The 288,358-nt window shown below is 38.0% G+C and overlaps 1 protein-coding gene across 2 annotated transcripts; it reads right to left on the bottom strand.

Moving 5' to 3' along the window:
• Window positions 1-92,210: 92,210 nt before the first annotated feature.
• On the bottom strand, window positions 92,211-268,464 carry MUSK (muscle associated receptor tyrosine kinase). Of its 2 annotated transcripts, XM_043975878.1 has the most exons (18): window positions 268,275-268,464; window positions 244,047-244,173; window positions 206,932-207,083; window positions 202,198-202,325; window positions 192,672-192,813; window positions 154,039-154,068; window positions 149,578-149,702; window positions 134,482-134,641; window positions 124,733-124,739; window positions 118,674-118,940; window positions 113,403-113,578; window positions 112,340-112,363; window positions 110,009-110,097; window positions 109,390-109,549; window positions 106,849-107,038; window positions 104,791-104,982; window positions 101,871-102,019; window positions 92,211-94,467 (listed from the first exon to the last, which is right to left on the bottom strand). In XM_043975878.1, the coding sequence occupies exons 1-18, from the start codon at window positions 268,351-268,353 to the stop codon at window positions 93,785-93,787; spliced, it is 2,880 nt and encodes a 959-aa protein (XP_043831813.1). In that variant the 5' UTR covers window positions 268,354-268,464; the 3' UTR covers window positions 92,211-93,784. The 2 variants fall into 2 exon arrangements, with proteins under 2 accessions (XP_043831813.1, XP_043831814.1); XM_043975879.1 differs by lacking the exon at window positions 154,039-154,068.
• Between the last annotated feature and the right edge of the window lie 19,894 nt (window positions 268,465-288,358).

The following is a 288,358-nucleotide window of genomic DNA, read 5'->3' as shown; positions in this document are numbered from 1 at the left end:
GAGGTATTGAGACTGGAACTTGAACGTAGGTCTTCGAGTTCTGAGTCCAAAAGTGCTTAAACTGGGTCGTTCCTAGTACTATTTGAAAGACTTTAAGTTCTAGTATGAAATCATTGAGAACTGTTTAAGTGAGTAAGCACTGATCTTTTTGCTCAGATTTAAAGGATATTGGACAGTTAAGGTTTTAATTTAGTATCAGAAGTTTTAGCATCAGAGAAGATTAGTGTAGTAACCTAACTGCTTTCTGTCTGTGAATGTGTTAAATTTATAATTATGCTATACATATTTTTATATGTATTCCCCCCCCCCCATTAAGGTGTAAGTTACTTGTGATTAAGAATTGTTTGATTCTTCGTACTTGCATCCCTAGTATTTAAGAGTGCTTGGAATGTTTATTCAGTCATTTTTCAGTCATGACTGATTCTTTGTGACCCCATTTAGGGTTTTCTTAGCAAAGATACTGGAGTGCTTTGCAATTTCCTTCTCCAGCTCATTTTACATATGAGGAAACTGAGACAAATAGGGTTAAGTGATTTGCCCAGAGTCACACAGATAATGTGTCAAGTGTCTGAGGCTGAATTTGAACTCAGTTCCTCCTGAATCCAGGGCTGGTGCTTTATCCAATGTGCCACCTAGCTGCCCCCAACATCTCTCATTCCTTACCCCCCCAACCCTTCTTTCTTCCGACTCAGTCACTACCCTCATTCATATCCTCATCACCTCATCCCTAGACTAGTTTAAGCAATCAAGAGCTTGCTGATTTGTTTCCCTACCTTGTTTCCTGTCTCTCCCAACTCCAGTTCATCCTCCACTTAGCTTTTAAGAGATCTTCCTAAAATTCAAGTCATGCCTCCCACTCAATGAACTCCAATGTTTCTTGATTATCTCCAGAATCAAATATGTGTATACAGTGCAATACATTATGACTTGACCCTTTTTTTACCTTTCTTCTTCCACCTTACTCTTTTCTCTATATTACATGATCCATTAACACTGACCTTGCTGTTACTTGCATACTCCATCTCCTGACTCCATTTTCATTGGCTGTCTTTTATGCCTTTGAATTCTCTTCCTCCTCATTTCTATCACCCTCGTGATAGCTTCCTCCAACTCTCAACTAAACTCCCATCTTCTGCAAGAAGCCTTTCCTGCTTTCACTTGATGTTAGTGAGTTTCCTCTGATATTATCTGATTTGTCCTGCCTAGATCATATTTATACATAGGTGCTTTCATGTTTTCTTCCACTTTAGACTGTGAGCTTCTTGAAAGTAGAGACTGTTTTTGCCTTTGAATCCCCAGTACCTTAAATAGAATAACAATTTAATAAATGTTGGTTGACTTGATTTCCTGTAGAAATCATGGCAGAATGGTTGCAAAGGGAATAGATTCTTCTAAGAGTCACATGGTTTTTGTTGTTGTTGTTCAGTTATTTTCAGTAAGGTCTGGCTCTTCATGACCCCATTTGGGGTTTTCTTGGCAAAGATATTACAGTGGTTTACTTTATGGATCATTTTACAGATGGGGAAACTGAGACAAAAAAGGTTAAGTGATTTGCCCAGAGTCATACAACTAGTAAGTGTCTGAGGCCAGATTGGAACTCAGGAAGAGGAATCTTCCTGAATGTACCACCTACCTGCCCCAATGCAGTTTTTAGTCTACCAATAAAAATGAGCTTAATTGTCAGTATTCTAAATATGAAGTCCTTGTCCAGTGACCCATAACCAGAAGAACTGAAGCATATTAATATTGATAGCCTCATTGTCAGTGAAACCAGAAGATAGCGGTAGGTCTCCCTTTGAAAAGACAGTTCAGGAGGTTGTTGTAGTTAATTTGATGGTTTCATGAGACATTATCTTGCCTTACTAGGCTCATGATGAACATAAGTATAAACACCACTACAAGGATAATTGTGGATTATGCATCAACATCAGAGATTAAAGAAGTAAAGAATTTATGCAAAGAACTCAATAAGGTCCTGCAAACTAAGGCAGTGTTTGAGATAATGTTAATGTTTGAGAGAAAAGATTGCTTGGATGTTTTAATAGCTACCAACTTATATGTCTACTTTCTCATTTCTATTAAATCTCTTAGAGATTTACCTATTCACATACACATCTAGGTGATACTGGGTGAACATTTGAGCAGGGAATAGGCAGGCTTTTCCAAACAAATTTTTAAGAGCAGATTATATCTTTACAGTTGCACAGTTGATTGAAAGATGCAGAGAAAACAAGATTCTACTGTGGTTATTGTCAGTTGTTATTTTTTTGAAAAGGCATTTGGCTCAGTCCAACAAAAACATTCCTAAAGGCTTTCCTCTAATGACATTTCTCCCATGCACATACTAACACCACATAACAATCCTTGATACTGTAGGGAGATAACAACAGATACCAACAACAGTGATAGCTTTGTTCAATTATCTTACTATTAGCCCCCAATTATCGTTATCGAGCAAGATATAAAACAAGAACTATCTTTGCAAAAAGTATTCAGTGACATCAAGAAGTATGCTTCGGGGTCCAATTGTAATAGGTATTCTCTATAGGTGGTTAATTAAGAGCATCCAGATGCTCTTAATTGAGGATGAAATTGTGCTGATCATATCAAGCCCTGGAACACTGCAGAGCCTTCTGGGTCAATTCAGACAATGTGATTTTCCAGGAAAGCTGAAAATATGTATCTCATTAGAACCACTTTTAAATTGGAAAATTAATTGTTTTGTTGTTGATATATAAATTTAAATATTCAAAGCAAACCAAAATTTACATAAACTCTGAATTCTATGGGAGCTAAGGGGCTGGAGGCATCTACATGGAGGAAAATCTTCTCCAGAATTGAAAAACACAGTTATGAGAAAGTCACACTAGGAAATGAAATTTTTGGGCTTCCTTTTCTCTTAGATAGTGTAGAAGGCAAAGGTAGAGCCAAAAGTTTTAAGTTAATTATTTCAGTAGCTAAATGAAAAACATGCTGGATCACATAATGCTTTTGTGGAAAAGTTTGCATGAGGTAAAGAGAACGAACAATTTGGTCCAAGTATGGATATTTTAAACATTTGTATTGATGCATTTATATGGATAATACTGTGTATATATACATATCTGCGTTATATTCATATATACACAGGGTGTTGTAAAAGTCTTAGTGTAGTTTTAAGTTTTAATAGCTTATAACTGTATTAAAATTTTAGAATACCTTGCATGAAAGAAAAAGGTGATAGAATGCCATGGACTCAGAGTTTTAAAGGCTCTTAGACATTCATTTTATGGAGAAATTGAAGCCAAGAATGGTGACTTGATTTGTCTAAAGTCCACAGCTATTTACTGGCAGATCTAGAACTAGATCCCATGTCTCTGGATCTCTAGTATATTGAAAACTAAAAGAATTATGTGTTTCACAGTTGTAAAAAATTACTGAGAAAAATGCTTAACTGTAGCTAGATGTTTCTGGTTAACTCTTGTACTAATTATGTAATTTTTTTGGGGGGGGTGAGGCAATTGGGGTTAAGTGACTTGCCTAGGGTCACACAGCTAGTAAGTGATAAGTGTCTGAGGCCAGATTTGAACTCAGATCCTCCTGAATCCAGGGCCATTGCTCTATCCACTGTGCCACCTAGCTGCCCCAATTATGTAATTTTTTTTTTACAAATATACTTGAGCCTATTTTTTCTTTTAATTGTTGCATTTTTTTATAGGAATAGCATAATTGAGTAAGAGTATTTGCTATGATTCAATTACTAGTATTTATGGGAAGTTATGTTATTTGGACCATAAAATCAATGAAGTGCTGCTGTCCATCTGATGTCAATATAACAACCTTCCAGGTAGGGCATCTGATATAGTTCGCAGCTTGTTTCCAGGAGGTAATAAACCAACCTATGGAACTCTGAACTTGCAAGCCCTACGTTGACAACTATTGCCCTTCCATAGGATCATAAGACCATAGATATAGAATCGAAAGAAGATTTAGAGGCCATGTCATCTAACCACCTCATTTTATAAATGAGGACAATAATGTTCTTGTTGAGATCATGCTTTAAGGTTTGCAAAATTCTCTACATAGATCATCTATAAGGTGGTCTGTTCGGCCTTGGGAAAGTTACTTGCTCACTTGAGGGCCTCCATTTTCTCACTTGTAAAATGAGAAGATTAGATTAAATGAATTCCTAAAACTCCCTTTCAACTCTAAACCTATGATCCTTTGGATTGAAGCAAACATTTATTAAGTACTTACCAAAATCAAGGCACTGTCCTAAGTGGTGGGAACATAAGAACAAAAATTAAATATTCCCTTCCCTCCAGGAATTCACAATTTTCTGGGAGATAATTATAACATGCATACACATACATCAATGTAAAATATATACAGTGTAATTTTAGGAGGGAGAAAGCACTAAAATTTGTTTGTTTGTTTTTTTGGTGAGGCAATTGGGATTAAGTGACTTGCCCAGGGTCACACAGCTAGTAAGTGTCAAGTGTCTGAGGCTGGATTTGAACTCAGGTCCTCCTGAATCCAGGGCCGGTGCTCTATCCACTGTACCACCTAGCTGCCCCAAGAGCACTAAAATTTGATGGGATCATGAAATGTTTTGAACAGGAACTGAAGCCCAATCTATGTTGTGAAGGAAGCTAGAGATTGTATAAGGTGGAGATGAAGAAGGAGTCCATTTCTAACATGGGGGAATCACTGGTACAAGAGCAAGAAGGAAGTACATGAAATGGAATATGCAGGAAATAGCACAATCAATTTGATTTTCGTGGAGTATGCATGAAAGGAGCCAAGATGAAACAAGACTGGAAAGGTTATGGTGCCATATGATGGAGGGATTTAAATGCAAGGCTGCAGTGTTTATATTTTATCTTAAAGCAAATAGGGAGCCACTGGGGATTTGAGAAGAGGAGCAATATAGCCAGATCTGTGGTTTAGGAATATCACTCTGGCAGTTGTATGGAGGATGGATTGGTGGAATGGGAGACTAAGCAAAGAGGGTGACTTCAAAGCTATTACAATAGTCCAAGGAAGAAGTGATGAGAGCATCAACTAAAGTACAAGATGTGTGAGTAAGGAGAAGGGAGTGAATGTGGGAGATGCTGAGAGTAAAGCAACTCTGAGGATGACTCTGAGGTTGTGGGGTACCTGCAAGGAAGGTGACGACCTTGTTGGAAATAGAGAACCTTAGAAGAATAGGCTTGAGGAACAAAAGAATGAGTTCTCTTTTGGACATGTTGAACTTGATATACCTACAGACATCCAGATGAAGATTTCCAACAGGCATTGTATCATTGTACGTCCTTTTCGTTGTTGTTCACTTGTGTCAGACTCTTCATGACCCCATTTGGGGTTTTCTTTGCAGAGATACTGGAGTAGTTTGCCATTCCCTTTTCCAGTTCATTTTACAGATGAGGAAACTGAGACAAAAGGGTTAAATTACTTGTTTAGGATCAAACAGTAAGTGTCTGAGGCCAAATTTGAAATCAGGAAGATGGGTCTTCCTGACTCCAGGCCTGGCACCCTATCCACTGTGCCATCTACCTGTCCCTTGTAAATCATACGGATTTATTTTTCATTTTAAGAATTGTGGCAAATTATGACATACACTCTGTTTAAAGCTATTTATCCTTTCTCCTGTGCCTTTGATTCCTTTGGAATTGAAAGAACACTCATACGATACCAGCCCTTCCCCAAAGAAAACCTTGTTGGTGCTGGATTTTGCAGCAAAAATCTGACTCTTGACCTGTAAAACCCAGACCTGCAAGAAAGAAAGGGGTAGGCTTAAAACCACATGCAACAGTTCAGGCTTTGGGGTATTGTAGCTGGAAGGTCCTGAACTGGTAACCTCAGGAGAGGGACTCAATTATTTTGTTTGTTTGGATTTAAACTTTTCTGACGTAGGCATCCTGAAATCTTTCTCCATTAAAGATCCCCTGGAGAGAAGCAGGAATCCCTGACATTACTTAAAACCCTGTTTTCAGCAAAGTGCTATGGGAGGAATTTAAAGATGGTCATAGGGTTATATAGTCTTAAGTTGATAAAAGACATTAATTAAAAGACAGTGGGGAAGGAGAAAAAAGGAATGGAATCCAAAGGTCAATAAAAGAAAAGAATTCAGGTGGGAGGGGCATAATTATTGGTCAAACGAAGGAAAGGTCAAAGGTGAAAGCAGCAGTGATGATGGTACACAACTACACGGAGCGTCTTCCACAAAGGATAAAGGGATGTTTTCTGGAATGTTTGTTAGAAGACCCAGGATCAAGCTTATCTTATTCTAATGTGTCTTATAGGGGAAAAAAAATTGTATTTTACTATTTTACAGTTACATGTAAAGATAGTTTTCAACATTTTGTTTTTTATAAGATTTTGAGTTCCAAACTTTTCTCCCTCCCTCCCTTCCCTCTCTTCTCCCCAAGATAGAAAGCAATCTGATATAGGTTATATATGTACAATCATATTAAAGACATTTCTGCTTTAGTCATGTTGTGAAAGAAGAATCAGAACAAAAGGGGAAAACCTTAAAAAAGAAAAAAACAACAACTCAAGTAGAAACAGTATGGTTCAATCTGCATTCAGAATCCACAGTTCTTTTTTCTGGATGTGAAGAGCATTTTCCTTCCTTTGGAATTGTCTTGGATCAATGTATGGTTGAGAAGAGCTAAGTCTATCACAGTTGATCATCACACAATGTTGCTGTTACCTGTGTACAATGTTCTCCTGGTTCTGCTCACTTCACTCAGCATCAGTCCACTTAAATCTTTCCAGGTTTTTCTGAAATCTGCCTGCTTATCATTTCTTATAGCACCGTAGAATTCCATTGCATTCATATACTACAACTTGTTAAGTCATTCCCCAGTTGATGGATATCCCCTCAATTTCTAATTCTTTGCCACCATAAAGAGAGCTACTATAAATATTTTTGTACATGTGGATCCTTTCCCCCTTTCTATGATCTCTTTGGGATATAGACCTAGTAGTGGTATTGCTGCATCAAGGGGTATGTATGCACAGTCCCTTTGGACAAAATTCCAAATTGTTCTCCAGAATGGTCGTATCAGTTTATAACTCCACTAACAATGCATTAGTGTTCCAATTTTCCCACATCTTCTCCAACATTTATTATTTTCCTTTTTAGTCATATTAGCCAATCTGATAGGTGTGAGTTAGTACCTTCAGAGTTGTTTTAATTTGCATTTTTCTAATCAATAGTGATTCAGAGCATTTTTTCATATGGCAATAGTTAGCTTTGATTTATTCATCTGAAAACTCCCTGTTCATATCCTTTGACCATGTCTCAATTAGGGAATGATTTGCATTCTTATAAATTTGATTTAGTTCCCTATATATTTTAGAAATGAGGCCTTTATCAGAAACACTGGCTGTAAAAATTGTTTCCCAGATTTCTGCTTCCTTTCTAATTTTGGCTGCATTCTTTGTACAAAACCTTTTTAATCTAATGTGCTTCTCTTGTTTTTGAATGCTTGACTTTCATTAAATAATATTGGACCTTTATTATTATAGGAATTATGGGGGTCTAGACGTATGATTTTATAGGATACAACCATCAAGGAAAACTCTCTACCAAGGCAAAGAAAAATTGTTCTATAATTTATAATTTTACAGGTATTCCAGTGGCACTAAGGGATCTTCTTATAATCAGAAGACCCATTCCCAAATTCCAGATTTATTAGCAGTGTGTCATTGGGCAAGTCACAACTCCTGTGGGCTCCTCATTTGTAAAAGAGAACCGACCGGACTAAGGCCCATTTTAGCCTCAATTGTATGATCCCATCATTTATTAACAGCGATGATGTTTACTCTACTTGCCTCACAGGGTTGTGTCCTTGGGCTGACAATATTTGTCAGAAGCAGGGCTTGGACCCAAGTCATCCTGATTCTAAAGTTTGCCCTCTCTCCATTCTACTATGCTCTTTCTCCAAAGAATTATAATCTCATAGACTTAGAGCAAAAAGGGGCATCTAGTCCAACCCCCATATTTTCCAGGTAAGGAAATATAGGCCAAGAGAAGTCAGTCACTCAGCAAGCCTTTATTAAACTGTTATGTGTTGGGCTCTGTGCTTTGAAGAAAGGAATTAATGGGCAAAACAATAGAGGATCCAAGAGATAGTGTTTGCTCTGGAGAAAAGATATTCAAAAATCTTCAAGGACTTTGGAATCACCCATTTATAATCAATGAATGAAGTATTGATATAAAATATTTATATTTTTGTAGGGCAGTTAGGTGGCACAGTGGATGGGGTGCCAAGTCAGGAATCAGGAGGACGCATCTTCTTCGGTTCAAATCTGACCTCAGATGCTTACTGGTTGTGTGACCTTGGGCAAGCCACTTAACCCTGTTTGTCTAAGCTGGAGAAGGAAATGGCAAACCATTCCAGCATCTCTGCCAAGAGAATTCCAAATGGGGTCATGAAGAGTCAGACGAGACTAAAAATGACTGAAAAACAACAAAAATATTTAAGCAGCTAAGTGGCATGGTGGATATTGTGCTGAACTTGGAGTCAAGAAGATCTGATTTGAAATCCTGCCTCGGACACGTATGATCCTAGGCAAGTCACTTATCCTCCCTAAGCTCCAGTTTATCCATCCATAAAATGTGGATAATAGAGCCTACCTCACAAGGTAGTTGTGAGAATCAAATGAGATATACAAAGTGCTTTTCAAACTTGAAGGAGCTTTACAAATTTTGGTGATATTCAAATCCTGAAGTGGTCATATTTGTGTGCTGAAATAGATAATCCTTGGTTAGGTTAGCAATTATTGTGCCTCTTGAAGAGGAATAGGATGGATGACATTACTCCGAAAGGATCTTCAATTTAACTTCCCTTATGAATTGAAACAAATTATGATAGCGCACTATTGTATGAGCGCTTAACAGTTTTCAAAGCACTTTTTTGACAACACTTTGGGGCAAATATCTTCACTGCTTTATCAACCATGAGATCATAGATCTCATAGTTTCTTCGTTTTACAAATGAGGAATTTGAGCTTCAGAGAAGTTAAGTAACTTCCCTAATGACATGCTGCTAGAAGATCTGGAACTTGGGCCTGGGTCTTCTGATTGTAGTTCTACTACTCTCTCTTTTATACCACAGTGCATGCATCTTGATGCTAGTGAAAAACTCTTGGAGGGTAGAGCCTGCTTTTCCCTTTCATCTTGCATCTCATGTACATAATGCAGTGCTTTGCATGCAGAAAGCATTTAAGATATACTTGGATTGGATTTAAATGAATTTCCCATATATCATGTTGACCTACTGATTTTCATTGGTCATTCATTAACCTTTATGAAAAGATCTATTATCTCTCTATAATTCTATTTTCCCCCACTACCATAAACATGTACTCTTATACCCCTTTAGAAGGTAAAACATTTTCATTTTAGATTTTAACTCTGAAAGTGTTGGCAGTACTTTCTAGCACTTCTTATCTTCAAAGTCAGAAAAATGAAAATAAATGAAAAACCTTGTTTCTACAGTTTAGAAATGATAATAATGGATCATCAAAGTAAGGCAACATGTCTAAATACTAATCTCCAAACCACATTGGGTTAAAAATCAATACCAAGGTAACTGGAAAATAATAAAATACTTTTATTTTTAAAAAATCAATACTAAGTCTTTCAGGTTATTTATTCCATTTTGAGCATAAGCAATTAAAATAGACTAATACTAGACCTAAGACCTAAAGAGTTCCTTTACTCTACTGATGATGGGAAATGGCTCATACCATAGACTCTGTAAGTTATCTCAGGCCTGCTTGCTCTTTAACCCAGCAACAGAAATCTGGTTCACTGTGGTTGCAAGCTGGGCATGCCTGTGCCCCTCCCCTACCTGGGATGCTGCTCAAGACTGTTTCCTGGTTCTGAGCATGGGCAACCCAACAGAGTTCCACCTCAGCACCAGTAGAGACCCCTGCTATCTTACCCCCAGCCAACCACTGGACCTCCTCACTGGTCTGTGAGCTGAGTTCCAGAGGTAGCCACAGCTGCTGCTAGTGAAGCCTGCCTGGGGCTGGTGCAGCCTAGGGCTGGAACACCATAGACTCTGATTTGCTACCAGAATCCTTCAGAAATCTACCTCATGTCAGCAAATCACTTCATTTTTCAGGAATATGGCCAAGGAAACTACATGTATCTATTTCCCATTGCTATGGGTGTCTCATATGTTTTGCATATGCTTGGTGCCTGATCATTGCCTGGGGGTTGTCCTTCTTTTATTCAGTAAGTATGCAATAACCAGGTAGTCTTTTTTTTTTTTTTACCAGGTAGTCTTGAGCTAGCCTAGGGCTGCATCTAAGATGTAGCAACTCTGGGGGGCTTGGTCTCACCAAACTCCGAAGTGGTTCGAGAGCCCTAGACCTAACAGAATTTCATTTAAGTCTTGGAGAAGTTCATATGCAATAAGGCAGAAACTAGAGGTAACCTCCAGACCACCCACGATTTCTCCATTATATGATACAAGTAAACACTCATGAAGTACAAAAAAAGCAACACACCCAATAATGTTGACCTCAAATTAGAAATCCTTGTTCTGGGATTGATCTTAAAATACAAACAATGATGGGCAATCATCCAAGAATTATGCCATGTATGACATGTAGTTGTTTCAAATCCAAAGTCATATTTCATTTTCTACTTTAGCTCTAAAATTTTCCATTTTTAAACAATTTAATTCTTTGTTCAAGATAATATACATTTTGATCTGTTTTTGGTTCTTGGACCACATGCCATCATCTTAATTTTCAGGATGATTTTTACTCTGGTCTTTCTGGATGAGACAATCTCCTATTATAAATACTTCCTATATTTCTCATTCTACCCAACTTTCTCCATTGTGTTTCACTAGGATTCATGGCCTTTTGCCAACTGGGACAGTAAGTAAAATAGCTAGGGCAAACAGTCTTATTCACAATAGTTGTTATTTCAGCTCCTTAAGTTTTGTCTTTTTTATTTATTCCCTCATTTTTCTTTATTTTTTGAAACAACTTTAATTATTTGTCATTAAAAATATTTTATAAGAATTTATTATTTCTCTCATACCCCATTAAACAATTTAAAATAAAACATTCAGGGTGAATATATATATGACTTTTATAACTCATGTCAGCAGAGTTGTGATTTCTGTGAACAAATGTGGAGTGAAATGAGCATAATTAAGAGTACAATGCAATCCATCCAATGACTTCCAAATAACATTTATCACCTAATAACATTCTTTAAAATGTAAGTTTTTAAAAGCTTTGTTGATTTTTTTTACACCATCACTTACCAAGCCTCCATATTTTTCCCCCATACAGTGATTTTTATTGACAAAGAAGAAACAAACTGACACACTGACCATGTGTGACAATCACAACTCTGCTGACATGAGTCTTGTATGTTTCATCAATAGCTGATCTATGGACTTTGTACTGATCTGTGTTCTTATGTCTTTTAGTATAGTTTTACTTTATTGTGTATATTGTTCTGCTGATTTTGTTTTCATCACTACATCAGTTCACAAAAATCTTCCCAAGTTTGTCTGAAAACATTCATCAGTTCTTTTATATATACATATATATATATGTGTGTGTGTGTATGTGTATGTATGTATGTAAATTGATTCTTAAGGTACAATATTATTCCATTAAACTAAACTTTGTTTAGACATTTTCCAATTTGGGCACCAACTTTATTTTCAGTCTTCTGCTCCTATAAGGAAAATGCTGCTATAAACATTTTGATATATATTTTAAATTAAATTATTTCAATGACAAAAACTCATTTCTCTCTTCCACTGGGGAAAAACCTTTTGCAACACATATGCATCATCAAGCAAAACATATTCACACATTTGCCATATTCAGAAAAATATATCTTATCTGAACCCGGAGTCCTTAATCTTTTTTTTTCAGGAGATAAGTTGCATATTTCATTAATGGTCCTCTGGGGTCATGACTGGTCATTACATTGATCATTGATCAAAATTCTTATGTCTCTCAAAGTTGTTTATTTTTACAATGTTATATTAATTATTCTCCTGATTCTGGTCACTTCATTTTGCATCTTTTCATAGAGATTTTCTGTGGCTTTTCTGAAAAGATTCCCTTTGTCATTTCTCATGGCAGTTGTTCCCTGTGGATGGATATTCCATTAGTTTCTAGTTCTTTACTGCTACAAAAAAGGGTGCTATAAATATTTTTTTACATATGGGTCCTTTTCTTCTTTCTTTGTTTTTTTTTTGGGGGGGTATAGACCTGGTAGTGATATTACTAAGTTAAAGGGTATGCATACTTAAATAACTTCTGGGGTTTAATTCTAAATTACTTTCCAAAATGGTTGAACCAATTCATAGTTCTGTCTACAGTGTATCCATAAACATAATCTACATATGTTCCAGTATTTATAATTTATATCTTTTGTCCTCTTTACCAATCTGAAGGGTGAAGTAAAGTTGTTGTCAGGGTTGTTTTAATTTGTATTTCATTTGTCCCCCCCCCCTCTCTCTATCTACATACATACATACATACATACATACATACATACATACATACATACATATATATATATGTATATATATATATATATATATATATATATATGGGCTTTCTTTAATATGGCTGCTAATAGTTTGCATTACTTTATTTTGAAAACTTCATATCCTTTGACTGCTTACTTTTTGGGAAATGGCTCTTGGTTTTATATGTTTATATAAATTCCTTATATACCTTTGATAGACTTTTGTCAGAGGTATTTAATGTGAAGAATTTCCTTTTTTATTTGACAGTTTTTCCACAAAATCATTGAAACACATTGCATAAAACAATTGAACTTTTCCTCCCCACCCCAATAAAAAAATCATAGGCCCAAATTAAAGCAAATTCTGTGAAATGTTTAAGGAATAATCAACTTCCTTATTACATAAACTGTTTACAAAATATACAAGAACAGCTCCTTGCCAAACTTCTTTATATGATACAACTATGGTACTGATAAATAAATCTAGGAGAGAAAAAGAGAAACAAAAATATCCAATATCTCAAATGAATTTTTATGCAAAAATATTTAGTGAAATATTATCAGAGAAACTACACCAACACATTCCAAAAATAATTCACTATAGTCTGTGAAAAAGCATTAAGTCTTTGGTAGTCTGTCTGAGAAATGGAAGGATCACAGGAAGAAATTTGCCATGAGATCTGGTATGTTCTCACTCCATGAATGGTATGTGGGATGTGCCTAAGGAGCAATCTACCAGAACTCTTCAAATGTTTAGAAAAATCTCAGAAAATTATACTCTTTGAAATCCAAGCTACCAACAATGATGTGAAAAAATGCTTCAGATCTCTGATAATTGGAGAAATGCAAATTAAAGCAACTCTGAGAATCCACCTCACATTCTTCAGATTGGTAAGGATGACAAAAGAGAATATCACAAATGTTGGAGGGAATTTGGGAAAACAGACCCACAAATGGTCTGAATTGGCAGAGCTGTGAATTGGTTCCAGTCCATCTAGAAAGAAATTTATTATGTTATTAAAATTTTAACATAATTATATATTGTTTTACTCTGCAAGCTCTTCATCCTAGAGATACTACTCCCAGCTCTATATCCCAAATAGATTATAGAAAGAGAACAAACACTTATATGTACAAAATTATTTATAGCAGCTCTTTTTGCAGGAGCCCCATACTGGTAAGCATGAGGGAAGACTAAGTAAATTATGGAATATAAATGTAATAGAATATTATTTTGCCATAAAAATGGAGAGTTTCAGAAGAAACTGGGAAGACTTCCATGAAATAATAATATAAAATGTGCATAATCAGGAGAACAATTTACATAATGACATCAACATAATTTAAAAAAACCTAACTTTGTAAGTTGTTGATCAATGCATTGATGACCCACAAGTCCAGAGGACTGAAGATAAAACAACCCATGTCCTACCAGAAGGGTAGTGGATTTAAAATGAAGAATAAGACATTTACTCATCTTAATTGTTGAACTGAGAGCAGGGGGAATGGGAGGGAAAGATAATAAAAATAATCTTTAAAAAAACTTTTAAAAATTGCACTCTCTGAGATGGAGAATCTCAGGAACAACTTGAAGGGGATGTCTAAGTCAATGTATCATCACAGTTTCATAGGCTATATATTTCAATGATAGTTGTGTTAGAAAAGCTAAGGACACGTGAAAGGAGTTCAAGATGCCCTGGATCGTTTTTTGTTTTTGTTTTTTTTGCGGGACATGGAGGGTTAAGTGACTTGCCCAGGGTCACACAGCTAGTAAGTGTCAAATGTCTGAGGTCAAATTTGAACTCAGGTTCTCCTGAATCCAGGGCCTGTGTTTTATCCACTGCGCCACCTGGATGGTTTAATAGTCAGTTTCAATGTTGAATATACCTAGTGGATAATATTAGTTTGCCATTGCAGGGTAAGATAAGAACACATTCTTTTTCTGTCTAGTAAGATTCTTTTATCTTGAATGGTTCTTTCATGGGATAGGTGTGTGTGTGCATGGGGATACTTACTATTTTCCAAAGGGGCTCATAGAACAAGTGGTTGGTGATATGAACTAATTAGAGGTGTTGATTTAGATGGATGGTCTCACTGTTTTCAGAAAGAAGTTGGAAGAATATGAAGAAAGGCTACTGAAAATATTATATAGCCCATGAGTATCTGCTCTAAAGTTACCCTTTACCAGGTTCTATTTCTACAATTCCTCTGTCAAGCACGTGGGCCATGTAACATTTTAATTAGGAATGAATATAGCTTCCAAACAGAGATACTCATGTCCTGGCAACATCCAACAGTGTTCTGTAGTTTTCTAGATTTTATTGGATACTATAAGAAACTATCAGATTGGATATTGTCATAACTAAGCCATCATTTTTACGACTCTCAATGATCTTATTCTAGGATATAAGGTTAAACTGAACTGGAAATTTTTAAAAAATGAGGAACAATCTAGTCTGAATCCTCTGGCATAATTTGGAGATTTGGGAGATAAGAAATGTGGGCAGGGCTTCAAAGACTTGATCATCTGCCTCAAGAATGCATCATTGATTACCCATAAAAGGGGTGAATTTAATCTGGGACATACAAGTGACTAATGAGAATGCGGCCAAAAGCTTGAGACTTCTACCAGTCGGTGTGATATCAGTGCATATATGTTTTATTGTGCTGGACCAATGCTACCCACCTTGGTTGTCCTTGGTTGACAAAAGCAACTAGATGATGAAGATATTTAGGAAATGAAAGGAGCCAAGAAATGGAGGCATGATTCTCAAGGACACAAAGCTTTCAATGAACAAGCATTTATTAAGTGCCAACTATATGCTGAGCACTGTGTCCAGCTTTGTAGGACTTTGGGGAAATGTTATTTTTTAGCTCTCAGTAGAGGCACTTAATCTATGGATGAAAACTCCCCAACCCAACATTTCTGTATTTTTAGGCATAACCCATAAATCTGGATCATGGTTTTAGATACTAATTTTTTTAGTGGGCTCTTCATTTACCAGATCTTCCTTTCTCTTCTGAAGCTCCTACCTTAAATTAGTTGTAGTCATTAAAATGTTACTTGTTTGCATAAGGTCTTCAGTTTCTTGTCTAGGACTTTGTAACTTATTAGTAAACATTTCTAGGTTTCTGATGATATCATTTCTGATGACATAATGAATCATCAGGAAAGGGTAGTAGTAGGCCTGATGATTGCTTCTCAGATCTCTCTGGAAGTCAGAAGGCCAAGCATGAGCAGAATCAGTGGGCAACCCTTCCTCTCCTGTATCCTAGCTCCCATTACCCTTTTTCCATTGGTCATTAGAGGTTCCTGAAAAGTAGGTGCTGTGGGGAGCTCTTCTTCTAACCTTCCTGTCAATGGCCCTTTCTGCTGACACCTTTCATCCTATCCCATATGGGCAGGAATCCTAATTAATAATAATAATAATGATAGGGGGCAGCCAGGTGGCACAGTGGATAGAGCACCAGCCCTGGAGTCAGGAGGACCTGAGTTCAAATCCAGCTTCAGACACTTAACAATTACTAGCTGTGTGACCCTGGGCAAGTCACTTAACCCCAATTGCCTCACCAAAAAAAAGTAATAATAATAATAATAATACTATAAAGAAAAATAACAGCTAACATTTACATAGCACCTACTCTGTGCCAGGCACCATGCTAATTACTTTATAAACATTAATCTCATTTGATCCTGACAAAACCTTTTTCTTTTTTTGTGGGGCTAAGTGACTTTACCAGGGTCACACAACTAGTAAGTGTCAAGTGTCTGAGGCTGGACTTGAACTCAGGTCCTCCTGAATCCAGGGCCAGTGCTTTATGCACTGTGCTACCTAGCTGCCGCCTGACAAAAACCTTTTGAGGCAGCTGCTTTTATTATCTCCATTTTATAGTCAAGGACATTGAGGCAAACAGAGGTTCAGTGACTTGCCCAGGGTTATGTGGTTAGTAAATGTATAAGACTGCATTTGAATTCAGGTCTTTTAAACTCTAGGCCTAACACTCAATACCATGCCACCTAGCTGGTGCAGAGCAGAGTCCCTGCTCACCTCTGATCTTTAGGCCCACTCCCTTCTTCTGAATGATGATGGGCCATGATCCTTCAGGTCTTCACTCAGTCCCCAACCTGCTCTATAATTTAGTCTTTAAAAACTCCCTGGAGGCACCAAGAGTTGTGACTTGTCCATAGATGGTAGAGATGGAACTTGATCCTAGGTTTTCCTTGACTTTGAAGCTGTGATATGCTGCTTCTCTCATGCAAATATTGCAAAGAAAAACAACAACAACCCCCCCACACACACACCCAATAACTTAGAATTTTAGGTCCCATAGAAAACTCAACTTTTAACATGTAAGTCAAAAGAATTATGATACTTAATTCAAATATTCCTTCTATTTTGGAAAATATGCTTTCAAAGTAGGGGTTGCAAGCAATTGGGGAGTGGCTAAGCAAGTTGTGGTATATAGATGTAATGGAATACTGTTGTGTTATAAGAAATGTTGAGCAGGCAGATTTCAGAAAAACCTGGAAAGACTTACATGAACTCATGCTGAGTGAAGTGAACAGAACTAGGAGAACATTGTACACAGTAACAGTGTCATTGTGTGATGATCAACTATGATAGACTTAGCTCTTCTCAGCAATACAATGATCTAAGACAATTCCAAAACACTCATAATGGAAAATGCTCTCCACATTCAGAAAAGGAACTGATAAAGTTTGAATGCAAATTTTCACTTTCTTTTTTTCATTTTTTTCCATTTTGTTCTGTTTCTTCTTTCACACCATCATGAATGTAGAAACATTTTTAACATGACTACACATATATAACTTATACCAGATTGCTTGCCATCCTCAGGAGGGAAGAGGGGAAGGAGAAAAATTTGGAACTCAAAATCTTTTTTTAAAATGAATGTTGAAAACTGTCTTTACATGAAATTGGAAAAAATAAAATACTATATACCAAAAAAATGGGGGCAGTAAGTAAGTAGGTAGGTAAGTAAGTAGGTAGGTAAGTAAGTAGGTAGGTAAGTAAGTAGGTAGGTAAGTAGGTAGGTAGGTAAGTAGGTAAGTAAGTAGGTAAAGTAAGTAAGTAAGTAAAAGTAAGTAAAGTAAGTAAGTAAAAGTAAGTAAGTAAGTAAAAGTAAGTAAGTAAGTAAAAGTAAGTAAGTAAGTAAAAGTAAGTAAGTAAGTAAGTAAAGCAAGGGCTTGTTCTACCACTCAGCCTTATTTCTACAATTAGAAATTTAGACATCAGTAGCACCTGGAACCCTAATATGGAGAGGAGCTGCTTACTGAGGGCCAAACTAGCCCAGGCTGGAAAAATATGAGCAGGCTGAAGTTTCTGAACAGATCAGCAATGGGATCAGACTATGAGTGACTGTTGCACTTCAAACCCTACTAAGATACAGAGACTTCATCTTAAAAGATAAATAGATAAAACATTAAGCATTTATTATGGATTTGATTCTGCTATCCATCAAATTAGCTATCCCAACCTTAAATATGATCTTCTGTGGTTTTATCAAAGTCATTGATAAAACTGTTAAACCTTTAACTAGGAGTAATCCCAGCTCCTTGCAGACCTCCTATGATGATGATAACGACTTTGGGTCCAATCATTCAATGGCTTGCAAATCCATCTCTCTGTTCTGTTGTCTGGCTCTCTGTGCTACATCTTATCCATAAGAATGGTGTAGGGACTTTATTGTGTGCTTAGTTAAAAACTGGGCAAATCATGTGTTTAGCATTCTAATCATCTGCTGGGTTTATTTTAGCAGTTGTGAGTCAATGGGTTAAGTGACATCACTTCACGTCTCTCTCTATTTCCTAATCTGTGTAATGGGAGTAATAACAGTTACCATATGCCTCGCATGATTGTATTAAGGAAAGCACTTTGTGAAAATCTAAGTGCTAGGGAAACGTGACTTATTCTTTGCATAAGAGAAGGTAACTTTCAAGGTCAGTAATTCCCCAGGTGTTCTCAATCATGAAACAAAGAACCCTTGTTCTTATTCCAGGGGTGCTGGGCTCCAGATGGCAGACTTGCTAACCTCTTGCTTATAGGGGTCATTTATTAATCAGGTGTTTGTAAGTTGTAAATCCACCCTTTTCTTTCTCCCTCACCCCATGATTTCATCAAAACAGAACTTTCTGAAGCCGCAGAATAGCAATGACTCTGTCAACTTTGAGTCTTGGATATTTGTGTGGGGGCAGTGAGCAGTTAAATGACTTGTATGGGGTCACAAAGACTACATCAATCAGAGTCAGGACTTGAACCCAGGTCTTCTTGGCTCCAAGGCCTGCCCTTTACCCACCACCGTCGAGCTTTGTCCTTCTTGCTAGTGCTAAGTAAATAAGTGTGTAGTCCTAGGTGAAAAAGAAAGTCTACTTTCCTGTCACAGAATAGTGATCAAATCCCCACCAAAGTTTAATAAAAGCACTTACTGTATATAGAATACTGTGTTGATTTGCTAGACAAGGCTTAGATAGGACACCGTGCCTTTCCTTATGGGATTTACAGGTTAGTGTGGGGAGGGTGATATGGCACACACAAACAATAGCAATGTAAAATAATACTTGACTAGAATGAGTCAAGAATATTAGTTATTACAGAAGGGAAGAATATCATGGGAGGTTTAACAAAGCAAGGCCATTACTAACTTGGAGGATCAGGGAAGGCTTCCCAAGGAGGTGTTATCTTTTGATCTGGTTTTTAAGGGACGGGTAGGCTTCAAACAGAAAATAAAAAACAAAACAAAACAAAAAAACTTCTTTAGCCAAAGGAAATGTGAGCAAGACTACAAAAGTGGGAAAGTGTAGACTGAAGATGAAAAAGAGTCTGATTTCTCCAGAGCACAGAATATAGATTATACAGTTATAAAATGTGAGAGATCTTAGGGGTCATCTAGTCCAACGCCCTAATTTAAAAATGTTATTTTGTTTTCAACAAACAAAAATCAATTTTTCTCTCTTAACTCCCTTCTGCATTGGAAAAAAAAGAGAAAACTCCTTGTAATAAATGTGTGTTCAAACAAAACATATTCCTTTCTTTATCAAATCCAAAAATCAGATGTCTCTGTCTGCACCCTTAGTCCATCATCTCTCTGTCAAGAAGTGAATTACCATATTTTGTCATGGGTCATCTGGAATCATGGTTGTGCATTGGGTTGATCAGAGTCCAAAATTGTTTATAATTACAATGTTGTTACAAAAAAATTGTTCTCCCAGATCTGTTTTATTTAGTCTGTATCAGTTCATACAAGTTTTCCCAGATTTCTCTGAAATAATTCCTTTCATGATTTATTAAAGCACAATAGTACTCTATTACATTTATATACTATAATTTCTTCCAACTATTTCCCAATTGGTAGGAAGTAGGTGGTGCAAAAGATAGAGCACTGGCCCTGGAGTCAGGAGGACCTGATTTCAAGTTTGGCTTCAGACACTCACTCACTGTGTGACCCTGGGCAAACTATTTAACCTTGTTTCCTTCAGTACCTCATATGAACTGGAGAAGGAAATGGCAAATCACTTTAGAATCATTGCCAAGAAAGCCCCAAATGGGGTCACAAAGAGTCAGATGTGGCTGGAATGAATGAACAACAACAAATCCCCCAATTGATGGGTACTTCTTTAGTGTCAGGTTCATTATTACTACAAAAGGAGGTGCTAAATATTTTTTATATATTTAGATCTTTTCCCTTTTGATTTGGTTTCTTTGGGAATAGACCTTGTAGTAGTACTGCTGGGTCAAAGAGTATGAACAATTTAGTCAATTTGGTGGCATAGTTCCAAATTTCTTTCCAGAATGGTTGATCCAATTCACGGCTCTACCATCAGTGAATTAATGTGCCTATCTTCCCACAGCCTCTACAACATTTGTCATTTTTCTTTTTTGTCTATTTTACCAGTCTGAGGTGGATAATTGCTTTAATTGGCATTTCTCTGTTAATGATAAACTGAGTCTTGAGAGAAGGCAAGGAAGCTAAAGGGCAGTTTGAAGAGGGAAGGCATCTCAATTATGGGCGACAGCTACTTTGAAGGCATAGAGTCAGGAGATGGATAGTCATGGAAGAGGACCAATAAGTAGGTCCGTGTAGTTGTATCCTAAAATTAGTGGAGGGGTATAATGAATAATAAGACTGGAAAGGTAAAAAGAAGAAACACCATGAAGGACTTTTATCTGAAAATCGAGGATTTTATACTTGAACCTGTAGGTAATAGGGAGACAGTAGAATTATTCAGTTGGAGGATGACGTGCTCAGACCTATGCATTAGGAAATCTCTTTGAAAGTTTTGTAGAGGATAGATTGGAGTGGGGAGAGATTTGAGACAGGAAGACCAATTAGATTATCATAGAGAATGAATTGACAGGACCTGGTAAGAAATTTATGTGGGAGGCCAGGGAAAGGAAAGCACTAAGGTTTTGAATGCTATTGATAATGAGGACAGATTTTGGAGGAAAGTTTTTTTAAACTCAGTTTTGACTAAAATTAAATAATGAAACAGATCTTTTGAATCCAATAAACCTGCAGATTCTGGAAATTTAATCATGACATTCAGGTAGTCCAATAATTTTCAAATTATCTTGCCTGTATCTATTTTCCAGGTCAGTTGTTTTTCCAAGGAGATATTTTAAATTGCCTTCTACTTTTTCATTCTTTTGTTTTTTCCTTTATTGTGTCTTGATTTCTTATAAAGTCATTAACTTCCATTTGCTCAATCCTAATTTTTAAGCAATTTTTTTCTTCAGAGAGCTTTTGTACTTCCTTTCCCATTTGGCCAATTCAACTTTGCAAGCTGCTGACTTTTTTTCCCCTTGATTTTCTTGCATCACTCTCATTTCTCTTCCCATTTTTTCCTCTACCTCTCTTACTTTATTTTCAAAGTCCTTTTTGAGTACTTCTATGGCCTGAGACCAATTCCTATTTTTCTTGGAAGCTTTTGACATAGGAGTTTTGACTTTATCTTCTTCTGAGGGTATACTTTGATTTTCCTTATCACCATAGAAACTTTCTAGGGTCAGAATTTTTTTCTGTTTGCTCATTTTCCTGGCCTATTTCTTGACTTTTAACACCTTCTTAAAGTTGGGTACTGCTTCTAGTGTGGAGGGTACACTATTCCAAGCTTCAAGGGGGTTTGATCAGCTATTTTCTGAGATAATTGTAGGATTTGTAATTCCCTAGTTCCTCCAAGGTGGTATGATTCAAGGAGAGGCACGTTCACCACTTCCCTGTCCTGTGCTCTGGTCCGTAAACAACCATAGGCCCGCTTCTTTGCCCTCTAACCCAGAACAGAATTCTGCTCCACTGTGGCTGCAAACTCTGGCACACCTGGGCTCCTCCCCCTCCTGGGCCACCACCTGAGACTGTGACCCAGATCCGAGTTTGTACAAAACAACCAAGTCCTGCCTCAGAGCCAGCAAGGAGACCCCTGTAATCTCTCCCTGACCAACCACTCAACTCCCTCACCATCTGTGAGCTGAGTTCCAGAAGCAGTTTCTGTTGTAGCTGATTCAGAGGCATAATGCTGACAGACTATGTCATAGTTACTCTATGTAGGAACTTCATCCAGTTGTAGGATATGAGGTAAATATCATTTGATTGGATAAATATTTTTTCTTTCTTCTCTCCTCCCTTTTTACGCAAACTTTATCTTCAGGCAGCTCAATGATTAATAATGCAAGTAAAAAGAAATGAGGATGATGTTGATGGAGTAAGGGGTGGGGGGTAAAGGAGAGAAGATGAGAGAAGATTTTTTTAAAAAGGAAATGGAAACATTACAAAGAATTGATGAAGTGGGGTGCTCCCAAGGGGGAAGTTTCAAATAGCAGGAATTTTACATTCCTCCAGACTTTGGAATATCACTTCAAGTCTGGCCATTACTCTTGTGGATTTTAATGATTTTACAAGGAAGCAACTCAGAAAGCATCAGGCAGGATAACCATATTATAAAAGTTTCAGTTGGCAGTGGTAATGAATAGAGTGCTGGACTTGGGGTCATGAAAACCTGGGTTCAAGTACTGCAATGCTGGATTAATTACTTAACTTATCCCAACTTCAATTTCCTCGTCTGTATAATGGGGTGATAATAAACATTGTTGGGAGGGTCAGATGAGCTAATATATGCAAAGAACTCTGCAAAGTTTAGATGGCTATGTAATTATCAGTTATTACTCTCTGACACTGCCTCATGTACTGCAATAAAAAGCAACATGTAAAATAATATATCAGAAAGTAAAACTAATTGATTCAATTGAAATTTGAATTGAAACTGAAACTGAAAGCTATAAGTATTTATTAATTGCCTAAGTGATAACTACTATGCTGGGCATTGATGACACAAATATGAAGGAAAAGATACTTTGTCGGAGCTTACATTCTAATGGGGGCAAATACATAATTACATAAGTATAAAAAGAATACATGTAAGATAATGTATATATCAATAAATACAAAACCATTAAGTAAGGAGGACACTAAGAGTTGTGGGGCTCAGAAAAGGCTTTTTTTATGTAGAAGGTTGTTTTTGAGCTGCTTCTTGCAGGAAGAGAGGGACTCTGGGGTGTGATGAGGGAGTAAATGCAGACATAATAGGTTGGCCAATACAAAGGCATAGAGATAGGAGGGAGAATGCTGTGTGTGGAGAACAGAGAAAAGGCCAGTTTGTTGTGTGGGAGGGAAAGAATTGTACATTAAGGTTGGAAAGATAGGTTGGGGTCAGATTGGTAACAGATCTAAAATTCAAACAAGAGTTCCTATTGTATCATAGAGGTTGTGGGAAGCCACTAGTATTTACTGATTAAGGAAGTAATAGGGTAAGTTAGGAGCTTAAGGAAAATCACTTTAGTAGCTTTGTGGAGGAAGGAGCAGAGTGGAGAAAGATGTCAGGCAGGGAGAATGATTAGGAGGCTGTTCTAATAGGCAAGAGGTTATGAATCCCTGAACTAAGGAGGTAGATATATGAGTAGAAAAAAGGTATCAACTGTATGGGTTCTTTTAAGTAGAAATGTCAAGATTTGGTAACTAATTGAATATGTAGGGAGAGGGAAAGTGAGGAATTGAGGATAGCATTGAGAATCGTGAGATTTTCCCCTTCCCTTAGATACAAGTGATTTATCAGTAGTACTAATCAGCTTATAGACTACAAATTGCGATTTAAAACATTTAGATATTCTTTGGTAGCTTAAGCAAATGATAATGAAGTAAGATAGATAGATATTGGTAGGAGAAAATGCAAATGCTATATTGTCAACTTGTCTATAATACCACTTACCTACAATCCATCTATCTGACTGCCAATTGTGGTTAGTCGTAGCTACCAATCAGCTTTAAAAGTCAGTTACCTAAAATAGTAACTTCCGAGCTATAAGGGACCAATCAGAGCTGGCAAGAAGTTGGAAAGCCATGGTTAAAGCAATATGGTGGAAATCCTTGAGAGTAGAAAGCGACTCAGAGGAATAGAAGTAAGAGAGGCATCATCCGAGATGTCAAAGAAACGTTCCAATAGATGGCTTCCTATGTTATGAGCCTGTTACTTAGTAACAGTGCTATTTTAAGTAGGGTATATAGAATGGCAAGTGACTATGCTGATATCTGACTAGTGGTTTCTTTCTTCCTATTCCATTTTATTGTATATGTAGCACTTGGATTGTGTTAAATTGTGGGAGAATTCACCGAGTATAAATATCTATGGATCCTGAGGCACGGGTCTTTAGGTCCTAGACTTGAGACAGGCTTTATTGTGAGACAGGATCCCTCTCTCAATAAACCTGTTTTCTTTTGGCTTGGAGACTTTGTTGGGTTTTGTTTTTGTTTTGCTTTGTTTGTTTTTTTGTCTAATGCTGTGACTTAGAAATTTTCGAAACAGTATGAACCTAAGAGATTAGAAAAATGATGTTGCTTTTGAAAGTGATAGGAAAATCTGGAAGAGGGGTGAGCTGGAGAGGAAGATCATGAATTGTTGTGTACATGTTGAATTTGAAATATTTCTTAGATATGAAGGTCAAAAAGTCCAGAAGGCAGTTTGTGATGTAGGATATGTAGATCTCTCCATCAATTTGAAAAAGATAAGAATCCAATCCATGGTCTTTGATTAATGAGGTCACCAAGAAAATGTGCAAAGAAGAAAAAAAGAGGGCTCAGGGGAGTTTTGGGGGAATATTCATAGTCAAGGACTGTGATAGGTATGATGAACTAGCAATGTCCCAGGAGGCAATGGATGTCCTTGGCATTTTTGATGTCTGACTAAGCTCTAAGAGCCCCAGAGCACCTGCTTCAGCCACCTTCCTGACTGTTAGAATAAATTGTTCTCATCTGCCCATTCTGCTGGGGGTGGGGGGGATGTCTTAGCATGCTAACCTGACTCACCAATGGGTTTGTGGCCTATCAGTTATCCTCAATCTAGTTTAGCCTTTCTTCCAAGATGGATTTTACTGGTGTGTGAATACTGAGGATGCCACAGTTTCTTGGAATCATAGGTAAGAATTGAGTGCCAAGTGTCCAACAAATATGGATGAGCAGCCCTGAAAAGGGCCCAGCAAGTCCTCACACTAGAGGTGCTAGTCCTTGAACACCCCATATACCCCATTCATAGTAGAAGTTTGTATGATCCTGATTGTGGTTCTTTGGCACTTTCCCCTGTATACTGAAAGTACCTTCTATTTCAGGCGGGAGTTCTGGATTTTGGCTATGACATTATTGGGATATTTTCTTTCAAAGTTTCTTTCAGGTGGTAATAAGTTGATTTTTTTTATCTTTGCTTTCTGATTCTAGTAAATCTTGGCATTTTTCAGTTATAATTTATTGAAATACTATATCCATGCTTTTAAAGAAATCATTACTTTAGGAAGTCCAATAATTCTTCAATTATCTCTCCTTGACTTGTTTTCTACATCTGTTGCTCTGTATTTAAGATACTATATTTTTCTATTTTTCAGTATTTTGATTTTGTATTAATATTTATTGCTTTTTGCAGGAAGCTTATTGATTTCTGTTTGGTTTATTCCAGTTTTCAGAAATTCCATTCTTGGGTAAAGTTTACTACTTTCTCTAAGCTATATATTCCCCTGTATCTTTCCTCCAGATTATTTTTTTAAATTTCATTTTATTTCTTCTAGGTATCTTTGTGGAAAATTCATTTTTTAAAATGTTGTTTCTCTACTTGCTGTTGTTAATGCATTATTTGCTCTTTCCTTTCTTACAAAGTTTCCACCCTAAGTCTTGCTTGGAGAAGTCTTCTGATCCTGCTGCTTCCAAACAAAAAGTTTTATAGCCTACAAATGCCCAGTTCATGGGAGGTTATTCTGTGCTGGTACTCTTACCTGATGTTTTTTACTGAATTCAATAAAAGATTTGGTTCTATTGCTTTCTTCTCAGTTTGATAATGCCCAAGACTTAAAAGGTACCTATACTTGACTTTTCTATGAGAAAAAATAAAAGCAGTAAGAATAAGGCCAAATAGAAAAAATCTGTTATTCCATCTTTTTTTAAAAGATTTTTTTTCTGGGGCAATGGGGGTTGTGACTTGCCCAGGGTCACGCAGCTAGTGTCAGGTGTCTGAGGCCAGACTTGAACTCAGGTCCTCCTGGATCCAGGGCCGGTGCTTTATCCACTCCACCACCTAGCTGCCCCTGTTAGTCCATCTTAAAGCAAACAAATGTGTCAAGATCCCCCTCCCCAGCATCAGAAATATAGAAGGGCTCCACTGTATAAATGGTTCAAAGAATGGTTCACTGACTTTTTCCAAAGGATAGTATGAGGTCAGCAGCATCTACTGAACTTGGGACTCTCAATTCTTTGCCAGTTCCCTGTTCTCTGTATGCCAGAAACTCTGGACAGCTCACCACTGCCATCTGCCAGTCATTTCTCCACCTTAATGACATACTGGATTAGGTTCTAATAATGGTTTATAAAAGACACACCCCAAGGAAAAAGTACACATAAGACATCTGCCTGGTTTCCTTCTCCAAGTGGGAGACATCCAGAAAATTGCAGCATGATAGAGGGAAAAGGGCATTTCACTGCTAGAGTTTTATTTCTTGGGCAATTAAGATTTTACCTCCTCTTTTCATGCTTTCCCAGCGGAAAACAACAAAATTTTAGAGCAGATATGATAAACATGGATACAGATGCAGCACCACCACCACCAACAACCCATATATCAGTATAATGCAATGACATAGAGAAAACATCTCATGGTATTTTTAGAGGTTTAAGAATGCTATTTCCAGGAATGCTATGAAAAGAGTTATTCTCTTCCTTTCATTTGGGGATCATTCTAAAGACTACAAGCATACAAAAAGTCAGATGTGGCTCTTTCTCCAAGATGCTAACAAAATTAAATCAATCAGCCCAAGAAAACTTTCCTGGAAGTGGATATTGGAATGGAACATTAGTGGTCCCTAAGTTCAGGATAAAGTTTCTGAGTCTCATCTGTGAAATGGGGATGGTAGTTGCTATATTAATTCATTTGCATAGTCCATGGATTGGTTATACTAGCATACCCTGGGTGGTAGTATTACCTTTGCCCTCAGGAGAAGGGGTAAGGCCAAAGGGAATGGTTTTTCAAGATGTCTGGAATACCCAGCCCATACTAGCCCATCTATGTCTACCGAGTCTGGGACTTAGTAAGCACTTCTTAAATTCTGGTTGACCAACTGAAAAGTGTTTTAGAATTGTTCTGTAGAAAAGCCACAGAAAAATATTTTAATATCTTGTTTTCTACAACTAGTTAGCTCAGTGGGTCTGAGTGTGGGCTTAAAGAAGCTAAGGTTATAAGACTGATTTTAAGAAAAATTCTATATGGGGACTTGGGAAATTATATGGGGTGTGCCAAGAGTTGTGAAAGGGTTTCAATATTTAATAACTCCCTTATTTTTTGTTTTTTAATTTATAATACCATAGAATCATGTACAATATTTATAAGAAATGAATTTACATTATGTGTGAAAAATCAAATCTTGTAAATGGCAAAAAATAAAGAAAAATAATTGTCAAAAAGTTATTAAAACATCATGATTTTTGGCCCACTCTGTATAATAGCTAAGTATCATTTGTAAAATACTGGGGGTTGACTAAATCAAACTTTCTCAAATTGTTTCATGGAACCCTTGTATTTTTTTTTCTTTTTCATTTTTTTTTTGGGCAGGGCAATGAGGGTTGAGTGACTTGCCCAGGATCACACAGCTAGTAAAGTGTCAAGGGTCTGAGGTCAGATTTGAATTCAGCTTCTCTTGAATCCAGGGCTGGTGCTTTATTCATTGCACCACCTAGCTGCCCCAGAACCCTTGCATTGCATACACTGTTGTTTTTTTGTGTTTTTGTTTTTTTGTGGGGTAATGAGGGTTAAGTGACTTGCCCAGGGTCACACAGATAGTAAGTGTCAAGTGTCTGAGGTCGGATTTGAATTCAGGTCCTCCCGAATCCAAGGCCGGTGCTTTATCCACTGTGCCACCTAGCTGCCCTATATTTCATACATTGTTAATTAAAGTTCTTGAAGAAAATATCTGGGTGACATAGTAGGTAGGTCAACTTCAGAGTTATATAAAACTAGGTTCAGAACTATATATTCTACCTAGAATTTATGAACTGTGTAACTTTGAGCATGTTATTTAGTCTCTCAATGTACCAGGCAACTTTCTCAGACTATAAACAATAGGGCATTTGCCCACTTTTGTTGGTAGAAGAAATTTAACTGGAAGAAACCTCATTGATTTAGAACCAGAATAAGTTCCATCAATATATGTATCAAGGCCCAGATTAATTCATGTCCCAGAAATACTGAGTTAGAGAATTCCTTTCATCTCTATGATTCTATCTACTTTAATAAGCAAGAGAGTAGGGAGAGGAGAAGGAGTAATAGAGCAAGAAGGAAGATAAGAAGAAGAAAGTCAAAGGGATAGAGAATGGGAGAAAGGGGATGGAGGTAGATAAAACATTTATCAAATGCTTCCTCTGTGCTAGAAAATCTTTCTAAGTTTATGCATAATCTTGGTTACAGATTTAATGACATTTCCCTCCTTTCTTTGTTTACATGACTATATTCATATGAGTGGGAAGTTTTCTCTCTGACTCTCCAAAAACTTGGTACATCCTTACATAAGTGTTACAAATCTGGAATTGGTACTATTAGAAGAGGATCACAGATAATGGCAAAATTCTCAAGTGTCCTCTAGAAATGATTTGTGTTCTGTTGCTTCACATAACAATGCACTACTGCAGATAAATGACTGTGAAAAGATGGCCTATTTTGGTTCTGGTGCATCATATATCAGCAGCAAGATTGGGCTCAATAACCACCTATTGGTGATTGTAGTGCCTACAACATCTTGCTGCACTATACATTTCAGGATTCCCTTGTTTCATGTATGTGTTTACCCATCTCCACCTAGTGTATATTCTAAATTCAGAGCATTTTCCTGTCTTGGCTTGCATGGAAAAAGCATTCGTAAGTGGAATTTCATGAAACATAGCATAACTTGGTTATAAAATCAGAGTTGAAAGCAAGGATGCTGTGATGGAGAGCAAATGCTCCTTTTGATGAACCTAGGAGTCTTAATGTCATGAAAGTCTCCTGAGTTCTTCATGAGAATTGCTTAGAATCCTTTATCATCAGACAATATTTGAATCCAGTAACATGTGAAACAGAGCTACCTAGGAACAATAAAACTTTCCCATTATTACATATCTCTTTCCTGAAATGTAAACATCCCAAAAAATCCTTTTATTTTCCCCCTTTGTTCTCCTATTCATGTCGGGTCATAGGAAGAATTTGAGGAGATAGCAGGTTAGGGGTTCTTAACCTGGAGTGTACAGTCAAGAGCCCATGTGCAATTTTTATGTTCCCCCAAATGCTACAAGCATGTGATCCACAGTCAGGCACCATCTTAAGCCAGAACATAGAAGAGATCCAAGCAGACATCTGAATGCTGCTAATGTAGATTGCATATTTGTCCTAAAAGTTATATAGTTGATCCTCCATCACTATGCATTTAGGTAGAAATTATTCAACAGTGGGCATTCTTATGACATTCTATGCCTAAACTTCTTTGCCTTAAGATCATATCTGTCGTGTCTCACATCCTAGTATTTCTACTTCAGTCCCATTCTTTTGATCTGCAGTTCTCTCTGATTTAGGTTAGTTCTGTTTAGTTTGGCTTCCATATCAAGAAACCCTTCTACCTAGGACAGCTCCACACAACTCAGCCTTGCCCCAGGCCCAGGGCCCCATGCTCCACACTCCTAGCCTCAGTCACTGGCTCTCCTCTAGCCTTTTCTAACACCTTCTCAGTAGTTCCATCCACATGAATGCCAACACTACATTACTTTTCCCCAGTAACATATTTCTCATATATTACATTGTCCTTATGATGTTGATTACTCCTCATAACCTTGTTTCACCAAACATGAGTTGTTTTTTGTTTAAGGGGAGAGCCAATTAAAGATATTAGATAGAGGCATACCTACTTATATATTTTTAGGGGTCAACACTATATTTGGCTTAAGACTATTAACGTCCATAGCATTCCTCTTTTAACTAAAATAAAATTTTGTTTGTTTTTGATTCTAGCCATGAAAGGAAATTTTTACATTTGCTATAAAAGGTATTCCAGAGTATTAAGAACAGTGTGAAAAGTACTATTGTTGGTAAAAAGCTTGCTTTAAAAAATAAGAGGTGTATGTATGTGTGTGTGTATATATATATATATATATATATACATATGCATATGCATATATGTATATACACATAAATAGTCTTTATCTGTGTGGGTATATGTATATAAGAATATATATACACATATATGTGTGTATTTATACATATGTTTGTGTATGTAATATATACGCATATGTTTATAATATATATGTGTGTTGTGTGTTTATATTTCAGTTGTTTCAGTGGTATCTGATCCCTTGTGACCCCCAATTGAGATTTTCTTGGCAGAGATACTGGAGTCATTTGCCATTTCCTTCTCCAGATCATTTGACAGATGAGGAAACTGAAGCAAACAGGGTTAAGTGACTTGCCAGGGTCACACAGCTAGTAAGTGTCTGAAGCCAGATTTGAACTCAGGAAGCTATGTCTTTCTGACTCCATGTCTGGCACTATATCCACTTTGTGACCTAGCTTAGATAAATAAGTAGATAGCTAGCTAGTTTTCTTAAATGCCCAGTTCTGAAGAGAAACTTTGGGTTACAGTCTACCACTGAATGGTCTCTAGCAATAAAACAAATGTACTTCAGACCTAAGCTTATGTATCCCAGAATGTGATCTGAAAGTGAAACAGGATAGTAAAAGTTACAATGATAAGATGTATTGTCTGATGACTTCATCCTGCTTTATGACTATAGCTTGTGCCTTTCTCCCCAGCCAACAATTATGAAAAAAAGGGCTTTCCAGGTTGTCTGGGAGAGGGAATATGTAAGAGATACACCCATTAATTCACACTATTGGAAAAGCCACTCATCGTATATGCACTGCTTCCAGTGGGTCAGTATTAAAGATAGTACCTAATCAAAAAGGAGAACCCGTAGAGTGAAATTGGATTTTTCCTAATTATCTGTTGAAGCATACACAAAATTGCTCGAATGTATCATTGAGGGATTCATTATTATACCACATCAGAAGGAAATGAATGACTTTCTTTAAATGTTCAATGTGATCTTGAGAAATGACTTCATACTTCACTAGAGACAGAAATGGAACCTAGAGCTCCTAATAGCTCCTAGCCCTTCTTGTGGCAGCATTTGCTGTTGCAATGTCTTTTCAGACCAGGCTCTTACCCAGACAACTTTTCTCCTTTCCTTTCCTTGCCTTTCGCCTCGCCTTGCCTCACTTTCCGCCTTTCCGCCTTCCTGCCTTCTTTCTTTATTAGCAATAAGGATTAAGTGACTTGCCCAGGGTCACACAGCTAGTAAGTGTCAAGTGTCTGAGGTCGGATTTGAACTCAGGTCCTCCTGAATCCAGGGCCAATGCTTTATCTACTGTGCCACCTAGCTGCCCCACCCCAGATGACTTAACAGTTGAAATTGAAAAAACAAATTGGGGGTAGGGTGGTGGTTGTTATCTTCTATATCTATTCAGTATAATTTTAAACTAGTCAACTATGAATTGTATAGGGTACTTAGGTGGCCCACTGCATAGAGTACCCAGTGCTGGGCCTGAGTTCAAACCTGTCCTCAAACACTTACTAGCTGTGTGACTCTGGGCAAGTCACTTAACTCTGTTGGCCTGAGTTTCCTCTTCTGTCAAGTGAACTAGAGAAGGAAATGGCAAACCATATTTTTTGCCAAATCTTTGCAAAGAAAACCCAAATGGGGTCACAAAAAGTTGGACACAATTGAAACAACTCAACAACAAAATCACTTATATACATAAAGTAGTATATGTTGCCACATGAAACCTGGCAGGAGCCTAGGGAGAGTGGGGGAGCATGGGGATATTAGGAGAGCTAGGTTCCATTTCTGACTCTAGTGAAGTATGAAATCATTCCTCAAGATCCCACTGACTGTTCAGGGGCAGGCATTTGATTCCCTTTGTTAAAGATTGAGGGTGCTACAATAATAAGCCTAGTTGTTCCTTGCCAGAGTTTGAAAGCTAACACAAGTCCCCAAATTGCATGTTGGCATATTTCTGCATGTGGCCTATGTTGCTACTTGTGTTTTCCTACTGTAGGGCTAGAAGTTGATATTTAAGCTGCCTTCTTATCATTTGTGAATCCTTTGGCACATGGTTCCTTCCCTTTCCACCTAGATAACAAAGCCCTGCAATTTGTAGATGTTTCCATATTTATAATCTTAAAGACCCATGGTGTTGTAAGGAGTAAATAATTGCAGAATATTATGCAAACTTTTCCTCTTCATGCTTCCATTTTAACCACTGGCTCACAGAAGATTCACACCAGCCAAAGTTGTTTTGAGTGTGTGTTTGTCTTTCAGGAATTATAGGCTGGTGAAAAGAATGCAAAAAAAAAAAATGTAAAAAGGTAATTCCTTGTAGCACCTGCAGCAGGTCTTCTTACACAGAAAATCATATGAGCTGCACAGCAGAACAGGCATATTTTAAACTACATCTCCCATTTTTATCACTGTTCATATACGTTGCATTGCAACACATAAGCCCTGAGATAAATTGTATTATGTTAGTTGGTTATAACTAGGACTCTGAGAGGTCAAATAGTTGAAATAACATACAGCTATATGATTCTAACTTCCTAGCCTGATGAGCTTTTTTTTTTTTTTTTTTGGTGAGGCAATTGGGGTTAAGTGACTTGCCCAGGGTCACACAGCTAGTAAGCGTCAAGTGTCTGAGGTCGGCTTTGAACTTGGGTCTTCCTGAATCCAGGACCGGTGCTCTATCCACTGTGCCACCTAGCTGCCCCTGAGCTTTAATTTATGTAAATAGAATTATAGAATTTCAGAGTGGGAAGGGGCCTCCGTGGCCATTGAGTTCAACTCATACATGAATAAGAATCCCCTATAGCACCTTCCTGACAAGTGGTCATACCATTTTTGCTTGAAGGCTTCAAAAAAAAAAAAAGGGGAAATGCTAACTTCTGAGCTATTCCTTCATGTCTTCTAGCTTCCTCTTAGTGCCTGTTACTTGGGAATCCCCATTATAAGACCATCAGAAATGATTGTCTTTATGAATCACCAACCTCCTGAAAGCTATTGTGTTAGAAAATGACTTTTAATTTAATAGAAATTCTGAGGACCTCAGAACGTTCAGGGCCACAAGAAGGAGATACCATACTTGTTAGATCCAAACATTTCCTTACACTACTGGAAAATTGACCTTTTAAAATAACTTTGTCATTGATCCAAGGTCCAGAGAGCTTAGGTAGACAGTAATATCAGCCATTCTTCTTCTGATCTTCTCTACAGGCCATGGGAATTGGTTGGGAAAAGAGTCTCTTTCATTTTCCTCTTAGGAAAGTTTGATTTCTCTCTGGCTATAATCTGGCTATAAACCAGTAGAAGGTTATATATTAGGGTGACCTTTTGCAGAAAGAGCAGGAGAAATGTGGTAACCATGACTTGGCATCATAGAAACAATTTTTTTTCTCTTTACTACCTATAACCAATAAACTCTAAGTATAACTTCTCTAATTAAGAAAACATCACTAAACTCTTTGTTCTTATTTTTATCATAAGATCATATCATATATCATAAGATAATACTATCATAAGGTTTAGAGCTGGAGAATGGAGAAATAGATAAAAAATTTGTTAAGTTTTAATTTCATGCCAGGCACCGTGCTAGTCATTGTCAATAGAAATAATAGCAAAAATCAAGACCATCTCTGCTCTATAGGAGATGACATTCTAATGCAAGCTAACTCCTAGGGTTGTTGTGAGGATCAAATAAGATAATATCTTTAAAGCACTAGCACAGTGCCTGGTGCAAGGTAAGCTCTGAGTAAATGTTAGCTATTATTATTATTAGCTATTATAGACAACACATACAAGGGAACTGAAAAGCAGAGAGTCCAGGGAATGGGGGAAAGGGTGTCCAAGGCTTTCTACTCAAACTCTTTGTTTTACAGGTGAGAAAATTCCCACCTAAGGAAGTTGAGTGTCTTGCCCAAGGTGACATAGGTGGGATTGGAACTCAAATCCTCAACTCCAGAGGTGATGTTCTTTCCCACATTGTTATGTTGATATTTGTAAAGATTCATGTAAATGTTAAAAACAAAAGCAACTCATTAAAGGAAGGAAATACGCATTTACTAATCGTTTAGGATTGTGGAAATTTATTTTGATTTGGGGACCCTGCCTTTGGGCTGAGATTATAAAAAGACTTAGGCCCTCAGGGTTTTTTCCTGTGTGAGGGGCTGGTGCCCCTCCACCTCCACTTCAGGACACCAGGTCAGACAGCTGGGGGGGGGGGTTGGGAAAGACCCAGCTCCCTACGCCCCGAGGGGAGCTGCCCCAGAGATCCCAGGCTTCTCCTGCCAGGCCCTAGCATAGCCTTTGCAGAGGTCCCAGGAGTGCAGCATGGCATGCCCCTCGAACCCTGCTGAGCACAGCCCTAGTGCGGCTGGTGGATTAGCTTGGTGTGTGTGGGAAGGCAGAGAAGCCAAGGTTTGAGGGCAGAGAAGGAATATATATATATATATATATACACACACACACAGGGGAGAAGACAGTGAAAGGGGGATGCTGGAAGATTAAGAGAACAGGGGGGAGACGGTACAAGGAGGTTGGGGGAGACAGTAAGAGAGCTAGGGAGATAGTGAATGGGGGAACACCGGAGGACTAAGAGGATGCAGGGAGGCTGGAAGATTGAGAGAACAGAAGGACTCCAGAAGATAGAGAAAGTGAGAGGAGACTAGAGACACTGAGAGGTTGGTGAGAAAGGGATGCTAGAGACACTGAGGGGAAGATGGAGAAAAAGCTAAGAGCAAGGAAGGAGAATGAAACACTAAGGAGCTTTTCAGGGGGGTCGACAAAGTGAAAGGGGCTTGGAGTTAGAAGAAAGGAGCGGATTTGAAGTGGATTTGGAGTGGATTTGGAGTGAAGGAGTGAAAGTTGGAGAAAGCTGGAGCATACCCTAAGGCAAGAGGCAGGAAAGGCCCTTATTGTTAAAAGCAGACAGGTAGTATAATGTACATTTCTTTCTTTCTTTTTTTTTTTTTAATTTTTAGTGAGGCAGTTGGCGTTAAGTGACTTGCCCAGGGTCACACAGCTAGTAAGTGTTAAGTGTCTGAGGTCAGATTTGAACTCAGGTTCTCCTGAATCCAGGGCCAGTGCTCTATCCACTGCGCCATCTAGCTGCCCCATAATGTACTATCATTTACATTGATTTTAATAAATAAATAAACTCTGCTTTGGTTATTTAATTAAGAGACTTCTTAATTGTTTGCTTATCATTTTGGGAGCAGTGTGGAGAAATGTTATAAACAGCCCATATTAAATTAATAGCTAGCCAGTCAAACATCCACAGATTAGTCAAAAGTCCCCAGATTAGTCCTCCAGTCAGATTAGTCCCCCCAAATTAAGCCTAGTAAATTAATAAAATATTTCTACATTTGAATGGCGACTGTGGCAGGACTCATGGCCCAATTATAATTTTTCTAAAGTTATAATTTTTCATATAGCCCACAGTTATATAATTTTTCAGATTAAGATAGGATTAGTTATTAATTTTTTTACACGATGTGCCAGGTACTGTACTAAGTACTTTAGAAATGTCTCATTTGATCTTTATAACAACCCTTTGAGGTAGATGGTATTATCAATATCCCCATTTTATAGTTGAGGAAACTGAAACAGAGGTTAAATGACTTTCCCAGAGTCACATAGCTGGCAAATGGTTGAGGCAGGATTTAAACACAGATATTGCTGACTCTAGGCTCAGTTAAAGCTTATGAATATGTTTTAGAAAATATTTTAATAAAAATAAATGCAAAAGACTTTTTAACCTAATCCTCAGTTAACCAGAAAATTAAATTTGCCAGGATGCCTCATTTTTTCCAACCTGCCGCACTCAACGTTTTTAAAGGCTTTATAATATTCAAATCCTTTAATTCCAGTTTAACAAGTATATTAAATATAGACTATGAATGAGGAAGTTACGATAATAAAAATTTTAATTTTTGTCTAGCATTTCAAATTTTGTTTGTGAAAATTACAATACAACTCTTTTTTGCTGATATACGACTGCCTCAGTTTTCTCATCTGCAGTAATTGGCTTAGAGGATCTCCAATTGCCTCTGAACTCTAGCCCAGGATTGTTGATACTACCACCACAGCATCATTCTCACCCACTCCCTTTTCTCAGTCCATACAGTCTCTGGACAAGTTCAGGCCTCTTAGTGGGCATTCCATTTTCTAGTCTTTCCCTTCTCCAATTCATACTCCATGTAGCTGCTATAGTGTCCTACAACACATCTGATCTTCCCTACTCAAAAATCTTCAGTGACTTCTTACTGTCTCTAAGGGAAAATAAAAACTTCTCAGATTGATAGTTAAAAGTCTTCTACAATATTTCTCCCACCTATAATTTCAGTTTTGTTGCACATTGCCTTCCTGAATACAGACTCTCTTCTAACCAAATTGTCTGGTTCCTGCCTTCATGTACAAATAGACTCACATGTTTGAAATGTATCCTTTGTGACTCTTTTCAAAGCTCATCTCAAGGGTCATCTCCTACACAAGACCTTTCCTAATCCTCCCCAGTTGTTAACATTCTCTGCTTCTTGAAATGATTTTGCGTTACATTGTATTACTTACGTTTGTTGTTTTGATGTAAACTCCACGAAGGCAGAGACTGTTTCATTCTGACTGGCTCAGTGCCTTGAACACAGTAGGCAGTTAGCAAATAAATGTTCATTGAATTGAGTCTTTGATCCTATGTAAATATAAGGTTAGTTTGGCTGATAGGTATAGTTTCTCAATCAGTAATCAAAAAGTAATCTACCCAAAATAGAAAGCTTCCAGTTTCTCCAACCAGATGTATTTCTCAGCTCCATTTAAAAATTGGAAGGTAGGACTCCTCTTGGCATTTGGGGAGCCCAATATTAGCTTATATTGTAGGAAGCGGCGTAAGCCAAGCTAATGTTGACTGTCCCTAATAGTCAACATTTTCTTCAGAAACTGTGTGCCCTGGGTTTGTTGACACTAGAGAATGGAAGATAAGATATATAAAATAAATAAATGTTGTATACCAAAAGCTCCTCTATTGTTGGTTTAAATGGATTTCTTTAGGGATCAGCAAGATGATTTGCCACTTTGAATTGAACTTTACACCTTTTCCCAAATAACTCTGCTTTGACTAAACCCCTTATTACTGTTGGGGGTGGAGCGGGGAAGTTTCCCAGACATTTGGGTTCAAATACTCTTCTGGACACTTTCTAGTTGTGACACCATCAGCAGGTCATTTAAAAACTCTTAACCTCAGTTTCCACATCTGTAAAATGGGGAGAAAAATACCTGTTGTACTTACCTTCCTTTATGGTTGTGAAAACCACGTGAGATAACCTACAGAAAATACTCTGGAAAAAAAAAGAGAAAAAGAAAATACTCTGAAAAATGTAAAGCCCTATATAAATGCCAGTGGATGGCCAGGCTTTTTAGCATGAGTAGCCATTTCCCCCTTTTGGGTCATTTTATTAGAACATGAGGTGGAATGGGGGAAAGCAGTCTAGTATAGAGGTTACAGGGAGTCAGGAAGACCTAGTTTCAAATTCTGCCTCTGACACACTAGCTGTGAGACCGAGTGCAAATGACAATCTCTTAGTGCCTTCGGCAAATTCTCTAAGACTTAAATTACAGATAAACCTATCTCATAAATTTATCTTAGCTCATCTGCATTGGTTAAGGGAGTTCTCACAAAGATCTCTTAGATATAGCTACTAGGGAACTCAGGGTCCAATTTAGTCATATTTGAACCTCCTTGGAGGTGATCCAAGTCTTTAATGTTGTTTTAAGGAGTAAATAATTGTGGAATATTGTGAGCAGCATATTGATTTACCCTTGGAGTTCACAACGCTTTTTTATTATTATGGTTCAAAGGAGGGTTCTCACCACCACCCCCTCCCCCGCAAACCAACAAACAGCACTACCACATTGGAATCCACTGATCTAGTCTTAATCTTCCTTTATGTGGGTGAGGACACTAAGACCCAAAGAGGTTAAGTGGTTAGTCCTCATCAAACTTCCTCAGAGGCAGAATTTGAATTCAGGTTTCTGATTCCAAATTCAGTGTTCTTCACTTGACCACATTGCCTTCTATTAGCCATTTGATATCGGGCAAGGCAAAATCTCTTGTCAAATGTAAGACAATTTATTTGAAATGTGTAAGATCCAATCTTCCTCCCAGAGTTATTGCCAAAGTCAAATGAAATAACCTTGAAAACACTTAGAAATTTTATTTCTTCAGTGTGGGGAACCCCTTCCAAAGACCAAAGCAGTTTGTGATTTACTAGATAAATCTTGAACCACTAAAAAATTAAGTGATTTGTCCACTGCAACATAACTAATAACTATCTGAGGCCACATTCAACCCAGGTCTTCCCTGACTCCAAATATCTCTGAAAGCATGCTGCCTATGAAATGCTATACCAATGTGAGGTGCTCTTGTTATCATGAACATCTGCAAGGTTCCTAATTAGCTGAGCTGTGAGGTGAATGAAACTTCAGCTTTCCCAGAAACAAAATGCAGTGTTGAGTCCTTGTGGAACAAGATGAATGTTTCTGGCAATGATTAGGTGTGAATGAAAATAGCAAGGTTTTTTTTTCTTTTTTCTCAAGCTAGGGAAAAGACACAGCACTAATAATTATCAGCGGATGCCTGCATTAACTTCTGGTTATATGGGTATTGTGGATATTGTTGGGATTTTAGCTTGAAGGAAAGAACTTGATGCTTTTGTGGAAAACAGACAATCCATTGGTTTTGAACCAGAAGGAATCTTAGAGGCCTTTTAGTTCCTCACTTAACAGGTAATTCATAGACAATTAGTAGGACATTCGTGATTAAGCCTTGGTTCCAATGTTCTTTTTACTGCACCATCTTAGCTTTAAGAATTTACAAACTAAAATATCACTTAGGTTACTACTTTTTTTTGTGTGGGGCAATGGGGGTTAAGTAACTTGCCCAGGGTCACACAGCTAGAAGTATCAAGTGTCTGAGGCTGGATTTGAACTCAGGTACTCCTGAATCCAGAGAGGATGCTTTATCCACTGTGCCACCTAACTGCCCCTAGGTTACTACTTAGTGATTTCTGTTTAGAATTTAAAATGCTTTAGTTTTCAAGAACAACCAAGGGGAAGCTAAATTGATGTTTCCATAGCCCATTTCATTTTCTTCCTTTGTATGGGGACCAAGGAGGTAATTATTTTTCACTATTACCTGTTATCAGTGATTTTAGGTGGTGGTCTCCATGGCAGAACAGTTTTGTGTTTTGTGATTTCAAAATCTATTTCTTAAATGTTGTTTTAACACAGTAGCTGTGCATAAACATATGTCGATAAAATAATTCTGTTTAAGTCAGAAGATGATGAGTTCACAGCCTGTCCCTTACAAGATGTAGAATTTTGGAAGAGTCACTTAACCTTATGGGCTGAATCAGCAGCAGCACCTGTGTCATCTGGAACTAAGCTCATGGTCTGGGGAGAGGGCTGAGCAGTTGGCCAGGGAGAGAGTACAGGGGTCTCTGCTGACACTGAGGTGGAACTTGGGTGTTTCACCCCTGTTGGGAACCAGGAAGTAGGCTTGAGTTATGGTGGTCCAGGTGGGGGAGGGGTGCAGGCTTGTAGGAGCTAACAACCACAGCATACAAAGTTTTGCTGCCTAGGTAATTAGGAAGTTGGCCTGGCGTTATCTACAGACCAGAGAACAGGTCAGGTGACTGAATAACCTGTCCCTCCTTAAATTGCACCACCTTACACCCCCTGAAGCTTAGGACAGTACATCCTGGAAGCAGTGCCCCACTTTAAGAAGGGGTTAAAAGTCAAGTAAAAGAGGGGTAAGATGAGCAGACAGAGAAAGACATGAACCATAGAAAGTTTCTTTAGTGACAAGGAAGATTGAGGTGCACCCTCAGAAGAGGATAGCAACATAAGGGCTCCTACTTCCAAAGTTTTCAAGAATAATATGAATTGGTCTCAGGCCATAGAAGCACTCAAAAAGGACTTTGAAGATAAAGTACAGGAGGTAGAGGGAAAAGTAAGATAGGTAGAGGAAAAAATGGAAAGAGAAATGAAAGTAATGAAGGAGGGTCATGAAAAAAGTCAACAGCTTGAAAAGCCAAATTGGCCAAATGGAAAAGGAGATACAAAAGCTCTCTGAAGGAAATCATAGCTTAAAAATTAGGATTGACCAGATAGAAGCAAATTTCTTTATGAGAAATCAAGACACAACAAAGCAAATCCAAATGAATAAAAAATAGAGGGCAATGTGAAATATCTCCTTGGAAAAAACAGCTGACCTGGAAAATAGATCCAGGAGAGATAATTTGAAAATTATTGGACTACCTGAAAATCATGATCAAGGAAACAGCTTGGTTATCATCTTCCAGGAAAATTGTCAGGGAAAATTGCCCTGATATACTAGAAGCAGAAGGCAAAATAGAAATTGAAAGAATTCACCACTTACCTCCTGAAAGAGATCCCAAAAAGAAAACTCCCAGGAATATTACAGCCAAATTCCAGAGTTTCCAGGTCAAGAAGAAAATATTGCATGCAGCCAGAAAGAAACAATTCAAGTACTGTGGAGCCACATTCAGGATAGCACAAGATCTAGCAGTTTCTACATTAAAAGACCAGAGGGCATGGAATATGCCATTCAAAGAGGGCAAAGGAATTGGGATTACAACCAAAAATCACCTACCCAGCAAAACTGAGTATAATCATTCAGGGGGAAAAATGGAACTTCCCTAAAAAAGAGGACTTCCCTCCCTCCCTCCCTCCCTCTTTCCTTCCTTCCTTCCTTCCTTCCTTCCTTCCTTCCTTCCTTCCTTCCTTCCTTCCTTCCTTCCTTCCTTCCTTCCTTCCTTCCTTTCTCTCTTTCTCTCTTTCTCTCTGTTTCTTCCTTCCTTTCTCTCTTTCTCTCTGTTTCTTCCTTCCTTTCTCTCTTTCTCTCTGTTTCTTCCTTCCTTTCTCTCTTTCTCTCTGTTTCTTCCTTTCTCTCTTTCTCTCTGTTTCTTTCTTCCTTTCTTTTTTTCTTTCTTTCTTTCTTTCTCTCTTTCTCTCTTTCTTTCTTTCTTTCTTTCTTTCTTTCTTTCTTTCTTTCTTTCTTTCTTTCTTTCTCTCTTTCTCTCTTTCTTTCTTTCTTTCTTTCTTTCTTTCTTTCTTTCTTTCTTTCTCTCTTTCTTTCTCTCTTTCTTTCTTTCTCTCTTTCTTTCTTTCTTTCTCTCTTTCTTTCTGTTTCTTTTTTTCTTTCTTTCTTCCCTTCCTCCCTCCCTCCCTTCTTTCCTCCCTTCCTTCCTTTTCTTTCTCTTTCCTCCTTGACTATTTGCAAATTTAAGGTCAATTGACTCAAGGTTTCCCAGAGGGGTGAATGTGGTATTGAGTCTGATTAATGTGGATATTCCCTATAATGGAGAATTATGACTAAAAATGGAAAAATGCTTTTTAAAAAACAGGAGGGCAATTTATTTCTCAATTTATAACCCCGCCTTTGTTTTTTTCCCCATGGGAATTTAGACTTAATTTTTATAGACAAATTTACTCACTTGATGCCTCCCACCCCATTCTGAATTAAAGGGACATGGAATTATGTGTTACATACTTTGAGATAGTTCCAAAAATAGAAATGCATGTATTCCCACTAACCTAACGTTTTGCCCTGCCATATTCCCCTTTTCTCTCTCATTCATACAGTCAACTCAACCTATTAAATCTAATCTTATTACAAGGCTCAGAAAGTAAGGGAAAAAATGGAAAAGACTAAAAAAGGCTTGAAGAAGGTCATGTGTATATTTCAGATAATACAAGTGTAAATTATATTTATCCAACAAACATTTCTTGTACAATTATTGTACATATCACAGGGGATCCTGGCCTAAGAATATGAAGAATATTAAAAATAATTTGCATTTCTGTAGTGACTTAAGGTTCCCAAAGCATGCTTCTCACTACAATGCAAGGATTATTACCCTATTATAGAGGTGAGGGAACTGAGTATTCTAAAAGAGAGTTGGCTTGCTCATGGCCTCCAATTTAGTGTCAGAGTTTGGATCTAAGCCCAGGTCTCCTGACTTTAAGACTAGGACTCTTTCTACTTTAGCATCTGTCAATGCAATTATCTTTATATCCCCAGCTTGCAATTTGGTTGTGGAGACAAAACACCCATGTGGAAAATTAAGTTTAAAAAAAGACAGTATATGATAAATACAGAACCATTTACTTGATAACCATTTATTAAGCACCTAGTGTATATATGGACAGAAAGATAACTATGAAGTAGACTTTTTTCTCAAGGAACTTTCAAGGTAGGGAAAAGAGATAACTACATAAATAGGAGTACAAGTCACTCACAATGGGCAAAATCCAAAGATCAATTTAAGAAGGAGAAATAACTTTCATCTGTGGAGGATACATGTCAGGAAAGGCTTTAGTGAAGTTGGCATCTGATTTAGGTCTTAAAGGAAGGAGCAGACATTCACAGAAAGAGATAGGGAAAGAGTATTCCAGGAAGGGGCAATAGTTCAAATAAAGGCACAAAGGTGGATACAAATAGGACAAAAGCAGGAAGTGGAGAAATTGGCTGGAATTAGGGGATTACTTTGAGATAATTCTGAAAAAGACCAAAACAGTTGTGGTGGGTGAGGTGGGGCTATAATCCCAGAATCAGGCAATGGCAAGTTACTGAAGGTTTTGGGTGGTAGATGAGTAGTTCATTCAGATTAGTCAAACATCAGTTTAAGATATGGCTTATGGAGAAAATAGATCATTTTTAGGAGTCTAAAGGCAGCTAGGTGGCCCAGTTGATAGAGAGCTAGGCATGGAATCAGGAAGGGTTGAGTTGAAATCTGACCTGGAGAATTCACTTTTTTCTCTGTTTGCCTCAGTTTCCTCCCTTGTAAAATAGAGACAATTATTGCACCTACCCCACAGGGTTGCTGTGAGGATTAAATGAGATAATTTTTGTAAAACAGTACAGTGACTGGCACATAGTAGGTATTTAATAAAGTCCTTCCTTCCTTCCTTTCCCCCTTCTGCCTCTTTTCATCCCTTCTTTCTCTCCCTCTGTCCCTCCCTTTCTTCCTTATCCTAGCCCTCCATTCTTCCTTTTTCCTTCCATCTTAAGTGAAAAGGAATGGGGGCCTGAATGTGAGTGGTTGTAGAAAAAAAGTAAATAGAGGGATTGAAATAGGAGAAATCGTAGAAGATGAGACAGCATCATGCCATGGAAAGTGTGTTGGAGTTGGAGTTTGAGGACTTGGGTTCAAATTCCAGTTCTTCCACTTACCACCTTTGTAAACTTAGGTAAGTTATTTGCCTCTCTGGACTTCAGTTCCTCAACTGTAAAATGAGAGTGTTGGATGAGATGACATCAAAGGTCTCTTCCCGCTCTAAATCTGTGATCTTGGTAATTGATTGAGTCAAAGGAGAGAGAAGAGTCAAAGACTATTTTTGGATTATGAGCTTGGGTGACTGGCTGAATGCAGAAATAGAGATGTTAAAAAGAAAGACGAGCTTTTTGGGGGGGATGGAGAGATGCAGGGAAAGATGACAAGTTTATCTTTGGTTGTGTTGAGTTTGATGTGCTGGGAGGACATCCAGGTCTATTCCTTTGCTCCCTTTCATAGACAAACTCTTAGGAAAAAGCCTACATACTTCTTATTTACATGTGGCATCCCTCCTCACCAATAGAATGTAAGCTTTTTGAGGGCAAGGGTTATTTCATTTATTTTAAATTTCTATCCCTGGCACATAGTAGATACTTAATAAACATTTGTTGAATTAAACTAAATAACACTCTAAGAAGGGGAAGAAGCAGAAGTATAGGCTTGGCGGTTAACTGCATAGACATCATCATTAAAGCCATAATAATGAACTAAGTCATCAAGGATAAGTCTGTAGAGAGAAGAAGAAGAAAGCCAAGGATAGAACTTGGGTGGTGGTGGAATTTATGTATGATGAAAAAAGTGAGAGGAGTATGAGAACCTAACAAAGGAGACCAAAAAAGGGGTGATTAGACACATAGGAGAACTGGGAGAGTAAAGTGTCACAAAATCCAAATGAGTGATAAAGAGAATAAGTAGTATAGGAGTTTACAAGGAGGGAAAGACCATTGTGACCTGGAACTACTGGAGAAGGCTTCTTGGTAAAGGTGAAATTTTAAGTAGGTCTTAAAGACTAGGCTTTATATAAGCAGTGAAGAAAGAGGCCCTTTTAAGTGGGTGGCACAGCATGAGCAAGTTTTTGAGCTAGAAGGAATCTTAAAGTATATGTGGTTAACAATGTTGTTGTTCAGTCGTTTTCAGTTGTATCCAACTCTTTGTGACGCCACTTGGGGTTTTCTTGGCAGATATGGGAATGCTTTGCCATTTCCTTCTCCAGCTCATTTTACAAATGAGGAAACTGAGGCAAACAGAGTTAAGTGACTTGTTCAGAGTCACATAGCTAGTAAGTACCTGAGGCCGGATTTGAACTCAAGAAGATGAGTCTTCCTAATTCTAGGCCCAGCCTTCTACCCACTGTACTACCTAGCTGCCCTTGGATAACAAAAAGTTAGCCAAATTGAGCTTGGACTTACTGAAGATTTATTGAACAATGTCACTTTCCCCTCTCTGGGCCTAGCTTCCTTATCTGTAAAATGAATAAGGTGGATAAGATGGCCTCTAAGGCATCTTCAGATCTAAATCTATGATCTTGTGATATACTTCTGGCCCCACTCCTGGCCAGGGCAGGGTAGAACAATACAGAAAAGAGCATTTCAGGATAACTTTGAGAGCTGACTTTCAGGTAATGAGTGATGAGAGAGGGAGATGATCTGATTCCCTTTTCCCTGAGTGTGAGGAAAGGGATGTGTATTTTGTGAACTCTGTGAATTAATTAGTTGTTGGGCTGAATTATTATTTGTTCTAGATAACTAAATACAACTATAATAGTATTTTAGGAGTTATTTTCACCGTCCCTGATTCGAGTGGAAGGAAGAAAACTACCTAGTTTAGCTAGAGATTAAGTAAAAATGCAAATGGAAAACCAAAACCTTGCCAATGATCAGGGAGACTCCCCATTTGGCTGAGAGTAAAATTTGAAGTGTAAGAAAGATTAATAGTCTCAATTTAGAGAGCTCAAATAGGAGAAATGACAACAAAAAGGGCAAGTAGTTGTAAATATGTCATTCACTGGTAGGTCATAATGGGAGCAACACACTGGGGTGTGGGCTTGAGGCCAAGGTAATCATATGAGCGAACCTAAGCCTAGAGAACTTTCTTGAGGGAGCAGATTACTAAATTTGGACATCATCCAATCTGTATGGAGTAGTTTTATTTGGGATTACTGATATTTCTGAAAATGATCCTTCCCTTATGAACATTTTAGTATTTCAATCAGTTGATGATCTCATCTATGTCAATAACTCCCAGATCTATAGTTACATCCATATAGGGCATCATTTGTCCCATGTGGGTATTCCCATCATCAGGGTAGATCGCATCGTCTCATGTCTTCTTATCCTATATATGAAATATAGTGCATATACCAAATCTATGAACTGGTGCTAATTTAGCATACCAGATCTTTTTTGATTCTATGCCTAGCAATAAAATCAAAGGATATAGTCATTTTGGTTACTTTCTTTATATAATTACAGATAAGGAGATCACATGTTAGCATGTGGTGTTTGGCCTAAGTCTTGTCTACTGACTACTAGATAATAACATAGGTGAAATTTTTATTTCTTATGCTATAGTAATATTATATTATATTCGTGTGCTACAACTTGCTCAGTCCTTCCCTAATTAATGGGAACCTATATAGCTGCCCCCATTTGGATAATATCAAAGAATAGAAGAGATAATAGTTTCAGAGCCTCATTCTTCTGTCAAATAAGGGTGTCCGAAAAGAGCAAAGACCTAAGTTCAAACCACCTCTGACACTTAACAAAAGGAGGATGTTTTGCAAGTCATTTCATCTCCCTTAGTTTCCTCATTTTAAAAATGAGAGGGTTAGGGGCAGCTAGGTGGCGCAGTGGGTAGAGCACCGGCCCTGGAGTCAGGAGGACCTGAGCTCAAATCCAGCCTCAGACACAACACTTACTAGCTGTGTGACCCTGGGCAAGTCACTTAACCCCAATTGCCTCACCAACAAAAAAAAAAAAAGAGAGGGCTAGACTAGATGGTTTTTAAACCTATCATCTATAATCCTATAATGTCTAAGGTCCTTTTCAGTATTAAAATCCTATTCAGTATTAAGATCACTCAAAGAATGAAAGCCAGGTAACCACTCCCTAACAACACTGGTTCCCAGTATTTTTGTCCCTTTTTAAAATAACAAAAATGTCTCAAACATATATACGCTTGTTGTTACAGAGAAAAATATGTGTGCAATATAATCAGGAACTTATTTACTATTTTTTAAAATTTAAGTTTTAGCATGAAGCCCTCAGATCATCCCATCAAATGGGAACAGAAGTCAGTAGAGAAAGATTCATCTAGTGTTCTCATAAATTTAGCCCCTGAGCCGAATATCCTCCATAAAAAAGGTGAATACAGGGCAAGTCACTTAACCCTCATTGCCCAGCAAAAATAAAAAGGTGAATACCTTTGATGAGTATACAGTTTTCTATTCTATGCTTCATAATATCTTAAGATTTACATGAGAAACGTATTATTGGAATTTACATGAGAAACATTATTGGGATTTACATGAGAAATGTATTATTGATCCTCCAGAGTTTACATTTTGTTCTACTGAGTCAAGTATCTTTTATAAACAACAAACAATAAACAGAGAGGGTTCCTGTACATGCTATACATATTTTTGGCTTATGTGAATAGGAACATGATATTCTATAGAAATTCATTTACAGAAATTTGCCGATTCCTTTCTCATATTTCCATGAGTGTGTTGGTCATTTTAACAAATATTTTATAGAAATAAGGAAGTGTGGTGATTGATAGATAATGATATTACTTGGCCTTTGGGGGGTATTGATTTTTCCTCTTCTCATATTACACTTTTTCAAACATTTAAAATTGCTCATAGTATTTTCAAAATTGTGTTGCTTTCAAACTGGATTTCTCTTGTGTATATTTGATCTGCTCCAGTTCTTCTTTCCCAACTTCTTTTTCTTAAGTGCCATTTTTGTTTCCTCCTATAGCACATTGGGAATCAAACCATTGGAGGGCAAGTGTTGTGGATCCACTGTCACCAATGAAGAAAATTGGCTACTATAAAAACTGTTGGATTTGTTCCATTTTTCATCTATTTGTTGTTAACCCATCTTCATCTACAAATATGCTTGGGAAGATTTGACTTAGGTGGGTCTCATTGAAAGATGTATTTTGTTTTACTCAACAAAAGCTTCTAATCCCACCAACTTCTATTACAAATTACATCCTTAAAAGCTTAGGAAATGCTCACAGAAAGGAGGTATATTTCCTTTAATTTTTTTTTTTTTTTTTGCAGGGCAATGGGGGTTAAGTGACTTGCCCAGGATCACATAGCTAGTAAGTGTCAAGTGTCTGTGGCTGGATTTGAACTCAGGCACTCCTGAATCCAGGGCTGGTGCTTTATCCACTGCGCCACCCAGCTGCCCCCCTTTAATTTTGATAATATAATAATTGATCATTGCATTTACTCAGAACAGTTTGGATGATATTGGCTTGGTTCATCTATAAACATTGACTATATTCCCAATTTTATTCTGTAAATATCTGTGAATTTCTGTAAATATAGTTTCTGTTTATGCAATTTCTATGTGACTTCTTGCATGTGAAGTTAATTCCTGGTATATTTAAAACATTTTTCTTGTTATCTTTTTATTATCTATAATGCAATTTCTCTTTTTGAGTCTTTTTCTTGGATTTTCTTGGTAACATACAGAGAAACTGAGGATTTTAAAATTTCTTGTAACTTCCTTGTTTGTTCCTCTTGATAGTATCTGTTACTCTTGCTTTTCTGAAATCATGATTTCCACTGCTGCGTTCATTGGATTTGACCAAAGCTTAATAAGTTCTGTACTAATTTTAAATCCATATGAATCTTTAAGATTTAAATATGTTTTTTGTATGTAGAAAATCCCCCTAATTCCCTTTCTTTTTCATGAGTGAGTTTAGCCCATTAGCATTCACAGATAAAATTGTCAAGTCTTTTTTCTGCTATCAAAACTTGTTACATTTCTTTTTAAGGTAGGAATTAGCATTACATGGCTACAGTTAGTATTGCTTAGAACCATCAAATCTGTCTTATCTCTTCTTTCTTCCCTTCTAAACCAGATCCAAATTGCTGATTCTTTCCTTCCTTAAGTTTTTGTTATTAGTACTGCTTAGCTGTAGGTATTTTTTATCCTTTATGTTAGGAGATAACAAGTAAACAAATATGTACAAACATGCTATGTATAGGATAAATAAGAAATAAACAAGAAAGAGAAGGCACTAGAATTAAGAGGGGGTGGGAAAAGCTTTCAGTAGCAGATGGGATTTTATTTGGGACTTAAAGGAAGCCAGGAAAGCTAGGAGGCAGAGATGAGTAGAGAGAGCATTTCACGCATGGGAAACAGCCAGAGAAAATTCCTGAGGTCAAGAAATGGAGTGTCTTGTTTGCAGAACAGTGAAAAAGCCAATGTTCCTTTATCAAATATTGTGGGTAGGTAAGGTATAAAAAAACAAGAAAGATAGGAGGGGGCTAAGTTATAAAGGGCTTTGAATGCCAAGCCAAAGGTTTTTTTATTTGATCCTAGAAGCAATAGGGCATCAGAATGGCATCAGAAGCTTTAAAAAGGTCTAGGAAAATTAATAAAGAAAAAGGCAACCTTTTAATAGATTATCGGTACCCTTTTTTTTTTTTTTTTGGTGAGACAGTTGGGATTAAGTGACTTGCCCAGGGTCACAGAGCTAGTAAGTGTTAAGTGTCTGAGGCCGGATTTGAACTCAGGTACTCCAGACTCAAGGGCTGGCGCTCTATCCACTGTGCCACCTAGCTGCCCCCTGATTATTGGTACCTTTGAGAGAGCATTTGGTATAAAGCAGTGTGTTCAGAAACCAAATGTAAAGTCATTAAGAAGCAAGTCTTCTTTCTAAGTGTTTGGCAATAAAATGGAGCGATATAGAATAATAGCCTGAGGGTAGATATATCAAAGGTTTTTGTTTTTGTTTTTTAAAGATAAGTAAGTCCTGGGCATATTTGTAGGCTTGGAGGGAAAGAGGAAGTCAACAGGGAGATGCTGTGGATATGAAAGGGGTGAATATTTAATGCAGCACGCTCCCAGAAGAGTCATATGGGGATTGAAAATGATCTTCAGGGGGCAGCTAGGTGGCAGTGGATAGAGCACCGGCCCTGGAGTCAGGAGTACCTGAGTTCAAATCCAGCTTCAGACACTTAACATTTACTAGCTGTGTGACCCTGGGCAAGTCACTTAACCCCAATTGCCTCACTAATAAAAAAAAAAAAGAAAATGATCTTCAGATTATGAGTAAAGGGGTCAGACTTAGCAAGAAGGAACACTTCTTTCTCAGAAACTAGATTGTTTTTCTTACTTTGCTTTAGAGGTCATTGTGGGTTTTTTTTTGGGGGGGGGTTCTTTTTGTTGTTTTTTTTTTAAAGAGATTGAGTTGGTGAATTCACCATGGAGATATTGATAACTTGAGGACTGAGAAGGTTTGGAATCACTGTGTCAGGGATAATAAGAGTGAATTGTTTAGGGAAGAATAGAAATACTATGGCAAGGGAGAACCCTGTTAAGATCAGATATTGTAAAGTTGTAGTGAACCCAGTTAATACAGTTGCATGACTTACTCTAGCACTGACCAGCAGCTTGGGAGGAAGAGACAAAGAGGAGGATGCTAGGGTTGACACCAGAATTGTAGCTTGACTGAATGTAAATTCTATACTAATCCCCGATTTTAACTCTGTATGAATCTTTCAGAATTAAATATGTTTCTCAAATGTAGAAAATTGTTGGTGTGTTTTTTTTTTTACCCATATTCCCTTTCTTTTTCAAGGATGAATTCAGCCCATTATCATTCACAGATAAAATTGTTAAGTCTTTTTTCTGCTATCAAAACTTGTAACAATATTTTTTTCAGGGGATTCAAGAGCCAGAAACTTTTCTAGATTTTTACCCCTTTTCTTCCCTTTTCCCCCCTTTCTTTAATCCCTTCATTTTCTATCATGTAGCATATTTATCTTTAATCATATTACATGTCCTCTTAGATCCTAAGCTTCTTGGAAAGGAGCTATGTTGGAAAATGAATAGAATTCTCGGCCTGCAGTCAGGAAGAGTTGAGTTCAATTCTAGCCTCAGACACATAATAGTTATGTGACCCTGGGTAAATCACTTAATCTCTCTTTGCCTCAGTTTCCTCAACTGTAAAATGGGGATAACTAATAGCACCTATCCCCCTCCCCCCAGGTTTATTGTGATATAGAAATGAAATAACATTTGTGAGGCACTTTGCAAATGTTAAAACCTTATAAAATTCTGGCAATAATAATAAATATTATGAGATTTATATAGTGTTTTTGTTTTGTTTTGTTTTTTCTTTTCACAGGGCAATGAGGGTTAAGTGACTTGCCCAGGGTCACACAGCTAGTAAGTGTTAAGTGTCTGAGGCTGGATTTGAACTCAGGTCCTCCTGATTCCAGGGCCAGCACTTTATCCACTGTGCCACCTAACTGCCCCTATAATGTTTTAAAAAGTGTAAAGTGTCTTACAGATGTTATCCTATGATGTGATGTTGTCATCATCACCACTAAGGCAAATACTGTTTTTTCTTCATATCCTCAGTGTCCTACATAAGACTTTGCATATATAATCAATATTTGTAGACTAGAATGCATTTAATGAAATTGGCAATCTGTCAACATAGGATGGATTAGAAGGAACAGATGTTGGTGAGACAACAGATTCAATGTAGTAAAAACTTCATAGTTATATTTTATTCCTCTCTTCTCCTCACTACCTAAGGCCAATCACTTGCCAAGTTTTGTTATTTCCATCTTGATAATACCTTTTTCGTCATGTCTGCTCCTTGATTTCCAAGCTTCTCTAGAGTCCTGCAGTTTTTCCAATCCTAAATCCCTCCGTTTCTCTCAAGTAAATGAATGGGCAGAGACAAAGTATGGATTTAAGCTAAGCTCAGAGAGCAAGGTTGTCTTTCCTACCTGCTTGGCTGAACTCCCAGCCCCTTCCTATGCAGATGGATGGCAATCAAAGTCTGAAAGTGGCTTTGTCTCACCTCATCACCTCGCAGTTATTGGGTAGACTTGAAAGCAATAATACAGCAGTCCTTTGAAAATTGGCTGTAATTCTGTCTAGCTTTCCACCCAATTAGTCCAAGTTAGTGAGGTTTTATTCTACTAATCATTTTGGTTTCAGTAACGCCTTGCCAGATATGGCCATATGCATACTGTATGGAAAATTCATTATTTTATCCTTTAACCCTTGCTTTCATCTCCACAGAATAAAGAAGAATTTTTTAAAAATTAGACTTGCTTAAAGAAAACCTTCAGCCATTTTATCCTATGTACACATTTTCATAGTCCTTCCATTTAAAAATGTCAGCATCTGGTCACTATCCAAGGGACAAAAACCTTAGGATGAGGCAGTGCCAGGGTCTTTTCTATGTAATTCCCCCCTTTAATTTCTAGAAATCTTTGCCCTTTCCATCTCCCCCTCCTTCCCACAAAGCACCCTTACCATCATAACCCATCTGGGAAATATCATACTGGCGGGAGAAGGGGGAAGTTGGGAAATGGGGGAGTGGAATTTCCTTGCAGCCAAGCTGGGGCACAGCCTAGTTAGTTTTAGAGAAATGTAAAGGGGGAGGAATGGGAAGCTTAGCAGGGTTTGTTTGTTTGTTTGTTTTTCTAAGAAATAATCACTCAATCTGAAAAGAGTCTGGGAGTATAAGTGATCAGATTATTATTTTTTTAAATAGTTATTGCTTCTATTTTATCAGTCACTGAGGAACACCTGAATTTTTGAAATCCCAATCAGCTTTTTTCCCCATAGACTACAACACCAAGAATACAAGTAATTTTGAACCAAAGAAAATCAAGGTTCCCTGGATGGTATTTAAATAGAATCAATTCACATTTTCTTCTTCTTTTTACAGTTGTTAGGAATTTAAATTGTTTTTCTATTTTGCTAGCACTGGGTATGGCCAGCTATAGGAAATGTTTTGAAATTGGCAACATCTATTTTTATCCCTTTCATATCACTCTTGCAGATTCCTTCTTTCCAGTTCTGGTTCCCACAGTGCCCTCATGTTGCTTACAGGCTTCCCAAGCCCATCCCCCCACCTCAACAAACTCTTCTTACTTGAACCATATTCTTCTACTCTAAAGCACTGATTGGATTGGGTTGGATTGGATAACCTCTTCTTATTCACTCCATTAAAATTTTCATTCCCCCAGGCCCTTGATCTCAGCTAACTGACTCAGAGGAAAATGATCTAATTTAAATTAATTACATACATGACTGATACTAGCTGAAAGTGTTGTTCCTTTTAAGGGACAAATATTTGCATCAAAGAAAATATCTAGAGGGAATAGTTCTTTAACTCTCCCAAATGAAGCTTGAATGTTGTTCAAAAGAAATTTATCAAAGAGAAGCAACTCTAGTTCTGTACAGCACAGAGATTTTGTACCTGGGTAGATGGTCATGATGGGGACAGTATAAATTAAAGTATGTGGATGAGTAAAAGGAGAGATAGAAGTGCTATCAGTGTACCCTGTAGATTGTAAAGGCTAAGAGAAAGAAAGGATGGTCTTCTCCTGAAAGAAAGACTATTTAAAGAGGCAAGCTGTATTGACCATGCTAATTAGGTCAACTTCAAATTTAGTTACATAATCTCCATTGAGCTCTCACCACTGCAAGACAATCCTTTTTATAAACCTTCCCCTATTCTTAACTATATTACTGTCAAGAGTACCACTATCTTCTCAGTCACTCAGCCTCACAACCTAGATGCCATTTTCATGTCCTCACACTTTCTTGCTATCCCACCCTCGTATCCAATCTATTGCCCACTCCTGCTAATTCTGCCTCCATAATTTCTTGTATATTCCCCTTTCTCTCATCTCTCAGTGTCATTACTCTGGTGCAGGCTCTCCTAACTTCATTATTGAAGTAGTGGGTGATTTCACTGCCTCAAATCTCTGTCCACTTCAGTACATCCTTCACTCCTCTTTCAAACTGATATTCCTAAAGCATAGGTCTACCCTCACTCATTTTATAAAATCATATGACTCTCTTTTAACATCATGATCAAATTTTTTAAAATCCTGTTTGTTTTCAAAGCCTCTCACAATCTGTTCCCTTCTTATATGTTAAAGCTTCTTACACCTTTTCCCCCTTACAATATGGTCTTGTGAGACTGACCTCCTAGCTCCTTCGTGCTTACTCAACACAATCCATTTCCAGATTCTGTGTATTTTCACTGGCGGTCTTCATGCCTGAAATTTTTTCTCTCCTCATCTCTGTCCTTTGGCTTCCCTGACTCCCTTCACTTCACAGTTAAAAGGCTACCTTCTGCACTGAGTCTTTTAAAATCCCTCTTAATTCTAAGTCCTTTTCCTCTGAGATTATCCCTCATTTATCATGTATATAGCTTATTTGTATATAGTTGTTTGTTTCCATGCTTTCCCCTTCATTAGATTGATTTCCATGAGAGCAGGGTCTGGTATGGATTTTTTATTTGTTGTTGTTTGTTTGTTTTGTATGCTTAGAACTCCATACTGTGCTCAGCACGTAGTATGCTCTTTAATAAATGCTTGTTGACTTGGCTTACATTCCCTCATTGATTCAGTATCCCACTCACCACAGGTATTCCAAGCATTCTTGTCCCTTCTCAAGGCTCCTACTGCATCTTCTTTAGTTTATAAAACACATGAAGACTATTGATTAAGAGCACCTTTTTCCCCCTCTCCTATTCTCCTATCACTTAGACATCTTCACTCACTATCTCCTTATTTCCTCTTGTCTCAAGTGTAAAGGTTATGCTTTTCTTTGCCAAGACAAACCCTTCTCCATACACCATTGACCCCATTCTCTCCCACCTTTGCCAGTAGAGTTTCCTGCATTAACATTTGCACTCTGGGGCTAATCTTCATCCTCTTCTTATCTACTACTTCCTTCCATACTAGCTATAAACACACCCAAGTCTCTATCCCCCATCCATATCCTAACTCTGTGCTGAAGATAAGAAGAAAGGCAAAACCCGAGATCCTACATCTTAAAGAGGGAAACAAAATATAAAATAACTATATATATAGATGACAAATTCAGAGTAAATAGAAGATAATCTCAGAGAAAGGAATTAATAGCTGGGGGTGGGGACTGAAAGGCCTCCGGGAAAGCTAAGAGACAGAAGTGACTTAGACTACCATGAAGTCTGATGTTTCAGGAAGAATATGGCATCTTATAAACTCGTACCTTGATGACAATTTCTTTTTTAAAAATTTTAATTAATAAAGTATTTTATTTTTTTCCCTGTTACATGTAAAGATAGTTCTCAACTTTTGTTTATACAAGCTTTCCAATTTCAGATTTTTCTCCCTCCCTCCCCTCCCTCCCCCCTCCCCTAGACAGCAGGTAAGCATGGAAATCATGGGAACTTTGGTAGAATATTTGCATGTTGTCTTTAGAATTTATGATAGATAAGCAAGGGAACAGGAGTGCATAGTTAGACATACATTGCAGATTCTAAGAAGACTTTAATAACTACACACATATCAAAGACTTATATACATACATATATATATGTCTTATGTATAAAAAGGGATTATATATACAGAGAAGTCTTACATATATAAAATGGATTATATATATATATATCGAAGTCTTACTTATATGTGTGTATGTATGTGTATGTGTCTCTCTCTGTTTGCATATGTAATGCCTAAGCCTAAAAGAAGAAATGACTTAAGAGTGAGATACTCTGAAAAACAAAATTCTGATAATATAATACAAATGATCTAGGTAAGATGGAGTATGGTAGAAGAATGTAAATGGTTTTTTTTTGGATCTGACCTTGGAGGAATTTATCAGATGATTTCAGAACATAAAAAGACAAATGCAAAATAAGGAAGGTGAGGGCACATAGCCAAGAATGAATGTATGATAAAGGTGTAGAGGTGCTAGTGTCAGGAAAGCTTAACTGGGAATGAGCTTTGACTTATCATTAATGCTAAGGGCTAAAGTAATGACTTTTTTTTTTTGTAATGACTTTTAAAGGTAAATTCAGGCCATGGAGAAGAACAAAAAGATTAGATTCACTACTTGGGGCAAATGATATAGTATAATGAAAAGAGGTTATAGAAAGTAGAACTGTTCAAATCTTTTATTATTTCCATATCATGGAAATTATCTTCACAATCAAAAGAGTAGAATATACATAGGTAAGTAACAATGGGACCCAAGATAGGTGGTGGTGGTTGTTGTTTGTCCTTCATTCTTTTTTTTTTTTTTTAGTGAGGCAATGGGGGTTAAGTGACTTGCCCAGGGTCACACAGCTAGTAAGTGTTAAGTGTCTGAGGCCGGATTTGAACTCAGGTCCTCCTGACTCCAGGGCCGGTGCTCTATCCACTGTGCCACCTAGCTGCTCCCTGTCCTTCATTCTTGAAGAAGACCATGACATCTGGGTGATGTCATGACCTGCAGTGAATTAGATTTAAGTGAGGGAGGGTTGTGCAAGCAAGGTCACCAACTTCTCTTTCCTCCAGAGCCATCTGCATCCAGTGGCAAGATTTATAATAGGATGACTGGAGATGTCCCATGATGTTTAAGGCAGTTGGGGTTAAGTGACCAGCCCAGGGTCACACAGCTAGTAAGTGTCTGAGTTGAGAAATGTGTCTCATTTTGCACAGAAAAGCCTGAAACCATTCTTCACGAGCTCCCTCTTCTCCCCTCTTCTTCATCTCCTATCACTCAGGTACACAGACTATTTGTGCTCGACCTGTGGTAGATCCTTCCAAGCTCCTATTAGTCTGATCAGTTACAGTCAGACACATTGTACATTGACCCTGATGTTGTGATGTCATTTTGGTCCTCTTCGAGTATGAAGGACATATTCAATCTGTTGCCGACATCTATTGATTTCACTTTTGCAGCATCTCTCAAATGTCCCCCTTTGATCCTGCCACCACTCTAGTTAGTACAGGCCCTCATCACCTCACACCTAAACTATTACAATCAATATAGCTTCCCTAATGTGTCTGTCTGCCTCAAGTCTCTCCCCACTTCTATCCATCCTCCATTCAGACACTGAAGTGATTTTCCTAAAGCATAGGTCTGCTCATGTCACTCATCTATTCAATAAACTCCAGTGTCTCCTTATCACCTCCAGTATTAAATACAAAATGCTCTGCATGGCATTCAAAGTCCTTCATAACTTAACCCCCTTTTACTTTTCCAGTCTTCTTATATCCTACTCCCTACCACCTTGTACTCTTCTATCCAATTGTTCCATGAAGAAGACCCTGCATTTCTGAACTCTGGCCATAATTCCTGGCTCTCCTCCATGCCTGGAATGCGCTCCTTCATCGCCAATACTTTCTTTGCTGGATTTCTTTTAAGTCTCAAGTAAAATCCTATCTTCTACAGGAAGCCTTTCTCTCTCTCTCTCTCTCTCTCTCTCTCTCTCTTTTGGTGAGGCAATTGAGGTTAAGTGACTTGCCCAGGGTCACACAGCTAGTAAGTGTTAAGTGTCTGAGGCCGGATTTGAACTCAGGTCCTCCTGAATCCAGGGCCAGTGCTCTATCCACTGTGCCACCTAGCTGCCCCTCTCTTTTTTTTTAGTGAGGCAGTTGGGGTTAAGTGACTTGCCCAGGGTCACACAGCTAGTAAGTGTTAAGTGTCTAAGGCCGGATTTGAACTCGGGTATTCCTGACTCCAGGGCCGGTGCTCTATCCACTGCACCTAGCTGCGCCAGAAGCCTTTCTCAATGCCTCTTAATTCTAGCATCTTCCTTTTTCAGTTATTTCCTATTTATTCTGTGTATAGCTTGTGTGTATATTTTGTTTATTGACTTCTCCATTAGATTATCAACTCCTTGCGCACAGGGACTATCTTTTGCCCCTTTTTGTATTCTCTGTGCTTAGCACAGTTTCTGGCACTTAACAAATGTTTATTAACTGATTGACCCCAGGCAGGCATAGACCTCCTTAGGTGGGCCAGAGAGTTAGAGAGGCAGTGGGGCAGATTATCCTCAATATATGATGGAAAAACCAGGAGGAGCAAGTATGACTTATTTTTCAGATTAGGAAATTGAGGTTCAGAAAAGTGAACCACATGGTGAGGATCATACAAGTTTGCCTGTGGATTTTCTATTATGCCTATGTCTATTATTTGCCTATGGACTTTCTCTAATATATAAAAGTGAGTTATCATCATTTGGTAGAACAAAATGCTTCTTTAAAGTTTTTCCTTCAATGGGTGTCTCCCAAATACATAAATTAAGACCATAAAAGATTCTTTGTAAAATGCAACACTAGAGATAATTTTGACCCTCTGATTATTGGGATCAAATGAGGCATAAAACAAGGACACAAAAGTTTGCAAAAGGTGTGTACGATTTCTTGGAGGATGTCTGGTGAATAATCCTAATGGAAGAGGGATTCTCCATGGAGGATGAAGATTTGTTTTCAGAAGATATTGTTCTAATTGATTCAAGTTCTGAAGCACTGTAGAGCCTCCTGAATGAATTCCATGGCTGTTCAAGAATTAGGATTAACTGTCCAGGGGCAGCTAGATGGTGCAGTGGATAAAACGCCAGCCCTGGATTCAGGAGGATCTGAGTTCAAATCTGGCCTCAGACACCTGATACTTACTAGCTGTGTGACCCTGGGCAAGTCACTTGACCCTCATTGTCCCATAAAAACAAAAAACAAAACAATTTAAAAAGGATTAACTGTCCAGGCAAAACAACAAGTGAGTGAAGACTGTTAATTGTCCAGATTATGATAAAGCAGTAGAACGGACAACTATAGAACTTATTCATCAGTATATTTATCTAGAACAGATATTAATTGTTGTTGTTGTTGTTCAGTCATTTCTTGGCAAAGATATTGGAGTGCTTTGCCATTTCCTTCTCCAGCTCATTTTACATTTGAGGAAACTAAGGCAAACAGGGTTAAGTGACTTGCCCAGAGTCACACGGCTAGTAAGTGAACTCAGGAAGATGAGTCTTCCTTGACCCCAAGCTCAGGGTTCTATCCAATGTGCCACCTTGCTGGTTTTAGAACAGATACCATGGATGGAAAATCCAGGTCCAGCCTTGAATAGGAGAAAAAGAGCAGCTTGGATTCTATTTAGAAAATTATGTAGTGTTTTTATGGAACTTATAATTCTCCTGGAAACAAAATATTTTCCAAACATTAATTCTTATGATATGATATGTCTAGGAAGTATTGAACATCACTGTCTTTGAGGATTTAAAGTTATTTATAGGTCATCCAAAGGGCAATGGAGAGACATATAGTAGGGTTGAACAGCCCTTTGTATATTGCTAACAATGAATTGAGAAAAAGAAGCAGTATAAAGGATATTTTCAAAGAAATGTGTGATTGGAAAAAGGTGGGTTGTCATGTAGGGAGGATGAGGGATGTGTAATGGACATCCCCAGGCTCCCTGCGTATCCACTTAAAGTAAAGATATTTAGAGGAAGTCCCCTAGTATAAAGTAGAAACTCTACAGATTAGAATTTTAAATCCTTCATTGCCTGGGGGCAGCTAGGTGGCACAGTGGATAAAGCACCAGCTCTGGATTCAGGAGGACCTGAGTTCAAATGAGGCCTCAGACACTTGACACTTACTAGCTATGTGACCCTGGGCAAGTCACTTAACCCTCATTGCCCTGCCCCCCCCCCAAAATCTTTCATTGCCTGGTTCAACCTATCTTTTCCAGTCAAATTTTACATTGATTCCTTTCAATTAATTAATCTATTCATCCATTCACCAATTAACCCTGGAGCATTTTCCAACCAGGTACTGTGTAGGGGCCTAGTATTATCAGGCTCTGTGGTGCTGAAGAATAAAGATTAAAATGAGCTATTCAGGGGGCAGCTATGTGGTACAGTGGATAAAGCACTGGCCCTGGATTAAGGAGGACCTGAGTTCAAATTTGGCCTCAGACACTTGACACTTACTAGCTGTGTGACCCTGGGCAAGTCACTTAACCTTCAATACCCTGCAAAAATAAATAAACAAATAAACACACACAAAAAAGAACTATTCCTTGGTCTTAAAGGGCTTATATTCTGTAGAAGAAGACAATGCATATATAAAATATGCAAAATATATATGAGGTAACTTTGAGGGAGAGGAGCTGGGAGGGGGAGGGGAGGAGTGGGAAAAGCCTTTTTGAGAGGGATATTTGAGCTTTTGAAGAAACTCAGGAACCCAAGAGATAGAAATGAGGACTGGGAAAACAGAAGCAATAAGGGGAGATGGCTCCTGTTCTTGAGAAGTCAACATTTTAACAGGGAAGATAAAACATAAACGATAGTTTCAAAGGGAAAGGAAGGTGGGTACCCTGTATGTGGTAGGGTGAAGCAGCTGGTTGGGAAGTAAAGCTGACCAGTGAGCTGGGAGAGAAGAGCATGCATGGTGTTGGTGACAGCCTTTGCTGGACAGATGGAGATGGGAGGTAGAATGTACTGTGTGAAGCATGGCAAAAAGGCTGATTAGCCTGGACAAAAGAGTGCGTGAAGAGCAGAAGAATAAGACCGAAAAGTCAGGTTGGACTCCAGCAAGGTTGTCTATTCAAACTGGCATATTGGCTGAAAAACACAAACAAACAAAACAAAACAAAAATAATTCATGTGACAAAATTTTAGAATTGAATTGTTTAATGATCTGACGTGCTCCAAAATTCTCATCTTTCCCTATTTTACATAATAATTCAGAGTTTTAAAGCTTGTTGACTGCTTTGTATACAATATATCAGTTGAGCACCAATCCTGTGAGGTAGATAGGTCCTATGAATTTTATTAAACTCATTTTACAGGTGAGGAAACTGAATCCCCAAGAGGCCAAGTGATTTGCCCATGGTTACACAGCCATTAAGCATCAGGGGGCAATATTTGAACCCAGGGTTGCTTGATTTCATGTCTGGCATTCTCTCCAGAGCTATACTGCCCTTCCTAATGGGATATGGATCTCAGAAAATCTGGGAATATTTATGGATTCTGAAAATAATTGCATAACTTCAAGGTGTTCCAAGGCCAAATGAATCTTTGGTGTGTAGGGTATTGTGCTATTATATGTATATGATCATACCAGAAAGTAATTATGTAGAGGTGAGGTGTTTCTGAGTCCATAGAGCAGAGGTTTTTAACCTTTCTTGTGTCCTGGACCCCTTGAAAGTCTGTGGACCCATTCTTAGAATAATATTTTTAAATACATATGGTTACAAATATATTGAAATAAGGATTTTAATTTTAATTTTTTATTTTTTTGTCCTTCCAAGTTTGGGAAGCCTTGTGATAGCTAGAGGGAATCCTTCAGTTGAATGTTTGTTACTTTGCGTGCTATGTTAGTGCATTTTTGAGATCTGCGAAGTCATGTCAGGCCTGCTGTGAGAACATTACACAAGCTGAGCCCAGGGACAGTCAACAGTTCAGGGCGTTGACAGTAAGAAGGGTTCTGATTTAAAGGCCAAAGGAGGCAGGCCAGCTATTTGTTCTGCATGCATAAGCCTTTCACAGGAGTCAGGATCCAGGAATATCTCTGGACAGGGTCAGAGGCAAACCTCAGATCCTACCATGGCTGCAGAGAGCTTAGGCAAGGGAGGGTCTTCAGTTTGTATCCTTTATTGGACTCATCATATCTCCCCGAATAGTGAAGAATAAAGATTATTTTTTTCTCTGGTTTACTGAATGAATATCAAGGTCTCCCTTCCTTGGTTAAACCCAGAGTTCACCCTCAGCTCTTTGATAGTTTTTAAATGAAGTATAGAATCATAGAATTTAGATATGGGAGAGGTCTTGGAAATTAATTTAACCCCTTCATTTTACAAATGAGGAAACTAAGGTCCAGAAAAGTTGGGATTTATCAGTGTTATGTGATTCTTTAGCCCTTCTTCAATGAATTAACCAGCATTAAGTGCTAAGCACTGTGCGAGGCACTGGGAATAAAAAAGACAGAAATAGAATAGTCCCTCCCCTCAAAGAGCTTGCTTTCTAAACAGAACTGGGATTAAAATCCAGGTGTTCTAATTTAAGGCCAATGCACCCTATTCCTATATCTTGACCTATAGAGCCATTCCGGTTTTACAGACTTTGGGGACATCCTGTATTTCTCTTGTGGTTGTCTCCTCCCTGACAAAGGGGAGGGGTGGTCTGGACCTGTGATCTCATCAGTGCAGGGAATTCCCAGTGGGGAAGCTCCCCTCCCCAATGCGAACTGGCAATTTGTCATTAACAATATTTGAGGAGGCAGCTAGGTGGTGCAGTAGATAAAGCACTGGCCCTGGATTCAGGAGGACCTGAGTTAAAATCTGGACTCAGACACTTGACTATGTGACCTTGGGCAAGTCACTTAACCCTCATTTCCTCACCACCCCCCCCCCAAAAGCAATACTTGAGATTTTTCTGTGGGCAACAAGAGACTAAGTGACTAAGTCACACAGCTAGTATGTGTCAGGGGCAGGACTTGAACTAAGATCTTCCTGACTCCAGAGTCAGTCTTATTATATATGCTATGCTATTGCTGCTCTCTTGTGAGGAAGGAAGCAGAAGCAGACAACCTCCACTCCCAGGACCATTTTCTTTTACCACTATAGGTCAATGGAGGAAGTTTCTTTTAGATGGCTACATCTGTGATTAGGTTTGATGGCTAAAATCTATCCTTCTCTAAAATACCATGATGTAAACTTTCTTCTATGTAGAGTAACAAAGTCAGGTATAGAGCTTGAACCCTATTCTTAATTCCAAGGCCAGCCTCCATGTAATATTTCATGTAGCCTCTCTTAAAGATATTACAATTTACCAAATGTATGTAAATTCTTTTTTTTTTTTTGTGAGACAATTGGGGTTAAGTGACTTGCCCAGGGTCACATAGCTACTAAGTGTGAAGCAACTGAGGCCATATTTGAACTCAGGTTCTCTTAACTCCAGGACTGGTGCACTATCCACTGTACCACCTAGCTGCCCAAATGTATATAAATTCTACTGTGATTATAAAAATATTAAATCATTTAAAAGTATTATTAAGTTCATAATATTTTTTGGTCATCTCTTTTCTCCATTAACAGACGATAGTACTCCTACTATATTACTATATACTATACTACTATATTTGCTTTGTTATTATTTTTAATCTTCAAAAGAGGGTCTTTAGCCCCCAAAATGGTTGGGAACCACAGTATACCACCCAGTTTCATAGCTAATTACAGATGACCTTGCACCATTATCTAGTTTTTTGTTTGTTTTTGAGTATCATACAAGATTAAAGGCATGGCCAAGAGCCTCTGTTACTTTCATATCCTCCCACAGCACCCATCACAGTTGTGGGTCCATGGTATAAAAATAATCAATACTTCTAGACTTGGCATCGCCTCTGAACTTTCCTTTGACTCCAAAAACATTAGTGGGTATGGACTTTATAGATCTAGTCTAAACCTATCATTTTACAGGCAAGGAAACTGAGTCCTGGAGAGATGAAGTGATCTTTTTGATGGAGGAATTTGCTGAAGATGGAATTTTCCCATTCAAAGAGCCCATGTTGCAAATAGGGAGATTTCATTATTGGTCAGGGACAGAAAATGAGTCAATTGTCAATATTTGTAGCTGGAGAAAGAGTAGATCTGAGAGATGAAATGATTTATTCTCTCATATAACAAAGCCAGTTTTGAGCCAGAAAATAGATTCCCTTATTCCACACTCTTCTGACCCCTTCTGTCTCCCTCCTCTTCTTTATCTATTCACAAACTCTGACTCTCAATTAGTTGTTTTAGCTACAGCAGTACTATAGTCCTACAAAATAAACCAAGATTTAGCTGCTTTGGGGCCATAGGTCATTGTTAAACTTACAGAGCAAAGAGAGTAGCTGCAGTGTATTCTTGAAAATTAATTTGAGACAGCTGTGGGGTAGTACAAAGAACAATGTACTGGGAATCGGGGGACCCACCATTTACTGTGTGCCCTTGAGTGAGTCACGATTATAGCCCTCAGTCTCTCCATGTGCAAAATGAGGGGATTATAAAAGATTATTTCTTATATAAAGTGCCTTCTAAGACTAAAAATCTTTGATTTATAAAGATAAAAAGCAGAATGGATACAGTGAGCATAAGAATATGTGACATTTTAGTTATTTTAATGGAAGCAGAGGTGTCCCTGGTAAATGTTTAACAACCAGCTCACTGGGCCGGGAGGGAATGTATACAGGACATACTTTTAAGTTTAATGTGCATTATTCACACATTCCCCATCACTTTCTTAACTGTCCGAGGCCGAATTTGAACTCAGGTCCTCCTGAATCCAGGGTTGGTGCTCTATCCACTGCTCCATCTATCTGCCCTTTGATATTTTCTTCTTGCCAGGTTTTTGAGATAGCCCTCTCTCCTGTTTCTCTTTCTACCCATCTGACTATTCCTGCCATCTTCTTTGCTGGATCCTCATCCAGATATAGCCCTTTAACTGAAGGGTATTCCACAGGGTTCTGCCCCGGGCCCTCTTCTATCTCTATCCCTGCCTCCCACTTCACTTGGTGTTCTCATCAGCTCCCATGGATTTAATTACCATCTCTAATCTGATGATCCAAACTCCTCCCCCAAATTTCTTGCTGGTCTCCAATTTCAATTTAACAATAATAATAGTAGTAGTAATAATAATAATAGCTAACATTCATATAGCGCTTACTATCTGCTAGACACTGTTAAGTGGTCAGGGGGACATAGCTAGTAAAATGTCTGAGAGCAGATTTGAATTTGTATCTTCCTTACACTAAGCCTCACTCAGCTCTATCCGCTGCACCACCTCACTGCCCCATTGCCTTTCAGACATCTTGAACTAGATGTCCAATAGACATCTTAACACCAATATATCCAAAATGGAACCTTTCCCCCAAGCCTTTTCTGATCCCTCTTGTCTTCCCTATTACTGTAGAGGGTAACACCATCATCCCAATCCCTGAGGCTTACAACGTAGGAGTTTTCCTTGATTCATCAAGATCTCTCACTCAACCATATGCAAGTTATTGCCAAGGTTGGTCAGTATCACCTTTGCACAATTTCTCAAATACATCTCCTTTCCTCTGACACTGCCACCAATCTGGTGCAGGCATCTCACACCTGAATTACTGCAATAGCCTACTGGTGGATCTGCCTGCCTCCAGTTTCTCTTAGCTAAATTCCATTCTTCATTCAGCAACTGAAGTGATTTTCCTAAAGTATAGGTTCTAATGTGTCACCCCCCCCCCATTCAACTAACTCCAGTTGCTCCCTATTGCTTCCAGAATCAAATACAAAATCCTCTGTCATTGAAAACCCTTTATAACCTAGGCCTTTCCTACCTTTCAAGTCTTTATACATTTTATTTCCTAACATGTCCTCTTTGATCCAGTGAGACTGGTCTCCTTGATGTTCCATCAACAAGATGCCTCTCAGCATTTTCTCTGGCTGTCTCCCATACCTGCAATACTCTTTCCCTTCAACCTCACCTACTGACTTCTATGGCTTTTTAAAAGTTACACCTAAAATCCCATCTTTCAGAGGAAGCCTTTCTTAACCCTTCTTACTTTTTTTTTTTTTACTTTTTTTTTTTTTTTAGTGAAGCAACTGGGGTTAAGTGACTTGCCCAGGGTCACACAGCTAGTAAGTGTCAAGTGTCTGAGGCCGGATTTGAACTCAGGTACTCCTGAATCCAGTGCCGGTGCTCTATCCACTGCGCCACCTAGCTGCCCCAACCCTTCTTACTTTTAATGTCTTCTCTCTTAATTATTTCTTATTTATCCTGCATATAGGGGCAGCTAGGTGGCGCAGTAGATAAAGCACCGGTCCTGGATTCAGGAGTACCTGAGTTCAAATCCGGCCTCAGACACTTGACACTTACTAGCTGCGTGACTCTGGGCAAGTCACTTAACCCCCATTGCCCCATAAAAAATTAAAAATTAATTAAAAATTTAAAAAAATATCCTGCATATAGCTTGTTTGCATATATTTATTTGTTTGTTGTCTCCCTCCTTAGATTGTGAGCTCCTTTAGGGAAGGGACTGTCTTTTGTCCCTTTTTTGTATTCCCAGTGCCTGGAATAGAATAGGTGCTTATTAAATGTTTATTGATGGATTGGTTTATTGATTATGATCATCCTACCTTTGTTCTGGAGATGTCCAGTGAACTATTTTCTGAGGAAGCCCATTAGATCAAGTTGTTATGAATTTTAAAAATTATCGTTAAGAATACTGAGCCCAGGGGGCAGCTAGGTGGCACAGTGGATAAAGCACTGGCCCTGGATTCAGGAGGACCTAAGTTCAAATCCAGCATCAGACACTTGACACTTACTAGCTATGTGACGCTGGGCAAGTCACTTAACCCTCATTGCCCTGCAAAAAAATAAAAACAAACAAACAAAAACAGAATACGGAGCCCAAAGTTGATTTTTTTGCATCTTCTACCCATTTCTTCAGTTTCTGCTCTCTGGCAACCAATAAAAAATATGTTTTAACATATGACATATGACACCCATTTAAATACTTAAGGACAGCTATGATATTCTCAACCCTGTCTCCTCCCACCAAGTCTTCTTTCCTCTAAGTTAAACAACTCAATTCCTTCAAACATTCCTCCAATGGTAGATGGAAGACCTTTCAATAGCCTATTTGCCCTCTCTTTAACACTTTCCAGCTTATTAATGTCCTTCCTAAACTGTTCAACCCAGAACTGAACACCATTTTCCAGATGTGACTTCACTAGTACGGCATCCAATAGGACTAGAGTCTCTTCATATTCCTGGAAGCTATGCCTCTGTTAATAGAATGCAAGGAAGCTTTGCTTTTGTTTCTTGGCTGCCACATCACATTGTAGATTAATATCGAACTTGTAGTACACTTGATGACTTCTCTATCTTGCACTTGTGAAGTTGACTTTTTGAATCCAAATATACAAATTTACATTTATTCCCATTAAATTTTATTAGATTGGGGCAGCTGGGTGGTGCAGTGGATAGAGCACCGGCCCTAGATTCAGGAGGACCTGAGTTCAGATCCGACCTCAGACACTTAACATTTGCTGGCTGTGTGACCCTGGGCAAGTCACTTGACCCCAACTGCCTCACCAAAATATATATATAATTTTTTATTAGATTTAGCCTAATCGCTTGATCTCATCTGTGAAGATCTTTTCAGATCCTGAGTCATGTTCAGGACTTCCTGCTTTATGTCATCAGGAAATTTGTTCAGTATACCATCTATGCCCTTTTCTAAGTCACTGTTAAAGATATTCAACTGCCCAGGGCCAAGCACAGAACCTTGGAATCCTCTGTTGCAGATTTCTTACCAGTTAACATAGAATCATTGATAGATAATCTTTGAGTACTGCCATTCACTTATTTCTAAATCCATATAATGATATTTTCCTCTAGTCATCATTTCTCTGTCTTTTCCATCTTCTGGCATGAAGCCAGATTCATGGGAAAGATTAAAAAGGAATGTGGGATATTCTGCTTTAGGAGTTTCACAGATTCCAAAGGTCGTGATGCTAAAGATGTCCAGAGGTGTTTGCATTCCATCACTGCAGTGAGCATGATATAGAGGCAGATTGCCATAAAGGCTTGTTTGGGTTTAAGGAGATGAAAGATGTCTGGTCTCAGAGTCAGAAGACCTAGGTTCAGATCATTCCTCTGACACCCACTACCTTTTATCATGTTGGGCCTCAGTTGGATTAGACCTCTGAAGGCTCTTCTAGATCTATGTGCCTACGATCTTAGGTTGAATGATGAATTGGGATCAGTTCAAATCTCTCTCCCTCTCCCTCTCCCTCTCCCTCTCCCTCTCCCTCTCCCTCTCCCTCTCCCTCTCCCTCTCCCTCTCCCTCTCCCTCTCCCTCTCCCTCTCCCTCTCCCTCTCCCTCTCCCTCTCCCTCTCCCTCTCCCTCTCCCTCTCCCTCTCCCTCTCCCTCTCCCTCTCCCTCTCCCTCCCTCCATCTTTCCCTCTCCCTCTCTCTCTCTCCCTCTCCCTCACTCTCCCTCTCTCTCCCTCTCTCCCTCTGGATCTGGGATTTTTCTGTTGTAGAGAACTACTGCTGTGCTGATTCTTTCCTCTTAGGCAAAATTGAATGATCAGGAAACTTACATGGACCCGATAGCCTGGAAGTGTTGCCTAGAAAACTGAGGCATCTAGGTGGTGCAGTAGATAGAGTACCATCTTCCTGAGTTCAAATATGGTCTCAGACACTTGCTGGAGCTAGAGAAAGAAATGAAAAAATCCTTCAACATCTTTACCAAGAAAACCCCAAATGGACTCATGAAGAGTCAGACACAATTGAGGAACAACAATAGTAAACCGAGAAGTTTATTTATTCAGCCATGATCATGTAGCTAGTAGGTATCAGGGACAGGATTTGAATCCCAGACTTCCTAACTCCAAGGCCAGCCCTCTATCCACTCCACTGGTGATATCAAGCTCAGGTAGAACCAGGGCCACTAACCATACATAAGAATCCCTCAGAACCTCATATTGACTTAGAAAACCACATGTTAACATTTTCTATGTTCTCTTATTTATGTTGTGAAGCATTTCCCAATTACATTTAAATCTGGTTCAGTCTGCACCCTGGAATTTTATCAACAGTTAGTAGCATATCTGACACCTCTGGTTCTCTAATAATAGCTATCATTGACATACTGCATTAAGATTTGCTAAGCCTTTTTTTTTTTTTTTGGCAGGGCAGTGAGGGTTAAGTGACTTGCCCAGGGTCACACAGCTAGTAAATGTCAAGTGTCTGAGGCCAGATTTGAACTCAGGTCCCCCAGAATCCAGGGCTGGAACTTTATCCACTAAGCCACCTAGCTGCCCCCTGCTAAGCCTTTTACATAGCTACCTATGTTCCTCATAATCACCTTGTGAGGTGGGTGACATTATTATTCCCATTTAATACTTGAGGAAACAAGTTGATAAAGGTTAAGCGACTTATTTGGAGTCACACAGCTAATAAGTTTCTTAGGCAAAATTCAAACCCAGTTCTTCCTAACTCCAAGGCTAACTCTCCAGTGACTATACCATTGTTGTCTAATTAAATCTGGTATTAGGACTACCAAGAAAATTTTCAATGTAAAATTTTAGAGGTTGTATCTTAAGTAAAGACTGCCTGCTTCATAATTAACTGAGAACACATATATGGAAAGAGGAAGCTATTGGGGATATTTATAAACTCAGTCCTTACAGCTCTGCAAATAAGCATATCACACTTTCTCATATGGAATTGTAACTTTCTGTAATTGATTATAACTATAGGAAAATTGCTAGGTATCAACTTTCGGTCAAATTCAAGCAGTCATTTTGTAGGGCATGGAGGGCTGGAATGGGGGGAAGGGGAGAAGGGAGAAATACTAGTTTGCTTGGAAAGCTATTTGGCAAGGGTTCCAGATTGGTATTGTTTGCATGTTCCCAGGCCCATACTTTGGCTCCCTAAAGAATTTGGGCCCTGGATTTACTATTGGAAGAGTTATAGGTTTCCATAAATATTCATTGAATGAATGAAGGAGGTAGCCATCTTTTGCTGCAATAAATTTTCAACTTGGCTCCTATGGTTTTAGTGACTGTGGTCTTTACAATCTTGATGTGTGATTTCCAGGAAAGCATTTTGTTAAAATAAACACCTAGATATTTAAATGCTTGGCACTCATCTATTGACTGATTATTTATAGCCCACTGAATGTTGCTTGGTAGCCTGGGTCTATAAATATTTTTTTCCCTGCTCATAAACTTGGCAATTAAAATTTGTGGCCAATAGAGGTGTGTCTGTAACTGTAGGAAATAAGGAAACCTACTTGCATCCAAATTAAAAATCCACTTCTGTCAGCACAGTAAGGAAGCTTGTGTAGCCTGACTATGGAAATGGAAGGAAGCAGCTGCAGATAATAACCCTGAGGAGTACACCAATATGAGAGCTATTCCTGGGAATTCTCATGCTATATTTTTAAAGTCCCATACAGTAGGGCTCCAACCCACATTTCCAGGCTTCCTGCATATTACTTGACACTACTTTCTAGATAAAGCAACCTGCTTGCTCTTTCTAGTACAAACTATAACATGTCTTTGCACAGGATATATTCTCTTCTATCTTCTGCCTTCTAGTCAGTGAGTGAAAAAAGATTTATTAAGCTCTTACTAATTGCCAAGCTCTAAGTGGTGGGGATATCATTACAAAAAAAGAAAGCCAGTCCTTGCCCTCAAAGAGCTGAAAATCGAATAGGGGAAGACCACATACAAGAGGAAACTGAGAAGGTGGAGGAGGGCTAGGCTACAGAAGCTCTGAGGAGTACATCTGGGGAATAATGAAGAGATGGCTAACTTGTACTCCTCCTTAAATGGAAGGTCTAAGAGGAACTCTCTACCCTCTGATCAGAGGGACTCCAGGGGAAGTAGCTACTAATGAGATATGAGTTCCAGGGCTGACATGATTGGGCAATATGAAGAGGTTTCTGGGTCATGACTGAGAAGACCAGAGGAATGCAGCTGGATGGGAAAATGAAGAAAATCCTAGAACCCCAATGTGGTTTCAAAGCTAAGTTTAAGTATAACCTCTAATTGGAAACCCATTCTGATCACCTTAGTTGCTCGTGCCATCCTCCTAGAAATTACTTTGTTTATATTTTATATTTAATTGTCTGTGTACTTATTTTTTCCTCTCCAAAAGCATGCTAAGCTCATAGATTTAGAGCTAGAGAAGACCTCAGGGGTCATTTAGTCCAACTCCTCATTTTACAGATAAGTAAACTGAGGCCTAGAAGGGTTAAGTAAGTAACTGGCAATGTTGGTCTTTGAAGCCAGTACTTTTGACTCTAAATCCAGAGCTCTTTCCCACTGCACCATGTTGTTTCTCAAGAATGTAAACATCTTGAAGTTGCTTTGGTTTTGCTTTGTATATGTATTTTGCTTTGTCGTTGTATCCTTAGCCTTACCAGAGTCCTAGTGCTTAGTTTGAATTTACTAAATGGTTATTGATTTGAATTTAGCCATTCTTTGGGGGAAAACTCATATAGGGTCATCGGGTCAGTATACAAAACAATCTGATAATCTGATCATCCCTGCAGTCAATTTGCTAGAGGGAATAACCTGTCCCCCAGAGACTGTAGACTTTAACCTTGTGGGCTTTGTGGGGGAGGCTTCAGCAAAAGCCAGCTAGGTGGCACAGTAGATAGAGCACCGGCCCTGGATTCAGGAGGACCTGAGTTCAAATCTGGCCCCAGACACTTAACACTTACTAGCTGTGTGACCCTGGGCAAGTCACTTAACTCCAATTGCCTCACTAAAAAAAAGGCTACAGTGATGGAACCCTGGTGGTATTGCCTCAGGGTGGTGGCATGTATGCTTGGCACAGGCTAGAAGAGGACTATGAGGTGAGGCAGGAGAATCAGGTGGTTGGTCACTTGGGGGATAAAATATGATCTCTCTGATTCATGTCAGTGTCCTTGGACAAAGCTCTGTTTGCCCCAGGCTAGTTATGGTAGCCTATATTAAAATAGTCAAAGCAGGGAATTCACTGCTATATCTGGGAAGTAGCCCTTATTGTGCTATTTGTTTAGAAACTTCTAGCACTTCAAAAAACCAGAAGGTGTCAGGTAGGACCTTGTTGACCCATATCTGCACTCTCGTGGGGTTGTTTCTGGGTGCCTTACCCTTCATGTCCATGTTTTTATTTCTCCTGTTCTGTGACTGCTCACTTGAAAAAGCTCATTGGTCTGCCTGGGTTGCCAAACTGCCTGAAGTCTAGAACATGGGGAACCCCACAGGGATTTGACTGTGAGAAATCCAGGTCAGAAGAAGCTCAGCAAAAATGACATCCCTGATAGCACCGAGTCATTTCTTTTCCCATGAGGTATGTCCATGTGAGAATTATGGAACTCTGACAGTTTCCCCAGCTGTACAAGGAAAGACTCAGCTCTTCTTGAATTTCTTCCGGGTTAATGAGTAGAGCATTTTAGAAGGACATAAAATTGAACCCTTTGGATGACATAACTCTTGTGGCCCTTTGTGAAGTAACTGGGAATGTTATGTAGAATTTCAAGCTAAATGGTAGAATAGATGTTTAGAACCATTCAAATCCCCTGAAATAACCTATCATGAGGTTGAGTTGGATGAAAGATTTCACAGCTAAAACTAAGATAGTCTGGGAGGATTCTTTTGATGTGATATTCTGTCAAGACCCTGGAAATGTTTGATTTATGTTTAGCAAATATCAAATACCCCCTGTCCATCCCAGTTTCCTTGAATGCTATTTCTTCCTAGTACCATTTTTTTTTGTCAATTTAAAATAGACAAAAATCATAGACCTTTGAAGCCATTATGCTTTTTCTAAGACTCAATGCCATTTCTATGCCTGCCACATTTTAGGGTCACTGGGATACTGAAGTTATAAGACATTAGGGCTAGAAGGGATGGAATCATAGACCCATAGAATATGAGAGCAAAAAGGGACATCAGTAGCTATATGGACTAAACTATACATGAAAATACCTGACAAGTGGTCATTCAGCTTCTTTCAGAAGACCTCCAAACAGGAAAGTCACCACTTCTCTAGGCAGCTCATTCTACCTTTGGATAGCTCTAATTGCTAGGAAGGTTTTTCTGATATCGACCTCTTTGTAAGTTCCACCTATTGCTCTTGGTTCTGCCCTTTTGAGCCTAATAGTAGAAGGCTGACTGCTCTTTTACATGGCAGACCTTTAAATACACCTATCCTAGCATCATTCTCTCCCTAAAGTCTTCTCTTCTCCAGGCTAAGAACCCCTATGTCCTTCAACCAGTCCTCATATGATCTATACTCAGGGTCCTTTAGCATCCTGGTTATCATCTTCTGACAGTTTTCTAGCACATTCACATCCTTCTTAAACCATTGTTCCCAGAACTGGACCCAATACTCCAGAGTTCTGAAAAGGGCAAAATATAGTGAGACTGTCTTTTTCTAATCCTGTAGGCAATGTCCCTCTTGATGCAGCCCAAGAGTGGATTAGCTCTTTTGGCCTCCACATCACATTATTGAGCTAGAATTCCACTGTAGCCCCGCCCCCCCCAAGCCAATAGCCCAAATACTCCAAAATGACCTTAGATAGGGTATTCTCAAAAGTCTTAGTGCAGTTTTAGCCATTAAATCGTTTTCAAGTCATCATTAAGTTATTTAACAATAGCATTGAAGTTACTAGTTAATATTTAAGCTATTATTTAAGTTTATCTGCATTTTATTGTGAAATTTTATGATCATTAGGTCATAGTGAATTTTGGTAGGGTGCCATGCACAGGTAAAAATAGGTATACTATTTTCTGTTCCTATTCAATCTTTTCCAAAGCTCTATTATATCTATTTTTTCTAAAATTCTATTCATCTCTTTAATTTCTTTTTTATTTATTTTATGGCTAAATTAACCTAGGTCTGAGAAGGGTAAATTGAGTTCCCTTGCTAGTATAGTTTTGCTGTTTATTTCCTCCTGTAATTCTTCCTTCAAGAATCTGGATGCTATGCCATTTGGTGCCTATATATTGAGTACTGTTATTTAATTAATTGTCTATAGTACCCTTTAGCAAAATGTACTTTTGCTGAGTGTTGCTTTAAATCAAGTAATTTTTTGATATTATGATTTACCTTTGCCTTTTTTTTTACTTCAGTTGAAACAATATATTTTGCTTCAGGCACTTATTTTAACTCTGTGTTCATGTCATTTTGTTTCAAATATTTCTCATAAATTTCATATTATTGGATTCTGGTTTCTAACCCATTTTGCTGTTGTCTTCTGTTTTGTGGGTAAATTCACCCCATTCACATTCATAGCTGTTAATTCTTGTGTGACCGACTATAGCTCCATATTTTAATTATTTCTTTCTGACTGCTTTCAGTATTTTCTCCTTGACCTAAGAGCTCTGGATTTTGGCTATGCTATTCCTGGGGATTTTCATTTTGGGATTTCTTTCAGGAGGATTTCTTTCAACTTCTACTTTGCTTGCTGGTTCTAAGATCTAGGAGAAGTTTCCTTTTAAGTTTCTTGAAATATTATGTTTAGGCTCTTTTTTATTGATTTTCAGGTAGTCTAATAATTCTTAAATTATTTTTTCTCAATTTATTTTCTAGGTCAATTGTACTTCCTATGAGAGTTCACATTTTATTCTATCTTTTTCAATATTTTGGCTTGTTTCCCTGTTTCTTGATATCTCATGGAATCATTAGATTCCATTTAACCAATTTTGATTTCAAAGAGTGATTTTCTTTAGTGAAGGTTTATTCCTACTTTACCATTTTGTCAATTCTAATTTTTAAGGAGTTATCTTCTTCAATATTTTTGTGCCTCTTTTACTAGGTTGTTAATTATCTTTTTGTAATTTTCTTGCTTAGCTTTAATTTTTTCTCTACTTTTTCTTCTACCATTCTTATTTGATTTTTTGTGTGTGAGGCAATTGGGGTTAAGTGACTTGCCCAGGATCACATAGCTAGTAAGTATCAAGTGTTTGAGGCTGGATTTGAACTCAGGTCTTCCTGACTCCAGGGCCAGTGCTCTATCCATTGAGCCACCTATCTACCCCTTTTTTGTTCTTTTAAAAACTTTTCTAGGAATTCTTGTTGGCTTGTGTCCAATTTGCATTTTTCTTTGAAATTTTACTTGTATATGTTTTCAAGTCATTATCTTTAAGTTTGTGTCTTGAGCTTCCCTGTCACCATAGTAGCTTTTAATGGTCAGAATTTTTTGTTTGTTTGTTTACTTATTTCCCCAGTCTATTTCTAAGACTTTGGACTTTTTGTTAGAGCTCGGTTCTGTTCACCTCTGGGAGTGGGGTGACAGATGCCTGACCTGAGAGTCTATCTTTCTGATACTTTTACAGAAATTGTTAGTGGCTTCAATGTGGTGTGATCTGAGGAGAGTTCTGGTCACTCTCCTCATGGTTGGGGCTCTCATCCTTACCAAGATAGAGCTCCTCCTTCATGAATACAACCACTCCTCTATGTTCTGGAATTGTAACCTGGAACTAGTTAATGGGTAACAGAGCAGCTAAATGGCACCCAATCCTGCACTCAGTGCAAGTACAGGGGTCTCCGATATCTCTTTCTGACCATATAGTCAGTATTCTTACCATGCCTGCATGCTACTCCTACCCTACTGGTGGTGCTTCCCTCACCCTCCTCACATTTCAGTGTCAGCAGTCTGCTTTTTTTCTGTCTTCATAAGCTATCATGGACTGGAAAAATGACTTAATATGACTTTTTGTTGTCTTTCCAGCTCAGAATTTGGTTTGACACATTTTTAAAGTTATTGTATATGGGATATATAAGGCAAGCTCAGAAAAAGTGCTGGCTTTTATCCTCTGTCTTGGTTCTTCCACTTATTTTAGTTTAAAAATTATTTAATAGCTTAAAATTGCATGGAGACTTTGGAACTCCCTGTATAAAAATAGGGAGAACTTGAATTATAGACTTGGAATCAGGTGGAATTATGCTCAGCTCCTCAGTCCATATACCCAATCAGTTGGCCAATATTGCTGTTTCGATCTCCACAGCATTTGCATCTACCCTCTTCTCACTACTCGTTCAGTTACCACCTTAGTTCAAGTCTTCAGCAGGTCTTGTCCAGACTCTTGAAGTCATCTTCTAATTGGTCTCCTTACCTCAAGTCTCCCCTTATTCCAATTTGTTCTTCCACAACTACCAAAGGGATTTTCTGTAGTTTTTGGCCTGCCCACATAATTTTTCTACTCAGTAAATTCGAGTGGCTCCTTTTTGCCTTTAGGATAAAATGCAAATTCCTTTTTTAAAAAAAGACTAATTACAACCTGACCCTAGCCCTTCTTATTGTTCCTCAATCAATTTCTAGTTTCCAACTCTGTATCTTCACAGTGGCCACTCCCTTCCCCCCCAACCCCATAAACTGCTCAAAAATCTCCATCCTATAGAAATCTCTGCCCCCTTCAAGATTCAGCTAAAGTACCACTTTCTACATAAAGCCTCATCTGAACTGCTTCCCCAACAAGTACTTCTCTCTTTCTCTAAACAATCTTGTATTTATTTTACATTTTATTCCATATATACTTGAATATTTATATATTATCTCTCCCAAAATATAGGCTACTTGAGAATAGATAGTATTTCATTTTTACCTTAGTATCCCCACTGCATAGCATATAGTAGGAACTTAATGCCTTTACTGATCCACAAAGTTTGAATGAGGGAGTTAAATGGTTTGAATGATGTTAGATTGCATGCTTTTTGCAGAACAATGATTAACAAGCTTTTGTAGTCCCCATACATCCTTGATTTTCTATAAACCTTCCCATACCACATATTTAGCATGAAAGGAAATTATATTTTAGAATTTAACATTTATATTCACATAAGAAACATACTTACAAGATTATTTTTTCATGAAAATTTTATGCAGTCCACAACATTTTTGTATCATAGAGTTGTTAAATGCTTATCAGAACACAGTCATGTTAATTAGCAAGATCTTTGATTCTGTTTCTTGTCAGGCAACATTTTTAATCTTGGTAAAGTATTTGAAAGAGATACTCCCATATCATATTCAGCTTCCAATTTCTTCCTTTGGATTTGATTGAGAACAGGACTGAGAATTCTGATTCACAGAGATAAGTTGTTACGGATAGAATTAGAATCTCATGATTCAGTATGAATGCCATGTTTCTCCAAGTGTACACTAACTACCATGATTGGAAATCAATTCAGAGTTTCTTGTTGTTGCAGAAACCAATTAGCTTGTTTTTCACTGGGTTGTTGTCAGTGATTTTTTTCTAGCTTAAATGAAATGGGTTTCATATTCAACATTTGTTTGGATTTTGGAATAATTTTTTAAATGTTTCATTATCTCTTAAATTTTTTTCTAGAGGTACTGCAAGATTCCCTCCTTTTACCATCCTTTCCTCCATCTCCTCTTTATTCTATATATAGTTCACTCCCACCCCTACTAACACTACTGCTTTTAGAATGTTTCAGTGAAATACTATAGTTATTTGCCTATGCTTCCATAGGGGTATGCATGCATCTGGTGGGTAACTCCTGGTGGGGAAGTTGGAGTAGATGTTTTTTAAAGTCCTTTCCAATCATAGGACAATTTTATTTTCTTTTTAAAATTTTTTGGGAAATTCTACTTTTTTTTTAAATGAACAAAAATTGATTTTGTCTTTTCACCTCTCCCACCCCCAACAGGGGACAACATCAGCCAACTAATCAGTAAATATTTCTTTTCTTTTCTTTTTTTGTGGGGCAATGGGGATTAAGTGACGTGCCCAGGGTCACACAGCTAGTAAGAGTCAAGTGTCTGAGGCTAGATTTGAACTCAGGTACTCCTGAATCCAGGGCCGGTGCTTAACCACTGTGCCACCTAGCTGCCCCTGAATCAGTAAATATTTATTAAGTGTCTGCTATGTTCCAGGCACTGTGCCAAGTGCCTGTACAAAATGTACAAAATGTACAAAAGGGGGAAAACCATCCCCTGCCCTCAAGGGGAAGACATTACATGTAAACAAATATATACAAATAAGCTATATACAGGATAAATAGGAAATAATTAAGAGAGGGAAGGCACTAGAATTAAGTTAAATTAGAAAAAGCTTCCTGTAAAAGACGGAATTTTAGTTGGGACTTAAAGGAAGCTGGGGATACCATTAGGCAGAGTTAAGGAGCGAGAATTCTGGGCATGGGGGATAGCCAGAGAAAATGCCCAGAACAGAGAAATGGAGTGTAATGCTCCTGGAACGTCCAGGAAGCCAGTGTTGTTGGATCACAGAGTATGCAGTGAGGAGTAAGGTGTAAGAAGACTAGACAAAGGTTTCTTAAGACTTCTCCCTTTGGCTTCCATGGTGCTTCTCTCTCCAAAAGGGAGATCACAGCCAGTTTGGAAACAGGAAGCAAGAAAAAGAAAAAGAAAACTCTTTTAACAATTGTGTATGGTGCAAGTTCACACTTTGGTCGTCCCCAAAATATGTTTCATTTTTCACTGCAAAGGTCTGCCAAATTTTATAATTGAGAGGATCAGATATTAGTGGGAGAGAGATAGGACTATCATTTGAGTTTCTTCTCTGTATATACATGGGGTTATTCTTTTTCATATTGGTAAGTGAAGATGATTAGGGAAGCAAAGGGGAAGGAAAAGTTATGGAGAAAAAAATGGAAGTGATAGAGTTCTCCCCACTGGTACCTTATTACTCATATGAACAGTGATGAGGTAACAGTTTAACCTACTCTGACCCCTTCCATCTGTTTGCATAGGCAGAGGAGCAATTGAGACTCACCCCTTTAGCCAGTTTGGACATTACACAGCCCTGAAATGTGACTGCAGGCTGAGACTCCTTTTCCAATGTATTTTGAAACAACACCCTCAGGACAAGAAATTTGAAGTTTTATGCTGACACATGGCAGGTGGAAATGCAACCACCATATGTGTTTGAAATACTTAGACCCAGGAGCCTGTGATAATCTGGGACCTGAAAAGAGAAAATTCATTTCTGTTAATTCCTTGAACTGTTTGTATTTTTTCAAAACTAAGTCCTTGATATCTGAGGGATTTGCATCTGTTTGTTCTTGGAGGTCTTCCATCGATTTAGAAGGAAGCCAAGGTATTACACGTTGTCTCAGAGAAAGAATATTCCATTGTTCAAGATTTGAAGCAATACGAACTTAAGGGGAATTTTAATTCTTGTGATACTGTTGTTTTTTTAAATTCCTGAAAAATATACATCTCTAGATCTTGGGGGAGGGGGAGGGGACCATTACTCCCAATTCTTCCCTTCAGTAGCATCAAAAAGAACATGGGTGCTGTCTTATTCCAAAAACCAGCTCTTCATAGGTGACAGAAAATTAAATCTACAATACAGGTAGACCCCCATGCTTTCTGTATAGCAGGGTACCATCTCTCTAGTGGTCTGCATAGACCAAAGTGCTGTAGGCCATGCAGGTAGAGTCTCACAGAATTTAAGAATAATAACTCACAATTGATATAGCCATTTATGGTCTCCACAGCAGAGGAAAGAGGTTACAAGGGATCATGTGAGACCTCAATTCAGGATTAACATTGAATGCACACCTCACACAGTGCCTGGATCTTAGGTGCTTAAGCAAGGGGCATTAATAATGATCTCTCTATCTTTATCTGTATCTGTATGATCTTTCTATTGAGACATTAATGTTTTCAGCATACTTTCCAAATATCATCTTACTTTATCCTCACAACAACCCTATGAGGTTGTTATTATTGTACCTATTTCCCAACTAAAGAACCTAAGGGTAAGTGATTTGGCCATGTTCTCGCAGCTAATATATGTCTGAGGCACAATTTGAACTCAGGTCTTTCTTGCTCTTTCCAGTGAATTTCTGAATCAGTTGAATTTCTGAATATTCCATATACTGGTGGATGCATTTTTTTTTTTTTGCCAGTTTGACTGTGCCCAATTATATTGATTTAACCTCTTACCTGCAATGTTTATGCATTGAGTTCCAGTCTTGGTCACAGGCAACCTTGTGGTAGAACTTATAACTCTCTCACATTCCACCTACTAGGAGGTAACTACATGGTGGTGTGGGGAGTGGCTGTGTCCAACCCACTCTCATTACCTAGTCACTGGAGGACTGGCTTGCCTTCCACCACAGGTAAAGGGGCAGTGAGATCTTATTGTCACCTTCTATCCCTGGACTGACTCACCTCTTATCCCACTGTTCATTTTTCTTTAAAATTGAACTCTGAAGCCCTAGTTACTATAAGAGTCCAAGTTATGGGTGAAATGAGAGGTATCTATACCTTTTTTTTGTGTGTGTGTGTGTGAGGCAACTGGGGTTAAGTGACTTGCCCAGGGTCACACAGCTAGTAATTGTTAAGTGTCTGAGGCTGGATTTGAACTCAGGTCCTTCTGAATCAAGGGCCACTGTTCTATCCACTGCGCCACCTAGCTGCCCCCGTATCTATAACTTTGTGATGCTGGTCCAAGATACTGAGCATTCTTGGATGTGCTAACAGTTGTCAAAATAACTTCCTACTCTGATCCTAATCAGTGACCTAGTAGTCAAGTGCAAAGAGTTAGCCTAAACAGAACTACCTCTTCCCAGTAGTGCAGGGGATCTATTAGCTGTCATAACAAAAATCAGTCATCACACTAAGAAGTGGCAGTGAGGTACGGTGCAAAGATTCTTTTTTTTTTTTTTTTTTGTGAGGCAATTGAAGTTAAATGACTTGCCCAGGGTCACACAGCTAGTAAGTGTTAAGTGTCTGAGGCCAGATTTGAACTCAGGTACTTCTGACTCCAGGGCTGGTGCTCTATCCACTGTGCCACCTAGCTGCCCCCAGTGCAAAGATTCTTAACCTTTTTCCACTTGTAACCCCTCTTCACCCAAGGAATTTTTATGCAACTCCAGGTATATAGGCTATGCAAATCAAACATTTACTGCCAAATTTTTCACCCACCCCCCATTCAGTTATGGGATCCCACATGGGGTCATGACCCAGAGTTTAAGAGGCTTTGGTGTAATGGATAGAGCCCTAGACTTTGGGTTTGAATTTTCCCTCAGGCTTTTTCTAGCTATATGATGTTGTCAAGTGACTTAACCTCACTAGGATTCAGTTTCCTCATCTATAAAATAAAACTCTCCCTCCCTCCCTCCTCCCTTCCCTTTCCCTTCCCTTCCCTCTTCCTCCCTTCTCCCTTTCCCCTTTCTCCCTTTCCAAGTATACGTATGTGTACATGTATGCACAGATAGATAGATAGATTTGGTATATAACTATAGACACATACACATATATGACTAATGCAATAGATTGCCCTTTCAGCAGTTTATCTTGATTTTTTCCAATGTGGATAGTTAGACTAAACTCTTTTGAGTGATTATGGATCTTATTTAGGGGCCTTTGCAATAGTGATGGAATCAGTACAACATCATCGGTAAATAGTAGCATATTGAGGACCTCATTTGTTATCCATAGCAAATGTTCTTAAAGTGCTTTTTTCAAATTTTTATGGACCCTTTTGACAATCTTACATTCAAAATTGAATATACATCTCCTCTGTTGTTTTTTTTTTTTACCCTATTTCTTATTGATGCATATCAGAGTTCACTGTTGTCACATTTTTCTAGGAATCTCGTGATTTTATATGCAGGGAAAGACTTCACTGAAGATCCTTCAAGATAGCATTTTGTTTTACTGAGCAAAGGCTTTTTTTTTTTTTTTAACAAGCAAGAAACAATAAATTTAATAGAATCTTATATTCTCTGTGCTTTTCAGTCAATCAGAAGAATGTTAAGATATAGTCTGCTGTAGGGTATCTTGTGATAACCTGCCTGCTGACTTCTCATATATCTGCCAGGTATGACTCCAAAGTGTGTATAGATTATTTTCCTAAAGATTGTGTAGTGATGGGAAAATAGTCTTGCATTGATAGTACGTTTACTCCTCCCTCATTAATAATAATATCCCTGATCCCCCCCCAAGCATTTGATATCAAATACCTTGAGAAGTGAGCCCTTAGCATTATTTCCCAATATGATTTTGCCCTTCCCTTTCCAAGGAGATGTTCCAGGGCCCAGAGAACATTGAAGCAACCAAGGGAAATGGGGGCAAGACTAGAAAGAATACTATGCCCAGAACGACTTTGAGTGAATGAGTCATTTTGACTATGATAAATATCTAAATTAACTACAAAGGACATATGAAGGAAGATGCTACCTGCTTCCAGAGAGAGAACTAAGTATGTACAGAATAATTTTACATATATGTGTGTATGTATGCCTATTTGTGCCTAATGATGGGAATTTGGTGGGGGGAAGGAAAAAAAGGGAAAAAAATAAGTTACATGATAACTTTGTTGTATATTTAAAAGGAACAGCAAGTTGTACGTAGTAGATTTGCAGTTTTGTGTGTAGTCATCTTTTTATTATACTATATTATGGAAATGATTATTTTATTCCATAAATTAAAAATAATTTTTTTTAAAAGAAAGAATACTGCTACCAGAAAGGAGTGTTTTCTTGGCTGAAGAAGTTTATAGGAAGTAAAATGTCACTTCATCAGTGCCTTTCTTCCTGCCTCATATGGTGTTTTTTCCAACTCTGTGCTGCTGTGTAAGGCATTTTCTTCTCTGATAGAATGTAATCTCCTTGAGGGAAGGAACAATTTTGTTTTTGTCTTCTATGCCTACTATGATGCTTAATCATGTTGACTGCTTGATTTTACTGATGTTAGATCACTACTACAAACTTCCGGCTCTCTCCTCCCCCCCCCCCGCCCCCCGCCCCCCGCCCCCCGCCTCCCGCCTCTCTCTCTCTGCAATGAGGGGTAAGTGACTTGCCCAGGGTCACAAGCTAGTGAGTGTCAAGTGTCTGATGCCAGATTTGAACTCGGGTCCTCTTAAGTCCAAGGCCAGTGCTTTATCCACTTTGCCACCTAGCTACTCCCCTGCCCACTCTCTTCTCATCATGGTTTGGACTATACCCTCCTTTTCCACAGGTGTTCTTTCCCTAGGTTCTTGATAATTGCTTTTAATCATTGCCACACATGGGCCTCATCCTCCCAGAGAGCAAGCATTCAATAATTATAGACGAAATGTTGTTAAGTATTTTAGAAACAGCATTTATTTACCAAACTTGATGTTCTAATTAGTTATTTACCTAGAAAGCTCTTTTTTCTCCCTATGAAGCTCTAAGCTAAACTTGAGTCCATCTGTGGCATTGTCTCAAATTCCAAATTCATGGGCATCATAGATTCATAGGATCTAAAAGATGTAACAGGTCTGACCCCTTCTGTAATCTGACCCCTTCAGTTTTATAGATTAGAAACCAGAACCAGAGATAACGAGGAGACATTACAGTCAAATTTCAGTTGGAAGTGAGGAAAAACCTCCTGACAATTTGAGCTAACCAAAGGGGAATAGCCTCAGGAGGTAATGAGTTCACCATTATTGGAAGGCTTCAAATAAAGGCTTGAGGACTACTTCTCAAGTACTTTTTAGTAGTCATTCTTCAGGTATAGATTGGACTACTAGCCACTAAGGGTCAGTATCTTGGGTGATTCTGTGAAAAGACTTGCTCGGGGGGGTCATGCCAGCGGTAAACAGCAAATCTAGAATTCATACTCAGTCCTCTCCCTCCAAACTGAGCACATCAAATCATGAAGACCTGGTGGCATTACCTTCGCTGACTCTTTGCCTTCTTTTAACAATGGGCACAAGGCCTTTGCTAGTTTTCAGCTGCAATGCCCTCATCTTTTAGTCTCGATTGAATGGAAAGACGGTGAAAATTTATGGGGGTGAGATGCTTAGAAGAACCTGGGCCAGCAGGCTCCGAAGAACATGTTTTTGAGTAACAAGAAACACATTGGGGTAGGAAATCTGAAGTGAGGGAAACCTGGCGAGGCGTTCATGTGTAGTGAGTGAGTCAACTACAGACATGTTGTGGTCATGGCTGGAGCCTTGGCCCACTTTCCCTTAATATGCTTCTGCTGTCCGGTATTTGACATTTGGCAAGTCCAGTGTGGCTTGAACAAATGGGGACCTCACAGCAGTGGGAAATGATTGTTGCTAGTTACTTGGTTGCTAATCAAATGAGTAAGAATATAAACAAGTAGGATCCTGCCATGTATATAGGCCAATTTTTAGGTACTTTTCTCAGGACATGTGATACATGCATCTGAGGGGTAGGGGAATTTGAGGGCAATTCTTTGGCCTTTGTATCAGTCCCAGGAAGAACTGATGCCCCCTTCCAAGTCCACCATCTGTGGATGAGTAAGCTCTGTGGCAGGATATTCTCCCAGGGTAGTTAACATCATTGAATCTCCAAGTTGGGAGGGATTACAGACATCATAAGATCATAGACTTAAAGCTGGAAGAGACATCAGAAATTATCTAATTTAATTCCATCATTTTGCAGATGAGGAAGTTAAAACTCCAGCAGGCTAAGTGATCTGCTTGGGATCTGACCCACATGCTGCTTGAAGCAGTAAACCCATTTAAAATACCTGGGTCCAAATTCTGCCTCTGATACTTACTGGATGTGTAAGTAACTTAAATCTTAACCTGTAAAACGGGGGTAATACTTATACTAATTGATGTTGTCAAGTTGTTTTTCAGTCACGTGACCCCATTTGGGGTTTTCTTTGCAAGGATACTGGAGTGGTTTGTCATGTCCTTCTCCAGCTCATTTTACAGATGAGGAAACTGAAGCAAACAGGGTGAAGTGATTGGTCCAGGGTCACACAGCTAGTAAGTATCTAAGGCTAGATTTGAACTCTATTTTCCCCCTTACTCCACATCTAAGCCCTTATCCACTGTACTACCTCACAAACACCTACCTTGAGGGATTGTCGTGAGGCTCAAATGACAGATTTCGTTGGGAATTGTGTAAACTTTAAAACACCAGAGAACTATCTCTTACTGTTATTATCATCTCTAGAAATGAGAAACTCTCTCCCACCAAGAGAGCAGGTTTGGGGACTTCAGGGTTGTGAGGGCAAAGGAGAAGTCACATTATACCAATGAAATACAAGTTTAAACAATCCCCTCCATACTCTCTCAGGCTCAGCAAAAGGCTGAATGGGAAAACTGTTCAGTTATAACATCAGGCTGTCCAGCTGATATTACATGTTGATCATTTAGATAAGACATGACTAATTGCAAATGCATCAATCTGCAGATATTCATAAGCAGGGCAAGAGAACATTGTGCAATTATAGTTCCTTTCATCTCTGAACCTCAAAGAACTTTTTCAAGGATTGTAAAGATCAGAAGTTTATTTCTTTAAGGAGGAAAAAAAAGGGCCTGAAGTAGATTTATGATCCCAGGGTTTGTCTCTTATAAATGCTTTCATAGATGGTAAATGAAATGGACAAATAACAGATGTTTTAAAGATGGTTAGCTGGATTATATAATGAATGAAACTACAATTGATTCTATGTTTTTCCTTAGAATTTTTGAAAAGAATTTTTTATAGATGTCATTTTTTCTTTTCTATGGGGTGTTTTAAAAGTCTTAGTATATTTTTAAGCTATTAAAGCTTAAAGCTTCATTAAGACTTATAATGGGACAGGTAGGTTGAGCAGCAGATAGAGTGTTGGGCCTAGAGTCAGGAAGACCCAAATTAATATCCAGCCTCAGACACTTACTACCTGTGTGAGCCCAGGCAAGTCACTTAACTCTGTTTGACTCTATATATGTTCCTCCTCTATAAAATGAGCTGGAGATGGAAATGACTAATATCATTGCTAAGAAAAATCCCAAATGGGGACACAAAGAGTAGTACATGGCTCAACAGCAACAACAAATGATTTTGCTCTGAATTTCTATTTGTATAAATCAATTACCTATGTTCCAGGTATCTTTAGCATGCTTTGGGTGTGGGTGTAAACTAATTTTCAGTAATATATGGATGTCTGCTTTCACACCACCTTCTTAACTTGACACTCTGCTAATACAAGTGACATGTTCTTACTCTCTCCTTTTACAATCTTTTTTTTTTTTTCCCCTTGGTGAGGCAATTGGGGTTAAGTGACTTGTGTTAAAATAATGGATTTAGCAGATACTCAGGGACCCACCTGGAGATTTAAACTGATTGAATTGGATAAGGTGGCTGACTAGATTACTGGCTGACTTCCAGTTAACTAGATTCTAAGCACATCTGGCTGGTACTTAAGGGTACTTAAGAAAGCATGGTTCTCAGAAGCTAACAAGTTTGAACTTTGACCACCTTCGGGTCTAGTCAACCAATCAGCTTGAAGAACAGGAAGGGGGAAGCGGAGGCTGCGCAGAGAGCTTGCTCTCTTTGGCTGCGAGGCATCTCCCTGGTGGAGAGAAGACTTCACAGGGGAGTTTAGGAAAGCTAGGATTGCCAGGTTATAGGAATTCTGTTCTCAATCTTTCTCTTTCTTTTACTATCTTTCAGTAAACCCTTAAAAAACCTAAACTCGTTTATCAGTGATTTTAGTCAGTTTCCCCCCAAAACTGGGGGGGACAGATTAGAACCTACATTTAGAAATTTAAATTACACACTTGCCCAGGGTTACACAGCTAGTAATTATTAAGTGTCTGAGGCTGGATTTGAACTCAGGTCCTCCTGAATTCAGGGTCGGCGCTCTATCTACTTTGCCACCCAGCTTCCCCTCTCCTTTTATTTATTCTCCCCTTGCTCCCACTCACATTCCTCCTGCTTCCTCCCCCAGTATAGTAGAATAGATATTAGAAACTTTACACCTTGCTTTTGAAAACTTGTTGAACCCTGGTATAATATTCTTTTTTGAATGAACTGATTGATTGCTTTGATTGAATTGAGTAGGAAAAGGAGTGGTTTCTTTTGGAGAGGACTGCAAAAAATATGACCTCATTAAGGGAAAGTCATTGGGTTTCAATGAATACCAAGTGGAAAGACCATTGGAATGAGAGCTATATAGTATAGGAGTTTATTCACAGTATTACAGGGGCCCTCAAAGACGCAGAGACAGGGGAGGAGCTTGTAATGGGACACACAATCAGAGACTGGTGAGTCCAGCCTGGGCTGGCTAGCTGTAAGTGTTGAGGAAGAAGATGGACTTTGTGTCCAGTGGTTTAATGGTGGATAAAAGTACTTAGGGAAACAAGAAACCATATTGCCAAATTTCAAAGTACTAGGTTATAAAGTATTGGATTTTTCTTGTCTGATTCATAAGACATTTTGTGATCTTTTGGTAGTGTTTTGGGGGTATCTTTACTAATATCAGTTTTCATTTTATTGTGTGGAAGTGCTGAGCTGGGGATCAGCTAGAGGGGAATCTCAGAAATCATTAGGTAATCCAAACCCCACATTTTACAGATGAGGAAATTGAATTAGTATAGTAGATAGAATGCTGGATCAGGAAGACCCAGACTACAGATGTTTATTAGCAGTTTGTTTTTTGGGCAGGTTTGCCTCAGTTACCTCATGAGTAAAATGGGGATGATAATAACATCTACCTTACAGGGTAGTTTTGAGGATAAAATGATTATAAATCACTTAGCATAGTGCCTGGTACACAGTAAAAATTATATAAATGTTAGCAACTGTTATTATTATTGTTATTAACTGTCTTACCTTAGATCACATAAGGAACACGTCAATGGCAGGATCTGAATTTAGATCCTCGTACTTTATAGTCATCACCTTCTCTACTATACCATGATACCTCCATTAACCGGAAGTTCTGGTCAACAGAATTCCAAATAAAACCACCTTAATTGCTGTTAGAACCTAGTTTTCCAATTTAAAAGCATTGCTTTTTTGCTTCTAGTTGGATTTTCTCTCCAAACTGGGTGCAGAAAATAAGGTAAGCTTAGGTACATACAAACTACCTCTGGTGCATTTCCTCCACGCTCCTCTGAGGACAGGCACGGGTTTTTTGACCACTTTTCAGACATTCCACTTCATCCCTGGTCACAATCCTATTCCACATCAGTCTTGTATCACACTTGCTTCATTCTCTGGGGCACTTTCTTCTCTGATGCCAGGCTGCCTGACACAGTCACCCAGGGAATTGACTGAGGTCAGGACTGATTCTTTTTTCAAGATGCTCCAGACTGGAGTGCTCTGACTTTTATGGTTGGTGTTGGCCTGAAGCAGCCCGTCATTAACTGTTCCTTTGGGACTCTCACGCAAACCAGATGTCTTAGTCTAGAAGCCTCCCATGTGATTGGGATATAAAATAAACACAGAGAGTGGCCCCGATCAGGCTTTCCCCATGCCCCTCAAATGTATTGTGTACTTATTTTTTAAACTTTTATTTTAGAACAGGACTGTAAAAATGGAGGCTGCTAGGTCACATATTCTGACAAAAACTCTTCCTGACTTTCAGGATTGCAGAACATGATTGTGCCTCATGCCAGGATAGCTGAGAGTCAGAGAGCTTTGTGATCACGCTGGTTTATTTGACTCACTGTTCCAAAGCCAGGGAGCACACTCAGAAGAGGACAGTGCATTGATAGGTCAGCTCTTTCTGTGGTTTATAGATGAAAATGACACAGTCCTGCATGGTACCATGTGGTTTCTGTGTGTGTGTGTGTGTGTGTGTGTGTGATTTTAAATGATACATACAAAAAAAAAACCCCAAAACAACAAAAATAAATGATACAGATGATTGCAGGAGGTATCATTCTGACGATCAGCTGGTCATGCCTGCACAATAGATAATTACACACATGACTAAGGGTAGAAGAATAACTGTCCTCCCCATATCCTTATGAAGCATATGATTGTGAGTCAGGCATCAGGGAGGATGTATATGATTACAGAATCATAAACAGGGAGGGGCCACAAAATTCTCCTCATTTTACAAATGAAGAAACTGAATCCCAGAAATGAGAAACAGCATGGTGCAATGGAAAATGAACTTGACATAGAGAATCTGAGTTTAAATCCCATTTCTTCTACTTTCAGTGTGATCTTAAATAAGTCACTTTCCCCTCTCCGCACCTCAGTTTCTTTAGAAGGTGAGTTCAAACATATTTAACCATGATGGGAAAATGTGAAAATGATTTGTTGTTGTTTGGTTGTGCCTGACTCTTTGTGACCCCATTTGGGGTTTTCTTGGCAAAGATCCTAAAGTGGTTTGCCATTTTCTTCTCCATCTCATTTTATAGATGAGGAAACTGAGGCAGACAGGGTTAAGTGATTTGCCCAGAGTTATACAGCTAGCAAGTGTCTGAGGCTGGATCTGAATGCATGAAAATGAGTCTTCCTGACTCCAGGCCTAGCCCCCTATCCACTGTCCCATCTAGCTGCATGTGTAAGGAATTTACATTAGGGACTTTTTCTGCTTATTAGATCTTTCTTGTACTTTCCAGACCATTAGGAGAATCAATGTCCCTCACTCCTACACTTTACCTTGGCTAAGGTTCCTGAGAAGCTGTGTGAGAGACTAAGTTAATGAAAGTGCCAGTTCTGCTATTACCCATAACCACTAGGATTTATAAAATCATATTTTATTTAGTATCATTTAAACAACTCCATGTGTACACTTCTTCCTCATATCCCAGAAATGTACCATTTACATCTTCTTGACAAAAATGAGGGAAGGGATAAATGTTGTTATTCTAGCAATACAGTGTTTTTAATTCTTGAGGATGGGGCGGAACCCTATAAACACCAACACAACTCTGAATAAGTTTTATATAGCAAATTGTAATATTGAGTAAAAGAGATATAGGGTTATCTATTTAGAGATATAGGGGATGTTTGAAGCATCAGGTCTAACCTCCCCCCGCCCATCTCATTTTACAGATATGGAAACTAATGGTCGGGAGGCTGACTTGTTTGCTGAGAGTCAACTAGCTAATGTCTGAGGCTGGCTTTAGACACGTCTTTTAGACTCCAATTATATGTATTCAATAGAAAAAAATATTGGGACCTAATAAACTTGACAGCTGAAAGGATCTTTTCTCTTGGTTCTTAGCAGTAAAAGTACTTTCATATCCTTCTAAATACTTAAATAAAAGGATCTCTTGTAGATTCTTTTGTAATGGTGTGTAAAGTGTACTAGTGTGGGATGCAAGACGCTTGGGTTCTAGTCTTATTTTTGTCATTTACTAGCTGTGTGACCTTGGGTGAATCACTTAATTATTTCAAGCCTCATGTTTCTCATTTGTAAAATTAGGGGCTACGACTCCATTATCTCTAAAGTTGCTTCCTTTAATTTTCATGGCTCATGTTTGTGGGGATTTTTTTGTTTGTTTTTTTGTATAGACAAGTCCTCCCCTCTATTTCAGATCTACTTTTTATCACCAAGGCTGGAATGATGGGTAAAAAGAGCATGATGAAATGTGTATTACTGGGACATACTGTTATCCTTCAGAGAATAGCTCTTTGGCTGGAAGTGGGAGGAGGGAGGGAAGGGAGGGGGTGGTAAATAATGGTTTGGGATTGAGAGAAAGAGGAAAGGGAGTGGCCATTCATACACAGCTTGAATTTTATTTTATTTTATTCTTTTCTTGAAGCAGTGTATCATGTGCTTCTCTTAATCTGTCACGGCCAATGTGGCAGAAAAAGAAAACAAACTAGTTTCCACTCTCTGGAACTGTGTGAAACCAGTGGTATCAGCGGATGAGGATTAAGAAAGCTGGGGTGGGGGGCAGCTAGATGGCGCAGTGGATAAAACACCTGTCCTGGATTCAGGAGTTCCTGAGTTCAAATCCAGCCTCAGACACTTGACACTTACTAGCTGTGTGACCTTGGGCAAGTCACTTAACCCCCATTGCCCCGCAAAAAAAAAAAAAAATAAATAAAGAAAGAAAGCTGGGGTGGAATTGGAGCCAGGATGGGAATCTTGGACTGACAAGCCAAGGTGATGGTTAGAAATGAGCCTTGAACTGAAAGTAAGGTGGGCTTGGCTACTAATGAGCTATATTCCCTTGAGCAAGTCTCACCTGGTCTAGTTATCAGTTCCCTTATCTATAAAATGAGGGAGTTGGACCACGTGGTCTCTTGCATCTCTTAGTTTATTTGTATATTATAATGTAGTGGTATGATACAATGACAGGTAGAGTGGTATGGGGAATAGACAGAGAGCTGGCTTTTGAGTTCAAAGGACCTGGCTTCTAGTCCTATCTCAGACACAGACTGTATGGGTGACCCTAGACAAGTCACTTAATCTTTTGGGTCTTTGTTTTCTCATCTATAAAAGGATAGGGTTAGACTAGATGGCCTTCGAGGTTCCTTCTAGGACTAGTTTTATTATTCTGTGACGTATTTGAACACTAATGTTATGTCCCTATCTGAAGACTGTACATTCATAGAATTTCACCTTTAGGGTTGGAAGAGACTTTAGAAGTTATCTAATCCAACCTTTTCATAGATTCGGAAACAAATGTTAAGAGAAATTAGATGACCAATCCACTCCAATCTTTTTTTCTGGGTTCTAATCTAGATCCTTGAACTTCAAAATCTGGGCTCCTTCCACTATATGCCCTGCAGCTGTTTTTCACAAGTCAGATGTCAAATATGTCCATAAATGGGTGTATTTTTGATCAAGCATTTATTTAGGACCACAGTTCTACTGATACTAAGAAAAAAGGGGGAGGGCCTTCATCAGGAGGCTCACTATAGGACATTTTCAGGCATTACCAGGCTCTCAGAGACTATAGAGGAAGACAGTTTCTTTGTCTTTGATTTTGTGTATGGGAGTTATTTTATGCATACCTTTGAAACAACATTAAGTAATACTTTTTTGTTGTTGTTGTTCCACCAGTCAATTTGTCTTTTCCTTCCTCAAAGAAAGTTGGTTCAGGTGAAAGAAAATTGGGAATTAGGTGACCAGAAAGTTTAAAGTGGCCCCAAGTCATAGTTTTTGAGGAATATACCCTTTAGACACATTTCAGGTAGTGTATAATCTTGTTCTAGGATAACCAAAAAAAAGAAACAAAAGTGTGTTATGTGAAACACCATTATAGTCTGTGTGTTCATCCCATGGGAACCATATTATAAAAGCTCTTTTCACTTATTGGCCAAATAGTGTTCTAAAGGGATTGCAGACTTAGAGTTGTGTTTGGCTTCAATGTAGTAATGGAATTATTATGAAGCATATGATCAGAATAAATGTGGCTTTCTTTCTTTCTTTCTTTCTTTCTTTCTTTCTTTCTTTCTTTCTTTCTTTCTTTCTTTCTTTCTTTCTTTCTTTCTTTTTTTTTTTTGGTGAGGCAATTGGGGTTAAGTGACTTGCCTAAGGTCACACAGCTAATAAGTATAAAGTGTCTGAGGCCAGATTTGAACTCAGGTCCTCCTGAATCCAGGGCCGGTACTCTATCCACTGCGCCACCTAGCTGCCCCTGTGGCTTGATTTCTTGGCTTGGAAATAGGAAGACTTAAGTTTGAACCTTGACTCAAATACCCATTGGCTGTGTGATGCTGGGCAAGTCACTTTAGCTTTCTCAGACTCAGTTTCCTCCTGAGGAAAACGGGGATAAAAATACCTGGCACCTACCTCACAGGATTGTTTTGGGGATTAAATAATAAGATATGTCAAGAGCTTTGCAAATCATAAATCACTATGAATATCAGTTATCATCCTCATTGGGGCAACGTTAGGCAGTACATGGTGACACATTTGAGAGAGGAGAAAGGCTTTTAGGATTAGGACAATGAAATTTTAGGATTTAGAAGAAAATCTTATGGATTGTTCCTGGCAAGTATTTGAAATCTTAGCTTGTCTTGAATTAGTGGTGGATGCCTTAAGTGTTTTGGGCCATAATGTGGAGTGTTAGTGGATTTTATTGTGTAAATAAACATGCATATATTTACTTAGAATCATGGATGTAAAAGACAAAAAATTAAATGAAACATACATAGACTTGCCAGAATTATTTCCTTTGAAAATAGTGATTGAGGTGGCAGCTAGGTGGCACAGTGGATAAAGCACCAGCCCTGGATTCAGGAGGACCTGAGTTCAAATCTGGCCTCAGACACTTGACACTTACTAGCTGTGTGACCCTGGGCAAATCAGTTAACCCCCGTTGCCCTGGCAAAAAAGAAAATAAAATAGTGATTGATCTTCGTTAGCTAGATAGTATCAGTGAAAATAAGCATTAGAGTATGCCCAGGAACTAAAAAGAATTCAGTTGCTACTTATGGGAATGGACCTAAAAGCAAGGGATGTGTAATGGACTTCTGTATTTCACTAATTTGAACTGATTATTCATTTTGTTAGGGATTGGCCAAAACTTGGTCCTTAACAGTGAGATCTCTTAAGGAGAGGCCCCATGAAAAGCTCATAATAGGGAATGTCAGAACAGTATGAGAAAACCATAGTTTCAAACCCTTTAGGAGCATCATTGACATACAACTGACAAGTAATGTGCAATTGTTTATTCATTAAAGAATTTCCCTCTAAAATTTCCATTTCATAAAACTTTAAGTTGCTGAAAATATTTTAAAGTAATTCTTTTACAAAATAGTCTCTAATTCAGATTTATAATCCATATTGATTCAATCTCCCCATTTCACTTGGGATAGACTTTTTCTTCACTTTAATTGAGTTTCCAGGGGAAGTTATTTCTATTCTCCTCCAAGAATAAATCCAGGGTACTCATATTTATTCCAATGATGAAACATCATGTGGGGCTCTGGACAGCTGCCTTTTTGAGACCCCAGCTGCTTGAGAGCACAAGACTGTCTGCTAACATTCATCAGGTTTGTAAATCACAACCCAAATCGGTAACATCAGGATGTGTTTTCCAAAGAGGTCAAAGAGTAGATTGCACAAGAGAAGATTCAGTTTTGAAACAAATTCAGGTTCACATGTGTATCTCTATATGGTTTTCCATATGGAAGATATTTTGGAAATGTTTAGTAGGATCTGATAATATAACTGAAGGAACACTCCCCCCCCCAATCAGAGTATAAAAGGAAAAAGAAAAGAAAATTAGCAGCCTTGAGAAAAAATGCTGCCTCTGATGTTTCTGGTGAGGCTCCATCTCATATCTGTACATAGGCAATCCAGAAGACAACTATTGAGCTTGGTTCCAGGAGTATTTACCTAGTAATCTGCTATGTTTTTTTTTTAACCCTTCCTTAGTCCTCCTTAATTCCCCCAATTCATTTTATATGCTAGAGAGAGGGTAAAAGAAGAAAAAAGATTAGAAAAAAGAGGGAAGGGACAATTCAATAGGCGACACATACATACATATATGTGTGTATACATAAACACATATATTTATATACTAGTTGTCAAGGAAGGGAAAACATTCTAGTAGATGGGAAGTAGAAGCTGAAAGCTTAAGTAAAAAAAAACAAAAAAATAAGACTAAGAAAAGGGAAGAGCTTAGAATATGAAGACATTTTCTAAGAAAGCTTAGAAGAGAGCTCTAATGAGGAAAGGGAGAGGAAGTTATTAGATAAGGATCAAAGGAATAGGAAACAGTAACAAAGAATGCAGTGTTAATGTAGAAGGAAATCAAAAGTCCAAACACAATAGAGACGCCTTTATTTTAAATGACATTTAAAATGGTTAAAAGGGAATATAAAATAAAAGATGTAAAGAGAGAGGGTGAGTACATATCAACCAAAGGAAAAACAATGTTAAGGAACCTAAAACAATTACAAGAGGAAGACAAAAGCAGCCCTCAAGATTTAGCTGATTGGCCATTTTATTTCATCAAAGCACTAACCCCATTTCATACTGATATTTAACACAGAAAAACCAGATGCTGCAGTTAGCTACTGAGGTGAGGACAAAATCATCTTTGATGAAATATAGGTAACTTGTCCTAAGTGGGAGGAGTAAATAGGTTCTGTTATCCAAAATACTGGGTATCCTCTGTGTAATGGGCTACTACTTACAAGTAGTCTTTTTACCCTGTGAATTTTATCACAGTCTCCTCTAACCCCTCTCCTCAAAGCCTCAAGAAAGCGTTTTGTTCTCATGTTTGCCATAACTCTGCCCTACCCTGGCCTTGGCAAGCATCTGGCATTGGGTCCCTCCAACTGACAGGAGGGACAATGGGGGTATGAGTTGTCTTGTTTGACTTCCGCCCACCTTAGACACCCACTGCTGCCTCTGCCCTCTCGCACATACGTTGTAGGATGCGGTGAATACTGGTAAAGCTGGGCCTGTCCGCAGGGAGCTTGCTCCAACAGAGACGCATCAGGTTGTAAAGCTCTAGTGGGCAGTTCTCGGGGCAGGAGAGGATGTTTCCATCCCTAACGTAGAAAATCACCTCCTCATGTGCCATCCCATAGTAGGGCTGCAGGCCATAGGAGAATATCTCCCAAAGGACCACCCCATAGGCCCAGACATCAGACTCTGTCGTGTAGCGGTTGTAGAAAATGGACTCGGGGGGCATCCAGCGGATGGGGATGGCGTCATTCTCATTGGCTTTATAGTAGTCTGCTGAGTAGATGTTCCTGGAGAGGCCAAAGTCAGCGATTTTCACCACCATGTTATTACCCACCAGACAGTTCCTGGTGGCTAAGTCCCGGTGGACAAACTTGCGCTCTGAGAGGTAAGCCATACCCGCTGCTACCTGCCTAGCAATGCAGAGCTGCTCAGCACAGCACAGGGGAGGCGGCCCTGGGGTGGACAGCCGGACCCTGGTAGCCAAGTTACTGTGGCTGAGGTTGCACACTGTCCGAGGAGACATGTTCCGGAGGTACTCATTGAGGTCCCCGTAGGCCATATATTCGAACAGCAAGCACATCGGCTTACCAACAGCACATACTCCTGGAATCAAAACAGTTTGGTTAGTTAAGTTTGTGAGAGCACATAGAAGGCAAGAAAAGTGGACATAAGATTCCAGGGTCATAGATTTAGAATTAGAAGAGACTAGGGGGTCACCAAACTCTATAATTTTACAGATTGGGAAACTGAGGCTCAGGTTAACTGGCGATCACAACGTCAGAAGTGAGATTGGCTCATCGGTTCTTTGATTCTAAAGGTTGTATTCTTTTTACTGTATCGCCATCCATGGGGGTTGAAGTTAAGTGTAATAATCACAAAAATCACAGAATTGTTGTCATCAGTAGCTATCTAATTCAGTCCATCTCCAAAATGACTCCCTACATAACAGATTGGACAAGATCTCCCTGCTTCACCATTCTGTATCCTTCTAGTTGTTATAGTTGGGGCAGTTTAACCCCCAATACTAGTCTCAACCCTACATCAGATTTTGCAACCAATCTTATCTCCAGATGTGGGGAATATAAGAAACCCTAGGCCTATAACTCAGTATCAGGCCACCTTTACTGTTTTTGTTTTGTTTTGTTTTGTTTTGTTTTGTTTTGCAGGGCAATGGGGGTTAAGTGACTTGCCCAGGGTCACACAGCTAGTAAGTGTCAAGTGTCTGAGGCCGGATTTGAACTCAGGTACTCCTGAATCCAGGGCTGGTGCTTCATCCACTGTGCCACCTAGCTGCCCCCCCACCTTTACTGTTAATCTTTATAGTCTTTCCAGTAACTGAGTTCTTGTTTTGTTCTTCTAGAAGTATTCCTTTGCCTTATCCTCAGTCTTTCTAGGGATGAGCATCCCATGCCTGAATCTTAGTTCCCATGACTAGGTTTTTTACTACCAAGCCTTCCTGTTGTTAGCTGATTGCCTGCCTTTCCTGGATCTCTGTATAGTGCTTACTGTCTGGATCTCTCAATGCCATGTATTCTCCTGTTTGAACCCCTGTCCCTTGTCAGAACTGCCAATGCCACCCACCTTTCTATCTTGAGCTCTTCCAATATCCCAGTGCTTGCATATTCTCCCTTTCCCCATCCTCCAACACCCCTCCCCCATCATATACCCTATTATTGTGGATATCTAATCTTTGCCATCTCTAGCCTTTCTCCTTCCAACCTAGGAAAAGCTCCAGTTTTCACAGTGGTATTGTGAGAATACATACTGGGTACAAATTAGTCTTTTGAGGTGGTTGTTGTTTTTCCTTCATTCTTGAAGAGGACCATAACACCTGGAGGTGATGTCATGACTTATGGTGAATTGAATTTAAGGGAGGGAGAGTTGTGCAAAGCCACCAGCCTCACTCTCTCCTCCAGAGCCATCTGGGTCCAGCGGCAAGATATATACCAGGACAACTGGAGATGGCCTGGGCTGTTTGAGGGAACGGGGTTAAGTGACTTGCCCAGGGTCACACAGCTAGTGTCAAGTGTATGAGGCCTGATTTTAATTCAAGTCCTCCTGACTCCAAGGCCAGTGCTCTGTCCACTGTGCTACCTAACTACTTCACAAACACATACACAAAACATAGAGAAGTAAAATGGTAGTAACCCTCAATGTTCTCAGCAACTTGAAGTCTATCTGGACAGCAATATTTATTACACTAAGTCAAAAGGAATCATCTGTTGTTTGGCTTTTAAAATGATTCTTAATCTGGCCCCAGTTGACTTTTCCCAGACTTATTACACAATGACTCACCATACCCTCTTAACCCTCCAGGCCAACGGGCCCACTTACTGTTGCTATAAAACATTACATATCCCACCTTTGGGCAAAATGTAAATGTGAACACCCAAAGCACTGGTGAGTTCTGTTTGGTAGGAAATCCCTTCCACCATTGCAAGCCACCACCAAATAATTCCTAGGGAGTTGCCTGAGGAATTTGGAAGTTCACTTGCCCAGGATGCCTTGGAGGCTGGATTTGAACTTACATCTTTGGGACTCCATCCCTAGCATTCTCTCTACCAGGTAAATATTATCTCTTCGAATATGTGTAAGACAGTGTTTGTTGGCTTTATCCTTGCATTATGGATCATTGCTTCCAATTAATGTGATCAAGTTTGGCTTGAAACGGTTTCCTTTTCTCTTTGTAGTACCCAGGTAGTTTTTTGTTTGTTTTTTGGTGAGGCAATTGGGGTTAAGTGACTTGCCCAGGGTCACACAGCTAGTAAGTGTCAAGTGTCTGAGGCTGGATTTGAACTCAGGTCCTCCTGAATCCAGGGCCAGTGCTCTATCCACTGTGCCACCTAGCTGCCCCCAAGTAGTTATTAAACACATACATTGAGGAAATGGAATTATAGCAAAGTATAAAAACCATTGTGGTGTCCTCTGGCTTAAAGTTCCTCTTTCCTTAGTTCCTTTTTTTGTTTCTTCAAAACAGAGAGAGGGAGGATGAAGTTGTTTCAGCCTCCCCAGGATTGGGTAGCTTCCACTTGTTCCTCCCTGGAGCAGCACCATCAGGATGCTCTTGAGGCAGAAGAGAAGGTGAACAGGTAGGAGGTATGCTTTATTCTCTGGCTAACTACTAGGGCAAGGGAGTAGTAGGGAGAAATTATTCCTGGACAAAGTTGAAGAAATGATCAAGGGAGACCATAAGGAAGAAAAAAAAAGATTCTGAAGAAGCAGAGACATATCTTTATGATAAGAACTTAGAATGTGGAAATGTGACACAAAAGAGGGGAGGAAGATGAAAGACCTTTGAAGTAATAGTACTACATCATTAGTAGGTTTTCAGCTGGCAGTGTCTTCTGTAAGGGGTATAAAGGAACTAGCAGAGAAGGTTTCATCTTGTTCCCAAAGGCAAAAACTATTTCCTAGGACTCTGGATCCTTTCACCTGGCATTAGTTATAGTAAGATTAAGAAAACATATTATGTAAAAAAGATCTGAGGAGCTTGGTGGACTGCAAGCTCTATATAAGTTAAAAGTGACATGGGAAGCAAAAAAAGTAACCAGATCTTAGGCTTCATTAAAAAAGACATTTTCTTTTTTGTCTATTAGTCATGTCTAACCCTTTGTGACCCCATCTGGGGTTTTCTTTGCAAACTACTGGAGTGGTTTGCCATTTCCTTTTCCACCTCATTTTACAGATGAAGAAACTCAAACTAATGGTGAATTGACTTGCCCAATGTCACACAGCTAGTAAGTATCTGATGCCAGATTTGAATTCAGGCCTTGTGCTCTATCCATTGTGCTGCTTAGCTGCCCCAAGAAAGACATAGGGACAGAAAAAAATTAGAGGTGATAGTTATATAAATCATTTAACCTTTCTGGGCCTCAGTTTACTCATCTGTAAAATGAAGGGATTGGACTAGAGGATTCTAGAGGTCCTTTCTAGTTGTCCATTTATGATCCATAACTTAATTACTGAATTGCCTCATTAAGTAACAAATTCTCAATAAGTTAGATATTCATTTGTTGAGAATGTTGTAGGGGATTTCTTTTTCTTTTTCCTGCTTCAGGTGAGACTTTGCCTAGGGGACCTATAAGGTTTCTTTCTACTCTTATGGATCAAAACCTGGCAAAATTACATTTTGGCTTCTATTTGAGGCAGAATGGTGGAGAGGACACTGGACTAAGAGCAAAGACTAAGAGCCCTGTCATTTAATGGTCAAGTAACCCTTGGTGCTACTTTATTTTTTAGACCCATTGATTGATTTATAAAATAGGACTACCTGCCCTACTAATTTCATAGGGTCCTGAAACACTCAAGTGAGATATTGTGTGTTCAGGCCTTTGAAAACTAGAAGGTGCTAAATAATAAATAAATAAATAAATAATAAAAGCATCACTGCAATTATTTTTCTATCTGTGATAATAATAGAAAAGATGGCATATAAATGAAGATGTTAAGAGGTAAGTAGGTAAGAATTTAAAATGCCCTAAGACTCTTGGATGTACTATAGAGTACAGAATTTTTGAAATTTTTATTATGAACTATGTTGAGAAAATGCCATTTTCATGTGGCAGGTGGAAGTTTGAATATCAGATCTTTTCCTTTCTCTCAGATACCATCCTCTCTGCCCCTAACTTCCAACTCTGATTTTGAGATTTTACTATGATTTCTCATTGTAGGGGCTTCATCGATCAGCGCATCCCTATAGAGACAATTAGAAATGAATAAATTAAGTACACCTTATTACTCTTGGTAATTGGATATGCCTATCAGGAATTTCAAATACCTGTGAAGGTATTTAATAAGATCCTGCCTGTGGTTTTCTAGGTGGTTGATTGTACATGTCTCATACTTCCCCAAAGCAGCAAATATAGGGTGGATCTGAGGAGAAAGAATGTGACTTGGTAAGGCCTGGGTATGAATTTCTCATTAGACTTTTTCTTGGGGGAGGGGTAGGGCAATGAGGGTTAAGTGACTTGCCCAGGGTCACATAGCTAGTAAAGTGTCAAGTATCTCAGGTCCTCCTGAATCCAGGGCTGATGCTTTATCCACTGTGCCACCTAGCTGCCCCTCCCATTAGACTATTTTTTTTTGGTGGGTAAGGCAGTTAGGGTTAGGTGACTTGCCCAGGGTCACACAGCTAGTATCAAGTGTCTGAGGCCACATTTGAACTCAGGTCCTCCTGAATCCAGGGCTGGTGTTTTATCCACTGCACCACCTAGCTGCCCCTTCCCATTAGACTTTTAACTAGTTGTGTCATCCTGGGCAAGATATCTCTCTGAGCCTCAGTTTTCTCATCTATAAAATAGAGATTGATAATAGTGCTTCCCAGGGTTATTGTGAACACCAAATCAGATAACCTAAATCATTTTGTAAACTTCAAAACACTCCATAAATATCTCTTGAATTACTGATCATGACTAACAATTATTATCTACTACGTACAAGGCACTATGTTAGGTGCTATTCTTTGCTATCTGACATGTGACAATTATAATGGATTGTGTTTTTTACATCAAACCTTTCTTTTTTTTTCTTTCTTTTTTTTTTTTTTAGTGAGGCAACTCGGGTTAAGTGACTTGCCCAGGGTCACACAGCTGGTAAGTGTTAATTGTCTGAGGGCAGATTTGAACCCAGGTCCTCCTGACTCCAGGGCCGGTGCTCCATCCACTGCGCCACTGAGTTGCCCCTACATCAAATCTTTCTTAAGAGTAGCAAGGTTTTCCCCTAACATTTCTCACTATATTCTTGGATGGTAGGCCATCAAAAGGTCAAGCAGGAAAAGCCATAATATGGGAGTCAGAAAACTCTGAGTTCTGGGTGATTTCAGAACAAGTCTCTTCAGTGGGCTGTAGTTCTCTTATCTGTCAAGTGATGGGGTGGAACCAGATGATTTGTGGTTCTCTTATGTCCCAAACTTCTACGAGGATCTCAGGCACTGTTGTCTTTTTCTAACTTATGGACTGAGAAACTGAAGTATGTTGGAATGTCTGTGCTGGGACGCACTCATTGTACTTAGAAAGGACTGATGTTTAATCCAAGGACTGGAAGACCCTGATCCAGGGACCTGACTAGGCTCCTTTCATAGGAAATGTTATCCTTTGTTATATATTTAAAATGAATAGCAAGTTGCATGCAATAGCTTGGCTATTTCATGTACAATCATATTTTTGAAAAATTTTACTATGTTATGGAAATGATTTTTTCCCATAAATTAAAAATAAAATAACATTTAGGTTTAAAAAAAAAAAGAAATAGCCCAAGTGCCCCTTAATGCTTCTATGGTTCTTTTTCTTCTCATTGCTATTTCTTTCCAAGAAATAGGAACTGTTAATGAAATGTTGTTGAGAATCCTGCTGAAAAGAATGAGTGTTAGGAAAGCCAGACTGAGTGTTTACAAGGCAGAGCCAGTGGCGTTTCCATGCATTCCTCCAGGAACACCAGCCTCATTCTGTGCTCTCTATTGGGCAATAAGATGAGCCTGTTGCTAGGGGCTACTTTGCCATGCATACTGTAGGGCTTATCCTTAAACCATATGAAATCTGTGACTGAAAGACAATGCTCCATCATTCCCAGTGGTCTGGGTTATCGTGAAATCCCAAATGCTCCAACAGAGCTGAAGACAGTGTTTGGAGAGATAGTAAACAGGACCTGGGACTGGAGCTCGAAAGCAGTCTATTAAAGGCTTCTAAGTCTCCTTGGGTTGTACTCCACACTTTAAAAGAGCAAGTTATATTAGAACCTCCCTATTATCCTGTTCTTGGGGTCCAGGTTGGGACAGTAGCTTGGAGGGGGAAGAAGAACAATGATAATAATAGCTAGCACTTATATAACACTTTAAGGTTTTCAAAGCCCTTTCCAGATATTTTCACATTTGGTCCATACAACAATCCTGGGAAATAAATGCTATTATTATTTAAAAAATAATAAACATTTTTATTGAAAGTTTTGAGTTCCAAATTCTATCCCTCCTTCCCTAATTGCCCACCCCAGGCTGATAGTTTCTATTATTAATCCCCATTGAAGGAGGTAAAGTGACTTGCCCAGGATCACACAGCTAGTAAGTGTCTGAGATGGAATTTGAACTCAAATCTTCCTAACACTAGGTCCAGTACTCCACCCCTTCCCCCCAAGTAACCAAATAATATAGTATCTACTCATGGGGTTGTGAGAATCAAATTTATTATCTATTTCTGTAATGTGTATATGTGTATGTGTATTTGTGTGTGTATGCATGTATACACACAGATATATACATATACATGTGTATATATGTATCTATATACACATATATTTCCCTATGTATATATGTGTAGATGTGTGTATATATGTACACATATACATACATACACACACTAACATTTATGTAGTGCTTACTATGGGCCAGGCACTGTGCTAAGTGCTTTACAGTTATCCTCATTTGGTCCTCACAACAACCCTGGGAGGTGGGTGCTATTATTATCCCCATTTTACAGATGAGGAAACTGAGGCAAACAGAGGTTGGTGACTTGCTACAGCTAGTCACTGTCTTTCCATATGACACTTAGGTTTTGATGCAAAAGAATTGGAGTCAGAGGAGTTATAAGCTAGAGAGTGATCTCCAGCCACCTAGCCTGAATGCCTATCTTCACTGTGTATACCTAACAGCAGTAAATGTAGGGAACCTGAGGTTTCCATTGGCCAAAATGTAGCACCAAAGTCTTTAGGCTTCTGGGGAGTCCACATGTGAAGGGGGAATGCCATGGGTGCTACTTTCAAAATGAAGAGGCACTTAGGCTCATAGATCTCTGCCAACCACTTTGGCTTTAAATTCCCTGATCCTCCAATTACTAAGTCATCATTTCCCCACGCCGCCCCCCCCCCCCCAGCAATTCCCTTCCCTAGGTGGCTGAGGGGAGCACTGCCCATAAGGTCACCAGAACTGGTGCTGAGTTTCAGCAGGGACAACTTGAGGAACATTCTAGAGACTTGAGGCTTCCCAAGGAAAGGCCTGATCATGCATTTTCCTTTCATACCTAGGAGCCGGACAATGTTTGGATGATCAAACTCGGCCATGAGAGCTGCCTCCCTTTGGAAATCTGCCTGCATGTCTGCTGAGGCTTCTTCTTTCAGCATCTTCACAGCCACCATGGTAAAAGGCTCATAAGGTCGTAGGCCGGGAGCTCTGAGGATCAAAAATGGAGATCGGTGCTTATGGATACTGTAGGTCTACCTGTAGCCATGCCCATCTTCCATACTGAAAGACTGAGTGTCTACCAAAATACAATTACTGTACTGATCCAAATAGAGGTTATAGCACCAATGCCAAGTTTGAATTCTCCCCAATTCTGGTTTTCATATGAATATGGCCTAAAATTGGTGTTACTTCAGTGACTTTTTTTTCCCCTTTTTAGAGAGATTTTATTTTAGGGATGTGGTCTATACTCATAACAATATAAGTGACATAATATAAGTGATATAATTCAAAGGAAAAGATGATGTTAAGATGATGTATATTATCCCATTTGGTCCTAAAAACTCTATGAAGTAATTGCTATTATTATTTCCATTTTCTTATAGGAGAAGAAACTGAAGGAATCAGAGGTTAAGTGACATACCTAGCAACATACCATTAGAAAATGGCTGGGCAAAAAATGTGAACCCAGATCTTCCTGACTCCAGGAAGACCCACTAGGCCCTCCTGCTCACCTCCACCCAGCGTTCTTAATCGTTTTGTGTATGTCATGGATGCATTTGCCAGTCTGGTGAAATCTGTGGACACTTTCTCAAAATAATCTTTTTAGATGATTGAAGAAAATGTTAAATTCCAATTAGTATGAAAAATAAAGATGTATTTTTCAACATTCGGGGAACAATCTGCCTGTGGAACCCAGTTTAAAACTCCTGCTCTAAGATTACATGAGGAATGCGTTCTCTACCACCAGAGACTGGAGTCCACAAGAAAGAAGTTAAGACAAATCTGACATTTTAACTCTATTTATTGAGCAACATAATGTAAGAAGATATTACTCTAGGACCAAATTTTTCTTTTTTTGGGGGGAAACAATCAGAGTTAAGTGACTTACCCAGGGTCAAATATCTAATAAGTGTATGAGGCCAGATTTGAACTCAGGTCCTCCTGACAACAGGATCAGTGCTCTATCCACTGTACCACCTAGCTGCCCTAGGACCAAAATTTCTAATATTCCTCTAAATAACAGGTGTAGCTTAGACCTGCTCAATGCTACATTATGACAGCTGTAAGTTGGAGGTTATTGTCAACACTTTCCTCTTAGGTACAACTTGGAAGAATATATTTTTTGGTATGACAGAATTTATGAGGTACTGGAGACCACCACCCACTCCTGCTATCCACAGTGCTTTGGGAGCCTCATGGAGGATATCTGATGGCCTTGGTAAGTGTGGGTAGGATTCTGTTTTTTTAGGCCTAATGGAATATGTAAGACCTGACCATGTATTAAAGAAAGGATTTTAGGTGGGACATAAAGTTGGGTTTTTTTTGTTTGTTTGTTTTGTTTTGTTTTGTTTTTTTGCGAGGCAATTGGGGTTAAGTGACTTGCCCAGGGTCACACAGCTAGCAAGTGTCAAGTGTCTGAGCCCAGATTTGAACTCAGGTCCTCCTGAATCCAGGGCCAGTGCTCTATCCACTGCACCACCTAGCTACCCCGGGACATAAAGTTGTGAAAATGAAAGTAATGGCTAGCAGCTTTAATGTATGATGGAATGAAAAGAAACGTTGAGGTCCAAAGTGATCCTTTCATCCCAACACATTTCATTTTATCTCTTCTTTTTTATGGAATTAATCCTTTAATCTATATAGGACCATAAAATGTTAAGCTTTACAGGGATACTGGAGATGATCTAATCTCAAAGATTACTTTATGGTCATCTTTGCTTTAGAGATCAGGGAACTGAGGCCAACAGAGGGAAGTTACTTGGCTAAACTTGTGTAACAAGTTACTGCAAAAGCCAGGACCACCACTAACGTCTTCTGGCACCTAAACCTGTGTCCCTTCTCTACCATAATTTGGAGGTTTATCGTCTGGAAGGAAAGAAAAAATGTGAGAATAATCTTTAAAACAAAGATTTAAAGTGATCTTTAAATGAAATTTTTAAAAAGCAATAGAAAATGGGTAAGTTAATTTGGAAATTGTTCATTGAAAATAATGCACTATATTAAAAAGTCATTGTATATGCAAGGATAATGGGAGGCCAGATTTTGAACTGGAAGAGATCTTACATATTTTTTAGTCTAACTAACTCATTTTACAGATGACAAAACAGAGACTCAAAGAGTTGAAAAGACTTACCCAAGGACCAATGAATGGGGGGCAGAGCCACAATTTCCCATTTTGCAGCATTAGATAATAAATTGGGTTTAACTGACTCTTAAATACCTGAAGCACTGTGTGATTGTGTTTACACTGTTCATCACTTATTTTCTTTCTTACGCATAATAATCATTACTTTTGTGTGTGTGTTATATTTCATTTTTCAGCTATGTCTAACTCTTTGTGACCCCATTTGGGGTTTTCTTTGGCAGAGATACTGGAGTGGTTTTCCATTTCCTTCTCCAGCTCATTTAACAGATGAGGAAACTGAGGCAAATAGGGTTAAGTGACTTGCCTAGGAACACACAGCTAGTAAGTGAGGCCTAATTTGAACTCAAGTTTTCCTGACTCTGGGCCCAGTGTAGCTGCCACTTTGTGTTATGTACTGGATGCCAAATTAAATGGGCAAATACTTTGTATCAAATAACTTAATAATTTGATAAAAAAAACCCACTACCTGACATGCCAAATTTTATACACATAAAAATTCAGTATGTTTATTTTTCAGATCCCACAATACCCTCACAAAAGCCACCAAAACTACTTCCAAAGGGATAGGTTCATATCTGCCAACAATAGAAATCATTTTCTTTAGAAACTTTACCTTGCTTGAAAGACCCTTCCAAATGCTCCTTCTCCAATATCTCTCACATATTCAATATTATTTCTTGGATACTCCAGGCTGAGGAGCTTGGGGTTCAGAAGGAGCGGCATGCGCTGGTACATAGGATTGGGGTGAAGTCTGTCCAGTAAAAGCTCAGAAGGGAGAGTTGTGAGTGTAGGGGTGGCAGATTCCCTGTAGAAAAAGAGCAATACATAAACCTTAGGCTTGGTGAAACTTCTTTTGCTCTTTTTACCCAGCAATGATAATTTAATGGTTTAAAAAGGTTGAAAGGGCTGAAGGAGTTCTTTTGGAAGATCACATCTTGCAGTAGTGTGGTTTAAATGTGAATACAAAGCACTTAAGTGCCTATATACCCAGCACGGTAATACGTTCAAAGGACAGAATGATGGAACAAAAAATATTCTTGTCCCTCTTGCATGAGTTGATGATGAGTGAGATGAGCAGAACCAGAAGAACATTGTACACAGTATCATCAACATTGTGTGTTGACCTACTGTGATGGACTAGATTCTTCTCACCAATGCAATGGTACAGGAGAGTTCCAGGGGACTCATGATGGAAGGAGATCTCCAAATCCAGAAAAAAAAAGAACTGTAGAGTATAGATGCCAATTGAACTATACTATTTCTTTTGTTTTTGGTGGGGATGTTTATCTATTTTGAGGTTTTTCCTCATTGCTCTGATTCTTCTCTTATAACATGACTAATGCAGAAATAGGTTTAATGTTATTTTATATATATATATATATATATATATATATATATATATATATATATATATATACCTACTTTCTAGGGGGGGAGGGGAGGGAGGGAGAAAAATCTGAAATTGGAAACCTTGTATAAACAAATGTTGAGAACTATCTTTACATGTAACTGGAAAAAAATAAAATACTTTTATCAGAAAAAAAATATTCCTATCCCTCAAGAGGCTTTCATTTTATTAGTCATATTCCAGATTTAACATTAGAGTGACTCTAAAGAAATGCAGAAGTCTTTTCTTTTTTAAAAAAAATTTCTAAAAATTAAAAAAAAATTTTCGGGGCAATGAGGGTTAAGTGACTTGCCCAGGGTCACACAGCTAGTAAGTGTCAAGTGTCTGAGGCCGGATTTGAACTCAGATCCTCCTGAATCCAGGGTCAGTGCTCTATCCACAGCACCATCTAGCTGCCCCTTAAAATTAAAAAAAAAATTTAGAAGTCTTTTCAAGTAGGGATTGTTTCATTCTTTGTACTTGTGTCCACAATACATTAATGCCTGGTAGGAACAGGTGTTTAATAAATGCTTGTTGACTGATTAGTATTCAAATCACCTGCCACATTCCATAATGACTACTAATAATACAATTATAATTGTTACATAATTACTCAGCACATTTGGAACTATCTACACTGCCAAGTAGGCCAAAATGAAATCTAAATCTTTAATTCTCTCAAACAACCATTTTGATGAAAATTAAAAATGATCCCATGGGGACTTGTCCTAATAGACATTACTTTTTTGTTTTATTTTGTTTTGTTTTTGTGGGGCAATGAGGGTTAAGTGACTTGACCATGGTCACACAGCTAGTAAGTATTTGAGGTCAGATTTGAACTCAGGTCCTCCTGAATCCAGGGCTGGTGCTTTATCCCCCAAGCCATCTAGCTGCCCCTGACATTACTTTTTAAAAAGTTTAATTGATGCCTTTTAAAAAAATGTCATTTTCTGATACCCTCCCACACCTACCCCATCCTTAATTGAATCCTACCTTGTAACAAGGGAAAATAGTTTAAGTAAAGCTGACCACCAAAATGATATTTGACAGCATGTGGGACATTCTTTCCTTATGGTCCCCCACCTATCTAAGGAGAGGAGGAAATGATGTACTTAACTCATCTGTCTTCTAGGACCAAGATCAGCCAAATTATTTTTGATAATTATTTGCAAAGCAGGGCAACTAATGACACAGGCAGACTGAGAAAACTAACGGTAGTCAGGCCTTCCTGTTGGTTCTGCCACCTTACTTAAGGGGACTGACTCCAGAAAAGTGTAATTTTACCTCTTCTTATTTTTCCATTGTCTTCGCCTTCGGCAGCAAAGGAGAGCAGCCATGGTGAGAAAGCCAATCACTGCAAAGCTGGAGATAATGGCGATGATGACGGTCATGGAGTAGGTAGGTGAGAATGTGGATGAGGAAGAAGGCCGATCTGGAATGTCTGCACTTGGCTTGACTGTTACCAGTGGGGAGACTGTGAGAAAACAAAACAAAATAAAATGAAACCTGAAAGAAGGTTCTGAACTGAAAGTAAGCTGGGAATGAAATAATACATCCTGAGTTAAATGCCTAGGGGTTAGGGTCTTCCTGATTACCCAGTTGTCTCATCCATTAAGCTGAACACCAAGGTCAACCTCTAAGGTTTACAATTGTTGTTCAGTTGTGTCCAACTCTTCGAGATCCCATATCAGGTTTCTTCGATAAAGATTCTGGAGTGGTTTGCCATTTCCTTCTCCAGCTCATTTTACAGATGAGGAAACTGAGGCAACCAGGGTTAACTGACTTGCCCAAGGTCACACAGCTAGGCCAGATTTGAACTTGGATCTTCCTAACTCTAGGCCTGGCACTTTATTCAGGGAGCCACCAAGATACTCCAAGGTTTACAAAGAACTTTAGAAACATCTCATTTTCTCTTCACCACAACCCTGGGAAGAAAAAACCCCGAGGTTGACTGAGGTCAAATGGCTTGTCTGAGGTCACAGCGTTAAGTATCTGGGTTAGATCTGAATTCAAATCTTCCTGACTCCAAATCTAACACTCCATCCATTGTGACATATAGTTGCCTCAAACTGCCTTGAGGTAGAGATGTCCATAAGAGACCTGTAACCTCATTTAGTTTAATTCTAATATGTGACAGATCAATCAATCAGCAAACATTTATTAAGTGTCTACTAGGTGCCTGGCATTGCTACAGTGGGGTTACAAAAAGAGGCAAATGACAGTCCCTACCCTCAAGGAACTTACAATGTAATTAGGTGCTTATGAGGAGCCTAACGATCAGAGAGAGGTCAAGTGGTTTACACAAGCTCACACACACACACACATGTCACACTGAGCTCCTATTATAGATAGGACTAGAACCCAGACCCTCCACCAATGCAGATCTACTTCTCTGCAACTGAATCTTGCCTCGGGGCACTTACAGGTTCTGGGATCAGGTGGCCAGGATGTGTCACAGGTAGGACTTGCCTTAGTCTTCCTTTTACATCTTATCTTTCTTTCATGGATATCTGGGCTTCTCTTATAGAAGAGAATGTAATTGTGCATTTTCAGGTTAATATCTTAATATGAAGAGGCAATATAGCACAGTGGAGTTAGGAAGATCTGGCTCCAACATGTACTGATTGTATTACTTTGGGCAAGTCACTTCTGTTCACAGTACCTCCAGCTAACTCTCTAAGATTATAAGTTACGTGGTAAATGCTGGTCTGCTTTGATGTAGACATTTCCTAATCAGCAGCAACCTAGACCAATGAAATCACAAGTCTATTTTAAGAAATAAAACTAAAACAGGGTGATAGATTTGAATCAGGAAGGGACCCCAGACATCAATTATTCCAATCCCTCCAATTTACAGATATAAAAACTAAGGCCTAGAGGAATTAAATGATCAGCCCATGGTCACAAAGGCATGAAGTGATGTTAGCTCAGTACTCTTTCCACTATACTGTCCTATCAATTGTCATAACAAAACCAAAACAAAACACAGATTTACTTTCAAGAAAACCATTGGGCAAAAGTTATAGATAGGCTGAATACAAAATACTGAATGCTAATGTCATGAATAAAAAAAGAGTTGTCTAATAGTTTGAGCAGGGCTACCCCATAAGGTGGTTAATAGTAGTGTCCAGCCGACTCATCTCCATGGGACTTCCTCTACCAGGCCATTGAAACCTCTTCACCCTGGAAGCTACTCCTGGACTACTGTCCACATTGGAAGTACCCTCTCTAACCACAACCTCTTCCTCTTATTGGCTAGTTTCCTTCAGAACTTCCATTTTAAGAGGAGAGCCCAGGCCAATCATGTCTTCATTCATCTCCAGGCTGCACTCCTGACTTTCTTTCCCACGCGCCTGCTCATGTACTGTCTCCCTCCTTACCCATTAGCTCCCTTTTGTGTGCTGTCTTCCCACATTAGAATGTCACCTCCTTGAGATCAGGGGCTGTCTTTCTTTCTGCTTGTATTTGTATTCTCAGCACTTAGCACATGGCCTAGAAGATAGTGCTTAAATAAGAAGTAAGTGCTTAAATAATGTTTGTTGACTTGACTAAGGAGTAGAACTTGGACTTCTGAATCTCTCAGGACTCTTCCAAACTGGAGGTTCTATTTTCCTGAACTAGAATAGACAAATGCTAACCTAAAAATTTAGTGTAAGAAGAAACACCTCTGAGAATATTAGACAACAGTTAGTGTTAGACACATGCATTAAACAAAAGTCCTATCAGACATTACAACAGTTTTCTCTTGCAGGCTACTTTCCAGGCCACTGTGATCAGCACCTGCTATTTTGCACATGAACTAATTGATGCCCTGATCCTGCTTACCACTGGAGCAGAGAGGTACAACACAGTATTCCCATCTTACAGATCGGTCCTTAGTGAAGCACCAGGGCCGTTCTCTTTCTCCTCCTGGATTTCGGCAATAATTCTCTGCATTTGCTAGCTCAGGGAACATCTGAGGTGTCCTTCTGTGTACTTGGGGGGACTGGTGAAAAAGAAAAGAATAGCAAAGTCAGTGATCCTTAGTCAATACAGCTGATCATTCCAAATCAAACTCTGATTTTGGAAGCTTTGATTTGCTATAATTTTCATTAGATCAGATGGTTTCTCCCCTTCCCCATATCAGATTGATCAGATCAGGGGATTAGATGCTGACAGTTACATCTCTGAGTGGATGTACCATTGACTTATCTCCTGAAGAGAATCCTCAAAAACTGTGTAAGAATTGAGGTGGAGGGTGGGAAGGCAGGGTTTAGTAGAAATTGAATAGAAAATCTCCTAGACAGGGCATGTATATCTACCCACAGATAGGAATCTACAGATGAGGGCTCTCGAACTACGCAAAATTATGTAGATGGAGAAAGTCAATGGAAAAAGTAGAGGTGAAATAGATAAACAACAAACAACTTTCTTTCTGAGTGCCAGTTGTCTTTTAAAAGCTCACCTGTTCACTCCATTTCTGACAAGGAATGCCAGATACTGTGACATTGACGGTACCTTGGTACAATCTTCCCTTGTCCTGATAGCAAGTTGCTAAAACAAAGAGGAAAAAAGCCAAGAAGCCACATACAAAGTAAACTTTTAGTGTCAAAGGAACAATTGGCATGTTGGAATTAAAAACTGAAGGTTAAGAAATACACATATTACATTTGGAGTAAAGGAAGAGTAAAAATTACCTTAGTAACAGTAGCAATGGAAAAGCACAAATTTTCTTAGCATGATAGCACCTGTCTTATTTTTGTCTTCATATCCCAAGTCCACATAGCAGGTGCCACATGTTAGGTGCTTCATAAATGATTTTTGAATTGATTGATCTTCCTCCTTTTCCCCTTGTGCTAGTGGTATGCATTTTTGCTCCAAGTAGACAGGCACAAAGCTGACTAACTAGGAAGACTTGATGGATGCTTTTGTCTTTTTTCTCTCTCCTGAGAGTTCCCTGTCTTTGCTAGCATCTATACTGGATGGATGTTGCCAAAACAGTTAGGTTCAAAACTTCTCAGGGCTTCTCTAGCCTATTCATTTTAGCCTTTAATTCAGTTAACAATTCAGAGTTAAAGCAGATCTCTATCCCAGGGTCATGAAAATTTATTTTCTGACCTGATGTGTTTACTAGGCCTAGGCATACATACCTCTATCAATTCTCCTGACTTCCTATTTTTCAAGAAGTCAACGATTCTTTCATATGTGTGTATAAATATATGTCTCTCTGTATATACATATATATTTGTATGTATATATACACATATAGTATTCTATCTGCCTCAGTCTTTTGCCCTATCTCCTTCTCCTCCCCGAGTCTTTCTCTGTCCTTCCACCTTTTTTCTCCCCCTTCTCCCTCATCTTGTCTTTCTCCTATTTTATATCACTTTTATTTACAAAGATAACTCTGCCCTTTTCAGAAAGTTATACCTTGTAACAAAGAATAAAATAATAAAAATTAAAGTAGAAGAGAAAAGCAATTCAGCAAAACCCAACAGGTCATCTAAGTCTACTATTGTTACCTCTTAGGAATGGGGAGGGGGGGACTGAGAAAATGTTGAAAAGACTTGAGGTTGGTAGGATCAAGCATCAGCATTCAAGGGTGACTATTTCTCACTTAGGTTTACTATTTTTCACTTTTGTTAAATTACTATTATTGCAATCCACAAACAAATCATGGGTTAAATGTCCTGCCATGAACTAGTCTGGGAACTCAACCATCTTTTTAAATGTTGTTCATATGGAAAAATAAGTTCTGAGTTCCAAGCTACCTCAATGAATGTATTGTTGCAACACAACCCATTCAGGCTCCACTAAAAGCCTAATCAGATGCCTCACTGTGGCCCAGAGATGGCACTAGGTTCTCCAATAATTATGCCAGCTCAGGACTGAGAGAGCATTCTGAGAATATGGTACAGTCAATGAAAAGCCACCAAGTGGGGAGATGGAATATTTTGTGTGAAGAACAGCAAGGAGATGAGTCTCAATGGATTGTAGAGTTTGGGGTTGGGGGAAGACTAAGGTGTAAAAAGACTGGAAAGGTAACAAGGGGTCAGGTTATTATGGTCTTTAAAAGCCAAAGAGAGAATATATGTGTATATGTATATACACATATGCATATACATGTGTGTGTGGGGAAAGAGATGGGGAGAGAGAGAGAGAGTGAGAGAGTGCAAACACACCACAGTGGATAGAGTACGGGGGCCTGGAGTCTGGAAGACTCATCTGCACAAGTTCAAATCTGGCCTCAGACACTTATTAGCTGGTGACCTTGGTCAAGCCAATTTACCCTGTTTGCCCCAGTTTCCTCATCTGTAAAATGGTCTGGAAAAGGAAATGGCAAACCACTCCAGTATCTTTGCCAAGAAAACCCCAAACAGGGTCATAAAGAGTTGGACACAACTGAAATGACTCAAAAGTAACAACAAATATATACACACATGTGTATATATATATATACATACACATATATATATAATACTGTTTCTATTAAATATATAAATGCATGGCATAAATTTTATATTTACATAGATATTGCTGAACTAGAGGTAAAGTTTTATGCATGCATTGGGCAACAGTGAATTATGGAGTGGTCACACATTAGTACAGAAAGATTTAGAGATCATTTGCAAAGTTTGTCCATGGAAGAAGTTAAAAATTTTTTTTCATTGCTTCATTTCTCAATATGTCCCGAGCTCTATGGAGCTCCAAATTTTTCTCTGATTAAGGTGATGAGATAGATGCAAAGAATCATGCAGGTAAGCAATGAAATGCACACAAGGATCCAAGAACTTACTTGTTGTGTTCTCTTTCTTTAACTCTGAGGAGGGAGAAGGGCAAACATTAAAAAAATGAAGAGTAGGTTTTCCAATTATTCTGTGAGAGCTCATTAAGAAATACAAATCATTTCTCAGCTTTACAGTATGGAGTGGGAAAGAATGTGAAAGACAGATTTCCCAGAAATCACCCCAGATGTTTGGGGTAACCGCATGGCCACTTATGAAGCTTGTTACAGCGACATGGAGCTGATCAGCTTTGTTTGGTGAGGTCAGCAGTTTGAAGCACATTGTAACGGGAATTTTTGCTTAAATATCTCCTTCAAGTTGCTCTTGAGAGATTTTTTAAGGGGATCTTAGTTCTTCCTTCCCCTGACTAGGTCACCCCAGGGCAAGTCTTAGCTCTGTCTTTCAACATCCCAAAGAAAGTTCCTCAGAACTTGTAAAAATCTACTCTGAAGTAAAGCTGGGCTCCAAGTAAGGATATAGCCTTCAACAGGTTTAGAATAAATACATCCCTTTCCTTTCTTTTCTTTTTTTTTTTTTACAGTGAACTAGGTATTTGAAACTAGGCATTCTAGTTTTCCTTTTATCCTGAGGAAAAAAAAAGAATTAATCCATGAGAGTAACCTGGCTCTGGGAACATACCCTTCTTAGTCTCATCCAAATACTATGTAAAATAGGAATTCTTAATCTTTTTTTGGGGGGGGGGGTTATGGACACCTTTAGCATCTGGTGAAGACTGTGGATCCCTTTCTCAGAATAATGTTTTTAAATGCATGAAATAAAATATGTAAGACTAAATAGGAAACCAATTATATCAATAGCTATTGAAATACTCTTTTAAAAAAAGTTCATGGACCTCAGGTTAAGAACTGCTGAGATAGGGGGCAGCTAGGTGGTGCAATGGATAAAGCACCAGCCTTGGATTCAGGAGGACCTGAGCTCAAATTTGGCCTCAGACACTTGACATTTATTAGATGTGTGAACCTGGGCAAGTCACTTAACCCTCACTGCCCTGCCAACAAAACAAAACAAAACAAAACAAAACAAAAACTGCTAAGATAGAGGATTCTGCATTACCTAAATGTGGCACTTTTGTACAAGCCATGGGCTCCCTGTGCATGCTGGGAAGCTTGGTACATTCAGGCAAAGTCAACAGATGCAATCCAGATTTATACAGGCCTTTGTGGGATTTTTCTTCCAGTTTCAACCACTCCTTTGTGCAGAAGAGGTCCTTTACAGCCAGGCAGTGTTCTCTAAAATATTTTATGGAGAACAGTAAGAGGGACCGTTTAAAGAGTGACACGTTAGCACAGCATTTAAGATGTAATTTATATCCTGTGTTTTCAAAACAACATGGTAGTGTAGCCAGTTCCCATTCCAAAAAAGAGTTCTTAATTCATTCTTTTATTCTAAGTTATAGGAAGCTTTACTGGGAACCCATAGCCTTCCATCCTGGGTATCCCAGTTGCGTAGCTTGGTTTTTCAGCACAATTCCACAGCATAGAATTACAAAGCAGGAAATATCTATAAATATGGTATAAAACAGGCTTGGAAGACCCAAGATCAGTCATTGTAGAAGAATAATGAGAAATAATTAGCCGCAGTAAATACTTTCTTTTAGAATTAGGATTGCACATCTCAGAGGCCATCTGACATTTAGAGAGGTTAAATTATGACTAACCTCATGGTCCTAGTAGGTGACAAGTTCAGGATTTGAACCCAGTTCCAGTGTTCATTCAGCTGAATCACCCTGTCTATATTGCCAAACTTTAATCTAAGAGAGCAGTTCCTGAGTTCTGGATTCTTGCTAGCTATGGGTTTGATCCCTCTCTCCAGGATTTTGAACAAAATGCAAAGATTCGGCATTGAAAAAGACAGCACAGTCCAGCAGCCATAGGCCTGCCTCTAGAGTCTGACGATCAGAGTTCAAATCCCATCCCCAATCTTCTTCTGTGACTTTGAGCAAGTCCCTTCAGGTCTCTGGACCTCAGTGACATTATCTGTAAAATGGGGTTGGACTAGATTGGCCTCTGAGGTTCCTTCTAGCTCTGACCCTAACCCTAGGTTTTCTGAATATAATTCTTTTTTCTCTATATCCTATTCCCTCTTCTCTTTATAGCTCCATTCTGCACTCATATTGAAATATCTGTGACAGTGAAAAGCTACAAGCTCCCTAAATGTCCACAGTAGAGGACCAACTGTGATATACACAGTGTCCCAAAAGTCTTGGTGCAGTGTTTAAAAGCATGAAAGAAAAAACCCACCAAGACCTTTGGGCACCTTGTCTAACAGAATGTTTATGGCTCCAATAAAACTGACAAGTATGAGGAAGATAAAAATGTCATAATGCAAAATTTAGAAAGAAACAGCAAAAGAATAGTTTGTACATAAATGATGCCTAACTTACTTTTTATTGTTTTGGTCTGGATCAGTGATTTTATTAAAATAGGGAACTCCAGATGTGTAAACTCCCTCTACCAAGATAGATCAGCAACTCTTCTATACATTTCTTAGTCGTTTTCATTCATGTCTGACTTTTCATGAGCTCATTTAGGATTTTCTTGGAAAAGTATTGGAGTGGTTTACCATCTCCTTCTCCAGCTCATTTTGCAGATGAGGAAACTGAGGCCAGCAGGGTTAAGTGACTTGCCCAGGGTCACACAGCTAGTAACTAACTACTAGTCCTAGAGTCTTAGAAAGTTGCCTGTTGTGGTTGTTGTTGTTTTCCTTCATTCTCTAAGAGGACCATGACATCAGGGTCATGGCTTGCAGTGAATTGGATTTAAATGAGGGGAGGCTGTGCAAGGTCACCAACCTCACTCTCTCCTCCAGAGCCATCTGGGTCCAGTGGCAAGATACACATCAGGACTACTGGAGATGGCCTCAGATGTTTGAGGCAATTGGGGTTAAGTGACTTGCTCAGAGTCACACAGCTAATAAGTGTCTGAGATGAGATTTGAACTCAGGTCCTCCCAACTTCAGGGCCAGTGCTCTATTCAGTGAACCACCTAGCTGCCCTGTTGCACTGAAAGATTAAGTGATCTGCCTAGGGTCACACAGCTACTGTGTGTCTTTAAACTTAGGTCTCCCTGACTTTATCATGCCATGGTGCTTCACATCCTTTTAAAAAGTGTGTGTGTGTGTGTGTGTGTGTGTGTCTGTGTGTGTGTGTGTGTCTGTGTCTGTGTCTGTGTCTAGGGAATGAGCAGACAGATATAAAGAAAATGGAAAGGGAGCACAAAGAGAGTAACTGATAAATTGTTATTGGTTAATTGTTTATGGATGTTCCTTTTAAAATGTCAATAGTTTTAAAGTATGCCTGATTGGCTTTGTTTCCAGTTCATATAAATGACTGGTTTTATTTGTTTGTTTGTTTGTTGTTGTTTGTTTGTTTTGGTGGGACAATGAGGGTTAAGTGACTTGTCCAGGGTCACACAGCTAGTAAGTGTCAAGTGTCTGAGGCTGGATTTGAACTCAGGTCCTCCTGAATACAGGGTCTGTGCTATATCCACTGTACCACCTTGCTGCCCCCTAAATGACTGTTTTTAAAATCTCTTTATATCCTAATGAGTTATTTGCATCAAACAGGTGTTAGTATTGTTGAGTACTGTGATAATCTGAAATTAGAATAGTAGAATTGGTTAAAAGCCTTTGAGTCACTTTAGAAGTATGATAACTATCCCACATCCACAATAGTGGATTGTGGGTTGTGATAGGGTGCTGATGACAAGATTGGGGAGTAACTGTCTTCACCTTTCTTTGCTGGTTACACCTTCTATTTATTATTTTCAGGGAATCCTCTGATTAGGGATGACTGGAGGGCTGTAGGACCTTAGATGAACTAATTGGAAGATAAGCCCTAGATAGGGAAAACCCAAACCTTCTGGAAAATGTAGGACATTAACAGATAGGTTCTGCTTCTTGCCACTCAGGCCACAGAGAAAGCATTAAAGTGGTGGCAGGAGACAGAGGAAAAGTATGTGCCCCCACACTATTATATGCTATCATTTGCAGTCTTAAGCAAGGAATATATTTTATCTAGGGTAGTTCACATTCATAACATTTTTCCTCATAACCACTCATTAGAGCAGGTCGAGCAAGTATAATTATCTCCATTTTAATGATTTTTTTGTCTGAAACTGTGATTTCATAGGAAACTCCTAATCGAGGTAACTCCCTCTGACAACACAGACTGATCAATGACTGTTCTGTATGAGACAATTTCATAGGGGCACTGAGAGAGGAAGGGACTCACTCAGGGTCACAACGTGAGGGTCTTTGAGATGGGTCTTGAATAAAGGTCATCCTGACTTTCTATCCACTATACCATGAGTCTTCTCCATTGGTGAGATCATTATTCAAAGAGTTTTCTTTTTTTTTTTTTTTGGGAAGAGGGGGTGGCAATCAGGATTAAGTGACTTGCCCAGGGTCACACAGTTAGTGAGCATCTGAATCCAAATTTGAACTCAGATCCTCCTGACTCCAGGGCCAGTGCTTTATCCATTACATCACCTACCTGCTCCAGAGTTTTCAAATCTTAAAGCACTATATACATTTATGAGTTATTTTTAGATGATGAAATAGGCTTAGAAGTAACTCAGCCAGTAAGTGTTAGATCTAGGATTCATATCCAGGTCTCCTAGCTTCAAATTCAGTGCTTTACTCACTGCCCAAAAGTGGATTTAAAAATAAGGTGCTTTAATTTTCTTGATGATCTGTGTTATTTTCTAATTCCAAATGAGAAGTGACAGAAAAATATTGGGTAGTTTCCACTTACATTCTTGAAAGGGGTGGAGAAGGCAATAATAAAAATGGATCTGTTAAAGTCTCTCATATGAATATCAGAGATGTGTGTGTGTGTGTGTGTGTGTGTGTGTGTGTGTGTGTGTGTTGTGATGGGAATATCATCGTCACAGCCTTACAGATTTGAGGGACCTTAGAGCATCACCTAGACCAACAAGCTCATTTTACACAGGAGGAAACTGAAAATTAGAGAGATTAAATGAGTTATCCCAAATCAAGTGATACCCTGTAATAAGTGACATTGCATGACATTTAGGATATGTGACTAAAGCTGAAAGTTTTAAGTTGTTAAAGCTTTCATCTTCACTAGGACTGTATACATTAACCAAGGATGCTATAAAAGGGGACAAAAAACTGACTTTTAAGTTTTGCTTTCTATGGAGACAGATCTGATTGGGATGTTGTCTTTTGCTGGAGAATAAGTAACAGGACAACTTATGAAAAAAATATTCCTATGACAAGCAGTCATAGAGAGGAAGCATGGCATGATATGGTTAATGAGCTGGTCTCACAGTCAGCAAAACCTAGGTTTATGTCTTGTCTCTGATACATACTAGCTACGTGACCATGGAAAATTCTCCTAGTACTTCAATCTCTGAGGCAACTCTAAGTTACAGAGAAAGTACCAACCCAAATTAGTCAAGGGATTTTCTTCACGGGAATTTCCCTATATGAATGAAATCATAGGTCTAATTCAATAAAAGAAGATAAATGGAATGAATAACATGGAGATGCAGAATGGCCTTTTGGATTAAAGGCTGTCTTGGTGTCAGGAAGTCCTGGGCTGGTTCAAGTCTTGCTTCAGCGGCACCTAGGTGGTACAGTAGATAGATCACCAGGAGCGGAGTCAGGAAGACCCGAGTCCAACCTCAGACAATTCCTAGTTTTGTGACCCTGGACAAGTCACTTAATCTTTGCTTACTTTAGTTTCCTCAACCATAAAATGAGGATAATAATAGTACCTACCTCCAAGGGTTGTTGTGAGAATCAAATGAAATAATATTTGCTTAACCCAATGACTGGCACATAATAGGTACTCCTCCCTCCTTCCCTCCTTCCTTGCTTCCTTCCTTCTGTCCTTCCTTCCTGTCTCTGACATAATACTGAGGGAAGTCAGTGCTCCTAGGCAACTCTCTAAGACTGTAAGTTGCAGATGAGTGGCTGACGATCTGCTACAGTGAAGGGAGTTTCTACACCGAGAGTATGCTACCCTGATGAAATCACAGGTCTAGACCCCACCACTGTCCACCCCCCCCCAAAGTAACATCAACATGATGTCATTTTTCTGATTTAATAGTCCAGGAAGCTCCTTTATGCTTTTCCTTTCATGGCCAATCAGCACCACCTATCATTAAGACAGAAGGATTAATAAAAACCTAACTTGGGATTACATTCTTTGGTCAAATTTACTTTGTTCGAAACACACAAAACTGAATTGTTTGGTTCAGTCTTACTCACAACCTCTCCCACTTTTATGAGATGTCACTCCTGGTTTCTTCTAGTAAATAGGCACATACCCATACCAACCTGTGGAAAATCTCTCACCTGCATAAAGGTTTAGGAGCTGCCATAAATCCATCAGGGCTGCACCCCTGAAAGATGTGGTGGCAGAGCAGAGACTCCACAGCTGACCGGCAGAGCCGACTCAATTCCTTCAAATCACTCCAGACGCTTTGGGCAAGAAGCTCTTGGGTGTCCTCTGGGTCTCCATAGGAGGAGTTGTAAAAAACAAGGGTATCCTTTGCTAAGACAGCACCACAGACCTCCCCTCTGTAGTTACCGCAGTAGCCTGCATCTTCTCGGTGCAGTTTGCTGAAAAAGTAATGAACAAAGTTCCCAAGCACATGCTACTTCCTGCCATTCATACTATTTTGCTCCAAATATATATCCTAGAGACAGAAGAAAAATCAGAGAGTGGGGAAAAAAACAAACAAAAGCACTGCCATAATCTACTTACCTTGTTCATCTCAAGCTTCCATTTTACATACTGGATTGGAATTTGTTTGAATTAAATAATTGTTACATGATGTTTCCTACCTAGAGTTCATAAACTTGTTTTATATATATATATATATATATATATATATATATATATATATATATATATATATATATATCACTGTATTTCAATATAATTGGTTTTTACAGAGTCTTGACCTCAGATCCAGGAAGATCTGGATTCAAATCCTAACTCTGACACATTCCGGTTGTGTGGCCTGGGCAAATCCCTTAAACTCTCAGTTACTCTTTGAAATTCTCTAAGACTATAAGTTGCCAAGAAGGTACAGATTTGTATTGGTGGAGGAAGCTCATTATGCAGAGATCTGTATATTGATCCAGTCCCTCTCTCTATTGTGTGCAGAGTACCATGATAGGAAGGGGTGTTTGTAAGGAGCAAAAACAAAGTGTAGATAGATTAAAGATAGTTCCTGCCTTCCTGGAGTTTAACATCTAGCCTAGGGACACAACATATGTAAAAATAATTATAGTAAAAAAAAAGACCTGATATAAGGGAAATCCCAAATGGTGTGAAAAGATCTTTATCAATTGGAGGGAAAACTTTTTGAAGGAGGTGTGATTTTAAACTGGTTTTTAAAGAGTGAGTAGAATTTTAAGAGGTGGAGATGGGAGGGGGGAGGAAGAGGACATTCCAGGGACAGAAAAAATTACAGATACAGAAAAAGAATAGGAAATGTATGGGAAACAATAAATTGTACAGATGGGCCGCAGGGACAGTATGCATGTTGAGAGGAGAAGGATAACTGGGGTTTGAAAGGAAGGGTGGTGCCAGATTGGGAAAGTTCTTGCATACCAGGGTAAAGATTTGAATTGAACATAATTTAATATAATTCGGTGAGATGGTATATCGTTCTATTCATTGAGTTCACTAATGATAAATTAGGAGACAGTCAGATGACATCTTGCTGCTCTCAAGGATTTCAAGTCACCAGGCCCAGATGATCTGTATCTTAAAGTATTGAAAGAGCTGGCAGATGCTATTGCTGAGCAGCTGTTGGTGATCTTTGACAGATTTTGGATAAATGCAAAGGAGCCACAGAACTGGAGAAGGAAAAATGTTTTCCCAATTAAAAAAAATAAAAGGAAGAGATATCTTCAAATTATTGACCAATGAGCTTGTTTCTTTAGCTGGCAAGATTTCTAAACACTTAAAAAGGGAAGCAGTGGACACTAAAAGTCAACCTGGTTTACTCAAGGAAGAGCGATGCCAGACTAGCCTCATTTCCTTCTTTGTTAGGGTTACTAGATTACTAGATAAGGGGAATGCTGTCAATAGAAAGCCTACTTATATTTCAGCAAAACCTTTAATAGTTTCTTATAGTATATTTTGGATAAGATGAAGAGATATAGACTAAATTATATTACATTTATGTAGATTTGGTATTATTTGAATGACTGACTAGCTTCCCAAAAAAAGTCATTAATGAGTTGAAGTAACTGGAGGAATGTCTTTAGTAACTGATTCAGGGACTGGCCTTGCTCTTTTTTTAAAGAGCTTTAAAAAAATTTTATTTCAGTCAACCCTCACAACAAGTCTGGGAGGAAAATGCTTTAATAATATCAATTTAACATTTGGGGAAACTGAGGCAAACAGATTTTAAGTGATATGCCCAGGGTCACAGAGCCAGAAAGGATCTAAGGCCAGATTTGAACTTAAGTGTTCCAAACTCCAGACCCAGCCCTGTATCCACTGTGCCACCAGTTCCCATATAAGCATAGTCTGGCAAAACAAATCCCACATGTCCAAAAATGTAATATCTCTCTCTGCATTTGAAGATCATTGCCTCTCTGTGAAGAGATGAGTGTGTGTGTTTTGGATCATTTTTTTGGAGTCATAATTTATCAATGCATTTATTAGTTCTAAAGTCTATAATTTGTCATTGTATAGATTATTTTACTTCTGTTTACTCCACATACAGTCATAGAAGTCTTTTAAGTTTCCTCTGAAATCATCTGTTTCATCATCTCTTAGGACACTCTAATATTCCATTTACATTCACATGACATAATTTCTTTAGCCATTTGCCAAATGGATGATACCCTCTCAGTTTCCAACTTGGGGCTACCAAGAAAAGACTTGCCTTGTTCTTTTCAACATTTTTATCACTGACTTTAATGCAGGCACATATATGCATGCCGGTAAAATTTGCACAGGACAGGAAACAGAGAAGCTGAACTAACATACTGGATGGCAGAGTCAGGGTCCAAAAAATACAAACAGCTTGGAACAGCAGGCTGAATCAAACAAGATATAATTTAACAGAGATAAAAGAAAAGTTCTGGTTTTGGTTTTAAAACAAAAACAAAAATGACTTCACAAATAGAGGATGGAGAAGTGTGGCCAGACAACAGTTCCTAAAAATCTCTAGGGGTTTTTGTGGACTAAAAATTCAACATTCAGTTAAAAAATCATTCATCAAGTGCCTACTATGTGCTAGACACTGTGGTAAGCTCCAGGGATACTAAAAGAGGCAAAAGACAATAGCCCTGCCTTCCTGGAAGAAGAGTGGTTGATGACAACAAGGGGAGACAATATGCAAAGAAATATATACAAAGCAAGCTAGATACAGGATAAATAGGAAATAAGTAATAGAGGGAAGGCACTGAAATTAAGAGGAATTGGAGTAGGCTCTCTGAAAGAAATAGGATTGTATTCGGGACCTAAAGGAAGTCATGGAGGTCAGTAGTTGGAGTGAAGGAGAGAGAGCATTCCAAGCCTGAGGGACAGTTGGAATCATGGGTCATCATCACGACATGGTCTGTCATGTGGGCAAAGGACTGCATTTTTTGTGTCTGGTTCTAGAGGGAAGAATCAGGAGCAACATGTGAAAACTACAGAGAAGCAAATTTATTTCAGGTATGGCTAGTGTTTTTGTTTGTTTGTTTGTTTGAAGTCATCATACCTATCCCTGCTGAAATGGAGTAAGCTGCCTGGGGAATGAGTGGGTTCCCCCTTGTTAGTGGTCTTCAGACTGAGGCTGAATTATACCTTCTTAAGATTTGGTAGAAGAGGTTCTCCTTCAGGTTTGACTATAATCTCCTGACTCTTAGATTCTGTGCGTCACTATTGGGAATATGAGGTTCCAGAGCAAGAAATTTGGCAGTAGAAGCTTGCTAAATATTAAGATAGTGACTTTAATGTGAATGACTTAGTCTGTCTTCCCCCCGCCAATGGATCTCTCCAACCATCATGGCACATTCCCAGGAATGCATATGATAAGGGACAAAAGGATGAGTGTCACCATCTTCATTTTAAAGTGAAGATGATGAGTCAGAAGGAAATGAAGTGATTTGTTCAAGGTATCAGAGTGGACCAGTTCTGTTGCAGAGAATCAAGTTACCCCTCAGCCACATTCCATGCAACGTGTTGACTCTCCTTAATCATAAGGAAATCTCTGTGACAACTTTCCAAAAATGACTTGGGGGTGTGTTGGCTTCTTTTAGTTCCTAGTTGCTGGCTATACAACCCCAAGGCACCTGGCCAAACCACTATCTGGTTCCTTTATTCTGTGGAACTTCTTGCAACACTGTGTGCTTGGTTCAGTTCCACCAGACTTGTGAAAGGGGTCAGGAAGCAGGCCTCTTGTTACAAGGCCACAATCTCAGATGTCCTTCCTAGTTGCCCGAGCCTCCCCTCACCCCCAATAAAAGGTTCCCTTCCCTTTCTTCCTTACCCTTCTACTGGAAGAGGTCTTTAAGCCTCTAGTCTCACAGCTCACAAAGGGCAACTCCATCAATTTCCTTGAAGGGTCAATCACTGCAATTCCCTAGCTCCTCTCCCTCTCTCATCCCTACCCCTACACTATAAGGTTATTAGTCTCATAGCTCTTTGCCAGGATTTAGACAGAAAATGAATGCAAAACATTCCCATTGATTTCCACAGTTGTCATTTGCAAGTGAAAAGAAGCCAAATCCTTGCCCAATCAGAGTGTATCCTCTATGTGGAACTCAAGGGTCCCTGCCAGGAAGCCAGGGAGCAGCAGTACTCACAGCAGCTGTCCTTGTGGCTCATTCCACCAGTTGAAGGGAGGTCACAGAGATCAGTTCACAACATGCTTGCTATTTTGGAATGGCCAGTGGTACTATTTGTTAGCTTTTCTTTCCTCACTCTCTAAACATTGCTCACTAGCCCTTTCAGGGCTTCCTACTTTACTGATCTCTTTTTCCATCCTCCACATCTAGTGATTGCATAGCAGGAAACAACAAACCAATGCTGACTTTACTGAATGGACATTTCTAGTATTTTTTGTGGTACCCATGGGTCTTTGACTGTATCTTCATCTTTCTATTATAGTAGATGCTTCCTTGTTTTTATATTGCATAAAACGATGCTTTCTGTCCTTGGTCCTCTCCCCTAAATCCTTTTCATGTGTCTACAGAGCATCTGATACTTTACATTTAGCTCCACAGCTGGAAGAGACAAGAACTTGGGGAATTTATTGCTCCTGATATTCATTTGGACTTTAATCTAATACTACTTTTTTTGACAGCCCTGGTATTGTCACCTCATCATTCATTAAACTCATTTTGTTATTTTTATATGGATAGACCAAGTACTACCTCAGTGCCTCTGAAATACTAATTCACTCTAATACACTGGGCAGATCTATCATGGAGGAGATATGGGAAAACATAAACAAGAATGGTATAGGATGAGAAAGCATTGAGGGGTTACATGACAAGTCAGTGTGTATGGGTGCATAATGACAAGATGAAAAGACCTTATTTAGAAATCAGCTTTAAAGTTTATGAGGGAGGATTCTTTGGGGAGAGGGAAGACATTGGAAAGTGAGGATAAGGAGAAAAAAACCTTAATACTTAAAAAGAACATGAGACATGAAGAAGAAAATCAGGAAGAGATTTTTTAGATAAATAAATAAGAAGAGATGGAGATTTTTGAGGAAGAAGTTATTTTGGATGTGGATTTTAAAGAAAAAGATATGCATGTCAGAATGGCTTCATTGGGCCAAAAGATATAAAATCTATATTTTATAATTAACTTCTTGGTGAAATTTATATCCGAGAGAATAAAATTGTTTTATTCTTTAATTTAAAAAATTAAAATGATTTTTTTCTTCTCATAACAACTCTTATGACACAGGCTATGAAAATATTATTATTTCCATTTTACAGATCTGGAAACCAAGTTTGGGAGACTGAGTAACTTGTTCAGAGTCTCACTCTTGAGAGTCAGAGCTGGGAGTTCATTCCAGGCTTCCCCCATTCTGAGACCTCCACTAAATCATACATAAATCATGGATGTATCAAAGTCAGCACAGTGGAATTTAAGATTCTTAGCTATCAAAGTAGATTACAAATTCATGGAACATAACCATTATATGAAGTTTTGACTGTACCTAACACAGTGCTATGCACAAGTAAGTGGCGATGAATGAACAGGAGCACTGTGGGTAGAAATCAGGTATGAGCCTACCCTATTAAACGTGCAGTTGCCTTATGACTTTTTACCTCCTTTCTTTATTAATCTTCAGGGCTGAAATTGTGGCAGAGAGATGAGGAACAAAAAGCATTTTCAAGTCCCTTGTCATTCAAAGAATAATGTTTTAATTAAGCTGTTTTCTTACCTCCATGCTATGTGAACAGGAAAAGAAGGTCCCCCAGGCAGCCACCAGATGAAGGAGGAAAAGAGAAAAAGAATTAATGAGTTCTTGCCTCCTTTGTTCTGTTACCACTAGATAATTATTAACTTTTTGAGAAATTTTGGCTCTAAGTTCCTAGAATATGTGCTCACAATGGAAATTTTAGTGCCTCTGGAGTCAAAGGACCTGGATTCAAATCTTGCCTTTACCTTTATGCCCTCAGACAAGTCATTTGACTTTCCTAGGTCTCAATTTCCTTAGCTGTAAAATGAAACTATGACCTCTGAGGTTATATAATTAGTTCCTATGATCACAGATCCACCCAATGCTTGTCCCTAGGTTGACACATGAGTTTGGGGGGAAAGGAGCAATGGGAGAGCCTTTGGCATCCAGACTCTTGATGATCTGATGGTTATGAGTGGGTAGAGTCAACCGTTAGTGTCATCAGTATATACTGATTTTGTAGGTGGAATTATTTTCTACCTACTCTTCCTATCACCTGGTATTTTTCACCAATGACATCAGAGTGATCATTGGAAGGAGAAGAAAAACAAGAAGTTATATAGTTGTTGTGCCCACAACTGTGAACATTGGCAGCACTGTATTCCCCAGCATCCTTCTTTCCCTGAAGCATTACTTTGTCTAGCATGAGCAGTAGTCCCTTTTGGAGTTTCTGAAGACTTTCAGGTGCATTACTGGCTCAAGCATGAAGCAATCATCAAATGTAAGTTTCTTGAGGATGAGGATTTTTTTCCCCCTGTATTTGTAATCCCAATGCCTCACACATAGTAGACATTTAATAATGCTTGTTGAGTTGAACTGAAGAGGTCCTAGATCTGTTGCTACCAGTTTCCATTTATTTACCACAAACATGACTCCAACTTCGCTCGTTCGTTTGTTCTCATTTTCTCTCTCTCTCTCCCCCCCCCCTACTTATTAACTCTTTTTTTGTAGGGCAATGGGAGTTAAGTGACTTGTCCAGGGTTACACAGCTAGTAAGTGTCAAGTGTCTGAGGCCGGATTTGAACTCAGGTCCTCCTGAATCCAGGACCGGTGCTCTATCTACTGCGCCACCTCGCTGCCCCCTACTTATTAACTCTTGCCTTCTCTCTCTCTACCTCTACCTTTCTCATTCCCTCTTTTGCCAGACCTATAATTTTACCCATTTAAGGAACACCTATTTAGGAACTTCCTTTATCAATACAGATTAGACTCTTCCCTGAATCTTAGAATCCCGAAATACTGTTTGGCACAATGAGAGGTTAAGTGACTTGGCTAGGGTCACACAACCAGTATGAGTTAGAGGTAGTTTTCCTGACTGAGGTCAGTTTTCTATTCATCATCTGTTTCCCTGTTCAGAACTTTCTAAGAAGTAGAAGGAATTATATATAGAAAAAGCAACTTGTATTTTCTCCTCGAAAGCATAGAAAGTAGTTGGGTGCAGAACAAAGGCATTCTTTATACCTCAGAACTGTGGTTTAGTTTTTTTTCTCTGCTTTGCTTTAGGTCTTAAGTCTATTTCCCTGTTGCTTTGCTATGGAATGATGAGCAGTTGCCCCTCAGTGAGTTACAAATGGTCTCAATTCAAAGATGTTCAATATTTCCCTCAGAATGAAAAGCTATTCAGAAGTCACCACCATCACAAATTAATGTTCCCCTATGTTCAGAACAGTTTTCTCAGTCACACTTCCCTTTGCTCATGCCAGAACCTTGGGATTCTAAACAAGTTCTTTTATGTGAAATAAGCGTTGTTAGCAGCAAATAAACAAAACTACTATATGGAATTTCTTTGAGCTTATCTGGAAAAGTCGGTAAAACAGGCTTAACTTTGTTACTTTACTCAGGGAAAACTATTTGACTTTTTTTTTTTAAAAGAAGGGAAGTTTGCTTTTGGTACCTAACTTTTATGGTTGGCAATTAACATCTTTCTCAATACTTTGAATTCTAAATATAACCAATAATTGGCTATTTCCCCTTTGGAGTTTAGGTCATGCTTAGATGCTTAGCTGGAAGGGAACTTGGAGGTCCAACCCCACCTCTTTTTACAGATGGGAAACTTAGTCCCAGAGATTTTTTTTTTACAAGTGACAACTTTAATGTAACACATCTAGCAAAACTTGTCTAGCCATTCAGAAGTATTAGTTTCAGAAGCATTAACTAAGAAGCCTTAAATACTGAAAAAAAAAAAACGTTCATAGTAGATTCACATAGTTTTGAAAAATTCACATAACCTTATAAATACAAAAATGAATTTACTAACACCGATCCATAAATTAAATAAATAAGTGGCCTGCACTGAAAATTAAAGTCCCAGGCTCAACTAAAGTTGAAGGCACATTACAATTGCACAGCAAACCATTCAAATACAGAGATATCTTGAGGAGGTTTATGGGTGGGTGGGGGGGAGACAATTCCTGCCTGAAATGCAAATTTGCCAAATTTTATCTTTGGTCCACTTCTTAAACTCATAATTGCCTTTCCTGCAAAAATAATTTTCTTTCAAATCCATGTACTAATTACATCTAAAAGAAATTAAGCTAGTCCAATTCAAAATATATTTTGTATATGTTAATCAGTCGTTATTCAATGGAGAGTTCTGGTGAGGTCTAAGATGTTGCTGTTGGTAAGACAATTTCTTTATGTATACATGCAGTTGGAAATCACTGGTCTTTCAACATATGCTGTGTATCAAAATGTACTGAGATAGATTCAGGGTGGATAAAGCACTGGCCCTGAAGTCAGGAGGACCTGAGTTCAAATGTGATCTCAGACACCTACTTGCTGTGTAAACCACGGGCAAATCACTTATTGCCTCCAAAAAAAGAAAAAAGACAGACAGAAAAAAAAAAAGAAACCTATTCGGTGGTCATACAAAGTAGAAGTAACCAGAAATCCTGATGTTTTAAAGCTGAGACATTGTTCAAGAAGGTAAAGATACTTCATCTGTGTTTGTAATGACAAGCAACTTTTTTTTTTTTTTTTGGCGGGGCAATGGGGATTAAGTGACTTGCCCAGGGTCACACAGCTAGTAAGTGTCAAGTGTCTGAGGCTGGATTTGAACTCAGGTACTCCTGAATCCAGGGTCAGTGTTCTATCCACTGCGCCACCTAGCTGTCCCAGACAAGTAACATTTATTCATGTTCACATGAGTTTTCCACACTGAACCTTGGGGAAAAATGCTGAAATGAAGCAAAAACTTCCAGGTTCCTGGGATCTTTGTGGCTTTTGCTCTTGATGATTTTCTGTGGTTGAAAACAAGGTTTTTTGACAAACCTCCAAGGCAAAAATTTTTTTTCTGATAGCGATCTTTCTTGTTTAGGAGCATTCACTGAAAAACTCCTTTTAAACCTTCTAAGAAGTTTCTTTATATTTTCCCCTCAAACCCTTTTGCAGTCTCTTATTGATGAAATGTGGACGTACCGAGGATCTTCAGTGCTTAGGCCATCTATCAAGTCACCTTCAGGTTGTGTTGGAAAATGTGGACAAGGTATCCAGCTTGTTTCCAATTTCTTGTATTAGTTTGGCCATTTCAATAGCACCATGATTGACTTCTGCACCTGGAGGATTGGGATCACTCTGTAGGAGGGTCTTAGTCAGACCAGGTTGGGGAGGTCTGGCCTTCAGACAGATGACAATCCTTAAGTCTTTCAGCTGGCGAGTGAGGAATGGCACTGGGGCAGTAGACTTGGAGGAGCACATGGCATGGGCGGAATGAGGGGAGCTAGTAGAAGACCCAAGCAGTGTCTGGCCTCCAATCTACCCCATCAAGCTTCTCCTCTGAGGCCCAGAGATTTTAAGCAATTTGCTAAAAGTCACATAGGTAGTGAGTGGAAGAGCTAGAAAAAATATCATGTCCTCTCTAATCCCAATCCAGCACATTTTTCTGTTGCCTGTATCAATTAGAGTTTCTGGGGAACCTCAAAATAAGATGTTGGAGATAGCTTTTGTGGCAATTAACCTTTTGTATCCCATGGATCCTTTTGGCAATCTGGGAAAACCAGTGGGCCTCAGCATGATGGTTTTAAATGCACACCATAAAGTACATAGGATTAAAAAGGAAACCAATTAAATTGAAATAGTTATCAAAATGTTTTTTAAATTCACAGACCCTGGGTTATGAACTATTTCCTTCCTTCCTTCCTTCCTTCCTTCCTTCCTTCCTTCCTTCCTTCCTTCCTTCCTTCCTTCCTTCCTTCCTTCCTTCCTTCCTTCCTTCCTTCCTTCCTTCCTTCCTTCCTTCCTTCCTTCCTTCCTTAGTGGGACAATGAGGGTTAAATGACTTGCAACAGGGTCACACAGCTAGTGTCAAGTGTCTGAGGTCACATTTGAACTCAAGTCCTCCTGAATCCAGGGCTGGTGCTTTATCTGCTGCGCCACCTAGCTGCCCCTATCAACCATTTTATAAAGGGAAAAAACCCTACCTTTAAGACATTTGGTGTTTAAATTAATTTATAAGAGTCTCAAATCTGTTGAGCCTATCAAAAATATGAACAGTGTAAGATTGGCAGGTTAAGTATGTGTGTGTGTGTGTGTGTGTGAGAGAGAGAGAGAGAGAGATGGGAATAGGGTAGGGAAGTGATGGAAGGAAGGAAAGAGATAAGCATGTTTATTAAGTGACTATTAATTATGTGCCAGACACCATGCTAAGCAATTTTCAAGTACTGTCTCATTTGATCCTCTCAACAACCCTGGAAGGTAGGTGCTATTGTTCCATAGTTTATACTTGAGGAAACTAAAGCAGAGAGATTAAATGACTTTTCATGGTTGCATGGCTAGTAAGTGTCTGAGACTGGATTTGAACTCAGCTGTTCCTGACTCCAGACCCAGCACTTTGTTATATATATATGTACACACACACATATACATATTTGAGGTGGACAGTAACCACAGAAACTACCTTGTGTTCCAGAGATCAGATCAGTAAGGGGAAAATACTGAGTGTCATTATCTTGGGCAGGGTTTATGATAATCTCTGAGTATGATCCAACAATAGGAAAGTAATTCTCTCCCTTATCTCAGGATTGTCCTAGTACAAAAGACCTTGGAATGTCCTCATAAAATCACAACATCTTGGCATGGGCTGGGACAGCAAATAGCATTTAAATCAGAGGTTTCCATCTTTTACGTAAACCTCTTCTCAGAATAATATTTTTAAATAACTGAAGGAAATGCTAATTTTCAGTTAGAGGTTAGTGAAAATAGAGATGTAGGGTTTTTTCCCCATTCAAGTTCATAGATACCCTGAAATCTATCCATGGATCCACGGAAAAAAAACTTTAACCAATCCTCTCACTTTACAGATAAGGAGATAAGGCATGGACAGGAACTTTCCTGAAGTCTCATAGTTAATACATAGCAGAAGTAGACTAGAACCTGGATCTACTGACCCCTGGTCCAGTGCCCTTTCTCCTATATTATGCTGTCTCCCTCTTGAGTCCTACTGTATTTCCATCAGACTCCTGAGTGGTTCTCCCGAGGACAAGGAGAATAATTTTTTTTTTTTTGGCCAAACATGCCCTTCATATTGACCTGATTCCAAATTTAGGATGCAACTTGAGCCTTTGGGGGCTGGGATTTAGGGAAGGGGCGGGGTAAGGGTGAAGAGAGCAACTTTCCTGCTTCAAAGGGATCCAGGAGGCTGCTCCTCCAGGTTCTCACACTCCAAGTCATGCTTATGAAAGAACCTTTTGACGAGTTACAGCAAATGGGAATGTGTCCGGAACATGTGGCTCTGATTTCCCTCAGGCAATACACCGGGATTTGGGAAACCAGGAGGAAAATGCCTGGTGAGAAGTGAGTTGTTTTATTTTTATTATTGTTGTTGGCATCCACACACTCAAAAAAAAAAAAAAAAAGCCCAGTCAGAAATGTCTACTCAAGCACCTCATGCTTCTAACTTTTCTCATCTCCAGATTCCCTGCTAGAGTGAATATGAAAAATGGACAAACACATCTGAAGACAAGAGGTTGTATAAGATCTTCATTTAGCTTTTTCAACATTGCCTTGATATCTACCATGGAAAAATGATGTTAGGTATAGAGGTCATTTCCTAACAAAAGCCTATACCTCTGTTGGACCTGCTATTTTGTTCATTGGCTCCTATCATAAAGGCATCTCTAAATCTACCCAGTGGCACAAACTAAGTTGCTGCCTTTTCCATAGGAAACATGGCAACTTGTATGATATTATTTTATTGGTTGACGATACAGCATTTTGTAGAATTTTGCAAAACGTTTTTACAAATTTTATCTCATTGGACCCTGCGAACAACAAAAGAAGGTTTGGGTTTTAGACTATTTTCCTGCTGCATGAATATGGAGTGAGAAGTTGCCCCTCAGTGAATTCCAAATGGCTTGAATTTAAAAAATGCTCAATACTTCCCAGAGAATAGAAAGCTTCACCCGAGTCACTTTTCTCAAAAATTAATGTTCCTTTTTCTTTTCTGAGCAACTTCCTTGGCTATGCTTCCTTGTTCTCATCTTAGAGCTTTGGGGTTCTAAATAACTTCTTTTGGGGGGGGGCAATGAGAGTTAAGTGACTTACCACAGCTAGTACATGTCAAGTGTCTGAGGATGGATTTGAACTCAGGTCCTCCTGAATCCAGGACAGGTGCTCTATCTACTGTGCCACCTAGCTGCCCCAAATAAGTTCTTTCATGCCCAAAATGTTACCAGAGGAAGCTGAATAAGCAAAGAAAAGAGACTGTTCTGTGAGGTAGCTACTATAGGAATGAACCCTCCCATTTTAGAGAGGAGGAAACTGAGGCTCAGTGAGGTTAAGTGATTTTCCCAAGGTCACACACAGCTAGTAAATACCAGGGGTAGGATTCAAATCTGAGACATTCCATCTACTTCACCAGGTATCTTTTTCAATATTTATATAGGGACATCTTCTTAAACCAGGGCCCCATTTCTTAAGGAGGGGCTTGATAAAAATATCATCTTGTTTTCCCAAATGAATCTGACGGCTAATATGTCAATTTTATATGTTAGTTTAGAGATGTTTTTGCATTATATTGCATTAGTGTTCATGTTGTTTATTCTTCATTCTAAAAGAGGACCATGACATCTGGGTGATGTTATGACTTGCAGTGAATGGGATTTAAGTGAGGCAGGGCTGTGCAAAGTCACCAACCTCACTCTCTCCTCCGGAGCCATCTGGCTGCAGTGGCAAGGATGACTGGAGATGGCCTAGATGTTTTAAGGCAATTGGTTTAAGTGACTTGCTCGGGGTCGGGGGTGGGGGGCAGCTAGGTGTTGCAATAGATAAAGCACCAACTCTGAATTCAGGAGTACCTTAGTTTAAATCTGGCCTCAGACAATTGACACTTACTAGCTGTGTGACCCTGGGCAAGACACTTAGCCCTCATCCCCCCCCCCTCAAGTGACTTGCCCAGGGTCACACAGCTAGTGTCTGAGGTGAGATTTGAACTCAGGTCCTCCCAACTTCAGGGGCAGTACTCTAACCTAGCTGCCCATTAGGTTTTATAGATCTAGAGGGAAGAGACCTCACTGGCCATCTAGTTCAACACTCTCCTTTTACAGATAAGGAAATTGAGTCCCAAAGAAGTTGTGACTTCCCAAAGGTCAGAGGTAATAAACTTCCAGGACTAGATTTGAATCCAGGTCCTTTTACTTCAGAGTCAGTGGCCTTTCCACTATATCTAATCTGCTTAAGTGCAAAGTATGGAGGCATGTGATTGTGTTCTAGTGCTCCAAGCCCTTGTTACTTATTTTGTTTAGAGAGACTTGAATTAGCATCCATCATAGAATTATATGATAATTCAGGCGATGGCTGGAGAGGCTAGAGACCTAAGTGGGAGGAAAGCCTTTACTGTGGAATGAACATTTTATTGAACGAACGTAAGCTGCTTGCTTGAGATGAAGGCTTTGGGAACTCAAAAGGCACACAGTGGAGAGAGCTCTGGGCCTGGAGTCAGTCAGGAAGAACCAAAGTAAAATCTAGCCTCAGGTGCGTATTCATTGTGTTACTTTGGGCAAGTCATTTAACCTCTGTTTGCCTCAGTTTCTTCAACTCTAAAATAGGGAAGAGTACCTACCTCACAGGTTTGTTATACGGATCAGATGAGTTGTTTGTAAAACACAGTGCGCATAGTAGGTGCCAAATAGATAATTATTCCATCCATTCATCTTCCAGTGCTCCTTAGTTCATGCTGGACTATCACCATACTCCATATCTCAAGGGACAAAATTAGTTGGAAGAGCCCCTGCCCCCTTAGACCCCAACCCTGATGGAAAACTCTCATCCTCTGTGCAGAATAGAGAAGTTAGCAGCTGCCTTGTCATTGCTACAACAGATAGCAACATCCAGGGTCCTGGGCATGAGATAAGCATTCTCAGGGTTCATGTTGGGCAAAATCCTGGCCTGCAGAACTTTTGCAGACACACTCTGAGCATAAAGTGAGTTTTTCTAAGCCTGATACTTCCTGTTACATAAATACTTTACATATTTGAGAATCCCATGGCTACTTTAAGAGGCTTCTTAGGGAAGGTATATCACAGATTCACAGAGCTTAGGGTTTTAAGGAAACGAGAAATAATCTGTCCCAGAACCCTGCCTTTAGGAAGGTAAGAGCTTCACTGCATGTTGAAAACTATCTTTACATATAATTGGAAAAAATGAAATGCTATTTACTAAAAACAAACTCCATTGCCCCCATTTTTGCAGCTGAAGCCAGGGAAAAGCTAAATTACCTAAGCAATGCCACATAGCTAGGAGGCATTGGGGAAGGGGACTCAAGACCTAGGGCCTCAAAATCCAGTTTTTCCCACTTCATCAATTAATTTTGTTTTAGTTTTGGCCAAGGTCTGTGACTTCATCAAGTCTGACTAGTTGGGGAAACTCCTCTTCCCAATGTGCGCGGAAGGAAGCAACTATTCTGCAGTTTAGAACCTAAGACAGTTGATATAGGGAAGGAGAAAACAAGCATTTATTAAGTGCCAACTATGTGCTAGATAGGGCAACTGGTTGGCATAACGGATAGAGTTCTGGGCCTGGAGTTGGGAAGACTCATCTTCCTGAGTTCAAAACCAACCTTAGTTATTAGCTATGTGACCCTGGGCAGGTCATTAAATTCCGTTTGCCTCAGTGTCTTCATCTGTAAAATAAGCTGGAGAAGGAAAAGGCAAACCACTCCAATATCTCTGCCAGGAAAACCCCAAATGGGGTCATGAAGAGTAAGGCATGACTGAACAACAGCAACATGGATACCTGGACTCTCACCTAACACAGTAAAGTAAGAAGAGCTCATTCTAGCTATTTTCACATGATTTTTTTTGGCACAGTGCAATGAGGGTTAAGTGACTTGCCCAGGATCACACAGCTAGTAAGTGTCAAGTGTCTTGAGGCCACATTTGAACTCAGGTCCTCCTGAATCCAGGGCCACTGCTTTATCCACTGTGCCACCTAGCTGCCCCTTCACATGATTTTGAGATGGAGTAGAAGTCATGAAAGAAGTTTGCTTTCATGGAGGGTTTTACAGAGCTTTCCCTACAGCTTATACTTTAAGGGAACTACATGTAGGTCCCCAGTGACAGGTGTATAAACCTCTGAAGTATAACCAGAGAGGAAGAAGTAGGATGGGGGGTGGTGGAGGAGAGAAAGGGAATTTATCCCAGTGCAAGCGGTTACAAGGTAGAGCCATCCTTTCCCTCCTCTCACACCACTGGACAAATGCAAAATGTGAATGTGCATGCTTGGTCTGCCAGGCATACCTGATATGCTAATGGTGGCTGCAGCCTTCACGGTGCTGAATTTCTCCCCATGCTTGTTAGTAGCTATGCAAGTGAACAGGCCTGGCTTGGTGATCAACAGCTGTAGCTGGGAATCAATCACTCGGTCTTTCACACTTTCTAGAATGGACCCAGCAGACACCTGGCAAGGAAAGCAGACGAGGAAAAAGAAGTAGGTCAATAAATTTAAAATATACTGCATCACTGAACTGGATTGGCCTTTGGAGCTAGAAGACTATATTCTAGCCTGGCTATAAGTCTCTGGGCAAATTAATTAAACTAACACCTTTTCTTCATTTGTAAAACGGGGAGAAAGATGCTTGTGCTACTGACCAAATGGGGTTCTTATATTTAAGAATTTTTAAACTTTTAAAACAAATAGTTTCTATTTTTTCTTGTTCTGATTTGACCAACACCAACAAATAGGAGCAGTTGCTAATACAAAGGACAAAAAGAGAAGACTGTGTACAAAGCTGTGCGTTTCTATTATAAGAACACATAATAAATACAACACTTCAGTTTCAAAGCTGTCTCCTGAATGTCTTTCAGTTCTCTTCTATGCATTTAAATAAATGCTTCAATGACCCTCACAGAGTCCTTGTTGGTTTTTGTTTGTTTGTTTGTGGGTTTTTTTTCGGGGCAATGAGGGTTAAGGGTCACACAGCTAGTAAGTGGCAAGTGTCTGAGGCTGGATTTGAACTCAGGTCCTCCTGAATCCAGGGCCGGGCGTTATCCACTGTGCCACTTAGCTGCCCCCCACAGAGTCCTTGTAAAGAAAGAGCTCACCTTGTTTTACTCATTTTTAAGAGACTTGCAATTTCACAAATGGGAACTCCAGGTGTGGATATATATATATATATATGTATATATATATATGTGTATATATATGTGTATATATATGTGTATATATATGTGTATATATATGTGTATATATATGTGTATATATATATATATATATATATATATATATATATATATATATACAGATCTGCAAGGCCTATGGGCTATATGAAAGGTCTGGGGCACTGGAATGTTAAGTGACTTGGCCAGGGGCCATTTGGTCAGCATGTGTCAGAGGTGAGACGTAACATTGATATCTCTCAAAGAATCATATAAATATATTTATTGTCTCAAACCTTTTCCACAAAGGTTTGTAGCCCAGCTATGATTCCCAGCTGCAGCCAAAGGCGTTATTTTTTTATTCCAAGCACAGTTAATAAGCCTTTGTACAAAAAGAAAAGAAACAAAAATGTAGATAATGGTCCTATAGAAAGGCAAGTGCCATAAACTTAAACATGCAATTTATGTGAGACTAAAAGCTCTAATTTTTCAGATGAGGAAAATGAGACTGCTGCAAAAGTTAAGGCAATAATTCAGGTATCTTATTCCCAGGCTCAGCACCCTTTCCAAGACAGTGGACTTCCTTTTTTGAGACAGTGAGTCCCCTCCCCCTAGCAGCAGAAAAGTTTTTGGGGAGGCAATCATTGGCTGTTTTTATTGGATAAAAGATTTCAAGCCGGAAGAGACCTTAGAGGTCATCCAGTTCACCACTCTCAGTTTACAGATCTGAAAAATAAGGACCAGAAAAAATCAAGTGAATTTTTCCGAGGTCATTTAGGATCTGAACCTGGGTCTTCTGATTCCAAATGCAGAGCTTTGCCACTATCCCATGCTGTCTTGATGATAATAACTACCCATAATCCTTTGGTCCCATGAAAGGAAAGGCCCTCAGAGGGAAGAATATGAGACATCTTTTTCTCTAAGCTACTAGGACATTGCTTTGATCCAAATGCCTTTTACCTGTACACATTTGGTTAGCTCTTTGGGGTGAATATATTTTTGTCCAGAGATCTCGGGGGCAAATTTTATCTGGGCTATACAGTCTGGCTGCTTGTTTTAGTCTGGTCCTCCTTAGGAAAGACTGCATAAAATTTATGCATAAAATTGCATAAAAATTTTTCTTGGTCCTTTGTGATTGTTCTTAAGTTACCAGTCCTTCTAGTCACTAAACATTTATAGTTAACTCTAGTTTTACCTTTTCTTCTTGCTTTCATTTTTATCTCCCCATTTCTCCTACTCTTCTCTCTCCCTTTTGTTCTCTGCCTTATTCCTCCCTATCTCCCACAAACCCTTAAAATTCTTTCTTTGTTTTTTCCCTAGGTATTGGGGAAAATTTGGAAGGTTGGTTTGAGGATAAGCAAAAAGCCAGCAATGTTGAAAACACTGGCCAAGATGAGAAGAATCAGATCAACAGCTCTGAGATCTTAGACTAAATCTTTCCTCCCTCTCTGGAGTCTTTGGCCAAAGCTACCAAGTGGACCAGCAGCAAGTCCTGTCTATGATAAGTAGGTAACAGGATTTCATTTGGATGGCTTTAATTATCTTTGAAATTTTAATTTTTTTCAGTTTCCAATTCTTTACTTCCTTTAATGCTAATCACAAAACTCTGCTTTTGCTTTAAGGGAGGGGTGTGAGTTTACTGTTACCTGGTGGATATTTATAATGCCAGCTTGAAAATTTGGGCATTCTCCCCAGTCTTTGTGTGGGATTGACAATACTGAGAGAAAAACTTCTTTAACAGAGTCATAAAGATGGGAGTTTAGGTTGTTATATTTATCAGGATTCCAATTTTTACCCATCTTGGCATCCATGTTATGAGCTATGAAAAGAATTTTAACAGCTTATATCTACAGCCACTATCTTTAATCAATCAGTAAAGTCTTTGCAGTTTACAAATTGCTGTTTGATGTTGACTACCTGTCTGATGGGGCAGCTAGGTGGTGCAGTGGATAGAGTGCTTGTCCTGGAGTCAGGAAGACTCATCTTCCTGAGTTCAAATCCAGTCTCACACACTTACTGGCTATGTGACCCTGGGCAAGTCACTTAAACCATTTGCCTTAGTTTCCTCATCTGTAAAATGCGCTGGAGAAGGAAATGGCAAGCCACTCCACTATCTTTGCCAAGAAAACCCCAAATGGCGTCACAAAGAGTCAGACACACTTGAAAGACAACAAAAACCTGTGTGATCTTGGGCACATTATTTAACATTCAGGAAGAATTTTCATATGTGTTGAAAAGAATCTCAGAGGCTATCCGGCTAAATGGCAGGGGGCAGGGGGAGGAAATTAATTAGATATCCCCTGAGATCCTTTTCACCTATGGGTCTGTAATCTTATGAAAATTCTCCACAACTCCATAAGATAGAGAGCAGAACTAGTATTTCAATTTTTAGATGGGAAAACTGGGGCAGAGAAAGATTAAATTATTTGCTAGGTCACACAGATAATACGAATTCAGGTCAGGACTTGAACTCAAGTCTTCTAAACTCTAAGTACAGCTTCCCCACCATTACACCAATATGATTTTTTTTGAATGGCGGAAGTCGATCGATTCTTTGGGGATATTACAGAAAAAGAGAAAACCCCCACATTCAATCCAGCTCTAAATCTTTTATGCTACCCTTTAAATTGGAAGCAAATGCCTAATAATGTTATGTGAATAACATACTCTCAGTCTGGTGCTACTGGAGTTCTTGAAATGGGCATTTACCCTTTTGCAATGGCTAGCCACCTTTTGCAATGGCTAGGAATCCCCCAATCTTTTCCTAAGCTCACTCAGAGATCACACTTAACTCAATATTTCCCTTGTGCCTTCCCTAAGAGCCTTGGAATCACATCTTATAGAAAGAAGAAGCAATTTCCTCCTTGCTCAGATGCATAATCTCCGGGACTCCATCCAGGTGCTGAAACAGTTAAGCCCCTAACCTAAGTGTGCAAGGGTTGCAGAGGCCCACAGCCTGCTAAGAATTCTCCTAAATGTTTTTCCTTATGTTTCAAATGGTCCTGGGTCTATTCTGCGAGTGACTCATGCACTGAGGACTGTTAGTTATGGTTAGAGTTTGTTTTTCTTTCTCCGCTGTTCATCCTGACCAACTGCTTAACATTTTAAATTGGCCTAAAAAAAAAACAAAAACCCTTTCCTCTCCCTTCCATATTGGTCTCCTGTCATATCAGAAGGCAACCATCAAAGGGATGTATTTAGGCTAGATCTCTCCAGGCAAACTAAAGTAGTGAATTGAGGATATTATTATGTCTGGGTAGTTTAGGCAAAACCCATGTTTTTTTCTTAAAGCAACCAAGTCTAGCCCACAGGCCAACCCAGGGAGGTTGTTCTGCAACTCTCTGATTCATTTGCAGGGGCCTCACTTTATGACCGATGAGGAGGTGTCAGAATAGAAAGGTCATTGTACAAAATGTAATTTCCTTGGAATAGCAGGGTGGGGGGGCAGCTATTTGGTGGGTGATTGGCAGCTGCAGCAACTTCATCTGGGAAGGTCCCTGGAATGAATGAGAGATATCACAGAACTTTTCTTCCCTATCCAATCCCCATCCTCTGAAGTCTATCAGGCCTGCTAAGGCTATCATAAGGAGCAGCTAAGGTATTTGTGTGGGGGTACTCACAAAACAGCAAAACATCAGGAAATAGCTCAGATGCTTTTGTGTATTATTTAGCATTGCCTAAACTAGCCATGGACAGCTAGGTGGCATGGTGGATAGAGTGCTGGGCCTGGAGTCAGGAAGACTTGAGTTCAAATCTGACCTCAGACACTTACTAGCTGTGGGACCCTCAGCAAGTCACTTAATCCTGTTTACCTAGGTTTCCTCTTATGGAAAATGAGCTGGAGAAGAAAATGACAAACCACTCCAGTATCTTTGCCAAGAAAACCCTAAATGACATCATGAAGGGTCAAGATATAACTGAAATGACTGAACAACAACAACAACAAAAACTAGCTCTAATTGTTAGCTTTCTCTAGTCCATTTGCGGTTCTACCTAACTTGATTTGTTTGTTGGCACAACTGTCCCTCCACCCCATACACATATAAGTGGGATTTTCTTCCCACTTGAGTGTTTAATAAATTTCAGGAAAAAAAAATGTAAACACTTTCTTTTTGAGGAGATGCCCTTCCAAAGGAAATCCTGGTTTTTTTGTTTTAAATGCTAAGATCCCAATCTCTCTGTTCTTTTCAGCTTCAGTATCCTCCTCCTTGAATGTCCAGTAATGACTGACAGAATGAAAAGGGAGAAGAGATAGGGGTACTTTTTGTTCAATAAAAGGGAGTTAGCTGCCCTTTAGAGAATGTTGAATTTTTGTTTCCAGGGCAAGTGAAAAAGTTTCCATATATTATTCACTGGGTAATGAACTTCGGGCCAGTTTAGACCTGGACTGGGTGATGGTGGCATCAAAGTTCCTACAGAAGGAAATCCCCCAGGTTTCTTCCACTTATCCAGTTTCTGCAAAAGAGTGACTGTAACATCTCATTCAGACTTTGCGTCTCTCAGTACCCATCAAAGACCTTTGCTTACAGCAGCTATTTAAGTATCTCTTGAGTTTAACTGAATGTCAAAAAGAGTAAAGCTCTTTTTCTAGACTGAGTCCAGAAACCCAGTTTATAGGGCTGATTGACACTGGCTGTGTGACCTCAGGCAAATCCCTTCACCTTTCTACCTACAATATCTTCATTTGCAAGCACAGATTAGGTGACTTGTCCAGTGTCACACAGCTAGTAAGTGTCCAAGGTAGCATTTGAACTCGGGTCTTCCTGAGTCCAGGCCTAGTGCTCTATCCACTGCACTACCTGGCTGCCTCTAAGATGGAGCTATCTATAAGAATGCTATGGAAAGCTTAGAAAGAGATGACTTTTTTTTTACACAAAATTAATCTCAAACTATACATTGAAAGAAATCTCTTTGAACTCAGGAAGGTCTAGGTTCAAGGTCTGCCTTTGATATATATAGAGAGGCTCTGTGACACAAGGCAGGTTATTTAATCTCTAAGTCTAACTCCTTAAGAGTAGGAGCCGCAGAGACAGAGTTAGAAAGGTTCCTTCTAGGTTTAAATCTATGATAACTCATCTACTCTATCCCAATGGAATTAATGTTGTCTTGCAGATTGGTTCCAGAAGCATTTCCATACAAAGAAGATAGTCACTGAGAATATGGAGATTGGCTAGCCAGGAAAGAGGGGTGAAGCAGAGTGGGGGGGAATGGAGAATTCCAGTTTGAGTTTTTAAGAGTTGTCTAGTATACTGGTGGATCGCCAATATTTAGTGCTGCTGCCATTAGAGCTTCCATTCAATGTATAGTTTGACATTCACTTTTTTATTTTTAAAAAATCATTGTTTTTTTTAAAGATTCCCAATGAACTTTCATAAGACTTTGTAAATTTGTAAATTTATCATCATCTATATTGTATTATTTTTGTTGTTGTTGTTGTTGTTTTTTTAGTGAGGCAATTGGGGTTAAGTGACTTGCCCAGGGTCACACAGCTAGTAAGTGTTAAGTGTCTGGGGCCGGATTTGAACTCAGGTCCTCCTGAATCCAGGGCCAGTGCTCTATCCACTGTGCCACCTAGCTGCCCCTCATCTATTTTGTATTAATTACTGTCTTTGGCTCTGATCTCCTGTAGAGAACTATAATAGATTTTAAACTCCCTCAAGGAAAAAGGCTGTCACTTAACTTTTTATTTTAAAAATATTTCATGGGTGGGGGAAAGGAAAGGAAAGAGAAGGACATTTATTAAACAACTACTATGTGCTAGGCATTATGCTAAGAACTTAACAAATATCTCATCTGATCCTTACAACAGCCCTGGGGGGGATAGGTGCTATTATTAACCCACTGTAGAGCAGAGGAAACTGAGGCAGAGGTTAAGGAATGCCCATGGTCACACAGCTACTAAGTGTCTGAAACTAGATTTGAACACAGGTCTTCCTGACTCCAAGCCCTGTACCTTTATTTGCATGCTGGCCCTCCTATTAGGGAGAATCTTTTCTTTCTTTCTTTTTTTTGTAGGACAATGGGGGTTAAGTGACTTGCCCAGGGTCACACAGCTAGTAAGTGTCAAGTGTCTGAGGCCAGATTTGAACTCAGGTACTCCTGAATACAAGGCTGGTGCTTTATCCACTGTGCCATCTAGCTGCCCCTCTAAGTAAACAATTTAGATAAAGCAAGCCACTATTCCCTTTACAAAAGCTTCCTGTAAATAGCTTCTCTGGGGGTATTTAAGACATAAATGAATTTATTTGGAGGTTTGTTTACACAGACTTTTAAAGAACCTGCACAGTGGGTAAGAACAATAAGGATTAATTAAACACCAACTATGTGCAAGATACTGTGCTTTCATCTACTAGTAAAACAAGAAACATTGGTATTGTTCCCATGCTCCTTCATTGAAATGGTTCAAATATTTTAGATATGGCAACTGTGATAATTTGAACTTCTTGAGAATTGGCTTGTTTTGTGGTTTTCTAACAATATGAACCTATGTAATTTTTCCCTTTCTTTGTATTCTCAGGTCTTAGTACAGTGCCTAGCACATTGTAAATGCTTAATAAATGTTTGTTGATTTAACTTAGATGACAACTATGGAACATGCTATACCTCCTAGGAAAGGTTGAGAAATGTATCTAAGAGGTAGAGAGAAACAAGTTTCAGTGGCCTGAAAATTGGCCTTAGGCCCTATTAATAACATTAGTTTAATCAGAGCTAGAATGAGAAAAAAAATGCCTTTTTATTTAAAAAAGCATGCTTAATATCCAATGTAATAAGTGTAGTTTGATGATGAATTACAGAATGTGTTAAAATATTGTAAACTCGGTGCCAAATTATATAAAGCAAGTGATTTTTAGGAAAAGACAGGCATATTATTTATGAAGATGTAAAAATTTGGAAGTTTTGTCATAATAAATGTTACTTGGCTTTAGAAAATATGAATCTTGCTAAAATTGTTTTACATGTAATTTGGGGAAAATAAAATTCTAAATAAATGGAAAAAAGAAAATATGACCCTATAACTCAATCTCAAGCTGGGTTGGTGACATGAAGCAGGGTAGGACAATGAGAAAGGACTCTGAATTCAGAGGAAGAAGAGCTGAGTTCAGGTTCAAAACCTCTCCTTTGCTAACATGCAATTCATGTAATTCTTTTGTAACCACAGTTTCATCATTTGTGGAATAAAGGGGCTGGACTTGATGACCCCCATGAGACCCCTTAAATATTTAAATGTATGAGAATATTATCCGTTTTCTCCATATTGTGAGAATAAGACTATCTTCCACTCAAAGCTCACCCATACACACAACTGCTCATGAAAAATTAATGAAAACTCAACGAACAGGAGGTGTACGGTTTGTTAAATTCCACCAGGGTCTGCCATCTGGTATTCCTGTAGTCTTTGGCACATCCATAGGTTTCTAGGTTGGCCACAGATGTCCAAAGGTTTAGTTTATGGGTTGTTTTCACAGCATGATCAACATAGGTGAGAAAAGGGGTGTTTATGTTTTTGGAGACTGTGGCTTTGGAACTTCAAGAGATAAAGCTACTGGTGATCAGCTTCAACTCGGGCCTAGGCTGATTCACTGGTTGCTCCTTGCCCAAGTTCCCTGTTCTTCCCCTTCTCTACTCTCACCAGGCAGTATCAGATCTGTGAACTCAACTATGTATTTCCCAGTGGAAACTGGGGGTATGCTACTGTTGTGGCTGCTTCCTTACCAATAGATATTTGCAATGAGTTTAATTTCTTGTACTTTGAGGTAGTATTGGCTCATACAAGCTCCATTTTCTTTTGGTCCTAGGTAGCTTTACCCAGTGTAAAACTTGGCTATAATATGACTGTCTCTAACCAGAAGGACTCTGGATGTACTCTCAACTTCTTTCCTGGAGGAGATCTACTGTTTGTCTGCCGAATTCTTATTTTAGTATTTGGAGTCCTGAGATTGTCCTGTCTCTTTCCCTAGCAATACCTTGGCTTATTAGGTTTTGGCTTTAATTAGCAAGCCAAAGAAGTCCAAACCATGATTAAACATAACATCCCTCTATTTTAGCAAATAATCTTAGAATCTCAGAGACAGAAAATCCTTAGGGATAATCTAATCAAGTAGTCTCTAGCTACCATTGTATTTTTAAATTTTTTATTATTCATCATTTTTGTACCATTGCCATACGAATCTTTGTTTCTTTTCACCGATTGCACAGTTATCTGGGGGGAAAAGGGACAAAATTTGGTGGGTTATAAGAAGCCTGTGGGCTGACTACCTAAAATTTTGAGATTACAAATCTCACCCTTTTGTTCTACAGATGTGGAATGTGGGGCTCAGAGAACCTCAAACACATCCTAATTGGTCTCTCTGCATTCAGGTTCTCCCTCCCCTAATCCATTCTCTACCTAGTTGCCAAACTGATATTCCTAAAATGCAGGTCTGAACATATCTTTGATGTGCTCAAGAAGCCTCGGTGACTCCCTACTGCATTTAGGATTAAGTACAATCTCCTATGTTTGGCACTTTAAAACTCTTCACAACTTTGACTCAGCCGGTTTCTCAGGTTGGGATATATATGCATATATGCGTATATATAGCGCTGTCCAGTTTGTTCCCATCTCCCTATTTTACAACTGAATGGAGATAGCCCTGGATGCAATTGGGGTTAAGTGACTTGCCCAAGATCACACAGCTTAGTAAGTATCTGAGGTGAGATTTGAACTCAAGTCTTCTTAAGTCCAGGGTCAGTGCTCCATCTACTATGCCACCTAGCTGCCTCCCACAAATGAGGAAACTAAAGTTTAAAGAGATTAGTTAACTGCCCTAGGATTCCTAGGTTGTCAATGATAGAGGCTAGGTTTTGAACCAAGGTCCTTTGACTCAGAGGCCAGTCATCTTTCCACTGGATTAGTGTATCTTTCCTCCATGCTTTGATCCTGGACTAGATAATAAACTCCTTTAGGATAGGGACTAGCTCATTTTTACCTTCATATTTCCACTGCCTGAAGAGTGCCTGGCACATAGTGGACATTTAATAAATTCTTGTGTATCACTTGAAAGAGGGAAAGGGGCATGCTCAAGGCATCTCAGCTAGTTAAGTGGTTCCACTAGAAATAGAACCCAGGTCTTCTGACCCCAGTTTTCATTCCCCCTATAGTATAGTAGAACAGTTTGTAAATGCAACCCTCCCTTCCTTCCTGTGAAAGACTTTATATAACCCCTTGGCAGAGAGGATTAGAATGGAAAATGACCTTGATAATTTGAAGAAAATAGCATCAACAGACTCAGACTATTGGGCTCCACTCCTCCAAGAATCTGTTATTTACAAGGACAGTAGTTATTTACTTAGAGAGTAGAAATTTCTTCATGGATTGCCTTGCCATTGTGCACAGAGATGGGAGCTCACCTAAGAAGCGGGCAGAGGAACTTTACAAATATAAGATGAAGGAGTGGCTTTGTGCAAGTGTAAGAGAAAAAAATGGGCACTGGAAGAAGGTCATATTCAGAAGACAAAAAAGCAAAGTGGAACTATTATTGAAATGATGTGACCAGAAGTCCTTCATTAGGCAGGGCTGTTCCAGAATTTTATTTCCTGTCCTGGATGGAAAAAACATCTTTCAAAGTCCTGAATTGACATTTTTTTGTTAACCCATGGGCCTTATTTACTTCATGCCCCCTCTCCCTTTTTCTTCCATCAGTCTCCTGTTTCTTCTCCTCTTCCTCCTCCTTCTTCTTTTCCTCCTTCTCTTCCTCCTCCTGGGACCTTGTGAGCTTAGCTTGCTTGGTCCCCTTTATGAGACTCCTCCTTATTATGGAAAGCGTGGGTGCTCTCATTAGGACTATGACTGCAGCCAGAGTGGAGATTGTCCTTCCTGGAAAGTCTTCTGAGGGGCACACCCTGCTGGGCAGCCTCCTTCCCAATTCTTCCACTCCCTTCCCTGCTTTGTCCCAGCTGCCTTGGCTGGGCTGAGACCTGGACACTAATGTGTTGAAGAAAAAGCCACGCTGGGATGAGTAAACAGAATTGCAACATGTAGGAGCCAGGAAGCAGTCCTTCTCCCACCCTGATTTTTCAGCGTTTGTTGGCTTTTTATTAGAGCATGGAATTGATTTGTAAGAGTTGTGACTTTTGTGAAATAGGAATAGCTTATTAAGGGTCCAAAGAGAGTAACTAAGCTGATGAAGAGGGTAGGTCATGGGTCCTGTAAGAAAAATTATGGGAATAAGAGTTGTTTCTTACACATGATACTGCATCTCCGTTCTCCGTGATTTTGTCTTGCTTTCCCCCATACTTGGAATGTATTCTCTCCTCACCTCTACTTCTTAGGATTTTTTGTTTCCTTTAAGTGCCGCCTTGTATATAAAGCCTTCTTTGATTTTGTCAGCAGCAATTGCCTTGCCTCTTCAAAGCACTTTGTATTTAAAAAATAATTTTTTTGCATATACCTCTATGTATATATGTTGTGTCCTGGATAAAATATGTGCTCCTTAAAGGTAGGTATAATATCAATTTTTGTATCCCTAGCACCTGGCATATTTAATAAATGCTTATTGATTGATTATTTTGCCTAGAGAAGAGAAAACCAGGGAAGGAAATTTACAAGAATGTGAAGGAAATTTAGACCCCCCCCACATGCAGAATTAATATTCATATTGTATTGAATCTGAATGATACCATAAGACCTCAAACATATTCTTTGCATTGCTACAATGTCTGAAATTTCCACTAATACAGTTACTCCTTGGGATAGGGTTCCAACTCCACTAATTTGTCAATAAGCATTAATCGAGTGTCTACTATTATGTGCCAGGTATCATCCCAAACATTGGGGATACCAAAAAAAAGACAAAAGAGGAGCTCACCGTCTAAAGATGTATAGATGACATATACTGGAATCAATTGAAGATAGTCAACAGAGAGAAGGCACTAGCATTAAATGGAACTGAGAAAAGCCAAGCTTAAGCCACAGAAACTAGGAAGTAGAGATGAGAAAGGAGAGAATTCCAGGCCCACAATACAAGCAAGGGAAAATGCCCAGAGTTGGTATCAAGTTCAACAAGAGCAAGGAGGCCAGTGTCATTAGATTGCAGAGTTTGTGTGTTTTGGGGAAGAACTGTATATTGGATGGTGGAACAAGGTGTAATAAGATAAGAAAAGACTAAGTTATGAAAAGCTTTAAAATCCACATAGAAGATATTATATGCAATCCTGGAGGCAAGCGAGAGTTATTGGAGTTGATTAAATAGAGGGATGACATGATCAGACTTGTGCTTTAGGAAGATCAATTTGATAGCTAAGTAAAGGATGAATTGAAGTGGGGAAAGACTTGTGGCAGGGAGATCGACCTGTAGACTAGTGCTATAGTCTAGGCATGAGGTGAAGAAGGTCTGAAATAGGGTGATGGCAGTGTCAGAGGAGAGAAGGGGACATATATGATATACATTATGAAGGTAGAAATGACAAGACTTGACAACTGATTGAATATGGGGGCTGGTGGTAAGAGAGATGAATTGAAGATGATACCTACATTATGAACCCATGTGATTGCAGGGATGATAGTACTCTTGACAATAATAGAGAAGTTAGGAAAAGGAGAGGAGAAAGATAATGAGTTCAATTTTGGACTTAATGAGATTAAGAGATCTATAAAACGTCTAGTTCAAGATACTGAAGTTGGAGTAGTTGGAGATGTGAGGCTAAAGGCTGGGAGAGAACTCAAGCTGGACAAGTCAGCTACATAGTGATGATAGTTGAATTCACTGGGAATGGAGAAAAGGCCATGGGGTAACAAAAAAAATGTCAATGCAGGACTTTCTGAGAGGGCAGAACTGAATTCAGTGTTCCATATAAGGTCTTGTGGGGTAGGAGTATGCTGGAAGCTTTGCCCTCTATTCATGCAGCCCCACATTGTATTAGCTTTTTTGACTGCCATATCATAATGCTTATTCATATTGAACTTAATGCAGTCCACTAAACCCCTATATTTTGAAAAATTATCAACTGCCATCTATCTGTGTCTCCCCTACCCCATTATAGGGCAGCTGAGTGGTGCAGTGCATAGAGCACTGCTCCTGAAGTTGGGAGGACCTGAGTTCAAATCTCACCTCAGACACTTACTAGCTATGTGACCCTGGGCTGGTCACTTGACCCCAATTGCCTCAAACATCTGGGGCCATCTCCAATCATCCTAATTGTGTATATTGCCACTGGACCCAGATGGCTCTGGAGGAGAAAGTGAGATAGGTGACTTTGCACAGCCCTCCCTCACTTAAATCCATTTCACTGCAAGTCATGACATTACCCTGATGTCATGGTCCTCTTGGAAAAAGAATGACAAACAACCCCACTATACTTTTGAAATTAATTTTTTGTACCCAAGTGTAAGAATTTACATTTATCCCCTTTGAATGTCATTTTATTAGATTCAGCCCAAAACTCTACTCTGTTAAGGCACCTTTTGGATCCTGATTGTCATCTGATGTGTTTGGGATCTTTTCTAGCCTCAGGTCTTTTGCAAATTTGATGAGCATATCATCTATGCCTTTCTTCAAATCAGTAATGAAATTGTTCTCTTAGATTTTTCCCCATTTCTGAAAGGACAGGGTAAGATTAAATATCTCTAAAGCTTCTTCAGCCTTTAAGGTTCTATGATTCTAAGATTACCCATTGAGCACAAAATGAGAAGAAATAGAGAAGACTCAGGGGATTTAGATAGGACATTAGAGACGACTTTAAAACTGAAAGAACTTTGAGTTACTGGAATCAATTTCCATGGAAAATCTCTAGAGATTTTGAGAATGAGATGCTTTAGCTGGAATTTATCTTAAAGCCGAAGAAGGAAAAGATCAATCTTGAGGCCACCACTCAAGCCTTCTCATTCAACATCAATATTAAGCCTTTCATAAAGATCCATTCTAACAGCCTGTAATATTGGCTCTCTCTGGAAACAGGAACATTTAAGTACTATCTGTAATAGTGACACCTTGTGGCGACCAGTTACTACTACAGTTCATGATTCAAATGTTAATCTCTATTTGAATCCCAACTTCAAACTCCCTCTTCTAATAGTTTAGTTTCTCATGATACTGTACTCATACTTCTTTTCTCCCCTACCCTTTACTCCAGCCCGCTCTATGTAGCTTCATTCTATCCACTTATTGCTTTGAACTCCTGTTTTTTTATCTCATGAGGTCATGTTTTAGAACTAAGTTTCCACAACAGTTCTTATTACTTGTAATCATCTCATAGTTATAGAATTAGAAGGAACGTCAAGAAGTCAATAGTTCCATCATTGCAGAATCATAGATTTATAGTTTTAAATTGCCTTAGTGACCATCAAATACAACAACCTCATTTTACAGATGAGGAAACTGAGGCATAGATAGGTTAAATGACCTAACCAGGGTTATATAATTACTAAGTGTCTGGGGCTGAGCATTTACTCAACTGGCATTTATTTATTTTTTAAAACTTAAAACACAAATGTGTTTTCTTGTTCATGGATAAGAATGGGCATTTTTTTGGGGGGGGGCAATGAGGGTTAAGTGACTTGCCCAGGGTCACACAGCTAGTAAGTGTCAAGTGTACAAGGCTGGATTTGAACTCAGGTCCTCCTGAATCCAGGGCCAGTGCTCTATCCACTGTGCCACCTAGCTGCCCCACATGTGATCTTTAAAATCAGACTCATTGACTTAACTTTCTAGAGCCCCAGTTTCCTCAAATGTAAAATGGGAATAGCAATAATAATAACTATCCTCACTACCTAATGTTTTTTTTTAAAAGGATGAAATTATATAATACACAAAGAATAATAATAGTTAACATTTATATAGCATTTACTATGTGCCAGGCACATAGGACCGTACAATTATTCTCTCATTTTGATCCTCACAATTCTGGGAGGTAGGTAAGAATTTAACTTGCCCAGTGGCAATACAGAGAAGAACAGCAAAGGAAAGCAGAGAACCCAAGGCTTCCAGCCTCCTTTAGCAGTGGATGGGTCTTTGAAACATTATATAAAGGATAGTTATTTCTACTATTTACTATTATAACAGTATCAGTCTCCTAACATATTATGCCAAACAATGATTTCAATGATATTGACTACTCAAGGCTTGGTAAAGCCAAAGAATAAAGAAATGAATGTTAGCCTTTGAATAACTACAGAGTGTTGTATGATTGCTACCAACCCACAATGCATCCTGAAAGCCAGTAGCCAAGCTTCCCTAACCATGGAAACATAGAAATGGCACTCACGGCATTTCCATTTTCAAGCCATGTGATAGTAGGGACTGGAATGCCTGTTGCAGTACAGCGTAGGGTCACTACGGAGCCAAAGGTGACATTGTGGGATTCGGGAGCCCGCAGAATTCTGGCAAACACTGTTAAGGAGATAGAGAAGCCACATGACTATTCTGAAAGTACATCTTCGACCAAAGCTCCAAGGAATTAGCTGCATGCTTCTAAAAGAAAAATATCCCAATATCCACAAGTTACAACAGGAAGGAAGATAACAAGGAAATGAGTTGATGACTATTGAGAAAAGAACAAATACAAACAACCCAGAATTGAGGCCTGGGGTTAGGGGGGCAGGGGGAAGCAGGAGAAAATGACTCCTGTTCCTTGCCCCAGCTGAACTCCTTTTGGCTTCATTGAGATTTCTTCCATGATGCCAGTACTGATGTTGCTGCTAACTAAACAGTATGACTCAAGTTCAGTATACAATATATCAGTTCCTAATGACAGAATTGTTAGAGCTGGAAGACACCCTGGTGATCATCTAGACTAGCCCAGGCATTTTACAGACAGAGACACTGAGGCCCATGGAGATGAAATGACTTGCCCAAGGTCATAGAACTACTTAATAGTGAAGCTGAGGTCTACTGATTCCCAGTTCAGTTTCTAAACTACAATGTTTCAGAAGAATCTTTTCTGATACTACTGGTCCAACTGAAACTCCTGCTCCTAGTTTAAAGTCTCCAGAAAGTGGCTGCTATGACTCTATCAGAATCCATGAGGACTTCCAGAGCTATAACTCACACTTTTCTCCTATTTTCTGTATGGAAAAGCAACTAAATTAAAAGCTTAATTAGCTTTTACAAAGGTATTACAAAGATGGTATGGTAGGAATAGTTGGCACAAAACATGCCCCCTCAAAAGCCTGGGATATATTGTCCCCAAAACACATATGGATATTAAATGCAAGTTGTGATGCACTTATGTAAGATTCATGTGTGGCCTGAATGTCCTTTCTTCAGTCCAGAGATGACATTCTTATCCAGTCATACTTCTTAAAACTGCCTTTCTCTGGAGGTTACTATATTTCTGCATCTCTCTGACCTCAGTGTGACTCTTCTCTTGTATGGATATGTTGTCTCCTATTGGTCGAGTTTCTTTGATTATAACTTGATATACTTTCTGATCCTGGTCCAGTTTCTTCAATGACACAGTCACTAGTGGGAGGGGAATAGGAGAGAGAAACTTTTATACACACAAGGGTGGTTCTTTCCCACTGAAGTAGAACTGTTCACTCCCAAACTTGGACCGACCAACACAAGACTGAGCTCATTCCCTGGACTATCATTTTTATATGCTGGCCCAGTGTTGTGTTTGAGTCTTTTGGCCAGTCATAAGATATTTCTTCCATTGTGTCAACTGGTCAAAACACCATAATCCTTTCAAGCTGGTTTGCACCTTTTTGGTGGGCATCATATGCCCAATTTTCTACTACTTTGTCATCATCATTAGTAGATGCAGAAAGAATGATATAAGACTGACAACCACTTTAACTTTTAAAAAACTGGTTGCATTGTGTCACCATAGTCACACAATCTAGTCTCTGATAGCCAATATTCTGGTAATCTCTGTACCTAGCTGTGTTTTTCCTGGGAAAGCAAATACCCTTTTGCTAGGGTCTTAGCTAAAGTTTTTCCACCTTGCTATAACTTACCAGAGATCATGTTCTCCTGGCATAGCCTTCCAGAACGTAAGGTCACCTCCATACCACAATACGCATGGCTCCTATGATATCTAGATCATTATCCTTTATAAAAGGATGTATATGTAAAGTCTGTCTGTCTGTCTCTCTCAGCAGTGTATATGGAAGGTATAGAGTACCTGTGATTTTAACTCGAGACCTGAGTAAAAATCGAGCCTCAAAACACTCCTTAGGGGCAGCTAGGTGGCGCAGTGGATAGAGTACCAGCCCTGGAGTCAGGAGGATCTGAGTTCAAATTCGGACTCAGACACTTAACACTTACTAGCTGTGTGACTCTAGGCAAGTCACTTAACCCCAATTGCCTCACCAACCCAACCCCCCCCAAAACACTCCTTAGCTGTGTGACCTTGGACAAGTCATTTAACCTCAGACTGCCTCAGTTTCCTAATCTGTAAAATTGGGATAATAAAAGCACCTGCCTCCCAGGATTGCTGTGCAGATCAAAGCATTTAGTAAAGCATTTAGCAGAGTGTCTGGCATATAGTAGGTGCTACATAAATGTTATCCATATCATCATCATTATATGTTAAAGTCTATTATTATGTATATCATCTGCTGTTATATGGTAGGCATGTCTGTGAGGTGGCAGTGACAAGATGGCATAATGAACAGAGAGCTGGTTCCCAAATCAGAAAGAGGTAAATTTAATTTCACCTCTGTCACCTATGGGCTGTATGATGTTGAGTAAATTACAAGGAAGGTGGCCACCTCCACACTGTGAGAGGAAATTTCTTCTCTGAAGTTCCCTCCCTATCAATGAAATCAGAAGTCTAGTCCCTATCCTAATTCTATATATATATATGATAGACTTTATCTTGATAAAAATATACTATTTCAGTGAAAATAAGCAATAATAGCTAACATTTATATAGTACTTACTATATGCCATGCACTAAGCTAACTCTCTGCAATTATTACTTTATTTGGTCCTCCCAATAACCCCTGTGAGGTAGGTGTGACTCTTATCCCATATGTATACATGTATATATTTTTGTGTATGATAGAACATAAACAATATTTCCCCCCAAGACTTGTTAAAGATCTCAGCAATTCACTATATCATGTTTCTTCTCGGCTGATAAGTGACTTGGTTTGGGTTATAAGAAGCAAAGGTAGGTAATATATCTATATCTACTGGTATATATATCATGCTTTCTAATACTTTCATTTTCCCTTATAAAATCCATTTATAAGTCCTAGTCCCCATATTTTGGTAAAGTTTTTTTTTTCTTTTGTTGAGAGCCAGTAGGCTCAGGCTGCCCATGGTAGTTTGCATAAATGAAATCCGAAATAATGTTTGAACAGCTAAGATCTCAGGATTGTTCAGTATCCTGGTAACTTTGTGCAACTGATTAATAGAGTAACCATGGTTTGTTGGTGGAGTGGAAGTAGAAAGTCAAAATTTTTCCCTGAGCAATAGCTTAGTAATATTATTTTCCCAAATAGAAAAACAAAGTTCATGTGAATTAAACTTTATCCTGGTCTCTTCTCATATGTAAATCAAGGGAACTGGAGTAGAGTATCTCTCAAGTGTCTATTTCAGGTCTGATAAAATTTACACAGACAATAGGGACTGAGATTTTTCTGTCTCAATTTCTCATTTTCATCCCCATACCCAATATCTTAAGTCAGAATTAGATAATCCTGTAGCAACAATCATTCAAAGCATTCAATATTTAGACCTTTCAAAAATGACTCTAATTAAATCTATATGGTATTCAGTGGGCAAAGTTGTAAATTATTTCCCACAATGCATAGCTCCAAGAAGGTATATATAAATATCCATTGAGAAATGAGGAGACCATGACTCTGGAACTTATGACTTTTGTGATACAATGATGTTGAAATATTAATTTTTACATTGTATATCCCTGCTTTTCTGCTTTCTTCACAACATATGAAACTGCAGGAGAGACCCTTAATGAACATAATTTCAAGTAGCAAGAGTTACATAATTAAAGCACATGAAACTTGTTTCCATATTTTTGCTCATTCAAGTGAAAGGTGAGTGAAAACTAGTGCCAGGTCATTCTTTGCAAGGTGACTGGCCAGGATAACTGTTATGCTGAAGCAGTTATTCCTAATCTTGTATTTGTGATTATACATACATAAATACATATATTATGTATAAATCTAATAGCACCATGAAATGGTTTTGCCCTGTATTTCATTTGGCTACCTTAACTAAAATGAACATTTGAGGATTCATTTATTTTTTGAAAATTTCATGAGAGGCTCTCTTGAAATAATTAAAGATACTCTGGGATGTTTCAAAACCAGTGTTGGGAATTACCATCTAATATTTCTCCCCAGGGAAGTTAGCCTACCAAGTACCTTTGGCCAAACTTGAAATTTCCCTTCCAACTTGTGTGGGATTTATATGCACATACTGATTCAATTTTTACATTACCTTGCATTTCCAGAGTTCCTGGCACTAAACAGTATTTCTGCTGACCTGGCTTTTTCTTGAGAACTTTTAACTTCCAAGTAGCAAATTATTTCATCAAGCAGCCAATCGAACAATACCATGTTAAATCATTGGCACTCTATATTTTCCCATAAACAGTAAAGTGCTTAGTGCCAGGAACAAAGGAAATACCCCTCAGGAATAAGTTTCTTATCAAAATATGCCTCTCAGAGTGGTTCATCAGGACAGCAGATGCAAAATGATTCAGAAGGATTATGAGTTAAACAGAAAGTAGGATAGAAAGAACAAATACCTTTCGTATCTTGCTCAGGTTCGTTTTCTTCTATTATTAAAAAGAAAATAAAACAAAAAGCAGGTTATAAAAAAACCAACTCAGGTCTTTTGGTAAGGGGGAAAAAGCCCAAATATATTGCAAGAAATGATCATTCTTACTTTACTGCTTTGATGAACTGGGAAGATTCAGAGAAATCATCTTGTAACAAGGAAACCTTTGTCTGAAAATTTCTTTCCACAAGGTTATTAAAGCATGCTTTCTGCCCTTTTTCAAAAGGGAAACTAATGCAGTCAGAGGGAAATTTTAACCTTTTCCAAATAAAACCATTTAATCAATTGTAATTCTGAATGGCACTGCCTTTTGCTGGAGCTGACTTTTCCTACACTGACCATATATAGTCTTTCATATGCCCACTTCATTGAATTCCTTATAGTAATCATTTCAGTCATTCTTCCTCTTGAAGGTGTCAATGATCTCATTCCCATTTTGATAGTTTTCTTCATTTCTTAGCTCAGCTTCTCCTCTTACATGACCTCTCCATAAAGTCAGCAATGCTGAATGTGTGTTCTCAAAAGATCATTTCTATGGCAATAGGCTTATGTTATGACAAACACATTTTAGGGGGTTTCTGTAGAATAAAGCATAAATAACTAATAACAATTCTCAGCACTCCATCAAAAAAAAGATTTAAAAAAAAATCAATACCTCCCTGGGAAAGTCCCTGAGGGGAAAAATGACAAAGAACAAAATTGGCACTTGTATATAATAAGTTGAGAGTGCAATGATTTTTTTTTAAAAAAACCTCTAAACCAAATTATTCCCTTTATGGATCCTTAATATAAATTGAAGGATCAGGTCTAGTCCCAACAAATGTCTTTGTTCTGAAAGCTTGTAAACCAAGGCCTTGCCTGAAGTCATTGATAGCCATTGTATCAACTTTCATTTCCAAGAACAGCAGATGAAAGTATAAAGTTTACTAGGAAACTTCAGTGGATCTGGGACCTTATCTATATGGGAACTCTCTGGATCAGTGTAAATGGCAATCTATTTGTACCTTCTTTCCCTTTTGATTCTTGTTTATATGCTTCCATAAAGCAAGCACAGGAGATCTATCTATAAGGCTAAAAGCCATTTTTCTAGATGAAAAAGACTTTTTTGGTTGCCAGGGCAACAATTTGGCAGTCCATCTGCAATCCTTCTCTCTTTCTTCATGACTCTTCTACCTCTCTTTGTGGTCATACAAATAACTGATAATGTTTTGCACCGCTTCTGGTAAAGAAGTCATCATTGATGACATGGTACAACCCATTCAAACCCATGATACAACTTTTTGTTGAACTTTGGGCCACAGAAATTTTGATTTTTGTAAAACTGTGATCTTCCACAATTTACACTTGTATGGCATTATGGGGAGATCATTGGCATTTGAAAAAAGAGAGAGAAGTTTGGGGGTAGTACCCAAAGTGATTCAGAACAGTTTCTTCCTCCTCATTAATGCTGAGTTCAAATAATTGTCCATTTGTAGTTCCTAGCCTACATACATGTACTGATGAACTCAGTGGGTTTTTCATTCAACTGAAAGTCAAAATTGATATACTATGTATATTATATATTATATTATATAAATTGATATACTATGTATATTATATGTATATATACATATATATATATGTATACACACACACACACAAATACACATACATGTATCATTTTTCCTGTTCAGCCACTGATGGATTGTATATCTCTGGAGTAGCATCTATCAAGGAATTTCATATGATCTTACACATAAATGAGAGACATCTTGTTGGAGAAAAGCCCTTAGAAATGTGTTTTGCACTAGAGAATCAAATGCTCTTTTGAAGAAAAGTTTTAAAGTAGAATCTTGTTTTCCTTTAGCTCTCAATTATTGGTATGATTTGAAAAAATGGTCTGCTGCATAAAGTTTTCTTTTTTTTTTTAACGAAAGCTTGTCTGATTCCTTCTAATATTATCATTGAAGATACCATCAATGTCTGCCATGGCTATATTTTACTTAGATTATATAGAGATGGGGAAAGTAGACATATATATATATATATATATATGTATATATTAGTAATTCCTAATCTTTTTGATTGCCTTTTTTTGGGAGTAATAATATCAATTCATATCTTTTCCATTCTTTGGTGTCTACATAATGTCATGAGTACCTTATTTGAGATCTTGAAAATTGATCTTGAATTAAAATTAGTCTTCACCATAGATTTTTTTTTGCCTCTGTGTTTATTCAGGTCCAACAAAGATTTATTCAGCATGTATTATATTATGTCTAGTGTTTCCTGACTTTATCTTCTTTAGTATCACTTCTATTTCCTCATATAGCATAGCAGATACTAAGATATTAAAGTCCCGATGCAGTGGTGGCATTAGAACCAACTAGGAAACTAGATGACTTTACAAATGAGATGGCCTAGAAATGTCCTTGGTACAATGTGGCTTAGTTTCTTCTCATGTTAGGCTCTTTGTGGGCTTTTTTCTCTCCACTATAAAAGGTTTTTGAGGCATTTCTACACATAATCTTCCATCCCTAATGTTCTTCAAATTTGTTTATAATCTCTAGGGTATTGCCCTTGTCTACCATATCTCCCTATCTGGCAAGGGGCTTGAATGTATCATGGCTGAGGTTCTTTTGGCCTCCTCATTTTGGTAAGAATCAGTAAACTTTGTTAAGAAAATATTCTAGCCATGGCCAGTGGTTTTTTTTAATCCATTTTTCATTTTTCAGACTCAACAGTTAATTGAAATAACTTAGGAGTTATTTATTATAATTGCACATAATAATTTTTAAATTTTTAGCCTTTATTTTGACTTGGTATTAAATTTGATGTTTGCTCCAAAAGTGAAGACTACACACTGTCTGTAATTCTGAAATGTCCCCTGCTCAACAATTAGTTGTTTCTTCTCTGTTGAGATACACTCAATTCCATTTGGGGGTGATATTCTTTAATGTTTATGATATATAAGTTGTAAATTATATATTATCATATATTATAAATTATCTATATTTTATGTTTTGTGGTAATCATCAAGCCCTTGGTCTGTCTCATGTTTAATTCCAAATCACTTTTTTTTTTTGGTTACCTCTCCCAGTGACCCCTTTTGCCCTCAAGTCACTGAATAAGATATACAGATTTAGGAGACATTATTCATTTTCTGAATAGATGTTGGCACATAAACTGTAATTGTCATCATGGTGGGCTTTTGTTTCTGCTATTCATGAACACCGTGAGATGAAATGACAAGTGTCCCATGGAATATTTCTCATAGTACTTGGGCACATGATAAAAACAATCCTTCAAATGTCCTCATTTATGTCCCATTTTTCTATTTATATGAAACTTCTCTATGTCTTCTGGTTTCATTTATAATTTCAATTTCAATACAGACTTGGTTCAGCTTTCCAATAATCCATTAACTAATTGGTCAATGGACAAAATTATTGTATTTAGAGCAGCAACAATTATATTAATGTTTGTAGGCTGAAAACTGTGTGGCAGATGATTTGCTCTAGTACAATAATCAAAAGTCTTTTCAGCTTTAACTGAATCTTTCAGAACTCTTGCTCTGGAGGCACTGCTTTCAGGAACCCTGTCTCATGTCCACACTAGGATACAGCACAGGAATGGGATTTGGTGGAGGTGCAAACTTTCAGTCAGAAAAAGTCTTAATTATTCCCTAATGCTGAATGAGGAGTCAGTAGACCCAAGTATCACTATGGCTTTCCTGCTAGATAATTTCTCCCTCTCATTCAGATTTTTTTGAATATTCCTAGTGATGGAGATCTTACTAATTTTAAAGGTAGCCCATTCCTTGTTCTCATTATTATAAAGATTTTGAAATATAGCAAGAGGGATACAACACAGACACAAATATGCAAGGCCCCATAAAAACTGTAAGTGCCCCTATTCATGTCCCAAGCAGGATATGGCTTATGTTGTATAGAGGGAATTCTTAGTTATGTGGACGTGATTACATTCCACTGGCATAGTGATCATGAGTGACTATGTCAGTGGAATGGAAAATTTGACAGGTCTATACACCTGGAAAAGTCTTTGAGCATGGTCCTGGAAGCTTGCTATGTTTGCTCTTTAAGCACTAGCATTGCTAAATACAGAGAGGTCCATTAGCAGAGATTTGGCCACCAAGGATGTTTTGGTTAATTTTTCTGGCCGCAAGATGGATAAAAATACAAAATGTGATTTTGGTTTTGTGCAGTCTCCTCCAATGGCAGAAAAGGTATAAGAGTTTGCTAAGAATCACAGTTAGGTAACATGCAAACATTAATTTAACTTGCTACTCTTAAAATGTGACCTTTATCCAGTAACCAACCAGCTGACAAGAACCAAACCACGTCTATATTGATTTTTCACTGTAAATGAGACAAAATAGGAAAGCTCACCAATGTTCCTCTGAGAGATGACCACAGAAGTTGGCAGATATGTTTTCATAATGCATCCAAAGGCAACACAAAACATAATTTCATAGGATGCTTGTTTAAAGAGACCACCATGAAGATAATTGCAGCTTGTATACCAGAATCAAGCAAAGGATGTTGAAACAGAATGATTCTCTCCTGGGAACTAAGGAACTCGGTAGTTTCTGTCTTCACTGTAAGGGTAAGCACCTGGGAGAAAGATGAAAATCAAATTGGGAAATGTGGTTCACAATAAGGAAATGAAAAGGGCCAAAAGTGTGTGGATTGCCTCACATGGCATGAATGTGCTAGGGCCAGCTCAGACTGTTTCACAATAGCTGGTTGTTAATTTTCAATGTGAGCATTTATACCTTAGAAATCAGCAAATGACATAAATCAAGGCTTAATTTGTTTTGCTGCTTGTGTAAATAATAGAGTGATGGAGAAAATGTTAATAATAGAGATAGAACTAAAGTGTATTGGACATACTTATTTTTGGAGAGCCAACTGTTAAATATTAGCACACTTCTCACATCTATATTTTTTGAATACTAACTTTGAGAGAGATCTGAAAGGTACTGGACATGGTTAATACTTAATGATGTTACTAATAAAAATGAAGTGACAATAGAGAGTAAACAATTGGTTATATGTAGACAGAAGTCATTTCAGAATTGGCTGGCTGTAAGTAGTTAGAGTAATTGGTTAAAATAGGAATAAAGGGAGAAAAAGAATAAAGACTGGAGCAAAGTGTATGTGGTTACAACAGCTACAACCAGATAAATTTAAATAAGGAGCCAATTCCAAGAAGTTGAAAATGGATTAAAATAAGACTCTTGATTCTAACAGTCACCATTTCTTTGGAAAGTTTAACCTATATAAAACAGTTGCCATAGTCAGGAGGCTAAAAGAACCCAGAAACTACCTTAGCAAGAGGGGTGTGTGTGTGTGTGTGTGTGTGTGTGTGTGTGTGTGTGTGTGTGTGTGTGTAATGAATATCCTTGCCCAGTGGAGAGATGGTATCCATAGGCAATCCTGGTTTAGAGCACAAGCTTATGTGCAAAACAGAGGATTATTTGTAGTTATAGAGAATGATATTAGAGGATTTGGTTAGTATCTAAAACAAAAACAAAATCATGAAAATACTGTAAGAAAAATAAACGGACATGAATGAGGACGAGTATGGGGCATTTCAATATTTATCTATTCTCACTGGTAATTATAACTACCATATTTGCCTCTTCAGTGAGATGTATACTTATTTAAAGAGATTTATTTAACAATATCCATTAGAAAAACAAAGTGGAAGAATTAATTTTGTTTGAATTATGAAATTTGGCTGTAAATAGCCCACTGAGTTACTCTCTCTCCTCTCTCCCTCCCTCTCCCTCCCTCCTTCTCTGTCCCTCCCTCTCCCTCCCTCCCTCCCTCATCTCTCTCTCTCTCTCTCTCACACATACACACACACACACACACACACACACACACACACACTACCCCCTTTAGACAGTGAATGAGACCCAAAACTGAACAGGAGGAGATTATGCCATACCACATTTGGGAAACTGCATTGATTTCATTAGTCCTAAGCTGCAACCTATGACAAAAACCCACCTTAATGTCTAATAGTTATATCATGGATATTACCATCTAAAAAGAAATCGAAATTGCAGGTACCCCAAAGGGTAATGGGAAAAATGCAAGGTCAATTTAAATAAGCAGCAGCATATTATAAAATATGGGTACCCAACGTGGGTACCCATTAAATCACAAAAGGGGTTGGTTAGTCATAAAACAAGAATGAGGGAAAACAGGTAGATTGCCCAAGTGCCAAACTGGCACCTTTGACATATTAAAAAAATAGAGGAAAGCTTCCATTGATCTAAGTGGATACATTATAGAGGATTGACTTATATAAAGACATAGGAGGAATTGAACAGAGTGAGAAAGTTGCAATCTTCAGTACTATAGAAAACTCCCATACTCATGAGATCATAGATCCATCAAAATATTTAAGTAACTATCATGCATAATATAATATAATCATTACCTAAGTGAAATATAAAATGCTGGAGCAGGTCAAAGGAATGGAAGATGATTTTTAACAAAGGGGAATCAGGGAAGTGAATTGGGCCTCAAAGTGTTCGCCATTTTTCCAAAGGCAATTATGAGTATGTGCAGGGGTATACCAGGAATGGGGAATAGTGAGGGTAAAGATTGAAAGGTATGAGATGAGTGCAAGAAACAACCAACAGTTTGGCTAGAAGGTAGTGCCAAATAGTCTAGAAAACACTCCAGGTTAAGAATGGCCAAATATATAGAGAAAAGAACCAAATTTATAAGAATATAAGCAATTTACCAATTGATAAATGGGCAAAGGATATGGATAGGCAGTTTTCAGATGAAAAAATGCTCTAAATCACTATTGATTAGAGAAATGCAAATTAAAACAATTCTGAGGTACCATCTTACACCCATCACATTGTCTAATATGGCAGAAAAGGGAAATGGTAAATGTTGGAGAAGATGTGGGAAAACTGGGACATTAATACATTGTTGTTGGAGTTGTGAACTGATCCAAACATTCTGGAGAACAATTTGGAACTATGCCCAAAGGGCTATAAAACTGTGCATATCCTTTAACCCAACAATACTACTACTAGGTCTGTATCTCAAAGAGATCATAAAAAAGGGAAAAAGACCCACAAGGACAAGATATTTATATCAGCTCGTTTTGTGGCAGCAAAGAATTGGAAGTTGAGGGGATGCCTATTAATTGGGGATATATTGTGATATATGAACGTGATGGAATACTACTGTGCAATAAGAAATGATTAGCAGGCAGATTTCAGAAAAACCTGGAAAGACTTAAATGAACTGCTGATGCTGAGTGAAGTGAGTAGAACATTTTACAAAGTAACAGCAACACTGCGTGATGACCAACTATGATAGACTCAGCTCTTCTCGGCAATTCCAAAAACAAAGACAATTCCAAAAGATTCATGATGGAAAATGCTCTCCACATCCAGAGAAAGAACTATGGAGTCTGAATGCAGATCAAAGCATACTATTTTCCCCTTTTTTTGGTTTTTTCTTTCTCATGGCTTTTCTCTTTCGTTCTGATTCTTCTTTCACAATGTGACTAATGTGGAAATTTGTTTAACATGATTATACATGTATAACCTATATCAGATTGCTTGCTGTCTTAAGGAAGGGGGAGGAAAGGGAGAGAGAGAAAAAAATTTGGAACTCAAAATCTTATAAAAATCAATGTTGAAAACTATCTTTATATATAATTAGAAAAAATAAAATACTTTTAAGTGGAAAAAAAGAACGGCCTTGAATGATAGGCTAAGGAATTTGTACTTTATTCTTCAAGGAATAAAGAGTCTTTAGAGGGTTTTGAACAAAGGAATAGAATTATCAGATGTGTGCATAAAGATGATTAATCGGGCATCTATATGAAGCATACATCATTTAAAAGTTGGCATGACCACTCTAGGCCTAAACTTAATGCATGGTCATGCATGGGAGTAATTCTCTTAGAGGAATGCATGCAGTGGTTAATTAATTCAAAATCTATTTGAACAATTTTTCCCCATTTAGTTAGGTTAGCACACCCAAAATGCACAATTATCTTGGCCATAATTCACCCCACCTCAGACAATATTGTACTCCCTTGTTCCCAGCAGGTCACCATGTTGATGTGTAACTGGGTGTGAACACCATTTCCTCATAATAAACTGCAGCCCAGATCTTGAATAGCTAGTACCATAGTGCCAGCCACTATGCTAGAACAAAATGCATAATCAATGATCCTGGCTGGAACAGTTGAAATTATTTTTTCCTCTTTCTGTTTTGAATTAATGAATGAAAAGCATTTATTATGGGCTAAGCACTAAGGATACAAATGCAAAATGTAAACAGTATTTGCCTTCAAGAAGTTTACAATCAAATGAGAAAACAACACTTATGGGGGATGGTAGCCAGGGAAGGAAATTCTGATTTGATTTGAGTAGTCATGAAATGCTGAGTGGAACAATAGAGTAGTTTTTTAACATATTATTTTCAGAGGCTATGGTGATTTTACTTTTAATGTTTGAACTGTATAGACATACATTGTAAGTGTCTTTAAAATTCTGGCTCTGCCTCTACTTGTGTATCTTTGCCTGTGACAGATCACTTAACCTCTCTGGGCCTCAGTTTCCTCATCTGTTAAAAGAAGGTATTAGACTAGATGATGTTCTAAGGTCCCTTCTAGCTTTAAATCCATCTTTCTCTGATTCTCCTGAGCCATCTTCCTATTCTCTTCCTTGTTCATATTGTCAGAAATTGTAGAATAATAATACCCAGAACTCACTAGACCCTGACATCAGAAAGCATCTTTCATGATTTCAAGCACATTCCACCATAAGCACTACATCAAGACACTGAGATAAATCCTAAAAAAGATAAGAAGAGATGACAACTCCCTACACCTCCACCCTTTCCCCTTCTTTCTATGACATTATGCCTACTGGAATTAGGGCTACCTGACTCTAATATTTTTGAATGGCTTTCATAAATGTATTTATTATATTTTCTTCAAGCTACTTTGCCTATTTATGCTTATTATAAATATTATCTTTTACCACCACTGAATGTCTCAGACACGTTCAGATTCCTGTGAAGAGAATTTTTAGGAAAGCTCAAGGTGTAGAAAAGAAATATGGAAAGAGTTTAGGGAAATGTTTGGATAAATAAAAATAATCCAATTGCTGTTGACCTCAGAATAAGTCATAAGAAAAACCTAAATCTCTGCACTCAGGATGATACAAATCATGATATCTGGCACCAATTTATCATGTGGTGAGATCATATAAAGGCGAGTAGGATACTCTGGTGATATTTTATCAGTAAGGTGACCCAGTGGGAAAAGATCTGGCTTGGCAGAAATAACTTAGAAATAGATCTGGAAGTCAGTAGTGAAGTGTTGTTATTTATAAAATCATGAGATGTATCAAAAGGACTTATGCTATGGAAGAATTAGAAAGACACTTCTCTACTACACTCAAGAACTATACAATATTTATGAAATTCTTTTGGAGAGGGGGACAAATTTCACCAATCCTGCAGAGAAACTAAAGAATATTGTATCTAAATGCTGACGTAGTTTACCCTGACTCCTTGAAAACTCCATGATTTAATGTGGAACTCCTTCCACTGGTGCAGACCTTCACCCCTCCCTATTTTATGAGTCACTATAGCCAAAATCTTTACTACCAGGTAGCAAGCCTTCTACAGATGAGTCATTTACAATTCAGGTTATCCTCAATAACACAATTAATTGCTGGGCCCAAATATAAAGCTGTCCTTTCTTGATAAGACCAAATATCTTGTGTTCTGATTTTTTAATCCTCAGAAACCTCCATTGTGCATTAAGATATCAAAGTGGTACTTCAGTGGAAGACATAAACAGAAGAATTGCAGTATGGTGTAAAGAATGGATTTGCTATGAGAGGACTTAGGTTCAAAGTCCAGTGATGCTACTTACTACCTGTGTGACCTTGGACAAATCACTTCATCTCCTTGATTTCAGCTTTCCCTATAAAATATGAAGGTTGAACCGGATGACCTCTATGAATGTTCCTGTATATTTACTGTTTGTGTTGGGGGGGGTGCATTTAGAGAGGATAAAGGCTAAGAATATGCCTTTAGTGCTGGATATGTGTATAATGTGTTCATAGGAATAGAAATTTAGAACTGAAAGTTCTATGAAGTCATCTAGGGCAACCCCTCATTTTACAGATGAGGAAACTGAGGCCCAGAGACATTAAATGACACATTTACTATCACTTTTATTTTTTAGGACCCACTCCTGGGGTTGGGGGCAGGAGGAGCTTAGTTAGGGACAATAACTCCTGGCTTTATATAAAGAAGTGATTGCCTCACTAGCTAAGGGCTAAGGAAAGGTGTTCAGTTTGAGTGTTGGGTTAGAACAGCTATTAGACGGGGTCCCCCCTGGATGGGTCCACCTGGGACCATAAGTTCAGAATGAGAGAACTGAATGAGAGGAGGGAAAAGATAAAATGATGTTAAGTATAGACTGAGGAAGGTTCTGTGGTTCTGTGCTACCAGATAGCTAGCTAGCTAGCCTACACAGCACAGAGGCAAGGGGTGACTTCTTCATCAAAGGCTAAACTTCATGGTAAATATCACTTAAATCCATGGCATTTCTGCTTTGATTAGGCAGAGAAGGGTTGGGGTGAAGAAAGTCCCATTGCTCTGCTCTCCACACAGTGCCTGGGTTCTGGGGACCTCAGTAAAATATAGATAAGGTATCAAGTTGAAAACCGAAGCAATCACTAATGAACCAAGACCACGGCTATCTGATGGAGAAAAATAGTAGGACTACAGGTTATATACCCAATAGCACCATAGGATGTTATAAAAATACTTAAAATATTCTTTAAAACAAAATAAATTATAATGCCTATCACACCATATTGGGGGAGGGTTAGGAGTATAGGCTCAGAATGCACAAATAGAGACTATCATGAGACATTTAGAAATGATCGAGAACCACCATTAAGTTAGTATACTGACTAATGTTTGTGTGACGTATCAAGCAAAGCCATTTCTCAACCGTGAAGATTTCACATCACACGTGCACTGCTCCTGGACACTAAAAATAGATGGCACAAATAAGGCTAAACTAACCAGGAGTAAAAATGAAAATAGATAGCTTATATCCTGTGTGACCACATAAAGCCTATGTATTACAGATGCTCATTTCTGTTTACAGAATGAGAAACTGGATCAAAGGACACATTAATAATGGGCCCAAATTTCCTTTCTGCGGAAGTGAATAAGGAAATCCTTCTCATGCCAACAGTAGTCATGAATTTATGTTTATGGAGAAGGCACAGAGGTTACAGAATATTGCTTTGGTCTCTCTGCCAGCGAAGTCAGATCTGGATATAGCAGGCATCTACAACAAAAGTAACCCTTCTTGGCAATGACCTTTTCTTAGCGTCTCTGAAAATAAATCCAAAAAGATCCTCAGAAACTCTAAGATGGTTGGAAGAGTAACTTGCTTTCTTTATTGCTCACATGTGACCACTGGTATTTTGGATGTGACATTAAATTATAGGGGCTGAAGGTGGATGAAGCAATGACTGATTTCCTTTTGCCCCTAATTGCCTTGGAGCAATCGTCTTAATAAGAAGAGACCCCCAGTTACCACTTGTTCCTGCTGTACCTAGCGACACATTCCAATTTCCCCTTGTCTTTAAAATTCATCAGATCTCATAATAGGAGACTTTCTTATGATCTGCTTCAGGCTACTTATGGCTCTAACCCTTTGCTTTCAGCTGATTTCAGGGAGATCTAATATTGCAAAGCTTCTTAAACTGTAGGTCGTGACCCCACATGGGGTCATTAAACTGAATGTGGAGGTCATGAAAAACTTGGCAATAGTAAAAGGTCATGTATATCTATTTTATATACCTACACACTCGGGGCCATGAAAAATTTTCTGGGATGAAAAGGAGTTGTGAGGGGCAGCTAGATGGCACGGTGGATAGAGCACCGGCCCTGGAGTCAGGAGTACCTGAGTTCAAATTCGGCCTCAGACACTTAAAACTTACTAGCTGTGTGACTCTGGGCAAGTCACTTAACCCCAATTGCCTCACTTAAATTAAAAAAAAAAAGGGAGTTGTGAGTAGAAAAAGTTTAAAAAGCCCTGTAATAGTGAATTATTCTATTTTTCACATTCAATGTTGTAATAGTATTGGACTCCTCCCTGTTGACCACTATCAGCTTATCTTTTTCCTCTTTCTTGTCTCTGTGAATGTTACCCCTTAGTCCCCAATGGTCTCTCCTCACATCTCCCCTCACTAAAATCCTTCCCTTCTTTCAGGACCCTACTTCATCTGTAAAGACTTCCTTGATTTCTTCCTCCTTCCCTTTACTGACCCCTTCCTCCAGCCACAAGTTATCTTTCATGCTTTGAATCTGCCATACCACTCTGGACATTTCCTATGGATTTAGAACAAATCATAGTTATTTGTACATTTGCTTCTTTTGCTTTTTCATTTGTATTGGTCAAATCTGTGATTTTATTATTTTAGCGAACTTCCGGGGCAGGGGGACCCTACTTTTAACCTACCTAACAATTTAGATAGGCAACTCATCAGTAATTTAACTGGTGTGTGTGTGTGTGAGAGAGAGAGGGGGGGGCGCAAATGGGGTTAAGTGACTTGCCCAGGGTCAAACAGCTAGTAAGTGTCAAGTATCTGAGGCCGAATTTGAACCCAGGTCCTCCTGAATCCAGGGCTGGTGCTCTATCCACTGCGCCACCTAGCTGCCCCAATTTAACTGTTTTAAGAGAATTAACTCAGGCATTAATTGCATAGTAACTTACCCATAGTCAGAGGTAGGAATCAAACCCAGATCTTCCTGATGTCTAAGACCAGCCCTCTATATACTACTCATACTGCTTATCTCATTTGAGTTATCTCTGCTTATTATCAGCTCCTAAAGGGCAAGGACCCTGCCTCCTTACATTCTTGTATCCCTGAGACCTAGCAATTAATAAATATTTATTGAGTTTTGACTGAAGTTTTGGGCACTTTCATAATAATTTATCTTATCTATAAATGAACTGTCTTATTTTCCATAATAGATTGTAAACTCTTTGAAGGTTGATTATTCTAAGTGCTATGTACAGAAACTTGCTCATAGTAAGCATTTGATGAATGTTTATTAAAGTGACTATGGTCATTCAAAACTATCAAGTATAGCTTTGTTCACACTAGTCAAATGATCCTAATTTGCTTCTTGTATTAAAGTTCAACTATTCGGCACTTTTGTTATGACCTGGCCATTGCCTTGGGTTCTCAAAAACTATGTGAGCTAGAGGCAGATTCTGGTGAATCCTACCAAATGGTACTCTAAGATAACATGCTTGTTGACAGGTTTGGTGTCTATTGTCTGAAGACCAGTCCTAGCTAAGGATAGTGGGGCCCATCACAAGTTTAGGCCTCCATTGTGATTAAAAAAAATTATAGCAACTCAAAAAGACTAGGTGGGACTGACAGAGAATACACTATACTCTGATGAACTCAGTCTTCATACTCTAAACCCAATGTTTTGTCCACTAAACACCCCTTTCTGGAAAAAACAAAAACAAACAGCATTTCTTTCTTTTTTTTTTTTGTGAGGCAATTGGGGTTAAGTGACTTGCCCAGGGTCACACAGCTAGTAAGTGTCAAGTGTCTGAGGCCAGGTTTGAACTCAGGTCCTCCTGGCTCCGGGGCTGGTGCTCTATCCACTGTGCCACCTAGCTGCCCCTATAACAGCATTTCTTTGTAAATACCAACTAAGTGAAACAGTAAAGAGGGGGGTAGATTGGAGTTGGAAAAACCTGAGTTCATATCCAGTCAAAGACATTTACAAACTGGATGACATGGGGCAGCTAGGTGGCGCAGTGGATAAAGCACCGGCCCTGGGTTCAGGAGGATCTGGGTTCAAATCCGGCCTCAGACACTTGACACTTACTACCTGTGTGACCTTGGGCAAGTCACTTAACCCTCATTGCCACACAAAAACAAAAACAAACTGGATGACCCTGGGAAAGTCACCTAACCTGTCTTCCTCAGTTTCCCCATAGGAATAATAAAAGCAACTATTTGTCAAAGTCATTGGGAGGATAAAACAAGACATATTTGTAAAGCAATTTGCAAATCTTAAATCTCATTATTATTTAATAATAACTATTATTATTATTATTATATGTCGCAGTTTCTCTGATCAAGATCTTCTACCTGAAATGTATAAGGAACTGATTTAGATATGTATTAGAAGGGACAGCTAGATGGTGCAGTGGATAGAGCACCAGCCCTGGACTCAGGAGTACCTGAGTTCAAATCCGGCCTTAGACACTTAACACTTACTAGTTGTGTGACCCTGGGCAAGTCACTTAACCCCAACTGCCTCACTAAAAAAAAAAAAAAAGATATGTATTAGAGCCATTTGCCAATTGCTAAATGGTCAATGAATATGAATAGGCAAATTTCAAAGAAAGAAATCCAAGTTATCAACCAAAATGCTCTAAGTCACTAATAACTGGAGAAATGCAAATTAAAGCAACTTTGACATTCTATCTCTTACTTACCAATCTGTCAAAGATGACAACTGAGAAAAATGACAAATGTCGAAGGGGTTGTAGGAAAACAGGCACACTGTTTTAGGAAAACAGTTGTTGTTGGACCTGTGAATCGGTCCAGTCGTTGTGGATAACCATTAGAAACCGTTCCCCAAAAGTTATTAAACTGTCTATAGACTTTAACCCAGAAATCTCATTACTAGATGTGTATTCCAAAGAGATCAAATAAAGAAGGAAAGGGCTCATATGTATAAAAATAGTTGCAGCAGCTCTTTTCCTAGTAACCAAAAGCCAGAAACTAAGAGGGTGCCTACTGACAAGTGATGGTTACAAATTATGATATATAAATGGAATGGAAAATTATTGTCACATAAGAAATGATGAAATCAACAGTTTCACAATCTAAAAGACCTCTATGAACTCATGCCAAACATAATGAAAAGAATTAGGTGAACAATTTATAAAATAAAAACAACACTGTGAAAAAAAAAAAGTTTTGAAAGACTTTGGAACTTTGAGTCCAGGAGATGGAAGATGAAACAAGCCATTCACCTTCTACCATGGAGTTGATGAACTTAAAATGTTGAGAAAAACGTCCTTCTTAGCATAATCAAATTGGGAATTGTTTTTTCCAAGATGAGAAGTTTAAAAATTTTCTATTTTCCCCCAATTTATCAAGGGGTAGGGAAAGAGAAATTATAAATGCATGTAAAACAAGTGTGTTTTTAAAAACAAAGCAAAATGCTCTTTAAGAATTAAATATTTTGCAATTCAGACTTTTTACAAATTTACACTATATCCTTCCTCTAAAGTTTGTGGGACTTAAGGAAGTTGGATTGAGTATTAAAAGAAAAAGAAACAGGCTCTTGCCTCTCATGTTCCGGTGTTACAATTATTTCTTTCCTAAGGGTTGCACTCCATTATTTTCTGTCTTGTCTTATCATTGCCATGTGCTTAATGAAGCCCACTTTTAGAACACATGGTATTCAGCTACTGCATTAATCTCTGGAGATTAGCCAGCTTCTAATGTGAAAACAAGATATGAGCACTTCTGTTATCTTCTGAGCTATGTGAGCACTTCTGATATCTTGAAGGGACATGCCATCCAATGTGCACAGGTGGATTCCACAAGTGAATGTGACGCTTCCAATCTGTTGTGAGATTGCAATCATTTTTTTTAAACAAAAATCATCAGCTAGGAAAGAGATATTTGTTCCTGGAGGTCAAATGAATTTTCTTTAGCTTTTTTTTTCCCCCTTTTCCCTTGGATCCCTCCTTGTACTCTTCCTACCTGCCTCACTGCTCCTACTTGATCTTCACTGGCTGGTCATCCTTTCTTCCCCACCAGTGTAGGTGTCCTATGATTTTTGTGATACTGCTATCTTCTGATCCCCTCCTAACTTAAATGAGACACACGTACATATGCATGTGTATGTCTATATACACACATACATACATATATATGTGTATGTATATGTATACTGGCACTATATATAAGCTTATTTCCTTCCCTTCCTCCTTCCCTAACTTCATTATGTAGATGGTACAATCATTCTTCTAAAGGTGCAGATTTGAATCCAAAGAGTGATTTTCAATTCTTTCTTTTTCCTCCTTCCCCAATATCCAATTAGTTGCTAGGTTTTCTCAACTTTATCTCTATGACCTCTCTTACACTCATAACATCTCCACATTCAAAATGCCACCACCCTAAGATCACAGTAGGACCTCAGAGGCCATCTCATCCAACCCTTTGATTTTTACAGATAAGAACTGAGGTCAGAGGGTTGGGAAGGAGAGGTAAATGATTTGCCCAAGGCCATATATAAGCAGTAGAGGCATGGCTTTTTTTTTTCTTTCTTCTCTCTCTCTCTCTCTCTCTTTTTTTTTTTTTTGGCGGGGCAATGAGGGTTAAATGAATTGCCTAGAGTCACACAGCTAGTGTCAAGTGTCTGAGGTCAGATTTGAACTCAGATCCTCCTGAATCCAGGGCCAGTGCTTTATCCACTGTACCACCTAGCTGCCCCCTAGAGTCAGTATTTGATCCCAGATCCTAGGACTTCAGACTCAATGTTATTTCCACCATACTATACTACCTTCCTAATTTAGACACTCATTACTTTTCTTAACTGGACTACTGTATTTGTTGTTGTTGTTCGGTCATTTTTAGTCATGTACAATTTTTTATAACCCCATTTGAGATTTTCTTGGCAAAGATACTAGAGCAGTTTTCTATTTTTTTCTCCAGCTCATTTTTTTTTTTTTTTTGGCGGGGAAATGGGGTTAAGTGACTTGGCCAGTGTCACACAGCTAGTAAGTGTCAAGTGTCTGAGGCTGGATTTGAACTCAGGTACTCCTGAATCCAGGGCCGGTGCTTTATCCACTGTGCCACCTAGCCGCCCCTCCAGCTCATTTTTTTACAGATGAAGAAACTGAGGCAAAAAGGGTTAAGTGACTTGCCCACAGTCACTAGTAAGTGCCTGAAGCCATATTTTAACTCAGGAAGATGAACTTTCCTGACTCCAGGCCCAGTGCTCCAGCTGCTGCACCACCTAGCTGGCCTGGGCTATTATAACTATTTTATAACTTTTGCCCCTGCTAGTACTATCTCCTTTTTTAACATCTGTCAAAATAATGATCTTAAAGTACAAGTCTGATCACGCCTCTTCCTTGCTCAAAAACATTCAATGATTCTCTGCCTCTAGGACAAAATAAAAACTCTTCAAACAGGCATTTAAGGCCTTTCCCATTCCAGTTTCAAACTATACTGCCAGTATTATTTTACAAAACTCACCCTTACATATACATTCCAGCCCAAGTTAACTGTTAGTTCTGCCTCAGACTAGTGATGCACTATCCTACCTCCTTCCCATACTACCTGTTGACATTTTTCATTTCTTACAGGATCCAGAGCAGGTGCCACTCTCCTTAAATATATCCCAGCTAAAATCAATTCTCCTTATTCAAATGTTCTTAAAGCAATTTGTATCCCTTCTTTGCCCCTCTCACATTTTATCTTTTATTATTCTTATTTGTGTATATTTTGTATCCATGCCCCCAGTACATTGAGGACTAGGGCTCTGTCAATCCTCCCACTGGCCCTTAGCCATTGTTGGTTAGTTAATAAATGGTTGAATTGAAATGTTGGAAACAATACTTCCACATATGTATTATTGACCATTTCCCCCCAGAGTGGTTATGTTTTGTGCTCACATTTAAGTGTGATTTAGGGTTTGCAAAGCCTTTATTTTCAGCCCTTATTGGTAGAAAGAAACTATATCATTCTTCTCATTTTATGGATGATCAAACTGAGCTTCAGAGAGATTAAATGACCTGGTCACAGTGATATAGTCAACAAAATTCAAAGCTAGAGCTAAAGCCTAAGTCTTCTGTCTTCAAGTTCAGTACTTTCCCCATTATGCCATACTTTAGTAATCCAGAAGATAAGCATAAGGAGTGTACCTGTAATTTTTTTCTTAAAATTTTTCTTTTATTTTTAACTTGTAGGATTGCTTATAATTTCATAGTTATAGAGAACTACCAGGTGAGCAAACTCCTTCTACCACTATGGGATGACATCCTCTCCAAAACATATTTTTAGAGAGTTACCTAGAAAAGGCTTCTTAAACTTTTTCCACCCATGACTCCTTTTTGCCAGAGAAATTTTTTATGTGACCCTGGGTATATAGGTATATAAAACAGGTATATATAACGTTTTACTGTTGCCAAATTTTTACAACCCCTACATTTGGTTACCTGATATGGGGTTGTGACCCACAGTTTAAGAAGCTTTGGCCTAGAACACTGAGAGGTTAACTGACTTTTCCAGGATCACACTGACAGTATGTGTCAGAGACAGGACTTGAAACAAGATTTTTCTGGTTCCAAGACCATTGCTATATCCATTTCTCCATACTGCCTCTCTTTCCAAAAGAATAAGATGGAAACAAGTTAAGACAAGAAGAGTTGGGGAGAGTAAGGTGACACAGAATTGTGTACCCATCGATGTAATATAGCACCCTATTTTTTATGCTCTGCATTGGTTGTCATGACCCTATTGATGTATGGATACATCAGTGATTGTGGTACATTTTTTGCAGAGATGCACCTAGCCAAAGAGAATTCTTTGTGCTTCTTGAGTATATTTTATTTGAGATCCTCAAAGATACTTAGTGTATGCATGAAATAGTTATTAGAGGCTGTGTATTATTCTCTTGAATGAATTGATTAAAGATGGAAATAATTCCTCTCAGGCCAGTTTGCATAAAGTGGCAGATCATAAAAACAAAGGTTTGTGCCCCAGCAAAGAAGAGGGTGAATTCTATAAAGCAGAACTGCAGAAAGGCCAAGCCTGACCAAAAACAAACAAGCCTTATTAGCAACAAGTAAAATGAGAGTGGGTGATAAAATATCTTATTCAGGAAAGGTATTTGAACTTTGTTGTATTTTTTTAAAGGCTCTCTATTTTTTACATGTAAAATTAAAGTCATTTGCTACAAAGGTGATATAGCTTATTTTTTATTTATTTATTTTTTTTTAGTGAGGCAATTGGGGTTAAGTGACTTGCCCAGGGTCACACAGCTAATAAGTGTTAAGTGTCTGAGGCCCGATTTGAACTCGGGTATTCCTGACTCCAGGGCCAATGCTCTATCCACTGCGCCACCTAGCTGCCCCAAGGTGATATAGCTTATTGACCTTGGGAGTACCCATAAACTAGAAACTAGAAGCTCAGTCAGTCACACAGGCTTGGTGTATTGTTATCAGACCGTTGACTCAATTGAAGCAAAGGTATTCTTTAGTTAATTTAAAGGGACAAAATACTGAATAGTGATGAGAACTTAAAATAGATACCCCCCTAATCAGCCTTTGTGGGGAAAAGGATTAGATTATATATCCAGTGTAAGTGTTCTACTTGTAGGTATGTATTAATAAACCTGCAAATTAATCCTGTTTTTCTAGAGGAGAGAGTAGCAAGAAAGGAGGGGGGAGGAAGGGAAAGGGAAGGAAGGAAGGAAATAACACATACTAATTTAATTCTAAATGTAGCTTCTGGCCTTCTTCCAATCAAATTTAAGAATGCAGGGGAACTCTGTCCCCAATTACTCAAATGGAAAAAAGAAATAATATAACAAAAGTTTGTCTCAAAAATAGTCAGGACTGAAAACTACACAGGGTTTGATAGGCAAAATGTATCTACTTGAAGTACAGCCAGAAAAAAAGGGGGGAGGAAATAAGACCTAAGAAGAAATGCAACTCTTCATGCCTCATTTCCTATGACATTTGAGGAGGCAAGTTGCTACATTTTTCTACTTGCTGATTTTTTTCCAAAGGTAGTTCTAAGAAGAGAACATTGCAATAAACACACCTGACAGATCATAGATGCACTAACTAGTAACAAGCGCAACGTTAGAAGAGCAAAGTTGCAATTCTGTTTATTTAATAAAGGAGAAGCAATTAAGTGTCCTGGTAATGTTGTCATAAGTTTCCTTCTTTTCAGATAATGGGTGATTAAATCTATTGAGACAAATGACCAGGAAGTCCATGTCTTAAAGGAAATACAAATGAATTTCAAGGTTTTCATTGCCAAGTTAGCACTTTCTTTTTTAAAGGTATTATTTGCTGTCTTAGATGGTTGAATCTTTCTAAGACTATTAAATATTGTTTCCTTTATGTTACAAGACCAGTATGCTTTGATATTATGTTAAGTGATATTGAGTTATTTTAAAAGCTACTGAAGTACAAGATTCATGAAGAGAATATAAATTGGTTCAGTTTGGCTTTATGTTTCAATCTTGCATCTTTCTCAAACTATTCTCCCTTTCCTGTGTCATCATTTTGTTCCCCTTTGACTTACTCTCCCCATTGCCCGCTCACCCCTAAATCAATGCCTCAAACATCTTCTCTAACAGCCTATAGAATACAACTAAAAACAGTATGAAAAAAAAACAGTATGAAGTCTATGATTTCATCAATGTACCTACTCCATTCTGTGGGACCAAGTACAGCCCATCCATTGCCTACTTCCTCATGTTGTCCATGTTTCCTACGATTACCACCACCATCACCACCACTACTCCAGGAGCTATCCGAGGTGATGAATGCCTTCCTCTAGGACTTTTACATTTCACAACATGAATACTAAGAACATGTCTGTTGTCTCTTGTCCTTGCTGAATGACTGACTTTACCTCCTTTTCCAAACATCTATTTCCTTAATAACACCCCTTATTCCAGTTCTTGCTTTCAGTTCATGTTAGGAATATGCTGCAGTCTATGTATATTTGCTATTCATCTATATTGTTCTTTGGAAGCAGCATAGTTTAGTAGAAAGAAAATTATGTTTGGCATTAGAGGACCTGATATTAAATCCCAGATCTGCCACTTAATCCCTCTGTAATTTTGGGTAAGTCTTTTTTTATCTCTCTGAGCCTCTCAGTTACCTAATCTTTAAAATTGGGGTATTGAACCTAATGACTTCTAATGGTGCTGCTAGTTCTAAACTTCTAACCTTGTGATTGCTGTACCCCCAAAAAATTTTTAAAAGTTTATTATTTTTTATTTTTCAAGTAAAAAAGTAATTCTTACTAATCTATCCTTCCACTACCCTCCTCACTGAGCAATAATAATAATAATAATAATAAACTTGAACAAGAATAGTAGGGGAAAAAACCCCAAGTTATCATGTTTGGACACGTGCAAAAGCATATGTCTCTTTTCTTCCTTCCTTCCTTCCTTCCTTCCTTCCTTCCTTCCTTCCTTCCTTCCTTCCTTCCTTCCTTCCTTCCTTCCTTTCTTTCTTTGTTTCGCAGAGCAATGAGGATTAAATGATTTGCCCAGGGTCACACAGCTAAGTAAGTGCCAAGTGACTGAGGCTGGATTTGAACTCAGGTCCTCCTGAATCTAGGGCCAGTGTTTTATCCATTGCACCACCTAGCTGTCCCCTGTCTCTTTCTGTTTATCATCTCTTGGTCAGAAAATTAGCAGTGTGTTTCATCTTCATTCTTTTGAATTCAGTTTATCATTGCATGGATCCGAGTTCTCACTTTCTCAAAGCTGTTTTTCTCTAAAATGTTGTAAACAACTAATTCTTTACAATGTAGTTGGTATATAGGTTGTTCTTGCTATGTAACTTGCTCTCTCTCCAATTCAATTCTTAGTTCAAGTGATTGTCCATCCCAGGGATATTCACTGAGGTGACATAATTAAATGGACTGAATTTTCAACTCCATGCTCTTCATTTTTTTGACCAGTGGCCTCCAAAATGGCGACCATAGATAGGCCCCTTAAAGTGTCAATGTCATAATCCTAAAAGTGTGTGATCAATCAACAGGAAGGGGGAGAAAATGGGTAGCACCCCACCCTTTTCTATGATAATTACCTTGGGGCATGTCTCCAACACAACTATGCCCCCTTTTAATTCATTTTAATAAAAATGCCCTGTACTTTGATTCACCCTTCCACTGTGCAGACTTTCACCAATGGACCCGTTTTAATCTGACTGAGAACAGGATACTCATAGCAGTAATCGTGTAAAGAAAGAGGAATGGAGAAATATTGGAAACTTTTTCTTGAGTTGAAATCAGAAAAAAATTTAGCTTTCACTTCTTGCTTTTACATCATGTATGGTAAATAACTATATATAGAGAAACATGACTTTTGCTGAAAAGCTATTTTTAAAAAGTAATTTACTGGGGGCAGCTAGGTGGTGCAGTGAATAAAGCACTGTCCCTGGATTCAGGAGGACCTGAGTTCAAATCTGACCTCAGATGCTTGACATGTACTAGCTGTGTGACCCTGGACATGTCACTTAACTCTCATTGCCCAGTAAAAACAAAACAAAAAGAAACAAAAAAGGTAATTTACCTATTGGCTAGCTATGTTTATCAAATGAACTGAATAAGTAATTACTATCAAACAATTATTAGTTATAATCACATAATTATCCACTGGACATACACAGGGACCTTTCATAAATTACTAAACATATTTAATAACATTGATTTTTATAAAATATCATTGATAGTTAATGAGATAATAGCTTTGTACCTTTAATAAGTAAAATAAAATATTTTAAAATAATATTTCATCATCTTAGCCTTTATCATTTATATTTTTGTGTATGTTTTCTTATTCTCTTACTATACAGTACTATATGTAAAATATATGCTAAATGTATATTAGAGATATATTCACCAATTTTTTTCGCAAATGTTCACAATCAAAAATGTTTAGAGATTACAGGTCTAGGCAATAGGCCTTCTTCATGCATTTAGTTTTTGGGAAAAAAAAAACCCTGCAACCAATATATTTCTCATACTTTTCCTCCACAGTTTCTTACTAAGTCCCAGAGGAAAACTAATGGAGCAGATTTTATTAATGAGTTTGTTTGATTAAAGAAAATATTCACCCATTTGAAAAAAAGACATCTTTGGTCTGTATTGAATAAAATAGTCTATCAAATATTCACTTGGCACTAGAGAGTTATGTTTGAGTTGTTCTCTTGGGGCTGGCCATTTTTAGTAAGTTCCATTAAAATTGCATTTTATCATGCAATCATATATTTTATTTTCATTTATATTTATTTATATTTATATATTTTATTTTATTTATTGTACAATTATACAGTGACATTGTATCAGGTGGAATAATTAAAACCTATATTGCTGGTCCCCATTTCACATTGTGCAAGAGTTATGAACTCTGGGCCTTGAGAAAAAGCCACAATTTCTATTTCAATGTTTAATTTGTCCTTTTCAAAAATTGACTTTAAGTGGGTTGAGAAATTACACATACTGAAAAGTAGACCAGACAAGACCTATTTTCAGTTCTTACTTTTTGAATTGTCCATATAGAATTGTTTTCTTTTATACTCTAAAAAAATTAGGAAATTATCTAGTTCACTTGACTTTAAATTGGCTTTGGCAGGGGGGCAAGTAACTGATTTTACTGTATCTTGACATAGCACTGCCATTTAAATTTTTACCACTTCTGAAACAGAAGAATCTGAATGGGATAGTTTTGAATGGATTAGGTTTTTTTTTTTCCCCCAGAAAGTGGATCGGAGATCAACTATTTTTTTTTAAAAGACATTAAAAAAAAGACATTCAATTCATAAGAGCAAAGGATTCTTTCCTCTGTTTTCTCATAATAGGACTCTCCTGCTTCCATGGCATCACAAGGTAAATTGTCCCAATGGTTTGTGGTAGAGCATTTTTGTGTTCTCTAAGAGAACAACACTTTTTATTGTAGTTGTTGTCATTATTTTGAGTCAGTTATTCAGTGGTTTTTCATTTGTGTCTGACTCTTTGTAACCCCCTTAAGAATTTTTTTGGCAGAGTAGTTTGCCATTTCCTTCTCTGGCTCATTTTACAGGTGAAGAAACTGAGGCAAGCAGGGTTAAGTGACTTGCCTAGGGTGACACAGCTAGTATCTGAGGCCAGATTTGAAAGTGGGAAGATGAGTCTTACTGATTCCAGGCTCAGCACTCTATCCACTGTGCCACCCACCTGCTCAAAAGAAATATGTGCATGGGGGCAGTAAGATTTCATAAACTGTGGGCATTGAATAACTTCTGTGAGCAGGAGTAGAATTCACTGTTATCCAGGCAAGAGGAGGGGTAAGGACAACTTCTTGTTTGCTGTTCAAAATCACAAGATGTAGAGCATTTAAGAGCCTTTAAGCTAACCTGCTTCTAATAAAGTTAAATGTTTGGCATTAAGCCAATGGAAACTTGGAGTTTAGAAATGTTGGCTTCATTTCCACCCTATTCTTTTCATCTACTTTTGCATTTCCTTTCTTGATTTTAATAGGAAGGGATGGAGAACTGCTGAATTACCAGAAGAGGTAATTTTTTTTTATGCTTAGACTATGCAATACAGTTGTATTGGCATATGTTAATGACTGAATAAACCCAAAACTTCTATGACAATACTTGTCAGACAAAGAACTATTAGGAGATGACATATCATAAAGTAGATGACAGAGAAATTAATTATCAGATAATGTGACTATGATCCCAATGGCTATAAGCTAATATTTGTGTAGTGTTTAAAAGTTAACAAAAGTTTTTCTTTACAATATCCCTGAAAGTTTAGTAGTTTGGGAATTACTATTCTCATTTTCCAGATAAGGAATATGAAATTCAGAGAAATTAAGTGACTTGCCCAAGGTAATACAGGCAACGTGTGGCTAAAGTACACTCAACAAGACTCTGTCTTGACTCTAAGACAGATATTCTTCCCACTCTCCCATAATGCCTCTCATCATGATGCCTTCCTGGATTTCCTAGATCCCCAGACAACCTTACAGAGATCTTCAAAATGCTATTGCTTATACCAATTCCACTGAAGGTATTTTAAACAAAGAAACAAAAAGTGGGTTAGAAATAATCCATGGAGTGTGAGAATGTATAACGTTCTCATATTGTAGTTTTCTGAAATTTTTCTGCCTTGGTTATATAGAGTTTGTAAATAATTTTTACAGGACAGTAGTTCTCAAAGTGTGATCTGAGGACTCATGGAAGTCCCCAAGACCTTTTCAGGGGTCTCTGATGTCAAAGCTATTTTCATAATAATACTAAGATGTTAATAGCCTACTAAAATATTCCTCTCTTTTCCAACTACATATCTGTGAGGCCAAATTCTCTTCATGTACTTCTACCAAAACTACATAACACAACAGATTGAATACAGAAGCAGTTATAAGACTCCATCTGTCTTCTATTAAAGGAAACATTAAATAAATTTGCACAAATATGTAAATACCATTCATCTATTTTAAAAAATAGTTATCTTTCATAATATTTATATTAAAATACAATGGGATTATTATGTTATTAAAATTTTTAATACAGTAAATATTGATAGATGTAATCTACAAAAACAAAATATTTTGGGGATCCTAAATAATTTTTAACGTAAAGGGGTCCTGAGTAAAATTTTTAAGAGGATAAAGGGGACCAAAAAGTTTAAGAACTGCTAGTATTGGGTGCTTCAAAGCATAGAGGCTAATTGCTTGTTACATATACATATTGATGGCAGAAATTTACAATAAAAGACTAAGACAGGGGAGATGATTATACTTTGAAAACCCTAGTTTCATTAGTATGAGTTGCTTCTCTTTGTTTGTGTGTTGGCTATAGTCTTTCCCTCCAAGTGTGTTCTTCCACGTGTATTCTTGGGTTTTCTACTAATTGGATATGGATTATGTTCCAAGTTTATGTGAGGGAAAAGTTCTATTTTTTAAATTTTCTATTTTATATTGCCCTTAATTGCTTTTGCTTTGAACCGATTGTGTTTACCTTTACTAGCAAACAGAGAATACACTGGCAGAGTCTTGTCAGTTACTATATTGAGTAGATGTGCACCCATGGAGTTTCTTAAACTTGGAATTTCTTGTTTAGGTACACCCATATACAAGTGGGAGAGGTGTCCCTACATGCCACATTACACTGATATATCTAATAGACACAGGGGTCATCCCCAATATTCCATCACATTTATTCTATATTCCTTGTCCTAGTTACCAGTTAATTTTAGCCTGGATATCCATAGCAAGAATGCAAGCCTTTTGAGAGCAGGGGCTTCTTGGTTGTTGTTTTTTTCCCCTTTGTGTCCACAGACTCTTTTTTGTAGTTTGCACTCAGTTAATGCTTACTAAATGGGATTGGACTGAAATTTCAAGCTTGTTGCATTCACACATTTTGCCTCTTTTACCTTTCTCCCCATTTTCTTTCTCCTTTAGCCTATAGTGACTGAATGTGAGGCTAACTTAACTTCTAAGTTCTGCTATTTATGATGGGCAAGGTGAATCTATCTCCTAGTTAGTCTATTTTATCAAGGGTAAAAATATGCAAAGTGAGAACCTGGAGACAGAATTCTTTTAGTGATACCACAATCCACAGCAGGAAGTGAGGCAAAGACCTCTCTTTTGACCTCCAACCTCCCCTTAAATTTGAGGAGCAGACCTGAGCAGATCTCAAACCTCATAACCAAATAGACAACAAAACTAAGACAATACTTAAAAGTCATACCTTGGAAATATTAGTCTGAACACTGGTGTTTCCTTCTTTATAATTGGCAAAATAGGATTTCCCATTTTTAGAAATGAGAGAATTTTCTTGAAAGCAGATTTTTGAAATCATAATTTTTTCTTGAACCTCAAATCATAAACAATGATATTAAAATGAGTTAAGTAGCAGCGAATGGGAAAAACCAGGAACAGAAATGCCATATTGAAATTGAAATTTTTTTTAAGGCAGGGCAATGGGGGTCAAGTGACTTGCCCAGGGTCACACAGCTAGTAAGTGTCAAGCGTCTGAGGCCGCATTTGAACTCAGGTCCTCCTGACTCCAGGGCTGGTGCTTTATCCACTGTGCCACCTAGCTGCCCCCACAATTGAAATTTATTTTTGTTTGTTTTTTTATTTTTGTTTTTTCAGTGAGGCAATTGGGGTTAAGTGACTTGCCATGGTCACACAGCTAGTAAGTGTGCTAAGCGGTCTGAGGCTGGATTTGAACTCAGGTACTCCTGACTCCAAGGACGGTGCTCTATCCACTGTGCCATCTAGCTGCACCCCCCCCCCACCGCAATTGAAATTTAAATCAAATTCAAGATAAGTTTGACTTAAGTTGTTGTTTTGTTTTTTGTTTTCTTAGCACTATGCCAGAAGTCACTATATCCTGATGGACCTAATTCTAGTAAAGAGAGGAACACTCTTGAGATCAGTGGCTCTTCATAGACACAACTGAAACAATAAAAGGATATAGCTTAGGCCTTAGCACAGTGCCCAGCACATGGTAGGTACTTAATAAATATTTATTGAATAGAATACAGAATCATAGATTTGGGAGGGACTTTCAATATTATCTAGAATATCAACTCCCTCTTTTTTTTGCAGATAATGAAATGGATCTAGAGATGTTAAAGTAATTCCCATTTATGCATTGCTTTAAAAGTCACCAAGAGCTTTATGTATATTATTAATACAGTGGTAGCTAGCTGATGCAATGGATGAAGAACTGGACCTGAACCTGAGTTCAAATTCTGCCTCAGATATTTACCAGTTGTGTCACCCTGGGTAAGTATCTGTCTGCCTGAGTTTCCCCATCTATAAATTGGGTATAATAATAGAATCTAATCCAAGGTTGTTGCAAGGATAAAATGACATAATATTTGTAAAGTGTTTCATAAACTTTAAAGTACTATATAAATAACAACAATAACAATTTTTATTATTATTATATTTGATCCACACAGAACCCTATGAGAGTCAGGATAATAATTATACCCATTTTACAGATAATAACAATTCTATTCTTAATAATAATATTGTTACATAAGCATAATTATTATTAATATTTTTATCCTCAGTACTTCACACAGTGTCAGGGACATATTAGCCCCTTAATAAGCACTTCTTGTTGTGATTAATTGATTGAGATATTTTGCTGAGAAGATATTCTCTCCCTCCCCTCCATGTCCTAGACACACACACACACACACACACACACACACACACACACTCTCTCTCTCTCTCTCTCTCTCTCTCTCTTTTTTGCAGGGCAGTGAGGGTTAAGTAACTTGTCCAGCATCACACAGCTAGTACGTGTCAAGTGTCTGAGGCCGGACTTGAACTCAGGTCCTCCTGCATACAGGGCTGGTGCTTTATCCACTGCACCACCTAGCTGCCACCATGTCCTAGACTCTTGACAGGGGAATATGGAGATTAGGACAAGATTCATAGAGGAGGTAGGTATCAATGTTTATTTAATGCATTTCCATCAAGAACGAAAATGAGGGTTTTCTCTTCCAGGCTCTGGATAAAATGTTAGGTACATTGAAACATGGAAAAAAATTCAATGTCAATTATTTTTCCTGGGTCTTCTATGCTAGCTCTTAATTCATAATAGGTATAAAATACAATTCACAAATAATTTTCAGTTTCACTTTTTTTTGTGCTTCACTTTTTTTTTGTCCAGATATATCATAGTATTTGGAACAACCAGTGTGGGAACTTCTTCCTTAGATGCACATGAACAACTCTTCTTTGAGTTGAGACAATTCATACTCTCCGAGAGTTGACTGGGCTACTGAAAGGTTCATTGATTTGCTTGTGATTTCTCGACTAGGATGTGTCCTAGGATTTGCCAAGTGCAAATTTTCTTCACTGTAAGGCTGACCCTCTAAATGCTCCATTCACTCACAATAGAGAGAGATTGTACCTTGGGTTTTCTTAATATCTCTATATTAATATCCCTAGCTGCTGCTGGTGAGCAACTTCCTCCATCAAATCAAGTCAGCACCTTTTTTTGCACCTTAGCATCTTAATGAGTGGACTAGTGCACTGAGAAGTTAAATAACTTATTCAGGGTTACAAAATGATTTTGTCTCAGAGGCTGGATTTTAACCAAAGTACAGCTCTGATGGGCAGCAAGGTGGTGGAGTGAATGGGGTGTTGGCCTGGAGTCAGAAAGATTCATCTTTATGAGTTCAAATCTGGCCTCAGACACTTACTAGCTATGTGACCCTGGGCATGTCACTTAACTCTGCCTCTCCTCATCTATAAAACGAGCTGGAAAAATAAATGGCAAACCACTCCAGTATCTTTGTCAAGAAACCCCCAATTGGGGTCACAAAGAGTCAGACATGACTGAAAAATTACTCATCATAGCTCTGATGCTGGCTCTCTATCCACTATACAATGGTGTAATACAATTTAAAAAATCATAATATATTAGGCAATAATTAATGTGATATATATTGTAATGCCAGTTTTATGAAATATCTTTGCATTCAAACAACATGAACAGGGCCCTTTGGAATAATTCAAGGACGTGTGATTTCAAGGGTGAGGGTACTCTCCCTATGGACACTGCCTTGGTAGGTGAGCTTTGTGAGTTACTGTAACCCATAGAACCATTAACTGGTGGCCAGCTTTCTGGTAATGGAAGCATCTCCAAGCTTTACCAGGCTTGTGTTCTGAAAACAGACGACTGTCTGTTGTCACAGGGCTTACACTTGAAGCCTATCTAGCTTCAGCAAGATCTAAGAGGACTCCTCATTGCCAATTCCCTAGCTTTGGAGAACCCAGCCTCATCTCTATTCCATTGCAGCATCGGAGGACCATTTTTGTGGAGATCTTTGGAAAATGTCTTTGATTACTAACTGTGTTTTATTTTAATTTTTGCATAGTATTCTACTTTATAGATTAAACAAAGAGATGGCATAAAAACCAGAACTCTAGCAGAATTCATTTCACTTATGTCAGAAGCACTATTTCCTTTTTCTAACATTTTCAGGATCTTCAGAAACAGATGCCACCTACCTTTTTTTTTTGTAATACAATCTCTGGTATTACTACTAATTATATTCCATGGAACCATGTGAATGCCAGGTGACTGAGGAAGCCCCTGGGTTAAATTAGCAATGAGTACTCCTGGGAGTATTTGGGTGAGTCATTAGTAGTTGCCTCGTTGGGTTTGAGAATGGTAAGTGAAAAAAACTGTTGTTTTAACAAGCATCTTGTTTGCACATGTGTATATCATTTTAATAAGTAAAATGTGTCATGGGCCTCTACTTCTATTTGAAAGGGTATGTCAAATATTAACTTTGGGAAGAAAATGTGTTATTGTGGGGACAATTTAAAGTAGTAGCACAGTGACACTACTTCAAAGACATCAATAGAGAAGAAAGTATCTTAAGGTGATAGTGATGGTGTCACTGGAGGTGGTGGTGTGTGAAAAGAAATATCTAGAAATGCCTTGATGTAGAAAAAAACCCCAATAAAACCTAAAAAAATTAAAGCAATTTACATTCAGTAACATTCTACGTGGAAAGATTATGCTGGTCTTAGGGTGCAAAGTGGACATGCTTCTTTGGCCATTCATTTTTGCACATTCCTTTTTAAGGGCATGATATTGTACTTTAGCCATAGTAACAGTTTTCTAATGCATTCTCATAAAGGCAAAACAGGGAATTTATACTTTTCTTCATCTTTCTTTCTCAGCTAAAAGGGATGGATTAAATGGCCTTCTTTTCCTTGTGATGGGGAAGCAATGGTATAACAGAACAGCAGTGATGAGAGCAAGTCTAGACTATGACAACAATCACCTGGTGAATCTCCCTGTATCAAGTCTCTCCCCACTCTAGTCTATCCTGCAATCAGCTCTCAAATTTGCTTCCCTAAAACACAGGTTTGATCATATCATGCCCCTCTCCATTTAATAAATTTCAATGGCTCCCTATTACCTCTAGGATCAGATATAACATCCTCTGTTTGGTTTTTAAAGCTCTTTTCACTAACTTTTCAGTCTTCTTATGTCTTACTACCCTCTACATTCAAGGTCCAGTGTTGTTCCACACACAAGACACTCCATCATCTGAGTCCAGCATTCTTACTGGATGTCCTCCCATACCTGGAACTCTAACCCTTTTCATCACAGTCTCCTTCCCTTTGCTTTAAGGTCCCAGCTAAGTTCCTACCTTTTGGCAAGAAGTCTTTCCTTTTCTTAATCTTAGTAACTTCCCTTTTATCTCTAATTTATTGTGTGTGTATATGTGTGCATACATGTGTATGTGTATTGTTTGTACGTGGTTGGATGTTGTCTCTCCCATTAGGCTGTAAGGCACTTGAGATGAGAGACTCTTATTTTTGTTTTTGTTGAGCTTCTGTTGACTTGAAAGCCTGGATGATGCCATTTCTCTAAATATGTACTCTCACTCTGACCTTTTTCCCTCACTTCTCAGGTTTTGTTCACTGGCCTCTTAAGATCTTGGTTTCTCAAAGGCTTGACAGTGAGTGCTCTGCTCACAGATACTTCTGTAGGACCAAAGGCAAGGACTGACAAGGCCAGAGGTGAAAGTGCTGTACACATCTTTGGCAGGAACTTTGCCTGAGAAACCTAGACTTGTGATTCTATTGATATAGAGAACTCCCAGGTGTAGAAATTCTCTCTACCAGTGTAGGGTGGTAGCTTCTCTGCAATATATAGTCTTAGAGAATTGCCTTAGAGCATTAAGACATCAAGTGACTTGCCCAGGGTCACACAGCCAATATGTCTCAGAGATGAGACTTGAACCCACTGCCTCCTGCTCTCAGGTCAACTCTCCATTCCCTACATTACATTGCCTAAAAGTTGGACTTGGAATGATACAAAGAGCAAAAACAAATATTGAAGGATATTTTCTTATGGAAGAATCAAAGGTCTACTCTAGGTTAATTATTTTTTTCCTCTCAAACCCTTAGAAGCCTTCAAAAATTCCCATTTAGATGCTTAACAGATTTGCCTCATTCTAAACTAACCTTTGCCTTACAGCATGCACTCTAAGAAGCCATGCAAATTGCCTCTTTCTAAGAGTAGTGTTTGGGACCAGGAAAGGCTTGTTCATTCTTTCAATAGAGGCAACATTTATCTGCAACATTCTTTGCCCATATTTCTGCACAGTCAAACTTATTAGTAGCATGCAACAAGCAAGGCTGATGCCCAGAACAGGACCACAGCAAATATTAATGGCACAATCACTAAGCACACAGCACACACATGGGCCAGTTTTAATACCTCTCTCTGTTGCATTTGTCATATTAAGAGCTGCATGACAAACAAAGGGAAAAGCAGGTGAAGTATCTTGTGAACATATAACCTCTAAAACAATATCTACCATTAATTGCAATAAGGATGAAAAGAAAGACTTTTTTATTTGATCCCTCAAAAAGCAAGTACTTCCCACTGGTACTCCAAAAGAAAAAATCTAAAAACCAAGCTAAAGAACCATAGATCTTTGAGAAAATTTTATTTTCTCATTATCCACTTCCAGAGAAAGAACTGATTGAGAATAAATGCAGATTGAAGCATACCTTTTTTTTTTTTACTTTCTTATTTTCTTGTTAGAGTTTTTTTGGTTTGTGTTTTCTTTTGTAATATGGCTAATATGGAAATATATTTTGCATGACTACACATGTATAATCTATATCAAATAGCCTGCCTTCTCAAGGAGGGGGGAGAGGATGAAGGGAGAGAATTTGGACCTCAAAATTTTAAAAAATGAATGTTAAAATTGTTTTTACATGTAATTGAGAAAAATAATTTAAATTTTTTAAAAAAGATTTTGTATTTACAAATATTCTGAAAACAAACTCTGATAATCTCTGAAACACACCATGTGGAATTTTCAAGGTAGGTTTTATTGATTCGGCCTAGTATTTTTCAAGGAGGAAGTAGATATACTTTCAAGGAGGATCAGACAGAACAGAGGTACCAGCCTGGACCAATGCATCCAATACATCCAAGTTCTTTTTCACTGCTGGCAGATCTAATTCTGGATTTCCAGGCTAAAGAGCAGTGATGAGAACTTAACATGTAAGCCTAAGGAAAACTCAGGCAAAGATTCTTTTCTAGATAAGAATCATAGAGGATTTTGGAGTACAAAGATTTCCAGAACTCACCTAATCCAACTCCCTCTTTTATACATGAGGAGATGGCGGATCACAGTCCTCAGGAAAATCTTTGCTGCCTCATGGATTTCTCCACACACACACACACACACACACACACACACACACACACACACACACATACATCCCTAACCTCTAACCTCTCGTGGACCCCTGTACCTACCCAAGATGGTTCTGTTCCCAGACCTGCTTTTACTCCTATTCCTTTTCCTGCTGTGTTTTATTTAGTTCACCTCTTAGCACTGGATCTCAAGTCACTTAAAACCCTTCCCGTTACCCCCCCCCCCAATCTCTATTCAGAGGCAATATGGTCTAGTTGAAAGCATGATACACTTGTATGGGGGGAAGCCAAGGCTTGAATCTCATCTCAGACACTTACTAGCTATGGATGCAGACAAGCCACTTAAACTCTCTGGGTCTCAGCATCCTCATCTTTAAAATGAGAGAGTTTAGACTTAGTAACCTTTAAAATCACTTCCAGCACCAAAATCTATGATCCTATAAAAATCTCATAATTGATTTAGAGCCAGAAGGGGTCTTAGAGGTTGTCTAGTCAACTTCTTATTTGACAAATGAGGAAAGTGAGGTGTAGTTTTTAAAATCCAGAGGCATGATCAAAGTAGTGACTGAAGAGACAAAGGACAACCTATTTTTATTCTCTGTTTATTCCCTTTGGCATCCCAGCCACTTCCTACCAGTTTTACTTCATAAAAATGAATGGTTTAAAAAATACTAATGTGTTTCCAGAGTAATAGGATGGTATGAGATAGTTAGAAATTAAGGAGAAGTAATAAAAGTTAGCTTCCAACCCCCAACTAATCTACCACTTAAATTTTATTAACCCAGAAAGCAGCTTGGAGAAAGTACGATTTAGAGAAAATAAATTAAGTTAGTGGTTTATCTATTAAATGATTTTTCTAAATAAGAGGATGCATACTTTCATAAGACTCTCCTAACATGTGTCATATGTTACAAATTCAGTCAAGAAAGATTTATTATCTGTGTATTAATGCTCACTGAGCACCTTTTTGTTTGTCACTAAAGGGAAAAGGTACAAAAATATCTTATAACATGATGGTATTCCTCAGGGTAAGACCAAGAAATTTTATAATGCACAAAAGACACGTGAGGCTGAAGCAGATGCTTTAGCATTCATTGTGCTAGATTGTGAGGTCCCATGAATGAATGAATAAGTAAAAAAGCATTTATTAAGCACTCACTATATGCCAGGCACTGTGTTAAGGCATGAAAAGGGAAAGTGAAAGAGCAAGGGCTTCCTGAATTCTAGTTCCATTCTTTCTACATGACCTAGAAAAGGCCACAATTCCAGTAGGAAATTAAGTTAACACCTTTCCTATGGATAAAGCACTGGATATATGGAGCCAGAAACATCCTTACTAGCTTATTGCCAGATACTCTGTGACCCTGGAAAAGTACTTAGCCTTTGTCTGCCTCAGTTTCCTCATCTGTAAAATGGGGATAATAATAGCACCCTTGGTTATTGTAAGGATAAAATGAGATAATAATTATAAACTGCTTTGTAAACCTTAAAGCATTCTATAAATATTAGCTATTATTATGGATACTAATATTATTAACAGTGCAACAACTGTAGTTAGTCTGGGAAAAGGGAAACTTTAAAAAATAGGAATAGTGGCAAAGTTTTTCCTGGATGAATAGCTTCCTATCTACTGTTCTACTTTCCCTGAAGTAATACATTTATAAAGAGAAGGTTGCAGAAAAACATTATAAGATGACTGTGTAGTTTAAATAAATAAATTGTTTTTCAAGTTGAGAAAAAAAACCTCTTCACTGTGAAATCAGAATCCAGACAAGGTGACTGAACAAATGAGTTTGATGGAATTGCTTCTTCTTTTTTTTTTAAAAAAGCATCTTCCTGTATAAAACACCTCTATTTTTTAATAGAAAGAGGAACTTTAAACAAAAGGAAAGGTATAAATAAATAGATAGAAAAATTAATGAATAAATGATAGATAAAGAAAAGGAGAGGCTAAAATTCAAGATATTCCCATTCAATAGTTGATTGGTTTTTCTTTTTCTTCATTACCTTCTCTACACAACTTTCTAGGTACTTTACCTTTCTAAGTGCATGAAGGGGTAAGCAGCTAGTGTAGGTTTCAGCTATGAATAGGGAGTATATATTGAATTCAACAACTACATATATGTGTGTATGTATATATGTATACATATATATGTATACATACATACATACATATATATGTGTGTGTATATATATATATATATATATCCCCTACTGATTTACAAAAAAACTGTACTAGATGTGGAGCTAAAAAATTTCGATGTGATACAGACCTGTTTTCAGGCAGGTGTTGGTCTAATAGGACGGTATGATACTTATACTTCAATGACTCAATATTTCCTTCAAGTCCCAGCTAAAATCTCAACTTTTAAAAGAAATCTTTATCTACCTCCCTTAATTCTAATGTCTTCCTTCTGTTGATTATTTCAATTTGTCATGTGTATATAGCATATTTGTACATAGTTGTCTTCCTGATTAGACTGAGATTCTTGAGAGCTGTGACTGTCTTTTGCCTTTCTTTGTATCCTGAGAGTTTGGCATAGTGCCTGGCACATAGTAGATGCTTAATAAATGTTAACTGACTTCTCCACATTGGTATAAGATTTCCCCTGCAATTCTCCAAGTTCAAACGGCAACTTCTTCAAGTTTTCTTGTAAGGAAATAGCTTGATGACTTATTATAGTAAAAAGTCAAAACAGTCATCCTTGTCAGACTTCTTGGGTTATAAGCCTTTCTAAACTCAGACAACAAACCTTTCTATCCTAAATGTGGGCTCTCTGATATTGAACTCCATTTGTATAACCTTTGGTAACTTAGGGTTACTTGGATACCATAATGAGATATAGAATAGGGATTTATCAGGGGAAAAGAAAACAAGAACCTTAATTCAATAATACATGATAAAGGGTTATTTGCCATTTGAATAGATAAATATCATTATTATCTTGGTGTCCCTGACCCATGGAACTTTTGGCCACAGTTACTAAGCTCCTTCTTCATCCCTAGTGCCTCAAAGCTGTTCTCTTGCTTGCTTTACCCTCGCCCTTTCCTTCCTACAGCTATCTACCTTATGTTTATCAGGATTTTTTTTACCACAGGCCTTGTTTTTTTTTCCTTCAGCTTCTAATAACCTCCCAATTCTTGTTTGCCTAGAATATGAGACTCTTAGCCTTTTTCTTTCCTCCAGGATTAGTGTCCTATTCATTATTTTCAACCTACCTGGCTTTTGCCCACCTTTCACATTTGCTTTGACTCTGACTCATCTACATAGCTCATAACCTTGTTGTCCCTGCATGTCTGTCCCCTGATATCTTCCTTCAGTTTTCTTGAATTCCTGGTCCTATGCCTTGTGTTTATAATTCTGCCCACATGATGACATATGAGAACCAATTAGGAATTGCTCTGTTATCTCAGCAAAATAAAGTACCCATCCCTTGGCAAGAGGCAAGAGCCTATGACAGAGGGAGTGGTCTATTGTATCCCCCAAGCAAATACAACATTAACAAATAACACTCTATAAAACTGTTCTATTCCAGTCCCTTTTTATCATTCTCACTGTTAAACCACCAGTGCAAGCCTTTACCAGCTCTCATTTTGGTTTAAAAGACCTGGGTTCAAATCCTGGCCTTGCTAATGACAATGTATGTGACTTTGGGCAAGTCACTTAAACTCTCTGGGCCTCAGTTTTTTCAGCTATAAAATGAGGTGTGTTGGATCAGATGACCTCTGAGGTCCTTTACAGCTTAGTTTTCTTCATTTATAAAGAGAATCTGCATCTATAAATTCATAGGTTTCCTTTAAGAATCAAATAGATATGAAAAGGCTTTGTAACTTATACACAAACCAATGAATATTATTAGTATTATCTATGTACCACTTAAGGCTGTGAAAAAAATAATTTTTAGTCTACTAAACAGGCTACTAACTGGTGGCTTTTTTGTTATTCTATTGAATCAGCCAACCCAATCAGTTGTCTAATCATCACAGACACAACCTTGTGGGTTTGATTGCAATTGAGAAGTAATATGGTATAGTGTGGAAGAGTCACAGGATCTGAGTTCAGATATTTATTCTCTTTGTCACCTTGGGAAAGTTACTGAATTTCCATGGGCTTCAGTATCCTGATGTATAAAATGAGGAGATTGGACTAAATGGCTTCTGGGTACTCTTCCAGCTCCAGATGCATTATCCCTACAATTCTACCAACCCAACTCTTAAGTCAGTGGGAATATCATTAGGAAATGGCAGCTACATAATGATGAGCTCATATTTCCATTAAAAATTAAAAATTAAAAAAATCAGAACTGTGCAGTTCTCAAGAGTAAACATTACAAGTAATAAAATGTAAATTCAACAGACTTTTCAAAGCATTACATACAAAATATTGTGCTTAATGATGAGGAAATTTAAAGGTTAAAAAAAGACAGTCTTTACCTTAAAAGAACTTGTGGACAGGTAGGGAAAATTATATTCCTCACACCCTCAACACACATCCATGAACAGGATTAGTGTGTATGGGAGGAACAAACAGAGGTACATATGAAATGCCTGGTCAGTTCAAAGGAGGAAAAGATTACTTCTAGCAGTGGGACCAGAAAAGTATTTATGGAGGAAGTAACATTTGATTTGGATTTTCTTGAAGGATAAGCAGGATTCAGACAGATATGTGTGGTTAAAGGCTTCTGGGAATAGGTTGTGTGAATAAAGGTACAACATAAGCAGGAAATAATGAAACATATTTCTAGAGAATAGTGAGTAAGTAATCCAATTTGATTGGAAAGCAAATTGTAGATGAAAGGGAGTAGTGGGATATAAGCTTGGAAAGGAAGAATGTCAGACTACAGAGAACCAGGGAAACCACAAACTGGCAAAATTATGTACTAGTTTCTATTCAGTTCCATTGAAAATTGTATAATAGCTGTAATTTATAAAGCAGATTAAGATTTATCAGATTTATATTTTATGTGATTTGCGTATACGTTTTATAAGATTTATGTTTTGCATCAATCATCTCATTTGATTCACCATGAAATGTTGTCATGTAGAGCTACTACAGGTATTATTGCATCTATTTTTAGAGATTGAAAGTCAGAGAAGTAAAATGATTTGCCTATGATCACAGAACTAGTTTACTTTGGAGACAGGATTCAAATCCATTTCTCTCCTAAGCCCAAGTCCAGAGCTCTTTTCATTAAACCATTGAAGTTAGTTTCTATTTGATTTTGGCAGAATGTCAGCTCCTTGAGGGAAGGGTGCATTTTATTTTCATCTTTGTTTTCTCAGCACTAACCATAGTGCCTTGCACATTTTAGATGCTTAATAAATGTTTCTTGAATTGCCATAAGTGACTTGACATTTGATAGAATGTGCTGAGTTATCATCAGTTGTCTCCTAATTTGGCTTCCTCATCCCCACCATAGCAGACTTATGCTTGGGATTTTCCTTGGTTTGATGTTCTTATCCTGACCTCTGTTCTGAACAAGTTCAGATGTATGTCCTCCACAATGGAATTTGAAAACCTCATATGGGGCAGGTAGAACTCACCTTCTACTTCCAGCATGACTAGTTTAGAATATGCTGTCCCAAGGCTATTTTTGGCCACACATCGGTAATGTCCTGCATCTTCCCTTTGAACATTGTGAATCCTTAAACTCCCAGATTCAAGAATCGCAATTCGGGCATTTTCCTATGAGAAACAGAAAAGAATTCTATGTCATATGGTTTAAAGTCAGGATGCATTGGAGCCTTACTGGCTCATGACAGCAGACTATTAAATTTTCTGTTTGAGTGCTTACATCTCAGAAATACACAAAAGCTAGAAAGTAGGGCTTGATTTATTGTTTTGTTCACTGTCTAGACTTAAAAATGATGGGAAAATGTTAATAATGCATATTCAACTTAAAAGTATGTTATGTGTACTTTTTTTTCTTTCAGAGATCTGGTTTTATTTGGTAACATAATGAGAAGTAACTGAGAATCACACTTTTTTGTTGAGTAGGTAAGGCCAAAAGGATGCTTCACTGGAACATTTGCTCTTGAGCTAACTTTATTTACATGACAATTAAAGAAGAATTTGGGAATGAGGTACCCTTTATTTCCCTTGGCCATAGAAAGCTACTTAGTGGCCCCTGAGATAAACTTTGAGGAAATATTCTCACAATCAGAGAAATAACAGTATTTACAAGAAATATCCTGAACCTAAGTCAGATGGTTGTCCAGGACAATGCACTTATTCACTACCAGATGCAGGAAATAAAGAATAGACTTAATCACAACCTAGAAGATTCTATAGGATTTTTACTGGATGCCTGACTGGGTATGAATGCACTTTGCTATTGGCTGTTGATTAAAAGAACTGTAGCTTTCCCTATTTAAGAAACAAACAAACAACTTTCTAGCTATTGCCCCTTAGCAGATTGTAATAGAGAGAAGCAGATGACCCTGGAGATGACAGACAGCTGGCAGATGGTAGCAGAGAGCAACTCATTGACCATGAGACCAGTGAAGACACCAAGAAGAGGTGATACATTGAAGAGCAGAAAGGCAGGGCTCAACAGAGATGACACAGCCAGCAAAGAAAGGCACAGAGTTGTAGAAGAACAACATCAGAGAACACTGATGGCTTTGCTGTGTTGGAGATGGGAATTGCCTACAGTTGTATGCACTACAAGCATACTCTGGACATACACTCCTGGCATATGCCCCTCATCTATTCTCGGGTTCTTTCTGGGTATGGCCTCCAAGTTTATTCCATGGTCATGTTTATTGTCAGCATGTGTGCAATCCCCATTGGTCATTTGGTAACCTTAGGAAGAATGGTCATGACCTGTCAGTGGGGGAACTAATTATTTTCTTTCTTTCTGACCAAATGTGTTTTGCTTCGAATGTCTTCTGGTTAGCAGATAAAAGTAATCATCCACAGGGACTCCTACATTGATGTTTTGAATGCTTGCTGTGTCACAGAGTGCCTTAAAGCTGGGATAGCTTTTGAAGGGGCTCATTGGGTAGATCTACAGTAACAAGAGTAGCAAAGCAACATTACTAAAGCCAAGGGTCATTACACTAAATTTCAGTTAAAATAACATCAAGAAGTAATTCCTCATCATTAAAAAAACATGCTGGTGTAAATCACTGACTGTGAGAGAGATCTACAATAATATTTGGTAGCACACTTTTATAGTACTTCAAAGTTTGTACAGTGCTTTATAGATATTTTCTCATTTTATTCTCATGACTCTGGGAGATAGGTGCCATTATTATTCCCATTTTATAGATGAGAAAACTGAGGCAAGTAGGGGTTAAGGGACCTTCCCAATTTCATACAGCTAGTAAGAGTCTGAACATGAAATCAGAAGTTTATATAATTTTAAGTGATCTTGCTATAGTTAAAATATGGATGAAATTGACTTCTTGTACTAAAATGCATGATTTAGCACAATTGCTATGGTACTGAGTTCCATTCTAAAAGTATAATAGACTGGAGACATGAAAGACCTTCTGAAATGCATATTTTCTGCTAATTATTCACACAAGCTGGACAAATGGTTTCTCAAAAGAAACAACAAATTAAAACCATTCATTTTCTACCCAAATTTTTAAAATTAGAAATTTCATGGAAATAAATAATTTAATTCAACTCCCATTTTTCCATTCATATCATCCAGCCATCTCCAACAAAATCCTACACTGATGCCACATTATGTCATGGGGGCAAGTCTGGATTTTCAAATGCTCTACCAATAAGTATTAGTAGGACATCCCTCGGAGGCAGAAAGGCTTTGAGGATGGGCTCAGAAGGAGGCTGTCATCATCATCAGGTTAGCCATTAGGTGACAGTTATGCTACAGTGAAAAGAACATTGGTACCGGAGTCAGAGGATCTTAGTTTAAATCCAAACCTCTCACAATAAGTACTTGGAGGACCTTGGAGAAGCCACTTAACTGCTTCCCATCCAACCAGTTTGGGATATTCTATATCAAGGCTATTTTGGGCCTCACATTAATAATATTCCATAGATAATGGGACTCTGGACAAGCCAGACTTACCCTTCCCAGATTTCAGTTTTTTCACCTGTAAAATGGGGGGGGGTCATCAGAGATTGCCTCTGGGGTACCTTTCAGCTCCAGATCTAAGATCCTCTAAACTTACATTTTTGGGTGGTGGGGGAGAAAGGTACAATGCAAGCCATGAATCAGAGAAAATGCAAAATGACCTATCCTTCTCTAACTACATTGACAGTGAGTAATGGAAAAGGGTGCTAAGAATCACAGTTTTTAAATGACATACAAACATTAATTTTTGTGTTCTCTAAGTGACAACCACCAATGATCTGGTTTTGGTGTGGTTGGAACTGTCCTACATTTATATTGGCGCTATCTCTAGAACAAGTTAAGCTGAAAGATACAAAGAAATTAAAGCCACAGGAAAGCATAGCTCGTAGGTTCACCTCAAACAGGCAAATAAAGGAGTTGGCAGAGTTGGTTTCATCGTGTATTCAAAGGCAATAATATCACTTCATGAATCATGTGGTCATATTGCTTTGCAGTACTTATTATGAATATAAACAAACAGGTCCCAATGAAGATAATTGCTATTTATGCCCCAACAGCTATTGCTGAGGATGAAGCAGAGATGATGAACTTGACAAGCTCTTCCAAACAAAGTAAACACATATTTTTAGTTTTGGTGACTTCAGTTTAACATTGGCAACAAAGAAGAGTTGCAAAAAATGAGTTTAAAATATTTTGAGGTGGAGAAGCAGAAGATGCCTAAGGCTGGCAGGTTCTTAGGAATGCTCATGCATTGGCATAAATACTTGCTTTGAGAAGAGTCAGAGGGCACTGAATATTGTTGAGTACAACAAACAACATCACAAATATCAAAACTGATTATCTTAAATGGAAAACTATTTATAGTGTCTATTAGAACAGACTCAGGGACAGAATCAGTTCCCATAAATCACTGCACATTGAGAGAGGACCCTTGCATGTATTCCTTAGAGCACTGAGTATAAGGCTTAGGGTCTATGGGACATTGAGTCTGCTTTTGAATTGCTTCTTTCTAACCTATACTATCTATTGAACCCATAACTTGCCAAAGCATCTGACCATCTCTGGCTGGTATCATACAACTTGACATTATAGGTCTCCATACCTAGATATAAGGGCAGTTAGATGGTACAGGGCATAGCGTACCAGGTCTGGAGACAGGATGAACTGAGTTCAAATTTAGCCTCAGACACTTAGTAGTTGTGTGACCCTGGGAAAGACATTTAACTTCGTTTGTCTTCACTTCCTCATCTGTAAAATGAGATGGAGAAGGACATGGGAAACCAGTCCAGTATCTCTGCCAAGAAAACCCCCAGTGGGATCACAAAGACTCAGATATCAGTGAACACTACTAAACAACACCAACATCTAAATAGAACTGTCCTACACCCATATTCATGGAATCACATCTCAGAGGTGGAAGGGACAGCCTTCAATATAGCATCTTCACTTGAAAATACTAGTGAAAAGGAACACTAGTAAACAGCTCATTGCAAAACTCTAGCCATTTGGCAAGTTTTTCATTACATTGAACTAATGCAAAATTTATCCCTTGGGGCCAAAGCAGAACAAATTTCATCCTCTTTCTACATGGCAGTCCTTCTATCTATTTTTTTTTTGTTTGTTTGTTTTGTGGGGCAATGAGGGTTAAGTGACTTGCCCAGGGTCACGCAGCTAGTATGCGTCAAGTGTCTGAGGCTGGATTTGAATTCAAGTCCTCCTGAATCCAGGGCTGGTGTTTTATCCACTGCGCCACCTAGCTGCCCTCACAGTGATCCATTCTGCAGGCTTTCATGAACTATATCTTGAAAGTCTTTGATGATTTTGGGAATCAGTGGCCCAAACTCCAACTTATGAATAAGAAAATGGGTCTAACTGCCAAGTTCCAAGTTGACAGATGCAAGAGACTTCTGGCAAGCTATTGTTTTCCTGGTACAAAATACCTTTCAGAATGTCCAGGCTGGCATTTGTGTGGAATATAAATCTTTTAACTTCACTAGCAAAAGTCAATACTGATGACTACGTGGGAAAGCTAATTAAGGCTCTTAAGTGCTCGGTCATATCTTTCATTCCAATGATTTGTCAAGGGTAATCAGGGATCAAAGCCATACTCTCTTCTTTTAGAGCAGAGGTGTCAAACATGCTGCTTGCTGCCCGTCTGGCAACATTGCACATCACCACCACATATGCTTCCCAATGTGACCAGGACCAGATTAAAATGTAACTGGGCAGGGGCAGCTAGGTGGCACAATGGATAAAGCATCGATCCTGGATTCAGGAGGACCTGAGTTCAAATCCGGCCTCAGATACTTAACACTTACTAGCTGTGTGACTCTGGGCAAGTCACTTAACCCCAATTGCCTCACCAAAAAAAATGTAATTGGGCAATATTTAACAAAATAAGTAAAAACACAATGGAACAAAGAGAATTGTTAATGTGTGTTTTTCTAAGTCAATATATGGCCAGCAGGAGTCCTTATGTATAGTTTGTGTTGTTTATTCATTTTTCAGTTGTGACACCGTTTTGGAGGGGTTTCTTGGCAAAGATACTAGGAGTGATTTGCCATTTCCTTCTCCAACTCATTTTAAAGATGAGGAAAGTGAGGCAAACGTGTTAAGTGATTTGCCTGGAGTCACACAGCTAATAAGGGTCTGAGACCAGATTTAAACTCAGGAAGACTCATCCTCCTGCCTTCAAGTCCAGCACTCTAAGGTACCATTTAGCTGCCCAAATCTGTAATCTACATTTGGCCAAATCCTCCCCTGGAGGATTTGCTTGGGAACCTTCTTAGCTAACTCATCTCTTCTGCCCAATTTTATCACATGGAAATGGGAAACTGGTCCTGGTCCTAAAGTAACCAAAGTTATCACAACGATAGTGCATCATCTCAGGACTCTGGTTCATGGTTCCATGATTCATGCACTACAAAGTCAATGCCTTTATTAACCACTTCCTACTGTGTCATTTGTAGCATCTGTTAAAAATAGTTTCAGCCCCCCTCCCCTTGCATTAGTTAGTAAACTGTGAAGATCCCTGTCATACTCCATATTCCCACATGTGATTATCCAGAGTACTCAAGCATTAATGTACTTTAAACAGCAGGTTTTCCATTTTTAACTCATGGAACATGTCAAATGCGGGCACTCTGATAGTCTATCAGCTGTCTAGGCAGTGTGTCTGACACCTTCTGTAGAACCCAGTAACATTTTTACCATCAAGGGCTCAAATTTCTCCTTTCCTTTTAAGGTAGGAGTATGCCCAGAGACTAAGGGCCACTTCCTATAGGGAGTCCATTAAGGTTACAGTTGCTGTTTATGTCTTAGAACTTGTTCAAAGACCTGGGTCTATACTTTTTATGAAATAGGATGTCTGAAATGGGAAGAACCCTATCATAAGAGTTTTGTCATTTTTGATATATTCCCTAGATAGTTCAATTTTTTTTTCTCATGAACTCATGGTAAAAGACAGGTGATTTTATGATTATTTTCTAAGGAATTTGGAAAGTTCTGCTGCCTTAGAAAAAAACTCACAGAGAGCAAAATTTGCATTGTCCTCTTACCCTGAATTTTACACAGGCCCCAAAATGTGCCTATATATGTACTATATAAGACCTTTTCAATTGTGTCTTCATAACAATTAATGGGTTTTCCCCAAACCAATAATACTTTGTATAGTTCTGCAATCCTTTAAGCCCACCATTTCTCAAACAACGTAGAATCCATTTGCATAGTTCCCCTTCAAACTAGAGTGAACAATACTTTAGGTCTTGAAGCCTAAAGAATTCCTTAGTACTTGCAAGGGGTATGATCAAGACTCAGCTATTGCAAATAAAGAGGATATACATATGTGTGTGTGTGTGTGTGTGTGTGTGTGTGCAAATAAAGAGGATATACATATGTGTGTGTGTGTGTGTGTGTGTGTATGTAATACCTGAGGATATCCTCCAATTTCCAGGTTAGGTTCCCTTGAAGACAGCTATCCCAGGTTCAAAGTATTTTGTGGTGTGATCATTCTCCTGAGCCACCACCAATGAGTTTCATTCAATAATCACACAATTGGCTCAAAGCAAAGGCACTTTACTAAGAACAGTGACAACAAAGCATCTCTTCCATAAACATGGGATATACTCTCCCACATATATACCTCACATCATAAGAACACACGTGTGGCCAGGACTTTTTTTTGCAAGGATCAGCAACTCATGTCTCTGATGAAGTAGGGCTGCCAAATGTCTTCACATTTTTCTCAATTACCTTGGCCTTTAAGCTCTGCGAGATGCTATTCTACTGGATATTGTTGGGCACTTCACATCTGTAATCTTTACCACCTCCATCTCCTGGTTCTGCTCTTTCATAAAGAGCAGGAATCTTGGCCCTAGAACCAGCATGAAGTTTCCTCCATTCTGCTCTCTCAGAGTCTTGGCTCTGAGCCCTGCTATCTCCCAAGTGGCAGGATTCTCGCTCCAGGCACCAAGCCCTCTCTCCTTTCCTCTCTTGCCACAAAGAGCTGAGATTCTAGAAGCAAAGTCCTTGACTTCTCCTCTTAGGGTTTGTGAAATCAGCATGTGTGTCTTATGGTATTGTATTTCTGACATATGATGTTATTGCCAGTGGGGGAAGGAGGAAGAGAAATCCTTCTTTATTGCACGTTGCTAGAGATACAAGTGGAGAGGTAAAGAGGGAATCCTCAAGGGCTCAGTCCTTCCTCTAGAACATACTCTCAAGCTCACTGTCCACACAGTCAGGATGTCTTGCTTTTAGTTGTGACTGATCCTCAGCCAAAGAACTTGAATTCACTGTGTGCCATCAACTGGCTTTATTCAGTGCCTGATACTCATATTATCAGATTGTTTAGGAAGTTCTTTTACATTTCCTTATTTTGGAAATTTGGATTGTTTAAGAAAACATCCCAATTCTATCATGGAGTAATCTGATGAACCTCAATCAAACAATAAACATTTATTAAGTACCTACTATATGCCAGGCACTGTGTTAAGCACTGAAAAGATAGTTCCTGCCATGAAGGGGCTCATAATCAAATTGGGGGAAATAACATGCAACAAATATATAGAAAGCAAGATATATACAGAATAAATAGTGGGGGAAATAAGGGGCAAGGCACAATGGTTAAGAGGAGTTAGTGAAGGCTTATAGTAAAAGAAGGAATTTTAGCTGGGACTTAAAGGAAGCTAGAGAGACTAATAGGCAGAGAGGAGGAGGGGAAATCAACTTCCTTACATGTGTTTACAGGGACAGTCCCAGATGAGGTCTCTCCCAAATCAATGACAGAGTCCCTTGTGCCACAAAGAATAAAATTCTACTTTGAAGGATTTCCTTATTTAGCATGGCTTATAGCTAAACAAAATATTCATGGTATTGCCCATTATGAGGTAGCTGCCTTGTTACTTGCAAGTGTATGATTCACCATGGTGCAGTAGAAAGTTTTGTTAAAAGAAGAGAAAACAAAACAGAAGTCCTTGAATGAGAAACCATTAGTCCCAAAGTCACTAATTTAAAGTTCCAGGTTAAAGAGATGTTCTGCTGAACCCTTTACACACACACACAGACACACACACACACACTTTTCCTCATCAACTCTGATCTCTAGCAATAGAAAGGAAGGTGGCATTATTTTTCTCTCTCCCTATGTGACTTTGTGCCCTTCCTTACAGGTATCTCAAGCTCAGTAATTAATAAGATTTCTCATCAGATTATATCATAGGATTTCATGTTGGAAGAGATCTGAAACCTTGCCTAATCCAATATCCTTATTGTACAAATGAGTAGTCTAAGACACAGGCTGGATAAGTCATTTATTTAAGAACACGGTAAATAACAAGACAAAAATTTAGACCCAATTGTGGTACTTTTCCTACTATACTGTACTTACTCTGAAGTGAAGAAATTCACTTCAGTCTTTCAATATTATTTTCTCTATGCAAGATGAGGACAAAACCTCTAGACTCTTCCTTTTCTCTCTAGGTACTATTGCTTTGCTCAGCCCCCTTAAGAGTAGAAGAAACATAGATTTGAAGTGAAGGGACCAAAGTTTGAGTCCAAACTGGGCTATTTACTATCTATGCAATCATGGACAGATCATTTCCCCTTCTTCAGCCTCAGTTTTCTTATCCAAAACATGAGAAGGTTGGACAAAATAACCTTAAAGGTCTTTTTCCAGTTTTCAATCTGTATCCCAGAGATAAAAAGCAAAAAATATCTACAAAAATATTTCTAGTAACTCTTTTTGTGGTGGCAAAGAATTTCAAATCAAGGCTGACCAAGTTGTGGCATATGACCGTAATGGAATGCTATTGTGCTATGAGAAATAATGGCAGGGGAAGGGGGGGAGATTCAGAAAAAAACATGTCAAGACCTATATGAACTGATACAAAGTGTTGTGAAAAGGACCAGGAGATCAATTGTGAATGCTAATAGCAATGTTGTAATGATGATTAACTGTGAAAGACTTGGCTACTCTGATCAAGACAATGTTCCAAGACAATTCCAAAGGATTCATGATGGAAAAAAATCATGCTATCCATCCTCAGAGAGAGAGAGAGAGAAAGAGAGAGAAAGAGAGAGAGAACTGATGAACTCTGAGTGCAAAATGTAGTATAATTTTCTCCTTTATTTTTCTTGCTTTTTAAAAAATATGACTAATATGGAAAGGTTTCACAGGATTTCACATGTGTAATTGATATATTATGTGCCTTCCCAGTGGGTAATGGGAAGAGGAGGGAGAGAATTTTGATCTCAATTTTTTTAAAAGAATGTTAAAGATGAATAATTTTGACAAGAAAAAATACTACTTTTTGTATGTCACTATGAGAGACATATTAGTGAAAGAACTCAGCACCAATACTTGGATGGCAGAGAGATTAGACACTAAGAGATTAATTAGGCAACAGTCTAGAAGATATAAACATAAAATTATATGACCAACATGAATAACTAATAAAATTATGATAAACGATTTGAAAATAAATGTTTTATATTAAATACACTATATTTCAGAAACTTACCCTGAGTATGGTGTCTCCTTTGATCCATGATACTGAAGGCTTGGGATTGCCCATTGTAGTACACGGCAATACTGCCTTTAATCCCTCTATTATTTTTACATTGATAGGAGGACGTGTTATTTTAGGCTCTAAAAGAAAAAAGGTCAAAAACATTTTATAGATATTAAAACATTAGAACATTTTATAGATATTAAAACAGGATAAATGGTTTGACTACATTAAATTTAGGGTTGATTTACATTTATAATGTAGGTGAAATTATTTAAAAGATCTAAATGTTTTTTTAAATCAGTGGTCATGTAATCATAAATATTTTTACAGGTAAATTTCTTAAAAGTTAAATGTTTCTTTAATCCGCAGAAGCTAGTATTATTGGAGAAGTGAATTATTTTAAGATGTTATTAAGTGATCCTTGTGCTAAGCAAAACCAAGGGGAAAATTAATTATAAATTAGCAATTAGAAACTTTACAGATTTTTTCACTTTGTCAAAGGACTCACTGAAGAAAGCAGCTTATGTATTTTATTTTTAACTGAATTCCTTATTAAAAAGTAACATTGTATATAAATGCTATTAAATTGCTTTAGTAAGTATATATCTTAAATATGTATTAATATTTAATATATGGCTTAATAACCTTTAATAAGTAGCATAATTATTTTTTTAGTCATTCTCTTTGAGACACTATTTGGAATTTTTGTTTGTTCATTTATTCCCATTCACTCTTCTTTTTTGTGGCCAAATATTTATTTTCTTTCTTTTTCACACTTGTTGGACTTAATAGCTTTACAGTATTCAATAAAATTAACAAGGCTCAATTGATTTAACTATTTCCCAATTGTTGGGTATTTAGGTTACTTCTGGGTTTCTACCATTATATGTTATACTTTTGTAAAAATCTGTAAAGAGCAGTCTCTCCCTCTCTCTTCCCATTGCCCTTTTGCATCCTATGACTCTTTTCAGTATACACTTCAAACAACAGAATTACTGGATCAAAGATTATTTTAGTAACCTTTACTCCATACTACCAGCTTGTTTTCCAACAAAATTCTGAGAGTTTGCAATCTCATCAGGAAAAAAGAGCATTTTCCCATAACCATGCAAGCATTGAATTTCATTGCTTTTCATTATCTTTGTCCTGATGAATGCTAAATTATTCATTATTAAACATGCACTTTATATATAATTTGTCTCAGAATACACTTATAGTGTTAAATATCATATACTCACAGGGTGCCAAATTACATCATTATGTTTATGGTAGAATTTTGCCCTTGATTTAAAAAATTGCAATAAAACTCTAATTTACTGGAAAATCTGATATGATTTTATGCTGGAGGATAAACTAGATTGTAAGCTCCTTAAGAGTAAGGATATTTTCCCCTCCTCTCTTTCCATCGCCAATGTGTAGCACAGCTCTTGGCACTTAGTAGGCACTTAATGCTAGCTGGCCAGCTAACAATACTTTTGACAATATTTTGCACTTTTTAAAGAATTTTCACATGTATTACCATAGAGTTTTAGAATTACATGGTACCTGCATGTCATATGCACAGTGTCATAAACTTGGAGCTAGAACATAACTTAGAGGCAACATGGTCAAGTATAATGAATACTGGACTTGGAGTCAGGAGACTTGTGCTCAAATTACAATGCACAGTTCACAGGGAAGCTGGGTGCCACAATGTATAGAGCACTGGGTCTGCAGTCAGGAGGACCTCAGTTCAAATCTGGCAACAGACACTAGCTGTGTGACTCTGGCCAAGTCACTTAAACCTGCTTGCCTCAATTCCCTCAGCTGTAAAATGAACTGAAGGAAATTGCAAACCACTCCAGTATCTTTGCCAAGAAAACCACAAATGAAGTTACAAAGGATCAGATAAAACTGAAATAACTGATTAACAACAACAGCAACAAAAAGGCATTAGCTGTGTGTGGCTATGGGTAAGTAAATTAACCTCCCTGAGGATCAGTTTCTTAATCTGGCAAGCATGGGTGATATTTATATGAATTATATAACTCGATTGACATCAAGAAAGCACTTCAAAAGCCTTAAAACACTATGCAAATGTTTTTGATTGAGGGGATATCTTCATATGGAAGTTTCCTATATCATGGAAATCATAGATCAAGTCCGTATTACTAAGCCTATTGTTATTAGAGATTATATAGTCCAGTCCCTTCCTTTTCAAAAGATTTAAATATGATGAACAATCCAAAGCTTAGTAAAATAAAGCAACTTGTTCAAATTACAATTAATGAGACACAGAGCTGGGACCTTTGACCCCAAATCTATCACTGTCCATCACATCATACTGCATACTGCATGTGATAGATAAGCAACCTTAAGCCCAGAAAGAAGTGACTTGCCTAAGGTCACACAATTATTTGTAGCATAACCAGGATGAGAAGCCAGGTCTCCTGACACCTAGCCCAGGGCACTCTCTAGGATGTCACAGAAGCTCATTCAATCCTTTAAAATATGATTGTAAGGTCAGTCAGGCAGCAGCTCAAGCCCAAATTCAGTGTAGTTGAAAAATTTGTTTGTTAGCTATGAAGTGACAGCATCTCCACTCCTACCTAGTTCCTCTGATATCTTGAGTCTTTTCAAGTATACTATCATTTGAATAAAATTTTATATAGGAAAGAGGAGGTTCTGCAAAGTGGTTCTTAGTTCTGTGGATTCAATTCATGTTTTTCTATGAAGGGGAGAGGGGGAAAAAGAATGTAATGGGGCAACTAAATGGTGCAGTGGATAGAGTGACAGGCCTGGAGTCAGAAAAAGCACAGTTAACTTATTAGTTGTGTGATCCTGGGCAGGTCACTTAACCCTGTTTGCCTCAGTTCGTCATCTGTAAAATGAAGTGGAGATGGACAGGCAAACCACTCCAGTATCTTTGCCAATAAAACCCCAAACAGGTCACAAAGAATCGGATATGACTGAAAAATGGCTTTAATAAAACAACTTCTGACTCCAGGCCCAGCTCTCTATCCATTGTACCACATAGTTGCCAGTGAAATTGTTTTAATAGCATTTGGAAAAATTAGTGAGTGAATGGATGAATGTAAAAGCATTTATTAAATCCTTTCTATGTGGCAGGCACTTTATTAAGAGATGGCTCCAAAACATACTGGCTGTTAACCTTCCAAAGGAAATCTTCTAGCAGTGATCATGTAACCAGAGCTGTAGAATGGTAAAAAGATTGCCCAGTTAAAAATGTTAGTTACAATAACAGTCACAAGAGGAGCTTTGTTGGAAACTACACTTTATTTCTGACGTGTCACTCTGGACTATCTTATGTTACCAAAACATAATGAAAGACTGTCTTTAAAGAATAGGCTATTGTGAGGGGCAACACATGTCATTTCTTACACAGGCTGTTCCCCCACCTATTGCCATTATCAGAGAAATGAGACAAAATTAAGAATTTTTTTTTTCACTCAAAGCACTCACAGAATGAGGTACTCATGTTCGAATAGACAGCATAGCCTAGTGGATATCCATCATAACTTAATTCTTTTCCCAAGGACAATTTCTTTTTGGGCTACCATTCAACTTCGTCTGTTTCTCCAATACTTCCTCCTTTTACAAGTCTCATGATTTCTAGTTCAGTACTGTTGACAGTGTTATGGAGTGGAAAAGGAATGAGTTGTTATTGTTATTTTATCATGTCTGATTCTCCATGGCCCCATTTCTTGGAAAAGATACTGGAGTGGTTTGCCATTTCTCTCTCCAGCTCATTTTACAGATAAGGAAACAGAGGCAAACGGGATTAAGTGACTTGCCCAAGGTCCCACAGAGAATAAGTGAAGTCAAATGCAAGTTTAGGAAGATGAGTCTTCTTGACTTGGCCCAGCCCTCTATCCACTGAGCCACCTAGCTGCCCTGCAGGAACTAGTCTTGACATCAAAAGCTTCAAAAGTCCCACAAAGTCATTTTTTATCTACCTTAGTTTCATCATCAATAAAATGAAGATCGTATCTGCCAGCACTGACTCCTCAGAGGTACAATAGTGATAAAATCAGATACACTCTATGCACATGTTTCAGGGAAAGAACTGTATAAATACAAAGGACTATTAACTTGTTTAATGAAATAAAATAACTCCAAATCTGTGGGCAAATGAAAGCATCAGCTTAAAATGGGAATGGATATCATTTGTCATGAGTGGGCCAAATTATATTTTAAGGTTTTGTTTGGTGAGCAAAACCCAAAATAACTTGGAAACTTCCTGGGTTCCTGAGGTTGTGATTTTACTTATCATAAAATCCTAGACTCTTTGGGCTGGAAGGGAGCTTATAGATGTCCTAGTGAAAACCCTATTTTATAGCATGAACCACACCTACTTCATCTACTTCTAGTTGTCATTGTAAGATACCTTTAGGAGAATGGTTTAATATGGGTCGATTTTCTATTTAAAAGTATTGTGGAGGGGCAGCTAAATGGCGCAGTGGATAGAGCACTGGCCCTGGAGTCAGGAGTACCTGAGTTCAAATCCGGCCTCAGACACTTAACACTTACTAGCTGTGTGACCCTGGGCAAGTCACTTAACCCCAATTGCCTCACTAAAAAAAAAAAAAAGTATTGTGGAGACTAAGTTACTGGGCAAGCATAGGTTAGTAGTGTTTTTAATATTGAATAGTTCACAATATAGTAGACATTTAAAAAAACACAAAGAAGGCTCTGACTATTTTGGCCTAAGGGTCTTCTCATTACTCACTTCTCTGTACTTACTCATTTTCACTTGCAAGGCACCGCAACTCTCAGCAGCAACTCCTACTCCATTATTGGCAGTACAGCAATACACACCATCATCGCTGTCTTCCACACTCAGAATGGTTAGAAGTTGTCCATTCTCTCGAATGCTATATCGAGTATCAAAGAGTCTGAAAAACAGCCAGGTTGGATTGAGAAGACTTTATATTCTTGTGTATTCAATTAAACTCAACCTAAGTTATTAAGTTCCTACTATAATAATAATAATGATGATAATAATGGCTAACTTCTATATAGTGCTTACTTTGTGCTAGGCACTATGCTAAATGCTTTACAATCATTGTCTTATTTTATTTGATCCTCACAGCAATCTTCAGACCTAAGTCTTATTAAGTAACTTATTATTAAGTGTTATTATTAGGGGCAGCTAGGTGGTGCAGTGGATAAGGCACCAGCCTTGGATTCTGGAGGACCTGAGTTCAAACCCAGCCTCAGACACTTACTAGCTGTGTGACCCTGGGCAAGTCACTTAAGCCCCATTGCTCTGCAAAAAAAAAAAAAAGTGTTATTATTATCCCCATTTGATAGATGAGGGAACTGAGGCAGAGGTTAAGTGACTAGTCCAGGATCACTGAGCTAGTGTCTGAGTCCAAATTTGAACTCTAGTCTTCCTGACTCTAGGCTTGCTCTATCCACTGTTATCAACTGGCTGTCCCTAAGTACTGTGTGCAAGAACAATGTACTCTGGTGCTTGAAGAGATCCAAAATTCATCCTGCCCTCAGAGTTTATAATCTTGTAGAAAGGCTTGGGACAGTGAGGTGGTACATTAGATAGAGCACTGGGTCTGAAGATAAGAAAACCTGAGTTCAAATCCACCTTCAGACACTTACAAGCTGTGTGACCCTGTGCAAGTCACTTAACCCTGTTTGCCTCAGTTTCCTCATTTGTAAAATTAATGGGAGAAGGAAATGACAAACCACTCCAGTATCTTGGCCAAGAAAACCCCAAATAGGGTCACAAAGAGTTGGACACTACTGAAACAACTGAACAACAAAAGAAAGGCTATGACATATACATAAATAATACAGAGGCAGACTGTAACTTATACTTAAGAGAAGATTCAGGCAGGGGCTGAGATTATAGTGGCATTTTTTTTTAACCTTCAAAGTATTTGAAGGGATGTTGGGTAGAGGAAAGATTATATTAATTTCACTCGGTCCTAAAGGGCAGAAGTAGGAATAATGGGTAGAAATTCCAGGAAGTAAAATTTTATAAATATAAAGGAAAAATATAAATTCCTAATATTAAAAGTTGCTTAAGAGTGGCATGAGCTGCCTTAGTAGGTAGCAATTTCATCATCACTGGAGAGCAAAGAAACTGGATGACCATTTTCTGCGAGGGATTAAGATTGATGCTAAAAGAGAGGAATTTCAATAAATATAAAAGTAAAGCAAAACAAAACAAAAAACCCAACTTTGTTTTTGACAGGCTGAACTATACCATAATTCATTGAGGTCAACATGAACATACCCAGCTCTCAATTAATATGGGGTTTGAGAGGTCATAGTGACCACATACCAGGGAAAGAGAGATGACTCACCATGACTAATCATGTGCTATGATCCTGATGTAAGAGTGAATATTATAGAAGTAGCCACAGGAAATCAAGTTTCTTTATTTGCCAGGAGCCCAGAGCAGCAAAATATATGTCTCTGGGCTTAAATGAAATTAATATGTAATCAGCATTGATTAAAAATGTTTTAATAATAATAGACCGAACTCAGAAATCTTCACAATTCTGTGGGAAGAGTCATCATCAGATGGTGTCATTTAGAATAATAGTCTTGGAGATGAAAGGAACCTTCAAGGTCATATAGTCCAACTTCTTCATTTTATAGTCACCTGAGGAAACTGAATCTCAAACAGGGGAAATGGGCAGAACCTCTCACTCAAAATCCCAGATTCTTTCCACTATACCATGCCCCCCTCCCTATTTTTCCTTTTTTTTATATTGGTTTGTTGATTGATAAGGGGGAGAGTTTAAGAATTATTTGGTTTATAACATAAGCCTGAAATATTTTAAAATTAAAAACATTGAATTTGGCTAATAATTTTAAAGATCAAGATTTATAGCAAAGTTCATTTATTTTTGATACAGTTTCACCTTTACATTATTTGTATTTGAGTTTCCAAGATTACTGTCTTAAATTAGTATAATAAATGAAGTGCATTTAGTGAAAAGTTTTGAAATTTGGTTGAGATTTTTATAAGAAAATCACAAAATGTGCCCTCTATTTTAAAAATTCTCCAAATCATCCTGGTTAAATATGTAAAAACACTATGCATGAATTAGTTATTGCAAATCCTTGGAAGCATTTTATTGAATGGAGGTATTTGTGGATTATTAATCTATTTGTAAATCCCCAAATCATAGGTATTGAAGAAGAAAAATTGTGGAATTACACTCAGATTCTAGATTATGAGTATTATTTAACTAAATGAATATAACTGGGATATATTAGTAAATGTTTAACAAGTAGATTTTGGGGTGGGGGGAAGTGTATGCAAATCACACTTTTAAATTTAATCGGCATTATTAACATTTTCCCATCATTCTTGTTTAGACACTCAATGAAATTATAAAGCAAAATCTGCTTTGTAGCACTATTTTACACTGAAAACTTAGTAATTAGTTTTTGGAACCCATCAAGCTTACTCTACCATAGATAAAAGTAAAAACAGAAGGCTTGGATCCCTACAAAAAGGTAAAAATGGAAAAAAAAAAAAGCATTTGTTACTTTTCAACCATATACTTATTTCAATCAACACTTTCAGCATTGACAATAATAAAATGAAAGCAAAAGGATCATTTAGTACCTGGCCCTGCCACAATCACATTTCTAGCTCTGTTCCTCCTTCTCTTCTCACTTTGAAAGAGAAACAAAACTAATGATTCTGATTTCCTTTCACTTATATGACATATTTTTAAAAATTAGAGATAGTATATCTTGCTGAATAGACTTGGCCTTTGAGTCAGGAAGAATTGGGTTCAAGTCCTGAAAGGGATACATATTGACTTTGTGACCTTGGGCAAGTCGTTTAATTACTCTGTGCCCCCAGGCAACTCTCTAACTCTTAGAAACCCATAAGACTATAATTTGCAGACTAGTTGCTGATTTTCATGGGTAAAGGGAGTTTTCTCACTTGAAGCTTCCTATACCACTGAGATCACCTAGACACCTTTCTCTCCACAAACTAATATGTTCATTTGGCATGATATTCAAATATCTGTTCTTAAATATACTATTTTTACATTTGTGTTTATTTCCATGATAATGGTTTTACATAGGTGTTATATCTGTGTGCCTATATATACACATTTGTACCTAATGGTAGCCATGGGGGTTGGGGGGGAAGGGAGAAATAAAAAAGGGAAAATAGAAAGAGACATCATTAGCAAGTTGTGCATAACATATTTGCAGTTTTCATGTGCAATCATTTTTTCCCTTATTCTATTATGTTATGGAAATACTTGTTTTATTTCTTAAATTCAAAATAAAAAACCCCATTGATTTAAATAATTTTTCAAAGTTTATTTATTCCATACTTTAATAAACATACAAACATATATAGTATACATCAGGTATCAAAGTTTCGCCTATGTTGCTTCTCCTACTTTTTTTATATTAGTAAAGTTTAGTGAATTGCCATCCCTCCTGCTTGGTGTTAACTGCCACCTCCCACCCCCTGCAAGAAGGCCCACCTTTTGGTTAGTTTTCCAAACTTTGTAAGGCTGGTCCTTGGACAGAAGACACAGAAACAACTTCATCAGTGGGTTTGCACTCAGGGCCTATTCAATTTAGTAGGAGGACCTGAATGAGTTGATAGTCTCTGAGTGATTCTAATAAACCAGGTAATAAGAATCTAAGTCATGATGAAGCATAGAAGCAAACTCTAGAGGAAAAGAGAACCGGCTAGTTAGAGACACATAGTTATAGATGTGTGACTTTATTGGTACAAAGAGTTCCCACTGAGGAAACTAGCAGGATGGTGTGTGTGTGTGTGTGTGTGTGTGTGTGTGTGTGTGTGTGTATAGAGAGAGAGAGAGAGATACACACACACACATACACACACACACACACACACACAGGGTGGGCCAAAAGTCACCAAGTCATGAAGGGGTTTCAATATTTAATGACTCCTTTATTTTTTGTTTTTAATTTATAAGACCATAGCATCATATGCAGTATATATAGGAAATAAATAAAAATAATTTTCAAAAATTTTTAAATAAATCATCAGACCCCTTCATGACTTTTGACGTACTAACAAAAAAAAGAAATAAAACTGACATTTGCATATACATAGTAAAACAGAAAAAGAGTATTGTCCATGAAACTACAGATCTATATTACATTCATCTTGCTTTTCTTTTAAAATCTATAAGCTCTGGGGCAGCTAGGTGGCACAGTGGATAGAGCACCAGCCCTAGATTCAGGAGGACCTGAGTTCAAATCTGGCCTCAGACACTTAACACTTACTAGCTGTGTGACCCTGGGCAAGTCACTTAACCCCAACTGCCTCACCCCCCCCCAAATCTATAAGCTCACCCTGTAGCTTTCAAAGCTATCCTAGTGATCTGTGCTTGTTTCTTGCTTGTTTCTGTTTTTTGTTTTTGTTTACATTTAAAAAGATGCCTCAATGACCCACTTTTATTTTAATTTCTTTCCTTTTTTTTGCTATGCTACTCCTCTCTTGTGCTTCCTCCTTCTTCCTCTTCCCTTCCCAATGCCTTTTTATTAATTCATTCTATTTCCAGTTCCAATCAAAATCCAATCTCACAAGACTATTATGAGGAAAATACTTTGTAAACCTTAAGACCCATAAAATTTTGAAAGGTAATGTGACATAGTAGTGAGTCAACCCTGGAGTCAAGAAGAAAGGGGTTCAAGTTGGGCCTCTTAGACATAACTGGCTGTGTCTCCTAACCTCTCAATATTTTAGGCAACTCTCTGAAACTCTAAGTTCCAAAAGAGGTATTGACTTGAATTGATAGTTTACCTATTGTTTACAGCAGCTAAGTACTACAGTAGATAGACATTTGGACCTGGAGTCAAGAAGACCTGAATTCAAATCCAGCCTGAAATACTTACTAGCTATGTGATCCTGGGCAAATCACTTAACCTCTTTTTGATTCAGTTTCCTCAACTGTAATTTAGAGATCTAACCTAGCAAATATTAGTATCTCTTAGTAATTTAGCACCTATCTCTAAGGATTGTTGTAAAGTACTCTTCTATAGCCCCATGTGGTTTACAAAATGTTTTTCTCATATAATCCTATAGATAGTATATTATCATCCGGATTTTATATATGAGCAAATTAAATCTCAGAAGGATTAAACAGCTTATCCAAAGGGGAAGAAACCAGTAAGTGCCCTGTGTGAAACAGGAAGAAAATATTCTAATCATAGTTGTATGAAGTTGTCATACTGATATTGAATAAACTCCTCATGGGGATGTGAATTAGAACTATAAATGCAGGGAGAGACCAACAACTAATATCTATAACAACATACTGGGTACTCCATACTGAGACAAATCGGCAAAACTGCACTGTACACAATTTGAAATATACAGAAATGTTTTCTTACATAAGGAAAAATCTATTTCTTTTGCATCATTATTCTACATTTTTTGGATAGGTGGACAGGACAGTATCAGAGAATATATATGTATATATACATTATATATAACATGTGTGCACATGTTGTGAAATATAAAAATATAACCTTATTGTATATATTATAAAATATATCTGTATAATTGTACTGTAGCATTATTCCCCTAGATGAAATATACTTTATTCTCAAATATTCCTATGATAAATATAAAATTCTAAAACATACTTTTAAAATATTTTTTGGGGGGAAGGGAGAGTGCTGGGGAGGTTGTTGTGTGTTTATAAAAGGGTAAAGTTTTCTCCTTTATGTTAATACTAACATTCTATGACCACCACAAAATGGCGAAGAATGAATTGTTGGAGGAGAAGACAGGCTGGTTGCATACTGATCCAAGGTTATGTAATTCCTGGTGGTTTGCTAGATACAGTTTTCATGACCAAATACAAAGGATTTGGATATTTTGCAGAAGTCTTTGTGGTATGAGGTTTTCTCCTCATTCATCAAACAATTCACACAAGTTTGGAAATTTACAATCATTTGCATCATTGCTGCCATATTAGTAAAAATTGCTTTGGGGCTGTGGCAGACACAGAATTATAGTAGCCAAAGGAGGCTTTTCTATTTGTTTTCTTCACCCTTTTGCTGACACCCTATCAGATTTCAAACCACAAAACAAACTTGCTATTTGAAATATTTGATGTGTAAAGAGTTAAGTCTGAATTCATTGGTAAAGATTTTAAGGATAGGTTTCCAAACTCAGGGTATGGCTCTTTTTAAGTCAATAGTCTCCTTAAGAATGATAGAATTGTGGTAGTCCTTGTGCAAATTTGAATGAAATGTTTCGTTCTCCACATTTCCCAGTTTTTATAGAAACATAGAGTTTCAATTTGATCAGTATGTGTGTATTCTCTATGGAAAGTATGGATCTCAATCCCATGATACCATCTCATCCTCTGAAACCCTTGATGTCCTTCCATAAATACTTCAGAGACTCTGCCCAATGCCCTTTAGGGTCTTTTTATTCTTTTACTATAATATGTAATATTTATACAATATACAGTGCTTTAAGGTCCAAAAAACACTTTACAAATAATATCTCATTTGATCCTCACAACAACCCAGGAAGGACATTGATCTTATTATTTCTTATGTTATCCCTCTGTATATTATTGCAGGAAAGGAAATTTAGGTTATAGAGGTTAAGTGACTTACCCAGGGTATCACTGCTGATAAGAGTCTAAGATCATATTTGTGCCACCTAGCTTCCTCATGAAGAGGCAGTACAATGTCCCCTTCTGTTTGGTACTCTTTTCTCTCTGATGCTAACCCCTCAAGTTTTTCCTATCTCTGACCAACTTTTCTATTTTTTTCTCCTGGCTTCTCTTCCCTTCCATGGCCCTCTACTCTCCTTCCTCTTAAACTGTGAGTTGTGACCCCCTACTGAATGTGGGGGTCACAAAAAATTTGGCAACAGTAAAAGTTTACATATGCTTGTTATATAAACCTGTATACCTGGGGTCACATAAAAATTTCTCTGGCGAAAAGGAGTCCTGGGTAGAAAAAATTTAAGAAGCCTTCCTCTAAGCTATTATATGGTCCTGTTGACTCAACAAAATTAATTTTTGCCTAAGCAGATAACTCCCAAACCACACCTTGATCTTCCACTTCCCACAGCTCTGTATTTCTGGATACTTACTAAATACCTCCACCTGGATGTCATAATGTTGCCTTAATTTATATGTCAAAAATTCAACTGATTATACTGCCCCCTTCTCAAACCTGTAACCAAAGCTGTCTTCTCTATTTCTGTTACTAATATAATAAAGCTTCTAGTAAATAATGTTGCTATCTTTAGTCGTCTTCGACTCTATTCTCCCACATACAACATATTAAATCAGCTATGAAATTCTGTTGCTTCTAGCTCTGTAATATCTCTTTTTATCCATGCCCATTCTTTCCGTTCTCACTGCAACCTCATTCGTTCAGATCCTTACCTCTCACATATATTACTGTAAAAGTTTCCTAAATAGCTTTCCCCTTTCCTATCCATCCTTCGCCTTTCTTGCTGCTTGACTAATCTTGCTACAATGCAAAACCATGGCACTTCTTTACTGAAACAAAACAAACACACACACACACACACACACACACTGCGAAAAACAACCCCACAAAACCTTCAGTGACTTCCCATTGTCATTCAAATAAAGCATCAATTTATGTCCAGATTTTCCTTTCCTCCCCTTCTCCCACAGTTAATTTAGGACTATAAAACCAATCTGAGCACATACATCCCAGAAAAGATACAAAGAGTAGCTAAGGAACTATAAACAATAAATACCAAGTGGCTACTTTAAAGACAAAAATAATAATAATAAGTAGGATTAATGGCATCATAGAATTAGCAGATCTCAAACTAAATTATAATGTGATTCTCATCAAAACTCTTTAGTACTTTTTAAACAAACAGAAGGGAGTTAACCCCTGGCATAATGGATAAAGAGATGGCTTCAAAGTTGGGAAGAACTGGCTTCAAGTCCCACCTCTGACATATAATGGTTTTATGATGGGCAAATTACTTAATCTCTCAGTGTCCTAAGTAACTCTGTAAGACTATTAAGTTGCAAAGAAGGTGCAGATCTAAACTGGTAGATGGAGTTTTCTTATCCAATAGCTTCCTTTATCAATTGAATCACAGTGTAGTCCTTATCTCCCCTCCAAAAAAATCACTGGACAAGACTAGATAAGTGAAAGTACAGAACACAGTAGTCTAGTTTTCAATAAAAACAAAAACACAAATTACTCAATGAGGAACTTTCTATATGACAATAATTACTTGGAAAATTATATGGCATTTTGACAGGAAATACATTTAGACCTGTAACTTACAACCATATCCCACAACAAACTGCTAATTGATACATGATTTAAATATGTCATGTCCTGCTTAAAAAAAGCTTTTTAAAGAACAAAATCAATTTAGAGAATAAAGGAAGCTTGATTAAGAATAAAAATCCTTACATTTCTTGATAAGAGTCTGACATCCAAGAGATATTAAGGAATTAACTCAAATATATGAGTAAGATCTGTGTCTGTATGAATAAGTTGTCTGTTGATGTGAAAAGTTTTCAAAAATAATATTTCCAAACTCCCAACTAGTATAAAAACGACTACCTGAAATCAGTAATAAGAAAGATACAGATGGGGGGCAACTAGGTGGTGCAGTGGATAGAGCACCAGCCCTGGAGTCAGGAGTACTTGAGTTCAAATCCGGCCTCAGACACTTAATGCTTACTAGCTGTGTGACCCTGGGCAAGTCACTTAACCCCAATTGCTTCACTTAAAAAAAAAAGATACAAATGAAAATCCCGGTTTTACTTCATACCTTTCAAATTGACAAAGATGTTTTAAAAAATGGAAATAGTTGATGTTAGAAATACAAGATTAGATTTGTGAATTAGCTCAATAATTCCAAAAAACAATTTGGAATTATGTGACAAAAGTCACTAGATAGATATTAACCCAGTGACTTCACTTCCTGGTATTTGACTGAGGAGGGCAATGACAGAGGGAAATGTCCCATAGATATGAAAATATTAACTGAAGCATTTATGTGGCAGAAAAATTCTGAAAACAAAGTGGGTTCCCATAAAATGGGGAGTAGCTGAATAAAGGGTGATATAAAGGTGTAATGTGATATTATTTGGCAAGAAATTAGCAAAGATATGAATATAATGATGCAGAATAAAGCAAATGGAGGATAACAATAATGACAATGGTTAAACTTGAAAATAAGCCTAAAGGGCAGCTAGGTGGTACAGTAGATAAAGCACCAGTCCTGGATTCAGGAGGACCTGAAGTGGCCTCAGCCACTTGACACTTACTAGCTGTGTGACCCTGGGCAAGGTACTTAACCCTCACTGCCCTGCAAAAAAGAAAGAAAAAGAAAAAGAAAAAAAGAAAATAACCCTAAAAGGCCTCATAGTTTTCTCTGTTTTATCTCTTTCTAGTTTAGATATCAGATATACTTATATCATAGAGGAAATTTAATATTGTGCTCTCTATCTCTATTTTTGCAAACAATTTACACAGTAAAAGTGTTTGATCCTGTTTATGTTTGAGAGGATTCATCTCTAAGTCTACCATGATCCACCATCTTTTCTTTGAGTTTATTTATGACTTAAACAATTTCTTCTTCTCAAATTGGGTTTAGATTCTCTATTTATTTTAATGTTCATATGGATATTTTTAATTTCTGTAAATATTAATCCATTTAATTTCAATTTTTAGTTCCTGTTACTTTCAACAGTTCCTTCCTATTGGATAGAATAAGGTCAAAATAGTCATTCCCCTCACTTATTTTCCCATCTTTTGAAAGATGAAATTATCAGCATAGTGAGTTAAGAATGTATCAGCTATAAATTAAGGGGGGATACCCATTGATTGGGAAATGTCTGAACAAATTATGATATATAAATTTAATGAGATACTATTATTCCAAAGGAAATTATGAAAGGGACAGAAAAATTATGAAGACTTTATGAACTTACATGCAAAGTAAAGTGAGCAGAGTCAGAATAATTTATACAATAATAAAAACACTGTGTAGGTAAACAACTTTCAAATACCTAAAAACTAATCAATGTAATGACTAACCATGATTCCAGAGGACTGATGAGGAAGCATGCTATTCATATCTTGAGAGAGAGGTGATAAACTCAGGATAGAGAATGAGACATAGAATTTTGGACATGGTTAACATAGGAATTTATTTCGATTGACTGGGTATTTGCTACAAGGGTTTGGCTTTTATTTTATTTCTTTCCAATAGGAAGGAATAAAGAGAAAAGAAATACTTCTTAAGTGAAATAATTTTTAAAGGATTTCTTAGTTGTAACAACAAAAAGCAGAACTAATGAATTTCTCTCATTGCCTATAATGAATTCAGTCTTTAGAGAGTTAATAAGGAAATTATCTTTCAGTATAGAAATGGAGGTCATGTATGAAGAATGCAGGGTAAAACCATCAGATGTGGCCACTGTAGTGGCTGTTTTCACTTAAATATTTCTCTTTGTTTCCAGGAAGGGTTCAATGAAAGAAGGCAAGAGGGGTCAAGAGGAAATTACTGGCATAAAAACAAAAGGCAACAACAAAACTTTTTAAAATAGTGACTGCTTTGTTTTATGAGACCAAATTCTAACAGATGTCAAAATAGTTAAAGTTCCTTATCCCAACTATATCCTTCCTCTTTGTCAGCTTTGAATTCTGCATCAGGAATTCATCATCCATTTCCTCCATCTGGTCTGGTGGTTAATAATAATAACTGAAATTTATATTGCATAGACATTTGCAAAGCACTTTAGGCAAAGCAAGTCATTTGATCTTAACAACTTCCCTGTGATATAGGTACTACAGATAACACTGTGCAACAGAGAAGGAAGCAGGAAATCAGAGAACTTAAGTGGCCTTCTCACAATCCCATACTTTCCAAAGGTCCAAGGCAGGATTTGAAACCAGAAAACTGCTGACACTCATTCCCACATTCTTTTTCTCATACTATTCAGTCTACAATTGTATACTTGATGTCTGTAGTCTTTTCAGTGTTCACTGACCATGTGTGAGAGGTGCATAAAAACTTTGTCCAATTTCAGTCGCCAATTTACATTCACTCTGTCTTTATGTCTTCCATAAATAACTTGCCTGAAATATTCCCAGTATAATGTTTATTTCTATTTTCCCTTTATATTCATGCATCATGTTTCCTTTTAATTAGCATGGTTTTTGACATGTGTGCTATTTTATATATGTACATACATATGTGTATATATATAATCATGTATATATGTTGTATATATTTCTACTTAAAGCAGTTAATAAACAAAAATTTTTATGAGCACAATTGCATTTTACCATTTGTGTGTTTACATGTGTGTTATGGCATATCCTCAGCACCAATTCCTTTGCTGGTATTGTAGTTAACAATAACTAGTAACTGTGTCTCCAACTCTACTACCCCATCAAATGCCATAGTAAACACCTGATACTTTATAGTTTGAATAAGGCATAGAATAGAATAAGGTAGAGATTCTCCAATCTCACTCCAGTGCAGTAGTGTTCCCCAGTGTGTCCCAGGATCAAGGGAGATATTTTCTATTACTGAGAATAGTAAGATTCTCTTGACTGGGCTGTGAGAGAAGTCACTCTGTTAACTTATTGGGGGCTCCCCTCATTATAAATTGAAGCCTATTAGCCTAGCCTATAATAGATTATGCCATGCTTTGAGGTGGAGTTGATATATGACCTGAAACCTTCACAGGAGAACAGAGGACTGGAAGTATGGAGAAAGAAGAAGATAGGGCTTTGCTCTATTGATCTCTCTCAACTGTGAAGGCATAGGACCTTGGCAGCCTCCCTCCTACCTTTCTCACTGGCTCTCAAGTGACAACGAGAACAACTGCCCAATCCTGCTGTTGCCTTTCCCCTTCCCTTCTGATGGCCCAAGAGAGCAGCATCCCTTTAGGTGGGCTACTGTCTTTCCATTGACCAGAGAGAAACAACAGAGCCTGCCTTGCTCTTTGTCTTAGAGCTGAACAAAAAAAAAATAGAAGCTTCCTTTTGTTCTTCCCATTTTCCCTTTTCTTTCTGGTAGGCATCTGTCCTTCTGTCTGTCTCATGACAAAGAAAGGTAGGCCTTGCAAGGGTAAGGAAAGGTAATTATCTATTAATAATGATGCATTTTATAACAACAACTATATATTTATAACTAGCATTTATGTAGAACTTTAACAATTGAAAAATACTTTACATGTCATTTCATTTAATCCTCGCAACAACCCTGTGAAGTAGGGGCTATTTCAATTTGTATTTTATAGATGGGGGAAACTGAGGCTGAAAGAGTTTAAATGACACATAGTTTCTGAGGCATAATTTCACCATGGGTTTTCCTGACCCCAGAATCAACATTCTATCTTCTGTGCCACAGGGTTGCCTCTAAACACGTTATATGTTTAGGATTATTGCTAAGGATCTACTTTTCATCATACCTAATAGAGATCACTTTTGGCAGACTGGCACGTTGATCTCTGAGCTAGACATTCCCCTCTAGCATTGATGCTGGTTAATTCTCCACTGATATATTCATACTTTCTCAAAACTTTCACTAGGGTTCAGCTCAGTAGATCTCCTGTGACCAAGGCCTAATGATCACAAGAACAAGTGTAGAGACCACAATGGATTTGGGTATACCAGACTCAATAATTAGTGAAAGCTGAGGGTTTTCTTTCTCCTTGAAGGTGGGTGAGAAATGCCCCTTTATTTGTTTTTCCTTTTGAATCTCCCCTTCCATCTCCCTTCCATGACAACCATCTCATCAAGGCTTGGTGACACTGATGAAGCATCTGTTTTGTTAAACTCATTCTGTTATCAAAGAAACAAAAATAAGCGAACAAAAAACCCCTTCTGTTTAGAAGTCTAAATTCAAATTATAGCTTACTGTCATGTATTATTATTGAATCTTTACCTCTGAAATAATTTTATATGCATGTCTAGAGAAAATTTATAGCCTCATGTAAATCACAGTTTTAATAAGAGATACAATTATCTTGACCAGTCTTTCATAAAAGAGATTATTTCTTTACCTATTGATTATGACTGGTGATTCTTTATTATAAAGGTGACCTTGGACTTTTGAAGACTATGCCAAAGGAATGGAATCTCCAATAGGACCAAACAAGATGATTCAACCAATCAACAAACATTTCTGAATGTTAATTGATCTACCATAGTTTCATGTTTCAGGCTCTATGCTAGATGCTAAGATCCAAATATAAAAGGTGAAATAGAACCAAGTACAGGCCTGGTGACAGACTATATGTCTGTTGTCTGAGGATCAGACAAGCTAATTCTTTGAAAAGTTCAAAATCATGTGGACCTTGAGTGATGATTTGGGGGGCCAGGCAATAGCAACTCTTAAAGACCATCTAATAAAATGGAGAGGGGTTACAATGTGCCTTGCTGGGAGGACTAATGAAACGCAAAAAAATCACAGATTGCCTGGAAAACACAAGTTTTGAAAATATAAGTACCAATTAAGTGATTTAAAAGTTTCTTCAGAATTATTTTTCCATTTGTTGCCTAAAGCAAATTAATAAACATGAGAATTAGTTGCTATCTAGACAAGCTAGCTAATCTCTTCTCAACTGATACCTCATCCACATAAGTGGGTTTAACCATCGTATTGGATATAACCATTTAGTCCAACTAAAGCAGGGAAGGATACATCCTCAGAATCAGAGCCTGGGTTCAAGTCCTACTCCAACATATACTGACTGCAATCCCAGGCAAGCCACTTAGCCTCTCATTGCTTCTCACCATCCCCTCCCTGAAACTCTCTAAAACTAGAAATTGCAGAACATCTGTAAGACTGAATAAATGGATAGAATTTACCTACTACGTGTTCCCTACCCTGTCAAATAAAATCACAAGTTCAGATGAAACAAAGTTATCTCGTCAAACCCTTAAATTAGTAATCTGCTTACTCCTTGCTGTAGTCCTTGTTGCCTGTGACACTGCCTGATTACTGTCAATCATATGTTAAGTCCTTTTTTTATTGGAAACTACATTTTGAAGAGATGATTGAGGATAAGGTGGGCCTACTTTGGATATAATCCAAAGAGTTTATTACTAGAAGTACCAGAGGGACCTCATTATAACAGTTTTTCCTCTTATTCCATCCTGGGGCATGAACTCTGAGAATAATTTTAGAATCAGTCCTGTCTTAAAATGGTTTCTTAAAAGGCACCATTAGCTTTAATGCTCATATGATTTCATTTGCTGATTTTGAGTTATAAAACGTTAGTGCAGAGGGAGGCCCGTGTGATTAGCTAATGTTTAAAGGAATTGATTCTAACTGCTCCAAACTGGTAACCAAAGTCTTATTTATGTTGGTGGTTTATTCTGGTGGAGAATCTGAGCCAAATTATATGCAATTAATCCCAAACCGAAACGGAACAGAAATGCTTATCTGGCTTCACTCTCTTGCCAACATTACAACCTCATAACAACATTTGCAGACACTTAACATTTTCTCTGGCTGTGCAAAGATCCAGTCGCAGTGAACAATGCTGATTTCTGTTACCTAGGGTGAATTTCCTGCCTTTAAGAATATCAGAGATTGGGGCAGCTAGATGGCGCAGTGGCTAGAGCACCAGCCCTGGAGTCAGGAGTACCTGAGTTCAAATCCGGCCTCAGACACTTAACACTTACTAGCTGTGTGACCCTGGGCAAGTCACTTAACCCCAATTGCCTCACCAAAAAAAAAAAAAAAGAATATCAGAGATGGCATGTGGAGTAAAGCTTATTTGCTGTAGTTTTGTGAATGTTGAAAGAGTGTTGGAGGAAGCTTCTGTTAACTGCTAAAATAAAAATAATTAAGTAGCCCTTTTCTTTTCAGTGGGGAGGAAAGAGCAGTAGTTGTGATTAGGGAGTAGTAGTGGTGGTAGGTGGGGTTGAGACTAGGAAATATGCTTACCTTGTATGATTTAATGAAGATATCACAGGACTTGCAGTAATAGGACCTTCTGGGCCTAGAGTCAGGAAGACTCATCTTTCTGAGTTCAAATCTGGCCTCAGATACTTACTAGCTATGTGACCCTAGCCAAGTTGCTTAACCCTGTTTGCCTCAGTTTCCTCATCTGTAAAATGAGCTAGAGAAGGAAATGGCAAACTACACTAGTATCTTTGCAAAAAAACTAACAAATAGGGTCATGAAAAGTCAGACATGTCTAAAAAATGACTGAAAAAAAGGAAAAATGACTGAACAACAATAAGCCCAAGTCTAAATATTACTCCTCTATTTACTAGCTGTGTGAGTCTCGGCAACTTAACTAATCTCTCTGACTTTGGTTTCTTCATTTATCAAATAAGAATGAGAATACTTATCTCTATCTACCTTATATAGTTATTGTGAGAACCAAATATGATAAAGTAATTGGAAGAACTGTGAATCGCCCTACATATGGAAGGAATTATTAGTATGCATATAAAAGGAATTTGTAAACTGTTAAGACTTTATAAAAATATAAAATGTTTTATCTTCCATTGATGGTTGCCTTCAGGAGTTGACTGATAAAAATAGAATGTGAATTGATCTGCCATAGTTTCATTAAATGAGGGAGAAGTCAATGTTCATGTTCTTGGGACCCAATTTATAACACCAGTCCATTCCAAGATAATTTGCTAAAGGCCCCTTTTCAGGAACAAACCATATGGACTTCCCAATATTAACACTTGGCTAGAGAACTTTTACCAGCACAGTTTATCTCACAGAAATAATTTCCTTTTTTTTCAGACTAATACTTTAGGGTCCTTCCATTTCTTTCTACTGAAAGTGCTGCCCTCAAAGATACCATTGCAGAAAATTTTATTAAGATGCCAGAAATCAAGGAGTAGAAAAATTTATTCTGAATCTTAAGAAGGGTCTGCTAACAGTTAGCTTTAAAAGCTTGTAACTTACTGAGAATGGGATATTACTCACAAAAATAACAAGGAAACAAAGGGATGGGGAGGGTAACCAATTGACCAATGAGCATTTATTAAACACCATTTTGTGCCAGATTATGATGGGCATTCAGAATTGCAGTGGATGGAGAATTGGCCTCAGGTCTGGGAAAAAAGCTTGGTTCCAGTCTCACCTCTGAAACATACTGGCAATATGAACCTGGACAAGTCACTTAACTTTTCAACATAATCCTCTAAGACAAATGGCAAAGAAGATACTGATCTGCAATGGAGATGGAGTTTCCTAATCTGGAAATTCCCCTTAACAATGAAATCAAAGGTCTGCTCCCTATCTTCTATATGCCAGATACTTCATTAGTCACTGGGAATATTTTTTTTAAGTGATATATTTCTTGATTACAAGGAGCTTATCTATTGTGGAAAAGGTAACATATATGTTCTTTATGAGAAATAGTAAAAAGTCCAGTTTGACTATACCAAGACCTGTATGAAAGAGAGTATGCTATAATAAGTATGTCTAATAAGTAATGACAGTTAGATTTTGTCCAGGCTGTGAAAGGCTGGGTTTAAATGCCAAAGAGATGAGTTTGTATGTAAGCCTAGGGGCAATAGGGAATTTATTGGATTTTATTTTGTAAGAAAGCTATATAATTAGACAAAGGTTTAAGGACAATCCCTTTGCTAACTGTGGAAGGATTATCAAGGGCTGAGACTTAAGGCAAGAAGATGAATGCTATTGTAATAGTGAATGAGACCAGAGAAAGAACGAATGACGTCCGAATGCACATTGAATAGTACTATTTTCCCTTTCCTTGGTTTTTTTTTTTTTATCCCATGGCTTTTTCCTTTTGTTCTCTTTCTTCTTTCACAACATGACTAATGTGGAAATATGTTTTACATGATTGCACATGTATAACCTATATCAGATTGCTTGCTGTCTTGAGAAGGGGGGAGGGGAAGGGAGGGAAGAATATGGAACTCAAAAATCTTATAAAAATGAATGTTGAAAATTGTCTTTACATGTAATTGGAAAAAATACCATTTAATTTTTTAAAAATAGTGGATGAGAGGTGGGAAGCACTTGAACTTGATGGTGTCTTTGTTGCTGAAGAAGAGGAAACAGATTAAAGACATTATAAAGGTAGAGCTAATAATAATAATAATAATAATAATAATAATAATAACCTTCTTCTGGTATCAGACTTGATTGGAAGGGTGAGTGAAAGTGGGGAGTCAAGGATGATGACATTTAGATTGCAATGGTGGATGGATGACTAGGATGGTGGTTCCCTCCACAATAATATGGAATTTAGAAGATGAGGCATATTTGAGGGGAGAGAGGGCGAGTTCTCTTTTGGACATGTTGAATTTGTGATACTATAGGTCATTTAGATTGAATAAGGCAAACTGATCAATGCATTTTTGAAAAAATCAGAGAGGAATCAAACTATATGTCCAGCAACAGGGAGATAGATAGATAGATAGCGAGTTCATACAAGAACATAATAGAATTTTGCATATATGGGCAATTAGAATTCACAAGGATACAGAGGAATATCAAGGGAGTTGAGTGACTATTATGGAAAAATGCTAAACAAAAAGGTAGAATCAAAAGAATAGAGTTTGCTTTAACTATGACTATATAAAATACAGTCAATGAAAATGAATGTACAAAGAATCCTAACAGGGACTTAAAGGCAGTGACAACATTTTTTGAGATACCTCATGTATTTCAATTAATTAATTTAAATATAAATAATTATTAAGCAGGGTTTATATGGCTGCATTGATGCTCAATGTTAAGTTTTCAACTAAAATATTTTACATATATAGTAGATAGAAACATAGAAAAATAAATGCATACCCCTCCCCACACACATACTACACACACTTGCTTTCTTTATTTGCTTTTTTATACTATGAAACCTTCCTTTTGCTTATTTCCCCCTAGGATGCTCTGGAATTTCAAAGCTGACCTGAATATTCGTGGATTGCTCAGAATGGATGAAGTTCCATATCTAACCCAGTGTCCCCTTGGAGTTCAGCTACATTAACTTGGGCCATCTACTAGCTAAAGAACTCGGATTGAAAGTTCATGGGTGGGGTGGGGGGCAGCAGCTAGGTGGTGCAGTGGATAAAGCACTGACCCTGGATTCAGGAGGACCTGAGTTCAAATCCAGATTCAGACACTTGACACTTACTAGCTGTGTGACCTTGGGCAAGTCACTTAACCCTCACTGCCCCACAAAAAAAAAAAAAAGAAGAAAAAAAAGTTCAGAATATCTGAACTTCAATCATATAGAGAGTTGAATGAGGTTGGCCATTTACTTGATATCCCTGGGACTATTTTCCTCTTTGTAAAATGAGATAAAATTGAACTAAATTATCTCCAATTTTTTTCAAACTCTAAAGATATGTCTAGTTCCAGCTTGTATCCATTGGTCCCAATTTGTTCATGCACTTCCTTTGGCACCCTGCTAGATGAGTACCTTTGAGATGACAGGCTGTTTTAAAACAAGGCTACAACACTGTGGGAAAAAAAATCCAATAGCACTGAATCAAGCCACTATTCAAAATTTCCATTTGTCTAATTTCATAAACTCCCACATTTCCCCAAGAGAACAAGTAAAGCAAGAGATTGACATTATTCCACCTTTTTATTTTTGGCCACTGTTATTACATCAATGACTGGGTGGATTTAGCCAAGTTAAGCTTACATAGATCAGCTGAGTATAAAACTTTCCATTTGAATGACCTTCTTGCAAATGTTCAATCCAAACAACAGTAAGGTATTTTTCCTAGTATTCAAATGGCCAAGAAACTTTCATATTAGTCTCATAACAGTTCTAGAAAATTTTTTGGTAGGGGGAAACGAAGACATTCCAACCATATGGAACAGAGTAAGTAAATGCACAAGGGCAGGAAAACCCAGCATTTATATAGGGAATAGAGTGTAATTCCAGCTTGAATGCAGTAGAGATTGCATAGAGAAATTAAGTCAAGTCAAGAAGCTTTTTATTAAGTACTTACTCAGTACCAGGAACCATGGTAAATGCTGGGTAAAATAACAGTCCCTGATATCAAGGAGCTCAGTCTCATGGGAAATACAACATGCACACAACTATATACAAACAAGATACATACAGGACAAATTAGAGATAATATCTAAGATTAAGGAGGACTGGGAAGTATAAGAAGGAAGAAAAGGGCCAGGTTGTAAAGGGCTTTAAAAGGCAAACAGAAGATTTTTTATTTAATCGTGAAGGTAATAAGAAGTTTCTGAAGTCTGTTAAGTAGGAAGAGGTTGTGACATGGTCAGGTGCACTTTAGGAAGACCACTTTGATAGTTCAAGGGAGGATGGACTAGAATGAGAAGAGGCTTGAGGTAGTGAGACTAATCAGAAGGTTACTACAAGAGTCCAGGCATGAGGGGATAAGGACTTGTACAGGGTGGTAAGTAGTGTCAGAGAGAGTACAACAAGAGATGCTTTGCAGATAGAATTTACCCCCTGTCTAGCAGCCATATGATTTGGAACAAATGACTAATGTTTCCTTTAACATTCATTCATTTTATTTGCATGTGAAATACAAATAATATTTACAACTTCCATTCTTCATTGAGTTTTGATAACAATAAATGGGCTTAGGTATAAGCCCACTGATTAATTAACAAAGTACTCATTAAATTACCAAGGTATTTAATTAATAAGGTACTTAAGTAATGAGGTACTTTGAGAACTTTGTTGTTCAGTTGTGTCAAACTCTTCATGACGCTATGGACCATATTGTCCGTGGGGTTTTCTTAGTCATGATACTGGAATGGTTTGCCATTTCCTTCTCCATGCATTAAGGTTAACAGAAGTTAAGGGATTTGCCCAGGGTCACACAGCTATTAAGTATTCGAGGCTGAATTTGAACTTAGGTCTTTCTGACTCCTGACCCAGCACTCTATCCGTTTTGCCTCCTAGGCAGAAATTAAATGGCATGTCCAAGGTCATCCACTAAGTCATCTCACTGCCTCTAGCCTTAGTGAGGTGAATAATACAAAATAAGACTGAGAAAAATGTAGTGGTGCATGAAGGGCTTTGAATTTGGGGCAAAATAAAAGTTTGAACTAGGTATAGAATGGTGAGTCACAGAAGAACTGAGCAGTGACATGGTTGGATCTACACATAAAGTAGATTAGTTTGGCAATACCATAAAGACTAAATTAGAAAGGCAAAAGAATACAGAGAAAAAGACTTAATAAGAGGAAATTTAAATAGCCCAAGTCCCTGGCAATGAGAGCCTATCCTAGGATAGAAGCTGGGGTAATGGAAAGGGGTGAATGGATGTGAAAGACATTATGGAGAAATAAAAAGGCATGAACTGCTGAAACTTTGGAAATGAGAGGCAAAGGAGTAGGAAAAATCAAAGATAACCTTTCAAAAGAGGAATATGTAGTTATTCTAAGGGCAATAGAGAGACCTAGATTTGAACCTCATCTGAAATTAATTAGCTATAGGACTATGAGCTGTCCACTTAACTGCTTATGAGCCTTAGTCTCCTCATTTGGAAAGTGTCATTCATAATACCTATAGTACCTACTTGCTAGGATATAGGTCAAGGACCTCCTTGAAAAACTTCCCAGAATAAAAGAAAGCTCACAGAAACTTTGTTGAACTGGTAATTGTTCTGCCATACAATTCCCAGAGTTCTTGGGTTTCCACTTCCTTTGCTCTTGGAGAACCTTCTGCCCAGAATCTTCCCGTAGGCTCAAAAAGAGGAATAGATGCTCTCCCAGATCTCTAGAATTTTCCAGCTGCTTTACAGGGGATGAAAGATGAATATGCACTCTCTGTTACCCTAAGCACAGGACGAAAAGCATGAATTGGAATCTCTTTGTGGAATCATTTGGAGAGGTGGAGAGACTTCGAGCTAATGGAGGGCAGACCAAATCAGCACAAAGGAAAGGAAGAACACAAATAAGATCAGGGTGAGATAAAGAAGATTTTCAGTCCACAGATACTTTATCTTTCTACTTCTTCTGAGACCTCCTCTATGGAAATTCCCACTATTAAAAAACAACAACACAACAACACACCTTCCCCAAGCCCTTTGCCTTCTGCCCCACTCCAACCAAGAAGAAGAATGATATAACCTGAAAAAAGAATTCACCGTCTGTAGTGTTGTCACCTGCTATTCGAAGCATTGTTTTATGTGTCTAGTCATATACTATCAGATGCTATTAATAAATACATGGCCATTAATGGTGAACTGTCAGATCTTATTACTTTGGGTGGTGGCATGATTGAGATGAGAGAAGTAAATTGAAAAAAGGAAGCTTAAGTGAATTGACAAGAAAGTTTTGATGTTTTGACAATATTTCCCACACCATACGCCCCCAGACTACAACTTGTAAGGGAAAGCATGTGATTCAGAAGTAACGGGTCTGCCATCTGGTGGTCAAATAACATATAATGTCGTCCCCACAATCATACACCCCACCATCCCTTCCCGTAGATTGGTTAAGTAATTGATACATCAGATGAAAATCTGCTCTCTCTGAAATAGTAGAGAACAAGAAAAAGAGCCTAGGCTAGTCACAGTTGTCACTAAATGCACCTTTAGTTCTGCATAAAGGCATAATGTAAAGGTAAAGAGTTTTATAGATCATAAATAACTATATGAATGTCAGTTAAAATAATTATTATAACTACCATTTTAACATGGGGAGCTTGAAGAATAGTAGTGCCATTGGTAGAAATAATAAACCAGAAACAGATTTAGAAGGGAGGATTATAAACTTGGTTTGGGAAATGTTGAATTGTAGGTGGTAGTGAGTCAACCAAATAGAGATTTCTTGTGGACAATTAGAGATATGGATTTGGAGGTGAGATGAGAGGCCAGAGGAAGAGATAAAAATCACAGGGCTACCTGGTAATGACTGAGGTGAGAGAGGTTCATGAAATTGGTTATAGCAAAAGTAAAACTATTGAGCTTTAAAGGACTGGGGTTCAAATCATTGCTTCATCATTTACTACCTGCATGATCTAGAATAACTTCTAGAATATCTCATAACTTCTATCAATCATGGTTTTCTCACTGGTGTAGGAAACCACGAATGCTATTTTCATGGATTACATTTCCCAAACAGTTTGTGAGCAAAAGTTGAGTTTTGAAAGTAACTTCCTTTCATTTCCAAGATGTATGAGGACTGATTCATATTTATAAGAATAAGAGCCATTCAGCAATTGAGAAATGATCAAAGGATATGAACAGGCAGTACGGGAAGAAATCTAAGCTGTCTATAGCCAAGGGCAGTGGGGGAAAGATGGTCTAAATCACTAATAATTAGAGAAATATAAATTAAAGCAATTATCAGGTTCCACTTCATATCTATCATATTGGCAAAATTGTCCAAAAATGACAAATGTTGGAAGGATTATGTAAAAACAGGTATACTAGTGTGTTGTTGGTACTATGAATTGATGTAATCATTGTGGAAGGCATTTTGAAACTATACCTCCAAAGTTACTAAACTGTACATACCCTTTGACCCAACATTACTATTAAGTCTGTACTCCAAAGAGATCAAAGAAAAATGAAAAGATCCTATATGTATAAAATATTTATGGGAGAAGTTTTTATGGAGGCAAAGAACTGGAAAGTAATTACCCAGAGATGGAACAATTAGAGAGATGGGAGGAAAACTAGGTGGTTTTTTTTTCCCCACCAAAGCAAAGTGAAGTCTCTGCTTAAAAAAATAAAGGAGCAAAAATGTGCACTGATGCAAGATGTTCAAGGAAGAAGACAGAAGAAAGTCTTGTCAACTATAACAACACTAAAATTTGAGAGAGAATTTTCAATAGCATTGAAGGGCAAAAACTCCAAATTACAAGGGATTAAGGAAAGACTTAAGGGCAGCTAGGTGATGCAGCAGATAGAGTACTGTACCTGGAATCAAAAAGACCCATCTTCCTGAGTTCAAATCTGGCCTCAGATACGAGATATGCGACCCTGGGCTAGTCACTTAACCCTTTTTGCCTTAGTTTCCTCATCTATAAAATGAGTTACGGAAGGAAAGGACAAACCATTCTAGTATCTTTGCCAAGAAAACCCCAAAAGGGGTCACGAAGTCAGACAGAATTGAAAATGACTGAATAAAAGGAAAGAGTAAGTGATGGCTAATTGGAGATACCAACTTTATACTTTTCAAGGGGGTTAGCAATGAAAGAGAGGAAAACAGGTAATTACAGCTAACTAAAGTAGAAGAGTAGGGGGAAATCCTTTTTAAAAAAGAATTGTTGAAAATTGTGGGATCTAGATGCAGATTGAACCACACTATTTCTACTTTTTTTGTTTTTATTTTTTGAGGTTTTTCCCTTTTGTTCTGATTCTTCTTTCACAGCATGACTAATGCAGAAATATGTTTAATGTGATTGTACATATATAACCTATATCAGAATGCTTGCTGTGTTAGGGAAGGGAGAGGGAGGGAGAAAAATTTGGAATTAGAAATCTTATAAAAATAAATGTTGAAAAGTATCTCTACATGTAACAAGAAAATAATTGTGATTATTTAATACATTAATATTTAACACATTAATATTTAATAATTATCTATTATTTAAAATGCTATTAGAGAACAAAAGAAAGAAATAAAAGAGAAAAAAGAATTCTTGAAAAATGAGCATCATTGAGGCAGATGGGGAAGAAGTACCAAGAAGGGGGCAAATCTGAGATTGCAGAAGAAGCTATGATATAGGGAGCAAAAGTCCTAGAAGACACAGAAAGAATTAGCATCAAAGACTGAATTTGAGATTAGATTCCATGAGGGACAAGAACTAAATTAGAAAATCTGATAGCAAAAGAAAGAGAATATGTTTCTTTCGTTTTTGTTTTCACTATGTGCCCCTCCTTTTGCCCTCTTTCATTCATTCCTTCTGCACTGGTTGTTTTGGCAAACTTTGTGGGATTCTAGAAGTTTAAAGCAATGAAAAATTTGCCAGCATGGACATTTTTTGGTTAAGTCATTTTACACCCAACAGATCTTACAATAAAGTCCTCTTTGGTCACCCCAGATTGATGTCATTTCTCTCTCCTTAGAGTTAATATATAAATTATTTTCTTTAATATTCATCTGGAAATTAACCAGGGGCATATACCTTTAGGATGCCAAAACATTCTTTTTTTAAAAAAAGGTCCCATCTTTTTTTAAAAAAAAATTTGTTACATTTTGAGTTCTGAGCTATCTTTCTCCCTCCCTCCCAACCCCACACTAGAGAAGGCCAACATTTCATACATACATACATACATACATAAAACCATACACTACATATGTACATATATCAGTTCTTTTTTGGAGGTAGACAGTATCTTCCTTCATAGGTCCTTTTAGGTTGACTGGAATATTCATATTACTCAGAATAGCTTAGTCATTCAGTTACTCTTCAAACAATATTGCTGTTACTGTAAACAATGTTCTCTTAGTCTGCTCATTTCACTCTTCCTTATTTCATGAAAGTTTTTCAATATTTTTGTAAAAATAAACCTCCTCATCATTTCTTATAGCACAGGTATTCTATCACAGTCATGTACCACAATTTATTCAGCCATTACTCAGTTGATGGATATCCCATCAATTTCTAGATTTTTGCCATCATAAAGAGATCTGCTATCATTTTTTTTTTTTTTTGGTGGGGCAATGAGGCTTAAGTGACTTGCCCAGGGTCACACAGCTAGTAAGTGTCAAGTGTCTGAGGCCGGCTTTGAACTCAGGTACTCCTGAATCCAGGGCCGGTGCTTTATCCACTGCGCCACCTAGCTGCCCTTATAAATACTTTAGAACAAATAAATTATTTTCCTTTTTTCCCTGATCACCTTGAAAAATAGACCTATTACTGGTATTGCTGGGTCAAAGGCATACAGTTTTATAACTCTTCAGGCATAATTCCAGACTGCTCTAAAAATGGTTAGATCAGTTCATAATTCCACCAATAGTGTAGGTGTCCCAATTTTTCCATATCCACTTCAACATTTGTCATTTTCCCCTTCTATCATATTAGCCAATCTGATAAGTATAAGATGGTATCTCAGAGTTGTTTTAATTTGTGTTTCACTTGACACTTTCTAGCTATGTGACCCTGGGCAGGTTACTTAACCCTCATTGCTCTGAAACTGAGGAAATATTAATTGTTTGTGGATGGGCCGAGCCAATATAATAAAAATAACAATTCTACCTAAATTAATCTACTCATTCAGTGCAACCCCAAACTACCTTAAAAAGACTTTATTGGGTGGGCAGCTAGGTGGCGCAGTGGATAGAGCACCGGCCCTGGAGTCAGGAGGACCTGAGTTCAAATTCGGCCTCAGACACTTAACACTTACTAGCTGTGTGACCCTGGGCAAGTCACTTAACCCCAATTGCCTCACTAAAAAACAAAAAAAAAAACAAACAGAAAGACTTTATTGGGCAGCTAGATGGCGCAGTGGATAGAGCACCGGCCCTGGAGTCAGGAGGACCTGAGTTCAAATCCAGCCTCAGACACTTGACACTTACTAGCTGTGTGACCCTGGGCAAGTCACTTAACCCCAATTGCCTCACCAAAAAAAAAAAAAAAAAAAAGACTTTATTGACCTAGAAAAATAGTAACAGAGTTCATTTGGAAGAACAAAAGGTCAAGAATATCAACGGGATTAATGGAAACATGTAAAGGAAGGAGGTCTAGTGGTACCAGACCTTAAACCGTATAATAAGGTGGTAATTATCAAAACTGTCTACTACTGGCTAAGAAATAGAAATGTGGATCCATAGAATAGAATAGATGTACAATACACAGTAGTAAATGGTTATATTAACTTTGTGTTTGATAAATGTAAATAAAGATTTAAGCTTTGGGGATAAAAATTCAATATTTGGTAAAAAATTTTTGGGAAAACTGGAAAGCAGTCTATCAGAAATCTAAATATACACGAATATATTTACCAAGATAAGGCCAAAATGGAAGCATGACCTAAACATAAAGGGAGATATCATAAGTAAATTAAAAGAACATGAAACATGTTACCTATAAGATTTATGTATAGAATTGGAAGCTTACAATGTCTCAAGGAAAAAACATCAATAGAACCTTTTATTTTTTTTTTAAAAGAAATTAACCAGATACTACCTTGTAACACCTCTCCTATTGTCTTCTTGAATTGTTATTGATGTAAGTTATGGTAGTAATGGTCTATACACTCCTTTCCAAGTAAAAAACTTGTCAAACTAACATTCCCTATTTTGGGGAAATCCTTCTTGACATTCAGTCTAAATATCTCCTCCCTATCATTTCCAGATTCATAATTAAATTCACTGTAATAGCAATAGCTTTAAGGTCAAAAACTTTACTAGGAAAAACTGAAAGACTTTAAATGAGGAGTTCTTAAGCTGTTTGTGTGTATGTGTGTCCTAGACCCCTTTGGCAGTCTGGTAAAGCCCTTGGACTCTGTCTCAGAATAATGTCTTTAAATACATAAAATACATAGAATTACAAAAGAAACCAATTATGTTGAAATGCATTTCTCAAAATATTTTAAAAACAAGTTTGTGAACCCCATTATGAACCCCTGCTCTAAAGTAGGTTTAAGAAAAAATAAATCTAAACTGGCTTTATAAAAAATAATCACATTGTATACGGTTGAACATGCAAATAAAAATCCTCTACTCAGACCCAATAGCAATATCTAAATCCATGTAATTTCTTCCTAAATGGTGCCTTTGTCAAATTTGACAAATTTCAGTAAGCAAATTTATTGGAGTATGGGGTTATAAATTATGGTACATGTGACCCCTTTTTGATTTGATCAAACCATGGCAGAGCAATTAAAATTCAGTCTTACTAGGTGATTATGATGGATAAATTTAAGTCCTACGATCTCTGCACTAAACCAAAGAAGGTAAGCAGACTCCCTCACCTAACCCAACTTCCCACCCACACACGATTTCTGTCCTCTCTCCTCACAAAAAAAGTTATATTTTTTAAAGCAGCAGAAATATCCCCTAATACTCATTAATACCTGGAAAACCACAAGTAAGAAGGCCTATCTCTGACATTCTGAAAGGCAGGAGACTGACTCTGGACAGTAGAAAGCATCATTGTTCACTCTGACTGGATCTTTGGACAGTGAGAGAATGTTAAGTATCTGCAAATGTTGTTGTTATGAGTTGTATTATTGCCAAGAGAATAGAGCCAGATAAGCATTTCGGTTCCATTTCAGTATGGGATTAACTGCCTGTAATTTGGCTCAGGTTTTGCACCAGAATAAGCCAACAACATAAATAAGGGTTTGATTACAAGTTTGGACCAGTTAGAATCAATTCCTCCAAATATCAGCTCAATATATGAACCTCTCTTATAACTCCCTCTCAGCAAATGAAATAATAAGAGTATTTGAACTAATGGTGGCTTTCAAGAAATAAAGATAGGCCCAATTCTGTTCTTATTCTCAGAGTTCATGCCCCAGCATGGTGTGTTAGAGGTGAAACAGTTATAATGAAGTCCCTTTGGTACTTCCAGTAATAAACCCCTTGGATGGTATCCAAAGTAGGCCCACCTTATCCTCAATCGACTTTTGGGGGGCAGGGGGAGGTAGGTTCTGATGTATTTTTGGTAACTCATTTATGTAAGACATAATGTTTAAATGTGAGTTGGAAAGTCAATTACTGGCTCTGATCATTCAGCCTTTTTAAAGGTATTTTTCAGAAGTTAACATACACTTAAGAGTTATTACAGGCATCATAGCTTACAACAAGGAACAGCAAGATCATAATTAATGCAAGGAATTTGGGCAAAGCTAATATGTAAACCTGTGCTAAACACAACTGAGCTAAGACCTACTTAAAGAGCTGAAATCATCTATCAAGACATGGTCCATACCCCCTATCTAGTGATTATATCCCATGTATTAATCCCTTTTTGACAACACCTGGGAAAGGATATTCTTGAGAATTCCTGAAAGGTTACTCCTCAATCTCTATAAGTTCCTCAATGTTTAAAATCCTAACCAGTCCTTATTAATGAAGCCAGAGTTCAGTGATTCAATAATCATTTGTTAAGCACTTAATATGTCAGACATTATCCTAGGTGACCCTCCAAGGGGTTACAATCTAAATGACGGAGACAATATGTATATACACAATATGTATATAGATACAGTAATTTTTTTTTAAAAGGAAGGCATTAGCAGAGGGCGAACTGGGAAGGGTTTCATGAGGAAGCTGGCACTTGAGCTAAGTCTTGAAGGAAATGGGATTCTTAGAGGCAGAGGAGACAAGAGAGTACATTCCATGGAAATCGAGGGAATGCCCATCAATAGGGGAATAGCTAAACAAGTTGTGGTATATGAATGTAATGGAATAATATTGTGCTGTAAGAAACAATGAGCAGGAGGAGTTCAGAGAAACCTGGAAGGACTTACATGAACTGATGCTGACTGAGAGGAGCAGAACCAGGAGAACATTGTACACAGTAACAGCAACATTGTGTGATGAACAATGGGGATAGACTTGGCTCTTCTCAGCAGTGCAACAATCCAAAACATTTTCAAAGAACTCATGATAGAAAATGTTCTCAACATTCAGAAAAAAGAACTGTGAATTAATTATGAATGCAGATTGAATCATATTGTTTCTAATTTTGGACTGTTTTTTTCCTTCTTGTTTGAGGTTTTTCCTTTGTGCTCTGATTCTTCTTTCACAAGATGACTAATGTAGAAATATGTTTGATGTGATTGTACATATACAACCTATATCAGAGTGCTTTCCATCTTGGGGAGGAGGGAGGGAAGGGAGGTGGGGAGAAAAGAAAAATTTGGAACTAGAAATCCAGTGAAAACAAATGTTGAAAACTATGCTTATATGTAATATGTAACTGGAAAATAATAAAATAAAATTTTTAAAAAGAGAGTACATTACAGGTATGATAAAATTCTATAAAATAATCATAATCAATTTCATCACAGTTTTTTCTCAATGTAAGCATATGAACCCCATTAAAGGTAAAGGTTACTTTAGATACAATAATAATGTATGATGACAAACCATAATTTAAATGTTTAACCAAAATGTTTTCCTACAACAGTGATAGATCTAGTTTGAAAAAACAAATACTTCATAGTTGTCACCAAAATAGCAGAATCTCAATCATATTTGATTATTTGAAATCAGTGGAAGGGTAGACTTGGTGGAAAAGAAGTAATTTAGGGTATGTGAGCATCTTTGAATATCAACAAAACATATAGCTACATGAATATCCATATAAAAGAAGGGGAAAGCATGATTGAGAAGATTGAAGGGAAAAACTAAAACAACATTAAGGTGAGAATGGTCCACCAAGTGATTTATGGAAAGGACAATTTCTAAAATGAGCAATTTTTCATAAATTAACAATCACTTTCAGGCAATGTTTCTATATTTTTCTCAAATGTGGTCAGTGATTATCAAGAATGCTAGGGGCAGCTAGGTGGCACAGAGGATAGAGCACTGGCCCTGGATTCAGGAGGACCTGAGTTCAAATCCGGTCTCAGATACTTGACACATACTAGCTGTGTGACCCTGGGCAAGTCACTTAAACCCGACTGCTTCACCAAAAAGTAAAAATAAAAAAAAAAGAATGCTAGACATAGAAGACATTTCCAGCCACTAGACCAGTTGAAGGAAATAGAGGATGGGTTCTTGATGTCAACAGAGAGAAAAGAAATAGTGAGGGGGAACTTCAGCTCCCTAAAATCAGGTTGAAGTGTCCTGTAGGTAAAACTATAGCTGACAATAAATTCTTACCTTGCCTTCTGGATAATTTCTTGTCTCAGAAGGTAAACGGCTGGGGGGGGAGGGGCGGGGGAGTGAGTAGAACCTCATCCAGGTTCTGACAATAAGGAAGAAGTGTTGCTGAAGTAGAAATTACGGTAAGCTTGGAAGAAAATGTGGCATTTCCTGTGGCACTTCTTGACTGTTAAGGAGAACAATGGGCATAGTCTGAAATATGATCTAGATATTGGGAGCAAAATTTAAAGAGCTAAGAGAATCAAAAGTGGACTCGCAGGGTCTGAGGCCTTAAAAGCAATAGCAGCTCAAAGTGGGTGGTATGTTTCCAAAAATTAAATGCTATTTGGAGTAAATGACCCTGATGAAAATCCAAAGAAGATGTCTAAAGAGATGAATGTGACTGCACAGGTATTGATGAGTGCAGGTAGTGTAAACAGACCTAAGAGAAGGAAGTCAATCAAAGATTTTTAAAGAGTGTTGATTAAGGGAGCAATCTTGAAATCAATGGAAGTCCCTACTGGTGTGCCACATGGCAATGTAATTGGCCCTATTCTGTTTCACATTTATATCAGTGATATAGATGAAGACAAAGATGACATATTTATCAAGTTGGTGAATGGCATTATGGCTAATGTAGGGGATAACAAAGCCAGAATCCAAAAACTTCTCGTTAGGCTGCAATAATAGAGTAAATTTAATAAAATTATATTTTAATGGGGTTAAATGTAAAGTACTTCACTTGATTTTTTTTTTTTTTTAGTGAGGCAATTGGGGTTAAGTGACTTGCCCAGGGTCACACAGCTAGTAAGTGTTAAGTTTCTGAGGCCGGATTTGAACTCAGGTACTCCTGAATCCCGGGCCGGTGCTCTATCCACTGCGCCACCTAGCTGCCCCTTCACTTGATTTTAAAAATAATTTGAGTAAGCACTGAATAAGGAGGAGATGCCTAGAAAGCAGATGTTATCTAATCTTTGTGTACATTAATATAATGATAATCTTCAACATGGTGAAAGTAGGAGCTACACAGTACTCTTCTCTGTTTCCAGATGCCACCTGGAATACAGTACCTAGATCTGGCAGCCACATTTCAGAAGAAACAGACAAATTAACTAATATTTTTGAAAAGGAAGACTATCTTGGAGAAGGAACTAAAACCCAGGTTATACATAGTTCAACAACTGAAGGAAATAGAGACAGACAATAAAAAAAAGACTTTGTCTAGACTTTATTACTCTTAAAATATTTGAAAAAAAATATTTGAAATTTATTTTAGCTCAATGTAAGAAGAAACTTCCTAAATTAGACTTGAACCAAATTAATTTGGATCGTCTTATAAAGAAAGGAGCCCCCATTTCTGAAGGTCTTCAAGGAAAATCTACATTATAATTTTTTTGGATAGAGTAAACAATTTTTAGGCAGATAGGTGGCTCAGTGGATAGAGAGAGCACTGGGCCTGGAGTCAGGAAGACCTGAGTTCAAATGTGGCCATAGACTTATACTAGCTGTGTGGCCCTGGCCAGCTCACTTAACCTCTGTTTGTCTTGATCCACTGGAGAAGGAAATGACAAACCACTCTAGTATCTTTGGGACAGCTAGGTGGTACAGTGGATGGAGCAGTAGGCCACGAGTAAAGAAGACTTATCTTCCTGAGTTCAAATGTAGCCCCAGACACTCAGTAGCTATGTGACCCTAGGCAAGTCATTTAACTTTCCCTCAGTTTCCTCATCTGTTACATGAGCTGAAGAGGGAAATGGCAAACCACCCCAATATCTTTGCCAAGTAAATCCCAAATGGGGTCATGAAGAGTTGGGCATGACAGAAATGACTGAACAAATACAATATTTATGCATTATGCTTTGGGTGGGGATTGGACTAGATGTTTTAGAGATTATAGGATTCATGTTAGTGTTAATATCCAGAGACAGCATCTGGGTATTAAGAGTTCTGTGGAAGGATATAGATTGTGTATTACTCTGTGTATGAGGGATATAATTTAATCCACAATGTGACCAAATTGATTGATCAGCAAGTACTTTGTTGTTCATTTTTGGATCATTTTGGATTTCATGGAATTGACCAGACAGAAAACAAATGATCAAGGCTACACTAGTAAAACTTTAACAACCATTTCTAAGAAAGAAAAGGAAAAGCATACATGGCACTTTTACAGTTTAATCTGAATTATTAACAAATTCTCTTAAGTCAAATAATAAGAAAATAACTCAATAAATCAAGGTCTGATTTGTGATTGTTGATTTCAAAAGTAGTATAAATACACACACTGAAATTTTAAGAAGCGGTTCTTTCCAGCTGGTTCAGGCTGACTCCAGCACACCACTACAAAGGACCCAATAAAGATGATTCTGGAGCAACTAACCGATTTAGGGGTTAATTCTTGAGATCTGGGTTTGTTTGACAGTGAGTCATTTTGGTTGGGAGGGCAATGAAAGCACTAGAATTGACCCAGTTGATCTGAGCCAGTCCTGAAATAACCTCAACTCCATGGAAGACATTTTTTCATTCCTAGATGTTGGACTACCCACAAATAGTGACCTAATACATTCTCTATGGGTTTTTGTTGTTTTCCTCCATTCCACAATTTTTACAAGTAGTAAATTATTTATATGACTTCCATAAACCTCATCACACTTAGAATAATTTTTTTTACCATATTTAAGATTTTCATCTAAAGAAATGTCTGTCAAGGATTGAGAGTTATGTGGAGGATACCCACAAAATTTTTATAACACAATATGGAAAAAGACAAAGGGTGTGTGTGTGTGTGTGTGTGTCAAAATCAATTGGAGGCAGAAATTAATTAGGATATAAGCCAGAATGGCACTTAAAACTTTCCAGGGAGAAATGACCGAGATAGAAAATGGAGAGGCAATGGGACATGACACCAAGACACTTAGAGTTTTCTCCTCCAGTCACTGAGAGAACTGATTCAATCATACCCTGTATCACAACCCCTGAACTCCCTGGTATAGAAGATATCTGTGGATGAAAATCAGAAACATCAGGAACTGGCAAGAACAGTTTAGTGCTGTTAGTTACTAATTCTTTTCCTTTCTTACCACAGGAAAGTTGGGGGGTTTGAATGTGAACCCCTGAACTGCATACTTTGACCACTCAGGATTTGGGCTTGCCTGTAGACTAAACAAGGTTTGAGCTGCTTTGTCTGAAAGAAGGCACTGCCCCAACAGGGGGCATTTCATATATTTTATCTTACTCTCTTATGGATTAGTGAAAAAATGACTATAGTTATGCTATACTTATGGGATTGACTGCATTGAAAAACTGAAGCAAAAGGAAGAGAGCAGAGTTTTCTGGTGGGTAAGTACTGAACCAAGGATTTAATTAGAGAAATACCCAGATACAACAATCGCTTAGACTAACAAGATGAGCAATATGCCCACAAAGGGGTAAAACTCAGAGACAGAGGTACCTAGCTCTCTGAGAGCCATAGAGAGCTCCTCCAAAGAGGCCTTTGGTGTTTAGTGGATCACTTAACTGCTAGCTGAACAGGTAGCTTGACAGCGCCTAGAACTTTTTACAGACTACCAAGTAAACACTTGGCTAGCACCACACTGCTGTGGTAAAACGTGTAGCATATACATTTGAATGAATGAAATTGGAACAGTTTTACACGAGAATGAATAGAGATGAAAGCTATGTTTGAATTTCAGGCAATTCTAATGTTAGCTTTTCTGTAAGGACCAGGGAATAACATTAACAGCTCTGCTTGATGGCCTCACATCCAGGGAATTTCCTAACTTGTTTTGGGGCTGTGTTCTAATCCATTCTGGAAACTTTAGTTTCTTCCCTCTCACTTTAGGCATGATTGGCTTTGAACATCTCCCAAGAATGTTAAAAATAATATACTCTCTTGTATTTCACAAGATTGACCACCCACCCCTTTTTGAAATTTCTTCTTCCCTTTGGTTCTGACATTGCACTCTCTTGGTTCTCTTTCTTAGAAAAAAAGTTGTCAGAATAGCAGATTTGGAGTGTTGGCAGGACTTTTAAAGTTTGCCTTATTTGTAGTTCTGCTTAGGCAAAGATGATTTCATATAAAAATATTTTTGTATTGAATCCCATTTAAATTTACACTAGGGGGTTGTTTTTGGAGTATGACTCCTAAAAAGTGAATGATTTTTTTGGTGAAATGAATATTTCTCCTTGGTCCACCCTCACTTCCCAATTCAAATTCCAACACAACCACTACAAAGATATTTAATCATCTCTCTTGCTTTCCTCAAAGAAACTACAAGTAGTTGATATTATGAGGAAGAACTAAGTTCAAATCCAGCCTCAGAAACATACTGAGTCACCCTGGAGAAGTCACCTAATTGCTGTTTGCAAAAAATAGAACTTGACCATAAAAAGTAACTACAGTGGTAGAGAAGACCAAGGCATAAACTCAGAAGAAAACAACTACAAGCAAAGTCTCAAAGAAAAAAAGGTAAATTGAACAAAAGCCCAACAAGAATCCCTAGAGATGCTTTAAAAGGATTTTAAAAACAAAATAAGAGAGAGAGAGAAAATTTGGAAAAAGAAATGAGAGTGATGCAAGAAAATTATGAAAAAGAGTCAACAGCTTGGTAAAAGAGGCACAAATAAGAAAGTAATACCTTAAAAACTGAACCTTCCAATTTGATAAAAGAGGTACAAAAATTCATTGAAGAGAAGAACTCCTTAAAAACAAAATTGTCCAAATGGAAAAAGAAGTACAAAACTCACTGAAAAAAATAATTCTAATCTAATAAATCTTAGGCAAGTGGAAGCTAATGATTTAATGAGACATCAAAATGCAATAAAACAAAGTCAAAAGACTGGAGAAAAAGAATGAAAAACCAAGAAAAAGTCAAAAGAATTTTTAAAAATGGAAAAATCAAAATAAAGGGAAAAAAGAATGAAAAAGATACATGAAATATCTCATCAGAAAAACAACTAGAAAATAGAGTGAGGAGAGATAATTGAAGAATGATTGAACTTCCTGAAAGCCATGGTTTTTAAAAAAAGATCCTAGACATATATTTCAAGAAATTATCAAGGACAACTGCCCTGATATCCTAAAACCAGAGGGTAAAAATAAAATTGAAAGAATCCACCAAACATTTCCTGAAAGAGACCCCAAAATGAAAACTCTTAGGAATATTATAGCCAAATTCCAGAGCTCCCAGGTAAAGGAGAAAAATATTGTAAGCAGCCTGAATGAAACAATTCAAATATTGTTGTGCCACAGTCAGGATTACACAAGATTTAGCAGCCTCCAAATTAAAGGAGTTGAGGGCTTAGAATATAATATATGGAAGGCAAGGAGCTAGAATTACAACCAAGAATTACCTTCTCAGTAAAACTACTGGGGGGGAAATAAATATTTAAAAGACTTTCAAGAATTCCTTATGAAAAGACTGAAATGAATAGAAAATTTGACATTCAAACACAAGACTCGAGAGAAGCACAAAAAAAGGTAAATATGAAAAATTGCTGTCATAATTACTTGTTATAAAACTCTGACATATAAAATTTTTAAGGAATAAGTACAAATTTAGGAATAAGATCTATTTAGTAAGTAGCTGCTATTAATAACCCATTTAACCAAATGGGTTAAACTTTTTACCAATAAGAAAAATGCAAATTAAAACAAGTCTGTGGTGCTACCTTACATTCATTAAATTTATAGCTACATATGATAAAATTCAACATTTTCTTGGGCTATTAAGAAATCAGCACTCTATTACATTTCTTAAGTAACTGTGAGTTGATGAAATCTTTCTGGAAAGGTATTTAACAAATGACATTTAAACCCACTATGGTTTGAAAATATAAAAGACAAATTTACTGAGAGAGACTTGCAAAACACCTAACTGAAGTGCAGGGGATATGATTTCCAGTCACTTTACTGCCATTGACTCGCTGAGAAATATTCTGAAACTCTCCGCATCTTAGTTTACTTAAGTGTAAAATTGATTTAAAATATTTATTCTCAACTCTCCCTTGGTGGGCCATGATTTTACAGGGAAGATCAACGAAATATTATCTATAAGGTATGCTATACTTGGCATGCTGATTTTACACATAGATAGAATGGATTATCGGCCCATAAGGTGTGATTTTAGGAGCACAGTGAGTCTCAAAATTCTATTCCCAGCCTAGCTATCTCATCCCCCATAAACAAAATCATCGATCTCATTGCTCTCTGATGCTTGAAATGTATAACTAAGAATAAAACCTTTCCTTCCACAGAGGAACATAAAGCTTAAAATGCAAATACCTCCCAAAAAGGTATACACATAAATAAATGTAAAGTGTAAAAAGGCAGTACCAATTCTCATCCTTACAACCATATGACCTGAGGTTAAAGACAATTGATACCTCATAAGGAGGTGCGTGGTATTATGGAATGGGGAGGCAACACAGTGTTTCAGAAATAGAACTAGTCTGGAAATCAGACAACCTGAATATTAGAACTGAGTCTGCCAGGAATGGGCTGTTTTACTTTGGATAAGCCTTTTAGTCTCTGGGCCTCCCTTTTGTTAGAGTAAGAATACTTTAATGAGAGAGATTAGGATTCAATGAAAAGAACATTGAACTTGTAGTTAAAAACCCAAGTTTGAAACCAAGTCTTAGTCATTTGATCTCTTTGAGCCTCAGTTTCCTCATTTTTAAAAGTAGGGTAAAAAAGTCTCTCTTATCAATCTCACAGGTACTTTCTACACTGTAATGAGCACTGTACATATGAGCTATTATTATCAAATGAAGAGGCTAGACTACTACTCTAAACCTGTGATTCTGTGACTAATGGAAAAGGTCTGTATTTGGAATCAGAAGATTTAGGTTTAAATCTCTAGGACTTTTGATCAACTACTTTCTCATCACTAAAATGATGAGGTTATACCAGCTGATATCTAAGGTCACTCCAAGCTCTAAAACCTGTGATCCTTTCATCTAAACACTCCATTAGGTCTCTTCCTTATTGAAAATTCCACTATGTTCTTGAGTTGTAGTCACCAAAACCAAATTTTACCTAATCTCTAATTTTGCCTAGTGTTGGCCCCCTCTGCCAACCTTTTCAGAAAGATATGATACAACAGTGAACTGCATTCTCTTTAGAGAACCATACATTTTGAGTTGACATACTTACTTTATGAGAATTTTATTACGAGTCCAGGCAATCTCAGGCTGAGGATAGGACTCTACTGCACACATGAAAGTGGCCACTTCTTCAACTAATGCATCCACTGTTTCAAGAGGAGTGGTGATGATAGGAGCTATAGAAAGTAGAAAAAAATCAATAAGAAAAATTTTAAATTATATTCCATATTTGAAATCCTGTTCTATGATTACTCACTACTGGTAGAGCAGAAAATCTTTTTTTGCCCACAAACATTTATTTATTTTCAAGTATATATGTGAAATCATACAAAACATTTCCATGTTAGCTGTGTTGTAAAAGAAAACACACAAAAAACCTCCAAGAAAAATAAAGTAGAAAAAGTCTACTTCAATCTGCATTCAGAGTTCATCAGTTCTCTCTCTGGAGGTGGATACTATTTTCATCTTGGGTCCTTTGGAATTGTATTGGGTCTTTGTCTTGATTAGAATAGCTATGTCTTTCACAATTGATCACTCTTACAATATTATCATTACTATGTACAATGTTCTAGTTCTGCTCACTTCACTTTGCATCAGTTCATATAAGTTGTTTCAAGTTTTTCTGAAATCATCCTGCTCATTACTTCTTATAGGACAATACAATAGAATTAGATCACAATCACATGTACCACTTGTTCAGCCATTCACAAATTGATGGGCATCCCCTCAATTTCTGATTCTTTGCTACCACAAAAAGAGATGCTATAATTTTATGCCTATAGGTCCTTTTTTCTTTTTCTTTAATATCTTTGGGATATAAACCTTGTAGTTGTATTGCTATGCCCTTTAGGCATAGCTAGGACAATTGTTTCAAAGAACAATTTGGAATTAGGCAAGAAGGCTAGTAAAATGTTCCTAATCTTTGAAATAGTCCCAGTACTGGGTTTATGACTGACGGAGGAGTCAGATCAATAAGGAATAATAAGAAAATGCCCATTCATACAAAAATACTCACAGGAGTATCATTTGTAATAACAAATATAAACTAGGGGGTAGGGAGAGCTCTGTGCTCACAGGAAATGGCTAAACAAATTGTATTAAATAGAATAACTTAATTATAAAGAATAACAAATGTGAAAATGTTAAAGAAATATGGAAAACTTTGCATGATGTGATGTAAGCCATTTCAATGAAAGAATGATGTTGACAACGGTAATGCTATGAAGAAGATTCCTTCTACCTCAATGAAGAAACTCCCTCCATCAAATACAAGTCAACAGTTGTTCTGCAATTTCATAGTAATCATAATATTTATATTTAAACACTATGTGCCAGGCATTTTGCTACGTGCTTTACAATTTTCATCTCACTTGATCTTCACGACAATATTGGGAGGTAGATGCTACCATTATCCCCATTTTACAGATGATGAAACTGAGGCAAACAGAGGTTAAGTGACTTACCCAAGGTCATACAGCTAGTAAGTGCCTACTACAGCACTGAAAAGCTATATAACTTATCTATGTTACTAAACTGATGTGTTAGAAGTAGGACTTGAATTCAGATCTTTCTGACTCTGTACTCAGCCGCACATGGTATCCCAAAATTTTAGTGTATTTTTAAGCTATTAAAGTGTAAAACTAAGACTTTGGGGACACCTCCACTATGCCATACTGCATCTCAGCACCAAACAACAACAAATTTCCATTAAAATAAAATGACCAAGGCAGCTAGGTGGTTCAGTGGATAAAGTACCAGTCCTGGATTCAGGAGGACCCGAGTTCAAATCCAGGCTCAGACACTTGACACATATTAGCTGTGTGACCTTGAGCAAGTCGCTTAACCCTCATTGCCCCGCCCCACCAAAATACAATATAATGACCAATGGTGGTACTGAAATAATTGTTAAAAATCAAAGCATGCAATTTTTCCTTTGCCAACTCTATTAAAAACAATCTCTCTTTTATGCTATTTTATTTAACTGTCTGGGGTGGGGATTATATTTTGGAGGGTGATTTATTTATAGGCTCGTTGGAGTAGGTCTATGTGAAAAAAAAAAAGCAGTTGAAAAAATCCTTGTTGTCAACAAGAATCCCTTGACTTAGTTCATTATGCAGGACCCTGTGTCATGAGCTAGTGATAACAAAGTATAAGGCAGAAGCCCTGCTTTCTTCAAGTTTACAGCTGAATGGAGGAAACATTATATGTCTATGAAATAAATGGTGCCATACCAAGTGGTACATGAATCATAATATCTAGAAGCATTAGGGCTAGCCAATGCCAGGAGACATCATGGTGAGCTGTCCAATGGTAAAAAATTTATTGAAAAATAATTTGGAATTATTAGCGTTGGGTATCATAGCTGAGATAGGCCTTGGGCTACCCCATGACAGATCAGTAGGACTAAGGTACATTGAGAGAAAAGGACATGTGTACGAGGGGCCAAAGTAATGACTAATTTCTGTGTAGTCCAGGGTTCTTTCTTATAAGTGTATAGGAAAAGCTGAAGTTGGAAAATTAGTTCGAGGCTAAGGAAGACTTTAAACTTTATTTGAAAGTAATAAGAAGTTTAAAACTATGTTGCTTATGAGGTGTCAAATATTGTATCTGTCGATCTCAATATGTGAGATGGATTAGAGAAGAAATGACCAATAGGCTATAAGAACAGTTAAGGAACTATTTTAGTAATTCAAATGTGTGCTGATAGCTTCACATATTAAGGAGAAAGTAATGGAAATGGAGAACAGAACAGTGGTTTATCAGAAAAAGATTAAGGTTTAAGTAGACTTTCAGCTTTATATTGAGTCATCAGTGTGATGTAGCAGCCAAAAAATGGATGCCATCTTGGGCAGTATTAAAGATGCATAAACCCCAAGAATAAGGTGATAATCCTTCTGCACTCTGCCCTGGCCAGACATCTAGAATACTGTGCCTAATTTTAGGTGCCACAATTGAAGAAAGTCATTGATAAGATGCAGTGTGTCCAGAGGAGGACAGCCAAGATGATGAAGGGCCTTGAGTCCATGATATAGAAGAAGGGATGCTTAGCTTGGAAGGGAACCATGATAGATGTCTACAAGTATTTGAAGACCTGTCATGTGGAAGAGAGATTAGCCTTGTTCTGTTTCACCCCATAGAGGAGAACTAGGTATAATAAGTAGAAGTTACAAGAATGAAAATTTAAGATTGGTGTCAGGAAAAACTTCCTAACAATAAAAGCTATCCCAAAATAACATGAGTATTTGTTGGTCAATGTGTCTGACTAATCATGACCCTATTTGGAGTTTTCTTGGCAAAGATAATGGAGTAGTTTGCCATTTCCTTCTCCAGCTCATTTTACAGATGAGGAAACTGTGTGAAACAAGGTTAAATGATTTGTGCCCAGGTTCATACAGTTAGTGTCTGAGGCTGGATTTGAACTCAAGTCTTCCTGACTCCAGGCCTGGCACTCTATCCATTGCACCACCTAGCTGCCCCTGACATGGGTTATATCAGGAAACCAGGTTTTTCATCATTGACTATGTGTTAAATATAATAGTGGAGGTTCCTTTCAATAGATGTAGAAGAAGCCTTTGACAAGGTGCAACACTCCTTTATGCTTAAAAACAAAAACCCAACAATTATAGGCACAAAGAATCCTTTCAAAAATAGAATAAAAAGCATCTAAACCCAACAGCAAACATGATGTGTTCATTAGAAACTTTTCCAACAAATATAGGAGTGATTCAAGGATGCCCACTCTCCCCATTATTATTCGATTATTGTTCTGGAAATGCTAGCAATAGCATTAAGAAAAGGGAAAGGAACTAAATGAATAGAGAAAGGTGCAGAGTAGATAAAACTATTTCTGTTTGTTGAGACCCAGCAAAGATACTAATTGAGACTATTAATAACTTCAGCAAAATTGTAAACTTCACAATAAGTCCTCAAAAATCAACAGCATTTCTACATGATACAAAACACAAGAAGCAATAACAGAAATGGAAATCTCATTCCAAATAACTATAAAATGGGGCACAATAGATAGAGCACCAGCCCTAGAGTTAGAAGGACCTGCATTCAAATCCAGCCTCAGATACTTATTAGTTGTGTGACCCTGGGCAAGTCTTTTAACCCTAACTGCTTCCAAAAAAATAAATTAAAGGGGGCAGCTAGGTGGCACAGTGGATAAAAGCACTGGTCCTGGGTTCAGGAGGACTTGAGTTCAAATCTGACCTCAGACACTTGACACTTACTAGCTGTGTGACTTTGAACAAGTCACTTAACCCTCACTGCCCTGCCCCCCCCAAAGCAGCCAAAAAATAAATTTAAAAACCAAATAACTATAAAATACATTAAATATCTGGGGATCAACTTACCAAGGTACACAGAAAACTTATACAGATTTAATTACAAAACTCTCCTCAAAGAAAGAACGACCTAAATAACTGGAGGAATATTTAATGCTCATGGCCTGGTTGTGCCAATATAATAAAAATGACAATACTATAAAAATTAATTAACCCATTCAATGTTATATCAATCAAATTATCAAAGGGATACTTTACAGAATTTGATAAAATAATAACAAAATTGATTTAGAAAAACAAAAGGTCTAAAATATCAAGGAAAATGATGAAAAGATGTGAGAACCATCTAGCACTGGTTAAAGAATGGATAGATTAATGAAACAGACTAGACAAGGCAGATTCAGAAACAACAGAACTCAAGAACCCAGTGTCTGAAACCTTGGAAAACATAAATTACATAGAGGAAAAACTCCATTTTTGATAAAACTATGGGAAAGTAGTCTAGCAGTAATTAGGCTTAGATCAACATCTTACTGCAATATAACCTTAATATTAAAGATAATTCTATAGAAATAGAAGAAAAACAGATTATATACCTCTCAAAACTATAGGTAAGAGAAGTATTCTCAACCAAAAAAGAGAGACAGGCAATTACAGAAGCTAAAATAGAAAATTTTGATTACTTAAAACTGAAAAGCTTCTGTAAAGTCAACATTGATGCATCTAGGATAAGAATGGAAGTCGTTGAATGGGAAAAAATCTTTATGCCATATGGATCCAAGGCCCATAAACAACTAATATGTATGTGTCCATGTGTATATAAATGAATGGATAATCCATTCCCTGATAGATAAATGGTCAAAGGACACAAACAAACAGTTCTCAAAAGAATAACTGCAAAGCATTTACATCCATGTGGAAAAAATACTCCAAATCACTAATAATAAGAGAAACAAAAATCAAAATAACCCTGAGTTTTCATTTGACACTTTGAACATTTGCAAAAATTACAAAAAATTCCAATAGCCAATGTAGAAGGACTTGTGGAAAGATAGGCACATTAATGTGATGTTGATAGAGCTATGAAAGGGTGCCACCATTTTGGAAAGCTATTTGGAACCATGCAAATAAAATGACTGAAATGTCCATACTTTTTGAACCAGAAATGCTATTGATAGGCTTATAGTCCAAGGAAGCCATCGATAAGAAAAAAACAACCCATACACTCCAAAATATTTATAGCAACACTTTTTTTTATGAAACCCAGGCATTGAAAACAAAGCAAATGGCCATCAACTGTGGAATGGCTAAACAAATCTTGGCACATGAATGTAAAATAATAATACTGTGCTGTAATAATGTGTATAATGAATATGGAGAAGCATGGAAAGATCTTCATGAATTGTAGAGTGAAACAGAGCCAAGAAAATATTACACAGTAACTACAACAGTGCAAATGGAAAGTACAATGACACACTAAAAATCAAAAGTAAATGTAACAAAATTATAAAGATCAAGGGGGACTCAAATGAAGAGCTATGGGAAGACATCCCAAACCTACCCCTTCATGGAGGTGAAAGATCCATAGGTATTACAATTGCATAAGTTTTCAGACTTTCTCAGTGTATCAATAAGTTGTGCTGACTTTTTCCTCCATCTCTAAAAAAACCACCTATGTGTCATATGGTATGGCTTTCTGGAAAGAGGAAGGAGAAGGATAAGATGGGATACTATGATGATATAAAAAATAGAAAATATCAATAGAAATTTAAATTTAAAGAGTGTAAAGGGATCATGAGACCAAAATATTTAAGAACCACTGCTCTAAAGGTTCTACCTGAGAATATCTGCCAAACACTAAAAATCCATGGCAACTCATTCCATCCCTATTTAAAGTACTATTGTATTCCTTAAATCAGCCTAATACATGTCAAAAACTTACTAAGCAAAAATATCCTTATTTTTATTATCTTTTCTTACCTACATTTATTTATTCAACAAATCTATTGAGAACCTACTATATTTTAGGAACTGTACTAAGCACTGGGAATACAAAGATAAAATAGAAATAAAACAGTCTATTCTCATGGAACTTGCATTGTATCCATAAATATACAGTAAAATAACTCTTGCAGCATTCCTTTCTATTCATCTTGTCAAAATTATTACTGAACCACGTAACAAGTCAAGTTAGGAGTGTGCTGGAGTCAGCACCAACCCAATTTTTAAATTTCGGCATGAGCATTTATATCTTGGAAATCAGCAGGGCTTGATTTATTTTCTTGATTGTATAGTCTTTAAAAAGTGATGGAGAAATTGCTATTATTATTATTATTATTATTATCATTAGGTATACAGAACATTTCACTTTGCATCAGCTTGTGTATGTCTCTTCTGGTTTTTCTGATAGCATTCTGCTTATCATTTCTTAGAGCACAATAGTTTTCCATCATAATCTCATCCCACAATTTGTTCAGCCATTGCCCAATTGATGGGCATCACTCCAATTTCGAATTCAGCCTTTTTTTAAAAAATCTCTTTTAGGATATCAACCTAGTAGTGGTATTACTAGGTCAAAGAGTATGCATGGTTTTATAGCCCTTAAGCTGTAGCTCCAAGCAGAATGTTTGAATCGGTTTACCAAGAGTATATTGATGTCTCATTTTCCCCATGTTGCCTACAACATTTGTCATTAGAGAATAGAATTCCTCTGTTGTCCCACTGTCCAATACAATATGTATGATGCAGTACCCTGAATTGTTTTGACCTGAATCCCTCCAATCAATAGTGAGAACATTTTTTTCATAGGTGGCCTTGATTATTTCATCTGAAAACTTCATGTCTTTTGATCATCTATCACTTGGGGAATGGCTCCCATTTTAACAAATTTGACTCAGTTTGAGAACTGAGGTCTATTAGACAAACATGCTTCAAATATTTTTTCCCCAGTTACTATTGCTAACTGTACTTCCCTCCATCCTATTCCCTCCTCTTGATATTTACACTATTTTCTATCTTCTTTTGCCCTATCCCTCCTCAAAAGTGTTTTGCTTCTGACTGTCCCTTCCCCCAATCTGTCCTCCCTTCTTTCACCTTATCCCCTTCCTCTCTTACTTTCCTGCAGGGTAAGATAGATTACTATACCCAATTGAGTGTATATGTTATTCCCTCTTTGCGCCAATTCTGATGGGAATAAAGCTCACTCACTCCCCCTTACCTCCCCCATCTTCCCCTCCATTCCATAAGATTTTTCTTGCTTCTTTTACGAGAGCTACTTTACTCCCATTCCACCTATCCCTTTCCCTTTCTCCCAGTGCATTCCTCTCATTCCTTATTTTTATTTTTTAAAAGATATCATCATGGGGCATTTAGGTGGTACAGTGGACACAGTTCCATCCCTGTACACAGGAGTGCCCAAGCCAAAATCCTGCCTCAGACACCCGACACTCACCAGCTCTGTGACGCTAGGCAAACCACCCAAACCTGACTGCCCCACAAAATAATAATAATAATAAATGTAAGATGATCTGCTGTGAATGACTTAGCTATTTTCAGCAATGCAATGATCTAAGACAACTCTGAAGGTCTTATGAAAAATGCAATCCATATGCAGAGAAAGAACTGATGGTATCTGAATACGGATTGAAGCACAGTTTTTTTGTTAGCTCCGTTTTCTTTTTTTAAATTATAAATCTATTTTATTATTTTCCAGTTACATGTAGAGATAGTTTTCAACATTTGTTTTTATAAGATTTCTAGTTTCAAATTTTTCTCCCTCCCTCCCCTCCCTCTCCCCTACCCAAGACAGCAAGTAATCTGATATAGGTTATATATGTACAATAACATTAAACATATTTCTGCATTAGTCATGTTATAAGAGAAGAATCAGAGCAAAAAAGGAAAAACAGCACCAAAAACAAGAGAAATAGTATGGTTCAATCTGCATCCATATTCCACAGTGCTTTTTTTTTCTTTCTGGATTTGGAGAGCATTTTCCATCATGAGTCCTTTGGAACTATCTTGGACCACTGTATTGCTGAGAAGAATCAAGTCTATCACAGTTGATCAACACATAATGTTGATGATACTGTATACAATGTTCTCCTGGTTCTGCTCATCTCACATCCTCAGTTTATGCAAGTCCTTCCAGGTTTCTCTGAAATCCGCCTGCTCATTGTTTCTTACAGCACAATAGCATTCCATTACATTCATATACCACAACTTGTTCAACCATTCCCCAATTGATAGGCAGCCCCTCAGTTTCCAATTCCTTGCCACCACAAAAAGAGCAGCTATAAATATTTTTGTACATGTGGGTGCTCCTTTTTCTAAAGGTTTTAGTCTGTTTAATGAGGAGATGTTTTGTATGACTACACACGTATAACTTATATTGAATTGCTTGAATTCTTAAGGGGGGGTGGGAAGGGAGTGAAGAAAAGAATGTGGAGCACAACGTTTTAAAACAGATGTTAAAATTTGTTTTTACATGTAATTTGGGAAAATAAAATTCTAAATCAAAAAATTAAGAAAGTGATAGAGAAAATCTTAATAATGCAAAATAAACCTATAAGTGTGTTGTGGATACCTGGTTGTTAAACATTTGCCAGAACACCTTCTCTTAGAAAGCTAAGGCTTTGAGAAGCTAAGGGACTTGCTTGTACAAGGACTACAAATATTTCTTTTCCCAGAATACAGTAAAACTGGGAAATTGGATATAGTTTGACACCCTCCCCTATGTGTTTCAGAAAGCAGTGATGGAGAATTCGAAAATCATACTTTCCTCCTAGTTCCACTGGCTGTCCCAGATGAAATCATGGTAGACTAAGTAACAATAAAGAAGAGAATAGCATGCTTTTAAAATATACCACAAATGTGGAGTCTGGAAGAACATACTAATCTCTTCCTTATTGTGGTGCTGACCTTTAATGGTAGAAAGAGGGAAGATTTACCTAAGTATTCCCTATTCTAATAAAATCAAAATTCCTCTATCTACTTCCAATGGTGTGCTGGTAAATGGTAATGAAAACTACAACAGGCAGAAGCTACAGGTGCCATCTTGTGAGGCTACTGGAGGTGTAAGCTAGATACAGAACCAGAGGAGCCATGGTGGAGAAACACCAACCTAAGGGAACAACTCTCCAAACCTCTTCTTCTAGAACCTACCCAAGGCAATACTGTAATTGATCAGGCATCACTCATAGGTATTGTTATATCTATGGGCTTTGAGATAAGACCTATTTGTTTCTTTTAACCTAGAAATAAACTTGTTTTTGTATACAGAGCCTTGTGAACCCATGTGTTTATAAGGGCAGTCATTATCTACACATTGAGGGTATGTATTCTATGTGGAAGGTCCTAGATTAATGGGCCAGAAAATTGGGAATCTTCCAAAGAATACTCAGATACCTTCATGTCATGAGAAAGCCTTTGACACAAGGTTATATAAGATTGATATAAACATACAATATGTCACATAGATGGACAATTAGATTATAGGTGATGCTGACATCTGGATTCATAATGATATAGCTTATTTATATTCCACTATCATTTAAACATAACTTCGAAATGGAAAAAAAAGTTTTCTAGCACAACATTAAAACTGTATTTCAGTGATTAAGCTAAAAAAATGCTGCTTCATTTATTACACTGGATTACAACAAAATGCAGCAAGTCCTCAAAGAGATGGGAGTACCAGTACTATCAGATCATCTTACTCATAACCTGAGAAACCTGTATGCAGGCCAAGAAGCAACAGTTAGAACCAAACATGGAACAATTGATTGGTTTTAGATTGGAAAAGGCATATGAGCTGTATATTGTCACCTTATTTAACTTATATGCAGAGTGCATCATGTGAAATGTCAGGCTGGATTAATCCAAAACTGGAATTAAGGTTGCTGGGAGAAATACCAACAATCTCAGATATGCAGACAATACCTCTCTGATGGCAGAAAGTGAAGACAAATAAAAAAGCCTCTTGATGAGTGCAAAAGAGGAGAGTGTAAAAGCTGGCTTGAAGCTTAACATAAAAAAAACCAAGATCTTGGCAACTGATCCCATCACTTCCTGGCAAATAGAGAGAGAAGCAATGAAAGCAGTGTCAGATTTTATATTCTGGGACACAAAGATCACTACAGACAGCAACTGCAGTCATGAAATTAAAAGATGCTCTTTGGAAGGAAAGCTATGCCAAATGTGGACAACATACTAAAAAGCAGAGACATTACCTTGCCAACAAAGGTCCATATAGACAAAGCTATGATTTTACCAGTAGCAATGTCTGGGGGTTCGAATTGGATTATAAGGAAAGGTGAAAACTGCAGAATCTATGCTATTGAATTGTGGTGCTGGAGAAGACTTTTCAGAGTCCCTTGGATACCAAGGAGACCAAATCAGTTAATACTTAAATTATTCACTGGAAGATCAAATACTGAATTTGGAAATTAAATACTTTGGCTACATAAGAAGATGTGACTCATTAGAAAAGACTCTGATAGGGCAGCTAGGTGGCACAGTGGATAAAGCACTGGCCCTGGATTCAGGAGGGCCTGAGGTTCAAATTCAGCCTCAGACACTTGACACGTACTAGCTGTGTGACCCTGGGCAAGTCACTTAACCCTCATTGCCCCCCCCCAAAGACCCTGATGTTGAGAAAGATTGAACACAAAAGGAAAGGGGGATGGCAACAGATGAGAAGGATTGTGTTATAGAAACAATGAACATGAACTTGGACAGACTTCAAGAGATAGTAGAGGATAGAAGGGCCTGGTGTGCTATGGTTCATGGGGTCAAGAAGAGCTGGATGTGACAATGATTGAACAACAGCATCAAAAACAAGGCTCATGAAGCTATAATGCACAACATAATAATAAAAAATTGTTAGCATTTATATTGTTTTATGGTTTTCAAAGCATTTTGTATGCATTATCTTATTTGATCCTTATAACAACCCTAGGAGGAAGGTTGTATTATCCCCATTTTATAGATGAGAAAACAGGCACAGAGAGGCTAAGTGACTTCTCCAGAGTTACACAGATAAAATGGCTGAGACACAATTTGAACTCTGGTCTTCCTAACTGCAAATTTCATACTCGATGGACTGTACCACCTACTTGCTTCAAAGCTTCATGATAAGACGTGAAAAAGGATGGCTAATTTGTCATCCAAAATACTATGTGTAGCATAAACAATTCTAAATTTTTCCTATGAATCTTGAAAATAAAATCACTGAAACCTGCTCTATGCTTTTTGTCCTACTCAGTATCTTTTCAAAATCTTGAATATTTCATTTTTCATGGACCAACACAAATTGTCTGAAATTGGAATATACATGAGTGATTAATTAATTCAATAAACATATTATGGGGACAGCTGGGCCCTGGATTCAGGAGGACCTGAATTCAAACCCAGCCTCAGACACTTGACATTTACTAGCTGTATGACCCTGGGCAAGTCACTTAACCTTCATTGCCCTGCAAAAAAAAAAAAAAGCATATTATGGATGAGTGGTAGAGGATAGTACAACAGAACAGATATCAGACTGTCTTAAAAGACCTAAATTCAGTCCCCATTGTGACCCTTATTAGCCATGTCACCAATAGTTACTTAACCTAAGTCTCCCTTTGTTCATATATGAAACTTGTGAGTATTTATATTATTAGAGAATCACAGAATCTAAAGTTTTGAATGTGTTCCTTTAGCTGGCATGTAATCTGAATGATATATGAAAGGAATCTCCATCATAATATACCCAAGTGGTTAATTCATAGACACTGCCTGAAGACCTCCAAAGAAGGGGACCTCACCACTTCTCAAGGCAATCAATTCCATTTTTTGGACATCTCTATTATTATTTTGGTGTTGTTCAGTCATTTCAGTCATGTCCAACTCTTCATGACCCCATTTGGGGTTTTCTTGGAAAGATACTGTAGTGGTTTGCCATTTCCTTCTCCGGTTCATTTTACAGATGAGGAAATGCTAAGTTCAGAGAAACTCATCACAAGGTTAGCTGGGGATAATCAATTTTTTTGGCTATAGCAAATCAAGAAGACTGTCTATTGAAGCATAGGAGGGATTACAATCTGTCTCTCATGAGAGGGTGTACCCATACTAACATAACAGATGCTTGTAATGAAGTGCCTAACATCTGCAGTAACTGTTGGGTGCTAGAGGAGATGCAAAGAAAAGTGAGTTCCAGTTTTGTATCACCATGGTGCTTAGCATGTACCAAATTCCTTCTAAATATTTCTTCATTGATTGCATATTGCATATCCAAGAACACTGATGTCATTCAGTAGTCCCAGAGGTGGATCCTAAGGGAGCTTGAATCCTAAGGGAGATGCCTTAAGAAATGTTTGGACTTTTTGTTTTGTTTTGTTTTGTGTGGAGCAATGAGGGTTAAGTGACTTGCCCAGGGTCACACAGCTAGTAAATGTCAAGTGTCTGAGGGTGGATTTGAACTCAGGTCCTCCTGACCTCAGGGCCGGTGCTTTATCCAATGCGCCACCTAGCTGTCCCCTGTTTGGACTTTTTTTAAAGCTTAATTAAACCTTCAGTATTGCCTACGATTCAGTCTACATTATAATAGCTATTCATTCATTCATTCATTCATCCATCCATCCATCCATCCATTAATAAGGCAGCTAGGTGGTACAATGGATAAACCAATATTTCTGGAGTCAGGAAGACCTATGTTCAAATCAGACCTAAAGTACTTTAATAACTGTGTATGTAACATTGGGTGAGTCACAACCTTTTGCTTCAGTTTCAACTGGAAAATGGGGATTAATAAGAGCATTTACCTCTTTCTTAGGATTTATTTATAAAGTGCTTACCACAATAACTGGCACGCAGTAGGAACTATATGCTAGATATTATTAATTTTATTATATTAATATTATAATATATTATGATGATTATGCTAGCTTTTAATTATTACTATTATCATCATTTAATAGCCATTCCAGTGATGCTGTGTACAAAGAAAGGTAGCTGTGGCATAATCAATAGAGAACTGACCTTGAAATAAAGAAGACCTGAAATGAAGGCATGCTTCTAGGGGTTTGATCAAGGACAAGTCATTTAACTTCCAGGTGCTCTGGATCAGGGATGTCAAACTCCATAAGAAACAGGAGCCACTGGGCAGCTAGGTGGCACAGTGCATAGAGCACCGGCCCTGGATTCAGGAGGATCCCAGTTCAAATTCAGCCTCAGACACTTAACACTAGCTATGTGACCCTGGGCAAGCCACTTAACCCCAATTGCCTCAAAAAAAAAGAAAGAAAGAAAAGAAAAAGAAAAAGAAAAGAAAGAAAGAAACAGGAGTCACCAAACCCTATGTACATAAAGATCCCTGCATCCCATATCGACTTAGTCACATATTAACACTATCCCCAATATGTGCAAAACAGTGTGATAAGTACATAGGGCAACACAAATCTAATTAAAGCAGGACACCTGCACTTATGGAGCTTACGATTTGGGGGGGGGCACTGATTTGATTTTAAAATATGCAATACTTTGTTACAGTTATAAAACAACCACCTCACACCAGCTAAGTTGCTGAATACAATCAGATATAAACATGAATGCTCCAGAGGGTAAAGCAAGGTTGGAAAGGAAGATAAAATTTCTTGTTGGGGGAATCAATGAAAGTATAATGAAGGAGGTGGCGTCTGAGCTGAGATGGGTAGGATTTCAAAAGACAGAGATGAGGGAGAGGACATTCCAGACATAGGGAACAGCATGACCAAAGGCATAGAGATGGAAAGTATTGGATATGGACACGGGATGACAAATGACCTAGTTTGGCTGAAGTATTTTGTAAATTCAGAGCAGTGGCATGGGACAATGGTTTTAATATGATGAGACAAGGTCTTATTCATTTTTGCTATTTTCTTATTTTCTGAAGCCTCTTCCATGCCAAGAATGTTGCATGACTATTGCATTAAAAACTGAGCAACTTTCCTTAACATTTGTGCTCAATTCTTTCCTGTAGATTCCAATGCTGCTGCTGATGTCTGAAATGTAATTGAAACCAGGACACACAAGGGAAATAATAGGTGGCTTAATAAATGCTTGTTGTTTGTTGACTGGCCTTGTGGTCATCATTCAATAAACAATCAGTTCAGTCTGTAGAGCATTCAGATCACTTTGCATCATTGCCCATGGTAAGTACCCTACTGATAACTGCTGAACTGAATTCCACTAAGAGGTAACATGGTTAGCAGTTATTAGTGTGTTAGTGTGGACTTGTTTTTAGACCGGTTATTCAGCAAGATTGTGAAGGAAAAGAAAGTGGGACAAATTTTGATGGGGGCTTGTAATTTGGGAAAGGTCTATAAAAGAGGGTACTTAGGAAGGAACAGAGGAGGCATTATGAAGAGTAGGGTGGGGAGACCTGGAGAGAGGGGCTAGCCCTAAGTAGAGTACACACAAACAAAGGAGAAGGGTGCCAACAAACATCCTTGCTAATCTCATAATACTGCCAAGGTTAACCCTAGTTTGGGGATCTGGGAAACTGGGTCAGACAATGGTTAAGGGTCACACACTATGCAGGATTAATATTTTATGTGTGGTTTATGCTTGCAGCTAGGTGGTACAGACCTGGAGTCAGGAAGAATCCTCTTCTTGAGTTCAAATCTGGCCTGACACTTACTAGCTGTATGACCCTGGGCAAGTCACTTAATCCTATATGCCTCAGTTTCTTCATCTGTAAAATGAGCTTGAGAGTGAAGCGTCAAACCACTCCAGTATCTTTGCTAAGAAAATCCCAAATGGGGTCATCAAGAGTTGGACATGACTGAAATGACTCAATAACAATATGCTTTCAGGAGACTGTAAGCTCTTTGAGGGCAGGAACTGTTTCTGGTTTTGTCCTTATATCCTTGGCACACTGCCTTGTACATAACAGGCACTTAATAAATATTTGTTGAATTTTATTGAATTGAAAATTACTGTGGAGGAGGTACTAGGACTCTGCTATCTACATTTAGACAACCTGGATACAGTCTGTTGGTAAATCAGTTAATGGCATAGCAGCCCATTATCATCATTATCAATGATCGGAGCATTTACGTATCACTTTAGGGTTTAGAAAGCATTTTGCTAATATTATTTCATGTTATTCTCAAAACAACCTTGGGAGGTAGGTGCTCTCATTAATACCAGTTTTACAGATGAGGAAACTGAGGCAGACAGAGGTTAGGTAATTTTCCCAGAGTTACACGGCTAGTAAATGTCTTAGGTCAAATTTAAACTACAGTCCTCCTGACTCCAGATCCATGGCTCTATCCATTACACAGTCTAGCTGACAAGAAAACTATATGTAAGTCCTGAAGTTAAAGTATTTCAGGAAAAACTTTAGCATCTATAAAATTAAGTAAATATGTAGGACAACGGTGAGAAATTGTGTTTCTTTAGTCATTTGCCAATTTTAGAACATTTTGTTCACTTGGAACAAGCATAGATTTTGAGCCCCCTCTATCCTTTTTAGTAGTGCTCGTTCCCACCACTGTGGGGATTCCCTCAGCTACCACAGATGGAAAGTAGTACTTTTTCCACCCCCAGTTATACTTGAAAATATCAAAATATTATATTCCTTTAAGATTCAAAAGTGTTATTTTAAATTTAATGGTTTTTCTCCATGTTCATTACAGACTAGACTGAAAGGAATCTTAAAAGAGCTGCATGAAGGTCCTAGATCAAAGGTTGACTTTCTACTACAAGATGATAACCAAAGGGTTTCTGGCATCACAGTTTCTGATGAGCTTTTCTATACAAGATTGATTTGAAGCCACTCAATCACAAAATCTCAGAGTTGGAAGGAACATTAGAATTTGTTTAAATCAAGAGGTTTTAATCAGACATCAAGAGACCCAAGAGATCATTTAGTCACTCAAGCGGTCATTATATAGATGAAAGAACAGTCTGATTACATTTTCATATGACAGTCCTTTAAATATCTGAAAATGCCTTTGATGGCCTCTTTTGCTGTAAGTCTGCCTCTATTCTCTCAGCTGCGTATATCTCCCTCAACTAGAGCAATAGTCTATAGCTTTCTTGATCTTTCTCTTGTCCAACAGAATAAAAAAGCCTTTTTTTAGTTCTCTATAATTGCATATTTTGAGCATTCATATTCTTGACACTATTATTCTAGGAACCTATCCTCATTTTGTATAAATCCTCATTTGCCTAACCATCGGGGTTTTAAGCAAGAGGTCTCAGAAAAGCCACCACAGGCATAATTAGCTTGTAGTAGCCAAGTATTCAAGGCCATGACCTTGTTTGGTTTTGGTTTGTTTTTATTGATCTGTTGGATCACCACTGAGAGGCAGAGTTTATCAAATACTGGATTCTTCTTCCATTAATTCAGGTGAATTGTCAGCTGACAATGCACATGGGTAATTTGCTTGGGGCAGTCCACCAGTCAAACCACAATGCAGATGTACTAATGTGCATGTCCAGATCACCTAAGATAGAAGCATCCACTCAGGAACCTGATTTTGGGAGAATACTTTGGGCATTGGCCTAATATGGTTGGGAGCAGTCTTATTTGGGCCAGAACTGCCTTCATCTTTAAATCTACCTGACCGAGGTTCAGTTGAGCTCTCTTTCTTGTGGTATCCAGAGGTGAAGGACTCATTCTTTTATAGCAAGGTGTCATGCAATAAGCTTGATGGGAATGGAGAGGAGGCCCAAGGGCCATCTTCCCTCAGACCTTATGGTCCCAAGAAATGGGCTTGGGGTTTTAGTCTTATTTGATTTGTCCTTTTCACTTTAAGTTACAGGTAATGAAGTCCCCAACCTGGGAGTTCAAAACATGGGGATGTTGGATCCCTGGATTCTATGCTTGATGTTTCAACCAGTCCAGGAGGAAACCCCTGAGAAGGGGTGAGTGGGATAAGACACAAGCCCAGTGAGGGAACTGGACTTGGAACTTAGTGGCATCAAGGTACCAATTCTATGAAGGGATGGGGCCAAACTGTAAACCTAACCCTCCTCCCTTCCCCAGGAACCAAGGAGATATAGAAGGCATCAGGCCACCCAGATGTTGGGATGGTGCAGGAAATGATTGTATGTTTGTTCTAGCTATACTTTTGAAGTAAATACTCCCTTGTAAAAGCTAATCTGGGGGCAGCTAGGTGGCACAGTGGATAAAGCACCACCCCTGGATTCAGGAGGACCTGAGTTCAAATTCTGCCTCAGACACTTGACACTTACTAGCTGTGTGACCCTGGGTAAGTCACTTAAAACTTGCAGAAGGGGCAACACTTAAGGAAAGGCATTTAAGAAAGTTTTCTCGAAGATAATTCATATTACTACAGCACAACTTTTCGTCCAGCTCCACAGTGCTCAGAATACTGATGTATCCAGGCCCACATAGTGTTAGAAACAGGATTTAAATAAAGGCCTTCTGTTTCCCAAGTCCAGTGCTTCCCATTATATCACACTGTCTTTCTAAAATCATATTAGAATCCAACCATTCTGGAGAGAGATTTGGAACCATGCCAAAAGGCTATAAAACTGTGCATACCCTTTGACCCAGCAATACCACTACTAGGTCTATATACCAAAGAAAGCATAAAAAAGGGAAAAGGACCCACATGTAAAAAATATTTATAGCTGCTCTTTTTGTGGTAGCAAATAATTGGACACTGAGGGGATGCCCTTCAATTGGGACATGGCTAAACAAGTTGTGGTATATGAATGCAATGGAATACTATTGTGCTGTAAGAAATGAGCAGGCAGGTTTCAGAAAAACCTGGAAAGACTTACATGAATTGATACTGAGTGAAATGAGCAGAATCAAGAGAACATCATACACAGTATCAACAACATTGTGTGATGATCAATTGTGATGGACTTAGCTCTTCTCAGCAATACAATGATCCAAGACAATGCCAAAAGACTTATGGTGGAAAATGCTCTCCACATCCAGAAAAAGAACTATGGAATCTGAACGCAGATTGAAACATACTAATTTCATTTTTGTTGTTGTTTCTTGTTTCTTCTTTTTTTCCTTTTGTTCTGATTCTTCTCTCACAACACGACTAATGTGGAAATATATTTAACATGATTGTAATGTATACCTATATTAGATTCCTTGCTGGTTTTGGGAGGGGGGAGGAAAGGGAGGGTGGGAGAAAAATTTGGAACTCAATATCTTACAAAAATGAATGTTGAAAACTATCTTTACATGTAATTGGGAAAAATAAAATAAAATACTATTAAAAATAAAAATAAAACCATATCAGAAGGGATAGAATGAGCATTTGTGACATCCAGGGTAGTTATTATGATAGATGTACAAAAATAAACAATACCTTTCAAAGTCAAAAGTTTTAATACTACCCAACTCTGAATAGAAAACTGTTGGACTCCAGGTGCAGACTGAGACTTTGTTTTGGATATGGCCAATGCAGGAATTTGTTTAGCTTGCCTATGTGTTTTTTTAATAAGGGTTTCAATTTTTTTCTTTCTCAATGGAGAAGGGGAGAGGGGAAAGGAGAGAAAGTAGATTAGTTCTGTTTATTGAAAGAAATAAAATTAAACTTTAAAAAATATAAAAGTAGGGGCAGCTAGGTGATGCAGTGGATAGAGCACCAGCCCTGGATTCAGGAGGACCTGAGTTCAAATAAGGTCTCATACACTTCACACTTACCAGCTGTGTGACCCTGGGCAAATCACTTAACCCCAATTCCCCCTCCACCCACCCACCCACACACACACACACACACACACACACACAAAAAGTGTATCCACAAGTCTGTTTGGTGGACTTTCATTATGCATTCATGGGACCACAGACCAATGCTGAAAGGGAACTTGGAGGTCACCTGGTCCAGCCACCTCATTTCTTTTTTGAGGAGGGAGGGCAGATATGGATAGGTACAAATAATTATAAATTAGAATGTGATAAGTACAAAGGAGAAGTAAAAATTTTTGAGACAGGAGAAATTACTTCAAGTTGGGACAAAAGTATCATGGAGAAGTTGAGATGGAGGTTGAAGGGAGGCAGGAATTTCAATAGACAGAGATGGGGCTCAGGGGATGCTAGGCATGGGAGAAAGGCACAAGAAAAGACATAGACACAGAGAGTTAGATGGGTATAGAGGAAAATGAATAATTCAATGTGACTTTAACATGCGGTAAGAAAGGTAAAAGGCTACTACTGCCTTGTTAGAGTAGGGAAAATGCTGAATTCCAAATCAGAGGACTTGGGTTCTATACCTCTACCATGTATCACTTAAATGACCTCAGACAAGTCACAATCTCTCTTGAACTCCATTTCCACTTCAGTAAAATGAAGGGCTTGGATTATAAGGAACTAGCTCTAAATCTAATATCTATGAATCTTGAAGGCTAAGCTAAAGAGTTTAGTAATTCAGAAATCAACTGAGACTTTAAGGTATAGGAGGTATACGGTCATAGTGAAATACTATCAAGTATATGCAGGCATCAAGGTGAAGGATGGATTGCAGAGAAGCAATGGCGGATGCAGGTGCTCTAGGTAGACCAGAGAGAGAAGTCATAAGGGATAAACTAATGGCACACCAGTGGTATAGAAATGAAGAAATGAATTTGAGAGATATTGGGGAGGCTAAATGCTTAGGACTTATCAACATATTCTATTCCCTTTTATTTTTTTAATTCACTAAATAATTTATCTAATGTTTACAGACATATCACAAATGAAATGGTCTCCTAGAGTGAACCCATTTTGTTTCTATTTTGCCTGTCATGATTCTATTTTCACATCCTTGGCACTACATACTTTCATTCTTTCCAATTTTTAAGTATATTTTCTGCCCACCTGACATAGCTTTAGATAAATCAAGACATATTTCATCTATTTCCTCTTGTCTTCTTCAGATCTGTAGTGTTCATAGCAACTGGGTTTCCACAAACACACAATGAGTAACTTTCAATGGACACAGATTTAAAGCATCCATTAAGCACTTGATGTACTGGGTTTCATCGACAGCTGGGCCCACACAGACTTGGTCAGATGTCTTATGTTTGAATAACTGGAGTAGGGTACATATGAATGAACTGCATGAGCATTTGCACTAAAATACTTTTAAAAGATAAATAGAATTCAAAATTGAGAGTTTTATGAGTAAATGAGGTAATTTTTTAAGTGGGGAATCACAGGAATCATTTATCATATTGTCATTATCTCTGCTCTTATGTATTGTAATACATTTTTTCTAGACCATTCATGAGCTCAATGTATACTTAATATACTCTTCCTAAAACTTCAACCATGGGTCATGTTATAGCATTAGAGCAAGGAGTGTGAGTGTGTCAGTGTGTGTGTGAGTGAGTATCCCTTTTGACCATCTAGTAAAGAGTATGAACCATTTCTCAGACTTTCTTAAATACACGTCATAAAACTCATAAGATTACAAAGGAAATCATTTATGTTGAAATGATGTAATTTATTTTACACACCTAAGTTCTTAAATCTGCTGAAATCTAACTACAGATTTGGGGGTTTATGGATAATCGTGTTAAGAATCCTGTATTAGTGGGGACAGCTAGGTGGTACAGTGGATAAAGCACTGGTCCTGGATTCAGAAGGACCTGAGTTCAAATTCAGCCTCAGACACTTGACACTAGTAGTGTGATGCTGGGCAAATAACTTAACCCTCATTGCACCCCCCACAAAAAGAATCCTGTATTAGGAAATGAATTATTTTATTAAATTCTTGTATTTGAAAAACATGCTGTGCTGGCAAATGTGATTAAGATCAATTAATAACATTTGTAAAGAACCCAGAAGTTTCACTTTGGATATTTGGGATCAACTCCATACTGAAATTAGCATTTACACATTTGGTTATTTCAGATGGAATACATCTCTCCAAATCAGTGAACATAAAGACATATTTATTGCCAATACAACAGCTCATTTCCCTTTGCAAAATAAGGCCATAATTTCATTGTGAAAGGAGCATATTGACAATTAGAGAAATGAGTGGATTACTGGGAAAGAATCCTCAAATAATTGCAGAATTTTAATTTGACTAATCAAAATTATTTTTAATGTTTTTCTAAGTGTTTCCAATCATTATTACAAATTTCATAAGATATCTTATAGTGTTAGATAAAAGACAACAATCACACTAGAAGTATTATTTCTGCTAACTTAACGTTGCTTATCTTCATTTTAGCAAGAAAATAATTATGAAAATTTTGTATCATACATTAGAGTTTTTATCAATTGTAGCAAAACAGAGATACATTTTTATCTTGTCTACCTAGAAGATATTTTTCAAGGACCTCTGTTTTGCTGAGGTAATGTTTTCAAAATATGTATGCTCAGAATTCTATGTTGCATTCATGTAGAAAATACATATTTGTTTTGTTTTTATCAGATCTATGTTTTGTGGGAGAGAGGGGAACAACTTGATGAGAAAAGTATGTGAGCTCCAGATACATTTAGATTTAAAATATCTATATATATTTTATGTTTTGCAAATACTTAAAAATTTTTATTTTAATTTTTTTCAAATACTTTTATAACATATTTTAGAAATCTGCTTCTGAAATTCATCCTAAAATGTCATTTAAGTAAAATCAAAAGGAACAAGATTTTTTTTTTAATATTTTGATTGTTAGACTGCTCTACAATGGTAGTCCAATCAGCAATTCAGCTGCATTACCATTTTCTTCTCATCCTTTGAGAAAAACCCCAAAGGGAGGTGATTTGTTTTTATACAGAGGAGCCAATCTTTAAAATTCATAAACTGTAAATCAGAAATTTCTGGAATCTAAAATTATTTAGTGATTGTCCACCCAAAAAAATGCTTTAACTAAATCCTGGTTAAATCTATGAAGTTAAAAGAAATTGACATGGCCTCTACTGACCTGTGTTATAATTGGATATCCTGTTTTATGTGACATGTAAACTAAAATATAATCAGGAAGTTTTTTGGATAACTCCCTGATTTAAAATAGCACAAATAAGACATCACCTATCTTCAATACTATACACAAGGGTAATGGACATCTGTGGTGTACTCAGGAAGTACTCAAATGAACCAAGGCCGATACAATTTTTTTCTACCTATCCACAGTAGAAAAGCATATTTGAATCTGTGTCTACCTGATGAGTTTGCATTTTAAAATTTGGATTTTCTAAAAGTAATATGAACATACCACTTATGTTCTGTGTTGCTTCTTAGAAAGATGATTATGTACAGTTTTCACTTCTAACATTTCAGCTTGCATATTTCTGTTTAACTTCTATAATATAACTTAATAAGTTTGCTCTGCTCTCTCTATACAAATATTAGGATCAAGAGAATAATAGTTTAATGGCTAGAAGAGGCCTCAGAGCACAAGTTTTTAACTTGGGGCCCATGAGTCCGTAGATAGATTTGAAGTACTTCCTGAAGTTGAATTGGGGTGGGGGGAGATATTACATCTGTATTTCAATATAATTGGTTCCATTTGTAATTCTATTTATTTTATATATTTAAAACCATTCTGAGAAGTGGCCCCCAGGTTTCATCAGACTATCATGGCAGAGTCGGGATTTGAGTGAGGTTCTCCAACTTCTAATTGACTGTCCATGTTACTTGAGTACTATAAAATAGGCTATTCCAAATCAGAAATATAATCTTTTCATGGCTTTAAGAAAGAAAAAAAATTATGGAAAGCCTAGCTTTTAAAAAATAGATTCCTTTCTCTTTGCGTTCATAACTCCATAACTATTTGCTTTTCTTTCTCATCTGGTTTCTAGTATTCATTCACTCCTGGCCCTATCTTTGTGAAAGCCTTCAAAATCTCAAAGTACCTGGTTGTACCACTAAATTCATTGGTCTTAGAATACCCTCCGGTTTTTTTTGTAAACCAGAGGGTATTACCAGGGTCCTCTGGCACTTCACAGAATACTAACCAGCCTTTCCCCAGCCTGACAAATCGCTGGCCAAGAATGATCAGGCTGTGGACATTCTTGCTAGGGTAACAGGTGCTCATCGGTTTCTTAAGTTGCTTTCCTCTCCCCTGAGATGGTGTTATTTCCGGTGCATTTGAATGGCCCTGAAAAAACTTGGGCCACCTCTGGCTCAGCCAAATCCTGTCTCAAAAGGTATTCTCCAAACTAAGGTTTATTATTTTTTTAAAGCTCTTAATATTTAATATTAATCATGGTTTATTTCTGTTCTACAAACTGCAGCCCTATTTGAAATTATAACTAGATGGGGGAGGGGGCGGGATAATTTTCAGATTAGAAACTACAGAGGAAACTACTTAAGGAAAGGGCTCATCTGACTCCAGGAATCCTTGATTTAGAGAACAAAGAGAATATTCCTAAAGTGCTTGACACAGTACCTGGCACATAGTAGGCACACAATAAATGCTTGTTCCCTTCCCTGGAAAGGGGCTGTAGAGGTAAGAGAATCCAACCACTTCTTTTTACAGATGAACAAACTGAGGCTTAGAGGGGTTAAGTGATGGGTCTAGGGTCCCCACAGCTAGTCAGTGCTTGAGACAGAATTCAAATCCGGGGTCTTCCAGCCGGCACTGTATCCATACACCATGGTTAACAGTATAGAAAAGCAAACGAACAAAAGCTCTCTCATTTGAACCACATTGAAGTTTTAGCTCATACAATCAAGAGGACTTCGGCAATACGGGTTTGCCTACCTGCTTGGGTTTACCCGGCAATTTAAGAGAGGTGGGCGTTCTGGGAGCAGACTTTTTTTGTTGCGGAAAAAAGACACCATGCCAGCCACATGCAAAGAGAGCAGCAGGTATGCTTATTTATACACCATCCCTCTCTTCCCGTTTCTCCTGCCCTCCCGCCTACGCAGCCCCAAGAATGACTGAACACCCACAAAGAGTGTTAATGAGCTGCAGCTGTGACACACACACACACACACACACACACACACACACACACACACACACACACACACACACACACACACACGAGTAGAACAGTGACTATGCAAGATGAGTTTGTTCAAACCAACCTTTTGGAAGTTTCTCGGCCAGGCTGAAGGCAGCCAGGGCAAGGATGTGTACGAGTGGAATGTTGACTAGTTCTCTCATGGTTATAATCCAAGATGGAAGGGGAGGGGGGAGGGAAGAAATCTCCGTCCAAGCAAAGCTAGGAAGATGCCCCCCCAGGTTACATTTTCAAGCCTGGTTTGTTACCAAGGGTCTCCTCCTACGGACTGTCTGTGCTCCAAGCTCCGCAGGGGCTAAGTATAATCAGGAATTCTCAGACTTGGTTGTGTGATGGACACGGCCAGCTGGTGGGCATCCACTTAGGTCAGTATGCAAACGTGGGGCCGGAGAAACAAGAGAATGCAAATCCCTTTAGAAGCCCTTTTAAGAAATAGCAGGGGATACAATGCCAGACGCCTTTCCCAAACAATAACTTAACCTGGGTGGTGCATTTTAAAAAAAACTGATCTTTCAAATCAGCTTATGCAAATATATCTAATTTTGCAATACACCATCATTATCTGAGGAGTTTGCAATCCCTCGCTCCACTTCCTTCAATTATCCTCACCTTCTATCTGATTCTCGCGACCTTCCTTCAATTATCCTCACCTTCTATCTGATTCTCGAGACAAATTTAACCTTTTGATTTCTCTCCTTCCAGCTCCTATTCGAGGCCGGGTTAATCCCTGGCCAACCCAACTCCTAGCTCACTCTTTATTATCTCGAATAATTTCTCTACACCTTTCTCTTCTCTTTTTTCTCAATACTCCCTCTTCCCTCTCCCTTTTGCTTTACCTCTCTTTCTCCTTTTTCCCCACTCCTTTTGCCAACTTTTTGTTTCTCCTACATGTCTTTATACTTTGAATGTCATCCAATTTCGATTTTAATCCGTTTGCCATTATCATCGTAACCTTTCCTCAATTGAGAATCCATGAATGATGCTACTATTTCTCAATTTGTCCTTCCTTCTCCCAATCTGAGTTTGGCCTTCTGCAAATTCAGAACTCACCAGCATCTTTCCATACTTACCTCTCTTGTATACTGTCCTTTCTGCTAATTCTATTGGTTTCTATCTTCTTTAGATAAGAATTTGAGAATCATCTGGCTGTAATAGTTTTCACAAAATTAATCAGCAATTCATTTTGCTGGCTAAGTGTGTACCCCCTTTACATCATTTTGGCGTCTCCTAAGCCTTTGAAATCGGAGGTAAAGAATAGAGTTGGGGGGCAGCTAGGTGGCACAGTGGATAAAGCACCAGCCCTGGATTCAGGAGAACTTGAGTTCAAATCCAGCCTCAGACACTTGACACATACTAGCTGTGTGACCCTGGGCAAGTCACTTAACACTCATTGCCCGCCCCCCCCCCCAAAAAAAGATTAAGAATAGAGTTCCATTCTTTGGTCAAGAGGTGTAACTTCCTAGATCATTTCAGAAGATCATAGCTTTAAAATGCTAAAAGGCATCACTTGGATATTTAGTCCAATCACATGATTTTAGAGTTGAGGAAATTGAGAACCTCTTGTCTCCTGGCTTCCCAGACTTCCTTTAAGATTTAGCTCAAATCTCACCTTCTGTAAGGGACTTTTCCTCTTTTACTGTCTCCCACCTATATCACACACATGCTGCTCATGCCTCCCTTCTAGATTACCTCCTATCTACCCAGTGTGTATGTTGTATAATATGTGAGCTCTTTAAGGGCACAGACCCCATTTTTGCCCTTGGAATTGTGGACCTGAATTTACTGTCCAGTCGTATTTCCCATTACTTCCTCATACTTACTTCTTGTTCTGGTCAGGGCAGTGTCATTATTTTCCCCAACACATTATGCATAGGTTCACCTTTACTCTTTACCTACCCATAGTCTACACAGCCCTCAAGGGCCAGCTCCAGCTCCAACTCATTCATTCAGCAAACATATTGAAAAAAAAATTATGCATTCCTATGCTCCCCAGCATAGTGGAGACACAATACATATTTTGTATCATTGTAAAACCAATGATATTTTATAACTTTTTTATGTAGGTAGCTGTTACATGCAGGGCAATCTCTGTTTTTCAGTAAGAATTAATTACTGTAGGGGGCAGCTAGGTGGCGCAGTGGATAATAGGCCCTGGATTCAGGAGTACCTGAGTTCAAATCCAGCCTCATACACTTAACACTTACTGGCTGTGTGACCCTGGGCAAGTCACTTAACCCCAATTGTCCTGCAAAAAAAAAAATTAATTAATTACCATAAAGAAATTGATCTAGTTCTCCCTTCAAGTGAAACGCCTAGTTCTTTAAGTAAACTTCTTGTTTCAAAAAAATAATATATACAAGCACATTTCTGATGACTGTAAGATGAGATGCTCTCTGGCAGAGCACAAGAATTGTGATGAACTAGAGAAGTTTTATGTTGTTCAGCCAGATCTATTAGCATCTTTGGAGGAAGTACCATTCCTGTTGACCATTAGGCCATTTTTTGTAAGAAATAGCCAAAAGCTTGGTGATGGTAACGTGTTACCCTGAGACACACCCTGTGAGTGAAATTATAATGAAATATTCTATCTCAGTAGTGCTTCACATCTATATTTCTCTTATAGAAATATTGTTTTAATTTTTCCTTGAAATTCAAATGATGTTTTTCTTTTATCAATAAAAGGAATTTTACAAGAAAGTCAACTGCATCAAATACTAGTCTTGATGATGGTTGCTCATCACCAGTCTTATCATTGTTCATTAGTTTTGGTCTGTCCCAACTCTTCATGACCCCATTTGGGGTTTTCTTTCTCTAGCTCATTTTAGAGATGAGGAAACTAAAGCAAACACAGGTAAGTGACTTGCTCAGGGTCACACAGCTTGTAAGTATCTGAGTCCGGATTCGAACTGAGGAAGAGGAGCCTTCCTGACCCCAGGCCTGGCACTCTGTCCAGTGAGCCACTCAGCTGCCTCAAAGTGTTGGCTACCCTGTAATAATTTTTTTTCTGGCCACAGCAACTCATAAAGACCATCTACTGAGGTATTTAGGGGTTTGGCTAAGCACTGGGGAGAATACAAATAGGAAAGTTAGACATTCTCTGCTCTCAAGGAACTCATTCTAATTGGGGGAGACACCACATATGGGAAGTTTCAGCTGCATGTTAGATGGAAAATTCCTATACTCCTGAGGGTGCAGTGGCAAAGCAGATGCTAATGTCTCTTCTTTAATGTCATTATTTAAAGCCTCTATTTCCAGAGTTCTTGGATTCAAGATCCTGGGCTGTCCCCATGAGAGTCTGAGGGGAGATGAAGGTCAGGGCAGTAGGATAGGTTGATTTGCTGGGCACACACTGTTTCCTGGTTTTCCTTCAGAGTGCCTTGTGCAAGTACCCAAACTCACCTGCCCTGTATGTAAACAGTTGGTTGACAGTTGGTAAGGATGGCTGGACTTTTCTCCACAGGAGTTGCTTCCTTGGATAACAGCTGTGAGGACTGGGCTGAGAGCATGAATAATGGTCTGGTAAATACTGCCACCTGAGGGCTCCCGTGGCTATCTGCCTATCGTTGGCAGTTGGTCAGCAGTTATTCCTGCTGGTGATGAGGTGGATCTCCTCTCCACAATTTTTTTCTCCTCTTACTAATGGCTATGGGGGCTGGGGTATAAGTATATCTGGTGGTTCAGTGGCTACTGCTTTTCCTAAGGCTTTGGGGTTCAAATTCCTGAGCTGTCTCCAGGAAGGTCTGAATGGAGACAGTGGTCAAGATGGGTGGTGGTTTGATTTACTTGGCACGTGCTTACCCTTGTCTCTCCCTCGGGATGCCTTGCTGCTAGGCTAGCCTAGAATGCCTGCCCTTGAGGTTTTCATTAGATCTAATTATTTTATTGGAAGCTAATCTTCATATCATATGCTATTTCATCAGTATTAAAGCTACCAGAGGAGGCCTCTAGCAAAGCCAAGGTTAAGAACCCCTCCTCTAGGAGTACATGAATTGGTAACTCAGCTAGAAAAGGAACTTTGGAGACAGAGCAAATCCTGAAATTTCTTAAAATGTCTTTATCTCTATTTCCACTTTCTCTGTCTATCTGTCAATCTCTCTAACTCTTTCTAGCTCTATATCTATGTTTATACATACATACACAGCTAGGTAGCACAGTAGAGTTAGACCTGGAGTCAGGAAGTCAGAAAGACCTGCAAAACTAGCCTCAGCCACTTACTACTTGTGTGAACCTAGATAAATCATTTAACTCTATTTGCCTCATCAGTAAAATGAACCAGAGAAGGAAATGGCAAACCACTCCAGTATCCAGGAAAACCACAAATGGGGTTATGAAGAGTCAGAAATAACTGAACAACAAGAGAACACAAACACATATTTATACCTATAAACATGTTGTTGTTCAGTCATTTCAGTAATGTCAGATTCTATCCACTGTACCACCAATCTGCCCCACATATATACATACATATATTTCCTTCAGAATAATGAATGTTTGAGATAGTGTATGGTTGAGCATGAGATCATCTATAAAATGAGACTGAGTGTTCAATGATCTCTAAAGTCCCCTCCAGATGTAATATCCCATGGTTCTATTAGTCTCTCTGGCCAGATGCAGATTGCTCAATTTCTGGACTCTTTCTATACTATCTGATTCCATCATTGTATAATATTACTTTTCAAAAAAGTTCCCCATCTAAAAAACTAAAAATTTTGGCCTGACAATGGTGTTAATTATTTACTAATTTGACCTTAGATTGTGACATAGATCTGTCTTGTCCCAAGAGTCATTGATGTCCCTAGATAAAATGAACATTCTCAATTTTAAGATTTTCTACTTTTGGTGACCACTAAGCCATTATCCTATGAGCTCTGAGCTTTTTTCACCAGTATATTGTGAGAATTGGAGTGATGCTCCCTGCTGGAGAGACACTGTAGGAAAGCTCTGCCATGAGGAGAAGGCATCTGATGACAAGCCATGTGGCTTGGAAGGTCAGTTCCTTGGCCTCAGGAAGTTACATTTGTTTGTGGGTACTGTTGATCAAAGCTACCAGCCAATTAGCTTGGAGCTTTGTGTGTGTGGACAGGCTGTTTCCGGTTTCACAGGAGGCTTATGGGACAAAGAAGGGGTGAGGCTGTCTCTTTCACTGGGACCTTGTGTGGAGTGGAGCGGAGACACTGGGTCCATTAGATAGATAGATGAAGGAACCTTGACCTCTTTCTCCTCACCAAATTCTTATGCTTCTTAATAAATCCTTAAAAGTCTAAACTCTTGCTAAAGCTTCTAATTTATTAGCGACCCCTCATTAGATTTTTAGACAGTCTAGCTAGAATATTAGCCCATTACAGATAGCAACTTTACAATATCAGACCATATCAGTCATAAATATTGTTGGGACGAAAGCAAAACTAGACCAAGGCCCAGGACAGTGAATGGGAGCACCAACACTATTCCCCCTTCACGTGGTTTAACCTACATTTTCTAGCAGGAAAATAAGACTGTAGCTTAAAGAACTAGTGAGCCAGTTAATCCTTATAAAGTGACACCTTTTTATAATCAAATCAGCTCATTAACCAAGTTGCTCTGGATGGGGACTCAAATGGGCCTGGTTTATACTGATTTTGTAGTAAATAGTGTTATGTTGAGGAGGAAATCTGTCAAAGAACACGAGTTATTAATTCATCAGAGAATAAAGTATTCCCATAACTATAAAACCCCCAGATACCTGTGTTATATGTGAAAAGAAATGGAAGTTTATTCAGTATTAAAATATGTGTTTTTGGGGGGCAGCTAGGTGGCACAGTGGATAGAGCACCGGCCCTGGAGTCAGGAGTACCTGAATTCAAATCTGGCCTCAGACACTTAACACTTACTAGCTGTGTGACTATGGGCAAGTCACTTAACCCCAATTGCCTCACTAAAAAAAAAAATGTGCTTTTCACAGTAGTTATTCGTACTAATCAATCAACAAACGTTTGTTAAGCCCTACTTACAAGCCTGCCCATGTGCCAGGCATTGTGCTAAGTTCCAAAGATGGGGAAAAAAGGCAGACAATCCCTTCCCTGAAGGAGTTTACAATCTAATCTAATCAACATTTCCCAGCTTTTCCCTCCCATAAACAGATTCACTATGCAGAAAAAGTACTGTGGATTCTGAAGTCAGATTGAACCATACTGTTTCTACTTTGTTGTTGTTTTTTTCTTTTTTGAGGTTTTTCCATTTTGTTCTGATTCTTCTTTCACAATGTGACTAATACAGAAATATGTTTAATGTGATTGCACATATATAACCTATATCAGACTGTTTTCTGTCTTGGGGAGGGGGGAGGAGAGAGATGGAGGAAGAAAAATTTGGAACTAAAAACCTTATGAAAACATAAGCACATTCACTTTATTTTGTTTCACTTAATTTCACTTCCCTGTGTGGCATATGCCATCATTATGAATTCTTTACTCACCCACTGGTATGGGTCACAAAAACTCCATGCCTCAGGAGATTATTTCCATGAATTGCTATTGCTGAAAAATTCAACATCTGGTGGCCAACCTCTTGTTGAATTTAGCCAGTTTGATTTTTGGGAAGCTAGGTGGTGCAGTGGATAAGAGTGCCAGACCTGGAGTCAGGAAGACCTAAATTCAAATCTGGCATCAGTTATTAGTTGTATGATCCTGGGCAAGTCACTGAACCCTGTTTGCCTGAGTTTCCTCATTTGTAAAATGAACTGAAGAAGGAAATGGCAAACGACTCCAATATCTTTACCAAGGAAACTCTAAAAGGGATCACAATGAGTTGGACATGACTGGAAAATGGCAACAATAACAACAAAGTCTGGTCTTTGGCAGGCAGACCAACACATTTCATCAACAAGAATCGACTGAAAGTACTTCAGGTCTGTGACCCTACCAGACTTATGTTCTGCTGTCATAGCCTTCAACAACCCAGATTCCTTTCTATGCCACAATGATGAATCACAGCAGAATTCCACTGGCAAGGAAGCTTTAGACATCCATTTTAATTTTTAAAACCTGAAATATTTTTTAAGATGCCTTATTGGTTGAAGAATATGGAATAGTAAAAAGAACATTGGACTTGGAACCTGAAGACCTCAGCTATTCATTCCACTTCAGCTAAATAGTCTTAACTTCTGAGCCTCAGTTTCCTCATCTGTAAAATGAAATGAATAAATGCAAAAGATATGTGTTTAATATGTGCAAAGGACTGTGTTAAGATATGAAAATAATACCACCTATAATGGTACCATCTGGCTCACAAGGTTATTATGAAGAAAGTGGTTGCTAAATAGAAATTGCTTTGTAAATGTGACTAGTTACCATCATCCTTATTACATCAGACTCTGGCAGACCCCAAGGGGGAATACATTCCAAAGCTGAAGCTTTGTTTAATTCAGCCAGTAACCTACAAAGAGTGTATTAGTATTCCTTAGCCTGTTCTAAAGAATAGCTATGTATTCACAAAGCATAATTTGGTGCCTTAGCAAAGGAAAAAGGGAAAGGCCTTGAGGAGAATTTCCCTACTCACCAAATTATGAAGGACAGTCAAGTGTTGCTTGAAACACAGAAGGAACCAGAGCAGAAGAGGCAGGGAAGAAGACTAACCTGTGCTAGGAAGTTGGAGGGTAGAAGAATATGACACAGATAAAGAAAGAGAAAAATACAACCATCTTACCAGTCACCCAGTTTTGCAAACTTGGAGTATTCCTTAGGTGTCCCCTCTACTTCACCCCTCCCCCATTCCCTACATATCTAATCAGTTGCCTAAATCTTGTCATTTCTGCCTCCATGGCATCTGTCCCATGAAGAATCCACTGGAAGTTCCATCTCTCCACTTCTCTTCATTCACATGACTATAGCCCTGGTTCGGTACCTCATCACCTCTAACCTGAACCTGTTGGTTTCCCTGCTTCCATTTTTTCCATCTCTGATCCATCCTCCACAGAGCTACTAAAAAATAATCTTCATACAACATAGGTGTTCTTCTGTCATGCCCCCAATCAAAAACCTTTTGTGGGGTCTCTCTTGCCTCTTTGATAACACATAAAGCCCTCAGCTTGGTTCCATTTTATCTTCCCAGATTTATTTGATATTATTCCCTGTATTCCCAGAATTCCAGCCAACTTTGCCTATTTGAAGTGAGCACTTCATTTTCCTATGATTATAATGCATTCTCTCCTTACTTCTTGTCACTAAAGAAACTTTCTATGGTCCAAATCTTTCTCTGTCTGCTCATCTTGACAGTCTTTTACTTGACTTTTAACTCCTTCTTAAAGTGAGGCACTACTTCCAGGATGTACTGCCCCAAACTTCAGGGGGTCTAAGGTGGTGTTTAAGGAGGGGCAGGTTCTTAACTCACCTGGCCTGGTCTCTGGTCTATAGATAACCCTAAGTCAACTTGCTAATTAACCAGGCAGCAAAATGTTGTGTGCTGTGGTTGTTAGCTCCAACAAGCCTGCGGCCCTCCCCAACCTGGACCACCACCACTCAAGCCTACTTCCTGGTTCCCAGCAGGGGTGAAACACCCAAGTTCCACCTCAGTGCCAGCAGAGACCCCTGTAATCTCCCCCCAGCCAACCACTCAGCCCTCTCACCTGGGGAATCTCTTTGGCAAGGCCTGCCTGGGACTGGATCTATGTCAGCATGACCTCGGGGTTGGGCTGCACTTCAACTCCAGCACAGCAGCCACCTCCTGCTGACCTTCTATGCCATCTTTAGCTGGAAAATAATTTCAGCCCGTTATTTTATGGGTTCTGCTGCTCCAGGAATTGTCCTATGGTGTTATCTGGAGGATTTTTGGAGCAATCATGTTGTGAGTTCCTAGAGCTTACTACCTTTCCTCTGCCATCTTGGCTCCACCCTGGAAATCCTCTCTCTCCTCACATCTGCACCTCTGTCTAGAATCTCTATCTGGTCAGCTAAGAAGCTCTGCTTGATTTCAACTCTACTGAATATAATGCCTCCTAATAAGGACCCCCAAAACTTTTCAGTTTCCTTTTGTGTATTATCTGTCCCCATTAGATTGTAAACTTCCCCAGCACTTAGTAGTATCTGGCACATAGTGGGCAGTTAATATTTATTAAATTAAAATGAATTGAATTAAGTGGCACACTGGATAGAGGTCTGGACCTGGAGTCAGAAAGAACTGAGTTCAAATCCTGCCTCATTTACTTTCTAGTTGTATTACCTTGGGCAAATCACAACTTCTGCCTGTCTCAGTTTCCTCATCTGTAAAATAGATATGATGATAATACCTATGCCTTTAGCAGCAAATACTTAATTACATTGTTAAATTTCCATTGCTAAATGGAAAGACATAGCAGCAAAATTAACCCCAGTTTAGAATATAATCTTGTTTGCAAAATGATTCAATTTATATTTGTACTTAAACAAGATAGTTTTCTCTTTTTTTAAACATTTTATTTATTTATTTAAAACATTCTTTTTAAATTTTCAGTTCCAAATTCTCTCCCTTCTTCCCACCCATCCCCAACCACTGAGAAGTTAAGCAATATGATATCAATTACTTATACATGTGAAATCATGCAAAACATATATCCATATTATCCACGTTTCAAAAATAAGCAAGAAAATAAAGAAAGTGAGAATATTATACTTCAATTAGTACTCAGATTTCACTGGTTCTTTCTCTGGAAGGGGATAGCATTTTTTCATCATGAGTCCTTTGGAATTGTTTTGGATGACTGAACTGGTCAGAGTAGCCACATTTTTCACAGTTTATTTCACAGTTGATCGTCTCTACAATATTGCTGTTACTGTGCACAATGATCTCCCCATTCTTCTCACTTCAGTTCATATAGGTCTTTCCATGTTTTTCTGAAACCTCCTTCATTATATTATAATATTACCCCGTTACAATCATATGCCACAACTTGTTCAGTCATTCTCCAATTAAAGGACATCCCTTTGATTTCCAATTCTTCTCCAACACAAAGAGAGCTACTATAAATATTTTGTACATATAGGTTTTCCTTTTTCTTTGACCTCTTTGGGATATAGACCTAGTGGTGGCATTGCTGGGTAAAAGGTTATGCAGTTTTATAACCCTTTGAACATAGTGTCAAATTGTTTTCCAGAATGGATAGACCAGTATACTATTCTACCAGCAGTTCATTAGTGTACCTATTTTTCCCTCATCTTCCCATCAGTATGTCATTTTTGATAGGTATAAAGTGGTACTTCAGAGTTTTAATTTGCATTTCCCTAATCAATACTGATTTTGAACAATCTTATATGACTATAAATAGCTTTCATTTCTTCTTCTGAAAACTGCCCATTTATATCCTTTGATCATTTATCAATTTAAGAATAGTTCTTATTTTTATAAATTTGACTCAGTTCTATACTCACTATATATTTGAGAAATAAGGTCTTTATCAGAAAAACTTGCTGTAGAAATTTTTGATATTATTTCATTGTCTAAGGTACCTTTTAGCAAAATGCAGTTTCCCTGATTAAAAGTTTCTTTTAATTTTTGCTTTTGCTTTTGTTTTGTCTGAAATCATAATTGCTATTCCTGCCTTTTCTACTTTAGCTGAAACATATGTATGAAACTCTGTATATGTGTCTTTCTGTTTCAAGTGCATCTCTCTCTCTCTCTCTCTCTCTGGTGAGGCAGTTGGGGTTAATTGATTTGCCCAGGGTCACACAGCTAGTACATGTCAAGTGTCTGAGGCCAGATGTGAACCCAGGTCCTCCTGAATCCAGGGCCAGTGTTTTATCCACTGAACCACCTACCTGTCCCCTTCGATTTCTATTTTGCCCTCAGCATCTAGGACACCAAGGCAGTTTTTCTTGACAGTTTCTTGAAACAGAATGTGTAGATTCTTTCTTTGATCGTGGCTTTCAGGTTGTTCAATACTTCTTAATTTTTCTCTCCTCACTCTATTTTCTAGGTCAGTTGTTTTTCTGATGAGATATTTCACATTTTCTACCAATTTTTCATGCTTTTGACTTTGTTTTGTTGTTTCCTAATGTCTCATGGAGTCATTAGCTTCCACTTGCCCAATTCTAATTTTAAGGAATTACTTTTTTTCAGTGAGATTTTGTGCCTCTTTTACCATTTGGCCAATTCTGTTTGTTAAGGTATTATTTTCTTTGGGGTTTTTTGTGCCTCTTTTATAAAACTGATAGTTATCTTTTCATAATTTTCTTGTATTGCTCTCATTTATTTTGCCATTTTTTCTTCTACAACTCATCTCTTTCTTTAACTCTTTCAGGAACTCTTATTAAATCTGACTCCAGTTAGCATTTTTTTGAGACTTTTTTAATAGCTGTTTTCACTTTGTTGGCTTCTGAGTTTATGTCTTGGGCTTCCCTGCCACTGTAGTCAAATTCTTTTGTTTTCTCATTTTTCTAGCCTATTTCTTAACTTTTAATTATATGAAAGGTGGGCTCTGCTCACCTAGGGGTGAGGAGGCACTATCCTAAGCTTCAGGCTTTTTCATCTTGCTGTTTTCAGAACTAGTTCTGGGGATTTGCAAGTTTTGTTGTTTCCAAGGTGGTATGAACCTGGTCTCCTGCTCTGTACTCTGGTCTTTACCCAGGAAGGGCCCCTGGTCCCCTGCAGCCACAAAAGCTAGCACTTCTCTTTGTTTTGGAACTGTGACCAGGTAAACAGCTCCCTTGTGATGAACAAACAATGCTCTTCTCTTCCCTGGAACCATGACCCAGAATCGCATATGGGCAATAATATTGCCAATCAGTGCTGGCTTTACCTAATCCCAGCAAAGGGCACTCTGTAATCTCTTTCTCACCAGTTATCCAACCCCCTTACTGTCTTTGGGCTGAGAGCTCCTGAAACTGCTGCTGTTGCCAATATTTTTTTTAAAACACTCTCTTTGGTGTCTAACAAAGCAAAAACTAGCAGCAAATTCTAGATAATGCAATGAATTTTGTTATAAAATTGAGAAGAAACTCATTAAGTTTTTATAGGTAAATATTTTCCTATCTTCATAATGACCCTTCTGGGAGTGAATATAGGCAACTTGACATAGATGAGAAGCAGAAGTGTATAATGGAAAAAATGTTGGACTTGAGTCAGGAAACTTGAGTTTGTATCCTAGCTTATGATACGTAGTAGCTGTGTAAAGAGAGGCAAGTCACTCAACCTCTCTGTTCCTCATTTTCCTTATCTATAAAGTAGAGATAGTAATATTTGCACTACCTACCTTTCCATTTGTTGGAAGGAAAGCACTTTATAAATCTTAAAGTACTGTATAAATATAAGTTCATATAGAACAGAGTAGAACAGTAGGAACAAAATCACCTCTTCTGAATTCTAACTCTACTTCCATACAAACTTCAGTAACTGAGAGAATCAGATTAGGTTTGAAGAAGGGAACAGGTACAAGCATTTATTAAATGTTTACTATGTTCCAGGCACCGTGCTAAATGTTTTACAAATATCTTTTGATCTTCATAACTACCCTGTGAGGTAGCTTCTACCTTTATCTCCATTTTACAGTTAAGGAAACTGAGGCAGATAGGGATTAAGTGTCTTGTCCAGTGTTGTGCACTTTGTAAGTTTCTGAGGCTGAACTTTAACTCAGGTCTTTCTGACTCCATTATGTTTTTTCCTCCATTCACCTGAATCAGAACCCGGTTTAGCGGGGCAAAAGGGGATCAGTGGAACTGGAGAACTTGATCCAGCCATAAAAATTGAGCCACCATTGCTGCTGGGTTCTGGACATGGACCTTTCTCTTTTGTATCTCTCTTCTCTTTTTATTATCATAATCAATAGTACCTTTTCTTTTTCCAGAGATCTTTTCCCTCACTCCTTTCCCTTAGAAAATATATAGAAACAGACAAATGTCCTTTGGACGAAAAAAGTATGGATTGAAGATCTAGTGCTGAAAAAAGCTCAGAGGCCATCTCATCCAACCATCTAATTTTACAGATGAGGAAACCAAGGTCCAAGGAAGTAAAGTAACTTGCTCAGGTGGTATCAGAGGTGGGATTTGAACCAATGACTTTTTTTTTTGCAGGGCAATGAGGGTTAAGTGACTTGCCCAGAGTCACACAGCTATTAAGTGTCGTGTCTGAATCCAGATTTGAACTCAGGTCCTCCTGAATCCAGGGCCTATGCTTTATCCATTGTGCCGCTTAGCTGCCCCACCAATGACTTTTGATTCTAAAATTAGTGTTCTCATTCTACCAGATTGCTGCCAACACCAAAATATAGAATTACACCAAAGGTGTCTTTCCTTGGATTCTATAATTCTTTTTTTGTTTGGTTGGTTTTTTGTTTTGTTTTGTTTTGTTTTTGCAGGACAATGGGGGTTAAGTGACTTTCCCAGGGTCACACAGCTAGTAAGTGTCAAGTGTCTGAGGCCGGATTTGAACTCAGGTAATCCTGAATCCAGGGCCGGTGCTTTATCCACTGTGCCACCTAGCCACCCCTGATTTTATAATTCTTAGTATATTAATTTCCTCAGTGGCACCAGTACTAGAAACAGAAAGGGAAAATGACAACAGCTTGTTCTTCCTTTTGACTGGAAGCTTTGCTCAAGCCTAGAGGATTCTGGCACTTCTAGCATAAAAATATGATCAAGAGTATAGATAGCTAGAAAGGGAGGTATACCACTCATATCCCAAGAATGAGAGGAAACAAAGAAAAAAAGTAGCATGATAGTGATACATGAATCAAGGTTATTGCAAGATTTTCACATTATTAATTCCTTTTGAATTAGTCTTCCTACTGAAATTTGGCTTTATTTTCAGAAGCAACAGACTGAGTTCTGGACTTGATGTAAGGAATACCCAAGGTCAAATCTTTAGTAGCTATGTAAACTGGGAAAGTTACATGGCCTCTAAGTATCTCAACAGCTCTCTAAGATAGCCATTATGTCACAGATGAGTTTTGATCAGCATTGATGGAGAGAGTTCCCACAGTGGCAGTTGGCCAAGATAACAGTCACAGAACCTTTCTGTGTTTGTAGATTTATTTTCATTACCGAAAGCATAGATTTCTATAGATGAACATCCATTCTGCTTGAACCATTAGTGCCATGTTCTGGGTAAGACCACCTGTTCATGTTTTAATACTAAAAAATGCCCTTAAAACCCTAGATCTTATGGTCTATGATATGCCCACGAGTGCTGTCTATTGAGTCAGACCATCTGCTGGTGTGATATGTAGGGTCACACCACCTGTTAGTGCAACCTTTCAGGTCACATGCCAGTTAGTGCATTGCACTGGGTCACATTTCCTGTTAGTGTGATCAGCTTTGCAAATGTGCACCAAAAATTTAGCAGCCCACATTCTTAACCAGGAGAGTCACAGAGCGAAATGAACACAATCAGTTCTCTCTTCTCCCAACCCAGAATGGGCTGTTACTAACTCAAGTAAAGCATGAGAACGGCTCAGTGAAGAAATGGGCTAAATAATGATACCTTACTGCATCGTGCCCTCCCACTGCCTTTGGAAGGTATCCATGAGATCCAAGATTTCCCCCTCTGATGATAGTCAGTTTTTAGTGATATGCATTGGTTAGAATTAACTAAGTTCAGAAAAAAATGTTTAGCCACATGATTTGGTTAGGGCCTCCTACAATGCATTTCTCTTTTTCTTAAAATGCCTTTATGTTCCCACTACCATCACCCTGGTACAAGACCTTATTACTTCCTTCCGAGACCACTGCAACAGCATCTTGGCAGATCTTACCCCTCCATTCTCTGCTTCCAATGCATCCATCATGCCACTGGCAGATTAATTTTCCTTATCCACTCATCTAGTCAAGTTACTCCTCTGCTCAAAAATGCTCAGCCCATAAGTAAAATTGAAGCTCTTTATCAACTCTTTAAGACCTTCTTCCCTTTGTTGCCACCTTACATTTCTAACCTGATGAATGGCTTATTTGTTCTCCTCTTCATAGGCTCATAAATCTAGAGCTGGGAGGAAACTTGAAAACCATCTAGGTTAGTGGTATCAATCTCAAATAGAAATAGATGCCAATAAATTGTACATAAGGATTCCTGCAGGCCACATATTAACTAGGCTACATATTTGACACCTCTGATCTAGGCCAATCTCTTCATCTTTCAGATGAAGAAACAAAGGATAAGGGACTTGCCCAAGGTTGTTGTTTGGGCATTTTCTGTCCTGGCCAACTCTTCATTTGTGATTTTTTTTACCAAGGTACTATAATGGTTTACCAATTCTTCCTCCAGCTCATTTTGCCGATGAAGAAACTGAGGCAAATGGAGTTAAGTGACTTGCCCAAGGTCACACAGCTAGTAAGTATATGAAGCCGAAATTGAACTCAGGAAGATGAGTCTTCTTGGCTCCAGATCTAGCACTTGATCCATTGTGCCCCCTAGCCACCTTAAGGTTACCCAGCTAGTACCAAGGATTTTACCCAGGCCTCTGACTGTAGAGACAGTATTATTTCCATTGTAGAGAAATGCTCTGTACTTTCCTGTTTATGGACTTAGTTCACACTGTTCCCTGTATGTGGAATATCCTGCCTTTCTCTTGCTTCACTTTTTGAATCCCTATGCAAACCTCAAGTTCAATATTGCCTCCTCTATGATGCTTCCTTGTTTATCTCCATGTGGCATATTGCCTTCTAAATCTCTAAGGCACCTCTATTTTACATTTTAGTTTAGTTCTCTGTGTTTATGCTTTATCCCATGGTATAAGGACATGAAGACAATGGCCACATTTTATTGAACTTCCTCACTCCCCCAGAACCTCCTAGCATAGTGCTTTGTACTGTGATGTTTAAAATCTAAATTGTGGTCACCTTAAATTAGAAGCTTTAGCACCAGTCTTTGGGCATTAAACATTTATTAAAGCATACAGATATTCCCATGGAGTTCAGAAAGTTAAGAAAAAGCCTATCTAGCCTAGAGTTCCAGCCTGGTTGGGTTCTTCCCCAAGTCCTCTTCCAGGAGCCTGCTTTAATCAGGAACTCTCCAGCAAGCTGATTGTGGAAGCTTTTTATAGGTCTGGAACAGAGGCGGTCCTTACACACTGCTTCAAGATGATTGGTTGGTGTCATCCAAATTCATTGGTTTTGAAGGTGTTCTCAAGTTGAGTTCACAGTCTAGCTTCTGAGAACAATACCTTCTTAAGGGCTAGCCAGGTGTGATTACAATCTAGTTAACTTGAAGTAGGCTAATCAGCAATCACTCTCACTTGATTCAAACAGTCTAGATTAATCTCCAGGTGGGTCTTTGAGTATCTGCTAAATCCCATTATCTCATCACAGTACATAGTAAGCATTTAAGTACCTAATGTAATGCTATGAATACAATAAGGACTGGATAAATGCTTTTTTGATGAATGAATGGATATCTCATTAACCAACCATCTACTAATAGCAAAGTATAATTACTGTGCTAGGTATGTGAAGGTTCAAGAAATGAGTATGTCAAGCAGATCAATGCCACAATTGCTGTTTTAAGGCTCATACCATTAGAAATGACATACATGGGGGGGCGCTAGGTGGCGCAGTGGATAAAGCACTGGCCCTGGATTCAGGAGGACCTGAGTTCAAATCCGACCTCAGACACTTGACACTTACTAGCTGTGTGACCCGGGGCAAGTCACTTAATCTTCATTGCTCCACCAAAAAAAGTTTAGCAGCATAGCTTAAAAAACTGAAGGGGAGGAGGGAGACAGGCTCTCTGACAAGCTCTGTATGATTTGGCAAATTCATTCACTTTTCTCAGCACTGTCTTTGGATTTATGCAAAGATTAAATAAATAGTTTCTGTGAAATACTATAACTTCCATATAAATGCTATTAAATGCACCCCTGGAAACATAAAATTCAAAAGCAAAGGTAAAACTGTCTTCTGGTCTTTCTTCACATTCAAATGGTGACTGTCCCAATAGCTACAATCACTAGCTAAGACAAGCACATAAACAATTTTTTGTAATTTTTTCTCAATTTTCCCCAGTAGGTTGGAAGACAATGACTATGATACACATTATAATGGTAAAGGTCAATATTTAGTAGGTGGCCTGGGTTGTATTAAATATTGAAGTTTGTGAGTTTATCATTTGCATGGGTTTGTAAGCATTGTTCTAACACCTGCCAAACAGAACACAATGTCTATCTTCTGGAGCCAAATATAATTCTCAGTGTTTCTTGTTCAGTGGTCCACTTTTAGAGACTGAAGCAGTTGTTGGTTGTATTTCTATGGATCAGGGGCATTGCCGATGCTAGCAGTGAACAGATGTGATTTTTTAAATGCACGCTCTCTCCTCTCATCTTTCCAAGGTCCGTGCCTATCACGTTGGCTAAAAATAGAGGTAGTTAAGTCACGTAACAGTTTATCAGTAAGTCATTACTTCAGCATACCTTAGAAGCCATTAATTAATGGGCTTGTATCTTATATTACTGGGTTTTCCAGGAAAGTCATTTAAACCATTACGTGCCTTATTTCCCCCTATCTAAATTATGGGAACAGCATAATTTGCTTCTACTGAATTCAAAGATACACAGATTGCACTGAGTTCTTTAAATAAAGATGATATAAAATGGAACAATGGAATACTTCCTTACAAATGTTTTGATGTCTTTCATTTCTAAATATGTCCTTCCTCATTCTTCATCCCAAGAGAAACAATCCCTTTTAACAAATAACCAAAAAAAAAAAGCAAAACAAACAGAAAGAAAGATAGAAGGGAGGAAGGGAGGGAGTGATTAAAGGAGGAAGGGATTAAGGGAGGGAGGGAGAAAGAGAAGGAGGGAATGAGAGAAGATGGATGGAAGGATGGATGGATGGATGGATGGATAGATGGATGAATGGATAGATGAAAGAGCAGTTTTGGAAAACCAACCAATGAACTCCCTCTGCCTCATGAAGTCCTTTTCTTCCTTTAAGATAGTCATACACCATATTCTTCATAAAGCCTTTCTAGACCCACCAACTTCTAGTGCCATCCCTCTCCAAATATATTTTATTTAGCTGCTTTGTATTTTTTACTTTATATTTATGTCACATATACTTGTATATGTACTTATTTCTCTCATTAGAATTCAATGTTCTTGTGAGTTTAAATTGTTTCTTTCTACTTGTATCCACATGCTTGTCACAGTACCTAGCACATTAATAAATATTTATTGATTGGTTGTGGAATAATTCCACACTCAAATCTTCTGTTTCTACAAAGAATAGAGGGAGATGCATTTTCTTGTTCCTTATCCCCAATCAAATTTCTTGGTCATCATAATTTAACAGCATTCAACTCTGGCTTCCATGCCCCCACCCCACAAAAATATACTTAAGCATATTTAGTTTCTTTATTCTTCCCTCCTATCTTTCTCAGCATGATATAGAAAGAATGGAGATTGACAATTTGGTATTCATTTCCATCTTGAGGATTTTGGTTCCAGAAAAAGCTAATATCTGATTTCCCCCCAAAAAATAGCACTAAACTAAATTAATACTTTGGGGAAAGGGAATCACTATCTGGAAAAATCAATTTGAGCCTGAAAGCAGAACATTATTTTCTGTCTACAGGCTTCTATAGTCCAAATGTAAACATGATATATATCCATGAAATCAATTCATAAAGACATCTGCTTTGCAGAGAGTTTTAAATTTTTTCTTTTAATTTAAAAATGTCCATTAATGCTTTTTGTTGTTACATCATTCATTTCCAAATATACCCCTCTCTCCCCTACCCAGGGAGTTATTCTGTTCCTTGTAAAAATGATTCTGTAAAAATGTTAATTAGTAAAATTTTTAGTGAGTCCTACTGACAGACATAATCCTGGGAATGAGAAATGGCCTATGTTCTCTAATGGAAAAATTGACTGCTCAGTAAATTAACGAACTGTACTTCATGTTAGCTGATAAGTCATCTTAAAATCAAATGGTAAGAATTAAGCTAAGAATTGGAGGAAGATTATGATAGGCTGATGTAGCATTTATTCAATTTTATAGTATGTCTTTCTCCAAGAAGTCCAGATTGAGGTCAGCTGAAGTTCATAGTTCATGTTGACTGAGGAATCAAACTTTTCTCTTGCTTCCTCCTAAACTGGGGATAAATAAAGAGGAAGGAAGGAAACAAGCCTTTATGAAGCACTTATATAACTAGCATTTTGCTAAGTGCTTTACAAATATCTCTTTGATTCTCACATCAATCCTTGAAGGTATATAATATTATTATCTCCATTTTACAGTTCAGGAAACTGAAGCAGACAAAGATTAGATGATTTTTCCAACATCATATGTCTGGTATTTGAGGCTAGAGTTGAATTTAGGTCTTTTTAACTCCAGGCCCAACATTCTGAAATTCATTGTACTACCTAGCTGTTTTTAAGGCTTTAACCTGATCTCAAGTCCATCTTCAGATGCATATTTTAAACTTTTGGAAAACTCTTCTCAAGATGATGAGTTTAGATTGCATTCCATAGACATAGATCAATTCTAGATATGTATGTAGATAGACAGATAGACAGACAGACAGACAGATTGATCGGTTGGTTGGTGGGTAGACGATAAAGATATGTGTCTATGTTATATATTTGTATGTATGTATACATGTATATATGTATGTAAGAACACAGAGAAAGGCAGAGAGACAGAAACAGAAATAGAAAGAAACAGAGACCCAGATGTGGGTTTCATTGAGGTTTAGAGGAAAGCCAAGGCAAGGAAACTTACTCTCTTCATAGAGTACTCTATTGGGCAACTTAGAGCTTTAGAAATTTTCCTGGAGCACTGAGAAGCTAGTAATTTGCCTAGGGTTGCACATTCAGAATGTCAGTAAGAACTTAAACTCATATGCTCTTGACTCTTAGGCTAACTTCCTAGAGACTATGGTACATTGCCTTTCATTCTAAATTTTGACCTTACTGCACTTTACTATTAAAGGAACATAAGCAATTTGGATAAAGCAAAGATAATCTTTTCATATTCAATCTTTCTTAAAGTTATATCATTAAACACCTCCATGAAATGACTCCTTGGAGACAAAAGCTTGCAAAATAATGTGCTTTGGGTCATTCTTTCCTCCTGTAGAATTCTTCTTGGAACACAGAACTAAGTACCATTCCATTTATGTAGCATTTTTTTTTTTCGGGATCATGAGGGTTAAGTGACTTGCCCAGGGTCACACAGCTAGTAAGTGTCAAGTGTCTGATGCTGGATTTGAACT

This window comes from Dromiciops gliroides, chromosome 1, assembly GCF_019393635.1.
Source record: "Dromiciops gliroides isolate mDroGli1 chromosome 1, mDroGli1.pri, whole genome shotgun sequence".
NCBI classification, from domain to species: domain Eukaryota; kingdom Metazoa; phylum Chordata; class Mammalia; order Microbiotheria; family Microbiotheriidae; genus Dromiciops; species Dromiciops gliroides.
The sequence above is the reverse complement of the archived record's forward strand: the minus strand, read 5'-3'. Positions and strand labels throughout refer to the sequence as shown.

Excerpts from the sequence above, each read along its gene's own strand:
- MUSK (XM_043975878.1), bottom strand. The coding sequence starts at position 268,353 with ATGAGAGAACTAGTCAACATTCCACTCGTACACATCCTTGCCCTGGCT. Across the intron at positions 202,326-206,931 it reads TGCCTTGCAAGTGAAAATGA|AGCCTAAAATAACACGTCCT; the intron begins GTAAGTACAGAG and ends TTTTTCTTTTAG. Across the intron at positions 107,039-109,389 it reads TGTACCTCTCTGCTCCAGTG|TCTCCCCACTGGTAACAGTC; the intron begins GTAAGCAGGATC and ends GTTTTCTCACAG.